The sequence below is a fragment of the Rissa tridactyla genome, chromosome 8, assembly GCF_028500815.1.
Source record: "Rissa tridactyla isolate bRisTri1 chromosome 8, bRisTri1.patW.cur.20221130, whole genome shotgun sequence".
NCBI classification, from domain to species: domain Eukaryota; kingdom Metazoa; phylum Chordata; class Aves; order Charadriiformes; family Laridae; genus Rissa; species Rissa tridactyla.
In genome coordinates this window covers 30187079-30475436 of record NC_071473.1, presented here as the reverse complement: position 1 = coordinate 30475436, position 288358 = coordinate 30187079, and the positions used below count along the sequence as shown (strand labels likewise).

The following is a 288358-nucleotide window of genomic DNA, read 5'->3' as shown; positions in this document are numbered from 1 at the left end:
AACTGGTGGGATTTTCATGCCATGCAATCTAGCATAGGCTGTTGTTTCATCTCTGAGCATTAATGTCAAGTTTTTTGGGTTTCTTAAAATAAATGTGTTGCCAGTTCAGGAAACTGGGAAAAAAAAAAACCAACAACCTAGGGATGCCCTTACTCTCTCCTGCCATCGTCCTGGTGGCTTTTGGGCATCCAGAGTACTCTGAGTGTTGGAATTGTGTCAGGGTTATATTAAACTCACGTCCTTTTTTTGAGGAAATGGTTTCAACAGCTTTGCTGGTGCCTTCCAGTTTTATGTTCACATAGTAAAACTTAGCTCTTAAGGAAAAAAACAAATAAGTTAGATCCTTGTCGCCCATGGTCACTTTAAGGCATTGCACATTTGGAGATAGATTGAATTTCATTTTGCGTGAACGAAATTCTGTCTAAAGAGCATAATTATGCTAGGTTGGTATCGTGCAGTAATTCATAGAACTGACAATAGTTAATGGTAGCGTGACACAACATGGGACATTCTGAAAAACTTTGTGTCAGGGAAAGAGTTTTGCTGGTATTCATATTCTAGGTATCTTCTCCCTGCTAAGAATATTGCCAGATAAAAAAGGACTTTAGTTCCCTAGTGGCAGGTAAATTGCTTACTACTTTAGCTGAAACTAATGAACTTTTCCTGTCATGTCACAGGTAGCTGTTTTGACAGCGACTGTGTGCCAGGACAGGTAAAGCTTTCTGACACTGGGAACCGAGTTCAGTGAGGTTTTGAGCACTCAGTTGCTGTTTCAATCAGGCATTTTTAATTGGTGCGGCTGAATATATCCATTTAGTTTCTGGGAATGGGCATGTCCCATGCAATGTAAGTGGATGTTTACATCTGCTTTTACTTGGGGTCAGAGCCCCGTAGCATCTTGCAAAGTCTGGTCTAAAAATACTTACACAAGTCAGATCAAACCAGCATGTGTAATTAATAAGTAAGCAATTTAAAAAGAGAACTTGCTTTTTCAGTCTTGATATAATGTGCTATAGCTTACAAAGAATAATTTGAAATCTGTTTTTTTGCATTCTGTTTCTGGTGTTAGAAATCAGTGCAATGGAACTGCGTGACAAAAAAAATAAATGCTTGAGAGAAATGCTTCTAAAGTGCCTGGCTGAAAACATTTTTCACTGGCAAGAAGAACTATAAGAAATTAAAGCTTAGCTTCAGTTCTCTGGCAACTAGTAATGGTGACTGTCTTTATTTAAATAAAGAATTTTGTGTGATGTTGCTGGACACTGACAAATCTAGCTACAACTACTTTGTAGTTGAAAATACTTGTCAGGCCTTGCAATTCTTGGAGGGAATTTGTGTTGTGTTTTCAACGGTGAAAAAAACAATAATCCTTTCAGCTCCTGCTATTGGGGAAAATGACGGAGAGGATAAACCAGATCAAACGATAATAAAAATAAATTAAACTACCAGAACTTTCAGTGGAAGTGAAATAGGATGAAGATTGGAAGTGGGAAGGTGGGTGAACTGGTGTTGGCTGTGGACAGCAGAGCTCTTGAAGCCAGTAAATCCATGAGGATGGGCAAAGCCAGAGCACTTGCTCTGTAAATGGCTGGGGAACACAAATTTAGTCTGCTTGTATATGATCTGCTTCGTGTATTTTAGGTAGATGAGAAAGATCTGAAACTGCAGTGTGCTTTGAAGCTCTAGAAAGAGAAAAAGTACTTTGCTTCCAGCCCTAAATTACTGCAGTTCAATCTGTAGGCTTGCCTGACTCTCCTAGCATGGGACTGAAGGTGTCTCAGCTCTGAAACGCTGCTTTTCTCTGCATTTCCCAGAAAACTTCTTGGTAACAGCATTTGCTCTCGCAGAGGCTTCTCCCACCTGGGTGTTTTGGTTGGTGGTGCTTTCTATGACTGTTTGACTCTCGTAAACTGAAAAATACACTGTGAAAATGAAGGTATAAGGTGTTTTCTGCAAAGAGTACCCAGTAGAAATTTTGGCTTTGTGGTGGACGGTGGCTGTACTTCACAAGCTGTCCAAGTTTGAAAATGCTCAATAGCCCATCTAAAGGGACACACGAGTATTCAGGATAAAAAATTGGCTGTGTATGCAGTCACTTCAGGAAGTTGTGGCCTGGGATTGCAGAGTGATCTGCGCGCTCACCACTTAACATTGTCATTAATGACTTCTGTAACAGAGAGTCTGAAATTAATTCAATTTAGGACTTGTTGCAGAGGCACTCATTATGGTTGCATTGTAACATGGATTCAGAGTCAGTCTGTGTAAAGTAAATACATACCCTTAGTATGTGCAGTTCTTCGGGATTCCTGCTGGGAACATAACTGGGCTGTGTGTGGAGCCAAATCAGAATTGCTCACATTGTGTCTTAAAAACATAACGCGGTTTTATAATCTGGTAAAAGTGCATTGTTTACTTCGTGTCTCACCATGTACACTCCTCCTTATATCTTAATATAAACAGGGAAACCCGATACTGAGGTGTGCTACTAGGGTACTCCTGCTACTGGAGTTCTGGTCCTGTGTGTTTTAACACTAGGAATTATTCATGTAGGCATGACCAGTATGTTTTAATTGTCAGCACATCTTGAAATATTCATCTTTCAGTAACCAAGACAAAAAGTCTTGCTAGGACAGGAAGTGCCAGAACAGCAGAAACAATAGTTGCAAACAAAGTGTTGTTTTGAAGGGCTTCATATGCAATGAAACCAAAATGATTTTGGTGGTTGTGGGTTTTTTTTGTTTGCCTTTTTTTTTTTTTTTTTTAAGGCCTGCGTTTAGTTAATGTTGCTTAGGATATGTAGAACAGTATATATTAGCATAGCAGTTAACATAGTAGCTTTGTGCTTGTGGGTCTGAACACAATGCAAATCATGGAATAAATACAAACTGCCTAGTCTGAGATAAAAGTTGGAACAGTTTAGCGTTACAGAAAGTGAGAAAGTGCTTTTCTATTGATTGATGTTCCAGAACCTCAATTTTTTAAGTCCCAGCAGCATGTATTCAATTAATCTATTTCATGGGAATATTAGAAGTCATGTCATATATGTAAAACAAAAAGAAATGATAGTGTATGCTGTGTGTTATCTTAAATTACTATTCCTGTAACAGAGCAATACTGATCCGTTACCAGAAGATAATACATCTTAGAAACCAAAGAAACCACACTTGAAATATAAATCAATATTTTGGACTGTGAATTACCCTGTCATATTCATACTTTGTTCACCAGCATTTCTGGAGGATTTTGTTTAACTCTACAGCGTATCAACTAGACATATTGGAATGATGTGAGTATTGCAAATATGCAGGGTTAGGCAGGGAGCCAGATTTTATTCTTAGATCTACTTTGAACACCAATGCTTGAGAGAGATGAATTTGAAATCAGTTTTTTCAACTTCATCAGGTTGTTGAGAAAATGTTCATTATATAGCAGCGATGGAAAACGGTGGTTTGTTGAGATACGCTGACTCCTCAAATCTGAAATTCTCAGACATTATAATATAATTTTTAATTATCTTCAAATAAAATATGTGAGCAGTGAAATAAGAATGCCTTTTCATATATAGCTGTGTTAAGAGTTGTGGGTATTGATAGAATGCCCAGGTGTGTGGATAAAATCCGCTTTATGCGTGATGAACTGCAGTCGTTCCCTCTAGAAATTCCTGTGCCCAGAAAAGTGACGACATACGCCAAAGATATGGTGATACAGAACACAGTATCATGCAGAGTACCAACCAAGTGTGGTTGTGAATGGTAGTAAGTCAACAAAGAAAAGCATTTTATAAACAATATATTAAATACCTTCCTAACTTGTGCCTAGATGGCTCAGCAGTTATTAATAGGTTACAAAATCTTTCAGCCCTGGAATGTGTTTACAGAGCTAGCTTAGATTTATTTATTCTTTTTTTTCCTTTTTTGAGTGTCCTGTCATTGTCCATGCTTCCTCCTTTGCATATGTGAGGTTTATTTTTCATTTGACTTAGCAGCACTAAGGGAAAAGGATGAAAAAAACCAAACCAAAACCAAACCACATTGTAAGGGACAGAAATAATCCTAGTTTTGTATTGGACTTTACTGATGTTGAGCTTCAGCCCAACTGGGGATAAAAAGGTTGCACAAAGGAAAAACCCATACTATATGTTATTAGGAAGTGCAAGCGCCAGTCACCCCCAGAGGGGAGTGAAGAAAGTCAGGATCACGTCGCTGAAAGCCTGAAAGATGCGTTACCGTGGGCCGTATCAACGAGCTTTACTGCTAATAAGCATTCATTAGGCAAGTTCTGCAAAAAAAGCCAAGTCTTTGAATAGCATTTTCCAGGAAATAGACGCTTCAAGTTTGAAATGAATGACTAATACTGAGTGCGGTGCACTTCTTGGTAGTAGTTTTCTGGCGCTAGCGATAAGTGTTACTGTCTTCTGCTCTACAGCCTGACTTTCCGCGGGCAGCCAGTGGAAAGCAAAAGCTCTCTTTGCTGCACAGAAATTGTGTTGGTGTAATAGTGAGGGGATGAGTGCTCCTGAAACTGCACGAAGAAAGTGGCATATGTATGCTCGTTCTCGTTACTGGAAATCAAGATATAAGTGCGTTATAGAGACATTATATGACTTTACTAAGTTTTAGCTTTTCCTGTTCCTGATGCTTTTTTTTTTTGAAGTATCATTTTTATAATATCAGAAAATGATTTAAGTTTGTTTGGTTTTATTCACTAGTGACTAAACCTTAATTAGCAATGTATTTGGCTGTAGTTAAAGAACCTTTTATGAACGCCCCTCCAAGCAGGAGCCAGTGGGGGTGAAGTCTGTGGTTAAGCAACACTTTTGCCTCAAATAATCTGAGTTTGATGGGTAAGACAGCATAAAAAGCTTACTGTATAAACTTTTTAACATATTTAAGCAGTAGACAACCTGTCTTGTTTTTTTTAAAAGCCTCTTTATAAGCTATAGTATCATGAAGTATGAAGTTACTGAGTGTGACCTCCTTGAAGTGCTGTAATATTTACTATAGAAAAGATTAAACAAGACTATGTATTCTTAATACCTTTGCATCACAGCAGCACTTCAGCTGCGCATCTATGTGAGAGTTATAGCTTCCTGCTGACCTCTGACTTCAAAGAGGAAGTTGTTCTAGGCTTTATTCAAGAAGATTTACCAAAACCTTCATTAAAACATTGTTGATGTTGTCTGATGCAACAACACATTTGCAAGATGTTGTTTCAAGATACTAATAATCCAGGGAAATCAGTAAATTAATAGTTTAAAAACTACGTGCCATTTTACCCATAGCTCATCAAACATACCCTTATTTACTTATTGCCTTGTCACTCTGGAAGGAATAGCAGTTGTGAGAATGATACCCACTCTTTGTGTTTTTACCATGAGGGGCTTGGATGCCTTGCCAAGAAAGAGGTGTGATTTGGCACCTCTTGCTTTTGATCCCCTTTGTGGCAGGGGAAGCTGAAAAGACTCCTGTCACCTTGTACTGCAGTCCCAGCATTGCTTAGCTTCTCTAAGCTTGTCCTGCATTAAGAAAGCTGGCCAAGGAAAACTAGTAGGTTTCTGTGACTGTTAATGGGTGAATGACCCCCGTGGCACAGGGAGAGCAGCTAGGAGACGTGGAAAGAAAATCCAATGAACAATGGCTGGATTAAGAGAGGGAGCAGATGAGGACTGCGCTGGTGTGTAGATCGTTCTTCATGTTCTCGTTTTTAAAGGGGAGAATATTGCTGAACTCTATTCTCAGAGTTCAAGGTACCACATAGACATGTTACATTTAAGATAACAGAGTTTATTTGATTTCTTTCGTTTTGTTTAACAAAAGCTAGTTTAACAGGCAGAGATTAGTGAAGTTGACTATGAGGTCTTCTTAGTTCAGGCTGAAAGTTTTGCCACATTTGTAATGCGTTTTTTAGCATTTCAGAGCATCTGATAATTGCTTCTGTTAATACCAGATTACTGCTGCTTTCTATGTAAAACACGGGATTTAAAAATAGATCAATACTTTAAAGATCTATAAAAATGGACGGATCTGCTATGCTTTCCTTTTGTTACCAAAGCCTTCCTGTATATTTAGCAAAGAAAAATACTAAAGTGTGTGTTTTAAAACTGCTGTGGAGTTTCATTTCAAAAGCAAAACAAGTAAGTGATGTATTCATTTACCCTTTATTAGAACCTTTGTTTGTGGAAAAAATAAACAGTTTGTAGTCAGAATTTTCTTACGTAGTTTTCCAATATTACTGGAGGATTACATTCAGTAACCTTTTTCTTTTTAAATTTAGCTGCAGGGGTTTGTGGTACTTTAAATGACTCATGCATTGTACCATGGCTTAAAAACTTATCTCTTTGTATGTGTAGACTATAAATCCCATTTTTTGAAGCAGTTTTAGTAACTGACTGAGATTAAAATGAGTAAAGAGCCTGAAAGAGATGGTAACTGAGAAATTCTTTGTGTATCTGTCAGCGTTAAGGGTTTTAGATGTACATTTGTGTGTAGCTTACTTTCTTACTTGTGGTGCATCTAGGATGGCGCATTTTGCATAATTGTTTAGATGTTAATTTGATTATATGCTTGTAGATCAGGAAAGAAAAGCAATTTAAGTAATTTTGTCTCTAAGAAAGAACAAGATGGTAAACAATAGCATATAGATGAAGAAGAGGACAAAGTAGGTCAACGAAGTCATCTGTGCAGGGTGATTCTTAATTACATTTCCGATGTGTTTGGTTTATAACTGTCTATAAGAGATTTTTCTTAATACATCAGAAATGAGATTTCAGTGTCTTGCTCATTGCTTAATGAAGTATCCCATTATCATAGTGCAGTTAGTTCCTTGTTTTGCTGTCTTCTCATTTTTGGTTTAATTTTGGGTGCAAGTGTATGTGGGAGGAAGTTGTGACTGAGGCTTTTTGTTAAGGAGATGCTCTGTAATTTGGAGAACAGCAGAAGTGTATTCTCAAATTAAACTTCTCTCTGAAAACTTAAATTTCAGCAGTTCTGTGCAAAAGAAAGGTGTTGCTTCTCATCGTCAGGACAAGTAAAGATTCTGGGTTTTTTCATTGCAGATGAGTTATCTGTGTGTTCCTTGTTGTTTAATGCATACGTGGTCTCTATGTGACGGCATGTGTCCCATTTTGCATAACTGGTAAAGCACTGGTTAATAAAACCAGCTGAAATTAGCAGCAGCAGGTGTTGCAATTTGGTGCTTTATACCCTTGGCCTCCGCAGCATCCTGGGGCAGTCCTGTCTGCGGCTGCGGTACAGTTTATGAGCAAAGTTTCCTTCCGTTTGTTTTAAACCCACTACTGTTGATTCATTTGGATTAAAGGTTTTGTATTACAAGAAACAGGGAGTAATTATTCCGTTTTCACCTTCACTTGTGCCATGGGTGATCATGGACAGCTGGCTCTCTGACCTGAAGAGTGTAATTTGTTGAGCCCTGACCATAAGTAGGTGCTTTTCCATACCTATGATATATCCTTTCATATTCTCTCAATCTGTTTTGGGGAGAGGGCGGTCATAACTGTATGAAATATCCAAGGTATCATTGTGTTATGGACTTCTATAGCAGTAGAGCGGTGATTCACTATTTATTTTTTTTTTTTCCCACGTACTTGGAAGCAAGTCTCTCATCACTTTTGCCCATGGTGAAGGGTAAAGGTGCGGTTTTGTTTTTACCGCTTTTTCTTCATAAAAAAAGATTATAAATATATAGAGTTGTAAAAACAAGCATCACCACCCCCAAACCACAACTTTTTGAGTTCAGTGTCTCTTTCTAAAGCTTCAAATCAGTAGGTCATCTGAAGTCATGTAGTGCAGTTTTTCAGAGTATTTTTTTCTTGTTTGGTATGATGCTGTGGTGCTAAACGTGGGGTCAGAGAAGGGAATATAGAAATGGCCCAAAATGTATTTTCAGTATAGGAAGAAGAATCTTGGATTTTTACTTCTACCCACAGAGAGAATTTCAAAGCGTTCTGATTTTTAAATCTCCCATGTTAGTATTTTATTTTTTTTCTCTCTCAATAACCCATTTTAGAACTAAAAATAGTAATGAATTGTAAGAAAATAAATCTGTTTCTTCTATCATACTCTTGGGTTAGTGCTCTGGATTTCTTCCTTCTCAGCTGTGTTGTCTAAGATCAGTTTGTGTATATCCTCTCAGACCAGCCTACATATATGTGAAAATGTGCATCTTGTTGAATCACGCTCGCAGTGGATATCTGTAAACAATCAAGTTCTTTGGTACCGTGAACATGATTATAGTATTAGATCCTTCGTTGTTCTTTTGTGGCAGCTGCATTGTGTAGCGCTACTCAGCTTCAGAGAAAAATGGTTATTCTATAGTTTTGAATTTAATGACCTTACATTCTTATTTGAGAAATCCCTCTTGTAGCTATTGATTTGGCCAACCTATTTAAAAGTAAATCGAGTGCTGATATATGGAGTTGAGCATTGCTATCTTGCCCTGAGAAGACCTTGTCGGCAGAGTGCAGTGTGCGTTGAGCAGAACACGTAGCCGATTGGTGATGTAGAAGGCAACCATTTTCCTTTCCAATTTAATTATACTAAATGCCTCTTTATTACTATTTCTTTGTATCAATTCTGGAGATTAGTGATGATATGGTGGGGTTTATGTATGATAACTGCAAGTAAAAGTATTCCGTGAAGTCTGTGGGTGTTTGTGCTGTTGCTGTAGTGCAGCAGGCGATGCTGCGGGTGAGTGTAGGGAGCAATACATGTCTCCTTGGTAAGCAGTCCAGCGGTCGGTCTTAGGAAAGATCACAGAGCCTAAAACACATCAGAGGCTGACTAAGTATTTTTATAGCTAAAGGTATTAACACCTACCATATCCTCTGTGGGACTGTTGGTTTTTTTTGGTTTGGGTTTTTTTTTTTTTTTTTTTTAGGGCATTACAAGGACCATTAAAATACTCGGGCAGGCTTCCTAGGGATGACTGTCCTGTGTGGCAGAGGGAGACAGTGGCATGTGCCTGGCGTCTGATACTCTACGAAGACAGAGAGGTTAACTCCTGTTTTCTGCCTCCTTCACAAATCCAACCTTTACTACCTGTTGAGAGAATCGAGGTTGCTGTTATTCCATCCTGGACTGGGAATGCAGTTGTGGTAGCAGTATTTGTTTCCAGGCTCTCAAGTCCTGTTGCTTTCCACATATTGCTGCTGTGAGCAGGCCCTGTTGGGTAGCTGGGAAGGGATAAGTGCGCATTGTTGCATTGTTGGGGGTTTTTTGGGTATGTGTTGTTTTTTATTTTTTTTTCCTGTTATGAGAAGGATGGTTTCACACTTTGTTTCGTCACAAAACACACTTTAAAAAAAACCAAACAAAAAACCCCAGAAAGCAAGCAGACACCCTCATGTTGCCCCATTCAAGCAACCTATGCCAAACAGCAGTGCATTTGCGTCTGGCTCTCTTTTTCAAAGCAGTTTGGGGACATTGGTGAGAGATGCATTTCCTCAGCTGTGGTTTATTGTCCTAGCAAAGCCCTGGGAACTCTTTCCAAAATATGCACTCAAGAGGGGCTGTAAGAAATTGACAAAGATGGAAACATCTATTTGTCTGCAATAATAATTTCTTTTCAGTGATTCACAATATATCATGCTTATTCAAACATTAAAATAGTGCTCAGATCTAAGCGGGTTTTTTTATAGCCTGCTTCTGGATTTTTTTCTCTCAAGATGAAATAATACATTTTTATTAATGTCAGTCCAGTAAACTTTCTTTGCACAGTATATTATTTATGCTACAGAAATGCAAGTGTTACAAGGACACAAAATACAAGTCACTGCAGTGTGGGGTTGTTGTTAACTCCCCCCTGGAAAATCCCATGGTTTATTTGCATTCTTTATTTGCACAACTTTATAGATACCCTTTCTTGCCCAGCATTCTCCTTTTTTGATGAGAAGTGATGCTGAGCACCTACGCATCTTGTTCCACACAGCAAAGCATAAAATATTTCTGTTGCCATACTTCATTTATTTTAGTTGCTGAAGATAACTGAGACAGTGCGCAATACTGGTGCTATACTTTCCATTCATTCTGGAATATACACTTCTTTTCCTACGTCTTGAGTTTTGCCTTAGTGTATCCTTAGTGATTATAAAGTTAGGCTCTGTAGCGTCCAGAGTGCTGGGCGCTTGAGTATAATTTAATAATCTGTGTATTATTTTAAAGATACACATCAGCAATAGCTGCTTGCTAATAAAATGCATTTACTGACCCATGAGTGAATTGATCCCTATGACTATTTAAAGCTTAGGGCTCTAAAAGTTTTTCTCTTATCTTTATGTTAAACAATGGAAAGTTTTACCGTATGTTCAAATAACGTCTTCATCAGGTTCACAACAGGATACCATAGTTAATTTTCAGTTGAGTGCTTTACAGGATTTTCTTTTTGCTGGCTGGTTGGGTGAAAGTCTAGACACTGAGAGATGAGGCGTTAGAGGGGCCTCACAATATCGTTATTGTGAATGGTAAGTAGGAGCAGCTTCCTCTGATGTACGGACTCCATGCCCAAACCAGTAGTACAAAGGCATAGCTTTTGTTCAAGGGGATAGGGGCTAATCCGAATGCTGCACACTGTGAAAAACCTTTTATGGAAGGGGGGAAAAACTTGCCTTGAAGGTGAAAGGTCAGCAGTTTAACCTCTGACCATAAAATAAGAGACTACTGAAGAATGGGATGAACAAGGGGGAAAAATACTTCAAGTACTCCATTCTTTGTTTATCAAAAATGGGTCAAGCAAATGAGTGTCAGGAATGGTTACGGGAGTTCTGATGGGATGCAAGTGAGTCTGAAGATGTGTGCTGGCTTAGCTGTGCGTTGCTACAGAGTTTGGAGCTTGCAGACCGCTCTCTTCTCAAATGCTTGATAAAGAGATGCCCAAATGAAAACTGACTCTTTCAGCAACCCTTAAAAGTACAGTTATTCTGCTGTCCTCCTCTCCAGCCCAGATCAGATCCTTTTCTGTTTTGTTTTTTTTTTTTTTTTTAATTTTTATTTTAATCTTTGCATAAATTAACATCATTTAGCATTTGGCCTTTTAACCGTTTCCACTGTTTCTGGACTGTTTTTTTTGAAGTTCATAAAGAAGCATCACAGTAGTAACCTCCTCACACGCGTTCAACGGGTAGTGAGATGGGTCTCTTCAGTTAATGCGGCGGGTCTTTGGGTGGTCAGCGCTATTGTACAACAGCAGGGGAGAGCTGTTTCCAGTCTTTGTGCAAAGGGAATATGGAGGCTTTCCCCTCTGATCTCATTTTGGTATTATCAGTGCTGGGAATTTAGTCACAATCCAATTAGAAATGATGGAAGTTATGTTAACTAATAGTTAAGCCTCCCATATTCTCTGATTCACCTGTTTGGACTAATTGGTTATGCTACTCTTGACTCAAGCTGGCAGAAGATGCCAGCAGTGGTTAATATACTTTGGTGCGTTAAAGCTCCCTGCCTGGCACACATTCCTTGTGCTTCACTACATCCAGCCCGTGAGAAGCACCACTCTCCTCCTCCCTCCCCGTCTCTCCCAGCACGCCAAAAAAGCAAAGAAGACATAATGCCTTGCTTGTGCACCTCTGGAAGTTTTATACTTCACTGCCTATAGATGTGTGTTATATATGAGGTAAATTCCTCTTCCTGCTTCACACAAAGGGATTAAAGTTAGGCTTTGTTGTTGACCCTCTTCACGTGTCACATCTTCAAACATTTGCTTATGACCTGGACAGCTTTAGGCCCCTTGCATTAAGAGAAGTGATCAGTAACCACCAGCATTCCTCAGCCAGCCCGTGGCAGGATTTCTCAGCACCCGGGGAAATGTACATTGGTACATGCTTGATTTTAGTTGTGCTTGGAAATAGCACAACCTCAGACGTTATGTTCCCTCTCACCCTTGGCTGAGCTTAATTCTTTGTTTCTCAATTTCACGTAGACATCCATCTTTCTTCTTTTTAATTACGTAGGGGTAAATTCCTCAGAAAGTACTAAGTGTACTTCCATGATCTGACACATCTTCAAATGAGACAAAAGACTCTTCGTTCTCTTTATGATCCTTAGAAACCCTTTTGGGTTTGCTGATTTCAAAATACAGTGTTTTAGTGGAGAGCTTGTCAAATCTGCAGAGCCGTTTAATAAATCATTTTTAAATGAAAGACTTAGGATCGTGGCTGTTGCTGGACATACCTGTGCAGGTGATTCCTATAGCTATTAAGTGAAAGTGAAATGAATAACCCATTATACTCGATTTGCCTTGCTGTTAATGGGTTATTTTGTAACTCTTGCAGTGGGCAGCTTTCAATATGAATTGTGGCTTTTTAGGCTTTTCAAATTTGATGGGATAAAATGGTGTTCTCACCAAAACGACTGACACTTTGTCCTTGGGGAAGCGTCAGAAGTTAAAAGGTTTATGTATTTTAGAGTTGGTGGCCTTCCAGAATCTTGTATTTGAATTTGGAAAACAGTTTTTCTCGCCTAATTATTTCTTCTGGAATCTTTAAAAGCAATCTAAGCCTCTCTCACCTTATGAAAGGTGACTGGTGAGGTCGTCATGTTCTGGAATAATATCTCATGCAACATGTCGCTATTTTTGGGGAAAAAAAAAAAGGTTAAAAAAAAAGATACTGTTGTATGTAGCTCATATCTCCTTGCTAAGTTCTTCTTTTCTGACTAATAGTTACAGTGGTAGAAAACTTTGTGATAAAAATTACTCTATGTGTCAAAAATAAAGTTTCGAAGTCCTGCCTGTCTTAAGGTGGTATATTGGTTGTGGAAGAGCAAGTGGCAAATGAGCATGGACTTGAGCTAGAACAGGATTTTATTTCTGGAATCTTAGCTGTCCCTTTTTCCTGAAGAATGGAGGTATGCTTTACAGTTCTAAACACAATGTTCTGTGGAATTTACCTCCTCTGAAAAGAAATCTACTGTGGGCACGTGGGGCTTTAGGCTCCAGTTCTGTCCTGAATGTGCTTTTCAACATATGTGGACAGGACACGCTGCTCACAGGCCTCCTGTTCTGTCTAGAGCAGGTTAGTTCGCTCAATAGGAATGAAGAATTTTAGCAATAAGAAGTCATCTGAGATAATTTTAAAAATTAAGACGTGATATTTGCACATCCATAATTCTTCAAATCTATTTTTAGTCTTCTCAGTTTTCAGAAATGAATGGATTTTCCCTGCTCTGGCAAGTGTGCCGATTGTGTTTATTGGAGTGATGGAAGGCTCAAGATAAGAGAGTAGTTATCTGAGGCTTGCTTGAGAGAGAGTATGTCTTTCTACTTGAAAGGTGCAGCAGTGTTTTCGTATCCTATATGTTTTCTCACTAATTATCAAAACAATTAATTAAAAAGGTGCTATCAGGAGATACCTTACTTCATATAGACATAATTTACAAATACATCGTCTCCCATTGATTATGAAATTGTTGGCATGGGTGATTATAGTTAGGCTTCATTAATAAAAAAAAAAAAGAATTAGTTCTCTTAAAGCAAAGGAACTTCTCTTTTATCCAGCTACATGTTGAACTGTTCTTGATGAGAAGTGCATGCATGTGGTTAATGATTTGTTTCTTCTGTGGCATAGTGTGTTTTAGCACAAGAATTTGCTTGTCTGAAAACATTTTAATACTTCCTCCGAAAATTCATTTTTGTGCCTTATGAAGACTTGTTGGCACCTGTGATTAATTCTTAGTATTTGTAGCTTTTTTGTTGTCCTAATAGATGCCCAATGAGACAATGGTATTTTCTTGGGGTCCAAGCGGTCATGACTTAAATTTGTGTTTACATCAGAAATTATTATTCTTTAGCATTGATTTCAACTGGACACCCTTGCTGGTCTAGGCTTCACGTACATGGGAGAGCTCAATTATTTCTCCTAGAGTTGAATTTCCGTTTGTTTTCAGAAACGAAAAATAAAGAGGAAAACAGGTAGTTACCAAATTGTTACAAAACTGTACTGTTGATTCAGGTCATCCTTCTAAGCCTTGCTGTGGTGAACGTGCAGCCATGGCAGCAGTACTGCCTCACTGGTGGGGATGGCCAACGCATGGCAGGACAGAACTCGGGTGTGAAATGACTAGAAGCGGTTAGTGATGTGGGGCTCGGAGGTAACCTGAGGTTTGTCTACTGATCTACACCAAGGAGGAAGTTGGATAGATAGATACAAAATGGATGCTAGAATCATATGGCCTCTCCAAAATATGGAAGACATAATAGCATCTGATCCTCTCATGCAACTACTGAACAGAGGGAAATTGTGCAATGAGAAGGGCAGTGGTTGAGAGGAGACCTTTTTATGAAAAATTTCTTACAGATTAATGTAAAATAATATGTAATATTACATGCAGTGTCATATATGTCACTGTGCATTCTGTGTTGGCGGCTGCTACTGTTGTGCAGGTTTATAGGTGCATTCTGAAATATTAGCATCAGATTTATTTGGTAAATCAGTGTTTCAGATGAGACATGATCTTAATTTATGCTGTTGGTGATTTATTAATAAGTCATTCCTTGTTCTTTCACATCAACAATAATATAATTTTTTTACTTGCTAATATTTTTCAGTGCAGTATATCTGGTGCATACATATGCATTACTTATGGTTTTCCTGTTCTCATCTCACTTCTTTCTCCTGTAATGCTCTTTGGAAAGTAAAATGAAGACCTTCGTTGCTTCCAAGGCAGAAATACTTAGTTCAAACATACAGATGGTCCCTCTTTCTGTAATACTGTCTTCCTTCCTGTAGCCCTTATCTGTCTATCCCCAAACACCCCGTTGTTTTTCTGAGTAAGCACAGGTCTGTTTCCTCACTTCTTTCTACCCTGAGTGGCAGCGACCACTCTCTGGGCCACTTCTTTGCATCTGTGACCAGCCAACACACCAGCCAGAGCCCGCAGCCTGGCTGGTGTACCCCGGCTTTCGGGGCAGCTGGGCCTGGGTCGGCTCCCCCCCAGCAGTGTAGCTGTGCACGTTGCAGGATGCCTTCATTGGTGTAACTGCTTCTGACATACATTCTTGTACTTTTCGGACAGCTAGTTTGACTGCAGACTGCTGAAATGGGAGAAGAAGGCTTCTGACGTTGCTTCTGAAAAGGCTCGATTTACAAAGGATGTGTTCATTCTTGACCCCACATGGGACATGCGAGTGCAGCGTGTTGTTTTGAACTTTAGCTTTTTCTTTTAGGGTGAAATATATGGTCTGTTATTATCATACTGTTAAATTAATTTTTGCTATTTTGGGCACGACTTATTTGAGATTCCACAGGGTGCCATCAGGCATTGAGATTTCATAAGATAAAATAGTTTTGCGCTCTAGCCACATCACAGTTAATTTGTAGCTGGATGTAAATTGAAACCATGCATCTATATCACCCTCCTACATTACTGTTCTGAATAAATAGTACTTTAGAAATCAGTGGAGAAAAGTAACTCTTCTGTTTTATCATTGAAGTACGTGACATCAAGAAATATCCTGGTGAGTTTCCTGGTTATTGAGTGTGCTTTGGGATTAGTAGCCTGTAAAGACTGGAACCCAGATCTCCTCTCCAGGGCAGCAAGACACAATACCATTGTGGTTACAGCTCCTTTATGTGTATTGGGATGCGGTTTATGTCCCCTATTTTACTGACTGCACTTGGGCAAATAATTGGGAATTTTGACCTGAGTAGCTGTAAACACCTCCAAGAAAAGTCTTCAACTTGCTTTCACTTGTCTTATGCGTATGGCCTGTGCTTTAAAATAGCTAACCCTGAGCTTGCATGGAAATGTCCTGGTTTTATGCAAGTCCACGTTCTTCTGAATCAGAGTTACGTTTTTCAAGATCTCATGATATTTGGAAACCTGGAATGACTGACTTGAGGTTGTGCAGCAGGTAGCTGGCAGGACTAAAAATCAGAACACGTGTTTTTTAATTCCTGGTGTGTTGTGCTTTTGGCTGGGCATGTGTTCTAGCTCTGTTGAAGCAGAGGGACAAATACTTTTAAGGAAGCTGAACAAAAAAGAATATAAATTTTTTTTCTTGCTGCTGTCTGTAACTACTTTGTGACTATTCAGAGCTTTGAAGCAGTTAGGTGCAGAGAGGTGCAGCTATGTCAGAGTTTGTTTTACTAAAAGATCAATATATTTTTCCAGTAGGAAAACACCAAAGAAATAAATTGGATTAACCTTCCTCTGTGTGTGTTGTTCCCCTTTGAAAGGCTTGTCAAGGGAAAAGTGCCCGGTTTGGGAGCATCCCTGGAAGGGATGTGCTCCTGTCCTGGGAGGTCCTTGGTGAGGATCAGAGGGGTCTGTGTTCCCTGGGACATCAGGTGCCGAAGTCAGGGTGCCTCTGCTGGGTCAGCCTCAGCCCCTTGCTCTTGGCATGCATTGTGTGTGGTCACTGGCTTGGAAACTTCTGGAAGACCATTTCTTAATGTTTTCTTTGTATTCTATGGAAAAACCCCAAGGTTTGGGGATTCTGTATAAGTGGTTTGGTGAATGAGTAGAATATCTTCAGTGGCTGCACAGACTAATACTAGAGGGGACTCGTAACATCAATGCTAGTGTAAAGGTGGCTTTATGTACTCTTTTTTGTCCTGACCATGGCTATTGGATACTGAAACATGAGTCCTTCATGATAGAGTGAGAATCCCAGTTGATTAGAGGTTTATTAGCTGTTGGAGTAACACTGATCTTTGTGTAAGCAACCTCTTAACCTACTCTTGTGTTTTGTTCTTATCAAAAGTTTAGTGTTGACTGTTAAGGATCGGTATGTGAAAAACGTTGAAGCACTGATTTTCAGCTGCATGCTGCCTGTCATAGACAAATTGGGGCCGAATGCATGTGGGCCAGCATCTAAAATTTTTTGTTGTTGATTCTTGCTCACATGGAGGGGCCCTTGGGACAGATGGCCCCTCGCTGTTGATGGTTCGATTACAGTGATCACCCACAGCTTCTGAGGAGTGCGAAAAAAAAGAAATTGCTTTCTTTGTCAAGGTGTTTTCAATTCAATTCTCACCCATTAGCCCTGTTTGGTTAAGTTTTGAATTACTCCATCAGGTGACTGATGAGTTTATTTTTTCTCCCCAATGGTATTAAAATGGATTTGGTATAAGATGGAAAGCAAAGGCAAAAAAAGATTTGTGCTTATTGATCAGTGCTCCTTCATCTTTATTCTGGTTTAATGTATCATGAACAACAAAGATAAAAATCAACACTGAATCAGAATAGGCTAGAAAATATACATTTTTAAGAGATATTTTAATTATTTTAAATCTGTGAACTGTTTAGACATACAGCAAACTATATATGTAGGCTATGGCTAATGAACATGATTGTTGTGGTTTTAGAGCTTTGTGTAACTGAGAATATTTATGATTGTTTTAATTTGTAGCAGATTGCTAAGTATATAGAAGTATGAAATGTTGTCTGATATTGTTAAAGCTTTCATAGTCAGATGTGTTTTGATTGTGGTGCCATAGGTGTTCTGAGGAGTAGGAAATGGCCAGGCCAGGTCCCGGTTGTCAGTACTGCTCTGCTTCCGTCCCTTCCGCAGCCAGTGAGCAAAATGTGAAAGGTTTGAATTTCATATAGATAACATTAATTGTAATGGGAGAATGAAAGCAGGATATAGGTAGGGAAATTGAAACTATGTTGTAACATACAATTACATTCCTTCTCTTTCAGACATTACTGTTCATTTCATTAGATCACTGCACTGAAGCCTCTTTGAACAAGAGACCCTGTGACAGCGGAACAGAAGTATTTTGTTTTGTAAACCTTCCTTAAACATTAGCAGTGACTTAAAGCATATATGGTGCTCACTTACTGGTTCTTTTGCTACCTTAGTTCTTAGATCCTCATTTTCTTGAGCCGTAATTCACTCATGATTACAAGTTAAAAATAGGAAAATTAAAAATAGCACAGTGGCTCCAAAAGGCATACAATTGTTGCCTCACTTTACAAGCTCATTCTAAAGACTTAGCAGGTAAAAGAAACTCTTGCTTATCTTGTGAAGAGGCCAAATGAAGGCTGAACATATTCATTTTATCTGTGCACTATCTGTGCAATGAACTCTCACCCTGATTAAGGTTTTATCCTGAAGCATGGCTAATAGCATTGCAGCCAAAAGGACCCTTTCTTTCTGTCCCTAGTTAGCTGAAATGACTTACTGCTCTGTCCTTCAGTGGTAATAAATTCTTGGGCAAAAAGGGATTGACCTGCAGCTCTGAAGGAGATGGCAAGCTGTGGCTAGAGGTTTTAACCATCTACTTGCTCGTAGAAGGAAAAATGACTTATTGCCTAGTTTGAGTGCGTTACAGACTGGGAAACTGGAAAAATCAGAGGACCCGTCAGGTCCAAAACCTGTAGTGCTGTCAGACAAAGCCCTGCATCTCTGCAATGTGGTAGGCTGAACGTTGCACGTGATTAGTTGGGGTTCAATATTTGCACACTGTTTTCACATTCTCAATTTTCTGAGTACTTTGAGGAACCGTTATCATGTGTGTTAAAAGTAGAAATACTTAAAAATAATTCTATGGTAAATTTTGCAATCAGGAAATGTATTGTGTGGCTTTACAATGTGATGTGCATGTGTCAGATTCACACACTTCACTACGGACTGTGAGCTGTGAATGTTTCGGTGGGCGGTACGGACCTGCATGTACAAGCTGTGGAGTTGCCGTGACGTTGTAACGCTGTGAGTAGCGACTGAGTTGGACCCGCTGACTTCAAGTGCGAGTTGTATTTGCGGGGAGTAAACAAGAATGTGGTGTGTGTGGGTTTTGCTTAAAGACCAAGTGACTCTTACAGTTGTGGATTGTGTGTTTGTTTTCCCATGTATTAGAAACAAAATTCAGAATTTTGCACAAATGTGGTGTGAGCACTGTTATCCTGAAACCATTTAGTAAGTTACATGTCTGTGAAAAGATTCAATTAAATTTGACCCACTGGATAAGTCCCCAAGTAATTTAGGTTACTTGTGATTTGGGGCATTTTTTAAGCACAAGTCCTACAGAAATTATTTTAAACTATGTTAGAGTTTTCAGCTCATTTGAAAGCCAGCCCAGCTTATGTTCAGCTACAGTTAAAAGCAGTTTCCTTAGGAAAAGCTTCCTTGTGGGAGGAAGACATTTTCATCTTACCTGTGAGGAGTCAGTCTTTGTAATTATGTTTCTGAACCTGACTGAAAAGTGACTGATATAAAAATCATGTTTCTGTTTTGCAAATGTGCAATCACAAAGACTTACAGGTCACAGCTACTGTGACTGTCACTGAGACAGGCTGCTAAAATGTTATTTTCCATTTTCCCTTTCCTAAAGGGCACTATTTGTTGTGTGTTTGTTAACAGGGTTGTCATTTAGTTCACGGTTTGGTTTGTATGAGAAAAGTTAAAAGGAAAAATGTCATAAGTCATACTTTCCAAATATCTCCTCCAACACTGGTGTGAGGGTCAGGAACCTCCACTGCCTAAATCATTTTTCAAAATGGAGTATAAGCTTTGCCATCAGTTGAAGACAAGACAGAGGCCACTCACTGGTGTGGGGAAGGGAAAGGAGACAAGAGACACTGGGCTCCTGCGTCATGGCCACACTGTGGCTTGTTTTGAAAGGCTAGTCCAGGTTCAGCATCTTCCTCAAATGTGCTGCTGAGGTTACTGTGTAAGCATCTAGAGACCCAGAAACATCTCAATGTATTAATATGTAGCAGGAAAAGCTGGTTGTAAAGTGTCAGTCTTTCACTTTTGAAATTGCTGGTGGTCAAGCACTCAATATTATTGGTCGTCTTTGGCTGGAAGTAGCTATCTTTCCAGGGGAACATACCTGTTTTGGTGCGGCTGTTTTTTTGCCCTGTACTCATAGCAACTGTTTGAAACTGTGGTGGCAATTTAGGAAGGCACATTAGTGGCTAAAGCGTGATCAAAGAAGTCAAAGGTGCTGTAATGTTAAGATTTGATATAATTTTTTAAATACATTTTCTTTGCTTTTGTGAAAAGACTAAGAATGTGGTTGTATTCTGCAATAAGCTTTCTGAGGAATAGTTAGAGTAAGAACAGGCTTAACGGTCCTGTAGAAGTTTCTTTCAGTATTCCTTTGATGAGCAAAAAAATATGTGGACTACATGATTTGCATAAAAGTGTACTTTCAAGTATTTTCTACAGTGGCACCATCATTTACATATTATCTTTAATCTGACAAGTTTTAAGTGCCAGAGAAGTTAGAGAGTGTTCCTTAGTTTAACTTTTTTTTTTTATGAAGTTGCTTCGATGTATTTTGTCCTTGTTCTTTCTTTTGATTACTGATGCTTGGAAAATACTGTAACTTCCTTCTTCCCCCCCTTTTCCGCGGCATCTTGCTCTTCTTCCAGCTGCTGGCAGGTGCTCCACTTTGATCCCCCAAACCTGGGAGCTGAAGACCACTGTCGCACTCAGATCTTCCTGACAGCAATGCCTCCCGTTTCCTACTGCACCTCTGGCACTTCGTGTATGGAACTGTTAACAAGCGGGTTTTAATATGATATACAGAAGTCTTTTTTTTTTTTTTTTTTTTCTTTCAAGAAGTAATCTTTTTATGTGAATGCTGTTTTTTTCATCAGATGATTTCATCTGTGAAAATGCTTGGGTTGCACGGTAACGGTTCATCTCACATTTTGTTTCTGAATTGCTGTTGTAGTAATAAAACACTGTATTGATACAAAAGCATCATTATAATTACTGTTTTGGGTTTCTGTCAAATTATGTTAGGTATGTAGCAGATTTTTGCCTTTGAACAGTAGCAGTATTATAAACTTGATTTAGAGAACTAAATTTTTGTTACTGAAAACTACTTATTCTAACAAAACCAATTCTGCTTATTGCTGAAATGGGTGTTTATAAAGCTGTTCCCTGACATACTGATACATAATTTCAGCTTTATCAATTGCCTTCTGGTGTTCACATAAGAAAAACGATCTGAAACGTCTTTTTTTTTTTTTTTTTTTCCCCCCCCCCCAGACAAGAAAGAAGTGTCTGCAATAAGCTTTGCTTTGCTGCCTTCCTTTTCCTCAATGTGTTTCTTCCCCACCCCCATAACTCCTGGCCCCAGTCTCTTCTTTCCCCTCTGCACTGACAGCTTTTTTCCAATGAATATCTTTACGGCATCAGAGAAAATATAGCTGGAGGGGTACTGAGCAGTCATCTAGTCCGTTCCTCTGTCCCAAGACATGACCAACTCTGCTTGGCAGTCATTTTGTCTGTCCTGCTCTGTAAAACCCACAGGGATGAAGATTCCTCCTTTCCAGGCAGAATATTGGACTACTTAATTAATCCGTTTCATTTTACCTTAGCTGTGTTTTTCTGTCTGAAATTATTCTCTGTTGCTATCAAGAGAATTACCTGAGATGATGTTTCTCAGCATGTGTTTGTAATTTCTGTTCCATTACCAAATTGTATGTGTGATAATTAGCTTTATCCTGTTATATTTTTGGGTGACGTTTATAATCTGCAAGCTTAATGATTGTGAAGAGTATTTTTAGAGTATATTTAACTACTGAATTTTTTTGAAAGCTACCACTCAGAAAGCTTTCTCTTTATTTTTTTATGGTTCTGAATGCACTGCTTCTCTAATCTACGCTGTCATGAGAAATAGTACTTGTATATTTTCTTAGATTTGTTACAGAAGTTAAAACATGTTAGAAGTGGTTTTCCTAAAAATACAGCTGACGTGCTTTATGAAGCTACCTCTGTGGGAATGGGTTTTTGGAGAGGAGTTACCTTGAGGATATGCGTGTTCTCCTTTTCTCTTAGTATGTACCATACTTGCCTACATTTTTCTTGTGGAGCAGTTCTAGATTGTTAACATTTTGAATACTTTTGTTTTTGTGTTGCGTGTGACTTGCTTTTCTTTTTGCATCAAGTGTACTGTATGCTAGGTTTTGGTCCCTCAACAAACCTTTCTGTGCTGTCTCTCTTCTGACTTGTACCAAGAGTTGCACCTGCTTTTAGTTGTGGTCCTCAGAGGTTTAACTGGTTCTTTCTGAATCTTACTATAAAAAGCTTTTTTTTGAGATATGTATAGACAGACTTAAATGATCACAAATGATGCAAAAGTAGTCAAATAAATAAAATGTCAGAAGTTATGTCTAGCAATATGCACATGAGCTGCAGCCTTGCAGTAGTGTAAAATTCACACCTGGGAGATGTACTTTCCAGTGCTGTAGGGTATTTAGCAAAGGAATTTTCAAGCATTAGGGGGCTGTGCTAAGATGTACTTTTGTAAGAAGTGTCTGCCTTGGATGCAGTAGACATAGGGAGAAGTGATGCTTGTATGTGGATGTGTCTATTTACACGTGCAATGCACAAACTATTTTATGTGTGCACTTCACAACTTTCTCTTACTACTACATTTACTTACAATGGGTGCAAAGTGTTTGTCCCAAAAAGTCTGTTAGAAAAAGAAAACAAGGAGAAACTCAGTGTTTCCTCAGCTGGCTATAGCAGCAGCTACTTCTGAGTGATTCTCATCCTCTCACCCATAAAATCAGCATAAAATTGACCTAACATTGACAGATCAGATAGGGTATCTGGAAAGTAATCCTCAGGGAAAAGAAAATTCAGTCTTTGTAAATCTGAAGATAAAGTGTGTAAAGTTGCAGAATCGGATTATACTTTCTCATTTTATTTCTAAATCAGTACCTGTTTGTTTCTTCCTTTGCAGCATTTGTGAGAAGTCGCCACAAAGATGTGTCAGATGCTGCCTGAGCCTAGCTCCAAAAGCAGAAACAAACATAATCTTTTGAAAAAAGCCCAATCCCTGACTTGGATAATTATCATAAAATCCCAAGGCTTTTGATAGGTGTTAGGGTTTGGTTTCAGAGAGTGAAGGGATAGAAAGAGTCTAGCAACCTTTCTACTTGAAGCTGAAGTCACATCAGGTTTTCTTACTTAATAAATGTATGGCAAGTACCTACTAAAATAACCAGTTAAAAGCCAGTAATAACAACTGCAAAACCCAGCTCAAAGCAGTTGGACAAGTCTTGGAGGCATGTAATTTCTGCTGAATGTAGCACTGAATGTTTTTCTTGAATTGAGTTAGAAATATTTTTTTAAAACGTTGGCTCTTTTTTGTTTTCACTAAGGAATATTAAAAGCATTATTCTGCCTGTTTAGATCACATGAATTTAATTATCCTCTCATGATGTTAATATCCTTGCATGATATGAAAATAAGTGGTGTTATACCTGTGGTTCAGTGAACGGGAATTTACTTTACAGTTGTTTTTAGTATTTCAAATGAGACCAAAGTAGCACGAGAGAGCCCTAGTAATATGAAGTGAAGATGGCAAACTGAGCAGGACACTAAATTAGAGTTGCAGGTTTTATATCTGTTGGCGTTTCAGGGCACCAAAAGAAGTTATTGGAGCTGTTGATCTTGTTAAAGGATGCTCCTGTGAAATGTTGTTCAGCTCCATTGGCAGGTCACTGAGATGTGAAGATATTACCCATTTTGTGACCCCAAGCCCCCCAAGTTACCTAGAGCCAAGTTTTGCTTAATTCTGAGATTATACTTTGCTCCTGAGTGTGACCTTTTAAAATTACGCTTGGAGGTTTTGCTATTGCAATCTGCTTCCTTTTTTGAAGGCTGATGGTTGTACTTCCACTAAGAACAGCAAAAGAATTAAGTTACATTTCTTTCCCCTTTAGAAGTTTATAGATTAAACATTTTACAAAGTATTAAAAAAAACCCTGTGTTTTGTTACTGTGTTGCTAAAGATTCAATACACTGAATGTTTCTCATGTAACTGTGCTTCACATCTGCCAAAATAATCTGCCCGGTTTCATTGCGATGAAGAGGGGAGCCTGCCAAGTCTGCTCCTCCCCAGCCCTGCTCCCTCAGCCTGCCTTACTGCGGAACGGTCCTGCGCCTCTTTGCAGACAATAACTCTCGAGTTTTGCAATAGAAGCAACTATAAACGGTACAACAAGATTTGGGAAGATCTGAGGAGATAGGCGATAAGAAACAGAACTAGACGCGGCTAGTAACCAGCTTGTATTTCATGAGGTCTAGCAAACGCTTAAGGCCAGTGTGAAGCAATCCTGCTTTCTTCTCACCACAACTCCCCATTCCCTGGTTTTTCTTCCTTTTTTTCTGGCACAAACCCAAGGGTTTTGGGGAACTAATCTAGTTGATGCTGACCTGAAAAATTCCAGGCAGTTAGTTTGGTCTTGGTCAGTTCCCTCATCTCGTTAAGTGTGTAGCCATGGAAGAGTCTGCACCGGCGGGAGAGAGGTGATGGCACAGGGTCACCAACAAGTAGCTGGTAGTGGGAGTGCAGCGACATTCCTCGTTTGCAGAGAAATTTATGCTCGAAATGTTTGTGGACATATAGCCTTAGATTTGCAAGCTCTTCTAAGGTATTTTTTGGATTCTGCACAATTTCCAGTGGGTTTTAGCAAGTAATTTATGAATTACTTAACATTGAGTATTTGATACCTGTTACCATGCTTGCTGCTCCTTGGATTTATCAGAGATCACTGTTGATATATAATTACCTTCTTTCTCATGACTCTAAATTGGGATAAAAACAAGAGATTCCTTACAGTATAGGCAGCGAGATACTCAAACTCCTCTTGTATCTGGTCATTACGCAGATATGTTTGTGATTTAAATACATGCAAAATAGATGGAGAAAAGGGTCTCCAATTTAAGTAATGGTATTAATTGGCTCTCATGTTTTTATAAACATAGCATCGTATTTTTATAAATATAGCATCTTATCTCATTTCATCTCTGCATCTCAATGCTCTTGCTCCCCATAGTAGATGGAGGAAGATTTCTTGTGCAAAATACATACGTTTTCATAAATAATAGCTGCAGAACTCTCCCTAGAAGGTTCTTAGGAGGTTCTCTGCTCCTGGTTCTTAGGAGCAAAGGTGTGTTTGTCCAATGAGAAAAGTCAAATAGCCAAACTTTTATCTAAGTTCTCAATTAGATTTGAAGTAGATGAAAATTAGGGATAATTAGGTTGAGTTGGTTGACAAATTGAATTCTGCAACACGTTTGAAATGTGTGTTCCACTGTTGGTTTAACATCTGGCCCAGGGTGAAGGAGGAATATGGGCTTCTCTCTCTAGCTCCTGGTTGAGTGGGCCAGTGGCACATGCGGGTGCAGCAGCTGCATGTTGAATAATGGGATTTGAAATTAGCAGCTGGGAATGAAAATACCATCAATGGCGTTTCCCTTCCATTAAAGCTTCAATTTGCAGCAGCAAACATACGTGGGAGGATGAAGAAGAGTAGAAACCTCTGTACTTTGCCAGAAGTGGAGAACCCTCCGGTTCTGATGTAAAACATAGCAATAAGACAGAAGTTTCTGATTTATCAGACAGCGCTAGCGTTAGAGACTGAAGTGGAAATCCAAATACGTTTCCCAGATCTTGGCTCCTCAGAAGACAGGAATCCCAGCAGCTCCTGAGGTAGCCAAGAGGTTGCAATTCTCATCAGGGAGTGTCCCCTGGTGCTTACGGGCAGGTTTCTCTGTTCGTTTTACTGCCTGCTGGCACCCAGAGCTGTCATCGGCCACGTGGTCGCCAGCGGGAGGATCTGCCTGATGTTGGCCAGGACACGAGCAGAAATTGGAGAGGTGTCCCTCCGCTCCAGGCTTTGGCACCAGCCTGGGCATCCTGTGCAGGGAGGCGGGTAATTTCACTTTTAGCACGTGGACAAATGCTGCTGTCGCCGCCGTGTTGTGTAGGAGTGCTGTGAAGCTTCATGGGTGTTTGTGATGCGGTTTAACAGCAGCACGTTGGGAAGGTTTTGTATCACAGGAGATGAGAGCTTTGCGGGGACGGAGAGCATGATTTGGTTTCTGTTGAAAGGTTATGGTTCAGGTCATTGTGTTAGATGCCTTCAAAATAATGTTAATGCATGAGACTAACATATAGCCTAAACAACACTGATTATTTGGATAATCAACAGTTTATAATAGGTTGCTGAAAACTTTAAGATATTATTGAAATGTTGATTTTCAAATGGCTCTGAACAGAACATATTCAGACATGCTAGCTCTTCTAAAACTCTTCCTTGAGAGTGCGGGTTACCTTGGTACTATCTCTAAAATCACAAATGAGACTTCTATACTGCATAGAGATCTTTGGTTTCCCTTTCTTATTGTTTTACATCTTTTCTTTCCTTGGATGGAAAGAGGTTTTATATGACTTTATTTCTTAATTAAATTAAAATGTGAAATTGAACGTGTGCTTAAAAAAATGAAATACTCAAAGGTTAAAAAGAAAGAGTTGAATATGAAAATAGTTTGTTACGTTATAACCTGCTGCCGTATGTAAAACAATAAACATAGTTTCATAAATATAAAATGTCTTTTTAATAATCCAGTATCTTCCTTAGTTTTTAGATACATTTTTGCACTTGCCTCAAAGCTTGACGCTAAGCTGACCCTCTCTTTAATATTAATGTACTCTGACTGTAATACTCTGGTCCTTTGCCTCTGATTAATGCTGTCTGTCAATTATTTACAGATCCAGTGGTACTGTGGAAGTTCCCGGAGGACTTTGGAGACCAGGTTGGAAACATGAGATTGAACTTTTTTTTTTAATGTTAGAATAATAATAAAAAAGCTCTCCTATTGAGCTGTGGAGAGGCAGATGCTAATGATAGCAGGGAGGAAGTCTTCACCCAACTGGTGGCTTGGTGATTAGAATGCGTTTGTGACAGGAATATGCAATAGCAGTTGTAGAGCACTGTATATCATACTCATTCTCTGTATCACCTTATTTTTGATATGGGGTATTTTATAAGCTGTTCCTGTTGGAAGTGTTGGGTTTTTATCTGTTGTAGGATTGGGAAATACGGAAAAATTATCAACAAAACTTAGCCAAATGTTGATGTTATAAATTGTGTTAACAAAAAGCACCAGAACAAAAAAGTTGAAGAGCTGCACATGTGTGTCCTTTTCATGTCAGAACTTGGGCGTCCCATTCCTTTAATCTTTTACAATGCAAGATTTTATATATTTATTTAACAATATTTTAGAGATACCCTAGTTATTTGCTTGTAAAAAAAAAATAATAAATCATCCTGAGACCCTTGTAAGAGATAATAATCTAAAGTTACTTTTTTCGAAAGCATGAAAATCCTAGTTTCTACCTATAATTAATCCTCAAAGGAAAGTTTATACATACAGGACTGATTGATTATTTCACTGTTTGTAGTGATAGCAAAGATATTAATTGGTGTGGTGTTGTTTTTTGGGTTTTTTTTGTTTGGTTTTTTTTTCCCCTGGACTATTTTATTAAATTTATTAATATTAAATTCTAATGAAGCTATTAAATTTTATTTCAGTGACTTTTAAATGAGTTTCTCCCATGAAAATATTTTCTTTTTAGACCAGTACTGAGTCAAACATATTCTTCATTGGTAATACCACCACAATGGATGATCTGGAAATATTTTTGTACAGTAGATCTTGATAAATTGTTGATTTTTTTTTTTTAAATCAATAATACAAGATTCTATAAAAACAACTATAAGGTGATTCATGATGAAAGGAATAAATATACAAACATAGAAGGCAGGATGTCTGGTTAGGGAATAGCATCAGTCAGAAACACGTACAGTTTATAAGATAGTGATAAATGGTACATGAGCAGAGTGTGCTGTTATATATTCTTAGCTAGACAACGAGCAACTTTTGATAATTTTCCTGGCTGCAGAATGAACATCTTCATTGTCATTTAAATTCTTCTTTTTTTATAGTTTGTTTTGTTCTTTTTCTTTTCCCTAAGAAAGACTTGATCTTAAAAAAGAAAAAAAAAAAAAAGAGAAATTATGTATGAAGAAAAATGGGAGCTTATTCAGTAAGTCGAAGGTTATTCAAAGAACAGCTGGTGTAGAAAAATGATTAGAAGCTGAAGCCCACTAAAGACTGGAGGGGGATCATAGAAAGATGCATTAGACATACCTAATCTATAAGAACCAGAGTCCTCGGGCAGCTCCCTGCCTTTGGGCTCTGCAAAACCTATGCCTGCACATTGTGTCTCAGCAGTGTAGGGAATCTAGGGCTTCAGGTAAATTGCTTGTGTTCCTGGAAAACAGTACGTTTTAATCCTCATCCTCGCAAGGGAAATTTTCCTATTAGAACCACTGGATTTGAAGAGAATGTATAGCAGCTTCTATAGCAACACCCTGAGCCAAGTAGTCAAGTGAAATCAGCAGAAGCCTTCTGTGCGCATGTGTGTGTGTGTGCATGTTGAACTCGGTAGGTTTGGATGGGAGACCTGAATATCTACCAGATTTAATTTTATTTTTTTTTTAAATGAGGTCTCACTAAAACTACCAAGGCTAATTTCAATTGAAGTTTTTGGGGAGAATATTAAAAAAACAAAAAGAAAAAAGAAAAAGAATATTCTCCATTCTATTTTCTAGTCATTTCTATTTTAAATGTAAAATGTGTGAGTTGGTTTTTGGATGTATCCCAAAGAATCATCTTTCCTAAAATCTGAGGGCTGTCTGTTTGCACAGTGATGTGATAACAGTGGGCAAAATATTTTCCTCTCTTCCGGAATTTTTCTACAGTTTATCATGTCACCTTTTTGTTGCTTTCATAATGCAAAGAAAACTTGTCTAAGCCATTTTGATAGATTCCTCCTCTTTCTCATATTCATCCTCCCAGTATGCCTGAACTTCCCAGTGCTTACTCATCCCTAATCCTCTCTCTCATTCTTGTGACCTGCCATTTTCTTTTGTGCTGGGCAGTATTCTTTTAGTTTCTGTTTTTCTTAAATGTTGACTTTGCAAAATCTTGTTTTGCAAAACATCCCTTCTGTTTTGGATGGGATGTAGAAACTACAGATGATCAGGCAAAAGAAAAGATCAGTGATTTGTCATAATCACTTACACGCAGTCCATTAAGTAAAGGAAATATTAAGGCGCAGTTTTGGTACCACAAAAGGATTTGCAAGATTCATTGTTGATTTGTTGATTTCCTTATCTGCCAAGACTTCAGGCAAACCACTTATTTTCTGTGTGGTAATTCTTCAGATGCAGCATAAAAAGGAAAAGCAAAAAAAAAAAACCACAAAATGGGGGGGTGGGTGGGTAATGCTTCAAGGCAGGTAATGAAAAATACTTCTCTTTGGCAGGAGTATTTCAGAAAGTTTGCGTGTTTTGGGGTTTTGTGTTTTTGTGTGGTGTTTTTTTTTTTGTTTTGTTTTTAATGGTGGGAGTAATTCACTTTTGAGTGAATTGAACCTGTCAATTAAACAATGAACTCATGCCGGGTAGAATTCTAAGTACAAAGAGCCACACTACCATTTCAAAGAAAATCTTTATTAAAAGTACCCTAAAAGCCAACAGACCTAATCCGTTTAAGACATTATAGAGTTACAGTTTACTGTTGTACTGGCATTAATGCTTATGAACATGAGTTTGACAATGTTAAAAAAAGTTCTGAGTAATCTAAGCACTGTAGAAAAAATGTGAATATTCTCGATTTGAGTATATCTAGCTCTTCCATGGTTGTCCTCACAAGCTCACGTTTGGGTGAGGAATTGGTTGTAGCCATTTAATGGATTTTTTTTTATATATATTTAAAATATATTTTGAATGCATATGCCTACAGGCTCTGTATTGTAGTATGTTCAAAACTTCCCTTGTGCTCAATGGAATTTTTATGATAAGACATATATGTTTTTAATTGAAATTCCTATTTTGTTTATTCAGCCTGGTTAGCCTAGAGTTTAATTTCAGCCCTGCAAGCTCATTTTCCAATGGAAGTCTATGCAGAGAAAATAATAATGCTATGATACCTGGAAAAAAAAATCCAGTAGCTTTTAAAAATCAAGTATTTTTTAAGTGCTTTAGCGAAGCAACCCAAATAAAACCAACACTCTTGCTTCCAAAATGTTAAATACTTCATGATTCTTAAAAAAGAAAATATGTATCTCTGCAGAAGTTCATGCCATCCAGCAGAGCTGAGATCTGCTGGTGCTGGTTGTCTCCTCATGGCAGTGGAGTCAGTGGCAAAGCTCTACTGATGTCAGATGTGTCCAGAAGCTTCCCGGATGCCTCTGTTCTCAGCTGTTATGGAAATAAAACCATTCAAGCTGCCGGTAACTTCATTGGGTTGAAACATTCCTGGGCAAAGGGGTGGTGTTGGCCCAAGGAAGGATGAGAGCGCAGTCCCGATAGCACCAGCAGGTGTTGGTGGCTCTGCCAGGGACAGAGGTTGTCTTAACCTTTGAAGCATGTGAAGTCTAACGTTTCTTACAAAATTAGCAATTACAGCTATTTTGGATATTATTTTTAGCTGTGTGAGAATTCAGTTGCTTTTTTTAATCTGACTGCTCATTGGCCCACAGCAATTGCCATCTGTGATAGGTCCCAGAGTATATGGTGTGTAGAAAAACTGATCCATTGAATAATTCTTATTCTTCTCCCATCTAATCACATACTAATTTCTTTCTTTAGTCTGCCACTTCTCTGCTGGTGAAAAACATCTCACCCAAAAGATGATGCAAATAGCTGATATGGCAGGAGATGGTCTTACCAGAAGCCACTTCAGTAATATGAAATACAACAAGGGGCTGTTGAGTGAAGATGGGGGGTTGAGAAAAAATTGAGACTCTGCATTAGGTTGTTGTGTTGCAGATTTTATCCTGTCTTCTCTTGCTCTCAGCTTTCTAAGGCAGGCAGACTAAATCCCCTTTGTCATGTCAGGCTTTTCCCAAACCCTGGAGATGAGTAACCAGTAAGGGATATGGCATCCCATGTGAGGAATCTCTACTGTTTTCTATGAAGTTACTGTAACGCCCTTTGTGTTATTACCTTATATTTTGTATCATAACATCTGGGGTTTATTTTTAATGTATCACATTATGCAAAAGTCACCACTGAATTGTGAGCAATAAACCTTACTCCTTATCCTGTAGTGACCCAACTACTAAAGCCTGATATTATACGGGTAAATCAATCAGATTCATGTGAAAATATTTGTATATATAAAAATATATAGATACACATGCATGTTTGAAAATGTCAGTTGTTTAAGGGATAAATCCCATGAAGAACTAGTACATCAGCCTTCCCTCAGCAAAGCGCTAATCACACACTTTACTTTCAATGTATGTATTAAGTATTGAAAGTTAAGCCTGGCTTAAATGAATGTCTCATTGGAGTCTCAGTTTCTTGCAGGATGGAATATTTAATTGCATGGATCACAGCAGCAATTATATAAATAAAGTCAATATGAAAGAGATTATATTTTTTTTTAAGATTTAAATAATAGCACAGGTTTTATTTAAAAAATTATTTATTTAAATTTATTTATTTTTATTTAATGACAAAATTAAATTATTTATTTATTTAAAGCTCAAGAAACAAGCTAAAGTCTGTTGTCTGCATCAAAATACTGTGTGGAAGCCAGTTGTGATGATTTGTGTTCCTCCGTCCTCTCCCTAGGAGAGCAGCAGGAACCCAGGGGGGACGGGACTGTTTACGCTCTTTTCAAGGCTGCAGGCGTGCTGTTAGGGGCTACATCTCACCAGCTTTCTGCATTTGATGGCTTTGTTCTTTTATTCTGATGAGGCATTACATACATGTTTCAAATGTTTATGTGAATTAGATAGGTGCTTGCTTTGGTGGTTTTGTTTTTATCAGTAAATCTTAAAAAGGGTTTAGGGATTTTGTTGCTTGTGGATTAATAAGTTTGATTAGTATTAGGTACTAATTTTCAGAAGTATTTTTGTCTAAATGTTACACATTATTGTTTAGTTTAAGGATATTTTGGAACTTGAATCCCTGTGCAACTTTGCAGAAAACAATTAACCCAGCTGAGATGATGGCAACTTTGTGCGTTGCAAGTAGGCTTTATCAGGTTGAGATAGTTTCCTGTGATTTCCTGAAATTTTACGTTTGAAATACATATTATTTTTATTGAAGAATACTGTGTGCGTAAGACAGCAATGCTTTCTGTCTATGCAAATCACAGCTGATAACACGATCGGCAGAAAAACATTCAGAGGTGTATTTATAGTTGCTGACTGCACTGTGTGAACAAAAAAGATCTGGCTGGTCCTGACAAATATTCTGTGAAATAACTGCCCACCTAGACACGCTGGGAACACCCAGGATCACTGAGACCCTCACATCATTCAAGATGTAAATATTCCAAGATGCATTCTCAATTTATTTATTTGTTTTTCAAATTCATCCCAACCAGAGACAGACTAAATCTTTGCGACTTTTATTTTTAAAATCATAAAAACCCAATACTGAAACCTTGGAACTTTCTTGAAATTTTGAGGACAGGTGGCAACATCAAGTATGCTTGTTTTCAGGGTTGTGGCAGTTTTGTTTTATAGAGCTTTTAAGTTAAAAATGTTGAACTTGATCAGCATATGGTACTGGCTAGCCTCATCTCTACCAGCTCTTTTGTTATCTTGTTATTGTTATAGGTCTTAATGACAGTTGTAAGCCATAGCTCTGGATGCAGGGGTTAGTCCACCCTGGGGAGGAGAGGAGAAACAGCACTGTGGATTATGGAAATATGAATTGATCTAAAAAGCAGCTCTCTTGTAACAGAATGGGACTCAAAGAAAGACTGGGGAGAAGCTGGTGAAAAGACGATGGAATATGATGTGAAAATGATCATTTGAATGCTTTCCTTTTCATTCCCAGCTGCTGTGTTCTGGTGAAAAGGCATGCATTTGTATATCTTAAGGCTGGGTGAAAAAGGGCCAGATGAATGGAATTACTTGTTAGATATGTTTTCATTTTGAGTCAAATGAATTATGTGCATTTTAATAGACTGTATGCATATGTTAGCCATTTCTTTTTTATCATACAGCTGTGATATTGGGGCACTACATTTTGTAGAAATGTTCTTTTCTCTGTTTGCTCAAATAAGTACAGTATTAATATTTGACTGTCCTTCAGATATTCTATATCAGCCTATCGAAAATAACTGTTAGTGATTTGGCCTATTCCTACAGCCTTCAGCGATGTGCCAAGCCACAGAAAAAAAAATTAACTGATGGCTGAAACAGTGATGACAATCATTTGGAACTTCTTCCAGAAAGACTGCCAAATTGTCATGTGCGATGTCGTTGTTGATTGACCTTAACTGCCCTCAGAATATTCCAGTCTAATGTCACCTAATTCCTTATTCCATGCTACCATATACTTTCTCATCTATTTGCTTAGTACCCTCCATCCACTTTAGTCTTAGATATGTTACCTCTGTTTTATTTTCAGCATTGCTCTTGTGTCTCGAGCTTACTGCTGCTCTTTGAGGAATATCCTAACTAGCTCAGCCTCTTCTTATGCATGGTACTGGATGTAATATTCCTGAACGCTGTGTTTCATTCTTAGCTCTTGTTCTGCCTTTCTTGATGATGGTTTTCTGCAGAACTGGGAGAGCGTTCGAGGCACATTGTTTCACTGTTACTGCCACAGGTATTTGAAGTGTCACTTCAAATAATTTGTTGATATTTTGTTAAATAAAATAACTTCATTTTACATGTTACTTATGTTAGGAAATGGTCTGGGATTAAATGGCATAATCCAAGTATGATGAAATCAAGGAACCAGGGTGCTCTGGTGCCAAAGAATGAGACTTGATGGGACTGAGATCAGGAACTGGAGCAGCAGCAGACTTTGCCAGCAGCAAGAACAAGGCAAGGGTGGCTAGTGGGCTGCAGCTGGAGTTGTCCAGACTACATGGTTTGAGTTCTTGCATGGTGATCTTGGAAAGGTGAAGCAGCTCCAGGCAGGTGATCGGAAAGGGAAATGCATTAATCCATCAGAATATAACTGTTTCTGATACTCATTACTTCTGTATGAGTTTTCAAGGCATTTCAACTACTTGGCTATTAGACTATATTTGCTTCTTCCCCAAGCAGAGGCTAGGGAGTTTCTGGTTTTTGTGTGAGTCAGTTTCTGTCTGCAACCATTAATAAAGGCACAATCAGTAACAAAAGATCCACATCTGAGAAATAAGCTGTCTCTGAGGTTACAGTGCATGCTTATCTCTGTCCTTTGTCTTTCACTAGGTACTAATGGCCACTATTAGGGCAAACATACTGGGCCAGTGCAGACTCAGTGCATCAGTTCTTGAATTTTAGACTAAAGTTGGGAAGAGGGAGGACCTGTTTCAATTTATAGAGAAATCCTGCTGTAGGAACAGGATTTTTACTAACTTTCAGTAAGTGCGGTGAATACTCGGGTTAGATTTGTGAGGGTCTTCCCTGAGCACGGGCAGTTTCATTCTTCTGGATCAAAGTGAAGCAGCTGAAAGTCTTTCTGGCTGTAGCTGCTTGTGCTGCCTGGCTTGGTGGTGGAAGCTGCCTCCCCCTCCTCTTAGGTGTGCAAAGTTGGCTTAGGCTATACCGGAGGTCTGAGCAAAGCTGATTGACTTTGTGCTGCAGTGGCTGACGGATGCTCACGTGCAGAAACACCGACCTGAAATCTTTGCAGAGTGGTCTCTAGCAACAGTGCCGTAGCAGGCAGCCAGAAGGTCTGGACAGGCTTAGCCATAGGCGAAGTGAATGTACATTACGTATCTCCTTGGGAAAAAATACATCTAATTGTTTGTCCGTTGCGTTTTATTTTTTGTGATAGTCATCTGTCTGCGTCTGGTAACACAAGAGATATGTTAGTGCTTTAAAATTATGCTTGTTTGCTTCTTCCCTGTTCCTCTTTTGTCTTGAAATTGTTTCTTCTCTCCTCCATTTTTTTCAACACTTGATAGCGTCTGAATTTAGTACTGAAAAGCTATTACTGCAAGTGATTGTTGTTGAGCTGTGTTATGATAAGGTTTAGAGTTTGACCTATGCTGCCTGTAAACCAAGAAATAACTGTTTCCTTTATAAAAACATCAACAATAACTGTAATTATGAAATGGTAATCCTAGCATGTTCCTTAGAAGCTGATTTCCTTTTTTGGTTCCTTTTCTTTTGGCTATCAGTTCTTCTAGCTCAAGAAACTCAGCCCACACACGTAATCAGTTTCACTACCCTTTACAACGTACTGTGGTTCCCCGACTTCCCCTAGGACTGGTAGAGACGTGTGAGCTGGCACACTCCCCCACAGGACTGCACGCTTCGAGGTGGACGAGCCCAGGCAAGGGTTTAGCTTTTGGACTGGCTCACCTTATTTATCTGCATAAGTCACTCGCTACTGTAGATGTTTTCTCTCTGTGTGGCACCCAAGTTGTTCATTAACTTATGTGATACTTCATTTATTAACTGCTTTTAAGTTTCTGCATTGCTAGCAAAATCAGGATTTCATTATGGCATATGCTGTGTGGTTGTTTTATGAAAAAATCAGTGGAAAGTTCAGATTCTGGAAGAGCATCACCTGGCATTATAAGATGCTGTTTCACTCCCCAGCCTGCGCAGGCCAAATCTTGCATATAAGCAATCTGCAGATCTGGCGCTGACGTTTCTGTGTACATCGGTACTGGGTATTTACTGGGCAGACCAATTGTTCAGTAGGAGCTTTCTAGGCAAGGAATGTCATCCTACTATTTACAGATGCTCTGTTTCAGGGCTTGTCTTTCAGGTAACTAATGCAGTAATTCTTATTTATACTTAGGATTTAGTTCAGAAAAAGGAGCAGTTTCATATGGCCCACTCAGGCTGTTCCCAGTTTGACTGTTGCAGTCATAATGTTTGCTTCCTTGTTTCTGCTTCTGAAATACGCCTGGATGAAAGCGTAACGGTTAGAAAACTGATGGAGTCAGAAAATGTAAAGTGGTATTTCAAACAAGGTGGAGTTTTTTGGTTGGTTTTTACCTGCCAGCCTGCAAAAATAAATTTTATGGAAGAATCCAGACTCCTTTACTGATGATGGTAAGAGGAGACTTGAAAGAACTTCAGTAGTTGTCAAAAATGCTTGCTGGTTATACAGTCGAAAGTCTGGCAACCTCTGGTCAGCTGCATTGAAAAGACAATATGGGGCCATGTGCGGATAGAAACCATTATCGAATTTATAAAGTAAATCTATTTAGCTGGTTTCTCCCTTCTGCCTCAAAAATGATCTTCTCCTTTTCTTGCCTCTGAACTTTCATTATGGTTTCCTGGTTGCAGGGTGTTGTGGGTCTTCTGCCTTGGCTACTTCCATCAAAATTGCAGTTGCTTTTTTTGTTTGTTAGTATTATGCATAGTTTGAGGTCTCTGGTGAAATGCTAGAATTTATGGAGGAAAACAAAGACTTGGAATGTATTTGGAACAAAATACGCTTGGAGTTGAAATGAGTATGAAATGTTTCAAGTGTCATCAAGAGTAGAGTTTGTTATGCTTGAAGTCTTATGGCTTTTTTTCAGTATATTCTATTTTTATAGAAATGCAGCTATTTATTATAAGTATTATACTTTTACAGTTAATTTTCTGTTTAAGAATTTCTTTGCTTGATGATCAAGAGGAACATCTTGCAAATAGGAGCCTTTTAACCTGAGTATCAACTACGCTCTACTTGTGATGTTCCTTGATAGTGTTTTGCAGACACTTCTGAGACTGCAAACTTCACTTTAAAGCAATATATTAAATAGGTAGAGTTGGGTATGTTGCAGATAGGCTCAATTCTGTCCTGAGCTATCAGAGTATTCCAAGGTGGAATGAAAAAACTAATAGGTAAAACAAATATATAAGATCCAATTTTAATGCGCGCTTTATTGTATGGTGGTTATTTTTTCACTATTGGAGAAACAGCATCTGAAGAGAATGTGGAGGAGATTCTCAGTGTTGCTGCTAGATACATCTTAACTGGTGTTCTAAAGCAGTGGGAAATTTTAAGACGTCTTAAGTGAAACAAATATTGCTGCCCTTTTAACTATGCAGGATGACATTTGGATTTTGACCTGGCCTCCAAAGACATACATATTTGGATTTTGAAAATGATGTCTATCTTATCTCTAGTTTAAGACAATTTCTCTGTTGAGTTTCTAGATAACGTTGGAGATGCTGTCACTGAAATTGTATATGGATAAAGTCACTTTTTTTTTCCCTACTGCCCGATGATAGAAAATTGTGTGTCATACTCCGGTGTCTTTTTTTGTACAAAATGTAATGAACTTCCTTAAAGATAATAAATACTACCTTAAAAGTTAAAAATTTCCCACATAGTAATCTCAAGAGCGGAGGCAGAAGAGAGTATTTCCTGTTTTTCCCAGCTCTCTGATATTGCCTAGGGAATAATGGTCTCCCTGACATGAGTCAGGGAAGTAAGGGGAAACTATTTATTGGTGCCTGGGATACAAATATATGCTCACTAGAGCTCTATGGTGAAGTATTATTTCTCTTGGTTTTCTTTGCCTTGTCAGTAAGAGGGTTAGATGGTAACATTTCAATCTACACTTATTCTAATGGGAACTTTCTTTGGGAATAAAAGCATTGTCAGTTTTTATTTTTTTTTTTTATTCTGAGTTCCAGGAAAGTTGAGGGTTTTTTTTTTTTTAATCAGGTAAACGAGCCTGTGCTGAACTTCATACCGTTTTAACTGTTCTGCTATTTGTAACTGAGCTTGTTATTTCAAAGTGAACTTTGGGTCCCTGTATGCTATGCTGGACACAACTGTGACTGAGATATGCCTTATTTTTAACTGCTCACGTGATGAGATTCAGGAACAATTAGACAAATAGACTCCAGTCTTTTATAACTTAATAAAAATCTCTGAATTTTTAAACTTACTTTGTGGTCATTTAGGAAGCCTTATTCTTCAGTCTTGCAGGTTAGTGAGATTAACAATGCCTTTTAAGTACTCAGGGTTCATGAATACATTTGTTCTTTTCTCCTGTAAAGTGTCTTTGAAAGATGCTCTAAAAGCAGTAAAGTCTTAGGGGCACTACTGGGGACACCAGCCTTAGGCTGCTGTACGGGGCAGCAGCATCCTGTAGTGTGCCTCCAGTCAGTGCCCTGCACCCTGGTCATGCTGCTGTTCCAGTCATTAATTTTCTTTCACGTATTTTTTTTCTGTATTTAAGGTACTGTTCGTTCTAAGTGATGTTGTAACCATCATCTATAAGTTCAGTAGCAGATGCAGCTGACCTTCAGGTCTCCAGGATGGCTACTTGTTTTCGTGATTTTACTTCTCTAAGATCTCAAGATCTTCTTGCTGCCTTATTGTCTAGGCTCTTTCTGTCCTGCTACCTCATCTGTCTTCATGATTTAACTGTGCCCTTATTGCTGTGTAGAGCACAGAGCAGCTAGACTAAGCTACCAAACTCTTCAGCTGCCTGTCTGGCAGGAGCCGGGTAATGAACCAACCTTTTCTTCCTTCCTTCCATCCTCCCCTGAGGCACGTAACTGAGAGATGGCCAAGTGGAGAAGAGACAGGGAGCAGGAACAAGAGAAATTAACTCTGATGGGAATTCTGTAAGCAATCTCCTTCTTATCGGCAGGTATTCAGCTCCTCATTCATTTTAGACAACAAATATTTCTGTGAATAAGCTTTAGAAAGATGAAAATGTGACACTTTTTAGAGAGCAAGTCTTCCTCTAAAAGGCTTGGTGTTTAAGTGTTACAAGCAACCTGATTCTTCTGAATGTCAGTCAGGCTGTAGGGCCTCTCCAGTTGTGGTTTATATGTGAGCCAAGTAAATGAGGCTCAAAAATTGTTCTCAGCAGTGGAGCAGAATTTGTGTTCTGTGGGTCAAATGTAAACGTAGCTCAGCTTAGTGGAGTTTTAATCTTTCTTGAATCCATTAGTGACGACTTCTGCTGCATGGTACAGAATCACCTTCCCCTGCGTGTTTGTCGGGCATGTATGAACTTCTGTGTGTCAGCTGTATCAGGATAGAATTAAGTGTCAGAAAACACAGCACTATCCCCAACTTACTCTGAAAGTTGTGAGATGACAAGAGGAGGTCTATTTTGAGGGAGCAGTGATTGCACAGATTTTCTTTTTTTATCCTCTGGGCATAGAAGTTTTGCAATAGGTAGAGCTTAGTGGGCACATCTGCAGGTCTGTGTTTTGCCACCATCACAGCACTGAAACTCCTGTGTCATGCCGCTGTGTTACCCCCACCATTTTATGTCATGACTGCCTTCATCCTGTGGTGTTACACTGCAAATGAAATGGTACTGTGCCCACCTGGCTTTTGTGGAACTACCCCTTAAGTATGACTAGAAAGCCTATTAGTAATTGCTGTTAAATATTAATATTTCTCTGAAACAATTCCAGAGAATTCTTCTTAACTTCTCTTTAGACCTAGAAGAAAATTCAAAATAACCAAAGGCAAAACCACAGAAAATTAACTACTGGTTGTGTTTCTTGAAGAAAGGTGTCGCTTGTGTTGCAGAGACCTTAGAGTCACGTAGTTGTACACTTCTGCTGTCTAGCCCCTTCTATACAAGGAGCCTTGAACTCCTGAAAATTCTAAACTGTATTAACTAAAATATTTTAATATTCCTGAGGTTTTAAAAAAGCTTAAAAAAAGTTAAAAAAAAGCGCCACATAATTTAGTAGTTCATTCTTGAAACAGTGAAGTTCTGTAACCTTAGGTACATATTTATTTATTTATTTATTTAGAGCTTTGCAGCTCCACCCTAAACCATTTGCATTTAATTTCTGTAGTCTTCTTTGCTTTAAGTGTTCAGAAAGCAGCTGATAATTTTTTCTTTTTTTTTTTTACCCTATAGAATGACTAGATAATCACTGAATGATGGCTATGCTTTGGAGAGTGGCACATAGGGGTTAAAAATAGTTATGGAGGCCTGATCATGACTTCCATACTTTAGGCCTTTGGATTTCCCTGAATGTAATCTAATATTAACATTTTTTATTATTCAAAACATTTGGGCCTTTCTTCATTGTAGCTACAATTTTTCTGATGAGATTTTTAGCACGGGTAAAAGCTGAGACTTTGAAATATAACTACCGCTGCTGGCTTCACATGGGTCCCTGCTGTGGGTGTGCGCAGCTTCAGAGGAGGAAAAGGCAAAGTCAGGGGCGAGGACAGAGCTTGCCTTTTCATCCGCTGTTTTACGTGGCAGTATTAGAATTTCACCTTTGTTGAGCCGTAATGATGAAGGGCTTGACGCTGCAAGATGCTAAGCAGCCTGGTTTTGATTTAAGAATGAACCCAAATCTGTGTTTAAGAATTTAAATATTCCCACTGAAGTCACTGGTTTGAGTCAGAAATACCTGTCGCGACAGTGTTAAATCTCAAGTAGATCTCTTGTTTGCATGTTTGGACTGGCACAGGGTGACTGAAAACTGTGGTAAGGAACGGTGACAGTCCCCTTTGAGGAAAGATCGGAGAGCGAGTTGGGTTAAGGGTGAAGGACAGAGGACATTGGAGTTTGGAGATGGAGATTTGGGTGGGGAAAACTGGTAAGAAGAACCAAAAGAGACACCTGCAGTCAGGTGTCTCAAGAGAAGATATTTAAAGAGACGTTAGTAGGCAGAGAAAGAATTACATGAAATACTGAAATAGAATAGCAAGTAGCTTTTGTCAACAAGGGGGAAAAAGAGGAGACTAGTTATTAAAGTAGACATGACAAAGATAAGACTCACAAAAAAGAGAATTTCCCTTTACAGTGAAAAAAGGGTGGGGGAAAGGGACTTCGCAAAAATAAAGTAGAGAAATAAGAGAAAGACAAAAGCTAGAAAAATATTGTTACTGAGAAAGAAAGCAGTTGAAGAAGTAAAGATAATGGCAGGGGGGAGGTGCAAAAGCATTTGGTAATGAAGTGAGTGACTATTTGTGCTCCAGTAATTGCTATTTCTTTGGCTGATTTCTGCCTCAAAACAGAATAAAGAGATGAAGATAGATAGTTATTTGAGTGCTAGTTTATATGGATGACTTTGGTAACCTGGATTACGTAATTAAATAACTCAAAGTATCTTGGTTACTATCTATTTCGTGTAGGCCATTTCTTCCCTAGGTATCCTGACATGTCCCTGGAAGGGACGTGGTGTGACGGTGTCTCAGTGTAAGGCTGTTCCCTTTCTTCTCCTGAGATGCTCTTTCCATATATATAATGGACCTGGGGGAAAACCCAGCTGCTTGCTTGAGGACCAGTCTTATGCTGCAGATAAACACAGAAATAGTTAGAAGGTAACAGTGTAACTGTTTTTAAAAAAACTGTGTCTAAACCACTATTTATGAAGTGGTTTGGTATTCTGGATACCTTAAAATATTCCTATCAGGGAAGATTTGCAATCCTTTCATAGGGATGCACTTGGAAAAAAAATCAGGTTCTTTTCCCTCCCCACTTAACATGCAAACTGCAAAATGCGTTTTAATACGAAAAAAAATGTTGAGGTGAATAGTTCCCCCATCCTTCTAACCTCAGAAATTAATCAGGTTAAGCTTCAAGACTTAATTATTTCAGTAGTATAAAATATTAAGGGATGAACTTAATTTCTGTCAATTCATCAGGTCGCATCTACATAGAAAAAGGTAACTGGTTGAAATTTGTAAGTCATAGTGAAAAAACCCACTCATACATGTGTAGAGATACATTAATAAGCTGATTCTGTAATATATATCAATTCTGAGGCAATTTTACCATAGAAGCAGCTCCTGTACCATCTTCCAGCTGTAGTGAGATTCATATGCTTCTATCAACTGACTGTGATACTATAAAAAAAAAAACCCAAAAACTTTTCTAGTTCGTAAGGAATGTGGTGTATATTTTGAATCTAACCAAAATAATTAACCAGTAATTTCACCAAAGGGCAAGACTGAGTTTTCAGCAGCTTTTCTCCAGAAAACTGGTGTGTGTGAGTTCAGAAGTATCTTCTACCAGCTTTTACATTGCTTTTTAAAATGATGATGCACAGAATTAGCTGTATGGGTATCAAAATAAGCAAGAAAGAACGGCTAAGTAATTCTTACTTTTTAGGTTTCTGTAATATCATCTCAATGTAGAGGCAGTGAGCATGACCAGGCCAGGCTGGAGCTGTGTAGTGCAACTGATGAAAGTGAATTAATAAAACCACTGGACCGTGAGCCTGTGAGAGTGCAAGTTTCTGCTGGTGTGCTATAGGCATAAAGGAAATAGTTTCTTAAATACCATTTCCATTTTTGTTTAAGCTTTTTGCGAGGGAAGCAGCATGCTGTAGTTCACATGATGTTAATTTTATGATTTCTTCTTTCTCTTGGAGCTTGTATAAGGAATGATGTAGTTATCCTGTAACTGAGCATTTGAACTTAATTGTGTATGCCACTGTAGTTTCAGTGTTCAGAAGCAAATAGATAATCTTTTACTTGGGTTTGTTGTGATTTTTTTTTTTTTTTTCACAAATCATTATCCTTTTCCCTCTGTATACAATTTCTTTCCTTTATGACACAGTGACCATTTCTGAAGGCACTAATACTGTGAGAACCAGAGGAGGAAATAGTCATGGGACATGTGAATCAAGGATATTTCAGTTTCTGAAGACTTGTACAACCTTTTGTCTTGAGAAATAAACACATAGTTTTGTGAAGCTGTGAAAGTGAAAGACACTAAATACATGCGTATGGTGATTCCAGAGGAAGTCCTGGCTTGAGTTATGGATGCTTGAAAATGATGTTCCAGTAGGAAACAGAACTCAAATTTTATTCAATAGAGAGGTTACTGAAATTGTACAGGAATAGTGACTGTGAATGTGTATATAGTGTCATTTGCATTTTAAATTTGTCTAGGAGCATCTTGGGGGCATCTTGTTTTCTTCCATTTTAAAAATCTGAATAGCACCTGTAATTAAGGGAGAAAACTGAGCCCTGGAAGCCAGGTAGGACTTCCAGCTATTGATCTGTGCAAACCCGGTTTACGCTGTCAGGGGAGCAGCAGTCAACTGCTGAGCTGCTTTGTCACTGACATAAGCTGAGAGAGGATTTTTTTTTTTTTTTTGTCTATACTGTTTATACACCAGTCTATAGACCTGCTGGCTGGTTGAATTTTAAAGAGTGCGGAGGTTTAAAGACTTGTCCCCTGAGGGATGCTCCTGCCAGTTGGGAAGCGAGCTGAGGCTGCTCCGCAGAAGTTGTGTGCACGTGTGCTGGCCGGGGGGGCCCAAGCAGGGCTGGGGGAAACGCTGTCCTGCAGCTCAGCCCAGAAAATGCTGCAAAACATACCCATAATTTTCAGGTTGTTTAGTCAAAATATTGAGCTAATACCTTTGGTTTTTTTGTTTTTGTTTTCTCTTTCTTGTGTGATAATTTATTCTGAGAGAATACAATGGGGAACATGAATGAATACATTTCCATACCCAATTCTGAGCCAGTGCTAAGCTCACCAGGCAGCAATTAAAATCCTCAGTAGTAAGGAGAAAATGACTTCCGATAGTGTGAGAATAGGTGCAGATTTGGAAAGAGAATTTAAACAGTGTGTAAAATACTATTTCTTTGGAACAGGAGAAACAAGCTGTGTGAGCCTGAAGTAAGAGACTATTTGGAAATGTTTGGGAAATTTCTGAGTTAAAAGTTTTGATTAGCCTGTTGTGCTTGCTTTCTTTGTTAGAGTTTACTATTACTACTACCAGCATTGGGTATGCTTGTTTCCTGCCTACAGAAATTAAAATGTTTACCTGCCGTATTTGTGTTTTGCTGCTCGCACTTCCACGGTGGCCACTCCCAGCAGTCAGGATGGTGCTTGAGCAATTTCTTTTGGAGACCATTATATGTACGGCTATTGTTCATAATTAAGTTGTTAACTTTTCTCAATACACAGTATCTAGCTTTCATATTCTCCTTTGTCTGTGCTGACAAAGTTCCAAAGATTTATTGAACTCTGTTATGTGACTTAGGAATTCTAGAAAAATTGACTTTTCCACTTCGTACTGTATGATGATTTACTGGGGCACATCGTATACCTTTAAAATGTTGCAACTAACATGTGCATATTGTATTCAGAGGCATCTTTTTCTTGAACGATTTGTCCCTTGCTGATTAACTTGCATGAGTTCTTCATGTTTTACACTATGCACTGAGCCAGGCAAATGTTTGAAGTAAATAGTCATTGTGGTGTATAGGAATTTAAATACATAATTTCCCCTAATGGGAGTTGACTGTTCAATATGCAGTAAACAGAGAGTTTGGGCTGGGGACCACTAACATCTTAGATCAAGTTCTTAAACCCCTGTGTGCAGCTCTGGAAACTTGCAGTCAATATGCATTTTTCTGATAAAACACACCTTGTGGGATAAGCGCTGTATCCAGCGGTATATCTGTCTCTGCTGCTCCCCTACAGAAAGGGAATCGTGTAGCTTTGCTGACGAACTGTGTTGACATCAAGTGGCTCTTCTTAGCTGAAGCGTTTCACAGAGGGTTTGTTTTCCTAGTTGGGAGCAAGGAAATAAAAACTCTTTTTCTGGGATCTTGAAAGGTCATTGTTTAATATCTGCAGCTGACTGACTGATCTGGTAATTCATTACTTTTTATTTTATTTTTTTTTTGTAAAGAAAAATGTTGACTGGTTTGAGAGCATTTTTATATTTTAATTAACACATTTTATTTGCCACTAAACAGCTTCTTAAATAAAATTCTGCAAGAAAGAGTGACATTATCCTTTCATATTATGGTAGGAAAGTAGAACCGGTGGATTTCCCCCCCTTCCCTTTATTAATCGCGAGGCTTGCTTGTGAAACCCAAAGGGTTAATCATATAAATTTCTCCTTTGGACCAGCAGACGATTTCCATCATTTTCAGCATTTGACTGTGGAACATGTATAGAGTTGTTATACCTCTCTGTAATTCATTCTGCTGCCAACTTCATTCCCTTTTCTCTGCCTGCATTTTAATTGAAACAACATTTGTATTTTTGAGCCAGGATCTGTCAGAAGTCCCTGTGGCTAGTCTGTGGTACAAGTAGCAGCAGACGTGGCTTACCCATATGGTGTGGTGCTTCTTGTAAAATCCATATGGCCTTGTTGAAGGGAATCCCAGCGGGGATGTGAAGGGTGTTAATACCCTTCAGGCCAGGCCTTTCCCTCCTGGGGCTTCTATGGCATTGTCTTTGCAATCTGCCAAAGCACAAACTTAATTCCTTTTTAATAATCAATTATTTCAGTCCAGGAACGTGTGCTGTATTTTTTGCAATCATATATTCCTTGAATTTATTATTTGTTATGAGTATTTTTCAGTATTTCTTAGAAGCAAGCTAGCTTGCTAGCACATGCAAATAAAGCCTTTTCAAAATCCTAACTTTATTTCTTTTGCTTGTATTTACAGGAAGTGCTGAATAGCATTCCAAAGTTCTGCTTTCCTTTTGACATTGCAAGGTATGTGTTACAGTTATTGCTTGTTTAAAAATATTTAATAGAAATGATATTTAGCCTAATTGCAAGGAAAGATTTAAAGAAAAGGAAAACGTATTGTACTGCTTAAACTTGCACCTGCAGATGAGAAGAACATGTCCTTTTGTGTTCAAGTAAGTATGAAATCACTAGTAGGAAATTACCACAGCAAAACGCAACCTTTACAGAGTTTTAGGGATGTCTCTTTCAAGGCAGAGCTACATTCCGGCCCCCAGGTTTGTCCATTATAATTATAAACACCATCTGCATTAATATAAGGATATAACATAGTTTCCTTCAAATGAAAAACATCATAAAGAATGTTACTGTGCACCAGGAGTACCGAGCAGTACTGAAAACATGTTGTTTGAGTTCAAAGAAATTAAGACTTTAATTGCATGGAAGTAACTAAATTGATTTTTCTCAGAGAAGAATCAGGACCATTATTTATAATTAACTATCCCTTACCTTTCTAGTATCAATTAATAGTGTGGCGTCCATCTAATGCCAGCCATTTAAATTGCTCATATAAAACGTTTTTATTAATTGAAATATTTATTTAGGCTTGTCAAAATGATTAATGGTAATTAATTTAATCGGTTGTACTCACTCAGTTTGGAAAACTCATATTGTCCAAATCAGCAAAGATTGAATTAGAAGCTTGATTTGCATAATTAATGAAAGATACACCCGGTTAGTGTGCGGGCTGAGCCGGTTTCAGAACAACGTTGGCATCGGTTGTAGATGGAGACTCAAAGATGAGAAGCATCTATCGGACGCAGGAAGCAACTATCTGTGGAGTAAAAGGTGGCGTGTGTATAGAGGAAAGAAGAGAGGCTTTGCAGAAACACGCACTGGCAAAATAAAGATCTTCATAAACACAACTTCCCTGAAGTAAACTAGGTTCATTTAGTCTTTTATAGTTGAATTTAATTAAGTTGTTTGGGTTTTGAACGGGTTAAGCTCACTGTCCTTTAAGCTGTTTTAATGACTTAACTAATACAGTTGTCAGTGTTGGCTTTAAAGCATTAAAGTCTTTAATGTGCTTAACATATGTACAGAATTCTGTTTAAAATTGATAATGAAGATGAATAATGGAAATAAAATTTGAGGATAATAGAAAAAGGTGAGGTTCTGTTGCTGCCATCCAGTGGCAAGAAGATAATCAGTGGCAGGAAATAATTATTTTCAAATAACCCATCTTGCATTAACTATTTCTGTTGAACCATGTAGAAGACATAGTTGCTTGTATGAGATGGATAAGCTTAATCAAAAAAACGTGGGAAATGACAAATTTATAACATAGCCAGGTATATTTTAGCTGACTATCTGAAGGGGAGGGAAAAACAGATAAAAAAGAAAATAAAAAGTTATGGGATGTTTGTTGTTTCTTAATACCCTGTTGTGCCCCTGTCCCAGAGGTGCTTTTTGACTCTTGGTCTCATACTGGACTGGAGAGCAGTGCTCTCAAAGGTGCAAAATTTCTACATGTTTCATAAATCTTGGCAGTTGGGCAGAGGAAGGAGAGGTTCTTGGAAGCTGGGATAGACCGATGAGGGGAACAAACCCAATGTGTTCGGTCTGGCTGCCGACTGCTGGGGCAGCACCGCCGTATCTTTAAAATCAGCCACCACACTCGCAGCTTCTTGTGTAGCTGGGAGCTGAGTTTTAGGGGATTTGTGGAAGAACAAGAGACAATGAGGCATCATGAGAGTATAAAAGAGCACAGACAAGGAGGAGGGGCAGAGTTACTGTGGGGAAACGGACAGAAATACTGGAAGCTCGTTCAAGAAAGCAGGCAACTGTTTACTGGCAAGCTATTTGTGCAAATAACTTACTAGCTGTGCAGTGTATGTGCCAGTTACTACTCAGTTCAAACATTTCCTATAGTGGAGACATCTATTACCACCTTTTTTAAGGAAAACTCTTCAGTTTTCTTCCGCTTTCTCAGTTTTATTTTTTGTTTTGAAATTTAGACTGATAAAGAAAAGCATAGAGAAAAACACTGCTGTAGCTCCTTGTTTATGTGGCTTTTTTCCAATGGCCCTTTAAGATGTGACAAGCATTTTAGTTTTTGTCTAGCCATAAACGTGCTTTTCACTTGTTTGGTGAATATGTGTATAAAGACATAATTTTTTTTTTTCTTGGATAGAGGATCATGATAGACCGTACACTAATACCCCCAAGCATTTTACAGGCAGTTTCAATGACAATTTCTGTACAGAATGCTTTGATTGAAGTGAAACACGAAGTTATCTGTTTCATTGATTGAGCGTACTGTACTTCAGAAAGCATAGTTTCTCAACCTGTATTATGTGTACTCTTCTTACATAAACCGCTTCAAGCAATATCTGATCCTACTAAGAGCTAGAAGTGACCACGGCAAAAGTGGTAACTTCCACTGATGCTGCTGATCAAGATGCCTACGATAAAAAAAAACGTGACTCTGTTCCATAGATTGCTTCTGGATTCCTGCTGTACAGCAGAGCTGGAGGGAACGGAGTGGGTTTTTTCGGTTTATAGCTAAATAAAACTCATCACAGTAGGAAATCTATATTCTTCAAATTACAGAAATAGGAAAGTTAAAGCACAATGGTAAGACTGTTGTCACCTGATTTCCTGCACCTCACCCGTTATCAATTAGTGAATGAATTGGGAAGTGCATGAAATGAGAACATGTATTTGATTTTGCTTTATTCACTATACTATAGAGATCCAGATTTGGTTCTTACTATTTGACGCTGCTTTACATCATCTCACCAGACATACTTACTTTATCTTTTATGCAGATGTTATAAATAGCTGTACACTGCTCATTCTAAGTATCAAAAGTGTGTACTATGGATGGTGATTAAAAATCTGTAGGTAACTTCCATTAAGCTTAAACTGGAAGTCAAGACGAAAAAAGGCACAATGGTGTAATGTTTTGACCATGACTTAAACTTTGAGTTTTATATATAACTTTTATTGAAAGCAAGCACATAATTTCGTTACTGCTGGTTATGGCTTACATTTTATTTTGAAGGGGTTAAGAAACGATTTGCGTCATAGAAGTTCTTGAGCATTTGCTCCAAGAACCTATGTCTCTTTTGTGTGAATAAATGATTTTAGGCTTAATAAATGGCACAATTGTCTAACATTCTAACAGTCTGCTTGTAGATATTTATGAATAAGTTCCCTTTTCTCTGCTGCAGCATTCCTTTCTTTCTTTTCATAGGGAATAGGAGGATTTAACATTTTGAGAATGTAGGGATTTTGATTTCCTTTCAATGTTTGCTAAACTAATACTAATATATCAGAAAAAGCACCTTGTCTGCTCTTTTGTTCCTTGAATCCTTTATGAAAATTCTGCATGGCTTTCTTCACCTCTCTTTCTCCAGCAGTTTTCCCTATTTCACGCTCAACCCAAAACTCGGGTATTACTTTGCAGAGAGGCCACACCTTGATCTCTGCGTCCATCAGTTATTGATGACTAGTGAGCAAGCAACTTGTCGTCTTCCTTGTGGACCAATTTCAAATTCAGACCTAAGTTGTGCTATGTCACTGCTTGACCCCTCAGTTTTACCTGTGCTTTGAATCTCCTTCCGTTCCTCTGCCTTTTCCCTTTCAGGCTGCGTTTCTTCTGCTGAATGTGTAGCACATGTGCGTTTTTAGCTAAGACACTTTGGAAACTACCTGTACGATCAGCATGGGGACAACGTTGTGAACCTCATTAATTTCCCCTCCTGTGCTCACCCGGTTGTAGGGAAGTGGTGTATTCTGGCGTGTGAGCAGTGGCTCTGATGCTGTAGATTTTTCATTAGCAGAATATTGCTCAAATATGGGAATTACTGTGCGTATTATTTAACTCATGATCTATCAGAGTCGATGAGTAATGATGACACTCTCCTGTCCATGGCTAATGCTGTTTCTGTAGGTGTTTCTGGTAGAAGTCTCTGTGCAGGAACACATCTGTGATCAAGACAAGTGCAAAACAATGGCTGTAGAGATCACTGGATTTGCACATCTTGTGAAAGACAAGTGTAAGATATCTTACACAAAAATTTTTGCCTTCAAAGTAAATAGTTGAGAATGAAAAGTAAATAATTGTAAATGTATTGCAAGCTGTACAGATGAGGATAAATAAACTATAGCATGTCCTGTACGCTTCAGTCATTCCAGTCAGTTTGCGAGATGAGTTGTGAACTCAAAAACGAAGCAGTAGTTTTATACAATTGGGTTCTTTCCATCCTTTATTTTGTTGTACTATGATACGTGTGTATGTAATGTAAAAACGTACGTGTAAGAGAGAAGTCTTTGTAAGGACAATTATTGGCATGAATTGTACACTGTTTGGTTTGCATGTGTGTGCAGAAGTGAGCCTGTCTGAGAGGAAACGTGGGCGTGCTGAGGGAGCTGCGGTGTGCTCCGACAGACCCTGGGCCACGTACGGTGGCCAGGGCCCATGGACAGAGCAGGCTTGTGTTGAGACTTAAATACGCCCAGTTAGACTCTTTACTAACTAGTTGTGGTTTCTTTTAATGCTTCTGTTGTTTTGAAAATGTTACTCCAATTATAAGTTAGCTATGCTTTTTGTTTGTGGGAATTTCCATATTTGGCTTTGTACATTTTCATATCTTCTGCAGTTTTCTTCCTGTTCCTTTTCTTTCTGATGTGTAAGAGGCTGGGGTTTCTGGGAAGGAGAGCTCAAGTCAGAAAGCTCAGTTGGAGCAGAGGAGCCCTCCACACAAGGAGCCTGAGCTGTGGAATGGGCTTGGATCACGTGGATCATGACGTGGTCTTGGAAGTGGAGAAGTCCCTGAAGCTTAGATTTGGGGGTAGCAATTAGTTGAAGAGGATGACCCAGCCTAGGGTTACTGTCTCTCCATCAGCTTGTACCACTACCTTAACATCTGGTTTTCAAATTCCTGCTTGAAATGGTTTCTAATCTATTCCCTGATCTGGGGAGAGTTAGGATGAACGGTGGTTAGGGTTTGCTTTTCAGCAGCAGATTGGGAGATGAAATACGTTTGAAATTTTCAGATTTAGGTAGCAGCCACCAAGACTTTAATCAGAACTGTATACTTTAGTTACATTGGTCAAGTATGTGTATGTGACACCTTATAATTAATGATAGCAGTTACTTTGTTTTCTTTTAAAAATAAATCATCAAAATCTGTATTCCCATGCATAAGGTCTTTCATTGTTTGAAACTCACTGAAGAAATGAACTCTCAGAAAAAACTCTCTGAAATTCAAAACCGTTTAAAACCTCCTAAAATTTGAAGAAAAAAATAATTTCAAACATCTCTGTCCTAAACAGATTAATTTGTAAGAAGAACAGCAATTCTTATTGAGAACAAGGGATAAATTTAATGATTAGACATGCTGGTTTTTGTTTGAAGAAGAGATTTAATTCCTGCTTTAATCAGCTCTCTGAAGGCAGCCTTAAAATGAGGCCTGAACAATGGCTATAGTGTAAACAAAAATCTTTAAAATTACTCTTTACCTAGTCCATGAGTACCAAAGAGCCTTTTCTGCATTGTGTAGATACGGACTTAGAAAATTTTAAAAACTACTTTTATTCCTATAGTGAACTGTAATAACCTTGAAAGGGCCCATTGTTGTCTGCAGGGTTAATAAGTGTTTACACGCATTCTTTGCTATTAGTGATTTATTATTGTTAAACTAGGATTAAATCTAAGCATAGAGGGCAGGAGTTGAAAATAAGTCAAAACAAGGCAGAGGAATGAGTGTGGAGAAAGCTCAGTGATGGCTGGGAATGGTTTGTGCCTGCTCTCCCCGCACAAGTGAGTAGATCACGCTCTTCAAATAGCCGACCAGACTAGCGTTTTGGGGAAAGTTTTTGAAGCTTGGCCAGTTGATCCTGTGCTCCAAGAGGAAGTCTAGATAACACTTTGTGTAGGGAATTCTGGTACATACTAGCTGCATTTTTACCTGTGTTGATTTTCAAGTTAAGGGAAGGCTTGAGAGGCATCATTGCTGTGGTTCAGGAGCCGTGCCAGGAGCTGCTACTTGCCTCTGAAGGTCAGACTTGACTTCTGAGCAACCTGAATGCGCCGCAGTGAAACAGAGGGGCACGCGCCCCAAGTCACACAGCTAACATTTGTCCATATTATGGTACATGCAATGTGTATGTTAAAACTGTAGTGCTAGCGCTTTTTGAATGTTTTGTGTCTGGTTTATACACTGTGGTTATCTATCGAAATCTCCAGTCACCGTTTTTTGTTTCTGCAAGGCTTGCATATCGTCAGTTTTAGTTCCGATGAAGAGGAGTAAAAACCAGGCATCCTTCCTGCCCCCAGATCATAAGTGGAATTCTCAAATTAGAAACCCAGAATTAATTCAGTATTTTAAATTCTGATCAGTAAACATGGTCTGGATGGATAGTCACTGACTTCTGGTAGCTGTTCCTTTGAAGCAAATGGGACCAAATGCAAACTTCCAGGTTCTTTGTGGAGATTCAGTTTTAGCCTTGGAGTTTTTCTCAGTTTGAAAATCTGAAACATGCTGCTTACATCTCCTTTTAAACTCTGTGGGAAGCAGTTTCCAAGCTGGGCTGCTTTTACACTGACTGTCGAAACATGGAGTTGTCTCTCCTAAAGAAGCAAAGAGAAGATGTTGAGTTGGAGGTGGTGAGATGGTATTGGAATTCCCTCCCACTGAACTGTCATAACTTGGCAGAGCTTTTTTTAATAGCAAATATGAGAATTTAAATCTCATTTTTAAAGTGGTCTTGTGTAGTGACATTTTTACATATGCTTTAATTGCAATACCGGTTATTTTCCCACGCCATCTTCAGGTTTTGGGAAGGGAGACAGCAAATAACTAAAAGCAAGAGATCCTAACTGATGTGAGATTTTGGGGCAAAGGCGTCGTTTTCAAGCAGTAGTGGAGCGGTCGTTTGCCTGACATAAACGTTATATGTATTTGAAAGCAACAGTATGTTAAAAGCAACGCCTGGATAGATGGGCATCTATTAACAATTGCTTTTTGTGAATTATCAATAATCTCTTTGGGTAAGATGGTGCATAGAGACCTCAGCCTAACCATGCCAGGTGTTTTGCTGTGTATGAAAAAGCCAATTGTGGCTGCAGAAAGCTCCAAGCCTGACGGTGGGATGCAGCAGCGCAGAGGGGCTGGGAGCAGGAGGCAGCCGAGGTCGCTGTTACCGGCGCTACCGACTGACCAGCTACTGCTGCATTACTGTGTCGGCCCCCGGCTGCAGTCTGTGCAGGGATGCTGAAACCATACTGCGGGTTTCGGTGGTGAGCTGCTCTCAGGAATAGAACGGAAAATGCAAACATGTGAAATAACAAATTGCATCATTGGCAGGGGAGTAATAAGGCATTGTTATTGATGGCTCTCTATTGTATCAGGCATAACATACCGGCAGCATGCTAGCTACGCAGAACCTGAAAAATGAAGGACTGGGTGAAAGCCGTTGAGCATTTACTGTGTTTAAAGAGCACACTAGCACACTTTCCTTTAGTTTTAATTAAATCTTGAAAGGTCCCTTCCAATCTGAACCGTTTATAATTCATTCTATGCCACATGTTACCTCTCCTGGCTGAACATACCAAGTCTACCTAAAGCTGATTCTCTTTGGGAGATTTTGGAAAATTGCTATAGGTATTTCTGTGAGTAAACTTCACATATAGTTTATTTGTGTTCTAAAATGCTTACATTGAATGTATTTTGCAATTTCTGTGAATATCACTGAAATTTGGCCACAATGAAAAGCAGGTCCATCCTGTGCTTTCAGTGATGCTCTGTCTGCAGCTGGCAAACTGCACAAGAGAGAAAGGTGCCTGGCTTGAGAGCATAAAGGAGATAAGTCATGTCATGGCACTGAAGACGCCATTTCTTTAAGAAGAAATTTGGAAAAGGTTCATATTGTCAAGCAGGGTGGGGGGTCAGGAGTGGAGGTTGGGACTGGGACCTGGAGATGAGTAGGAGGAGTCAGAGGTGACACCGGTGGGGAGGTAGGAACTGAGAACAGCTGAGGGAGTGCTGGCTGAGCAGGGTTTGAGGTTAAGAGGAGCTGGAACATGAGGCAGGGAAATTTTGTGTAAACTTACTCTGTGTCAGGTGGGTACATGTTTTGATACAGTCTTGAAGGTATTCATTATTATTATTAAATAATAAATTATTATTATTATTAAAATAAATAAAAATAAATTATTATTTTAGCTATCGTGCTGTTTGTTCTTGATTATTTTCTGTCTCTTGCATTTCTAGAATAGAAAAAAATTGCCGTGGAAAATGAACTTAGCAAAAAGTTGTTTGTTGAGCAATGTGTAGTGCAAAAAAGGGGGGGAAGATGTGTGTGGGTCCGTGGCAAGGCTATGGGTTTAACCAACGAAGCTATACTGAAGGGAGGGAAGCAAGTTAGTTTTCTGATGGCTGTCTGAAGCCAAGCCTGTATTATGACATTTAGTAAATTATTTGTAGAATTTCAAACGTGTGTTTTGGTTACCACATTGTTGAGGTGTGCTCAAAGCCAACAAGCTGTGTCAGGCTTGTACTGTCTCTGCTTAGGCTGTACTTAGGAAAAACCATATGAAATGCCCCATTCTGTTCAGACCAGAGGCCAAATCCCATGGAGCACGTCAGCCGGAGTGTGGGGCCGAAAGAAGAATGCGGGCTCTTCTGTGTCGAGGGGAGGGAGTGGGTGCAGGAGGCAGCCTTGGAGGGTGGTGAGAGAAGGTAGTGAAGTTTGAGCATGGAAATGCATGAGGCCAATGACTTAAATGCTCATGTTGTATGTGATTTAATAGTTTTATGCTCTGTATCTAATTTTTCAGGGTGTCCCAAAACCAAGTAGGACAGCATTTTACCTTTGTGCTCACCGACATTGAAAGTAAGCAAAGGTTTGGATTTTGCCGTTTGACATCCGGAGGCAAGGTCTGCCTCTGTATTCTAAGGTAAGTTGGTGTAAGAAAAATTGAGTCAAGGAGTGAACATAGGAAAAATACAAGAAAAAAGTATCTTTTGCAAATCCTCTGATAATGTGTTTTATTTCCCTATCTGGGTGTCATTTCTGTTGCCATTGGTTTCACATGAAAAGTGGTCCCAAGCCCCATGTGATGGTATTTTTATGTGAGGCTAAATAATTCTATTTAAATAATAAGAAATCTCTGCTTAAAAGCAGAGAATAATACACTGCAGCTTTAGAGGCTTTGAATATTATGTGGATATTTTTACTTTCTAATGAAATCTTTGGCAAGTATCCAGTCAATTTAACAATAACCTGCAATATTCTGTATTCCTCTCCTTGGAAATATGATTTTCGGGGGTATTTTCCATGTTCTTTGGCCAGGCTATATCTAATATAAGAAATGCCAGAGCCAGATAATTCTCTAATAAAGAGCGTGCCACTTTGTTGCAGAAGAGATACGATGAAGAACATGACCCCAGTGAAATACTTTGTTTCTCTGCCTTTTCCTTTCTTTTCCCATAAGATAATTGTTTTGGTAATGAAAAAAACAATTGTTTAGCTGTCCTAAAGCCCTTTTAATTAAATTAATTAAAAGGCAGAGGGCTTTAATTAAAAGGCAAATTTGCCACTTCAATTAAGAGCCTAGCAGCCTGTAATGTCCATAGAGGAAATGGGAACAAACAGTTCAGCAGCACTTGAGGAGAAGAAGATTGAAGTATAATTGCCTTCAGAGCGAGACTCCCCAAACACAAGGTGAAAGCAGAGCCGTGTGCTGCCAAAGAGCCAAACCCATTGGCAGCAGAGGGGCATCTCGGAGAATTTTGGAAAGTAAGCTAGGAAGCTTATGGAGAAAAGCAGAAGATTTGGACAATGTGGAAGTCTGAAAGTCATGGTAACTGTCATTAGGATAGACCACATGAGTTAGGGAAATAAACCCAACATTGACTTGTAAAAGAACACACGAAGGGGAAAAAAGGACCAGACAACATAAACACTTGCAGAGTAGTGCTTAAAATTATTGGAAATATCACATCAAGACTTTTATGAGCATTTAAACACATTCCAAACTAGTGTTGAGAGCCAGTACAGCTGACATTTTTCGGCAAGTAATTTAAAAATAAGTATTTACTATAACTATTGCAAAAAATAATAATCACTAGCATATAATAAAAATAGAAAAAGGAAAATACTTTATTCTGGAAATTAATTGACTTTCTGTGATCCTGACAATACTACTTTAATGATAATTCAGAAAGATTTAATTCTTAGGATTTTGGAGTGTATAATCCTTAACCCTTTTCTCTGTAATACCTTTAGTTGATATATCTTGTTAAGGCCCAGAGAGAGAATGTTTTGTGTATGCTTTTAGCTCTTTTCTCTGAGTTAACCTTTTCTTCCCTCATCAAGCTAGAAACAAAACTTCGTGCTTGTACTCCTGCAACAACAGTCTGTCTGGCTTCTAATGCTATAATAACAAATGTTTAATCAGTTACGTACACTCAAGTATGCACATTTAAATACTGTATGTAGTACTGCAAAGCAAAGGACGCAAATTCTCAGCTGGTGTCAACTTGGGTATTACTTTTAACATTTCCCCACAAGAATACATCAGCTAAAGATTAGTCAATGGTCTCTTATTTGGTAGAAAAAACTAGAAAAATGAAAAGTGGCAAGCTATAAGTTTTCACTGAACTGCAATCAAGGCATTGCCTTTATTGCTTTCATTGTGACAATTTTCAAATTTACAGTGCACAGCTGAATGCATAACGGCACTAGCTTCATAGCGTTGTACTTCTAGCTTGATAGTCTGTTTCTCTCCAGTTTGTGTGTTTGTTCTGTTTAGCTCAGACGGAAAGACTGCGTCAGTATTTCCATCTGATGCGTTGTAGTACCCAGTCTGGTTTCTGCTCTGAATCCAAGATTCATTAGAAAGTGACCAAGTGAAAGAAGACTCACTAGCAGACTTCTTTTGGCATTTTTTCTGGCTTTCCGTTGTACGTGCTTGTTGATCTTAAGTTAACTCAAAAAAAAAAAAATCTTAACAAATGAATGCTGTATTTATATATAAAGAGCACGTATGCATATTCCCACTCGCTCTTTTCCATATATCAAAATAACATAAATTTGTATTCGCTGTGTGTATATACACAGAATGACTCTGATGCATGCGCAATTCAAACTACTCGTCTGACACAATAGTCATAGATGTTTATATAAACACACAAATGGAGGCGTACATAAATACCATGTCTAACTACACATCTGCCTATGCACATACATGTATATCGCCTCAAACAAGAGGAACATATTAAGATTGCTAACTGGGGCTTTAACAAACACAACTAGAGATAGTCAAATACAGGAAAAATAAACAAAATGGTCATAAATAACTAAAAATTTAAGTAAGAATCTCTGAAAAGAAGAGTAGGAACAAGCCAGTCAAAGCGATGAGAAGGAAATACTATGGAAATCTGGGTAGGCTGATGAGTGGGGAGCGGGATGCAGCTTTTCTCTTGCCAGTGTCTGTTGTGGGTGGTACCAGGCCATGAGTTAACCTGTGCCAGGGCAGCTAAAGAGAGAGGATTTCAACTGCTGACCGGGATTCTTAACGGAAAACTGAAGGAAAGATCTGCTTGTCCTCAGCAACCAAAAGCTGCTTCTAAGAGTGAAGTCTTGTAGTTGATGGGACTTTTCTATAGTTCATTCTTCATCTGAAACACCAGTTCAAGGAAGTAATTTCTGAGTTTTCAGCCACATTTTCCTGCTTTAAATTGGATAGTTTGAAACAGAAAATGTACATATAAAATTATTCTGTAAGTTTTATGGAGGTTTTTTTTTTACATTTTATATAGACATGTATATGAATTGTGTAAACAGGATTTTCTCCCTAATCAGGATGTTTGTTTTTTTTCTGAGTTCTCTCTATGTTTATGCAGTGAAATAAAGATTACCTAAGGTACCTATCTCAGGCATTTTTGTTAGAACTTCATTGTGATACAGTATTGTCTAAAACGATTGTGCAGAGCTTGACTGCAGTTGCGAAATTCAAAGTGCGAGGAAGTGCAGAACCATAGGAAGATGAGAAAATAAATCTTGGATTATTCTGCAGAAGTTTTGTGTGATTCCTTTGCAAGTTTTGTTTTGTTTTTTTTTTCTTTAAACTGCACGGCTGCTTTGTGAAGCTCTTGTTATGAATCCTGCTGTGGCACCTCCTCCCTCTCCACAAACTGCTGAGCTAATGCAGCCCCGTAAGAATGAGGGGTACCGCAGTAGGAATATCGTAATATATCTTGTTGTGCTCATATAGTATAATGGATCTTTTCTTCTAGTTTTACTTTTTATATTTTAATTTAAATAATTTTCCCAGTTGAGATTTGAGTGGCACAGTAGAAACTTCAATGTTCACTTTTGAATAGTAGAAGGAGACTTAATTCTTCTGGGTACTGTTTCTAAATATCACTGCTCTTTTCAGTAGGAATAATACTTTCTGGGTTTACATGAACTTGTTTTAATACAAAGTGCAAATAATTTGACTGAAATTTGTTTTGTTAAATATCTTGAAACTGTTGATGGACTCTGAGGTTGACCTTATGTACCCAGAGGAACGCAAAATGCATCATTAAAATACTCAGTCTTAGATTTCATTAATTTTATGACTGTAAAATTGTCACCTACATTTCCAAATGAAATGCTGTAATAAGGAAGACAGGTTTATGTGGTAAGCCTTTGTAGTTCTTCAGTTCAGACCACGCTTGAAGCTTTCTCGCTCTTCCTTTAGGCAAATCCCTTAGAAGCAGAATGTTTCAATTTTACACATTTTGTGTCAATTTTCCAGACAGAAAAGTAGCCCCTAGACATTAGACATTTAGCTACGGAAAGGCAGTTTCCTTAGTTTTATTTGATTACTAGAAGTTAGATTCCTGCTGATAGTTCAGGACTGTTAGTGGTTACCTGACTACTTGACAGAAAACATTTCCTCTCCTTTATTTAACCTTTGACTCATGAATGTAAAAGTTTTATCAGAGCTATAGTAGAAGCACTGGTGAGGTGGAAGTCTACTTACGGCAACAAGGGTTATGCTTGACTTTGAATAAAAGTCTGAGCTCCTGCCTTGTGGCTCATTTGGATTAAAAAAAAACGCTAAGTACGTTTTTAATTAACCATGAAATATCTCGGGCACTCGCTTTCGTGACAGGCAGTGGCTGTACTTTTAAATAAAGACCACTGTATTCTCAACCAGGGAAGGCGTATCTATTCAAACAATATTGCGTATATTTTGGTGTTTTTCTTTATTATGTAGCAACTTTAGCAAAATTGTTGAATGTTGTTGGAGGTTGTTGTATGTGTGCCTTGTATGTTTGTTTCTCAAGCAGTTATTGATTGTAATCAGAGGAATGCAAAGACAATGTGTATGATTAAAGAAAAATGAACAAGAAATTAATAATGGTTTCATAGTTTAAGAACCTAAATTATTTTTATTTGAAGTTTAGGCTTCTAAATACATTAAAATTGAAAATTAAAGCCCTGTTTTTCCTGTTTTATCTACTGTGAAGGGGCTTCATTGATAACCTCTTGACGTTTTCGTAAGACAGCTAATTAATTACAAAATGCACTGCTCATAAATAATTTTATGAATGCAGATACGATGGTAAGGTCTTTCTAGTAGCGGACTTTAATTTTGATTTTACCTGTTGTTAAGGTACACATTAGTGTGACAGTTTTGAGTTAGGAGTAACATATTACAGGCCCTCTCCTAAATTCAGCCATTTCAAAACTGTTTTTTGCAGACAGTGCATTTCGGTACTGACTTGAAAAAAAAATATTGTTACTCAGCCTAACAGATGTCGATGGACATTTGTGTGCTGGAGGACACTTTTCTGTACATAGACTAGTTCTTTGCTAAACAAAGATTAAATAATTTTGCAAGATTTGCTAAGAAGATTCTTCTACCTGCGATGCTTCTGGTGTTTAGCTGTCACACACACAGATGCCATGTACAGTGCTTTATCCAATACAATGGACTGGATAAAGAAGTAAAGCCTATAGCATGGGAGTGTTCTTCTATGAGTTATTCTATTTGCTGGAGTAGTCCAAAGAAATTAATAGGATTATTAACACATGTGCTTGCAAAATCAGCCTGTGATAGAGAGGACAAAATGTTGTTTGACAGCCTTGAGGGTGTTACAAAATAAAGAGAGCTTATACTTGTTCTTTGAATTGAGACTCTAAAATACCACCTGATCGCTGTCTTCATTGTGAGTAAACGCAACCTGTGTTTGTTTCCTTTTGAACGCGGAGATGCATTCCTTATCAGTTATGAAAACAACAAATCTAAATTCTTTATTATACTGAATTAATAGCAATTAGCACGTACATAAAAGCAAAATGTAAAGTGAACTTTTTTTGTTTTCCAATAGATCTTTGTAATATTTTGTTGCAGTAAGAACAGTATAATTAAAAATACTGACAAAAACTTTTGCAATTAAACTGTGCTGTTGAAGAACTGAAGACTGTGTGGAAATGAGAGAGAGGACAGGTCTTGGTGACCTTTGGTGTCATGCCGTATAATGTAATGGAGTATTTGTTTGGATTTCCTTAATTTTTCAGGTTTAAGAGGCATGTTGAAATTATATTAACCTTGTGTCTGTGGTTGTAAGGCTTAAAGCAATTCTTTTTCCAGTCTTTCAGCTCAGAAAGGAAACTGGCATTTTAAAACTATGTTCAAGTAGTCTGTTTTTACAGTGTTTTTCTTTGTGGATTTGTTACACAAAGACATGGAAGTTTATCATTGACCTGATTTTGCTAAGGGAAGAAGTTCTTGTATGAGTACTCTGGTCAGCATGCCTTACCATATGGAAAAAAAAAAAAAAAATCAATCTCCCTTAGCTTTCTGTTAAGGTTCATCAATTTCAAATAATGAATTTGACCTTTTTATGCGTAGACTTTAAAATTGCATTTAATTTTTCTTTTCACAGTAAGAGGGGAGTTGAGATCGTAGATACAAAAAAGAAATATGGTTAACATTTCATTGAAGTAGGTGCATTTATTTTTATAGAATGCTGTTCATAAAGGTTCATTATGAGAAATGAATGATCAGATAAGATTTTATAGTGTTCTACAGCAAAATATGCTGGGGTGGTGTGCACCACTAATGCAGAGGTGGTAGCAAAAGTCTGGAGAGCTTTTAGATAATCTAACCCTTTTGTTTGTCCAGTGTTACAAATATACTTTGCCATATATACCTACCTTGTAGCTTGACTCGGAGAAAACGCTAGAAGAGTGTTGCAGTTCCTGCTGTAGTTCTAGGCTGGTGAAAGTGTTCAATAGCGCTGACATTTGCAGGTGCTCTGAACGCTGTGGTGAACGATTTTGTTTGCATACCTATGCTGTGTTTCAGCGACATGTAAAACCAGGCTAACACGATTTCAGAAGATGATAGAACAGGAGTCCGAGGTGGAAAAAAACTCGAAGATCAGATGTTTTACAAAGGCATGCAGCGTTCATGCCTGTAAGCAGCCAGTGGCCTTACCTAGGTGCAATGAAGTACATTTTATGATTATATAAGAATATATTGAATAGTAAATGCAATAATGTCACACCTTAACTACTGTCAACAATACTAAGCATTAAAAATGCCTGTGAGCATTAAGAGGTTGATGTAATTTTGATTAATAGCCAGTACAGAGTATGGTAAAGTGTGATAAAGACATTAATACAGTGGCTGTAAATGAAATCAGTGCCTCTGTCCGTTGGCTTGGCAAGAGTAAATTCATGATGGGTTTTTGTGTTTTTTGGTTTTTTTTTTATGAATCAGCAGTTAATCATTTCTAAGGATAGCGAAGTAAGATTGCTAGAAAATGCAGAACTGTAACTATGTTCTGATTTCTGCTCTTCTCTTTCTTTGCCCTAAGAATTGGAATCTGTTTCTAAAGCCTTGCCAGCTGCGTACCGAGAACAGAGGTGTTACAAAGAAAACATAACCCTTTGCTGGACTCGGTGGACAAAAGTAGACTTGGCTTCTCCACCAGCCAGGGTTTCCCCTAACGGGTTTCCTTTTCCTATCAGGGAAAACACTTAGATTCTGTATGTATTTCAGTTGCAGTTAGCATGTTTCCTGAAATATATAAATTTGAAATTTTAAGGTCTGTCCACAGCATACGCTAAAGCTTTTAAGAAATGCATTGAAAGTTTGTCTGTGGATTTGCACTGCACTGAATAACAAAGTGTGTAGAATTGTTACATATGGGTATGAAATGTAGTAAAGACATTTCATTATTTCCTTCCCAGTCCCCATTCTAATCTCAAATAACTCATATTAAATGTACTATTGCCATTTTAGTAATATTCTTTGTGATAAAATTCTAACAGACATGAGAAGGTGTGTAATTTGTAAATAGGGAGTAATTTATACTGGTGCTATTTATTTTACCAGACTTATTACATCTCTATTATAGGCTTAAATAGTGATTATGGAAAGTTCTGTAGTATGCGGTCACTGATGGTCACTGTTAAAGGTAACTGCTCTGTAAATAGATGAAAAAAAAATGGAACTGATGCCACTGTGTTTGAGTTTCTTTCCTCGTGCTCTTCAGTTGTGTCTTATTTATCTTGGATTCTTTTTAACTCGCTGAGAGTATTGCGTGCATATGGGCTGCAGTTAAAAGTCTGTAAAGTATTCATGTATTAATGTGCTGTGTGTTTGCAATATTGGTGAATGCTGTCTTATTTTTAGAATTTAATTCCATCTATAGAAATGACTTTATAGAGAAACCAATATTCTTCCATATAATGTGACATCTATGCTATTGCATAGCATTGCACCGCTTGGCAAATACGGGGTACCTGGGCTGCCCAGGTAAAATTGTTTTTCATTCTCCAGGGAATCAGCAGTTCTGGCAGTCCACTGGCTACAACCAGACACAAAATTCCAAAATTGCAAATAACATGATTACTGAAAGCCACAACGATTAAAAATAATGGGAACGTGATTTGGCAATGTTTAAAATGATTTTTTGGTGCCTTTAAAATAATGAGAAGTTAAAGCATTATGAGCTAATCTGTGTTTAACAGAACTTCAAGCGGGTGTCCAGCATAAAGAAAAGTAACTTTGCTGCTGTCTATCAGTGGTGTACCCTTACATTTGCGGGGAAAAGTTTTATATGCATTTTATCTATATATAGAAATATTATAAAAATGTGCAAGTCAGATTAATTGTAGTAGTATTTTATAAGCACTACAAAATATTAATTGATATTTTATTTTTTAATAAAAATTAATTATTTTTTAATATCTTTTAAAATGCTTTTTCCCCTCCTGTTTTAGTTACCTACCATGGTTTGAGGTATACTACAAGCTTCTAAATACCCTGGCGGATTATTTGGCTAAAGAACAGGTAATTTTAGATATTCTATTTCTTTGTGTAAAATGTTTTCCTTGAAGAAGTGTTATAAAGTGATTCTATACTGTTTAAAAGTTTAAAATTCTAGTAGAATTTAGAAGCAAGCTTTTGCATTCGTCATATTGAAATTCAAATAATTTGAACATACAGCTGCCACTGTCACTCAAATCCCACATTAATCTTAAAAAGCTGCTGAGAATATACCTTTATAAAGTGTCAGTCTTAGTATAAACACGTCCTGGGTGAAGTGTGAGCAAAGTGTCACATCACTGGAGATCTGTATGACGTATTGATTGTAAACTGTAGATCTCTGGAACTATCTGATTATCAGTTACAAACACTTTTTTTCAGTACTGCATAAAATATGATGTACTGTTTCACCCTTCATATTAACTAAAAACTACCTCTCGTAATTCTGTCATCTCAACTAGGAAGACAAAATTACTTGCAGCATTTGGTGAAGAATCATGATAGTTTAGTTTGCATATTCATGAGCAATTAGACGTATTCCAGGATTGCGCAGGAAAGGAAATACTGGCATCTGTCTTTACTGAGAACATTAAAGCTATACCTTTCTGCTTTAACTATATTAGTGTACTAGATTGTAATTAAAAAAAAAAAAAAAAAAAAAGAAAAAGCATCAATAGTCAGCCATATGCTGTAGACTGGAAAAGCTGACATTTCAAGAATATATGAACTATAGAATAAGCAATTATTGTGCATTATAGTAAATGGACTATAGAGAATGATGATATTTTATGTAAAAAGAAAATGTAATAGGAAAGTTTGGTGTTAGCTGTGTTTAAATAAAGTAGTGTGGAATACATTTCGGTCTTATAAATGGTATAGTGAGACTTTGGTTTTGTCCCTGATTTCATTGTAATAGTAAAAATTGTTATTAAGGTTGTATTTGACAGAAGGGGTCGGGATTGTCTTCTCCTTTGTTTCTGGCATTGCAGCAATTAGTGCAACCAGTTTAAGTTGCTGGGTTGTAAGCTTGTTGGCCTATGTGCAGAGAAAACTATTTTGATGGGTCAGAAAGTGTTAGCAGTGTATGGGAGTATTTTGTTGTCTTGCCTAGTGCCACGTCTGTCGCTGAGGAGGTTGTTAGAGGAAGTTGCTCCCTCCTGGCTCAGGCGCTCTTCATCTGACCAAGAGCTAGACCCAACGTCTTGTTGGCTCGTGTGAGATCCAGTAGCGTCATCATTCTTGCAACGAGAGGCGGAAGCTTCCTGCAAACTCAAGCAATACGTTTAAAAGCTGGGCCTGGGTTGTCACTCATATTTTTGGGTTTACTTTGACAACAAAAAGAATTTAATCGCTATGAACAAAACCCTAAACTGAATGAAAACCCTAAACCAAATAAAAACTCCATCTGCATCTCTTTCCCAAGTAAATGTCTCTTTTTAGAGATCAAGATGGGGGATCCCGGTTAAACCCAGTAGCTGCATGTACTTTTCAGTAAACCGCATTAACTGTTTTATGTGCTCTGATAAATAATTTTAAAGTATGCAATATAGCTATGTAGCTGCATATTTAGTAAAACTTTGAATAGACAAATACCATGTCTAACAGTTTTAGGAAGACGATGTCCAAGATGCACAGACCAGCTAGACCTGTTAACACTATTTTCAGTAGCAAATAATGTGGTTCACTTAAGGGGTATATGGGAAAATATGTAAGGGATTGACTTAACTTGCAGATACAATCATTTTCTGAGATACAAAGTTGGCCTGAATTTTATACTTAATATTTAAATACTTCACAACAAATTGCAATTGTCTTTCTCATTAAATATATATATATCTTTGTCAATGCATAGTTTGATGTGTAGTAAATGGTATTTAGTCAGTTTTTATACAATAATTAACTACCTTTTAAAAATATTCCCTATAGGAAAATGACTCAAATGATTTGTTAAAATCATTGTATAGCCATCCTGTGCCAAAGGCGAACGCTTTAGTCAGTTTAAGTGTGGTAAGTATTCTCTGTTCCTACTCCTATTACTGACTATAAAATAGTAGGTAAGGTTGAAACAAAAATACCCAGCCTTTGTAAAGAGTAAACTGATGTTGTTGCCCATCATTAACTGGCTTGGAGAACTTTTTTTTTGTGTGTGTGTGTGCAGAGTTTGTCTCTGTCTCATGCTGTTCTCTTAAAGTCATAGTCATAAAGAAGCAGAAATTTGAGTTTTGCTCTGTGGATGAGAAAGTAAACTGCAGTGGGATATGGCAGCGCTAGAACTACTGTTTTGTGCTTCCAGCTGTTTCATGTAGATAATTTTGGTTTCTCCTGCTGTGAATTGGGAGACACTAACTGTGTTTTATTGCCTCTTATGTCTGAGTAGGTAGACTTGCAGGATTGGACAAAAAAAATCTGTGTAAGCTGGCTTCTTTCCCATCTTTCCTTCCCTTCTTCCTACTTTTGCTTGATCATGCAAAAGTGGGGTAGGAAAGGTGGCAGGAGGTTTGCTGCATTACATGAAACTTTCAGCACATCTAGAGGAAAGAATGTGTCCGTGCCCACCTTGCTTTTGGGCAGTGACTTTTTGTGATGTGGGACTGGACATTGATAGTATGGCAAGGTGTGGTGTTGCTGCAGAAATGTCAAAAAGTGAGCCTGTCACTGTTACAGTTCCTGAAGTTTTTAACAGAAATAGCATATGGATGCGTGCCTAAAGACATTTGTAGAGCCTGCATGAAATGTAAAGCCAATACAGAGCTTCTGCTGTCTCTGAGACATTGTTCATGGTCACAGCATCTGTACGATTACTGCACGCGTAAGTGTATGCAAATAACTCTTTCTTGATTGAACTATCACAGTTTACAGGGCATAGAAAGAAATGATTTTATAAAGGCTTCCCTTACACGCATACTGAAAGATCATGAGGTCATGCATTTTGACCACATTTGTCTCATTGCCTGTTACTTTTAACTCATTTATTTTAGAATTGAGCCCAATACTTTGAGTAAAGTAAGCACAGACTCTAAAAAAGCATCTGGCCCTATGATGAAGGCATACAGAAATGGAGAGTCTACCACTTCCATTCCACCCTTGCTGCTTGACACAGTGCTGCCTTTATTTTGTTTCAAATTGTCATATTTCAGATTCCTTGTTAATGCTTTTTTCACTAGGCTCTAGAGGCCTAATATTTTGTCCCCTTGAACAGTGCTAATTCACTGTATTTGAAAATCCTTCCAGTCTCGTGTGTTGTTTTTCACCAGAACAACGTACCGGTTTTTGAGGCTGCAGTCAGAATTGTTTCTGTTGTTTTCTCTTTCTTTTGTCAGTGTAATATTTTTCAAGTTATTTTTCAGCTCATAGTACCTTTGCCAAGAATACTTCTGTATGTCAAATAATATTTTGCTGTCATTAATTGCAGTATTAGTACCAATTCTAATTTGGCAACTCTAAAACACTTTATTAAAGTCCTTTAAATATCCTGCTGCGTTTCAGAAGAATGTAGAGAAGTTTTAAAGAGATTTTTCCTTGTATTGCTTGCAAAGTGTTACTGCCTGTTGCTATCGGTGTTGCAGTTCATCTTGCATAGAACTTGCCAACCTCAAAATGAATGTTGTGATGAACCTGGAAATGGACGTTGTGGTGAATACAGCTGGCAACACTGGAATGACAGATTGCTTGCAGTAAAGTTGATGCTTGCTGATTTTTATTTCAATATTATCTGACTTCTGAAAATATTTTTTTTTTTCTCAATTGTGTCTTTTTCCCAGTAGCTTGTTACATCAAAGGGTTTTTGTAATCCTTTTAGCAGAACAATGATTATCTAAATGCAGGCCTCTTGCCAAATGCTTGGTTGCAGGTACAGTCGAGCAGATGTTGTGCGTTCAGATGGGGCAGAGCACAGGAAGGAATAGGTTGGCCTGAACCGGAATGCTTCTTGGGTCTACAGCCACCTCTTTTTTTGTAGTGCTCAGTGCTGCAGGGAGCAGCCAAGTGTTTACGGCCATTTTCAACTCTGACTTTGTGTGCCTAGTCTTCCATATTGATGTTCTTTTCTTGCTCCTCCTGTATTGTAAATAAGCTAGACTGAATTAATTATCACTAGTAACAGACTTAAAAAGAAGGTGCAGTCTGAAAAATAATTGTAGAAATGACATCATGAGGTGGCTTTTCATTGCTCCAGGATGAGTCTAGTTCAAATTTGAGGGTGCAGAATTAAAAAGATCTCTCCCCCCATTTACCCAGGTATGCTGCCGGGTAAGGCTCAGGGGCGTTGGAGTGGGCTTTAGGTGGCAGACCACAACAGTACTTAGGATTGCATGTATATAATTGTGCATGAATTACGCCCAGTATCTGGATACGTGGTGCTTCCCAGTAATCCTTGGTCAGGAGGACACCAAAATGCCTTGGTCCAGTTAGGAACCAAGTTCTGCGCTCAGCTATCTGTCTCAGTAACAAATATTCTGCAGCTGAAATTTGTGAGGGGTGATCATTCATTCTGTGAAACCTGAGCTTAAGTATAATTTGGGTTGCTTTTATTCTTTTATTTTGCCCATAGAGGGCTAACAAAAGTGATTTTTTAAATTTTTTTGTTGTTGTTGGAAAAGCTAGCTAAGTCTGAATGCAAATGGGGGAGGGATACAAAGAGTAAAACATATTTTCAGCCAATATTTTGAACATGGAATACTGCAAGCATTAGAGTCAGCTTTGGCCTTTCTGTTGGAAAACTAAAAAGTCAATTGTTCAATCTTTCTCTCATGTTGCATAAGAACCAAGAGATGATTTTTGCAAGTGAGCAAGTTTTGAAAAAACAGCCTTGTCTTGTATCGGTGAGTTTAAAAGGCACTGACTATCTAAAGCCTATTGTAATTAAAGAAATAATTACTTGCTATAGGGTATCTCTTTTGATTTCAGGCTTATTTATACCTGTCCTTTGGGAAAATCTGCTGCTGTCTTTAACCTAAAAGAGGAGTCTAATATTAATGTCGCTATTCTGTTTAAATCAATCTAACTTCAGAGCTCTGTGTTTGTGCGTCATAATCCTTTTGTAAAAACCGCAACCAAAATCAAACCCTTAAATTGATGAACAAAACTTGCACTTTCTAATGTGCTTTTTAGAGAAAACTTTATACGGGACAGCAACTGTTAATTTGGTATCTCTTCCAAGGTCGTACATCTTCCGAAGGGAGTTCACAAAGATGTGCAAGGACTCCGTACCACATTACTTTTGCTGCTTTATGACTTTTAATGACTGCAGTAATGGGTCTTTGCTTCTCATAGTTCTGACTTCACTTTCTGTTTAATAAGTAAAACATTATTACTTTGTTAATTATAAATAATTACTTCTCTACGTTATTAACTTCATTATTCAGAAATCTTTTGATAAATATTCTGTGACCTTATTACATATAGGAAATAATTTTCTGTTCTCGCTGTACTTCTGAAGAATGTAGGCGTTCCATTAATCTGAATATTTTACTGTTCTTGACTAGAGAAAAAAAAAATCTTAGCTTTTTTTTCCACTGTTGATGAAAAACAATAACCTGGGATATTTATTGTGCAAGTGCTATGATGTTTATGGGATGCCTTTATTAAGCCTTTTTTTTTTCTTAAATTTTTAACTATTACCAAATGACCTAATTTGTGGGGAAATTTTTCTATTAAATGTATCAAGCTGGTTTAATAAGTATCTACACAGAGTTAATAGTATTAATAAATTTTTTTCTTTTTTTTTTTTTTGCTTGAACACAAGACACATTTAATATCTTATAGACTTCCTTTATGTTTTGGTATATCTTTTTCAAGTTTGACATGAAAACAGTGTCTTTGTGGTGTTAATTATAATTTTAAAATACACTATAAAAACTAGGTCTACGAAAAATGTCAAAATTCCTTTAAGAACAAATAAAAGCTAAAAAGTCAATAATTATCACCTTTACTTAGTATGCACTTAAGGTTTTTTGTCCTTCAAGATTTAGACTAATATGCAAAAATACCTTAAAATTACTGAGCTAATTCCATGTCTGATAACTACTAAAAGCACTGGATTAATGAGAATAATTTAAATTACATCTGTTTTTAGTTTAATCCATTTTATATTTACATCCTTGATGGCCTCAAACTAAGATGCATAAAATTGCTAATGTATTTCATAAATGATTGCAGAATCTCAAGCTGTCAGACCTTGCATTTCTGTTAGCACATTTTTGATTCAAAGATGTTTGGAAAGAGAAGAGAATGTATATTAAGTAATAATATTTCTATTCCAATTATTTTTCTCATGTGAATTTTTCCTTTTCCATTCTAAATTTACATTTTGTCCTTCAACATTTTTTTTTTTTTTTGGTTGCAATTTTAAAATCAATGCTTAAGTTAATCAATGCTACTCTGAGGCTCGTGAGAACATTTAAAACTGGCTTAATTTCAGTGTTATTTCACAACTGCAGCCCAGCGTTTTGTTCCCTTGGTTTGTGTGCTGTGCTGAACCAGAGCTTGTCATTTCGTGTCGTGATGTGCGTAATTCTTTGTCTAGTAGTGGTACGAATGCTATTGGAAAAACAGCTATTTGCTTAAACAAAGATGGGGCTGGAAATCCTAAATGCTGGATTTTTTTAAAAAAAGAATTTTTGGTTTCTGTGTGCATAAATTATTAATTATTTTTCCCCATTGATTAGCACTCGTATTTCATTACTCCTGATATAACTGGATTGCCAACAATCCCTGAAAGCGTAAGTATGCAGTTTCCTTTTTAAATATTTAGGAGAAGTATCAACCTTATTCTGTGGGTAGGGCTGAACTCTGCTTTTATCAATAGATTATTTTTTTTCCAGGACTGCTTTTAGAATATGATTGATGTCTATTATTACAACCTTTAGCTAGTAGTTACTGTTGCATTCATCATTAACCCATTTTAAAGCATTAACAGGGCATTTTTGACCGCTGCTATATCCACCCTTTGTTCATAATTACTTGGTTTGTTTGCATTTATTGGGATTAATTGTGTAAAATAATTCTGCTTCTGCACCTCATGTTATTTGAATACCTGCCCTTTAAACACTGCATTGCTAAGCTGCAAATTCAGCTATGAAGATATGCAGTTACTTTTTGAGTAAGGAGGCATTGTTTCAGGCTTTCTGAAAACATGCCGTACCTGCTTACATTTGGATGGTAACCATGCACCCAGGAATGGTGGCTGTTATTATGATTATAATTATTTTTTTATGAAGACTTGCATTCTGTAGATGCTAAATCCTTGATGGTGCTGTGGGTAGATGGTGCAAATCTCGGATCCCATTCTCTATGATGTGTTTAGCCCAATAATATCTAATAAAAGAGCTTCAAAACTCTCTGCTTCCCATTCTTGCACTTAAATCTGGAGTTGAATATGGATGTGTGGGTGTGCATTTTTACACTTTTAAATAATAACAGAAAGTTAACCTGTTGGGGGGTTCACCATGGTACAAAATCCCGCAGTACTGCAGAGCTGGTTCTTGGTAGGTATTTGCGGTGTTTGTGCAGAAAGTGTGACCAAAATGTCCTTATGGCCTCTGTGGTGACCCATCACGAGGGGTGGTGGGACGGTGTCCTGTTGGCCTGCTCCCTGCCTCTGCACTGCAGGCCAGAGGGGAGATTGTGCCCCTGGTGTCCCAGGTGGGCAGCGACTCCGGGCTGCAGGGTGGGACGGGAGAGAGAAGGAAATGGAGCCAGGGAATGCTACCGCTCCTCACCAGCCTGGGGTCCAGAGGAGGTCTGCGTGCCGTGGTGGTGGAAAGAGATCTGCACGAGGGACCCAGAGGAGATGGCGTGGCCCTTGTTGCAACCCAGAAAACTACAGGAAGTTACTGGATAGAGAAATAAAAGGGAGGACCTTTGTTGCAAGGGCTCTTTGGGCAGGACAGGACCTAGTTTTCAAATGTTTTTTTTCATCTGTTTCACCCTGTGGGTTGAGTTCTTCTATTTTAAGGAATTCTCTTGTTCTAGCTTATTATTTGGGGTTCTAATAAAACATGGCTTTGGAGGTTAGAAAGTGTGTTGTGTCTTCAACTTAAAGAAAATGCGGGGAAGCTTCACTCTGGGCCTCTGGCTGATGGAGGACCTTGCGATGGTGCCATTGTGGATTTATATTTCTGATTCTGTGTGAGAAAGGAAAAGTAATAGTCAAAGTGCCTTTCTCTAATTATTTTCTACTCTGTTTATAAAAGTCTCGTCCTTCCAGTATGAATCAAAATAGTATGGTAGTAATGGAGGGTTAGAACATGCAGGGAGAGAAGAGATGAGGTAATTGCAGTAAATTAGCAATAACATGAATTTTCTTATTCTTTGTTGTAAGATTCACACGTTTCAGGGGCAGTAACTTTTCAGATGTGATGCAGAAATAACTGTGACTGTCTTCCAGAGGCATATCACCCTGTAAAAGATTGCAAACTCTTTTTACCGCAGCTTTTGCAACAAAGAATCAGCATACCATTATCAATTCCAGTGTTAGAGGGTGTCTGAGGTAAATTGGACTCAAATTATCATGGTGCAACAGCCTCTGACAACCAGTTAAAAGTCACACTTGAAAGACCAGAGTTTCTTTCTAAATGGGGTGTTTGTAGCCTTAAAGCTCTTGTTTTTATCTCTTCCAAAATTTTATGCAGCATAGACCAAGAATAACTCTATACTCTATGTCTTTGAATTAATAATTCATTTCTGAATTTACATGAAACTGGATCGTCCATTGGATCTTCGTTTGCCTTTTCAGTATCTTTTTTTAATTTAATATTGCAATATATCCAAAAAGGAGGTCAACCCTCCGATCATCATCCGGGCTTTAAGTAAAGTTAGGTTTCCATAGAGTAGAGCCTGTCAGGAGATAAATGGGCAGCTGGTGAACACCTCTGCCCCACGCCGTGCTCCCTGGCTGCCGAGGGCCGTGAGCTGCAGAGGCCACAGCCGGCCACCGCGAGCCGGCCCCCGCGGGGGACGTGCCAGCAGTAACAGTCAGGCTCTGAAGCCTTTGTGCTCTGAAGCCTTTACCACTCCTCTTGCCCTCGCTGTATTTTCGGGGGTGCATTACCTTGCTGCCATGTGTTGGCCACATCCATTATGGACTGAGTCCCACTGTTCGGATTTCCAGCCTTGGGTTGGGGCATGTGGCTGATAGACCTCCCGTGTTACTGAACATTAATCTGCTCTTCCTGAGAAGAGACAAGGAAGCGTTCCGGTTGCAGATACAACAACGGATGTGTGAAATTAAATGTTTTGTATATTGTGGGTTCTATTAGTATATTTTCATACGTATTCTCTAACATTTACAAAAACTTGCTGTTTTCTTAGGCATTTTTGCTGGTAGCTGTTTTAGCTTATTCAGAACTTGTACGTCTCTGGCACTGCGCTATGCAGAAATACTGTTAAGTTCAGCTGGAACAGAGACCTTCCCCTGCCCTACAACCCGCCTTTTTCTCTTTTCCCCCCACTTTTGTGTTATCCGAACTGTAAATAAGAGGTGCTGGTGACTTTGCTTTTCATTAAACCCCACAGTGGGGTTCTTATTAGGGGTGAGAAGGGTGGCTGCAGGAAGGACCCAGTACCTTCTACCAGTGCTGCTGGATGTTTGATGTCCTGGCCCATACAGCTCAAGCAAAAGCTCGGCGTTTCTCAACAAGCTATTTTGTTGTACTTGAAGGAGAATAAAATGTGTTGAATTTGGGAGAGCCTGGCAAAATAGCACATTTTTATTATTGTAGCTATGAGAGAACAGTTATTGCAGTGGTGGAGGATCTGTTCCTGGGTTGGAAGTAGTGGTTACCTTAATAGCGTATGGTGCTATTGATACAATACCGAATTTCATATTTTTTCAAATTTGAACAAAACCCAAATTCAAAAGCATAATGAAATGGGCAAAATACAAATACCTTACACCAAAGTTATTTTTTCATTGACTTTAAAACTCAGTCAATTATTCTTAAAGCATACAAATTTTAATGCAAAGGGATTTCTTTCATAGTTTTAGGTTGGGTTTTTTTTCCACCTAGTAATTGGACAAAAATTCTTGTAAATAATATATAAAATGTTCCACTAGCTACTTCTGTTGCTATATTGTTAACATCTTATTTATTTAAACAGAGAAACCTCACTGAATATTTTGTTGCTGTGGATGTGAACAACATGCTGCAACTTTATGCCAGTATGTTGCATGAGAGACGAATCATTATTACCTCTAGCAAACTAAGCACTGTAAGTACTTCACACATCTCCTTTTAAGTAGAATATATTGAACATCTCACAAAATGACCTGCAGACCTTTGTGGTTTTAGATATGTTCCATGTGTACTTATAAGACAATATCTACATACTTTTCTGATATATGGTTTTAGTCTGGCTCTTGAAGTACAAAAGTCTGATTTATATAAGACCTACTCAGATACATTAAGTCAGGTTAATTATTTTCCTTATCAGGAGATGAGAGTTCTTTAACTCTCCTGAGTTCATTTCTCTGCCTTCTATAACCTAAAAAGAATTCTTAAGGGCTATTATAAGATCTTTATTATTCACTTGTGGCTTATTCCATTGGAGCTACTTGAAAGAAATCAAGGGTCCGTAATAATAGCTGCTATCCTAACCTGGTAATAGGTAGATTCATCTTTGTTAGAGTGGTTTGGGAGTGCATACTGTAATAGCTCTGATTTGGAGCAGCTCTTCAGACTGATAATAACCTACAACTCAAAATACCTTTTTTTTTTTTTTCTTTTTTTTTCCCTTAAAGGTTTTAGGCTACTGCCCGCATTAAAATGTTTTGGTTTTTTCTTCCCATTATGCCTGCTTAGACTGCCTTAATAAAAGAATGTTGTGTTTAATTTTGAAAGTATACCTAAATATTCAGATGTTATTTTGTTTTACTCTTCACAGAATCTTATGAGTTTTTAAAATATCCGATATTTTTTTAAATATTCCCAAGATTAATTTTGCATTAGTACAGGACTGTCACTTTATAACCAACTTTCATCATAGAGTATATTTGTTATGCAGAATATTTAGCCTGTTAAGCACAGTCATTGAAAATACCTTCATTTTCTTTCAACGGTACTGCATAAAAAATTTTGTTTAATATGCTTTCTATGGTAGAAAATCAGCTTTATGTTCCTGAACACTGCTAATTTTACTACCAAATAAATGAACAGCTATTTTCAACACATAGATACGAGGTTGGATATGGTACTGAAAATTAATATTTTCAAAGACTTGCAGGCGGCGATTTCCAATACATATGTGTAAGGAGTGAGAATTTTGGATAATAAATAGTGGATAAAACCCCCTTTAGTTCTTTTGAGTCAAAAGTAAATTGAAGATAGAGAAGCTTCAGAATCGCCATAAAAGGCTGGTAAATTATATAACTGTTGTTGTCTTTTTTTTTTTTTTTTTTCCTTTCCTTTTTAAACACCACAGTGTTGGGCCCCTGAATCTGCATGCAGTCACCATTGTGGTTAGGGACATGCACAAAAGACAGCACTTCACCGGTGGCTTGCAGAATATGGAGCTAAGTAACTCCATGGTGATTGGAGAGTAAAGGAATCATATCATAGAACCATAGAATGGTTTGGGTTGGAAGGGACCTTAAAGATCATCTCGTTCCAACCCCGTGCCATGGGCAGGGACACCTCCCACTTGAACAGGTTGCTCAAAGCCATGGGGTCATATAAGCAGAGGCCACACGAACAACTGAAAACCAGTAAAATAAATAGTGAATGAATATGAACAATCTTCAAATTACTAGTCTGTGCTATATTTTTTAACTACCAAAGATGTTAATTTATCTTAGGAAATTTCCACATTCTACTATCACATTTTTTTCTTCCCCCCACCCCTGAAATGTCTAGGGGAAGAATTGGGTGTTAGAACACAGTAATAAGACCACCCAAATGGGCAAAAAGAATTTGAAGGGAAAGCTCTTTCAAAGAACCTGTCTTAGTGGAAGTTCACATGATGTAGCAAAACCGTGAAATCAAATTTTTATTTATTTTTTTCAATTTGCCAGTCTGGGACCCAGCTCACTATATTTAAAAAAACAAAAACCAAAAAAAAAAATAAAAACCAAAACAAAAAAAAAAAAACAAAACAAAACCAGAACAAAACCTAAAACCTCAAAAAAACCCAAACCCTGCCATAAAAAGCCCTCAGCTCCAATGATGCCCCAGTCAAACCTCTTTTCCTGCTCTAGTGGAGAGGAGACTGGAACAATGATGGCAGCTCAGTGCCTCTGGAAGATTCATTCTGCAGGTGGGCACGTGTCCGTCTGCTTGACACGATTTAGAATCGCGCTCTCAGCCTACATTTGGATCCTCTTAAGACTCGTTTTTGTTAGGCTGAACATCTCAGCTGATCGCTATTGCTATGATATGACAAGAGAAGAAGAGGTATCAGAATCACACTGCGCTGATCCAGACCACCTTATTTCTATGTTCAGATTCCAAGCTCTTTGGAAGACGTTACAGAACAACTGATAGAATATGCTGGTTGGGAGAAACTTTAACTTTGTTCAGAATTCATCTGTTTATTCCAAACCTTTTCATGAATGATGGTGTCCTCACTTGAAAATAATTTATGTCGCTTTCTTGGACAAGGATAGGTAGCAGTAGCAGACATCTGTATTAGCATTTGGATGTCCTGAAGAATCTCCCCAGGCTGTGAATGTAAATAATAGATTGCAGGTTAAGTCCAAAAAGAGTTAGCACATCTGTTTCACTTTCTTCTTCACTGGTTATTTTTTCAGCCTACTAGCATTACTTAAGTCATAGCTAAATGAAATTACTGCCACGTTATGTCAGATCTGCTTTTGACACGGGATTGGGTTAATTTTCCTTTGCACTACCGAGTTCTCATAAAACAGCAGAATAGACCTGACTTCTCAGGAACCTCAGTGAGAACTGCTGCCTGCTGTAGCAGGTATCTTTTTTATATACAGGACAGGACTGACACGAGGCTTGCTTCTTTACAGGGTAATACTGTTTAACAAGTAAATTAAACACTTTTCAGTATCTTCTGTAACAATTTAATTGAATTGCCAAGAATGATTAAATGTAGTTTTGGCATAAGATATTTATTCTTTAAGATGTTGGATTGCTTAATATAATACAAATAATCAAATGGAGCGTATTTGGACATCGGCATTTGCTAGCTTTGTGCTGGTTTACTCTTGTGTACAAAACCCAGCAGGCTGGTACTTTGCGCTGTAAAGGTCGTGTTTTAATATTCCTAAATTACAGCTTGATACTTGAAAAGATTATTTGTTCAAGAATTGTGCTATCAAGTACAACTTTCTGTTAAGGGAGTTGCGCCTTATCTTTGGGGTTAACTGAATATCAAGTGTTTATGTCAGTTCATGAAGACTGGGTTGTGATGTCACCTTCAAGTTATCAGCTCTGTTTCGGTTCACTATCTCAGGGCAGTGACTGATAACAAAAAGCATAATTCAAGGCCTTGCTCACTTTCTCCTCGCATAATTCAAGGCCTTGCTCACTTTCTCCTCGCCCTTCTTGTGGGGGGCCAACTACACTTATGTGCAGGAATTCTTTGTCTAGCATTTCTGCCCTAGAAATTTCATGCTTTCGTTATACTCAAATAAAGGCTCAGTCCTGTAATGGAAAAGGCTGGCGGAGGTGGAATGATACTGTATTTAAAAAGAAGGTTTACTTTGGAGGAAAAAAGAGAAAAAGGAAAGACGTTTGCCTATTTTAAAAAAAAGAAAAGATGATAAGTACTATTTTATCCTGAGGGTGTGTTTCAATTGTCAGCTTGTATTTTATTTCCATCAGCAGGCTTTGTTTTATATGCATCTTCTGATTTTTCCAGTTGTTACGTATTTTTTTGCATCTTTCTTTAAATTGATTTTCTGTGCTTTTACCCCCTTAAAAACTCGCTTGGTGAAGATCTTTGCTTGCTTGCCCTACCAATTACTACCAAGATATAAATGGAAACTTCCCACCGCTCCTTTCTGTCGTAGCTTGTGGGTCATTATTTGCCCTAACTGTTGATTCTTTTATTAGCTTGACTTTCCAACCACTTTAATAATGTGATTATCACCAACCTCACAGCTTGCTTCAGGCTTAGTGTTAGAGTGAGGTGGATTCAGCTAGCTTGAGGATTACGCTCTGGAAGATCTGTTTGTAGCAAAAATTACCATCTCTGGCTTTTGAACAGTAAACTATGAAAAAGAAACAAATTATATGGCTTTGGATTAAACGAAAGGATGAATGAAACAAAGGAATTGATCTATTCACAGAGGTGGCTGTTAGTTATTTCACTTTAGCTGTAAAAGGAAGACCTTTCCTAAATGTCACGCTGTATGTTCTTGCACAGCAGCGTTTTCTCACACGTCACTGCATCTGCATGTATTCTTATTAGTTGCGTGGAGCTATACGAGTTTCAGTACAAATAATTTTTTAATTTGGTCTTTCTATAAATTATTAAAGTGCTGGGGATGGCTTTTCCAGGAAGGCTGAACTACGGCATTGATTTTATGCATGCTGGAGGCAGGCCCTAGATGTTTCGGCCCCAAGTGCACCTGCTGTGGTAGTCTACCAGAACATCATACCACACTCTCATGTATTCAAAGCAAAGGAATAAATCATGATTTTACAACAGTGCATCAGTTGACTTATTGCTGTTTTGTGACCGGAGGTAGAAAGGATTGCTGTTTAAAGCCATGTCATCAGTTCTCAAGTCACTCAAGCATGAAAGCTTGTCATATGCCTCTGTAATTGTACCTCGCCAGTCTTTCCCTAACTAGTCAGCTGGGGCTGTGCGTTTTGTCTCAAACACCCGGCTGGCCAGTGTCTGACAGGAGCTTTCTCGTCATCCTGTCAGTAATATGCTAACTAGAGTGTATCTTCTGCGGCCTACACTGGCAGGTGGAAAGGATGCTACACTTTAAAGCAAATGTCTAAACGTTATCTCCATTTTGACCAGTATTTGTTTCAGGTAATACAAGTCTGCTGTGCCTGAGAGCGTGGTGGTTACAAAGATCTGCTTTGTGCTGGCTGTAGGTTTCTTTGGTGATCCCTATACAAACAAGTGTATACGTCAATAAAAGACACAGATTTTAATTTACTATTTTTTTATGGTGAAGGAGCACTGAATATGAATTTACACACAAACATACATTTTTGGAATCACTTTTGCTGTTGCTTGTATGTGGGGAGAGCTTTCTGCCGTTGCCTTCAGGTGCCATAGTTGGACTGAGCGGTGGCTTCATGTTCCTTGCCTCGTTAGTCTCGTTCAGGTATGGTCACACTATCCGTGGTCGCTCAGGCACTAGGAAGACGTGTAGGCTTCTTGGAGAATGTAGGACCAGCTGCTAGGGAAAGCAAAACACCTCTCACTCTATAAACAAGTTGTCTTTGTGACTTGCTTTCCTCCTCCTGTATCTGACCCTAAGTCCGAGTTCTTGAGTTTGTTTCAAAATCCATGCGTTCCAAGGCAGTAATATCATCAGCTGAATCTGAAAACAACTGTGGTGGTTGTCTGTTTCTCTCCCTTCACTTAAGTTTATCTGCAGTTTACATGTTGGAGATTTGTGGATCTGATTAAAAAACCAGGCAAGCAGCAGCACTTTGTGACTAGGCCAGATCTCTGGCACATGGTTTTGGAGTACGGTGCTCGTTAGTGCGGAGCCCGGAAAGACAGAAAGCTCCTCTTTTCTATTTGAATGTTTCTGAGTTCAAAGCTCAGAATTTATGGAGCTACTTCTCTGGTGCAAACTAAGGATCCGAGACAGTGGAACAATTGGCTCCATGCAGGCCTTCCATGTTGGAGAAAATAGTGGCATTGGGAGCTGTCACAGAGCTTAGTGATGTCCTCACATTGCCTTATGCTCCTACTTCCCATTAAATGAACTATAGCACTTAATTTATTTCAATTGTGCAATGTAGTGCAGTCACAATTTTATCTAAAGATGTATTTATGAAGTGTATGGCAGATCCATTGTAAATGATACCGTTCCAATAATTAAAAAAAGAAATATTTAAAATTTAATTTGTATCTCAGATTACTCTGACGTAGTAAATAGTGGGTGGAAATGTGTAAGTGCTAAATTTAGTTCTTGGAAAACAGGAAATGGATAGGAATTTATCATTAGCTTGCAAGGCAGAACAGATATTCCACTGATACTCACTGAGCTCCCGGAAGCATAATTAGAATTCATTTTGGAATATTAGGTCAATTAGACCATTTGGTCTGGGAATAGATGAGGAGTGATGCTTAATAATTTTTTATATAGTTCAGGTGTAAACAGGCTAAGATAAACTGGGCAGAGATGCGCGTTGTGGATGCAGGTAAGGTCCCATTGGAACACGCATAGGGAGCGCACTTCTAGCAATGAAGCTGCGGGAAGTCAATATGGAATCAAAATGTGGTTAGGATATACAGCCAGACTGGGAAAGCTCTCCCAGTCTTGAGGTTTAGAATAGTTTTCCCATTGCCACAGCATAATATTAGGAGAAATAATCGTGAAAGAATTTGTGAAAATAAATTGAAATGTGTGGTCAGCGAATGATTAAAATTCTTTTTCTTTTAACGTGAGGAGGGGGAAAACAACAAAAAGTTGCAGATTGCTATTACCTGCCATCTATGTAAAATGTGAATAACTATATATCTCTGTGTTTTATTAAAAAAAATAAATCCCAGCCCCCAAACAAGCAAAAAAATGAAAACCCACACTGTAAAAGTAGACAGAAAGACAGATCTACAAATTCATGTCAAAATTAAATTTTTCACTTATTAGCACTTTCAGGAAAAAGAACGAATGCAAGATGAAGATAACCTGGGGCAAAAGTTGTTTCTTTTTCCAATTCATGTAATCTTTGGCAATTCAGTGAAAACTGCCGGAACAAAAGGCTGTGTAGAGCCAGCGCAAGCGCTGCAGTGGGCGAATGCAATCCAAGAGGAGCATTTGAGTACTGAGTCCTTTGTGGCTGGGCTGTGCGAGAACTGAAGGTGAATGACACTGTGTTCTGTTGACCAGAACTGTCTCGCCCCCTAAAAAAAGTACCAGTGAGGTCATTGGTGGTTGTGTGAAGACGAGTTACCGAAAGGTGTCTGAGTGTAATACCAGCTCTCTGCTCCGGTGTGCTGTTATGGCAAGATTTCCCCTGTTTCATGGTCACTGCTGCTTTATCACTCTTTTTTTTTTTTTTTTTTTCCAAGATTCACCAATGATTAAATGAACTATAACATAGTCAGTGGTTATCTCTACTCGTGCACACAGTAAATAAGTTGTCTGTCAGCTATTCACAAGGAAGCTGTTCCCTGCTGCTTCTTAATTAGGGTATGGCAGAAGAACGTACCATGGAGTTACTCTGGGGGAGGAAATGTTAATCAAAATTATTTTCCTGGAAACTCTCCTTTCAGAAGTGAGAAACATTTGCAGAACTCCCTTGTTTTATGGGAGGGTAGCTCTTCCTCCATGGAGACAGGTCATAAAATAAAGGAGGAAGGAAAGGGGGAGTCAGGAGGTAGTCAGGAAAAGGGACAAAAAGATGTATATGTTTGTGGTTTTCTGTGATTTTGTGAGAGAGGAAGAGATAAAGAAGTTAGGAAATAAATGAATGTCAAAATGAGAATAAAGGAATTATCAAGAATGTACAGAGATGAAATGAAGAAATATGAGGAAACTGAAATTATTGAACAGATGATATAAAGAAGCATGATTAGTATATTATAGGATAAATGAATATCAGAAGAGACCTGTTAGTTAACCTAATCTGTAATGTGTTACGGATAAAAACTGACTACTAACTTCCAGAAGTTTCTATTTTCAAGCTATGGAAAATACTAAAAACCATTGTGGGATGAAGAAATTGAGTAACTGAATCAAGTTATGTAGCTTTTTCTGTGCCACCCACACCTACTTTGTTACATAGATACCTCTGATTTATCTAGAAAAGTGCGCGTAGGTCCTTAGTGTGGGCAGAGTATGCCAGCGGTGTTCCTTGTTGAGCGCTTACCTGCCTGCTACCACTTCAATTTTATTTTCTGCTCAGCCTCCGTTATTGGGAAAATGTCACTCCTGGAGCCATAGGCAAGGAACAAACCGTGTCTGCAGTCTTTTCTTTCCCCTTCCAAACTAATGCACAAGAATGATGCCATAATGCTGCTTTGTGAATCAAGAATTGCAAGAAAAGAATGAAATTGATTGTATATGAAGTGCTGTCAAATTCATGAATAACACTCTTCTCTTCCTTTTCCTTCCCACAGAAATAACGATAAAAGCAAGCGAATAATACTAAAAAAACCAAAACCAAACAAAAAAAACCCCAAAAAACCCAAACCCAGAAGACAAGAAGCCTTTTTTATATTAGTGTTTTCTTTTTCGCATTTAACTTTCACAATAGAAAAAGCTAAAATTTTCATCTGTGGACTGGAAATATATTTATGAAGCTTAACCTTCTGCAAGAGGGGAGAGCTGGGGGTCTCATCTTGCCAAGAGGAGGAAAATGCATTATGGCTCATTTAAGGTCCTCCTTCTCTTTCTTCTTAAAGATTATGGGGTTGGCAGATGGGAGACGATTAGCCAGGAGCTAAATTAAAGAAATACAGAAGGAGTGGCTTTGGATATCGTGGCTTGGACAGTATATTCTGTTCTCTTTTTTTTTTTTGATAATTTTTTCTTTCATCAGTGACTTCTGAATTCTCGCCAATGCCAGCAGAATGGACTAAGTTTATGACTTAGCCTGACTGTTTATTCTTTAGAGCTGGGAAGGGGTTTGTGCTCTGTTGTAAAATGGTGAAAGCAAGGGATCCCGCTTTCTCTCTCCAGCAACCTTCCCCGAACCATTCAAGAAATGGGTGGGAAGGTAGGTCTTAGCAACCATTAAGCATCTGTTACGGGTTTGGAGCCTGATCTCATTCCCGATCAAACAAGAGTTAGATATGGCTGCTCCTCTAACAAAGCTGGTAGTCTTAGGAGTTGTAACAGTGTGGAGGAGAGGCTTCCTTTCACCTGCATGACTGTCCCCCTTAGGAAGTGGATAGTGGTTTCTCAGTAATTCTCGTGAGCTGGGAGTATTGGGGTAGCAGCAATAAGAGTTGGTCCAGGTTGATGGTAGCTACTGGAATTGCAGTGAAACTGTGACCCATCCCCTACAATTTATTGCTATCGGTAGCTGAGATAACAAAACAGAATCTGTGTCATCTTTCAACATATGTGTGGTCAAGGCAGTGGGAGGGAAGCAGTTCTTTGGCCCAATGGGACTGTGAGGGAGGAGGGAGAGCGCGCACCATTTCTGGACATGGTGTTGACAGAGATTGACAGTGTTTGAGGGTTTTTCAGGAAAATGGTTTTATCACAGTAGTTCTTTAGTTGCACACAGTAGACTTTGAAAGGTTGTCTAGTATCACAGGTTAATTTTACTTTAGCGTTTTGTCGAACTTCTGTTGCTGTTTTTGGCTTTCTGACAAGATTCTGCTAATCAGTTTCTGTCTTTCTAGTTTGCGCGTTGTGGTGTGTGCAAATCTTGCCACCTATGCTCTGCCTTTCTCTTTACTTTTGGTTATAGAAAAGTCTTTGAAGAAATTAATTTATATAGATAGAAAATAACTGCCAGGTAAGTTTTGTGCAGTATACAGAATAATTATTATAATTATTTTCAGGTTACTCATTGAAATTATGTGAATAATAGGTATCAAATAAGCATAACGTGTGAGCCTGCAGAAAATCTTTCAGCTGAAGTAGTATGGCTCTAGACATGTAACAGTGTTTAGGAAAAATAAAATTCGAAGACAAAAAAAAAGGAAAAGAAAAAAGCGCTAGTCCTATTGAAATCCCCAGTAGAAAGGTACATTGGTAGAAGTGAGCATTGGGGTAGCAGATACACACATGAGAGTTACTGCATCCACGTGAGGGACAGGGAGGAGCTGCACTCTTTGTCTTCCCAGGAGCAGGTAAACCTGCTTTGATCAAATCTGGAACTAAAACTTTTCCTGACTCTTCCTGTTCAGCAGCACATAGATTTTGAACAACAGCCTTCCCACGTGGCTGCTTATTGCCACAAGGTGGAAAGTAACTCATCATTCTCTAGAATTTGTGCATTATTTCAGTCTTGAAGGAATTTTATAGTAATCAATTTACTATCACCAGATAATGAATTTTGCTAACAAACTTTGTAACATGGCCTCCCACTATTTGGACAGACACTACTATCACCAGCCACGTAGTTCCAGCATCTTCCTTTTTTTTCTGGAGACAAAGATAAAATTATTATATCAGAATCACTACAAAACTCTGCAGAAAACATCACGTGCTTTCCTTGCAGGGTGGTGAGAGCTCAGATGGTGATGCTGGCTGCAGTGTCTTACCGGAAAAGATTGGAAACAGACTGAAATTTTCAGTTGTGCTCAGTAATGTTAGTAAATTCATTACTGATAGAATGGGAGAGGAAACTTCTTTTCATGTCCGATGCAAATGCTAGGGATTTCAAATTAAATTTGTCTATTTATTAGACAGTCGAATGTTGAATTTTTTTTTTGTTAAAAGTTGGTTTTTAACTAGTTCAACTCAATTGACTCATGTTCTTCACGTAATTTAATACCACATTATTCAAAACAATTTAAAAATCATAATTAGATTTATTTTTGAAATGGAAGTTGTTTAAATTAGAAGGTATTGTTTGAAATGGAGAAAAACAGTCTAAAAAGTGAAAATTGTTGGATGCAGAAATATCAGAAGTTCTGTTCAATATTTACAAGTGGATTTCAACAAACCAGCCCACCCGTTTTATTACGGATAAGCTTTACTTAAAAACAGCCCACCCATTTTATTATGGATAAACTTTAGTTAAAAACAGCCTACCTGTTTTATTATGAATAGAATCACAGCTCTGGTAGGTCTTGTGCAGTGAACGACAGGAGGATGTCTCAACATCATTTGTTGCCTCAAAACATGTAATAAGCTATCAGATTTGCAGTAACTAGGTTCTACAGCACTCTTCTATAATTTAAGATTGTTCAGAAAACTGCGTAGTTGAGCAATGATGTATTTGTGTGTACACAGAAATAATATAGCAAATTTTATTGGACTTTATACAAGATTATCTGTAAAGGGGATCACACTTCACAGCTGATGTAATCTCCAGTTGCTGCTGGCAAAATATGTTAGGTTGTACACAGACTTGAAGATGACTTCAGGATAATTTCGGATAATGACTACCTCTCTTGAAAAAGAGATTTTTCTGATCTATGACATTTCTCTTCTTACATTATTTTTTTTTTTTTAATGGGGATCTTGATAATTCCTTTTAGAACAGATAGAAATCAACAGACAGGCTCCATGCAAATGCCTTAATAGAATAAAGAATTGTTTTCTGCAAAAGTTCTTCCCACTTGGTCAAGCAACAGATGCTCGTTTCTGCATCTAGGAGCTTCTGCTCCGGTCTCTGCCTTACCCTCTCCTCCGTCAGCATTCAGCGGGGTGTCTGCCGGGGCTCTGCTGGGCTCCGCTCCCAACCGCAGACGCTGTCAGACACCCCTCCAAATCCAGCGTCGCCTTTCAACACCTCTGTCTTCTGGTGTAAGCAGTCGGGCTCTACGTGGTCCCCAAATGCTTTTCAGATCTCTGGAACTGTCTGGTTACTTAAGACATGGAGCATTATTCCAAAATTTGCAGTAGTCCCCACTCTATTTAAAAGAGTGAATATGTCAGTTAAAGAGGTAAGTTATTTAAATAGCTAATGCATTTGAGAAATGCAGTCACTGTTGAAACAGTAAAAAGGCAAAAAGAGAATTTGCCAGAAAGTGTGCGATTTTTAATATGAAATCCATAATTATCTTATCAGTATTTGCTTAAAGGCAGAGTTGGCACAGTATTCAAATGTCACACAGTTTGAAGAGCAGCAGAATCCCATAGCTGCTTGTGTTACAGGCTGTATACAACAGGAAACTATAAAACATATTCATGCCATACTAAAATGTTTGGAAACCTACTGCAGCAGCATAGATGGAAACGTTTAAATAAGATGTTGTATTAAGATGTCGTTAAATAGAAACGCAAGGAACAGTACAGCAAAACCTTGATGTGTAAGTAATGAAATCTTTACTAGAAATGCTAAAATTTGATAGTTTTTTTTAATTACAAATGTTAAATAGATGTCAGTCTTAAGTGCCACACCAAAATACAGATTGTAAAACAAGACAGTTAATAAAACTTCAGATGTTTTTAAGGAATTATCCACTTCCTCTGTTAAAGTGAGAACTAAAATATAACACAGACGTATGCATAAGATAGGAAAATACTTCATGCAAATAGTACAGTCATCTTAATAGACATTCTTAAATTATGAATTAATAGGAGGAGGAGGCGGCTGTATACATTGGGGGATATCCTGTATAACTGTATGCTCAGCTTTATTTCAGTCTGTGATTGAAATACATGAAAGGCTAATTTTTATATAGGTAGTTGCGGTTTGAAATGTATATACTATGTACACTAATAGTATGTGGACGTACTAATTAGTAATTCCATATCCACTTTGAGTAATAGAGGAAAAAACACGATACTCAGCTTGACTGTGCTATCAGTAGTGTTAGGTAAACCACAGAGAGAGATAACATGGAAATAAAACTCATAAATCCCACTGTGCAGAAGAGGCATAAGATACTCATTTATTTCTTCCCTCAAATCAATGAATTCTTTGTAACAACACAGTAATTATTAAAGTAGCCATTATTATAAGACTAAAATGAGAGTAATTGCAGAGGGTTGATGTAAAGCTAAGAAAGGAGATGTTAATCTGAAACGAAGAGTTTAAATACGGAATTATGATATACTTGGCTTTCTGTAGCGTAGCTGTCAGGCTGGGGCAGTTCGCTGGTCAATAGTGACATTCTGTGTGTCAGTGAACAGAGTCTCCTGATACCTTAACCTGCAGTTCACACATTACTGAGGCTCCAACTGTCGAACATTCGAGTCCCCTGGTACTCCTGCAGCTTCCAGACTCTCCTGACTGGCTCATGTTTCATTCTTTGGCAATTTGCCCTAATGATATCCCTCAGGAGCTTTCAGACCCTCTTCTTTTCCATATTTAATCGTGTTATATTAATCTCAGTGCTGAGCAAACTATGCTGCACAAATTGTAATTGTCCATGATTTCTGCTGCAATAGCCTTATAATTATTTTTTTCATTTTTAGTGTAAAAATACACGTACAAAATTGCGGTATAATTTTTATTTACAAGTCTTAATGTCCAAGACAGCCAGGGTGTGAAAGCTTTAACTGCTGATCTGTTCCACAAAAAGGATGATGTTGTTTTGGTTTTTTTTTCCTATAAAATCCATAAAGTTTTAGCACTTGCTGTATGGACAGGATTTACATTTTATTTTTAGCTCTTCATGTCTAATAAACAGTGCTATTATCAAGTTAACCTCAGATAGTAATTCTGTTGTGATATAAAACATTAGGATGGTTTTATCTTTTTCCATAAGCTTAGTATCTTCTACGTGGGGCATTCCCCTTTTTAAAAACTAGGCTTTTTTTCTGTATTTTATAAGATTTGTAGTGTTTGTAGTGTTTTATTTGCTGAATATAGGCTACCTCATTCTGAACACAGTCTTGATGTTTTCTCATTCTGATGTAACTCTGGGGCTGCAGAATAAACTAAATAAATTTGAGTGACTCCCTGATAGAAAAGTGGTATTTGATAGATCAAATATGAATTCTTTTGGTATTGCAGGTTTTGTTTGAGGAGTGAACTAGACCACGTTTCTAATCAATTCCATAGATTTTTTGAGGAGTGGTTTTTTTGTGATTTTTTTTTTTTTTTTTTAACAAAAATATCACATTTTGTTTTAGAAAAAACGGTTTTGAATGGTAAGCAGATTGTAACACTTCCTCTCTTGGTCAAGGAGTCCTTCGTTTTCTGGTGCGGCATGTGCCAGACTTGCCAGTCTCTGCTTTGGGAAGGGGCTTTTGGAAAATTGTAATAAAGTTGCTTTGCTGTCACAGGGAATATTCACTTTAGATTTTTTTTAAAGGTAGTTTGGGAATCAAGATAGTGCCACAAACAGAAATTAATCTTGCTCCTGAGTTTAATGTTCCTCTGCATCTCCATGTGAGTTCAGATCAATTCCAGTTGTTCCAAATAGCAGAAATGGGGCCCAAAAAAGTCCTCTGAGTCTTTCCCGCTCAATGGAACTGAGTACAGCTGGGGTGCGCTGGAGTTCTGCGTGTTCGTGGCAGTACCCGTGTTTGATAAACATCAAGTAGTGCAGGTTTATTTTCTTTTTTTCAAGGAAATTAGCTGAGCAGGGCTAATTTTTAATTGACTTGTTAGTCTGACTTCTTGCAAATGGAGTACACTTATATCAGAGTTCTTCATAGATGCGTTTAAGCAATTAAAAGTAATTTAAAAATGCTGTAATAGGTGGTTTGGGGAGGTTAAGATTCTTACACATCTAAAAGTTAATTTAAGATTTTGTATTTTCTTTTTATTCATATTTTTTGTTGCCAATTCTGTGTGTGTATTTTTATTTTTAGTTAACTGCTTGTGTTCATGCGTCAGCTGCATTGTTATATCCAATGTATTGGCAGCACATTTACATCCCAGTGCTTCCTCCACATCTTCTGGACTACTGCTGGTAAGACAGCTAACCTGTTATCCCCATTTCTGAGATTCTTGCCCGTCTTGTAATTCTAACTGGTGAAAACATTAAGTACTTATGTGACTAAATATACAGGATGCAGTTTATGAAAGCACTTAAGCCGATGCTTAAATGATGACTTGAATAGAGATATTCCAGCATGCCTTTACACGGTGATTGAATTGGTACCTTGAGTTACAGGGCTGATTACTACCAGTGCAGCATTTAGAATCGTGTTTATAATAACTGTTCCCATTTTATTGTCAGAGAATACGTTCAGTAGTTTAAATGTGGCTCTGTTACGGTTTTCTTTTATCTGGCGTTTATTTTAACATGAGATAAATGATACTGATAGAAGCATTCAGAAAAAAACTGATCAGTTTTTCCAAAATCAAACGTTAGTAGGCATCAATGTTTCCTTTAGGTCTCTACAATGGTTTAATATTCGTATTTTAGAGTCAGCCAGGTTCTGGATCCTATCCAACACCTTCCTGAAAGAGTTCAAAAATCTCCTTGTCAGTGTAAGAATTCTGCTTCTCCTCATGTGTTTCTGCTTATATGACAGACTTCGTGATTTTGCCGAATTTTTAAGTTGAACAAGAAAGAATTGATTCTTGAGTCATTTCTGATCCTTCAAGGGATGATGTTTCCACATGCCCGTGTTTTAAGATTTCAGGCTAAAAAGAGATCTCCTTTCTTTTATTCATAGTAGTGCCAGTGATACCAAATGAGAGATTCCATTAAAACATCTGAAATGGGAGTATCCATCCCTGGAGACTTTCACTTTAACTAGGCCCTATGGATCTATGGTGGAAAAATGAACCATTTAAATCCATTGTAGAGACCAGGAATTGTTATTGTATGTAAAAACAGAGGCCAAGTCAGATGCCTACCAACCTAAGTCTATGCTTCTGTTACTAATGTTTTTCTTCACAGAAATAAATTACACTTGTGTATTTGCTGGACATAGTCTTGGTTTGTTGTTGTGTTTTTTTGTTTTTTTTCTGGAACCTATAAATATTGATGTTCCATTGAAATCCACCCAGTCTATTGAACTTCTTGTTTTCAAAGAAATTCTCATTATGTTTCCTTAAGTCACTTTGATAGTTTTTCCTCAAGTTTACAGTGTTTGCCCATGGTATAGCTTTTTCTGTGATAGTTCCTGTACTTCATAAGTATATTATTTATTGTTTTTAAAAAGAAATCAAATATTCTTCTCCCACTCCTCCCTTTACTTTCAACTACAGCTAAGCCTTTCATCTTTAATGATAGTTTTCTTTTGAAGAAACTCTGTCCTAATTGTTTTTCCTCCTAGCTTTGATAAAATGCACCAAGATGGGGGTAGAGCTTGGATGTATTTGTTTAGTTTTTGTATTACTTGAGCTTACAGAAGCTTTGCAATTTCTTCAGTATCATCCATAAATGCTGTTCTCAGAAGGTAGATCAACACCTTTATTCAAGCTGTGCCCTGCAGAGTGCATCCTCAATACTAGAAGGCTTTTTTTTATTTCCCCTCCGAAGCGCAGATAATGTTTCCAGAAATAATAATGTTAGATGCTGTACACAGCTTCTTGTGATGATGATAATAGTTGAGATTCTAGGTCATTATGGCTTGACCTGGGAATTTTTTTTACTCATTAAAAAGAAGCATGGAGTTTCTTAACCTTGTAAAACTCATTTATATCTCTTTTTCTTTTTCACAGTAGTACAACAGAGTGGGGGGAAAAAAAAAAGTTTCCCTTTTTTAGAGATGTTCAAATGGAAACATAAAGTTCATGAAAGGCAGTGCACAATTGATGAGTTTATCACAGTAACTATTCAGATCTTTTAACTCAGATTTTTGTTCATTTACATTTCTCTGTCTGCTCATGTTTGATTTGAGTGATTCTTTTGTTAGACAGGTTGCAGTAGTGTGATAAAAACACATAAAATACTTAGCTTTCCTCATGTTTTGGTGTATTAATAATGAATAAATATTTTTCTCATAGGTGTATAATATATCAAGTTAGAAAACCTTGATGAATTCATAAGGCCAAAGTTTATACTAGGCCAGACCTAGTATATTAATAAATTATATTTAATTTTAATTTATATATTATTTTACATTTAATAAAAAAATTAATAAAATAGTTTTCTAGGGTTTTTTTGTATTTTCATTTTTGATAGAGCAAAGTTCTTTTTACAAAAGTGCCTTTTTTCCTTTTAGCTTAACAAGCATTTCAAGCAACTACATCGTCACTGCTTCACTTGGAGTTTGTTGGGATGTCTCCTATGAACTCACACTTTCTTAGCGGTGTTCTGAAATGATATTCAAATAAATGAAGGAGGGGATGGTCAGTTTGATAATTTTGCTCATTCCAAGGGAGTAAGACCACTTTTAAAGAAAGATAAAATACATTTAAATCTACTAGTTTAAATATAGACCCTGATCCTGCAACTTTTCTTTGTGTGGTAATCATCCAACGTGTTTTGAGAGAAATCTAGTAATTTTTTTTAATGATTTGGACCATATATCTTCAAAATTTCATAAAGATAAATGATATAAATGATGTGAGGCTTAGAATTTGATAAATTACATAAACTGCTCAGCTTGTACATTTTGCAGGCATGAAAAAAGAAAAATGTATCTTTGAGGAAAAAGGATCTATATTAAAAAAAACTTATTTAAATTCTTCCACTTGCCTTTTTAATCAAAAAGCCTCTTGGTTTCTATCGGGCAACCTGATATAGAGACTGATTTTAGACATAATGTAGCGAATGGTCCAAACGCAGCAGTACTCAGCGTCCGTGCAGACTGTAATGCTGTCAGGAGTGCCCGCGTTATGAGTACTGGCAAGGTCCAGCGTGGGAATATACTGTGTATTTCTTTACTTCAGGATGGTTTTTTTTCCCCTGCGTAGCTTATCTTGGCCTCAAATTCCATTATGAGGACTCCAAAGTGAGAATCGGAGCAACTATCCAAAAAAGAAGAGATATTAAATTTCTTTTGCTAAAAGACAGCAAAATATTAGGCAGTGAAAGTAATTTTTGTTTTAGCTCTAGCAGGAAGAAAATGCAGCAGAGTTCCTAAAAAAAAAAAAAAAAAAAAAAAAAAAAAAAAAAAAAAAAAAAAATTGATTTTTCTGATTTTTTTTTTTAAACTTTATTTCTTTTCTACATTTAAATAAACAAAAAGGTGTTGTTGCACTCAGCAGTAGGTGGCTGGCTTTCAAGAAAGCTTTTACAAAAATTAAGTTTGAGCATTTATATAGTAATTATATTTGGATAAAATTAATTTTTGTAAAGGAGAAAGCTAATTTCATCAAATTTCTATGTAGTTTCTTGGCAAACAAAGTCACTGATAAAAGGATGTATGACAGTTTTGTCTGTGGATGGTAAAGCATCTGTTCTACTGATGCTCTGCTAAGAATATAATGTAATTAGAAAATTCAAGTTACAATTGCAACATGTCTTTTTATGAGATTTGGTCTCTTCTGAATTGGGATGTACGCACGCCTGTTTTCGTGAGAATGGGACAATTATTTTCCAATTAACTTGCATGTTTTGCATAACATAGTAATTATTTTAGACAACGATGTTGTAGATTAATAACATTTTTGGTAATAGCATGCATAGGCAAAAGAAAAACTATATTGCAGCTCGCAGTAGTAACATAGTAAGCAATTTCATGTACATATTACAAATCTCTGGTGTTAAGACTTCAGAATCCAGCAGTAATAAAATTCATTCTTTGCTGAAAATGATCAAATTGACTTTCCATACCTGCAATTTTTATTTCATGCATTTCCAAGCTGTGTTGATCTAATTAGCTTTGTACCTCTATTCTGTTAACTTCTCAAAATTGAAATGATGTAGCTGTTGCTTTGTTCTATAGAAAAGAGCTACACGCTACCCTTTTCAATGACAGATTTATTAACGGAGCAAATCATCAGCTATTTTAAGTCAGTGCAGGCCTGGTGAAGCTGCTAGAACAGTGTCGGTGTACAAGAAAACAAGTGTGCATAAAAAGCATACGTAATATAGTGCTTGTTTTCACTGTAGTTTCTCCAGTTTGTGTTATTTGTAATGCTAAGATAACTCTGATGTGGTGAACCTGAAGATCTGTTTTGCTGCATATTCAGCAGAAGAATCCTCAGTCCAGTGTCAGTCACAGTTATTCTCATTGACTTGGTTAAATATTTTACATAGTATAAAGCATTCTTAAAATTGTATTTAAAGCTGTCTGATTCCTTGCTGAATATATACGCGTGTCTGCTCTGGAGGGACACCCATTTATGATTCTCTGTAACTTGAGTCAATCCACAAAGGCGTAAATGCCTTGGCCTGGATGAAGTCATCAGGAGGTACTCAGATTTTTCAGAATTGGGCTAAGAAAAAGGTCTGTGGGGATGTAGGGGTCTCCATTTCCCCTTTTGAAAGTCCGGTTGCTTAGAAGTCTTAAGCCATGACAGTTTGCAGTTTCAGCAAACCTTTGTTTTGATAGTATGAACGTGATGGCAGCTTGTTTTGGCCTCAGTCAGTCTGGGTTTTGGGTGGTTGGTTGTTTTTGGGTTTTGTCGTTGTTGGTTTTTGGGGATGGGGGTGTTTTGGTGGGCATCAATCCTCTCCTGTGGGAGATAGTTAATGAGAGCAATTGGCTGATCCATAGCGTGTACTGATTTTTCTAAAACTGGCTGCAGCTGCAGGCAGGTAAGAATTGCTACCTTTGCTCCCAGAATTGGGACCAAATTGATGTGGCCACGTGAACTGATGTGGTGGAGCCTCTCCCTGGGCCTCAGGAAGTCAGTCGCCAATCAGTCAGTGACAGTGGCTCAAATCTGGGATTGAATTAATAAAATGGGAGAAATTACTGTATGTTAGCTATCTGTGTAACTTCGTATAAGTCATGTTACCTGCCATTTATTTTTTCAGAGATTATTTTTATTTAGTTTTTCTCTCTGCTCCCTTAGTATTTTTTTTCCCACTGAGCTGCTGAAACCAGCCTATCGCTCGCTTCTCTGGAGTGAATATTTTTAGTAGTCTTGCAGTACCCAAAAGTGTGATGCTGTTTTTTTCCTTCAGCGCTGGATACTGAGTATATTCTTTGTCAGATGTTGCCAGAACACATTCACTAGAGAAAGAAACAGAAGATAATAGGAAACCATAATAAATTAGCCTCACTAATTCAGTTTCTTGCTTGTGTACTGCAGGAGCTCTCACTCTAGAGAGGCTTTGTATGGAAATTTGTTTTATTTTGAGAATGTAGTTCCTTGTCTTATTCAAATTGGAAATGAGAATTTTACTATCTTGAGTTAAATTGAATATTATACAGCTTACATAGTGCACAGAGGAAGGGTTTCAGAAGCCCATTCAGAACCAAAACTGGCATTAATGATGTTTGCGTTGCAGTGGAATGATGCGAACTGGTACCATATTCTCCAGAATGGTGTTCTAAAACCATTGTAATTCTAGAGACAGACCACTTTTGGAACATCCACTAGGCTAGCTCTGCCATACAGTATGGGTGGTTATTGAAACTAGGTATGGCATCTAGTTAGCAAGCCTTACAGGTCTTCTCGATTGTACTTCCACAGTTAGGAACAGAGCCCTTTGTCTTTACTGGAGAGTAAAAAAAATAAAATAAAATTTCCTTTGTCTGGTAAAAAATTCAGTAGCAACTGTGTACATTTAATACAGGCTTAAACAGTGAATGTTAACTGAGGAGTGTACGTGCCAAGATTTTAAATATTTTTTGCTCCACAAATATTGTGGTAGTTTGTACTTGGAACAATAATTTGGTCTTTTGCACTTTTTTTCTTCAGTGCACCAATGCCTTATCTGATTGGCGTCCACTTAAGCTTAATAGAGGTAAGTCTACTATACGCTTTGGAATAATTTTAATGGCAATGCTTCAGAAATAATCCGGTTTTTAGTGTACAGAATTACAAAGTTTAAGCTTCTGATGCTTTACAAAGTAAAAATGTCCCTCTTTGAAATCTTACTTTTGAAATCATGATGCAGCACTTACATGTCTCCATAAAGCATGGAGACATGTAAGTGCTACATCATGATTTTTTTCTGTGTCTGTTTAATATCTCAATGATAGCTTTTTTTCCGCCTTTTCTAGTGTTTCAGCAACAGATTTTCCCAATAATAAGAACAGTTAAAGTTTATTGTGGAGTCACCATCAATCAGAATTAGCATCACTCTGATTTCCCAGATAATTTACGTTCCTGTCCCACTGAAAATCTGTCTCTAACATTCATCCCATAACGTTCATAACTATTAATTTTAGAAATGAGTATTTTTTGCCAAAACCCAAGAGGTAGTCTTTTCAGATTTAAACATACAACAGAACAATAGAACTCACCTAAGTGGTAAGTAATAGCTGGGTCATAAATAGCTTTGCCTCTTTCCATAACCATTTGATGACACCATTAAGCCCACATGTGTAGTCCAATTATCATGCAGAGTAGATAATTGATTTAGGAAGTTTATTTGATTTACGCTTCTGCTGAGGCAGTTTCTAAGAATCAGTTCACATTTGCTAAGCTGATGAGGTGGGTTCTCCTTCAGTCTGAGCCACTAGCACTTTTGTGTTTCCAAAACAGAGCCTTGTCTTATGTACTATCATATTAACTCTAGGCATAGCTTTCTGTTCTCTTAAATCACGTTCTTATGATCTGCATACATTGATTGTAATATCTTGGTTAGTATCTTTTTCCTTATCCCATCAGAAAATAATGTAACAGAAAGGCTTGCTCCGAAAAAGAAGTCACTCAGTTCCTTATGGAATTACTTTCTGGACCGCAGAAGGAGGACCATATAGGAAAGAGTTCTATCATTTTTTCCTGTGTCATGGTTTAACCCCAGCTAGGAGCACACAGCCGTTCACTTACTTCCCCCCACCCACAGTAGGGTAGGGAGAAGAGGGAGAAACAGGGGGACCCCCCCCCCCACCTTGGGGGTTGAGATGAAGACAGTTTAATAGAACAGTAATGGAAGAGGAAAAAAATAATAATGGTAAAAAAATTGTACACCATAAAGTGATGCGACACAAATTGCTGTCACCACCCAATGATCGATTGCCCAGCCTGTCCAACGCAGCGATCACAGATCCTTGCCGCCCGGCCAGCCCCCATTTATACGCTGAGCATGATGTCTATGGTATGGAATATTCCCTTGGCCAATTTCCATCTCTGCTCCCTCTCAGCTTCTATGGGAAGCTGAAAAGGTCCTTGACTTACTCTAAACGTTACTTAGCAACAACTAAAACAATATGTGTTATCAACATTATTCCCACACTAAATCCAAAACACAGCAGCTACTAGAAAGAAAATTACCTCTATCCCAGCTGAAACCAGGACATCCTGAAAGGAACAAATTATTTAATTCTTAGCTGCTAGTCAAGTTCATTGATGAAAGATTGTTTCATCCATTCTTCTGTAACACTAGTAGATATCACGTACTTGGGATTTACATAAATCTGCAAATAATTACATAGTTTTCTCTGTTTTTCATCTGATTATGTGATTAACATCCTATCTTTTGCAAATACGAGAGAATGAACTGTTATTATAGGTATGTGTAGTTCTTATATTTTTAACGGTCTTTTGTGTAATGCATTTCAAGAATGCATTTCTTGACTATGCTTGTTACTTCAGAGATTATTAGTATAACCTTACTGTTTGATGAAGAGGAATTGTTTTTAACTGCTACCCTGAATCCTGCACCTAATTCACAAATCCTAGATCTAAAGCTCAAAATGTTGCCTTTGCCATTTTTGTCCTTTGTAAAATCCTTGTTTCTAATCCCGCGCATTATAATAAAAACGTACTTCAGGAGAATGCCATAGTAAAATGCTTTTCCACTATATTATTTTTTTTTTCCTCTTAACAGAGAGTAAAAAATAGATCACTGGAGGATGTGGTTTTGCTAAATGTTGACGCAAACACTCTAGAAACCCCTTTTAATGACCTGAACAACCTACCTAGCGAAGTGGTGAGTCTTACAGATATTTCATTCTTTCTTTCTTATACAGATGCTTGAATTACTAGTAGTTATTTTTGCTTGGTTTTGCTAACTGCTGTAAAAGGAATAAGGGGGTGAAAAGCAGCAAGTGCAGACCCCTATATTTGAGATTTTTACCTTTTTGACAGTTGCGGAGATGTTGAATGGAACATCGTATTCCTTATTGTAAAAGTAGGATCATAATTATAAAGCTAGCTGCATTCATTAGGCATAGCTGCTTTAAACGCAAGAGTCTCTTCATCTCATCTTAATCATTATATTACAAAGTAGGCATTTCTGTCTGCCTAGTGGCATGTCTTGCAAAAGAACGAGAGAGTTTTTGAAGGCAAAAAGAAGAAGGGGGCCAATTATCGGCTTCTGCTTCCCTGCCACCTGCCAGCGCTTTCCTTTTAATTAATGATCTGATGGCACTGGTCAATATAATAAGAAATGCTTGTACAGTTGGGGTCAGAAAATTCAGGCTTTGATCTTCTTCAACTTTCTGAAACATTTATTTGTTTTCTCTAAATTATTTCAGTTTTATTTTAATCTCTTCTATCCTGCTGAGGGCTGCGTGAATGAAAACCTATACTGTTTGTCATTTGCTTTGGCAGAGCAAAGACTGCTTACTTAGAATTCTATTTGTAAATTAAACTGCAAACCCAGTTTGTCATAAAAGACATCTGATCCTTTTGAAATGACGAAAACTGTCTTTTGTCTGTAAAGGATGATAAATTAAGTGCCAGTTCTTTCTGGACTTTGATCTTGCAGAGGGTGTCCCCCGCCTTTTTTTTTTTTTTTTTCTTATTGCCTATAGGGGAACATATTCTGTATATCATTTTAAATAGTCACAAAATTCACTTACTTTGGTTTTCCCAGTAGAGCTCTAAATATCATTGTGAAACCACTGTTTTGATTATTTAGTTATAGATGCTCAAGCTATCACAAATGGTTGTCAGCACAAAGAATTTTATATCAAAATGTGAAATCAAAGAGTTACATTTTCTGAAATTGTAAATCATAAAAACAAACTGTCTTACTCAAAGTAAGGCACTGCAGTGACATACTATGTCTTTTGTTTTTGTTGGTGATTTGTATATATCTGGTACAATAGAAATCAAACTCTTGATGATTATATTAATGCCAATTCCCTTTGATTTTAATGATGTTAAAATCTAGGCTATTTATAGCTCATCTGGTCAGTTTTATTTTGACTCAGTATCATCTATAGTTCAGAAATGTAGATGACATTTTGTGATTTTTATGTTAGTGCATGAAAAAGTAGAGACACACACACACACAGACACACACACGTATACCCAGTAATTTTGACTGTACCCTATCATTCAAGAGTATAGCAAGTTAGGTAAAGAGTGAGTCATTTTATGGTGTGTCAGTAATTTTAACTGACCTTGCATTCGGTGAATAAGGTTAAGGTTATAATGTCACGGAGGTACATACCTCTTGTCAAATAATAGGTAGATGTAGAATTGAGAATTAGGCATTGTGTTGCATAAGATACTGGAGTTGTAGCTAGGGGTCCTTCAAACAGGAAAAATGGCTCTTTCTGCAATGAGAGACACTTCTCATGTATTTTACGGATGCATATCAAAATGATCTCTAAATGAGTAGGCTAGCATGAAATAAATAGGGATGCAGATCTTCATACTTCTAGAAGTGTATTCTCCCCCAGGATATATGTGTTTTACTATTATTAATGTTAATGAAGGTTATCAAAGTGTACAGACTATGCGGTAGGCTTAAAATATTTCATTCCGTATCTAATACAAAGCAAAACAGAACAACTATGTTTTGTGCAAAGTATACTTGCAGAATTTGAGGGCTTTCTAACGAAGCTTTTAATTTGAATATTCCCATTTCTTCCTCTACTTCAATCTGTAAAGCACTTTAATTAAAACGATTTAATGGAAAACATACACAATTATAGTTGGAAAACCTGGTAACAAAAGGCACAGACAACGTCCGTGTTTGGCTCATAAAATGACAAAATGCTTGTCTGCCTCTTGCATTCATGAGGGGCAGTGCAACTGCTAACACTTGGTGAAAAAGTGTAAGACATAGGAATGTAGAGTCAAAATGGTTAGACTTAAAACATTAAAGCAAATGTCAAAGGTATTTACATACGTGAAGCATTTTAAGCTATACAAATAAACCTCATAAGCATACGTAGAAAGGTACTAAAACTTCTGATGAAAAAATATAATGAGTACCTCTGAAGGGTGTTAATATAGGATGAAGAACTGAAAATATAAAAGAAACTCTAGCCTTACTATCCCTTTCAAAATTGATTCCAGGTTGGCTAACAGGCTAACAAAACAAATGCCGTATTTTCAAAGAGTTTTCTAAAACTGTTTCTTGTGTCCGAAGGAAATGGAGTAATTATTTTCTTGATCAATAAGCCTGATGATGTCCTGGCAGCATAGGTATTTAATAGTTTACCCGTGTATAAGTAATATGTCTATGAAAATGCTCTGATTGTGATTTTTTTTCATGATAAATTTAAGATTGAAAAAACATTATTATATGGCATTGTCTAATAAACTGTATAATAAATTAACTGAGATTTAAAGGCATTTTTACATCATTCACTTAAGCATTTAAATTATAGTTACAGGCTAGGTGACTTTCTATGCATGTGAACTCTATTATTCTGTCGGACTGACCAGTGGTCTTGACTGTGCAAAGGTCAGTGGTCACAGTTGTCCTGAATTACCAGTCCTTTTTTCATGCGGACCCTCTGCTGCGTTGCATGCTGTAATCTTCTTAATGGCTTCATTCCAATATTCACACATAATATTTTAGATTTATTGACTGTTAGAAATACTACCATGCCAGTAGCAGTTCCGCTACTCCTAAGGTATTTAAAATTGGAAAAATAAATCAGTGCAAGACTTTCAGGAATCCTTTGTTTTCTTAGAGGGGGGAAAACCTCCCTCTTGTTCCTCTCTTCTGACAAGAACACTTGTTTTTAAATTTCATCATTTCACTGTGAATTTGTCTATTATTTTTTAATTAAAAAAAATGAAAATAAGTAGCCACTTCTGTGGGAGTAACTCTCCCAATACAATAATACTTAGCTCACCACTTCAACAGCATAAGATGTTAGACAAAGAACATTTGTGATGTATAAAAATTAGCAGAGACCATAGACACAAATTTATAAACTTTGGGCCTGATCCTGCAATAGCTACTTGCAGTTAAGTGAGAAGACGACTACTCCTTTGCTTAAATTTTAACGCGTTCAAAAAAAGCTTGGAGAATTGAGGGCATCACATTTAGCAACCAAGTCTTACTGACTTTTCATAGACTAAGCAGAACTTACTTAAAAATATGATCTTCAGAAAACAATAGGATTTATAGGTTTTTAGCATCTTTTGTGGTCGTTAAATATCATTGACCATAAAAATCTACAGAGCTGTTGAAAGATGCATAGCCTTCGTAGCGTGTGGTGCTACACATTATGGTGCGATACAGAATCTAAATGGGTTTTTAGAGTTTTAGTTTTGAGATTCCTTAAGTCACAAGATTTTAACACTGTAAATTGGGTGTGTAAACATTGCTGTTCTAAAAGTAGCATTTGAGAAGCAGGCTGTAATTCACATAGAAAATTGAACGGGTACCTTATAAAACAATTACTTGGAGTGCAAATTATTTCTGAAAATACAATGATTAGTAGTATTATAAAGAAGTTATGGTCAATGTGTAACAGTGCAACTAAAAAGATTTTTTTAAAAAATTTAAGTAATTTATTAAGTAATTTATTTAATTTATTAAGTTTTCCCAACAGAAACTAGCCAAAAATATTACTAATATATTTTAGAAACTCAGAGCAGTCACCAGTGTTTGCAGTGTTATGAGGCAACTATTTATTTTGAATAAGTCTTAGAGTTGAGATTCTGTTGAACCTTGATAAGGTTTTAGAAGCTATAGAATGTGAGATTGAAAAGTACAACTAGTTTTGAAAACATTTGCATTTAGTAGTTGTTTTCATATAAAGAAGTATTTGTGATAAAATTTGGAGGGCTGAGATGCCTAAATCCTCCGTGTGTAGACAATATCAAGTATGTAGAAGCCCTTTCATTAACAAGACTGATTTAAACCATATCAGATTCCATTTTGTGGTTTTGTTCTCTTCTCTGCCATCTTCTCTCACTTTCTCACCCCTGAGAGTGGTCTTACTTCTGTAGTGACATGATTTGATGGGGAACACTGAAAAATAGTTTAAAGCATAGCAACTGTCACCGGTACCAGATAAATACCCAGATATCTTTTTTTCAGAGATCTAGTAGTTTTTGGGAATGCCAGTGCATGGCTCTGCATTTCTCAGGCAACAAATGTTTTGAATACTTCTATCTGTGCTTAAATTTAGATGCGTGCTTAACTTTTTGCAGGAGCAAAGGCCTTGATTAATAGTTACATCATTTTATTCATTTATTTTTTAACTTCATGTGCAGTTCTATTCTTCTACTTACATGAATATTGAAGAGATATTAGTCATGTTTTGTTTCTGATCAGATATAGTTTAGGAATCTTAGAACATAAGGTGACTATTTTAAAAAATAATACTTTTTTTTTAATGTCCAGCACAATATGTTTCTACGTTTTAGATACACTTACTTACATATGAAAGAAAAATCACATATCAATCTCATGACTTTCTACATCTCTGAAAAAGTGTCCTATTGATTTAAATCTTCCTGAAGCTCTGCTTGCTCTTCATTGGTAGTGTTTAGCAGTCCAATGAAGTCACCTTCCTATGAGAAGCCGTTGCTAGGAGAAGATAAAACCAGTTTGCTTCTAGTGTAAATTAATAATACCATTTCTGAAACGGATCACTAGTGGCTTCCAGAAATAAATTTTAACAGCATTCTAACCCCTGTGGTTGGTTTGTTTGCAGTTATTTATTTTTAAACTTTAAGACATGCGAAGAAGGGTAAAAAAAAAAAGTTTGGCATTCTTAATCATAGACAGATAGAAGGATTAAAGCACAGATGAGGAAAAGATTTTGATGAAAATGCTGCTTGGTATTTTTTTTGGCCTGGTGCCAGAAGTGTGGATTGTCTTTGAAATTTTAAGAGCTATTAATGATGTCACCCAATGGGGTCTCACACTTCCTTGGGTTTAGGTTCACGGATCTAAGCAATCACAATCCTGCTGTGCACCAAGTCCTCCTCAGTAGTTCAAAGCACCCAGTTTCTTATCTTACCTACTGTATTGACTATAATAACTACTTTGTCACGCTATCTTTGATTAAACTGGGGAACTGGGAGAATTTGCCAGCAACCTACCCAATTGTGCAGCTTGGGTTTGCCGTCACTCGGTGGTGGGATAAGCCCCGAGAAAGCACTGTCCCTCTGCATGCGTGTTTGCCGACCTCAGCTTGAAGGGAACTTAGGCAGGTCTCAGGGGCGCTTGAGGAGCGTTTCAGCCAGGGCTCCGGTTGTGATGATTGGGAAATCAGGGTCATGGCGTACATTATCTCTGCAGGCTTTTTCTAAAGAGCACTGTGCTCCTAGTACTTCTGCAGAATAATCTAATAGAGCTCTTCCTGCCTTTTAGCATAGCCTCCTGAGAGAAGCAGAAGGTGGAAGAACTTTCTTTGAACTCCAGCACATTCTTTTTGAGGCTAGAACTCCTTCCGGGATAGCAGCGCAAAAAAAATGTGTGTCTCACTACACATTTTTTGTTCTGGAGAACCTGCCTTCAAACTGCCAGCCCATTGGGATGTTCTTAATATCGTTGAGCTAGTAACGTACCAATACTACAGTGAAGCGGGAGATTTGTTGCTTTCTATTGTTCTTTTTAACACATTTTTGCCTGAAGCATCCTGTTTATTGATTCATGTTAGGGTACATAGGGCCTGCCAGAACTGAGAAAATCAGAAAATACCATTTTTCCCTCACATCCCCCACTTTGTCCTCTAATTCCTCTGCTCTACGTCATCTTTACCCCTTTATTCTCTGACCCTGCCTTATTGTCTGCCATTATTTCCCCGAACTCATGAGATACAATTTAGAAGAACCTAGATGTAAAAGAATGTAGAGAATTTTCTACCTTTCCCGTCCCTTATGTTTTGAAGATGCTTCGTCGGTCATGGCAGAGACAACATTTTAAGGTTGACAGTTCTTTTTTCGACCTCATGTTACTACTTTTGTTTTAGTGAAATTGAGCTAAGGTTGATGGGCGCGTTTCCCTTATACAAAGGATATATATGTTTATTTCCCCTGGAATGAAATTAACTTTATTTTTAATAACTTAAATGATTTAATGATTATACAGTACAGGAAAAAAAAAACAACCAACAAAAGCCCCCCCCCAAAAAAAACCCCAAAAAGCCCCCAAAACAAAACTAAAAACCCCAAACCAAACCATGCATTCATTTTTTTTTTTTTTCAACCTTGAATTGCTTAACTGGTTTTTGTACTCAGACTTTCAGTTTTTTTTTTTCTTTTGAGGAAAAAACGTAAATGAGCCTTGGTGTATTCTTTCCATGGGCTAAATGAATCAGGCTCTAAACTTTTATCTAGATCTATGGAGCTTGGATATAAATTGAAAAGATCACAGCTATGGGGAAAAGACCTATACTGTAAAGGCCTTTCTGCATAGATTATGAACATCATAACTCAATAATTTTTTTCTTCAAAACTATAGTTATAATTGGACCCAATGGGGGTCTCTCTCTTTGATCAGATCACAGTAACTGTGACTTTACACTGGAAAATGTCACTACAGTGAAGGTTTATCACCTGTAGAGCTGGTCTTTTCTCTGATGCCATGTTCAGTTCTCATTAGCATTATTCAAAGTTTAGTTGTTAATTAGGTTGACACTTCAATTACAATCATCTTCTACAAGAGCAGTCAGGACTGCTTGCATAAAGAAACGAAAAGATACTCATTCTTGCATATATTTCTGTGAGAGTGAAAGCTGTTTTGGTGATAGTTTATGTTTATAATGTTCTGTTTAAAGAGTAACTCTGTTATTTTGTATAGTTTTTAGTGACTTAAATATTGCTTTATTGGTTATATTGCAATACAAAGGGATACAGAAACATGTATTCAACGTAATTGGAGTTGACTTAGTTCTCCAGATGTCCGTCACGTTGAAACTGAGGAGACTATAGACTATAACTGGGTGTAATTCTACATCTCTAAAGAATACTGTAATAATTCCACAATAATATGATTTTTTTCCAAAGTCTTTCCAAGTAAGCATCATCTAAATTAGTATTTCTAATTTTTTTTCCAATTCTGTATAATCAGCGATTGCTGTTTGCCAAGTAAGAAAAGACCTCCTTCAAAACAAACAAAAGTTAAGCACTAAAATAAGAATGGTCTTGTGGTGTGTTTTTGGTTTTTTTTAAACTACAGGTGCCTTGTAAGTATTATTCTTTGTTTCCTCTTGCATATGTTTTATCTTCTAGGACAATGTATCACCGAATTTACACAAACTTTTCTCAACTATTTGACAGGGGTAGCAGCTACTCCCATGGTATTGTGAGTAGCATGAGAAATCATGTAAGATAGTAATTTGCCTTAAAAAAAATAAAAATCCTTAAAACTGAATAATAAGTTACCATTAAGAGTCCTTAAAAATAAACCTTCATAGCATAAATAAAAAATACTCAACTGTCTTCATTCAAAACAAGTAGGTACATGTTACGATTGAGCAAAAAAATTGTGCAGGAAACTGGCTCACATGCAGTTTACTGTAAAATAATTAAGCTTATTTATGTCAAGAGGCCTTGGGAAAAAAAGAGAGCATAAACCAATTTGCATTAGCACTCGACCATCATCCCCTGCTTTCATTTCAATTAACAGACCAGCAGGTGCTCTTTGCAGTTAAAAAGATAAGCTATCAAGGAGGAGGATGAATTTTTGGCTGACCTGTAGACACCATGGTTTGCCTGCTGATTGGGTTCATACCTCGCTGTACCAATTTCTGAGGTGTTAATTTAACTGTTCCACTCTGTCGTGCAGGTCTCGGCCTTGAAAAATAAACTGAAAAAGCAGTCTACAGCTACGGGTGATGGAGTAGCCAAGGCCTTTCTTCGGGCACAGGCAGCACTGTTTGGATCCTACAGAGATGCACTAAGATACAAACCAGTAAGGCGGCTTCTTCTTTTTTTTTTTTTTTTTTTCCTTAATTTGTAAGAGCACAGTCACATTCTTTGCAAGGATGCTTTATCTCAGTCTGAAACATTTCAAAGAAAATGTTTTAAATCTTACTCTATGCTAAGGTTATGTTGTCAATTTAGAAGACGCTCCCACCTCCTGACGGTGAGTTGTACTGAAAAATAAATACTCATCCAAAGTCAGCTATTGTTTTCCTTTGTATCGCTTTCATAATTTATTTAGTATAAAATCAGATTGGATTAACGAAGCTACTTACACACAGGTCACCTGATTTAATGTGGTGAAGAACCGAAGAGCCCGTGCCTTTCAGACTCCGTCATTTTCAGAGACTTTGCTGTGTTTGAGGCCAGAAGACTTTTATTTCCTAGCAGAAGCTAGCTATGAGTCAAATGTGCATCTCTTCTATTACACGCTTATCTTGATTCCACTGAGAAGTTAGGAGAAATGAAAACCCATTTCTTCCCATCAGAACTTCAGAATTTGTATTTCTGACGTTTTGCTGGTACTCAGTAGATTAATGTGTTACGGACTTTCATCCTTTCTAGTTTGAGGGTGTCACATATTGAGCCTGTTAGAGATAAAATAATTTGCCAGAAACAATTCAGAGATTAATTTCATCTGTCAGTCCAGATTCTTTTCCTATGATATTTGCAAACTACTGATAGTAGTTCTGTTTGATAAAATGCATTGAGATGACATTGGCTGAATCAGATTCTGACGTTATGATGTTTGGTGGTCTAATGGAGTCAGATAAATATTGAGATTTGATAGGAGAAAATCATCCTTGATGGAGGTGTCAAGTTTTTAAAACTGGTGGGTGTGTGGGTGCACGGGTGGGTGTTTGTTTAGGGGTGAGGAGGGTAGTGTATTCTGTTGTTGGGTAAAGAACTACGTGGTATTCCTTGGTGGCAATGGGGAGGATAGTTATTAATTCCAGATGAGGCCTTCTCTTGGAGGAAACATTAAAAAACAGTATGGCAGGGTCTTCCTTCTACTTAAGTCGTTCTCTTACAGGTAGTCGTTTTTGCCGTAAGCATTTTACACGCTAGCTCTCTGTGCCACCGACAAGAGTTGTTATTGAGATGAAAAGTAATCCATGCAGAAATGAAGTAATGTTTAAGGGTTTAGTTTGTGTATTTCTGTTTAGCAGTCATTCCAGTTTTCTTATGATATGGAAAGCCAGTTTGCATACTATATTGAAATGACTGTACCTGTTTTCAAAATTGCTTGAGTTCAACGCAGTACTAGTGTCAAACTTGTCGAACAAATAGTTTGAACGAAACAGATAGTTGTCATTTATCCTACAGTGGCATTACCTGACAGTGCTTCAGAAGAGCTTATCTAATTTGTTGCTTAGTCTAAAGGTGAGGACACTGGCCTGCCAATCATGGCAGCTTGCAGTAAGAGCTGTTAAGTCAAAAAGTGTCTTAATCTACATTCGATATATGTGAACAGAATGATGTCAGTCTAGTACCTCTGTTCTGACCAGAAATAGGCTCCAGTCAGTCCTTTGTTTGGTGAGTTTGTTGAACTGAATGTGCAAGTTCTTTATCATTCTGGTTAGTGTCTCTGTTGAAATGAGCTCTCCTTTTAACTGATTTCCATTTTATTTCAGTTTATCTGTTGGCATATCTGAGATATCTACATTTGCACTGTATTGGAAGTAGTGCACCATGCATCATTTCAACTGGCAAACATTTGTCAAAGTGACCTTTGCAGTCCGCCTTTCTGCATTATTTCTTTTGCTTTTTTTTTCTTTTTTTTGGCTCCACTGATTGCATATAAAAGAACATATTTATGAAACCATTGTGGCCTGGTGGGTTTTTTTTTAAAAAAGATATGTTATTTCAGAACATCTTAACAGGCAGAAGTCTGCTGGCAAATACCAGCATATCTTGGATTGGCATCAACTTGTCCAAAGACAAAGCGTATTTTAAAAAAAAAAAAGTGTAACTGTTATTTTTGAGCTGTGTTCGCATTGTTTTAACTAATTTTAGTATTTTACAGAATTTTGTTGTGATGGAAAAATTTATTAGAAGCTGAATTTGCTCTGGATTAGTAGAAATGGAGTTATCCCATGATTGTTCAGCTCATTTTATATGAGCCTTTTGAACCTTGAACTCAGTTTAATGCATTGTGAATTGGGAAGTTAAAAAAAAAAAATATCACATCTGACTGTATTAGGCCATTTGTGAGGAGTCTCAGAACTTGGGAATTGTTATTGCAAAGAAAATACTACCCTTTGTTTTGGAGTCTATGATGCTATATCTAATAAGTGAATCTAAACCACAGCTATGGACTTCATTTACATTCTTTCAGGAGCTCAAGAAGTATTCATGTAGAAAAATTGTGGGTTTATACTTAAATGAGAATATTTTCTATACAGATTTGAAATACTTTATCTATAAATAAGCTTGTCATATTTTCAGAATCAAGAACTGAGAGATTTTGGGGTACCATTTTTAGGATCGCAAACATCCTGATGAAAAATAAAATAATGTGTTTGGATAGTTATTGATTGCTTGTAAGTTGAAAAATATGTTCAAGAGAACTGTTTTCCTTGCAACAGTGTGTTCTGTACGATCTTAACTTGCAACATGAAACAACTGTCATTAATATTCACTTTGAGTAAAGAACAGCTTTGATAGTGTCTGTACTCTTCCAACACTTCTCTTCACTCCAAACCCTGTTCATCACACTGAACACTCGTTCTGTGCAACTGTTTGTTTTCAGCATAGGACAGATTCTCCTCGGTATAGCAATATGTCTTCAACAAACGTCTAGCAATTATTGAAAAAAAAAAAAATGATTAGTGAAAGGGAAAATGGGAAGCTTCAGGGGTCTTGGAAGGAGTTCATGGGACTCCAAAAGACCATATGGAAAATTTGACTACTCTAATACAGACAGGATATGTAACATGTAATAGATAATGGTGATTAGATTTTTTGTCTAATAAATGGTAATAAAAATCTTAATCCAGTAACAGTTTCCAAGAAAAGTGGAAATAGTTGTTTTTTTCTGATGTAATCAGGATACTGAATTAAAGAAATCTGTCAAACTGTTAGAACTGCACAAAATATTTTTGTAATATGCTACACTTTACAGCAGCAAATATTGCATAGTAGGAGTGGGCCTGTAGAGCAAAGCAGTGCAGTTGGTGCTAAGGACCTGACATGCACACAGCGTGCATTTCTAGCTTTATTGCGATTCTTATTTTAGTCTGGTGTTGAATACTGAATACCTGTGACGAGCTGGAGCTCTTTTTCTGCTTTAGTTTAATCCAGAAGGAATCCAGTTAGTGCATGGTAGATGGGGACAACTGAAAAAATTCTTTATGCAACCTCTTTTACTATCTTACCACCATTCCAAAATTTTGATAGGGAAGAGAAAAAGAAAATAAATCAGATTTTCATCTTTATTTACTTCATTGTCATTTGATAAATGACCGAAAAATAAGCCAGAACAAAATTATCATCAATGGAATAGTGAATTAGAATGGTTTTGGTATATGGTCCCATTCACGTAGAGGACTGCAGTCCATTTTGATAGGGTAATGTGCATGGACTTGGAGGGGCGAGGCGTGTGGTGTGTCTCCAGCAGTGCAGACCTACACCAATGCCAATGGGGCTACTCAAACTGTTTGGCTATAAGGAGCCCTGACGTATAGAAGGGCAGGTGGTCAGTGCATGGTTGTACTCCCCCAGCTGCGGTACAAGCCATCGTGCAGTCTGCAACGTTGGTGATCGCAGTTTTGATCCCAAGGGTCTAACCCTGCTGAGACATTTCAAAGGTCAGAGTGTTGTGGCATAAGTGCTTCTTATACCATGTGAATGCATATACAAGTCCAAACTATGTTTACTTTGGGTGGTCACGACTTAGCCTTGAACCTTTTGTTGCTCCTGTTTTCTTTAGGTAGACCAGCATTTGAAAAAGTATTATGTAATAGGATTTCATGTTCCATGTTTCACAATTGCGTGCATAGGCGGGAGTTAGATACAAAGATTACAATTGTGCAGTTTGTGTCATTTTGTCAACCAGTGTTATGTTTTTTCTAGCTGTTTTACTTTGCGTGTTCTTCATGGGTCATTTTTAGGCATCCTTCCTTATCAGGTAGGCACCACGCCAGTCAAACATTTTAACAACTCTGTGATGGCCTTACACATGTACTTGTGCAAACCTTGCAGATGAAAGCAAAGACTAGTAAATTTTTTCCATTAATCATATGCAATATGGTCAGTTAATGAAACACTATATGATGTAAAGAATTCTTAAGCAGGCAATATTTCCACTGACAATCTACATCTAGAGAGGGAAAGGTAGGTAAGAGAATGAGGAAGGAGCACAAAAATAATAAGTATACAAGTATTCACCATAATAGAGATTAATTTTAACATCATCAGGAAAATAAGCAGAGCAGAAAAGCTGTTTTCTCTTAGGTAACAAACATCAGGAGGATATATAGGTGTGATTTTTTTTATTTTTTTTATTTTTAAATTCATCATGGCAAGACAAATACATTTCAAATGTATTTCAAGTAAATCCTCTTTGACACATCTATTAAAAGATTGTGGAATATAAGCAACAATAACTTATTTTCTACCTTTGAAAAATCAGCTTTTCTTCAAGAATTAGCTAAAAAAATACTCAGTCGTTGGAAAAAAATCACCTCTTTTGTGGAAAAAGTCCTCAAAGCTCCTGATGTTATGAGGGAAATAAACACAGGATAATTTTGCTTTAAGTCATGGTGGTTGTAACATCACTCATCAGAAATTAAGAAATGAAGAGCAAAGGCTAATGGATTGCTCTGGAATGCTCAGCAGTAGGAGTTCATGGTCTCATCAGCACGCCAGGGGTGCCGAGATAACTTCCAGCTTGAAGATAGCACAACCGGTCAGACCTCACTTTAATTGAATGCTAACTGAAGTGCTTTGGGCCAATATTGGCGCTATTTTAAGTAGCGGCATCGCCTCTGCAACAGATGCAGGTATTGTATTTCATATACAATAAAGCAAAATAACACGATCAAATGTTATATTAGGAAAAAATACATATTTTAAGATTCAGAACGAATACGTATGTAATGATTGCTTATAAATGAGTTTCAAAATCAAACCTTTTGAGAACAGGTATCTCTTGAAATGGGCATTGACTTGTTTATCTTTCCCCCAAGAGTTAAGCATAAAAAGTACAGCAGAGTACAGAAACAGGGAGAGTAATGACATACCAGAACATAGCTTGTGTTTAAATCCGGACCCACCCTGGGTAATATCGGTTATGACTATTTATTGTGACTTCCATAAGAATTCTGTTCTACATGTTGAAAATCATATTGTTTAGTTTGTCTCAAGGACAGTAGTAGTCCTTTATTGGATATTGTATTAATAGGAGCTGTTGTGGATTTTAATTGTGACTATAAGAAATACCAGCATATCTGAATCTTTATGTGGGTAAATTCCAAGAAATTTGCAAATTTTGCAGAAAATTGTTTGTAATTTAAGGTGGCGCTGTCCCGAGTAGAACCATAGCTCACACTCAGTTATCCCCTGGCCTTTGTCTCTGAATGTCATGACAACAGCTGAAATGCCAGCTTTGTGCTTCCTTGATTTTAAACAGAGGAATTTTAATATCAAAACCAAAATGGTGTTTAAAGTTTTGGTTTGTTTGTTTTTTTTTTAAATAAACTCTACAAAACCAAAGAAGCTATGCCTGTACCTACCTTATACTTTTCATGTATGAAGCGAGAGCTACCGTATGAAACGGTATTAATTATAGCAATAGTACAAAGAGTTGGTGTTAGTCATCTCATGCTAGAGAGTTACAAATGTTTTCTGAAATAAAGAATTCAAACGTTAGCACTTCTTGTTCAAGTTAAATAACACTAGATTTAGAAAGCACAAACGTGCCTTCTAATCTAGATTATTTTTCCTTTTAGAATGATCACGCTGTTTTAGCTCACTGCTTTCACGTTCCATTGAGGTCTGTGTAAATTGCTTGCTTGAAATGTGAATGTAGCTTCGAGTAAGAAATTCCTGCTGTGTGTGGCAAGCTATGAAAGGGGAAGAGAATTCTACAGCAACTGTTGTTAAAAGGACAGGTATCTTGTTTGGGCATAGATTGTTTGGTCTGAGTATTAGCTGTCTACTTTTCAGTATAGAGTCCCCACTGGGTTTTGATCGAAATTGTTTTGAAAGTACATTGTAGATCAATACGACAGGGGCCATTTGATGGTCTAGTAGTTAAATATCAGTGGAGCATTCCTCCGAAACTCAGTTTCTAAAGGTACCCAGTTGTATTTGCAGAAATGAGAGTGTTGTAAGCTTTGCGCATGAAAACTTCTAGAGCTACTTTTGTTTATATTGATTCAATAATTTATTTTTTAAATAGCACTTCAAAAGGCATCATGTTTACAGTAATAATCTTGAAGATTTGTAAAAGGTTTTTTTGGAAAACAGTTTTGTTGTTCAGGGCGTTGAACAAATAAAAGAGCCAGGAGCGAATTGTATTATTTAATGCAATTTCAGTAAAGTTACAGCAGATACGCTGAGACAGCTTCAGCGGGGAATTTCTACAGGTTTCAACAGATTTTCTCATTTTTATGTGCTGAACAGGTAGCAGCCTTAAACCTACTCAAATTTTTAAAGCAACCTTGCTATCGGTAGGTTCAAATAACGTAGATGACTATTGGATGTGAACTCTTTATACAACTAAAAAATTTTCAGCTAAGGAGTAGCTTTGGTTATTCTGTCTCTGAACTGCACTGATAAGGGAACAGATGCATGGATGCATGAGTGCTTACTAACTATCTGAAGCATCCAGCGATTAAAGAAAAGTATTTGGGAAAATATTACAACCATGCACTAAAAATGCATGTTGAACTACCATCTCCTGGTGTTACGTGGCGCGGGTGGGAGACGTGCCATCAAGTAGAACTGTGTCTGCTCTGTCTTCCCAGGCTGACGCGAAAGGGAGAGCAAGAATGCCTGTTTTCTCTTCTGCTGGGAGATAACCTCTCCTTTTTCTCTTTCATCTTCCCCAAGGCAACTGGGAAAGTGGCAGTGGAGGCATAGCTTAGTTTTTATCTTTCTAAATAGTGTATTTTGAAAATACTGTTTTCTCTCTTTGGTCCTAAATTTAATGTTTCATAGTATGTCACGAGCCATCATCAAGTCAGTTCTGCGCCCCCACAAAGCCTCTGTATTTCCAGAAATCATTTCTTTGGGCAACAAGAACAACAACAAAAATTACATAAAAATAATATCTATAATATGTAAAAATATGTAAAAATAACATACGATATACAAAATTAAGGTATAATATATAAAAATATTCAACAATAATATATCGTATATATAAAAATAATATATATAAGATATATAAATACATACATTAAAAAAAAAATAGGAGTTGTTACAATTTGCTGCCTGGAAATGTTTTGGAAGAACGCTAGAACTGAGCAAAGAGTCTGCCCTCAGGAGCACTATGTCTTGTACCACGGTATCTCACTGGAGACTATTTCATTTATTTTGATGCACTTTGAATTTGCTGAGTAGCTTGGGGTCATCTTCTTAAGACAAGAGTCTGTAGGAGCCCGAGAATAGCTAATGCAAAGTGGGTCAGGAAGGCAGTGCTATTTAAAGTACCACAAACATTGCAAGCTATTTGGCAGATCCAGCATGTCCTGCGTGTGTGCTGTGTTCACCAGTTATCTCGGGTAAGCAGTAGGTGGAGTAACTTGGTTGATTCTCCTGGGGACTCGATCGACAGTGCTACATGTTGTACTGAGATGGGTTTGCACATCACGGTGTTCCAGCTACCCTGTGGAAGGGGAAGCATTACGTTAGGTAAATGTATAGCTTCTAGCTCTTCCAGTGAGATTTCTAAAATCAGAGGTTCCATAAAGAAGTATGAATGTAAAACTTAAAACCAAGTTAAACATGAACTTAAGCACTTTGCTGAGTAGAATGGGACCTCTTGAAAGAGAGACCTCCAAAGAGGGAAGCTTTTGCTAGTATAAGAATTGGATTTTAAAATGACATCACAGCGTTTTTACTGCAACATTTCCTTGGATTCTTCTTGAACTGTTTAAAAACAAAGTGCAAGATATAAAGAGCAGTTGAAAATTTAGAGCTACTCACCCAAACTCACCTAGGTCACGTGCAGAAAATCGTTTGTGATATTCTGGAAGCACATAACTGCACAGTCAGGCAAAATGATAGGAAAACGCATGAAGTAGCATGTGCGGTTCAAGTTAAACAGGGTTAGGAGCAGAAGCCTGTGGTGATCATGGGCATGAATAAATTTGTCTTTAAAGTGGCTAACAGTTGGAGCTATTGTGAAGATCAATATAGAAGCTGTCTTTGATCTTCTTCCTTTTGAATGGCTGAAGCGTCCTTTATTCTGTTGTGGGACTGCACTTTATATGGAGCTTTTGGGTAGTAAAATATTCTATGGTAGATTTAGGTGTGTCATTTTGTTGGATTCCAAATCTTCTGTTTTTGAGACCTCTGGTAATTGTTTCTAACCCGGTAATTATTTTGGTTTTGTAAACTTGGGTGAGAGGCCTTTTGGCTTTATGATGAAATCCGTTCATGTACCTTGGTCACTACACAAACTCTGTAATGTGTCTATCAGTTAAGTCAAACAGCTTCACGTATTTATTGTAAAGTATTGATAAGAATAACAGAATTGGAGAGAATGTTCATCCAAAGCGTCCAGTGCTCTGTGCACACTGAAAATAGCAAATTTTAAATGAAATTAGGGAATAGCATAGGAGTCAATCTGATTGTTTATAAATCATCTTATTAACATCTTTTTAAATGAGTGCTGTTTTCAGTAGTGTTTTTTTCAACAAACGCTTCATTTTCAATGAATACTTGTTTATCTTCTTTTGCCTTCAGAGTGTTTTGGTGCATGGTTTTTGGTATAACTATAGACTATGTGCTTTTCCCATGTTGGGGAAATACTCTTGTATTAAATGTTAATCTCATCTGTTCAGATTTTCTCCATAACAGTGTTCTAGAAAGTTTGTAGTTTTTGTTTTGTGTAAAAATAAAATAGATGTGTATTTCAATAATTTCCTGTTAAATCTTCTTATGTTTTGGTAGAATAAATATAAAAATAATTTGGTGCAGATACATCATTTTGGACCAAATTAGAGTTTTGGTTTACTAGTGTTGCTGGTTTTGCATGCCAGGGAATCAGGGCAATCCTGAACAATAACGCATGGTAAATTATTTGAAACACTGGCCCTGCTCTTCCTCAAAATTTGAACCCTTCCTCAAAATTTTTAAGGAAAAGTACTGTAAAGGTAACATGGACCAACTGTAAACCACTTACTTTTTCCTTGCAGAGCATATTTTGTAGACGGACTTCATAAACCAGAGGTTCAATTGCAATACGTATTTTGATGACTATTTAAATATTGTATGAAGATTTTGGGTGTTTTTGTTGTTGTCTACATCTGTTTAATTGGATGCATGTTTATCAAGATTGCTTGAAAGGGAGTATTTGTATGTATTGACTATTAGTAAAAAAATAAATTTGTAATGGAGAATTTTAAATAAATCAGCATATTTGTGTACTGTAGTTACCATCTAACTTTTTCTGTTTAAATTTTTTAGGGAGAGCCTATAACTTTCTGTGAGAATAGTTTTGTGAAGCATCGTTCCAGTACTACTAAGCAGTTCCTGGAAACTGCTGTTAATCTTCAACTCTTTAAACAGGTATGAGAGGGTAAACGACCCATGTTTAATGATTTTCTCTTGAAACATATCTGTATTTAAATGTATTTTCCTTTCTCTTATCTTGTGAAACTCTGGTTAAAATAGAAGTACAAGTACTTTGTGTACAGACAGTTATCCCTGGTTTGTTGGATTATTAAATCTTCAATTGCAGTTAAAAAGAATGGTGGTAGTGAGGAAACTCAACAAAAAATAACCCCAGGGTGCAAAGCCCGCGCAGCATCTCTTCAGAGCCAGTCGGCAACTCATCTAAACAGGAAAAATCGTGGATCTCCCGGCTTGATGGTTGAACTTCATTTTCAGCTCTCTTGGCTCATGACCAAAGAACCTAAACAACATAGTGCTTACTTAAATTGGACTTCAGTGGCTTTTTATTTAAAAACTGGATTCATACTGTAATTGCAGTTTTCATTGCTAGGCTTTTTGAAATGTGCACACGGAGAATATAACAAACCTGAGCCATAGGGGTGGCCTGAAGAATATTCTAGCTGATCTCTTAATGCAGATTATGAGCTAATAGAGAACAAATTATTGAATGTCTGGCATAGCTCAGTAATAGTTTTATTACGGTCTTTGAAATCAAGTTTTTTCTTTGATTTTATTCTGTAACTGTCTTTTCTCCCATTTCATCACATGACCCCATTGCATCAAAAGGGTGTTAAGAAACTTATAACTAGATTTTTAGGAGAACCAAGGAAAATGTGAATAAAATCAGAAGGCTTATAAAAGTATATTATTTGCCTGCAGATATCTGGAATGATTGAGGCATGGGAGTTCATGTTTAAATAATCTGGTGGGCGCCTTTGAAGATATACTACCATGATAGATAAGGGAAATTCATTATACCCAGAATCTTCTAATTTTCAAAAAACCACTGGGTGTTAATCAGAGGCTAGTGTCTAAAGTAAAGATTTATGCAAGGATGATAGCGCATAAGAGTCCTGTGAAAACATGTTTCTCCTAATCGTATAAAGTTAAAGAAATATCTATCATAGAATTGGGCTCCTTTAATTTTTCTCTGCTTTATTTTATACAATTAAAAAATGTAAAAAAAAAATTAAAATAATAAGAAATCTGAAATCTTTTGAAGTATCCAGCACATATGATTGAAATGGAAAGAAGTAAAAGAGTAAACAGTGTTGTTTACATTTTGCATATCTCAGTGTGATAAGCTAGCATGAAACTTTCTTAATAGAAAACTGCCTACAAGCAATGTTTCTGAATTGTTGTCACACTACTGCTAAAGCAAGGTCTTCAGCTGTAAGAGAAAGGTTTAACTCCACTGAAATGAATGGGCTTGTCAGTGTGCCTCTGTGCTTACCCATTACATTTTAATATGTGTTGGATTAAACAGAATCAGTTTACAGTTTGTTTATGGCTTGTTTTAATTTTATTTCAACTAAAGGAAATAATATATTTTAGAGGATTAGGAAATAGTAACAATTTTGATCACGCGTGTGGTTTAATAGTAGTAGTAGTAGGTTTTTTTCAGTCCTCTAGTTTCTGTTGCGAAGGTTACTCCGACTTTTTCAGCTAATGCTTAGCCCAGCTGCATCTTCTCCATTTTTTTCCCCACTGACAAATGAGCTGTTTTCAAAGTTGTTTGTGTTCAAAGAGACCAAACTGTATTTTATTCTGTTCTGGAAAATCTTTTAAGCAGAAAATAGTTCTTAGAAGCAGCCTTAGACCAAGCAGAAAATAGCTACTTTAAATGCACCCCTTTTGCCATAACTGACAAGTAACCTTTATTTCTGCCATTTTGTAAAATCCTTCCTCTGTCCTTTTTTCTTAGTGGGCTTTTAATCTTCTCCTCCTCTCTCCTGCATTAAAACATATTAATTCCTCTGATTTAACCACTATTTTAAGTTTGGAAGTGCTAGTATCTTTTCACCAAAGTACCAGGAAATCACTGTTGGAATAAATTGTGGAATTCTTTGTGGTACTCCCATTCAGATTATTTTCATCTTCAACATCATCTGTTTTTACTTTGTGTTGCATTTTGATGTGTTTTCTGTTAATGATCCCCCCCAAATGTATTAACACATGCCAGTCTTTTGTACCAGAATCGTTAACTAACCTGTAAATGGGATCAGTCACAACACTTACCCTGAAATACCATGAGGGGTGACGCTTCCAGCCTAACACTTTTCCTTCCATTGCAAGCTGTTATCTCCTTTTTGGGCCGGTCCTTACCCAACCTAAAGTTCAGGTGTACCGTTCAGGTACTCTGATTTTATTTCATCTCAACTAGGATTTTGAGGCACATGCAAGAGGCTTTTCTGTGGTGTAGATAAATTGCATTTCCTTTATCTATAAAATTAATTGTCAAAGAATCTGTGAGAAACAGTGTTTTAACTTATATGTTGTATCTTCCCACTTACTTATTTACCACTTTTACCCTCGAAATGCCCCCTCATCAAATTGTTAAGGGCAAACTGGCAGACCAACACTTCAGACAACCATTGCTTTTTTAAGTAATGGTACTGTTCTTCTCCACTTCAACTGTGTTTCCTTTACTTTGATAGACTCATAAAAAATTTTTTTACTTCCAGGTATATGTGCTGTTTTCCATAGAATCGTGTAACAGAGGTGAATCTAGGGGTTTCTGATTCACGTTTTATTCCTCAGATACTGTAATGTCCATTTCTGTATCTCATTTTCATTAACGTTTGTATTTTTGTTCCTTTATTCAGCATCATAGTCTTTACTGAAAACTGAGGCAGGATATTTTTGGCAGGGACCACGCTTAGATTATCTTTTAGCCTCAAACCATTCTCTTGGACTTATAAATTATGGAGATGCCTTTGAATTCAGGTTGATGACTTCACGTTTTTGGAAGTTGAAAGGACTGTTTATATTGCTCTGAAACAGAATGCACCAAACTCTTTATGCAAAACATACATTTGCCAGGAATTTATAGAAGTAATTTATGATAAATACCCTGATAAGGATCACAACTATAGGGACGTATGAAGTTTAATGTGCTGGCTTTAGTTTTCTAAAGCTGTCCTCTGCCCTGAAGAGATTTAATTTTAAAAACCCTGATTATTGTTATTCTTATATATTATTCATATAAAAAAATTTCTTAAAAAGAAAATAACTATTACTTATATATTAAATATTCTTATTTCCTGATTGAATATTCTGTATATGATGTCTTTTGCCCAGATTAAATGTTTGTTCTCTTGGACTGTATACTTAACATTACTACTTTTCTCACTGTTTTTTTTTTTTCACCGCATCTTTGATATTTCTACTATTATGCATCCTATTTATCTGTTAGCTTTTTCTGAGCCTTGGAAAGGCTCCCCTTTAATTAGGGTAACATGGAAGGTAGCTAATCTTTATTTCAAGCTGCAAACACAGGCAATTAATAGTTACATCTTACATGTCAAATAGTTCTGATGAGTGTCCAGGGAAAATACTAATTCATTCTTAGAACTAGCATGAAGCCTAATGCTAGACTATCTCATTACATAATGTAATTGTTTAAGTGATGTAATCTGCAACATTTGTTGGGATTTGTTCGTAAAAAGGTGGAAAGTGTCAACGAGAAAAATAAATAATGAATGCAGGATTAGGACTTGAAGACTCATAAGTCTTTTGAACATTATTATTAATTTCAAATTTCATTTACAAGTTTTATGAGTTGAGCTCTCTTCTTGCAAGATGTTGAGCTCCTATTGTGTGGAAATCGCATTTATGATGTTTTCTTTGCTTCTACCAACTTTTTGTTTTTAATAATGGGTGAATCGACTTGGAATTTTTACTCCTACCTAAATAAATGATTGGGTTCAGCTCACAAACATCACGTCTCCTCCCACAGCCCCCACTCTTTATCATCTCTGCAGCAAGATCTTCTGAAGTGGATATGGTCTATATTTTGATTTTTAGAATTCAAAATTATTTATGGATTATGGTATTTCTGTCTTTAGTCAGCTTAAAATCCAAGAGCAGCACTGGAATTACTAGTTTTTCATTGAAAGTGGTAGTCAACCAAGGTCTCTCTGGGTCTCAAAGTAAATGCATTTCTTGAAATAGGCCCAGATTTTTCGAGGGAGTGTGGGTTTGAAAAATGGGAGGAGAAAACCATAAAGCGTATGTGTGATTCCACGTGCTGTTCTTTTCATGTAGCAATCTAAGTGCAACCGTTAACAGTAAACTATTCAAAAGTAATAACTACTACTACCACTTAAAAGTTCCTTTAAATAATGTCTCTAGTATCTTTTTGCTAACAGTTCAGCTTGTCAGTATTTACATTAAATACTCAGTTGGAGTGATCCTCTAAAAACTAAAGTTCAGTCAGTGTCTCAGCCTTCTGTTGATAGAATTTTACCAACTGATGAGTATGTCCATAAATCTTACGTTAGTTTATAGTATGGAATGAATTCATAACTTTCCCAAAAGAGATAACGTCTTACAGTTCAAAGGCTGGAGATGGGAGGGGATGGGGTGGTGGGATTTTTTTCCTCACAGCAGTAGCTAAAGATGCTCTTATCTCTTTTTGTTACTGTGAAATAATCCAGTGATCCCATAGTGGTCTGACCATGAACCAACCTATTTGGAAAAAAAAAGCCAACTTCGAGTAAAATGAAAAAATAAGAAGGAATTCAGACAAGAAAGAGAAAGAAATGGTTATCTATTTGCTTGCCTTATTTTTGCTACTGGAATTTGTGTACTCTGAGAAAGGGATTTGTTTCGCATCACTAGTCTGTTTATTGACAAGCATCCGATTGTCACTGACACTGTTTGAATAATCTCTGCTAAAATATGATACAGCCAAATAATTAATTTTGTTTCTGTGTACTTGTTAGTACCGGTGAATAACTCATCATTCTTGCTAGAAGATGAACCGTGTATAATTGGAGAAGTGCTTTCTCACTTTATCTCTCAGACTTGAGTTAGCCTTTTCAAAACAGAAAGGGGTTGCTTCTTGAAAGAATTTTAAACCTTTAAGAATGTGCTCGTTGTACGTCTTTGAAGCCTGGTAATTCTTGAGAAGAATGTAGTCATTCCTTCTGAAAGGTTTAATCATTAATTATCGTACTTTCACTTTTTCTGATTTACTTGGATCGTTTCAGTCTTTCTATATACACTGATATGTGGATGCAAATCCATGTGCTTATGCAGCTGTAACTTCCGCATAAGGACAGCTGTTGCAATATGCATCTGTAGATGCAACTACATAAGTGTTAGTGGTTAAAAAATGAAAAGGGTAAACAGATGTGTTGGGACTTAAAAATACAGTGGTGTCAACCCCGAACCGTGCTCAGTCGGGCGGAGAGGGTTTTAGGGGTCTGCCTTGGTATCCTGCCTCGCTTTGTTTTGGGACTTCATGCATCACGTTCCCGTACACTGAAATTAAATGTCCTTGGAGTCAGCTTGCACCCCGCCAGTCACATCCAGCCTGCTGCTGCCACCGTTTCTGAAACCGAGCCACAGCCTTCCTCTGCTGTTTCAGCGTGGATGGTTTTGCTACAATTTCCCTTCACGTACTGTCCTTATAGGCTCCTTTTTCATGTAAAACAGATACACTTTCAACGGACCTCAAGTAGACATCGTAGTCTGTTATTTCTTTGAACTGGGTGAAGTGTTTTCACTTGTTCTAAAGGTACTTTCTGTGCCCATAAAGTTCTACTTTGGACCCATTGATGCATACCCCGAAAGGGATACCACAGGGAGGTTTGTTTATGTTCTTTTGTTGATGATATCAGGTAAGCTTATGATTCAAAAACAGAACATCAGGGAGTGACTCAGAGATCTTTATTTGATTACGATTACAAATCCAAAGTTACCATTTGTAAAGAAAAAAATTAATATATTTTCATGCCATTAGAAAAGCAAGAAAAGCTGAAAAGCCCTTTAAAATGTGTCTGAACAAACTGATGTGTAATTTCATTGACTATAAAATTTACAAATCTATTTTTAAATTTTGCATAATACATATGATTTTCTTGATATGTATATAAAAAATACTCTGATATTTCTGCTGCTCATAGTTGCAACTGCTCTTGAAAAATCCATCTAAAAGCAATATATTATCTATAAGCCACATGTTGTCTTGAACATCTGTATTCCATTGTAATGTACATACTGAAAACTATAACGCTGTATAGTAATAGAAGGGCCAACAGTGTGACTTTTTTTTTTTTTTCAAGTTTATTGATGGTCGGCTATCAAAATTAAATGCAGGAAGAGGATTCTCTGATGTTTTTGAAGAAGAAATCACAGCAGGAGGCTTTTCTGGAGGTACAGAATTAATTTGAGTGGTCCTCACTGATTATGCTTCTTTGGGAGCTGTTCAATGTGATGATGTTCTCAGGGTGTCCTGTAAATTTTTGAAGTAACAAATCTAATTATTGCTTCATCGTACCCATTCATTCTTGGCAAGGCTTTAAAAAATCACTGCTGGGACACATACTATTACATATCCAGTTATGTCAGTATATTAAATGGAGATACGTTGTTTTGATGAAATATCACTATATTGTTTACATTTTTAACTGAATAATGTGATACGTTATATGTAAACTGCATTTTAAAAATAACTTTGAAATTTCTGCTACTGAACTTTTTCTAGTTATGTTTTCTGTAAAAAAACTTCCCGTTTTTTCACATGCAATTATTTCTGTAGTGCAGAAATCAGAGCGATTTCCCAAATTTTTAGAGAAATTTGCTTTTTTCAGCATATGTGTTACTCTAAGAAAGAGGGAAAAATTTAACAGTTGTGTATAATCTCAGATGGAACATTGAAAGTTTGCCCTCTTCATAAACAAAATATTATTCCTTGTGTTTTTTCCCTGGGTTATGTTCACTGACAATTGTTATAACACTTTTCACATTAGCTAGCTTACAAAGTTAACCCCTATAGTGGATGCTGAATGCATTGCTGGATATTGCAAGATTATGGATTGCTTTCCGCTTAGACATTTATTACAGCTGCATTGTTATTTGAGGTATCAATTTGCTATCAAAATATCGGATCAAAATGTGCATGACAGCGCAGATACTGTTTTATGGTCTTTAGCGTAGAAGCTTTCTCAGTAAATGGAAGTTACATGACTTCAGCAAATCCACTGAGTTGCATCTGGCAGCTCTAGATGGGTCTTCCTTTGCCAGACTACCCTTAAATGGATGTATTTACAGAAGAAGGGATTTGGCCCCCACAGAGAAATCATTGAGTCATGCAGAGCCATCCTCACCTTCTGTAAAAAATACCTTTTTATGCTCAGAGTACATAAATCCTTTTGTTCAAGATTTTCACTGCCTTCTCCTGCCCTCTGTGTCTTGTGCTGTGATCTAGCACATAATTATTTTTTTTCTTGATTAAAGTGTGGCTAGTTATACAGAGATTTACGTCTTTTCTACCTTTTTAGGATAACTTATGCTGCTCTGTAAACAGATTTTAGGCATTGAGCATCCATTATTCAGATAGGTGGTGTCAGTATTGCAAGTTCTTTCGCTGAGCGCAGTTAGAGGGTCAGGAGGCTGCAATAAAACTGCAGTAGAAGTTAGATAAAGCTCATTTCAGTGAGCCACATCTCACCTGGCTCTGCTCAGGAGGGAATGCTCGGCTTCTCCAGCAGTTCTCAGTTAGATTGCACTGCGTGCTTACTTTTCAAGTCAGACAAGCTGTATATTGCCAGGTTGTGGACAAATTGCTTAGGGCACATATTCAGTATTTACATAACTGCTGTCTCATTATCGTTATGAAGTGCAGGGCTAACAATATGTATGCAATTGAAGGTGACATTTTGTGACGCTAATGGGGTAGAACTATGATCTCTTTGCAGAGTTAACTCCCATCAACTTTATCAGGAAGCCCAAGGTTTTTAAAAAAAACAGGTGAAAACCAGCCTTCAGAAAAGTCACGGAAAGTTAGTGTAAGCTACAAGCTGTTCAAAGGACAGGGGAACACATTCTTAGCTGAAGAGAGTACGATTTAAAAATTAGTGAATCAAATGGAAAGTGTTTCTTTAAGTAATCTCTTTTTTAATTTGCATTTTTGCACATATGCGAGCGTAACTAAATCAGCACAGAAAATTAAACTGGAAATTGGAGAATAAAACTTAGGTTTCATTATTTTTTATGATTTTTTCTTTTCCTCCAGTGAAGTCGTCAAAACTTATTTCCCTGTGACTATATGTGAAAAGAAATGTCAGCCATCTTCGTTACAGTTTGCACTTCATACTTAAAATTTTATTGTCTTTTACAGGAATTATTCTGTGGAAGTATTAGTTCTCAAGAGTTTTATGTAACTTTCAATACAAGAAGATAGTGATGATTGATTGGCTTAGCACTTGGATTTCTTGTAGAATATATCCATTAAAGTAATTTGTAATCACATTAATTTTACTACAGTCTTTTTTTTTTTTGAGTTGGTCTAATATAAACGATGGTAGTACAAGGAAAACTGAAAAAGTGAAAAACCTTTGAACCTCTCTTTTAATAATAATTTATTTTAAGGATGCAGCATTATCTTGCTAGAGTTTCAGGAGGTTCAACCCTAGCTAAGGGTATGCAGTGCTAATGTGGCCTTTTCTGTAGATGAGTATTTATCTGTTTTCTTTATTGCCTTCTCTGAGGTCTCTGCACAACTATTAGACAGTTAAACTTCTTGGTGATTTTCTGTGATCTCATTTACTGTCTCTAGTAATTGCTTAAGTCATAGGCTGTGACAGAGAAAGCTCAGATGTGGAAAGAGTCACTGTTAAGGACGCCACAAACCAGATGATATATGAGTATTTTCGATAAGAACTTGAAGTTATAAAATGTCATGTTAGAGGAAGTACTGATGATTCATTGAAATTTCATTAACACATTAGCAGTGGTTAAATTTCACATGTTATTTCCAGGCTACCTTCTCTGGTAGTTCAGGGAGCCAGCCTGAAGAAGTAAAAGAAAGAGTCATTTTTGTTTTAGGTCGCTCTTTGATGTTCTTAATGGAGATAGGATCATAATGACCATCGGGTTCTCTCCTTTCTAAGTGAGCATTGCTTTCACTTCTGCCATCATTCCTGAGAGTTTGGCTGTCTCAAAATTGCTTGTAAAGAACTTAGCGAAATGGGTGAAAGTGCTTGATACAAGTACAAACAGACCAGTTTTTTCACCTTATGGAGAAACTTGGGAATACCTTTTACAATGATGCAGTTAGCTCTCAGCCACATCTTAGGAGAATGTTTTGGATTTCCACTATCCGATGCAGTAATTCCACCCAGGCCTTAGTTAGTTGATTATTGCAAAGCTTAAAAAGTCTTGAGAACTCTTGCTGGAAGCCTGTAAGATCAAGGATATATCAGTATGGTCCTTTCAAAATGGATAAACTCGCTGTTTGAAACTGCAGCATCTTTGTCAGTGTGACTGTCTTGTCTGGGGTTAGTAACAGCTCATGGTACCAGAGTATTCAAGTGACTGAGGTGCTCTAAAACTTTCTCAGGGATCAGGGACCCAATCTTTGGTGTGCAGCTGAAGCGCCTTTGGGAAATAGTATCCATTTCTTCACCAAGTGCTCGTGAGAATTTAACCCTGTCCTTCACGGCCAGCTTAGTGGCACAATAGCCCTTGGTAGTTCTACAGAAGCCATCTCTCACTTGCCTTTTAGAGGTTTTCCTTTGTGAAAGAAAGTAGATGCGGTTAATATACATTATTAACTAAAGGGTTTTTCCTGCACAGGAGTATATAGTTGTGCCGTAATCCTTAGACTTTTCTCTCTTTCTTTTTCCTTGGGATGGTACCATCTGCAGTCCATGTCATTTTTGTACTTGAAAGTTTGCCCAGTGGGATCATTATGCTTGAACGCAGTTCATTATATGTTATTCTTTCCTTCAAGTCGGTGTTTTTCTTTTTAGCACTGTGTTACCTTATCATAGTTGTAATGTCTCTTTCTACCTCAATCGGAATTAAAAACTCTGTGTGGTGAAAAGATATGCTTTTACAAAAAAAATAGAAAACATGAAATAAGAGATACCTAGGTGTTTTTCTTAACGTACACATATTCTTATCTTTACATTCCTTGCCTGTCTGGGAAGAATGAAATTAATGAATAATCCTCTAAGGGAATTTTATATGCAGATTGTGAGGAGGGTTGAGACATTTAAAACGTTGAATTTATGTTTGATTGTGTTACATTTTACATTTCTATTTCAGGAAATTCAAGATCGTATCAGCAGTGGATGCATACAGTGAAGGTATAAACTTGGTTAAGTAATTCTACTCACCATCCTGTTCTTTAAATCTTTGTCCTTTTCTTTACATGTATGCAACGGTAAAAGTTCGTTCATTTGCAGGGAAAATATAAGCACATTCTATAATAAATAACATTTCCGTGGTATATGCAGTAATTTGGTGGTTGTTTTCTCAAAGATATAAAAATAAATAAATAAATCCCATACACAAAACAAATGCCAAAATGCAGAAGGTTCTTCTGTCTGTATAGTCGGGGATTTCACTGCTTTCTGTATCGTGCTACATTCCGTAACTGTGAATTAGGTGTGACAGTACCATTTGATACGAAGTTTATCACTTCTACTAAGTCGTAAGTTTGTTAATATGGATTTGTGCAGTTTGGCTAGCAGAAGACCCTTGGTACAACCTTGTTATTCTGCAGGATTAGTAAAATATATTATTTTAGATTAAGAGAATTCTTGTGTGATTGAATGAGATAGTTCTTTCTGTCAGGTCACGGTATTTTTAAGTTGCATAATAAATATGATAGGAACACATGAAAAATAGCCGTAACTTCTGAATTGATTTTGAAATGGTAACAATGAATGAAGAATGAAAATACATCATTCTGTTAGAATGCATTGATAAATGTGTCAGCTGTGATAATGACGTACGGTAACCCTTGTGTAGCTGCAGACAGCAGGTTGGGGAGGAAACACAGCTGTGGTTTTTTCTTACCAATCTAAAAGGAAGATTGTTTTTTCTTTGCAGCACACTGTTTATTTTTCTGTGCTGTTCTCCTAAGGTTTGACTTGTGTTAAAATGTTACTAAAATACATTTTTTGTGTATATTTCAGAAAGGTGGTGCGCTGATCAACACAGCAATGACCAAAGCCACTCCGGCTGTGAAAACGGCATACAAATTCGTAAGATCATCTCTTTCAAATAAATAATACATAAAAATACTGCAACTTCCTACAACCTCTCATTCTTCCTGAATACTTAAAAACCTAAGCTTTGTATAAATGTATTGTAGAAAAACGCTTCAGCTTGTAGAATGTTTTTAGCTTCATTTGTTTTCTTATGCAGCACTAGGATTTAGAGTTGACTCAGAGTCTTGCAGATAGCTTGTATGTAACAACAGACATTTTCAAAGCATCAGTGTGCTGGTTTTGTTTCAATAATAATACATACCAGAAGCTTATTTGAATATCATTTGGATATTTGATTCCCAGCTGTAAACTCTCCCTAACCTGGTGACATGATTAAAATATGGACTTTTGAAAACAGAAATTCTCAGTTACGCTAAGGTCCTGTAACACAACACAGGCGTCACAAAGTTATCATGAATGTAAAACATTTTGTAAATGTTTCATTTATATGTAATATAAATAATAGTTGCATGGTATGTCATGTTAACATGATGTAGAGATCCTCTCTATTCAGCACATAGGGTTTGTGCTAGACAAATGGAGTCCTGTCTTACACAGATGCAATTTCACTTTGGCACTAGGTCCTGCGCTATTGAAAAGATGTGGTAATGCAACAGTAAGGTGCGCGGCAAGACTTTTCTGTCATCTGCTCTTTTAAAGATGATCCTAGAATACTCACGTTTAACTAGATTTAATGCTAATATTTCTGCACTTAGATCTTGTTTTAAAAGCCTGCCTAAGCAATAAAGCATGTGAAATTATACGGTATCACGCAGTATGAAAAATCAGCAATAGCATAAAAAGAAGTGGGAAGTATTTTAAGGTTGCATTTTTAATACATGGGAAAAGACTTTTGGCTTCCTTTTTGCTTTTCCAATTACTTCACTAGTTGGATGCATAATAAGTAGTCCTGAATAAATCAGTACATCAGTCTAAGCTAGTATATTTTAAGTAAACTTTTCAAATAGAATTTTTAATTTTACATTGGTTGCAAAACACAGAAGTCATGGAGAGAAACAGGTAAATAAATATACTTGGTATTTATGAACTCATTTATAATTTAAAAAATGGTTCATTAACAGGTTATCTTCTCCGGTTTGCACTAGCTTAGACTGCGGTTACGTGATCTCCCAGCCTTCAGTTTTGATAATTGTGTTCTTGATAATAAAGGTTCATCAAAGTGAGCTTCTGTTCAGGAAACATTGGTAAATTTTGTGAGGGTCTGTGTGTAAGGTATTCATATTTTTACCCCATTTAATTTCTTATGCTGTTGCCTTTTAATAAGCCTACTACTGCAGCAAGGGAATATGTGTTTCTTAATAGTGAGATGACTGATTGGTAGCCTTGAGTAGTGTGCTTGGTGCCATCCCTCAGAGTTAGAACAAAGCACTCCAAAATTCATCCAAATGCTGTGAGCATGATCTGAAAAGTTTAAAGTGGCTCCCAGGTTAGCATCTGCTACATGGCACCCCATTGTGCTGTTATTGAGCTTATAGATGTCTGATTTAAGCATCAAAAAGACTCTCTGACCTCATGATTCAAGAAAATGATTTTTTTTCATGAATTTCCACATATAGAAAACCATGGAAAAATAGGTGGTTTCCACATATTTATACCCTTAAATAGATTTTCAAAAGTCCTGTTTTCAAGAGAGCCTTGAAAGCTTTCACAGTTTTTTCCAATATTCATATAAGAAGAATACCCTTTCTTCTGTTAGGGTTAGGGGTTTTGGTCCCCTCTCCCTCGCCTCCATCTTTTCTTTTTTTCGACTCTCTCTCTCTCTCTCTCTCTCTAAGTACGTGATATTCTGGATTGATAATTCATTTCTCTATTGAAGAACATTCTTGGCTCTGTTTTTCATGCAACAGTGATCCTTGGCTTCCTATTTTAATATATACAGAATTCTCCCCTAAATAGCAGCACTATGCTGTTCAGCAGCACTGGGCAAAATCTCCATCTGCATATCAAATCACTTCATTTCTCTTAAGATTGATGTTGCCCTGCAAGTTGCCAGACTGGAACACTGTAGCAGTCGTCTTGAAAATCTTAACGTTTTTCCAACATGCCTTACTGGTAAAATACCATTTCGAATTTAAAGGACCATTTCAAATAAAGGGGTGAGGTATATGACCGTTTTTAGCCTGTCCTTAGTATTTTGGAGAAGTTTTGAGTATATATGTTTTCACAGCATTGGCATGCATGTACTAAGAAAAAAATAATCCTTACATATACGGACAAAGCGTGAACATATAAAACATACTGACAATGCATGTATGAAATTTGTGATAAAGGTTATTGTCCATCGTTATATCACCAGGTGCTTAAAAAAAAGGTAAAATAACTATGGTATCATGAAGCTTGTTTCGTGACTGCAGCCAGTGTCTTGCAGAGCTACTTAAGTCCTTTTATTTTTCTAGGCAAAAAGTCAGGCAAGGCAAGGAATAAAAGAAGTGAAGAGTAAGTTAAAACACAAGGTATGTAGTGCATTTCTTACTTTCTTAACTAGCTTCCTGTATCAGTTTGAAGCTTACACTTTACAAATCACATGAGATTTGTGTTTTTAATGACTTTTGAAATATGCTTAGCCCTTTGTTCAACAATACATTTTTCATAACGAGCCCTCTGGCAACTATCTGTCATTCTGTGCATCCACTGAATAATCTCTTTATTGTTTGCATATTTTATCATAGAACAACAGAGGTCTTCAAAGATACATTAACAGGATGTATGTTTTCATAAAGTTGATTGCTTTGATATCACAATCGAAGCCTTTGCTTCAAGCTGAGAATTTGAGATGGGAGAGTCTTTCAGTGCAATGTGTTTCAGAAGGAGTAGTTCTCTGTTTGGGCTTCGTAAGATATGTGGGCAATGGCAATGTTTAAAAACAAAAGGATAGTTTCATTTTGCAGAAGTAACGTTGTGGAAATATCAGAAAAGATATTTTAGGCATTTTGCAGCTGCTTTTCCCATTGAAAATGTTGTTTCCACTTAAGATTTTTCTGTGGGGAGAAGGAACCATTTTTTAGACATATTTAATGCTATTTTAAGAAAACTTTCAAATCCGTTTCCTAGATGTTTGAACAATTCATCTTTTAAATGACAATGTTGATAATTCAGCTTCCTGAAAAGCTAAATTTGATTTTCTTACTACAGATGGTATTTTCATGACAGTAATAGATTGTGGCAAGAGAATTTTAAATGCATTCTGCATGCATAATATGGAAGGTACGTTTGCAGATAATGATTATAAATATGGGAATTTAAATCTGTTTTGTTGTAGGAGAGTGAGTATGAGTATGGAACTTGCAGCGCTGGTGCAGGACAGACTGCTCCTGTCTACATGTTACATTACGAGAAAAGAGCAAACTCAGAAAAACGGAGACTGGCACAGGTAAGACACCTGAAACTTCTCTTCTTATTCACGTACATGTGAGGAAAATTTTTTGCCACTTAGAGCAATGCATCAGTGACTGTGTTTAAGATTACTGTCTGGGTTTGGATATAGAAGGCTATGTTTGTATAAATGCTGCTATACTGCTTGAATGGAGGAGAAGTACGGTTTGTATTTCATCCCTGTTGAGAGGGGAAAAAACGGGAGATTTGTAAGTATGGATCTGAGATTTAATTCTTAAATACTGTTTTTGATAAAGGCTTCTCACATTAAATACATTCTGGTCTATTCACAGACCTGTGTTGAGCTATCTTTTTTAGTTTCTTACAGCGGGGCACGTTCATTTTGCATTTGTAATAAATTGATTTGGCAGGCATATGGCTTTTAACCTTGCTCAGATAGTTATGATTTATTATTTTATTAACAAGTCAGCTAGTTAATGCGGTGCCAATCTCTTGTCCTTTTGTTCTCAAATCCTTTCTAGTCTTGTTTTGACGTAACAGGTGTAGTGTCTCAACTTTGGCAAGCGTTTTAGTATCTTTGGATTCATTTTGACAGTTTTATTTCAAAGATATCAATAAAATAGGTTTTGTAACACTTTTATCTGGGAGTAAATAGATGTATATGTTCATATTGTAATGTTTGGGCATATATTTTTACATTAGATTGGTATTTCGTGTTTTATTATACATAATGAATGTTTATATGTGGATTTTTAATGCATATGTCTTCCTCAAATAAGAAGTAAGTATAGAAATTCAGTCCAGCTGATCTAACAACATTTAGCGTTTTACTTCAGATATTGCAATGATAAAAATCTGAACTATTTAATCAGTTTGGGTTTGAACTAGTTTTTATCAATAGTAAATAGAAATTTGTGAAATTTAACGTATAACTGATCCAGATTATTGTTAAATGATGTTGAAATTGTACATTAGTATTAAGTCATTTTTCTTAGAGTTATAAATAATACAAAGACTTTCAGCTTTAATTATTCAGGCAGGTTTTACTTTGTACGTGTTTTCTTGATCTCTTAAAGCCAGTAATAAAGTGTCAAACCATGTGCCCTCGGTATATTTTTGTATATGGGCAACAGCGGTACCTGCATTCTTTCAGGAACTTGTGTACAGTAGATTTTTTTTCACTGAGTATCAGAAGAGAAGATACACAATTCTAAATGTATGAGTATAGAGCTCTAATGTTAATATATAGCAACTTCCCCCCCCCCCCAAATAATTTGATAATGTGAGGTACTAAAAAGGTTTTAATACATTATAAGACAACATTCACAGATTAATGTAGCTGAATCTACAATTGTAGGTATCTGTGTAAATACGTAACACAAATGTACCCTTAGAGTCAGTGAATTTTTATAGGCTGCTTTTATTAAAGAAATCTGCAGTAATTTAGTGATATGGTAGTGCTGCCTTCCATTAGGTGCAGAGTCTAGGGATAGAAAGGAATATAATTTACCTTGGTGCAGTTAAACATTTCTTTTGAAGGCCAGTGTTCAGACAGAACAATTTAACTTCCGTATATTTTTGCGTTCGTAGAGTCGCGTACTGCTATATCCTTCGTATCACTGTTGCTGGTTCTATCAGTCGTCTTTTAGCTTTGAAAAAAGACAGGAGGAGTGCATGTCAGTTTGCATATATACATACACATGTTTAGATATGTATACACACACATACATATACGTGTACATATATAGGGCTTGTTTACTAGTGGAGCTTGTAACTAATAGCCCTGCAGTTTTGCGCTGCTGCAAACAGAAGATCCCGTGTCTTGTCCCCAGCTCTTGTCCCAGATGTCACCTGAGCCCAGTGGGCAGGAAGGAGCAAATGGTAATCGCTCCCCAAGAACTCCAGTCTTGCACAGGTTCCTTCCCCTCTCACTCACGCTTTCTTTTTTTTCCTTTCCACTTTTTCCTCCTCCCCAAAAGCAAACAAACCAAAATATTTCTAAAAAATAACAGTCTGTTGTTGCTATTCTGGTTTTTGTTTTTGTTTTTGGTAGGTATGTGAATAAGAAAACATAAATGCAAGTTCCTTATGAATAAGTGCTGATTTTGCACTTTACATCCAAATAAAAAAATATTTTTGTATTCACAAGTGCATGTGTATAGGAGAGGCTATGTTTGATCTAGTACTGAATCTGCCATTTAAAAGAAGTGAATTTCGCAGATTGCTGCTGTTGTCAGGTTTAATCTTTTTTTCTGTAATTCTTTATCCTGAAAATGAAGCTTTCTACCCAGATTTCTAAAATGGTGCCCATGAGTGTCTAATAGCAGTATAAGGATAGTGCTAACGTGCAGTTCATGCATTTTGATGTATATTTAAAGTAAGGACCAGATATTGACTAAGTTGCAATGTCTGTGTATTTGAATATCTCCCTAAAACCTAAACTAACAGCAAACAAAAGAGAGAGATTGCTTTTAATGGTCATCTTGCTTCCAGACAAGAGGCACCTCTGCCCTTTATTACTAACTCTTCCATACTGAAACATTTAAAAACTTGTAAAGAATTTGGTGTTATATTTTCTGTCATGTTAGATGCATGCATTGAGCTTTTCATTCCCCGCTTCTTGGAAGCCATTAAAAATAAATACTAACTAATAGTTATCTGAGATGCTGTGAAACGTATTTACTTTGAAACATTATGTATGATATAAAAGTTTCCTTCACTGTAAAAGATCATTTTAACAATTGGTTCATAACAGGATTTGGGGGTCTGGGAGGACATTTCCTTTACAATAGGAAGTGAATCTGCTTTTACCCCAACAAACAGTAGTTTGTCTGCGGGTCCGCTAATTAGTACGGTTATTTCCTGTTTTGTTGATGAGGCTTTAATAAATGTCAAGGGTACAGCCATGAAGATCTCCCAATTAGGCTTTGCGTTCGTAAAACCCAACCCCTTTGCTTTTGTGTGAAGATGACAGTTCCAACTGCAGCCTCAGCCTAACAGGGCTCCAGGGAAAGGATACTTCTCTGGTTTTATTGAAAACAAGGCCAGTTTGGCCCAGGGAGAATACCAGCACTGGTCACAGTGCAGAGCCGTTTTTAACAATGAATATTTACTAAGCTTTATCACCGCTGTCATAGTGGTTTTATATTTTTGGGGTTTTTTTTTGGCCAGATTGGCAATAGGATTTAAAAAAAATTAACAATAAATCAAAACAAATTGTAGCATGTAAAATAGCTGTCAAAATCTAATTGGAGGATAAATAATTAAATGTGTTATTGCAAACTGTAGTGATCGGCTTGCCCTCCTATAATTTGCATTTTGAAATTCTTTCCTAAAAAAAGAAATAACGGGAGTGCACTCATACGTGCCTGTGAGCACGCGCGTGCGCGCACACGCAATTAATCTTTCCCTAAGATGAATTGTTCTATCTCTGTAATATTCATTTGAGCTTACTCTTGCTTAGGTTAGCTGTTCTAGGCTTTTTATACGTGTGCGAGCTTAACTATATTGCAAGTCAACATTAACAGATGGATTGCCCTAAGCAAGGGAAAACCACAACAACAAAATCTAGTGAAAGTGGAGGATTGAAGCTTTTTGTTGTTAAGCCTTATTAAAACCTTGGCATGTGCACTGCTGTTAACTGTTTCATGCCTAGATCTAATAATACGTCTCTGGTATGTTTTATCTCCTACATTAATTAGGTATATAGAAGATATAAGAAATTAATCTGCTAAAATTTTTGAGAGAAAATTATTGCAAGCGTGAGATTGCTTCAACTCTGCAGTATTTTGCCAGTGATATTGCTGACTGCCTTTAACTATTGATGAGTGGGGTATGGTGGTGCATGTATTAGACTACCGTGCATTCAGGTTTTGCATAGTCTATTTTAATTCTCTTTCATTATATGCTCCCAGGTAATGCACATTTCTGGGTAGACAGCGACCTAAATACAGCGAGGGCTCTATAAAATTGTTCCAAATTAATATATAATAAAAGAGGGCGGGTTTATTATGAGCCTGGGTAGAATGCCAGGAAGATCTGTTTGATTTCATGAATATGATCTTTGTAATTTTCCTGTTATATCAGGTGATAGGGTAGCTTATTAAAACTGGAGCATTTCAGGATGTCAATAGTCCTAATGTATTTAGTGGCTAAGAAGACATTCTTGAAGATTGGCAGAATACCAGGTAGGAACTACCAGTTCGCTTTATAATTAGTAAGGTAGCAATGCCCCCTTGTCTCTAAGGAAATGTATGCAATACCTGTACCTTTAGGCATGCGCTACCTTGCAGCCGTAATGGAAACTTGGGCATTTGGAGTCTAAGTGTGGATTTACCAGGAATCCCTGTGTGTCAGCGCTACTTTAAATGTTCATATATTGAAGAAACCAGGTGAACTACTTCCCATGACTTTGCAGGATTTAAATATGGTGTCTAAGAACGTTTTAAAAACACCTTTACATAAGGTAATAAAACCCAAGTTAGACTAAATTCTTTTTCTCTGTGTTCTCGAACAGAAGAGAATTGCCATTTTTTATTCTTTTTAAAGGCATAGCACAAATGTAGCTTTTACACTTTTATTGCGGTATATCCTAGTACCTAGATGATATGTAATTCCTCTTGCAGTAGGTGTACTTGGCTTCTGTTCAACAAAGATAGCAAGTGTCAGGCAGCAAGATGTGTTCAGAATAACCTTACCTTCAGGAGTGCCCCATTTATCAATACCCCTACAATGGCCAGTAAAATAAATGACACAATCATTAGCTACAGAGGGCTTCCAGTAACTGATTACCCTCCTAACCTGTAAAAGGTGGTGAGACTGGGCTATTCTGAAGACCTTTTTTTTTTTTTTTTTTTTTCTGAGAATATTAAAGAGGAGAGAAAATGCTTGTGATAATGCGGTGCTGAATATACATATTCTGTATAAGGAGACTGAAGCCCTTTAAGAAAAAAAAAAGAAAGAAAAAGTCCTGCAGAACAACCCCACAATAATTTCAGAAGCGTAAAAGCTCTGATTAAGTGCTTTTACCTATATTTGGACTCAGATGATGTGCTTGAGATCACATCTATGCCTAGCATCCACAGATAATGCTGGTTATATAGCTGGAGGTATCTTCTACTCTCATTGACTAAAATGTTACAAATTGACAGATGTCATAAACGGTAACAGCTAGTTTTTAATGTAAATCATGTTTTGTTTATGTAAAATGCAGTTTTGAAGTTAAGCTTTGCTCAATTAGTAAATTCTGTTTCTTTAGTTAATGTGGTGTAATTTTGAAAATATTGTAGATATCATTAGCTTCCTTTAATTTGGAGAAAAATCTTTTGTCTTGCTGTGTCAAGTAAGATCTCTTCATTCTGCAAAACAGTCAGATTTCCTTTTAATTAAAAATGAAAAAGCCAGGCAGCAGAAATTCAAATTGTAGATTACGAGAGTGCCCTCTTGTGGCTCGGCCACCTTTCCAAAGTAGTACAGGCACACGGGTATCCTTTGCCTTGTTATAAGCCTTGGTTTTTACAGCAGAAGACCTCTTAGAAATCAAGCGGTACTTCCTTTATTTTTTTAACTGGAAGATTATTTGGATTTTGTGCAACTTAAACATTTAGATGCTTTCATTTATCATGCATAATTTTATTTGCAGGAGCATACACTACCAAGGAGAGGTATGATTACAACATTGCTCAAACCTTCTCCCCACAAGAAGGTAGTAGATACTGCCTCTAAACAGCGACACTGACTGATTTTAATTTAGTCAGTGAACACATTTAAAGAAAAAAGAAGTACTATAAGTTTGTAAAGCTTTTTTAAATCTCAGTATTTTTATTAGTGTGAACTCTTTCCTCTTCTCTACCCTGATCTCTTCTCACCATGGTCCTAAGCGAAGAACTGTTGCAAGTCTCCACAGCAGAGTCCTGCCATTCATTCTGCACCCATAAATTAGCATAAACCTTGTGGCTGCCTGTTCTTCTTTGAGTTTTGCAGTAAACATCACTTGAGAAACCTCTTTGCTAATTACGAAGATTCCAATTAAAAAAAAATATAAAATTGGAAAGATGGGGTAACGGTCAGGAAATCGCTCTGGAATTTTTTGTAATCCTGTAGGCATTTGGTGGAATGCTTGGTTTTTCAGGGCAAAGTCATCAGCACATCCACCTCTGATTTATCCTACTGAGAGAGACGTGTAGACAAGCAAAAAGTTTGCAGATGCTTTTTGTGGCTATTTTTGTCATCTATTTTAGGTTTTTAACAAATAGAAAGGCAACCTGTCTGAGGGTCTGTCTTCTACAAACAAATGAAGCAATACTGATATGTCTACCAAGGTTTCTTTTTTCTGAAGGATCTGAAAGAAAAATGCTACTTCAAAAAGTACCTTCAAAACCGGATGAACCTTCCTGTTCTTAGTAGTTAATTGAAATAACCAGATCAATTATTTCATCAGGAGAATTCACTGACATCATAATATAACAGTGATATCTTCTGCTTACATTTGCTGTGTATCTTCTGTCTTCCACGGGTCACATTTTGGCTCCACCTGGCCAAAGCAGGGAGCCAGAGGAACCATCAGCCAACGGTTGGGACCTGTGTCCCAACTTCCATGTTGCTTTGGCCTTCTGGCATAAAGTTTGGAGAGCACAACCTTATGTCTAAAACTTTGGCTCTAGTACTGTATGTTCCCTGAACTTTTCTTTTTCTCTCTAATCCTGTACCAAAGAGTGGAAAAAACTGAATAAAGAAGTTCCATTAAAGAATAAAGTTTGGCTGGGGGCCAAAGGAGGGAGACCTAGGAGAAACAGGAAGAGCTTTCCTGCAGGGATCTCAGCGTCTCTAAATGTGAAAGCCGAGGTTCAACCCACCTAATTTTAGACACTACCGAAATGTTGAAGTCAGCAGCAGTGGCTACCTTACGCTCTTTCCGCAGTAAGTGAAGAGAGAGGGTCGTGACCAAAGGGCAGCTCAGCCCACCTAGAAGCTATATTGCATCATGATGATGCCTCTCTTCTGCTGTTTCTAATTGAGGCTCTAAAATGTCTGAAATTATTGAAAAGCATCCAAATCCAAGTGCCATCCATGTTCCACAGCACCTCGTAGAGAAAGACCTTCTTTGTTGAGCAGAAGACTCCTACTGGTGTAAAATAGGAGGACGGATGACTCCTTGTTAATTCTTCTGGTTGAGAACCTTAGACAGAAATGTGCTTGGAGTCAATAATTCCGTTTCTAAGGCACAGTCTTTTTTCCTTGCAAATGTGATTAGTCTGTCTGTTTTCAAGCTTCATACAGAGCTGCTCTCAAATAGGTTCTTCCACTGTCCATAGGTCTGAGTTCAGTGCTGCTCAGGTTTTAGCCATCTAAAGTTCTGTGACACTTGGTGTTTTCCATTAAATCTTGAAGTGTGGAGGTATATGATATTTGTGTTTAGATTCAGATCCACATCGTACTTTTTAACTTCAGTGGTTTTGGTAAGTTTTCCTTTGAAAAAGTCACAAGCGATCTGCAAACAGCACATCCAACACTAATTTTACCATGCGGTAGTTCTGCTGATCTAAGGATACAAAGCACATTTTAACCGAAAGATTAATTTAACCAGTAATCTTGGTTTTACCTGCTTAGGAGTTGTATCAAATAGGTAACATGTTCCAGCCAGACGAACTGGAATTCTGATTCACTGAAGTCACGCACTGTGCACCAAACTTACGTCCAGGTCTCTTGGCTTTTCTGTTACATCAAGAACACGTTCCCTTTTCTGCCTTTGTGCATATGGACATTCACATGTCTTTGTGCATATGGACACTGATTAGTTTTTCTTTTCTGACACGTGTTCCCCCGTATCTTCTTGCTCCTCTCTCTACTGTGACCCCCTCAACCCTCCATTCTGTCATTTCCCTTCCCTCTAATCATTGACTAAACCTGGGGCATTAATAACCATTGGAAAGGGAAAATAAGTGATATTTTTCTTAGTTTGTGTAACTGCAAACTCTGCCTGATGAATCTGATTCTTAAAATCACCCACACAAATCTTCTATAAAGAATACTTGTTTACGGAAGATCTGCTCGCTTTAGTTGTTGCAAATGGCACCGAAAATCCCCATGTCCTACTTTAAAAAGACTGAAGCTTCTGCTTGTTGGCAATTAGCGTGAAGCCAGGCTGCCTTCGGAGGGTTCACTTCTTGCAGCTAGACTGATGTGTGGCGTGGTGCCACAGTGCGTCAGCTGAAAATGGCCGGTTTTGCTAAGAATAGCCTCCGTGCCATCGAGGAGAACGAGCGAGATGTGGCTATTTGGAGGTGATACCTGACTGTGGGCGGATTGGAGGGACAGGAGGTGGTGCAGGCTTCCTGAGGGGAAAACGGTCTGCGATTCATCAGAGAAAATGGAAGCTTATTTGCCGTTTTGGAGAAAAACATAACTATTTCTGAAAAATATTTGCAGAAGCATGATTAATCCCTAAAAATTAAAAGCAGTGTTACAAAATTCTCAAATATTATCTGTGTCCAGGAGCGTAGCATACCTAAAAGATAGGAAGCTTAAAGTTTGTTAATTTTTTGCCACATAAATTCAGACCACAAATAATTATAATGTGCTGTCCATGACTAAGAATCGCAACAAATTTATCGTCCTTACTTACAGTAGATCCTACCTCAGCATGGATATTAATGTTTCTTTAACCATACATTGCATTACAGCTGACTTGTCATTTCAAAGTACTGTGCCCATACTCTTACCTAGACATTTCTAGTTGTCTATGTCTCTGAACAAATTTTGGGGGATTTCCTGCTCTCGCAGGTTCTTTATTGTCACAGAAAAGGATTTCTTTCTGTCATTGGGAACCGGCTTTTTTTGCGTATCTCTGTTTCCCTATCATTTTAATTAACAGGAGCTCATAATTGATGGCACTTTTGTCTCATGGCATAAAGCAGTGGATGTTTCCAACCACCTCGTGTTCTTTTCACATGCCTATATGTCTGAACCTGTTAAAGCAGAGAATGTTTCTACCCTAGTAAGGATGAAGGGTTTTTTTATTTAACATTAATAGTTTTTAAATTATCCATGAGTCCTGTGTTATAATAATAATTTTTAAAAAATTTAAAAGGCGAATATGGCTTCTTAGATAACGTCTATTTAATTTGTATCCAGGACAACTTTTCTGACATCAGATCATTATTTTTACAAGGCAACATTACTTTGTGTTACTTTCGGTGAGTAAAAGCGCACAAGTAATTTTTTTGAAAGGATCATTTCTAGAAATTAATCTAGATTTACTGCTTGCATCTATCATGGTCTGGTGTCCCTTTAGCTAATTGGTATCCCTGGCAGTACTTTAAGCTTGTGGTTGTTTGTACTATGTCCCAGAAAAAGAAGGGGAAGAAGAAACTACTTCTTTCCTATCTTCTTTCCCTCTTCCCCCATCAGCTCTTTTGGAATGTAATGCGAAGTACTTTCCTCTGATTTCGTTATCCATTGCTTTAGGTCACGGTCTTTAACCGGAAAGGAAAGCAACGGGTTGTGCTTAACTAGAAAGTTTGATTGAGAGATCTTTTGCTTCCCTGCTGGAGGTGAAGCCGTAATTACGTCTGTGATTGGGTTGTAGAGGAGGATAGGTAAAATAAAATACTGAATCATAAATAATAGTGGACCTGTATTTATTTTGCTTTCTTGCTTTAAGAAAAAGGAAACAGTACTTCATAGATTTAAACCATAGTAGATATTTTTCTTTTCTTGAAACTTTATACGCGTTGATGTATTGAGTAGCCGGTAAATGTGAAATTATATGTGTGCTGCCATTTATCAAAAGATTATTTGTTTCTCACTTTGAGGACAATTAATAGCAGCAGCCTTGTTAAACTTCCTGCCTTAGTATCGATCAATAAGCACTCATTCCAGAAAGCCGTGCTTCTGAAAGGTCTAGCATTAAATAAAAAGCTGACATTTCAAAGATTGACTTTCATGCCCAATCAAAAATGCAACCATCTTACATTTAAATCCTTCAGCATTCATGTATTTTGTCTACGTTTTTATGCCAAAGAAGTACATTTTGTGAGGCTACCAGCGAGCAGAAGAGAACAGTTTAAGTTCAGTGTATTTATACTGTCAGCACATTCTTTTTCTGGTTTCGGTGATCAGCATTTACCACAACTGTACAGGTAGCAGACCACTTGCAGAATGGGATTTTGAAGTGGGGCAGAAACCAAAGAGGATGTATTCTCTGTATACAAAAAGGACGTATAGCCTCACGCCAGCTGCGGTAGTTCCTTTGCTGTACTTTACGCACGGGCTTGGTGGTTCAACAGTGGCTTGTGGAGAGCGGGAGCTTGTTGTGTTTAAGTATGTTGAGCTCCCTTCTGTCCTGAGCAAGATGAGAGATGGGTTCTTGCGGCGCAGTGTGCCTGAAGGGGAGAAAAATTTGAAATAGCAGAAGTTGAATGCTGTTGTGATATGAAGTAGATACATCAAATAATAGATGTATTAAGTAAGCAGAAGTAGCTGGAAGAAACAGAACAATTGAGTACTTTAGAGAAGCTTGTTGCTTTATTTTATGGAAAAAAACATGACAGCAGTCTATTAAGACTTTATAAAGTTCTGGTGTAGCAAGAAAGGAGTGTGACCATATCATTTCTTGTGGTAATAAATTTAAATGGTCTGGTTGTTATTAGAATGCTGATCAGGAAGGAAACAGAAGTCTGTCCTTTTTTCATAAAAAGGTATAAAAAAGGTTACACACTTCAAAATGCAGAAAAGACAGAAATTAAAAGCTTAAATAACTGCAAACAGCAGGGTACGTCAGTAACGGAAGGACTTCTTAAATGACTTTGACAGCTTTTGCAGGTGCACGTACTATGTCACTTTGCCTAGTGGAGCATTGAAAAAGATTTATGGTTCTCCTTTTGGAATTTATTAAGAGTTTCTTTCTTTCTTTTTCTTTCCTTGCGAAGTGGTCTGGACATACCCCTCCCTCGCAGTCCTTTTTATTACGGCTCCTAGAGGAAAGTCACCTATTCAAAACCATGTGGTGCTTGTTGACTCCGTGGCTAGCTCACAGAGCTGTAAACTCTGGAGAATGTTGTTATTTACAACCAGATATTTTCCTTTCCTTCCCTTTTTGCTTTTTTTCCTTTGTATGTAAATCCCATTTTATTTGCTTTAGTTTTTGAAAGTCTTCCTGTATAATTTTGTAACCTAAACATTTAAATTGGTAACAAAAATATTTTTTCAAAGAGAGAGTCTGACCATCAGAAACTAGAAGTTTTTCTTTTGGGATTTCTTTTTTTTTTCTTTAGGCTTATCAACATATGCTCTAGTATATTCCTTTATGATGTTATTCTCGCTTTCGCTAACACACTTGCATAATACTGTTTGTAGATGCTCTGAGGGGCCACTGCTATGCCTGTGGTGTTTGCTGATTCTAATTAATTTTATTCAGTTCCTGTTTTTCAAAGACACAACCTTTCTTTTTTTCTTGTTTTCTTTTTTGTTTGGGCTTTTGTTTTTTTTTTTGAAACTTGCCATCTATGCTCTTTGAAACATTATTTATTATTTCGACAAATTAGTGAGTGTTATTTTGTGTGATTTTATTCCATTGACAGGATTAATCTGTCTGGAGATGAACAAGTGTGTGTCTTAGTTTTGTTTTCTGAAATTTCTAAACGTGTTTAAAGAACCTTCTTTCCTGCAAACTCTTGTCTTTACATTAGTAGGAGTAAATGTGATGGCAGCATCTAATTCTGATGCAAATTCCAAAAAACAGTGAGATGGAGATGGGGTTTTGCCCTCCAAGAGTCAGTTCCAGGATTAGAGCTTTAATTACGATGAATCTTATGTCAGAATTTTGTTGGGGAAGTAGTGAATTACCAGTGTTACAGAAACAAAGTATTTTAATTGTCCCAGTGAAGATACGGAAAGCAGCAACTTTTAAACTTGAAAACAGTGACTGTAGTTGTGGCAGTAATCAGTAAGATAACCAATTAACAGTGTCAATTAAGACAGATTGGTTAACCTCCCTCGAGTTACAAGTGGGGATATGATTGATTACAAACACTGATGGGAATGACACAAGGAACTCACAAAACTCAGAAAGAGTTAGAAATATCAATAGTTTGTTTCTCTGCATTCCATCCTATAACTTTTGCCCAGTAGGAAGCTTAGTTTGGATTCTTTCATAGTTTTTAATACTCTAATGATTCTCTTATTTTCTATCAACTGTTACTTGGTTTAACGCATTGAGAAGCACATGTTTCCTCTTTGTGGGCAGAGAACTATGGAAAGTGTTATCAAAACTTGGTGCTTTAATTAAACCTCTCTTGTTGAACAAGAAAAAATGTGTCAGTCTGTAAAGAGTGCACATTGAGATGTTTCTGACGATAATGGGGGGAAAAAAGCTACAGAGAGTGTCCTGATATGTGTAGAACGCTGACAACATCTGTAATAGGTGACGTACTGAAATCCTTAGAGTGCAAGATTTCCAAGCTCCTTGTAGTCTGTAATCGAGGCCATATTTCTTCCCCATCAGGGGCTTGTTGTAGGTTTAGGCGTTTGGTGAACTGCATGATGAGATGTGGGCAGTAGCACTTCTTTTTACTTGCGTATGATTTTCTTTAAAGTTAGCTAACACTGTTTTCCCTTTGCACAAATTCTATCCATATGTCTTTAAATTATGGCCAGTTTTCCAAGGTTCAGAATCTCTTCAGTGGGTTGATTGCCTGCATAGTTAATCTTTGTAGGCTTTTGATGCATAGACCTTAACGCAGTCATTTGTGAAGCACAAGTGACTAAAATTCCCGACTTAAATGTTCTGGTCAAGATAGAGACTTTGTTTCAAGTACAGTAGAAATCCTTAGCCTGGTTGTGTTTGCTAAATAATAATGTGACATAAGAGGTTAGTGAATACGCGGTATGGTAGTGTGTGAATTTACATCACACCGGGTACTCTACACAAGCACCCCATGGGATGCTCTGAGCGTATGCTAACTTTGAGTTAACTGTAATTTGCAGTAAATTATCCTGCACAAATGCATTCTTAGGGCAGTTTTTGAGCTGGCATACTATGTATTCTGCAATTCTCTTTAACACCCTGACATAAACACAGCTATGTAAAGAGACTCATGACTTTTTGTATTTGCTACTTCAAAAATCCATTTTTCTTCATGCTCAGTAAACCACAACAACAAAAACTTGGCAAATATTTGTATCAGAAAATAGAAAACCACAGTGTTTTTTGTGATATACTTGCAAGAAAGGGTAGGTAGGGAACTGAAGTGATGCTTTTCCTCCAGTAGCCAATCTTCTGCTAATCAAGGCTTTCCATAAATAATAAGTCACTCCAGGTTTTGCATAAATAATAAAGCCCTCCATAGACCATGAAGAATAATGGTTCTCTTGCTCTTTAACTGGTGATACTTGAGGACTTCACATCCTCTTGTAACGACCTTTAGAAGACTTGTTTGATACATGGTTTTCCTCATCAAGTGTTCAGGAAGTCTTAATGAGTAAAGTGGCAGCTCGACTCCAAATAAGTAATGCTGAAATAGAAAAAATAAACAAAAATGATAATGTTAATTTTCTGTCCTCCAGACTCGTTTCAACCAGCATCTCAGTAACCAGGATTTTGCTTTGGATGAAGACGATGATGATGAGATGGAGAGAACAAGCAAGTAAGCAGCCTGTTTGGATGTTTGTGTGTGTAGGGAAGAAAGGGTAGCTAGAGTTATTCAGCAAAGTTGAGCTCAAGTGACACATTTTTCTCCTGTCCAGGCAGCTATCTTGATTCTTGATCTAAATGAGGTCAAGTGGTTTAGGATTAAATCCACTTTTAAAAAGGACAGGCTATTTTATATTTTCATTATTTATAGTGTCTAGAAGAGCTTGAGATAATCCTCAGTCTTCACAGAATCAAGATAAGAAGATGGACTGCATACACAAAGAAGCAGAAAAATAATATTCATCAGCATTGGTGGGCAGTGACCACAGCTAATCCATTCTTTAAGACCTGTGTTGTGGTCATGACAACGGAAAGTTTTCTGAAGGGCCTGAAAGAGAAATGTTGCCTTGTGAGTTTTATATCAAGAACTTCCTATGTGTGAATTAAAGAAAAACCGTAAGTTGAGGCTTAAGCTGCATTGAGGCATTCCCTGATTGAATTCAGGAGATGATTTTTGATGATGAACATATGGATAAGAACCACAAAGGACCTTGAAGGCAAAGTCAAGCAGCTTAAGTGTGATGCAGTAGGGAATAGGAAGCTACTGAAGTGTTCAAAGGATATCATCAAAACAGTGAGCCCTGGAAATACCCTTTGTAGTAGTGTTCTGGATAGACCGAGATAGGGAAAGACAGCGATAGTGTGGGGGTCAGAAGTAAGGGTATCGCAATGAATGAAACAGAAAACAAGAGACAAAAGCACCAGTTCTACTTGCAGATATGTGGTACTCCGGTAAATCTGGTCATATGACAAAGGGAAAGTTGCAGTATGAAAGTCTTGCCACTAAAACAAAATATGTGGCTAGGTCAGCTGGAGGGGTGTAGCAACACTGACCTGAATATATGGTGTAGACAAGGGAAAAGAGAAACCAACTTTGGAATAACTGTAAAATTTGAAGGGGAGATTTGGAAAGTCATATTAAGGGTGACTTGAAATAACAGTTACAGTGACTGGGGAAGAGCCAGGAGACAAGAAAACCAGCTAATGGTAACGGCATCTCTGTAGATACAATACATCTATGTTTAGGAAAATTCTTGAGGAGAAAGAAATTCCGGGTTTATATTCCCTTTCTTGGAACGCATTCTCCTACTTACTTTCAAAAGTGGCTGTAATAAAATGGCTTTTATGTTCCTAGCTGATGGAGAAGTTTTTGTTTTCAGGTTATCATCAGAAGACAGTGAAGAAACTCCTGCTTGCTTCTATGATAGTGATGATTCCGGTGAGACTGGAATAACTCCTCAGCATCAAGGAGAAATGGACTTGCTTGGGGAGATTTTGGACACGCTGAGCACGCACAGTTCAGATCAAGGAAAGCTCTCAGGAGCAAAGAGCCTGGATTTCTTTAAGTCAATGGATGACATTGATTACAAGACTGCGGTTAGTCTTCTGCTTTCATTTGAGAAACAACTCCAGTCCTTTTATAGTGGAATCCTGCGCTTGTGTAATCGACACCATGCAGCTCCGACACTGCAGCGTAGGCCTTAGAGTTGCTGCTGTGTCTTCCTAGGACTACGTAACAGTACACCCGTGCTGGCCACGGCACGATGGTTTTTCACCAGCCAAGAGATTGATTACACCTTTGTCCAGTTTACCAAGTCATCTTGGAACAGTATTTTTCCCCTTGTAACCGTAACCACAGACAGAGCTGTGAATAATGTAATGATTTACATAAACAAAAAGTTTAATATTATATTTAGTTGTTCAATCTGGTATTCCCAGAGCTGGTTTTAGTCGTCTTTTTTAATGCAGTTCAGAAGGTATTTGTTTCTGTTTTCACCTTGCATCCTTAAACTAGCCATAGTGATATGGTGATATTTCCATCTTGATTAAGTTATGGGATCCATGTGATAACGGCACCTGAAGCACTGCTAGTGCAGGGGTACTATTTCTAAGAGGCCTCCTTGATTAAGTTAAGCTGCACAGGACCTGTAGTGTAAACAAACTTCTTGCCTACAACTTTAAAACCCTCATCAAGTCACTGCTGTGATGTTAGCCAAAAAATGGTAGTTTTTGAATTCCAGCTCCCATCAGCTGTCCAACATTTACTTTTGCTGAAAGGGATCCTATGGTAGAAGATTCATTACTGGAACAGCAAATTCTGATGCAAATGTTTAAAAAGCCTGTAAAATTTTATATTATGAGTGTCACACAGGGGTCACCTTAATAAAATGCCCATTTTTGTTTGTTTGGCTAAAAAATTTAATATTGAAAGTTGGTATAATTAATTACTGAAGGAGAGAGGAAATGCCATCTGGTTTTAGTTTTAGTCCAGCTCCTTCTCATATTGTGGGTACAAACCAGCAAAGTGTGTCTTTGTTCACTGTCAAAACTGCTTGTGCAAACACTGAATGGGCAGGGGAGACGGAAATCCTTCCTTTGTACAAAAGCCAATCCTTAGGATAAGAGACAGACTGTTCCGGCGAGAAGTGTAAAAGCGCTTGTTCTTACATTGTTACTGGGATTGTTGTTTTGTAACATTGAACCCCAAAGGGGATCCATGATTTAGGAACACACAAAATCCATTACAGTACCTTTGTTTCAGAAGTGCTGGTGTAGGACGTTCCTTGTGACGTTAACTATAAACACATGTTCTCTCTTTCAGAACAAGTCGAATGCCCCTAGTGAGAGCAACCTGACCCTGCTCTGCAGCAGCGCTAATGATCAAGCAGAGTGGAACCTCGGTCAGGATGACAGTGTCCTCCACGGAAAGCAGCTCCCTCCCTCGCCAAGGAAGCAAGTTTCTTCTGGTGGCCATAGAGAATCTCTCTCAAGGCTGGAAGAAGAAAGCAGTGAAAAAACCTTTACCACTGATAAGATGGACACCACTAGTACGACATCCCTATCTCCAGTACAATCAAGTGCCCAGTTTGCTTCTCTAGAAAGTTTGAAAGCAGGATATTCTTCCTCTAAGTATGCAAAGCAGAATGAAACACTAAGCAATACCTCAGAAGATCAGCTCCCAGCGAGCCTTGCTCAACATCCATCCATTTTGGTCCCTTGGGAGAAAGATGGGAAGGAAGGAAATGAAACTCCAGAAGAGGGTGGGCTTCTTCAAGAAGTGGTGTCATTATGTAAACTGAGTTCTGCTTTTCACTATGGTTTAAATATTTCAAAGGATAGCTTATCCAGCAGTAGCAGTGGAAATAAAACGTAAGAAAACTATGAGAAGAGAAACTTGACTCCCATCAGAAGTTAAAGGGAGACTACTCAGGACTCCATATAACTCCATATAACATGGTAACCAAAAGATGAAAAAGGAATGAGAGATCTTCAATTACAAAAATAATTCTTTTCAGTTGAGTATGCATTTTCTGCCATCAGGACCTCTACTTCTATGTTTACCCGGTTCATTTGTTGGCTGTAGTTAGGTCCACAAAATGGAACTAAATATATGAATGCACTCTTCAATCAGGTACTAGTTAGTCTCTGTGTTAAAAATACGGCAGGTGTATGGTGCTTCCTAGCATTTGCTTCCTCTAAGCAGCAGGAAAGGTATCACATAACAGGTAACCAGGTTTTGAAGGTACTATATTAATCCCATTAAGCATGAAATGAACTGAGCAATCTGATTTGTCTGAAATGTACAAATGTTAATATTTGTAATGAATTAATAGTTGCCTTAATCTTTTGAGAAGAGGTTTAACTATCTTAGAAGATGAATGCGAATCTACAAAACAGCAATAATGATTTTCCATGGCAAGAATTTGCTTCAGCAAAGTGGGGGGAAAAGGAAACTTTTTTTAGATTAAGGAATTTCTGGTGAATATAACTTGGAACTTACTTCAAACTAAAACTGTGGCCCTGTCTTCCAGACTTCGAATAGATAGCGCATGCTTTTCTCTCTTCTGTAAAGTACATGAAGTGCTGAATTATAATGTGACGTTTATTAACTTCTGTTTACAACTAAGACACTTTAAAGATGTATTATCCGGTTTCCCTAGGTAGACTATTTCACCTAAAAATTTTCAGAAAGGAAAGTGTAAGTGGAATTGATAATTTCTGCTATTTTTTATTTTCTACAGTTCAATAGTGTTTGAAAACTAATTTGTGCCTCTTCTGAACTATTTTCTTTCCATTTTTAGTAGCTACCTTTTTGAAGGTAGGTTGAATTACTGTTACTTAGAAGTCATATTTAGTTAAATTATTAAAGTGTTATGACTGAAAATTACTTGTAACACTAGAAAGCTAAAATTACAGATTCCGTTTGAGACTGCATATATCCAACTCTCATTTTAGCCAAGTTGAACAACCAAAAATCTCTTTCTAAGTTCAGTGGAGAATAAGTGGACTTGATGTATATTGTATTTAGAATAAGCATTTGTCCTCCTTCTGGCAGCGTTCTTAAGGAATATTTGGATATTTAAAGTCTGAAAATTCTTGCTGCTACATGGAGCAGCTCTTTCCGTTTTTGTTGTTTTTTTTTTTATTTTTTCATTTTCCTCCCCTTTTCTTTTTCCACCTCTCCACCTTACCATACATCTGTTGTCCTCGACAATAGCTCAGGAAAAGCATGAAGTAAATTTCATCAGATTGGAATTGTCAGCTTTGAAGGATATTTGTGATGCAGTTGGCAGAAGTAACACATGGGTATAAAATGAACTGTGCCTGAGAAGAATGCTCTCCTGCTCTTCTAAACTCGTCAGAAACCTTTTTTTCTTTCATTCCCTCTTTGGCATGGGTCTCGGTGAGCATGTTCATGAGGTCGGTATTTGGATCAGATTATGCTTTAATATCTTAATAGTAGTTTGTAGCAAAGTTTAATATCGGTTGCCACATTGAGATTTATGAATGAATTTTCCTTCTAGCTAACGCAAATGGAAAGGGTTTTTTCGGCTGCTTTATTACAAGGAAGCTGACCTAAGGGAATGGATCCATATCATTACAGAGGCAATATCTGATGCTTTACCACAGAGCAGCAGTAGAGTGAGACCTTGGCTTTAGTAATGCAAAAGTTTCAGCTTGTTCCAGAATGAGAAGGGCTGGGCCGGTACTTGTCATTGAGGATGAGCCTCCAGAACTAATTTTTTTTTTTTTTTTTTTTTTTAATCAGTGTAATGAAGGTAAAAGGTTGTAAAGGTGCAAATCTTACAGAAATATCTCTGCCTGATCAGGGCATGAACACTCCTGAAGGCATCTGCAATCTGTATCGCTGGAGAATCTCAGTATTCTAGAGCTAGAGGTTGTATGTCCAGAGGTCTGTACTCCTTGTGTATCAACATGGTATGTTGTGGGCTTTTTTTTATAACATAAAAATGTTGTTTGGCAAAATATATTGCGCTATTAAAAATGGAAAGTATCATAAAAATTATTTAAAATCTCTGTAAACTTCCCAGGTGGGTCAGACCAGGTGGCTCAGGTGCTGTTCAGATGAGAAAGCTGCAGAGCAACCTCATGGATACTTGTTTCAAGGTGGTATTAATGACTCGGTAGAGAGCGTTCTTTGCTGGTAACTAAACATTACCAAAATGTAGAGCTGCTGAGTGTGTCTAGGAGAAGACAGGCGATACAAAGGTCTGTGTTCTTGCAGTGCTTCTCACTCGTTCTCAGTCATGTCCTTGCATGTTGTTGATGAGAATTTCAAGAATCGCCTTTTCTTTTCCTCTGCATCTGACATGGTGTTTCTCTCCACCACTCCATCTAAGATGATGGGGGTTTTTCTTCATTGATTGAATTATTAACGTCTTATGGAGAAAAATAGGAAAAAATCAGAAATTATGTCCATCATTACTTTCAAAACCGTTGAACACATAAGTCCAGGAATGCTGCCAGAAAGTAGTTTTCAAAAACGCCTCTCTGATAGGATAAATCTTACTGGCTTTACATGAGAGTTAGGCACTGAACTCCTATTATCACACAGATTGTCCCATTCTCACCTTTGTGGAAAAAAAAATATGGAAGCCTTGTGAGGTTATTATAAGGATCATAAAATGGAAAGTTTAATAGTAGAATCTTTCAACATCGAGGCATTGTAGTAATAATTCACTGTTTAATTGCATGAAAATGCAGATTGAAAAGAAGTAAAAGAAGTAAACAGATGAACTAAAAGATGGAAGGTAAAATTCAACTTAGAATTATTTTTATTTCAATCATAGTGTTAGTTACTGCGCTTATGCCACGTTGTTTCCTTACTATTTATGAAGCCCATAGAGTGTTTACAGTCATTAAATAGTATGTCTTTTCTGATTTTCAACCTTGTATGGGTTCAAAAATAACTTAGTCTTATATCTATGTTGAATTTAACTATAGGTACATTTTTATCTCTGTAATATTACAGAATCTTTTCCACTTACTATCAGTGATCTTTTAAAAAGGCTAATATTTGTGCCTTATTTAAACAGAATTAACAGTTACCAAATAGATAAGAGTCCAAACTGATATTTACGGTTCAACACTGTTGTTCTCTGTCCTTGTGATAATATAAAACTGTTTATTGGCTACATATAAGCGGTATTTTTGTTACCACTCTGGGTTCTATATTAAGATAAACTGTCCAGGTCCAGTACTTTTTACAAGTTTTATACTTGTATGCTTTTTATTTGTGGAAATCCTTCTAAAGTCTTTGAAAATCATCAACATTCATCACTAGCTACTGGTGAGAACTGAATTCTGCTAAGTCAGAGCTCCTGTGATCTTCTTCAGAGGCATCTCTTTTCTTCAGGATCTCAAGTATCTTCCCGTTTCTCCTGTTTAAGGGAGATATCAGGTTATTCGATTAAGCTTTGTAATGTGTTACTTACACATAGGAACAAATTTCTGATGTAGAAAGTCAAACTAGGACTTGAATTTAATATTTTCGAGTCTGTTTTGCATAGATGTCTGCCTGAAATGAGCCATCATCGGTCGTCTGGTTTGGGAGGAAAAAAGTAAGGGCAGCAGAAAGAGAAAGGGATTCCTGGGTTATTCCAGTGGGGTGCGGTGACGCGGAGCCTGGGAGTCCTCAGGAGGAATAATAACTGAGGAAACCCAGAATTCAGGATACTATTTAATGTTCTAGCTCAATTGTAGTGATTCTGACCCAGCCATGTAGGCAAATGTAATATTGCCTATGGAATTAATCCCCTGTGGGATTTGCGGAATGAATAATATGTTGTCCCAGTCGAAGCCTTCCCATCTGTGTGTATAGAGATGCAACATGTGAAAAACAGTGCGGATACTGAGGGAAGGACAGTACTGTGGATGCCAAGGTGATCCCGACCCCCCCTCTATGCATGCAGAGGGCAGTCTGTGTAGAGTAGGCAGTGGTTTGCTCTTCCATCCCACCTGTCTGGGCATTGTGTAGCTCCGAAAAATAGACTTGTTCTGAAGGAAAAATGTAGTTGTAGAAGTTGCCATAGAACTTGTTGACTGAACCCTTCATCGTCATTTAGCATTTCAGTGCTGCTGCTGCTGTTTGGGTGGGGTGGTCAGAAGCTCTCAGCGCTGGCTGGAGTCCCCTCTCAGGCATTGTAACACGGACTTCGGCTGGAGTTTTAGACACATGCCTGGGTGCTTTTGAAAATCCCACCCAATCACTCAGGAGAAGTGTTTTAGATCTCAAAAATCTGTTTTAGATGTCTTTTCCAGTTTTAGAATGGGCTAGTTTACAACCTTGTGTTCTTGTAAACGGTGTAAAGTCTAGGTGAAAGAACAGTTAAGCCAGGTTTTTAAAACAGCTTCTATTTCTCCACCTATAATCGATCGTACTTAGTCCTACGGAACAATCTTTCATTGGTGCAGCTGTCTAATGGAATTGCTAGGAGCATCTAAAATCTTTTCTCTATGCATGTAATTAACTGAAGAAACATTTCATGCAATAATAAACGAAGTGCCAGCATGAGGCCCTTTTGGAAAGGCACCCCCTGTGTAATACTGACTGTAGTACCTTGTCCTGCAGAAGGGAGCCCCGTCACCGCCGACCTGCCTGACTCTGCAGGGACGGGTCAAGGGTGGTCTTTATTTCCAAGGGAGTTTGCATCTTCTCTGTTAGTGCCAGACTCTAGTCCAGGTGCTGTGAGTCTCCAGCCAGCACATTCCCAACAGCCTGAAATTTCAGGCTAAACAAACGTGGCTAGTAAAATTACACCTGAGGCAAGCAGCTTCCTTATTGCAAAGCTCAGGATGGTGAAGGCTGTCTGTTCCCATGGCATTGTGGTAAATCTGTGGAGAATGAATGTAGAAATAAATGCACCAGCAAACCCGGTGTGAATGGTGATGTGACTTGTCTTCAGTGACTTCTTTGCTGCTATTAGATGTGTACGTCTTTGCCAAGCGTTGTTTACCTGTTAACAGAGTCTGGGGTCTGAATAGAATGTGTCCTCAACTTCACCCCGAGAGCATGGACCACAGCTGGTCTAGAATTCATGATCTTCAGGGTTGAAAATAAAGGAATGGAAAAGGGATGGTATGTGGTTTTGTACAAAGCCTTCCTTGATTTGCTTTTGTCATGTTTGTTTTACAGTTTTAGTCAGTGGTTGATTGAAAGTACTTGATAGGTTTTTCCTGGAAGCTGCTAAACTTCTGGAGTTGCCTCATGAGTCCACAGCCACCTTAGTCTGGAGGGCCATCCACCATCCGTGTAGTTGGCAGGGCCGTTGCCATTTTCTGCTGGCTTGGAGTATGAAGCAGGTAACACAGTTGGAAGTTACTCCAAGGTTTACTGTAGTAAAGGGTACTCAAATTAACTTGTACTATTACTTAGGTCAATACTAACGACATTTGTATTTAGAGTCCAATAACAGTATTAGCATTTGAAAAATAAGTTGAATTCAAGTACGTTGACGTTTGTTATGATTCTGTGTGAATTGACCTTCTGTTTCTGTTAAAAATAAGGGAGCTACTTGGTCGTGTGGGGGAAATGTGTTGACTTTCAAATCTTCAGTGAATTTTGTGCAATATTTCTCCTTGTTTCAAAGTAATTTAGTAGTGCACATCTGCTTTTCAAGCAGATCCTTGAAATGGTATTTTTCAAAAATGTGTAAAAATTACATGTAGCTTTGAAATATGGTTGTATGATAAAAACATGAAGAATATATTCTAGTGAGGCAAATGTATATTTCCAATGACTGGCAATGATTACGGATGTCACATTCTATGGAAATAATAAGGCCTAAGCCAGTGTTCGCATACCAGTAGTTCTAGGTAATTCTTAAAACTGTAACCCTGTTAAATTGAAGTAAGGTGAAATATTAGAATTTCTGATGTTTAGCGTATCATTTGATCATTTGTTTATCATTGATAAAAAGATGAGGAGTTAAGCTTGCTTTTCAGTACCACCAATGAGGTGAGAGTTCATGGTGATGACTGTATGTATTAAGCATTTAGTTTGTGACATCCCTAATTATCATAAGTCATTACTTTAAAATATCTACTAATGTTGCCAGTATCCTTTTAATTTTTTTGTAAATTAATTTCTTTGTATATTGATGTACATTTTGTTCTAACCTTTGGTTTTCCCTTGAGAACTTCTTTAAATTAATATACTTGAATGAGGCAATAAAGCACTGTGGAACGGCTGGTCTTGGTGCAGTTTACGCACAAAGCACATCACGTCTGTTACTTCATGATTTTTGAGGAGGAAGAGAAATTTAAAATGCTTACATGTTTAGCCAACTGACAATTTGTGTTTGTTATTTTTAGATTTGTGTCAGATACGATGAGAAATGCCTCAACATGGAACAAAGCAACATTACGTATCCCAATGCTTCTAATTTTTTTTCAGAATGTTTTTTCAGTGACCTTTGAAAACCATTCCTGTTAATGTCCTCGGTGTGAGCCTTTAATACTTACAGGAAAGGCATAAAGTACAGGACATTTTGAGGTTTTATTGGTAATTATAATAATTTCAGAGATTTTTTTCTTAAAAAACAAAGCAACCAGCATTGTCCTAACAGTTTTAAAAAATTAGTTAGTTGCTGATCTTTAATAAAACTTGGAACAAATCTAAGAATTTACTCCATGCTTTTGCACCCTCTGGACTACTGTTCAAAGTCATCTCAAGAACTGCAATTCAGACCTTAGACTACTGTCGGTAGTGCACTGTGTAGATGTAGTAAATGAGCCGTGATGTGTGGTGTGTTGTCTTGGGTTTTTTTTTTTTCTTTCAAGTTTGTGGCATCAGTAGAAGGTTTTGGTGAACTCCACATTACCATAAAGTGCCCAACACTGTATTATAAAATAAAACTTAACAATATAAAATTCCTTGGGTTGTGCAGATTCTTGTTTGATGGGTTGATCTGAACAGCATTTTCATGTTTACCAGGCATATAGGTTAAAATAATACAGTGATGCTATATTATAATGGAAGTTTTTCTCCATTGAATGATCATTTCAGTTTCTCAACTATAGCGAAAGATGAATGTGTTTTCTTATTAATTATACAGCACAAATGTTAAATGCTGACATCCTTTGTAGTTCCAGTATTTTGCTCCTTCTAAAAATCTTGGCTAATCACGCCTATTTGGTAAACAGCCTTTTTTTGGTGTGTAGGTCTTCACGTTCTTACCAAAAAAGTAGGTGTATTATCTTACTTTATAGATTAAGAAATTGAGATATTAAGTGGAAACTGCATGCTGAAGGTACAGTAGCAATAACTGATGGGTGCTATGGTTTGAACCTTTAACATATATACAAGTGTATAACTACGATTCAGTTAGGTTTTTTACATTAAATGACTATGCAGTATAATCTGATCTGTGATTCTCTCTTCTAAATGAAGAGCATTTGGATATCTTGTGCAGATAAACAACAGGGACTGCAGTTTTGATATTGATATACTCAACTATATACACAGCTGATGAAAAAATTACAGATTATCTTCTTACAAAATAATGAGGGGGTGACTTCAACACTTGCTATTAGACTTGTATTAGCTTACTACAGCCAGCAGATGGATAGAAGCTGTGAAGGCTGGTATCGCTGGGATCTTTGCTGCTAGATTAAGTGTAGTGCATCTTGCAGTCATTTTTTTCATTTTGCTAGTAAACATGCCCACATTTATTCAGCTATTAAAAAGATAGCTGTGACAATTAACTTCTTGTCAGATTATGCGCCAATGGATAGCATTGTAAAAATGTAGAAGCCTTTCGTTTTTGCAGAAGGAGCAAGAAAGTATGAAGATCAAGTCTTCCAGGTTAAGTTTGCCTGTTTGTGGTAGTTTGTTATCTCAGGGCACCGAGAAGGCGGTTGCAACTTGCTTTCTACGGATGTTTCAGTTCAGTAAGTTCTTTCAAACGTAAGCATGGGGAAGGGTGGAAAAAGAGGAGGTGATAAGACAAGTTAGTCCGAGTTAAGTTGGCGAAGTCTACACAGATGGTACAGCAGGACTCTGTTCCTGCCGATACAACTTTACCAAGTGTCTGTGACAAATGATTTCAGAGGCGTTTGGTGTACCTGTCACAGGTAGCACCCTGAGTATGAGAGCTGGCATATTTATTAAGGGTTCTGGCATTTGAGGGGAAAAATGCAACAAAGCAGTATCTTGCTGGGGACTTGTTTAGGAGAAGTCATAAGCACTCTTATTCATTAGTAGCTTCTCGGTTGGTTGTGCTTCAGAAGCAGCTGAGAATATTGCTTTTGCAAGATGCTTTTACGCAGTGCAGCTGCAGCCGTACCTGAATGATGGACAAAGCATTTCATTTTCTTTCCAGAACTCACTGTGTGTTAACCTCATATTCACAAAAGGAAAAGTAACTTTATCAAATTTGTGGATTTAGATTTTTATTTGATGTGACAAGCAATAGCAACAACAACAAAAACCTAAGCAATGCCTGAAGTGATGTTGTGGGTTTGCTGGTATTCAGATAAAGCAAAGCAGAGTCAGTCTGCAGATTTTCATCATTCGGAAAAAATGCTAGCAGCTTCTTAAGCTTCAAAACCCCAGAGGTTGTCAATCCCGTTACCAATTCTGTATGAAACATAAACAAGTGCTAGTTCTAAAAGCAAAGTTTGGGAAGCACATTTGGAATATGCTATGGGCCATATATCATTTCCTTTCTATGGCCGCCCATTTTACATTCCTCCTGAAAGTCGAAGGGCCGGGTTCCTGACGGCATACTGCTCCACTGATTTTCTTTTTTCGGGTCTACGTCTTCCCTCAAATAACTGTCACTGAAACATGAGGAACAAAACCCAACACACAGCAACACTGAGCAACAAAGGTACAACATGGGCTTACAAAGAACGTATCAAACCTGGTAGCAAACCTTTTCCTTTTAGATCCTGCAAAGTAGTCAGTGTTATGGACGAGACACAGTGAAGATGTACTCTGCCACGTAGAGCTTACACAAGAGCCATTTGCATTTGTTTTTCATGTATGTATAGTTGAATGAATAGCTCAACTAATACACTTTGCAAGGTGAGTATTTTTATCCTGGTATAAAATCACGTAATTTGATTTAGAATACGATCATAGAATCATAGAATCGTTAAGGTTGGAAAAGATCTTTAAGATCATTGAATCCAACTCTTAACCTAGCACTGCCAAGTCCACCACTAAACCTTATCTATGCGTCTTTTAAATACCTCCAGGGATGGTGACTCAACTGCTTCCCTGGGCAGCCTGTTCCAATGCTTGACAACCCTTTCCGTGAAGAAATGTTTCCTAATATCCACCCTAAACCTCCTCTGGCACGACTCGAGGCCATTTCCTGTCGTCCTATCACTTGTTACTTTGGAGAAGAGACCAACCCTCAGCTCACTTACGCCCTCCTTTCAGGTAGTTGCAGAGTGCGATAAGGTCTCCCCTCAGCCTCCTTATCTCCCAGTTCCCAGACTGTGAGTCTTTCTCCCAGACTAAACACCCCCAGCTCCCCCAGCTGCTCCTTATAAGACTTGTGCTTCAGACCCCCCACCAGCTCCTTTGCCCTTCTCTGGACACGCTCCAGCAGCTCAATGTCTTTCTTGTAATCAAGGGACCCAGAACAGAGCACAGTATTTGAGGTGCGGCCTCACCCATGCTGAGTACAGGGGGACCATCACTTCCCTAGTCCTGCTGGCCACACTATTTCTGATACAGGCCAAGCATTAAGTACCTCAGCCTTTTCCTCCTTCTTGGTCACTGTGTTTCCCCCCACATCCAACAGAGGATGGAGATTCTCCTTAGCCCTCCTTTTGTTGCTGATGTATTCATAGAAATGTTTTTTATTGTGTTTTACAGCAGTAGCCAAATTAAGTTCTAGTTGGGCTTTGGCCCTTGTTAATTTTCTCCCTGCATAACCTCACAACCCTCCTTGTAGTCCTCCTGAGTGGCCTGCCTCTTCTTCCGAAGCCTGGAAACCCTCTTTTTTTTTTTTCACCTGAGTTCCAGCCAAAGCTCTCTGTTCAGCCAGGCTGGTCGTCTTCCCCGCTGGCTCGTCTTTCAGCACATGAGGACAGCCTGCTCCCATGCTTTAGGATTTCTTTCTTTAAGAACGTCCAGCCTTCCTGGACTCCTTTGCCCTTCGGGACTGCCTCCCAAGGGACTCTGTCGACTAGTCTCTTAAACAGGCAATAGCCTGCCCTCTGGAAGTCCAAGGTGGCAGTTCTGCTGCTAACGCCCCTCCTTGCTTCTCCAAGAATCAAAAACTCTCTCATTTTGTAATCACTATGCCCAAGATGACTTCTATCCATTGCATCACCCACTAGTCCTTTGTTTGAAAACAACAGGTCCAGCGGGTCACCTTCCCTAATTGGCTCGCTCACCAGCTGTGTCAGGAAGTTATCTTCCACATGCTGCAGGAACCTCCTAGGCTGTTTCCTCTCATCTATATTGTGTTTCCAGCAGACATCTGGTGAGCTGAAGCCACGAGAACAAGGGCTAGTGATAGCGAGACTTCTCCCAGGTGCTCATAGAATATTTCATCTGCCTCTTCGTCCTGGTTGGGTGGTCTATAACAGGCTCCCACCATGATATCTGCCTTGTCGGTGTTCCCCCTGATTCTTACCCATAAACACTCGACCCTCTCACTGCCATCATTAAGCTCTAGACGAGAAAAACACCCTCTAACCTACAGGGCTACCTCACCGCCTCTCCTTCCTCGCCTGTCCCGTCTGAACAACCCGTAGCCATCAATAGGTGCACTCCAGTCATTGGGCTCATCCCATGAAGTTTCAGTAATGGCAACCATAATGTAGGGGGGTTTTCTGCACAAGGGCTTGCAGCTCCTCCTGTTTGTTGCCCATGCTGCGTGCATTGGTGTAGAGGTGCTTCAACTTTATCTTAAGACTTCAGCTTTATCTTCCCAAATGATAAAGAGGAACATTCCTGTGTGTTCAAAACGTATGGAGGGTGCTTTTCTCAGCCTGGTCCATTCAAAGCAGAAATATTAAAAACAATGTCTTTCAGGTTTTAGCCTTAACGTGCTCATCTTAACACTTCTGGAGCCCAGTTTTTTAGGGAGCAGGTTAGCATTGGTGACTTAATTTAAATTGTGGTAGGTGACTTCTGAGACTCTGGGTCCCAGCGCCTTGAAATGTGCTTGAGAAGTCATACATATAGCAGAAAGTTGTGGCTACCTGTTCCCCCCACCCTCCCTGCAGGCCGTTGTTCAGTTCTGCGCTAACACTGGCTGCGCTAGCGCAGTTTTCTGTTCGCTGTTCCTTTTAAGAAAATAACCTGTTAATATAATACCACCTGTTTAGCAATGAGAAGGATTATGTACTTAAAATGTTCAGCTGAATAATACATACAAACATCTGACATTTGGCCTGCTCTGAGAATAGGCGACATGCTTATTTAACGATTTTGAAAATGTTAAAATGGTGAGGTAGAAATTAAAATGTCATTTTAAAATATTTGTATTTAACTTATCTGATTCAGTCCTTTTCTACATTTCCCCTTGGCATATTCGAACCGGGGGTCACGGTAGCAGTCTGACACCGCGGATACTTTGAACCATATACTGAACATTGTTGGCATTTCAGCCTAATTAGTTGCATCCTATTTTGTGATTTGTCTTTGGTCCTTTGGGTTGCTGGCCCAGGATTTTTTTTAACCTTTTTTTTTATGCTCATCATTGTCTCATTTTAAATGTCAGCAGACCAGTACTTGTGTAATTGGGGTGGGTTTTTTTTCCCCTTACTTCTTTTCTCCCCAATGTCAGAAAATTTGACAAATGATTCCTACATCTCAGGCAGGCCGCATGTGAAAAATGTATCCCGGGACCAAGCGATGAACACAGGCTAATCTAGTCCATGTCCATGCAGGTCTTGAGCACAGCCACATATTTTTCTGGCCGCTGGTCACTGTTCCCCACAGTTCTGAACTTCCTTTTATATATTTTTTTTATTTTTCTGCTCTGTCACTAGGGTCTAAGTCAAGGTGACTCCTTCTGTGGATCGGTCTTGGCCATCGCAGCCAAACAGCGGCGCTGTGGGCAGCCTGAAAGGAGATCCCTGTGCCTTTACCTCCGGAACACCGCGTGCGCTCCTGGCGGTGCCGCGCTGGCTGGGGTGCCGGCAGGGTGCCCTGTCACCGCCGTACGCACGCAGCTTCTCGTTTGGGCGGCCCTTGCCCGCTTTGCTGAGCGGGTGATTAGAAGCAGCTGAAGCTGCATTTAATTGTTTAAGCTGTTTTACACTTGGAGCAGAAATACGCGGGAACACCCCACACATCTTCCCTGCAGACTCGCGCTTTCCTAATCTGCCTAAATATTGTGAAATTACTTAGGGGCAACACCTGAAATTCAGTGAGTAGCTTGTACTAGCTGCATGGAAGACATTAGTTATTTTGTGGGACAGAAAGCAGCCGTTTAACCCGGGGCTGCCCTGTGCTGTGGCTACTTGTACGTTGCAAACACGCTGCGGTGCAAACAGCTGCTGGTACGGGTGGGAAAGGCTCGCGGCCCAAGCGCCCGCGTATAATTAAGGTTGCCGCGCGGAGGCTGCCCTTTCGGGTGGCTCTCACTCCCCCCGTGCCAGCGTTGCTGTGTCTGAATTCCTGCTGCCAAGGAAAGTTTAGCGCAGGTGCCAAATGAAACTAAGCGGGTTCAAATTGGAAACACACATTTTTGTCATCGCCGGTTATTACAATACATGCCAGGGAAAATTGCGCTTTTGCTGAAACTACAGGGGGAAATCTGAAAGGTGATACACAATATTGAGGTAAGAAAAATGTCATGCTTTAAACAGTGCCATGAAGAGCATAAAACCAGATGAAGGCCTGTGTAGTTTTTCTCTGATCAAAAAAGATGGTTTAAATTCATGATTTGGACGTGTCAGTCTTGCTGGTGTTTGACAGTGTTAGATGAATTGCTGGTAAATAGAATTGCTTTGCCAAATGATTTTGGGGAAATAAAAATCACAGCCTGATAAAAGCAGAAATTAAAAGCAACTTTTGTGAAACCAAGCCAAAATATAACAAAGTTGCTCAAATTGGTTACAATATGAAATCTCCAATACATTTTTATCCCATAAATATCATTTGAAGTAACCTAAACTTAGAAAAATCAGCACTGAACTGAGTACTCTGTTTGGCCTTCAGGACTCCACCTGTGCCTTGATTCATAATTTATACTCTGGCTTTTCGATGCGCAAGAGGTCTTCCCACCTCGTGGCATGCATTATAGATGGAGGAGTTTAGGTGAAAACATGCTTTTACTGTGAGGCATAGGGTATGGCCCACTCTCCACATCAAATTCATGTGTGCAATTTAAACAAGAGCTTAGTCTGCTCCCAATAAACACACGACAGATATATCTTTTATAAATGTTGGGTTTAGCAGCGTCTTGACACAGTAGCTTGAAGCCTGTGCATGCTTCAGTGGGATATCCATTCGTTCCCCATCCATTCGTTCAACTGTGACGTTTCGCAATAGGCAAAATTTTAGTGTTGTCAGCTACTCGCTGTTCAACTTTATTGACTTCCAGTGTCTAATCTGATGCTCTTTTTTTTGAATTGTTTTCCGAGGTGTCAATTTTCTTTAGCTGAGAGGCTACTGAATAGCACAGGAAAAGGAACTTGGCCAAAATCCTCTGATCTGTGATTCCTGATGTTATATGACATTACGCGTGTAGGGTTTGTCCTGCAGAAAGACTTGCAGGAGACTCAGGGCTTGCATTAAATAAAACATAGTTCAGAAATTTTTGACCTGGAAAAAGACTTGGCTGGCACTTATCTGGAGACAAGCTTTCTGCTGTGGGACTTTATTCATTGTGGCCATTTTTAAAAGTGTATGTTCTTTATTTAATACCATAGTTTAGGTAATGTTTATTATCAATTAGCATCTGTTTGGACAATAATCACTGGCCAGACTTCAGACACAAATCATGACAACAGCTTAGCTCCTCATCGACCTGAAAACTGGATGGGCCGGATGCTTTATTGCTCCCTCAAGGGCCAGGTGGCATGAGTTTTGGCAGACCTTGGAGGGAGAGGATTCCCTGTCTGAGACCCCTCTGCTGAGAACGGCCTGTCGTGGCTGGAAAGCTAGCGTGGCATCATGGCTGTAAGTCCCATATTATCAAAATTTCAAATCACTCAGTTGTACTGAACAGGAAAGCTCATAGTATTTTGTTGAAACAAATAAGAATTTTTGACCTTCCTCACAACGTTGAGAAACAAATCCTTGGTGGTGATGGTGTTCATCTTCCAGAGAGCATAGAAACGCAGTGTTTTCTATTGAAAACCCACAAGGTCAGATCATGGTCATCAGTGTTAACTGCTTGGGAGAGCAAGGTCGTACAGCATCCAGTTACTAAAATAATGGAGGAGCATGAGTTTCATGTTTTTCGAGATGTTCCTCAGGTTCAAGCTTAGGATTTAAGCTTACCGATTTAAGCAGCGAAATAGACTTCCCCAGAACTCCCCCTGACACACTTGGATCTGGGGGGTCAGCTGCTAAATGGCCATTGGGGCAGGGTTGGGCACTGCTCAGGGAAGGCACATGGAAGTGAAGGAACGGTGTTTGCACTTGTCTTAAATCTGTTTTACCTGGAGGCGTCCTGGGAAAGCAGCCACGGCAAGCGGGGCTGGAGGGGGCTTGCAGCGCAACTGCAAGCACCGCTAAAGATGAATTCCTCCGAGGGGCCCATTCAGTTACAACACGAGTTAAAGCTGATGCCTTTGGGAGAACAGGACTCTGGGTTTCTGAGGTTATTGATCTTTATTGAAAAGCAACAGAGAAACTGTTGAAGTGAGCAGTGAGCCCCCTGTGAAAACGGGACTTTGATTAAGTGAAAAAAATTCTTACTGCTCTGCCATTTTTCTGCCTGTGCTCGGCCACAGTGCTGGAAAGACAGTAGTAAATTGAAAAACAGAGCGTGTGATTCTCAGCTTGTATAAATTAGCTCCAGCGAAGCTGTTGTGATTCGTGCCACCTTGGGGCCTGGCACAGAACCTCTCCCTTTGATGGGCACGGTGCAATCGGTCGGCGTGGAACGGTGAGAGGAGGGTGCGGATCGCAATGCTGAGGCTGGCAGCCTGGACCATGGCACAAAGCTGTTCATTTTCATTTCTGTGTATGGAAAACCTTTCTTGATCACTTGATTCCAAAAGGAAAAGTTGTCTTTTTAAACTGCAAATATAGTTCTAGCCTGGGGATAATTTCCTTTGTAAATGTATGATGAAATAATCCCATAAAGCAAAAGAAAAAAATGTAGGTTGCATGTGGTTTGATAGAATCCTTATTTATTGGTCATTTTGATCCTGTAGACAGCAAAATAGTAATACTAATACACCATCTAAGCTATGAACATACTATGTACATACAGAGAAGGAATGATAATTTTACATAAGATGGAGAAGGCACGTAATGCAGTGATACGCTATAATCATTTTGAGCTGGCCTAATTCCAGCTGCAATACTTTTAGTTTGCCTAGTGTAAATATTCCTGGGACTCTGAAGCTGCTCCTCGCTGATTCACAGGCTGGGTGTCACCTCTTTCCAAGGCAAAAGGGCATGGGCTGTGAAAGGGGAGTAAGTTGCGTCTCCTGCTTCTGAGTATTTTCAGAGGGATCTGGTGCAGAGCAGATCATGTGCTCTAACTTAGCACCTTCTCTTTCTTTGTAGAAGGCTGTTAGATATGAAGAGAAAGCTTAAATGTGTAAGATTTGGGAGCATATGGCGCATTTGTTTCTTTAATGGATAGGTTGCAAGTGATCACGAATAGATTATTTTACTTTCAGCTTTTGAGTCAAAATAGTGAGATAGATTAAACAAATGCAACTTAGAAATATTTTAGGTCTTCTGCATGGAGATACCTCCGTCTTAATGGAGGTTATGAGTGTTTTTTGGGAAACCAGAAGCCAATCTCGATATTTTTTCTTTATAGCGGCACAAATGCTCTCCACCGCTCTTAGATGTTATTGCTCCTCCCTGAATGTCTGTGCTTCTGTACGCATTTTATTACACCCCTGGGCTGAGAAGCAGTAAATATCTTGACATCTGCTATGTCAGTATTAATCCACAGTTTAAATTTCAGCAAAGATGGTATTAGACACTCTTTATAATGCATTCTCTTTTGTTTTAACTGTTGTTCCCTGGTTGAGATATGGCCCGGAAGGGTCAGTCTTCTTAACCATGCGTTTCACAATGACTATAGCATGTTAATATAGTGACGGCTTTGGGACTTTTTGTGCGTCTCCAGGCTGCTATTGAGCTTTTCCAGCTGCTGCGTCTGCCTCCCTGCCTTCTTTGGACATTGCTTTGTTAATTCAGCTTTTCAGAAAGTGTATTTAGAACTGACATTTGTGCCTTTTGGGCCTTTTCTTGTTTAGAGATCTGATGATTTTATAAGATCATAAATACAGTTTTGAATATTTCACCTTTTAATCCTTAATTGCAATAAAACGTGCTCCCTCTAAATTATTTTACACAGCCCTGCTTCGCTAGGTAATTCTCATTCCTGCCTCACCATCGTCCTCCCTCCCTTTCCTATGGTCTCCCTGCTATGAAAGCCCAGGTCACCCTTGTTGCCATCCAGCTTTTGCCTCCGCCTTCCTCAGGTGCCGTGCACTTTCATTTCCTTTTCTCCTCTCACTCTTGCATTTTCACCACTCTTATTTTTATTGTTTCCTCTCCACCGAGACTGACAGCAGTCGCTTATGACCTACTCTAATCTTAGTTTAAAGGTTTTTTTCCCCTGCCTTCTCTCTTCTTGACTTACCTTCTACAAACCACAGTCATATTTCACTGCGAAATTTTTCCCTTTGTCGTGCTTTTATGGGTGCCTTTTTAATTCTTTAGGAGCGTATTCCTTCAGAGCTCTCTTTGGTCTGTATGAAAACTCTTCAGGCTTTCATATTCTCTGCTTGTCCTTCCTCTCTACACGTTCCTGGGTATCTTGCTCAGCCCTCTAGATCCTCTGCATGGCAACACTTTCTCAAATATTTTCGTACCTCTGTACAGATTGTTTTTCTACTGTCTCCAAAATTTCATCCAGAAAGTCAAACCACTGAGAAGAGCAGAAATACTTTCCAGCCACTTCCTTATTCTTGCTCTGTCTTTCGCTGTGAACAAGAATACTTTCCTTCAAGTTAGTTCTCCATGCAAACTGCCTCCACCTTCAGCTGCTTTCTCTCTTTTGTCCTTTCTCTTTGAATCACATAATGATTTTGTCTGGAAGGGACCTGCTGAGGTCATCTAGTCCGACCTCCTGCTCAAAGAAGGGCAAACTTCGAAATTAGGTCTTTAGTATAACCATTCTACTGCTTCTTCTGAAATGACTTAATTTCTGGTTTTCTTTCTCCATCTCTGCTATTCACTGTGGTCTCTGTCAATTTTATTTCTTCTTTTAGCTCACTGACCAGAAATCCAAGAACACAAAGCAGGTGTGGGGAAGCGTCTGCCTTGCATCTGCTTTACTAGTTCAATGCTGCTTCTGCTCCCTGTGCCCAGTTGGTGCCTCTGGACTCCCCCTGGTTTTCAGAGCTCTCTGCCCCCAAGCCCTCCCCAGCCTCCAGCCTTACACAACTTCTTGGCCGCTTGCTCATTGCTTGCCCTCCTCTTTGCACAGGTTCCTGTATCTTTGCCCGCTTTGCCACCTCTGTCTAGAAGGTGGCCTTGTCTTTGGGTCTCCTGAACCTTTTTCGGGTGAGGCTAGAGCAATGTTTGTAAGAGTCTGCCCAAATCACTCCTGCTTCCCTTGAGGTCTCTCGTCCTCACACACTGCCCATTGCTGTCTCGTTTGCTGAGCAGTATCTACCTCAAGGTGTATGCTCTTTGAGTCAGTTTCTTCTTTTTGCAAATATTTATCTTCCTAAAAATGATCATGGCTAACAAACTTCATAGTATTTTTTTATTCTGCCTTAGCAGTGTCTCACAGGACAAATGCTGGGATAAACCAAGAGTTTCAATTAAAAGCTATTACATCTGTTATTAGATATTGCCATAACTTAAAAAGATCTTCCCGAATCTCTGCTATCACTTATCTACCATCATATTTTTGGTAACTTATTTTTCTGTTCTTTCCTTAGTTGCCATTTGAACTCTCTGGATTTAAACTGCATCTGTACAACAATGATTGCATTCAAAATAACAAGCTTTGGTACTAAAGCTGTAAATTGGGCTAGCATAAAATCTGTTGTGCATTTTCGCTGTGACTACATTCTGCTCTTTTAACTCGGCTTGAATCCCGCCATCCGCTCACATTTTCTGTAGTGCTTTGCTTTCAAAGATATTGGTGAGGACTGCAAGAAATGCAGAATGTGCTTACTATCACAGTTACTGATAATCATCTCGTACAAAAATAAATGTGAGTGACATTGATCTTCAGTAATCCCTTAAGGGGTTCGTTCAAAATGAATTATGAATTGATCTTTAATTAAAAAGACGAGTTAAAGTCTTGGGTAGTGAGTGTGCGTGCTGCATTATGCAACTCCTGGAATAGCAGTCCGGGGTTGGATGTATATATCTGGGATGTTTCACAACTGTGGGAACATATAAACTGAACTGCAGGAAGAAAGAAATGCCATCATGAACTATCCACTTCATTGCCTCTTTATTGTGGGTTTGGTTTGTGTGGGAGCAATGCTTATGCTTTAATTTCTTGACTATGTGTGAAAATCTACTGGATCAGAGAGTCACTGCTAAAATTTGCCTCTACGGTTCAAATAAACTCTGGGTGTATTTTTGGCACATCCTTTCCTACTACAAGAATGATCATTAAATCTCTTGAAGATTTTCAAATATCTATTTCATTGCAAGATTTCTTACAAACTTTTCTTGTTATTCAATTACATTTTATGCATGTGTTTCTTTATCAACAAACAGTTGCAATCCTTTTGTTGCATTATGAGGTAGTTAAATGGGATTATCCCTGTTTTAAAAGATGAAAATTGAGGCACCAAAAAGTATTTGCCTGTAATCATATGAGAAGTCTCAACTCCAGGAGAAGCACCAACTCTGTCATCAGAGCTGAGATGCTTTTTCGTTATTTCCAAGGCAGTGCTTTACCCGTAGGCCACTTCTGCCACTTTCCTGGTATTTTCCATGAGCTTTGGGAAATGTTTTTGAGTGTGCTTTTGGGCAGCCAAAATATGTTTGCAATGTCAGAAGCAATGGTTTTATAAAATGGGCCGTCGAGTAGTATTGTAATGAGAAAATGGCAGTAGTGTGGATATGAAAAATTTGCTTAGGATGTTGGATTTCATGTCTTCCAAGAGGTCAGATTATGCCCACCAGAAATTTTAGGACACAGTCTTTTACACTCAGAGAAATATGTGCTCTTCTGGAAACTGAAATTCTTTTCAGTAGAAGTTAGAAGGGCAGCGGGTAAAATGAGAGAACTGAAGGAAAGAAAACCAATTAAATATGAAGCATTTATTTTGGAGATTTTTCACACAGCTTCCTTTTAATCCCTGATTAACAGATGAAAGTAGATATGCTGAGACACAGCTCTAGTACTAAACCCTTTGATAACAGAATTATAATGTCTTTACTGTACAGGTTTATTTGATTAGTCTGCATTGTCTTCTGCTGCAGTGATTGCGAGGCAGTCAAAGGAAAGCACAAACGAGAAGCTGTTTTTCATGTTGCATCCGAGACAGGCACTTACGTGTATCCCAGGAGCCATTACTGTCTGTAACGCCTACCGCTGATTACCAAGGCTGGACTTCCCAGTGGAAATAAAAGTTGCCCTTGGATGGGTTGGTCCAAAACAAAGATAAATGGCGTTGGGTCACTTAAATGCTAAGAGAATTTTAATATTATTTGACTTAAAATTATTGATATATTGAAAATATTGAAGGCCCAAAGTCATTGCAATCTTTATATCAGTATTTCTGGAATCAGAATGAAAACAAACATATCTAACATATGTACACTGTCCCCTTTCAGCCATCTTCCAGGATGGAGGAGAGTTTTCTTCTAAATCAGTCTTTCCGTCGGCGGTGGCTGCACCATGTTCCACATTTCTACCCGGGATCCCTCCTTCTCCTGCCGGCTGGGGCTGTAGGTCCCTTGAGTCGCCCGTTTATTGGCAGCGATGACTGAAACCACAACTGCCAAGAAGAGGATCAATAACAAGGCCAGCGTTACTGAGCCAATGGAGGTGAATATGTTCGAGATCAAGTCAGTTGTCAACTGGAAGGATTGAAATAATTGCAATATAATTTATGTCAAGAGAATACTGAGACACACTTGAGCTACCATGGAAGGAAAACAGAAATCATTCTATGGATAGGGCTTTGCATAGACGAGCTACTGCTGAAGCACCGTTTATTGGGAGAGAAGGACATCAGCCCCTCCAGATTTTGGTTTTTTTGACTCTTCAGAAAATTACAGACACAGTGTTGGAAACTTAATATACAAGGCAGAGCTGGATGAATCACATGTAATGACCCATTTCATCTGACAGCTTCCTATTCGGCTTGAAAATAACCCGTGAGCTAACGTATCTGTGGACAGTAGTAGGAATTCAGTAATCACTTGTTTAATCACTTTAATAATAATTCATTATCCCTATTTTGGTTGTGAACACGTTATTGCTAGTCTTTGCTACTGCAAGTTAAACACGAGCTATTTTGACTGGAAGTATATTCAGTGACATTTCTGTTTCTCTTGCTGGAGGAGTCAAGTTTATGTGAATACTTGTACTTATGTTTAGAAAATTTGCTTACTGTAAATATTTTTGTAAAGTGTAGTATTTCTATGGGCATTCCTGCCAGTAAAGTTCTCCACCAGCAGGTTTGCATGAAATAAGTGTATAGAGGCTGCACAAGAGTGTAACTGAAATCTATTCAGTGAGAAATTAATCAGTACATTTTCACAAATATGTTTTAAAATATTCATCCAGCTCTTCTTCTACAGACAGGCTTTGTAGCTTCATCTACAGAAACACAAGCAGTATGGTACAGGATGAACGTAAGGATGCTCCGAATTTATTTTTTTTTTCTGTTTTCTTGTGGCAGTGGGAAATGTGATAATGTCAGAAGGCACAGTGCGCATAAACAAATCTGCCAGTTGAAAAGCTTTAGACCAGAGAAACTTTATACTTAGTAGATGAATGTTTTATACACATCTACGTATGTGCTTTTATGTGTAAAAAATGCTTGTGATGTAAGGTAAGCCGATGAAGTGATGTGGTTAGTGTGGAAAAGTGGTCACTACGGACAGAATGACCCTGGCAGGAATTGAACTTCTGGGCAGATTCTGCCATCCATCATCTTCTGATTTGTATTACGAGTGACAGCTGAACTGCCATAGATGAATGTGTGCTTGAGGCTGAACTTTCAAATCCCAAAATATTTCGAAACGGAAAACAGCAGGTCAAAGCCCATTTCCCAGTTAGATGCTGCATGTTACAGGATAATTTAGTGACCCGCTTACTCGTCATTTCTAAGGAATTGCAATTACAGTTCTGAGAGCGATGACGATTTTGCATTCAGTGACGGATGTACTGTCAGTGGATGCTGTTGCGCACATTGCTGGGACCCACGCTGCTCAGATGCCTTTGCAGAAGAACGACAATGCCAGAGGGAAAATGTTAAAACAATCCTTCCTCTTTTTCCCTCTCTCCACCTCCACGCTGATGTAAAAGGCCCTACTACAATAATAAAAGCAAGTTTGGCTCAGGGATTCTCCCTAGGGGATGCATGACCGGCTGGGATATTTTCCTCTGTCCTTGATGGCTAAATATATGGTTCCTATGATTTTAAAAACATTTTTTCCAATCTAGTGCAGGTCACAGACCACATGACTCCAACCCTAAAACAAGGTGGCATGAAGCATGTTGTTCTATTAAATTGGGAGGTCATTTCATCTGTAGATGGTGTTACAGATATATTTGAGATCTTAGTTTTTCTCTCTACTGTGTTAGACTATATGACCCTTGCTCCTCTTGTCTCAGAGAGGCTGCAAATTTTTAATGGAATTTTTACTCTCAGAAGCTGTCTTTTATTTTTGTTGTCTGCTCTGGGAAACTGAGGACCAAGATAGTCTAACTTAACTCTGATCCTAGGGTTGAACAGGACATTTGTGAAAGAAATGCACTACCACGGGCAAAGGGATGGTATTGCCTGGTCTCTGGTATGTGGAATTTCGGAGCTTGTTCTCCTGTTTTCCAGTCCATACTCTTTCCATTCCTGTTGTAGGTATGTCTGTATCTATGGAGACATTTTCATTTATGATATCCTTCACATTAATTTTATTTCTTAAAGAACAATTTTATGCAAAGGAGTTGGGGAGGAAAATACCCTGTAATTTGTTAAAATGTAGTCAAATATCTAAACCTCATTCTCAAGTTAACACCATCATAAAAGGGCTTTTTTTTTTTTTTCGTTTTGCAATAGTTAATTATTACAGAAACCTGACCAATAGCACACCATAGCAATCCACTATGTGTTTTGTTCCAATTCGTAGAACCAAAGGGTTGGAAAGGACCTCTGGAGATCATCTAGTCCAACTCCCTGCCAGAGCAGGGTCACCCAGGGCAGGTTGCACAGAAACGCGTCCAGGTGGGTTGTGAATGTCTCCAGAGATGGAGACTCCACCACCTCTCTGGGCAGCCTGTGCCAGGGCTCTGCCACCCTCAAGGTAAAGAAGTTCCTCCTCGTGTTTAGGTGGAACTTCCTATGCTCAAGTTTGTGCCCATTACCTCTTGTCCTGTCGCTGGGCACCACTGAAAAGAGCCGGGCCCCATCCTCCTGACAACAATTCTTGTTTCTGTTTTATAACTATTATTCATTCATTGGATTTGATTTGGTCAACCAGTGACTTGAACTTGAAAAAACCTACTGAAAATTGTGCGTATTGCCTGTATCCGTGTTGGACAAAATGCTTCCTCTTGAGCCAGTATGCAAAAAAACTTACGCCACAGACTAAAATCTAGACATCTGGGGGTTTTACCATTATCAAATATATATGCTAACTTCATTTCTGTGTTTATATTGTTTCTAAATTCTAAATATGAAAAAAACAGCCTTTAAGTCATATTTTTTGGTGGATTCTATTGTTCCAAAAAAAAAAATCTACCGTTCAAGTGCTGTCTCCCTGTTCATCACCCCACTGCCCAAGTTTACAGTATAGGTAGCCCCCTTAGCAGTAGCACTGAACTGATAACAACAGTTGCCAGAAGGCTCTGCAGTCTGGTCCCATCAAAATCAACTGCTTCTTCAGTAATTAATGACTGAACAGTTAAATTAATTTGGAAGATCAACTGGCTGATCTGGAAAAAAATAAATCTGAGAAGTTCTGTCCCCCGTCATTTCAGAGTTTGTTCATCACAGTATTTGGTGATGCTGAAAAGAAAAAGGACTGAGCAGCATTTTTAGAAACAGTGCAGCTGAGACAGTGGAAAAAGAGGTTTTCTGTTAGCAACCCTACCGTGTGTGCTGCATAATGGTAGAGAATGGACTTTAAAAAAGCTGTTTGAACATAAAGGTCCCGTGTAAGTGCTTCAGGCTATTCTGGTAAGTCCTTGCCTATTGCTTTCACCATAGGTGGATCTAGGGTATGAGGCTTCCTGATGTTTCAAAGAGCAGAGCCCCTCTGACCACTGTGGGACTGCTCATGCGTGTAGCTGCTCATCTCGGTGTTCACGGCCACGTAGTGGATCACCCGTGGATGTGAGTCTGTGGGAGTCCTAAAGTGCCGGGTGGTGAGCAATGCACAGCTGATGTCTCCTTGGTTAGAGCACCACACTACAACGTCACCTTTCAGCTTCGCGTTCACTATGCTATTCACTTCCCCATGTTAGCTTCTTAAGATCTGGTTATTGAATTGGCTGCCTGGGAGATGGCCCCTTGCTATGAATATACCATTTTTTGTGTGCTTATCACAAAACTGTGGCAGAGTCACACGCAAGCTCTGGAAAGGAAAGGACCAAGCGAGGAAAACTTCATTTTGTCTCAGCACAAACAAGAAGAAGCCACAGGACAGCTCAAAATTTAGGAAGAGAAACAAGTTACTGAATTTTTTTGCTAAAGACCTTTGTTGTCAGGGAAGCCTATGAGACCCTCATACACTGGGACAGACTTTCAGAAATAATTCTTGCTAATAAATGCCACGTGGCAATCACAGCTATTCCTGAATGTAACTTCAGCACTGCTTATGAATAACTAAATATATGTCGGGTAACTGAAGGAGGGTTTCTTTACTAACTTGGCAATACCTTAGAGATTCTCATTACACTCCAAGCAGGAGGTTGGACTGGGAGACCTTCTAAGGGCTCTTCCAACCTGAATTGTCTTATGCGCCTGTTTAAAAGGTAGCCAGTGACAGAACAGTTGTGAGAGTTCCCCTGCATCTAATATACAGTCGCTGTCAGTAAAAGCTGTATCCTTAATGGGAATGGGTGCTGATGGCAAGATAATGCCATGGTAATACCAACAAAATGAAGTCTACTAACATTAGAAAGCCAATCTGCTTCTCGCTAAGGTGTTTTTACGTAGCGTGTTCTATTTATGTGTCTTTGGATGTCAGCTGGCGCAAGATGAATTTATTTTTGCAAAACTAAAAAAAGAAAAAAAGGAAGAAGAAGAAAATATTCTTGAATTTAGTTTTTGTGTAGTGAATATCTTCATCTGCAAAGACAGAAATCCAGAAAAAAAATCTTTGTTTGTCTTTTTTTAGAAGTCTTTTGGCTTTCACTGGTGGTTTCATTTCAAAGCTGATTAATTATTTAGGTTTTTAAAATTATTAAATAAAAATGATTTAAAGTGTTTAGATTAGAAAAAATAAATCATTGCCTAGAGTGAAACTTCTTTGCAGGGCTGGTTTTTGCTTTTCATTTCGTTATTGAAATTGATTGATTGTTCCGCTTTAGTTCCTTGATTTGCTTTGTAGATGAACAGTTTGGATAAGGAGGGCCCAGTTCACAAGTCAAAGCTCAGTAGCATTTATCAATTCAGTGTATGTATGGTTATCTTTAAACAAGCCGCCTTCCAAACAGTTATTTTATAAGAGGGGAGCATTAGGGATTTGCTCTATATGAACGTTTCCATGTGTGCCAAATGTCAGAGGCAAAGCACAAGGGAGCCAGCAAAATACACAGGGCCTCTTCCTCTTGTGTGTTTTACATCAGCATGACTTAGTTGATCTAATCCTGCTTTATGTTGATACGGGGGATGGGAATTATGGCCACAGACAGCAAGGGCTGAGCCAGATCAGGGAGAGAGAAGAGCGAGCTGCGGTGCCAGCGGAGAAATCGCAATGGGTGTGAGAAGTAGCGTGGGGTTCCTAAGGACGCTGCTACCCGGGAACGAGCTTTGCGTGGGAAAGTGTGGCTTGGATCAAAGGTACGTGTCTTTGGGACGTGAAAGACATAACGTGCCCTGAAAGCAGAAGCATGCCTCTATTGCTGGGCATTAAGAATTAATTAGCCTTCCTTTCAGCACTCGCATAGAAATGAGCCTGATTCTGGATGCTTCACAAGACAGAGACTAAACACCAGTTTTATAACACAGGGATTGCCAGGCCTCGGAGAATTCCCTTTGCTGCAATGTGCAGGGAATTCTGCAGCTGCTTGTGCGCACTGGAGCTTTCGCCAGCAAAGTCTCCGGATCCCGATTCCTGACACCACTCACAAGGTTATCACTTCATTCGCGGTAAGAACTTCTGATCCACGCCATCCAGATTTACTGCCCCCAAATCAAAACCATTTGCTATAGTAATGGGGGATGATTGGCTTGAATGGTCTTAATCCATGTCAGAATTACTTTGAAAGGTTTGGGGGCATATAGGCATAATATTGAGCAGCCGAAGAAAAGCCATTAGCTTGTTTAAAAAACCCATAGATATCCTGAGTTTATTTCATTGAGGATTTACAACCATGTTATGAGATTTTTTTTCTGTTAAATGCTGAATTCAAATAAGAATCCCAGTAGTTCAAGAAGTTGTCCAGGCAGTCATACACAAATATGTTACAATAAGATGCATTGATAACCCCAGCTTGTGGGACTACAGTTTATTTTCAACAGCATTGAAGTGACCATAAATCTATAGATTGACTTAATTCCAATAAAAGTACCTTAAATGAGAGGTGAAGTCCCTTTTTCTGTAATTTTTTTTTCCCACCTTCACAAGCAAGCACCTATCACTCTCCCGCTCATCAGTCTGTAAAAAGTAGCTGCTCTGTTTGTGCTAAATACCAGCTACCAGGTCCCAAGAGCTGTGTTGACCTAGATGTTGGGCTACTGAGTTGAACCAATAACCCATTTTGGACTCATTTAAAGAGAGCAGATTCATGTCCAGCTGAGCCAAACACCTCACAGGCCGCTGGAAAGGGTAAACTCTTTTTAAGATTCGATATGCATCAGCTATTTCCTTTAACTGCTTTATCCTCTTTATCCTGGTTTCCTACTTCATGCTGTTGTCCACGTGGGCACTCATCTCTGTTGAGCGTGCCTACGCACAGTTGTCATTCAGGTACGTGAATAATTGATGCCTTCCTGCTTTGGTACCTGTGGCAACCAGGGAGGCAGCAGTTGTGTCTGCGGTGCACCTTAGCTGATTTCCCACTGTTAATCAGCAGTGAGGCCACCAACTCCTTTTCCTTCTGCACACCTTACAACTCTTCAGTTTATCTTGTGGGCTTCAAAAATGCATTTCGTATGGCAGTCACATTGTGCGGCCATTCTTGCCTCTGTGTGTCAAGGAATTCATTCCTGAAAGGCACAATATCTGCTGTACTTTAAACCTGGTGCCTAACAAGCTTCAGGATTATCTGGTAAGAAAAGAGTTTGAATTGTCTGAAATTGACAAGCAGAAAGCAAGAGAAAAAAAAACAGACCCAGAAAGGCTGCTGCGGGGTTTCTCTCTAGTTTTGCTTCTTTGATGAATAAGAACAAGACCAGTTTGTAGGAGGACCAGATTCAGACTTGGAGCCTTGGATACCTGATGAAGATCACCGTGGCCTGAAGATGTGACTGCTTCCCCCTGCAGTCAGCCAGCCCATAGCTCCAGTTCAGGCTGGCCTGTAGCTGCCACATATCGGCTCTGGTGCTGGTCACAGGTAGCTTTGCCTTCTATATGCCAGGTAACACACCTGGCATATAAAGGGTAAGCACGACTGCTTTTCTCTCCACATCCTGGGAACTTCTCCCTCTGAGACCATGTCCACTGCGAGGAGGCATCCTGTCATCCCTCACCTAACTCTGTAGTCCTCTGAAAATCTATCTATACTACATACAGAGTCGTAGATAATCTTGAATTTTCGTCGTTGTCGTTGCTGTTTCTGCCATCAGCCTCCGAGTTGTTTTCCTGATCTGCAGGAAAAGACAATCTCACTGCTGGAGGGCCTGAATGACACCCCGAGCCCTCTACATACCTCTGCGGACATTGCCGAACTTAGGAGACTACTTCTGATATGTGCAGAAGAACCACAGTATTACATACATATATAGGTGAAGACCTTGGAGAAGAATGTCTGTAAGTCATCTTTTTTTTTATGTCACTATTTTTCTGGTGGATATTATTGTCTGAATATTTTCTTAAAATGTCTCTGAAGAAATTACATTCACTGCCACCTGTATCTAGTACATAGGATTTTTTAAAAATGTTGTTTGAATAGTTTTTCTTAGTTGAAAAGTGACAGTTTGAATTAATTCCTTCCTGGAAAATGTTAACTTTTGGTTGTCCAAAAATTCTTGAAATAAAAGCACAAATATAGAGAGAATTGGCTTTAACAGCTATAGTGGTAAATTGATCATTTGGCTTGACCAGTTATAGGTGAGAAAAATGCAATTTTTACTATCCAGGAAGAATTACATCTCTGGTGTCCTGGGAGAAAATAAAGACGAAGATGACTGAAGTCTAGGATTTAGCTGGGCTTTCAAGGAAGGTTCCTTATTAAGAAATTCTGACAACCTCCCTCCTGACACGTGAAGTCACACTGTTGTGACACTACAGAAGTTAATGAGGAAGTTTGTTCTAATTATAGTGGAGTAAGAAATTGGAGATTGGAGGTGGAGCTTTCTAAAGTGTTGTAAAGCGGTCTTGGGTTAAACAAGGGCGTTATTCACGTTAGTCTTGATCTTCCAGTCAGATGGGCACACACAGATGACCTCCTCCTCCTCCCCGCGTCAGGCTGCAGGACCATTCCTGGATCACTTGGAAACAGCGTTGTGTTTAAATCAAAACAATTTGCCCCCTCCTCAATGCTAGTACTTGCAGTAGTGCTCGTCTCAGGTGGCATTCTGTTTACAATATTAGCCTTTTGGCTGAGTAGCTTTTCACACTTGGAATCTCACTTTTGGGAATTAATCTTTAAAGAACAGGCTACATACAGTAACTATAATTTATTTAACTACTTGCAATGTTGATGCCTGACTTACATTAATTGTTTAGCGGAAGTGGTCCAGCCATGAAAACAGTGATATTTAGTAGGCCTGGGATGGTCTGTCTTAGGCAGAAGAAATAATATTTCTGATTTTGGCCGCTGTACTTTACGTGAGCTCAGACACAGACCCAAAAAGGCCAGAAGTACAGAAGTAGCCCCTTAAAACCTCCATCAGATATTTTTCTGGATCAGTATCTCACAGGACAGAGTATTAAATGCCTTTTCTCTTAGACAGCAGCGTGTTGGTTGTACACAGAGCAGTGATTTGGCTGGCAGTTTGGGAGGTAAGCTCTCATTAAGCCGTGGGCTTTGAGAAGACTCCCTGGTAGTGTTTCTGCAGCAACTGCCAGTGCTAATTTTGTAAGCGTGCTCCAGCTCTTTTTAAGATCATCTTGGTGGTGCAGCACAGATTAAATGTGCAGCTCCAATGTGTTGTTATGAGATGCCTTTTAAAATTCTATCGACAGCCTCTTGTGTAGGAACTTCACCATCTGCTGCAATCTGAAAGGAGAGGAGGGAAAATCTATAGCTGGTGCAAATCCAGGCAAAGCATGCCGAGGAGGAGGAGTTTGTCCCATAGCTGCTAAATTGCAGACTAGACAAATGTTTTAGTAAAGGTGTCAGTCTCTGGGGTGTAACATCCCTTTCCAGTTCGGGAAATGCTTTGGGGTATGATAGAGAATTATTTTTGTACGTGCATAACAGCACGGTGTATCAGGTGCGTTTCCCCATAGGGGATAACTGCATTACAGTTTTGAGACCGCAGATTCTATAGGAATACATCTTTGTGGTGGATAAAAGCCTTATCAGGCAAGCATCTTGCAGGAAGGAATGGATGATATTTAAAATCAAAAGATTATTGCTGAAAACAGTAACTTTCTGTCATTGCCCTTCATATAGCCAGGTTGAGTTTATTGCATCCCTATAGTTGCCACAGTGGAAATGACTCCTGAAGCGCGATTTGGAAGAACACACAGTAGTGGCCTTTTGAGGAAGTTTGCTCTTGTTGTCATGGGAGAGTAGAGTGGGTGGGAGCGGGTCAGAAGGTTAAACCCAAAAGCGGGAGAAGAACAGGAAAAGGTGCTACAGTGCTGAAGATGAGGGCAGGGCAGTTCCCCAGGAAAAGAGGTGAAGAGAGGTTTAGTAGGCAGAGCGAAATAGTCAAAATCACAAGAAAGAAGAATGAATTGCGAAACTGCTTTCTTCATTGATTGCATAGGTGTTGAGCAGACCAGCGCGTGAAGGATGATGTTATAACATTTGAGATGGGGCTGCTGGGAATGACAGCATTTGGGTAAGAGAATGGGGCAGGAATGATAACGTAGGCTATCAGCAGCTATGTCAAGGGTGAATCTAAACCATTTCTAATGCAAGCTTCGATTTTCTGAATTTTGCACATTTTTTCTCACTTTCTAGACTCCAGTTTTTTTCTGTATTAGGGGAAAAAAAAAAGAGAAATTTTACTAAGGTATTTGCAATCTGAAACCATAAAGCTCATCTAAGTGAACACCTGCACGTTTTTTCTCCTCCCTAATACGTTTCCATGCGCATTGTTTTCACCAGGCATCATTTGCCTGTGCTCTGCATTATCAATTTCAACTAACTTTAATGGAGTTGCACAACCTGAATTGCGGGCACGGAACTGGTCGCTCAAAACTCCACTTTCTTTCCAGCATGCAACAGTTGAGGTTAAAGATCTCTACCTTAATTAGTGATGCTAGTGTTTTGGTTTTTTTTTATTTCTGTAATCAGACCTTTGAGAACAGCACTAAGTACCCATCAAAGACTAGCGTCACACACAGATGCAGCCACCTTCTGTGGGCTCTGGTCCCTGACTGTGACGATGGGAAGCAGGGTCCTCTATCTCCACCAGGTCCTGATTCTCCATAAGAATAGGTGCAACCTGTGCTGAAGCTGTCAGTCTTGCCTCTTCCCACCTTCTGTGAGAATAAGAAACTGCTCTGTCCAGTGGTGCGTGATAGGTGGGTTGGCACTGTAAGGTATAGCAGAGTGATGATTCCTGTTTTATTCCGTAATTGTCAGAAACTTTCCATCCATATTTCTCTGATGATAAGCTACGCCTACAATCTCAAAACTGTTCCACGAAATTCTTCTCCTTATTTGGTGCTAAGTTCCTGCAAAACAGCCATGTGTTGCTACCTAGCATTAATATTATGCTGTCAAGTGGTGATGAAGTAAGTAGCTATTTGACTGTTTCACACTGTCAGACAACAAGGTATCAAGTCAACAGCTAGCCTTTGTTGGGTGCAGCACTTCGATTGCAGCCATCTCGTGCTTCCAACTGTAAATATTAATAGTATAAGATAGACCTTTATTGGCTACATAATACTTGCCTTAGCACACTACATGACACTGTCACGTTACTTAGCTAATTATATTCCTTGATAAAAAATGTTGAGTATGTTTTTATACTACTGGCTTTTTTTCAAGTAGAAAGTTGATTAGAGACAACAAACATCATTATGTTTTAGCTTCACGAAAGACTTTGGAAGAGTTGCACATGTGAAAAGTTTAAATGGAAAAAAAAAAACCTATAAACCTCTATGTCAATAATTACTACTTGAAACCCTGTTTTAATCTTGATTTATACCTTTGATTTGTTGTTGGAGTTGTTTTTTCTTGTGGCTTTTTTTTTTCAGTGTACTTCCATCTTGTTGGTAGGAGCATATGAGCCTCTGTCTTCCTGTGAACCTTGCCTCTGTCCTCCGGGATTCTTGGATCAGGTACTACGTACCTAATATAGTATCTAGCAATTGCATTAATATTGCTGGTATTCAACAGGTTTGCGTATGAATGTGATGTGGATGAAGTCAACTCTAATAATTGCTTTTTGGAGATCTGCTGAAGATACAAGTGGTTTATGAAATCTATTTCTATGTTATAGCCAGCACAGTACATGAGAAAAAGGTCTCTAAAAATGCGTTAGAGACTTCTCTTAACTCTCTACTCCGTGCTTTTACCTTACTGCCACCTAAAGATAACTAACAGAAAATACATTGTACTTCAGATTAGAGAGATTTACTCTAACATGCTAGGAAGTAATGGCAGCTTTGTCAATCTCTTTCAAGAAGATTCCCCACACTTTCAGAAGATTTTCTTGAAGATCATACTTCCTAGAGGTAGGAAAAAAATCTACTGGCTCAGGTCACTGACTTTATCTCTGGTCCTCCAAGGAAGGATGTATTGACTATGAGTGCCACTCAACCCTGTTTCTAGCCAGAGTATTAATTTACATCTGTGGGCTCCTCAATACAGGCTGAAATTCACATTTTCTAAACAGCACGGAGTCAGGTCAAAATCCACCTTAATTTGCAGGTGTAAGCTATTTCTGATACAACCCCCCCTTTTGATTCCGCCTTCCACAGATACCGGAGTTGTCCTATGTTGAACAGACAGCCCAAGTGGTTCTTCCTTCCCAGCTCCATCCTTATTCTTAAATGGCAGCTTTCAGTCTCGAGATCCCCTTTAAAGCAGGCCTTTTGTTAAAGCATCCTTTTGTCAGAGAGGAAAACTGAAGAACAAAATAGAGACGCGACCAGCTTATGATCAGTTAGGCCACCCACGGTGGAAATGGTAATTGAATTTAATGTTTTTATACTGCTGAAACACTGCCTGCACAAATAGCTGCATCCAGTCCCTAGCAGTCATATCAGGGCAGTGCAGCCCTGGCCAGGCTCTAGAGCTCCCGTTGAGAATGGGAACGAGCAAGGTCTGGTTTAGGATTTACCCCCTGGTCTCCATCTTTGGCAGTCTGTCACTCCCTTGGTGTCTGTACAGTTGCTAGTACACCAAGGCATGAAGCCCTGAGCAAGCAGACTTCATTTGGATGGGTAGTCTTTGATGAAGCTGTTGAAATCAGGCATTTTTACTGTACAAAATTTCTTTTTTGGAATGAAGTATGGCATTCTCTGTTGTTTAAGCTGCAAGAATACTGCATTTACACTGGTAATAAATTATTCATATGTACCTATTATGGGCTTACGTTCTAAGTCCCCTTTTCAACATCAGCTGACCTGTTATTTGTTGTCTGAGCACCAGGACAGATGCTCTTTCCCAGGCTGGCTGGTCAGTCACCCCTCACAGGCAAATACCCCGAGTGCAGTCCTCACTCCACTGTGCCGGAGCCTGAGGGCTCAACTCAACACCCCATGGGACGATTACAGGTTAAAGACTGTTGAAGGGTCTTACTTGGATTTTGAATAGCCTCAGATATTGAAAGGATTTGGCTCCATCACTCCCATTATCTGTCACTGCCCCAAACCAATGACGACCCATTTTGTTAAAGCACCTGGTTGTGGTTGTGTTGCAGTGCTTGGAGATAGTTCATCCTCTGCCAAAATCCCATTCTGAAGTCCCACAAGCTTTGCTTGTTTGCTGTCTTTACTTTTTATACCACAAATAAGCTATTTAATTCAACTAATAACTGAATTAGTGATTTCCAAGATGTTTATGACTCCGAGCAACCCTTCTGATTGATACTTGCATACTTCCTTAAAATATTCTCAATTTCATGCTTATTTCAAGATCAGTAAGGTAACCATAAAATCAAGCAAGTTATCATATAACCATAGGGTTGGAAGGGACCTCTGGAGATCATCTAGTCCAACCCCCCTGCCAGAGCAGGGTCACCCAGAGCAGGTTGCACAGGAACACGTTCAGGCGGGTTTGGAATGTCTCCAGAGACGGAGACTCCACCACCTCTCTGGGCAGCCTGTGCCAGGGCTCTGCCACCCTCAAAGTAAAGAAGTTCCTCCTCGTGTTTAGGTGGAACTTCCTATGCTCAAGTTTGTGCCCATTACCTCTTGTCCTGTCGCTGGGCACCACTGAAAAGAGCCTGGCCCCATCCTCCTGACACCCACTCTTTAAGTATTTATAAGCGTTGATAAGGTCCCCCCTCAGTTGTCTTTTTTCCAGACTGAAGAGACCCAAATCCTTCAGCCTTTCCTCATAAGAGAGTTGTTCCAGTCCCCTAATCATCTTGGTAGCCCTTTGCTGCACCCTCTCCAGCAGTTCCCTGTCCTTCTGCAACTGGGGAGCCCAGAACTGGACACAGCACTCCAGATGTGGCCTCACCAGGGCAGAGTAGAGGGGGAGGATGACCTCCCTCCACCTGCTGGCCACACTCTTCTTGAGGTATCCCAGGAGGCCATTGGCCTTCTTGGCCACAAGGGCACATTGCTGGCTCATGGTCATCCTGTTGTCCACCAGGGCTCTCAGGTGTCTTTCCACAGAGCTGCTCCCCAGCAGGTCAGCCCCAACCTGTACTGGTGCATGGGGTTATTCCTCCCCAGGTGCAGCACCCTACATTTGCCCTTGTTGAATTTCATAAGGTTCCTCTCTGCCTGAATCTCCAGCCTTGTCCAGGTCTCACTGTATGGCAGCACTGCTTTCTGCTATGTCAGCCACCCCTCCCAGCTTTGTGTCATCATCAAACTTGCTGAGGGTGCACTCTATCCCCTCATCCAGGTCATTATATATGATTTTAGCAGAAGTGTCATAAATTTGTATTTTCTTCTGGAAGAATTCTTCTGCTTCCTCTTTCATCAGTGTTTTTGGAAGAGGATGAAATAAGTGATCATGAGCTCAAACGTTCTCAAGGTCAGATATGTTGTTTCAGGGTTCTGGGTCCAGGCCAGTTACCCTCCGACCAGCCTGTGTGTCAGGTGTCAGGCCTGAGTGCTTCTCCGGGGCAGCAGGGGTGGGTGGGTGGGGGTAGCTGAGTAATGAAGAGAAATATCACTTCCATGCTAACTCCATCTAGAGAACTTCAGTTTTGGAGACTATTGTTTAGCAGCAGGTTATACCAATAATGCTTCATTTTTTTAAAGTGCTGTGGTTAAAATATCCCGGGGTAGATCGTGCGCTCTCTCTCTCTGTTCAGTTCCCAGTAAAGGACAAGAAAATATGACTTCTGTACCTTACGGATGTGCCACAGCATTCACTTAAAATAATGAAGTCATTCTTACTGAGCTAAGATATAGCCCCGGTGTTCAGTGCTGTCCCCATCTGTATGATTTTTACAGATCCATTTTACTTACAATTTTCCTACTTGTGTCATTTCATTTCCCTCAGTACCACTTTGTGCCTCCAGGATCTCCTCCAAAACCACCTTTTTTGATCACTTCCGGGAAAGATAGGTGGCCCTGACAGCCTGAGGTTTTCTTTGGGACTCTGCTCTGGCTTTTCCAGCGAGATCCTCAGGAACCGCTGAGACTCCCTGGCAATACCACGTATTGAAAGGACGGGGAAGGGTTTGTATGGGCATAATAACTTCTAAGCCTGTAGAAAGTGACAGAAGACACCACCACCCTTTACTTGTGGGTTTAGGTCTATTGTGAAGGATGTGTTACGTTTTCACATGTATAGAAACAGAGCTTTTGGCTTGAATGGGTTTTTTGTTTCATTAAAGGAAACAATAAAATAAGAAAGGACCAAAACGAGTTTTCCATGAGACACAGCACAGTGTCTTGCGTGACTCTTGTGTGCAATATGCTGCATCAGTTCACAAAATGGTAGGCTTTGGGACAAAAAAAGATAACAGTTACATCACTATGTAAGCTTTGTGGAGGAGATGTGTGCTTACATTCCCATTTATTTCTCTGAGGGATTGGAGTCAGCCCAGATAAGAGGACCAAAGATTAGGCTTTGGCATTTGTGAATACACACCAAAATTAGCTATGCAGAAGATGTGATGTTGCCAGGCCCTCTCAATAGCTACTCGTTATTTCCTCATTGATCTTAACTGTGAGCGAGTTTGGGGTTTTTTTTGTGTTCCCAGATTAGCAGCTCCCAGGTGTCAGCCAGGCTTGCTGTGTTCAGACCACACATCCTTTTCCTGGGTAACTGGCAAAAAGTCAATGGGGGAGAAAAAGTCTTGTCGCGGGATGATCAGGAAAGGAACGGCACCTTTAATTTCACCCACAAAGAATTACTGCTTGGAGAAGTGGGAACAGAGGGTCCTGTCCCTTGGGGGCTAAGAAGAGCACAGTGTGGGGGTGTTACCCGTGCTGCACCAGACAGAAATGGAAATATTTCCATTTATTTCAGTAATGGGTAAATTAGACCCCAAACTATTTACTTGCCTGAGAATCTCCAAAATCCCCACCCTAGCATTTTGGTGGGTCCACCAACAACCAAAGCTGTCTGCAGCGGTGCAAAATCTGCTCACACAAAACAATTACAAAGGTTTGTAAAGCTGCTGATTCTCCTGTCCTTTCCGCTCAATTGCAGCAGTATCACATTTTTTTATTTCAGTGCTCTTATTCTACTTGAAAAATGAATAATCCGTTCTATCAAATATTGTTTGAATAAATTTAAGGACAGTTGTATTTGCTGCACAGTTAGTTAGTTTGGTACAAAGCTCAGATATTGTTGTAACAAGCTCTGCCTCTCATTTAAATGGCTCTCTCTATCAAAACAGATAAGTGTTCCTGATCTTTTGAAACCAAAATATATTTCAGATCCTCAGGAACAGGAATTCTGTTTATTGCTTTTTAGTGGAAAAATGTCTATAAACCTAGTAAAGTGTGCAAATTTTTTTCAGATGTTATTAGGAAGGGAATTTCATAACAAGAACTGAAAAATACTCCGCACAAGAATGTACTTTACGAGCAGAGTGAGTTCATCAAGAAATACATAGAGAGATTCACATGCCAGCCGTGTTTTATCTGGAAACATCATAATTTCATGGACCTTTGATAGTAGTCTTAAGCGTATGATTAGATTCCAAGGCATTAACACTGGCCTACAAGATGTATTTGTTATGCTGAGCTAATATGTCAATACTGTTAAGCAGCTGTAGCACTATCATTGTCCAAATAAAGTACTGGTTGGAACTGAGGACCATGGTTCCCATCCGGGCACCTGAATAAATGTGGGTAGATATTCTGAAGTGCTTTATCCATAGTACCAGGGAAATCTCCATATTTACCTTTTATCTTGCATCCTTTAAATATATATATATACATGTACATAAATGTGTCTAAGGCGTGGGTAACTTTTGGTCTTTCTAATCATAACGGTGGTGAATGAGCTTCCTTTGAAGCCACCTTGATCCTAATCTGGCAATAAATTCCATGTAAAGCCTCACACTCACGTTTCAGCTCTGTCGATTTGAGTGAAAGGACAAACATTGAACCCCAAGAGATTGCTGCCACCACGCACGCAGTGTGAGTAAGTCACCTTTTCCATCACAAACTCCTTAACTTCTGCTCAGTTTCTTTTTCTTTTCATAAGTACTAAAGCGAAAGACCAGACTATATTTTACAGCTTGCAAGTGATGTCGGAATTTTCTTTTCTTTAGAAACTTTCGGTCAATTAAGCTATTTGGGCTTTATGGCATTAAAACAGATTTATGGTCTCGTTTCAGTCAGTGTTTGGCCAAGTTGTCCAGCAAATAAAAAGCATCTTACTGTGTAAAAGTGGAAGCCCATAGGTGGCTAACACCCGCTGTTGGGGTATCACGGCAGTTTTGCTATTTTCTAGATAAAAATCCATATTTTTTAAAAACAAAAGTTTAAAAAAATTACCACTGAACATAGCTTCCTTTCCATTTTCAGTGGAAAACAGACACAAAGAAAAACCAGAGAAAAGACTTTTCAATACTTGCAGCAAAATAATTTTCTCATCAATTGTATTTTAAGGCACAAAGTAAATGGAAATATGCAAAGTTTCAGCATTAGATGAGAGCAATAGCCAGAAATACCAGAATTACCAAAATGTTCATTCTTTTTTGGATAGTCCTTAGAATGAGATCAGAGCTACATTTTTTTGTATACAGAGATAACTGGAAGACAGAAGTATTTATTCCTGCTCTTAAAAAAACCCCCACAAACAAATAAAAACCAAACAAAACCACAAAAACCCAAACCAAACATAAAAAACCCAAACAGAAACATCCCAAAGAAAGAAAAGTAAATTAGAATATTATTTTTATATTTATGAGTTAATTGTTCTAAAGCAACTTTCAGAATCCATTCCCTCACTGCTAAGCCTGCTGCATTACCTGAAGATAGAAAAAGTAGATAAAAGAGAAAAGAACGTTAAGTCTCATGAACCATATAAGAAAAAAGATGTGAAATTTAGTATCTGAACAATGCAGGCGTGGAGTGCATGAATGCGTTATAAAGTGAGCAATGACTGAAGTAAATGCCCATGTGATGTGAACGTGAGTCTACAGGGAGAACATCAGAAGGTGAGAAAAAGGAAAACAATGCCATTGCAACATAAAGGATGGTGTACAGACAAAATGTGTTAGTCTGCATACTAAATGTGTTATGTGAATACTGTACTTGAGCTGATTCCTATACTGCAGAGTGTTATGCTGTCATATGTCATCTGGGCTCCCTTTTCTGCTTATATTTACCACGCACATTAAATATTCAACTGCTTTCCACTGATGCGTGCAGTAATGCTGGCCTTGTGAGGAGCTTTCTTGTCTTTCCCAGCCTCGACACACCAGATAACCTTATTGTCTTTGCATCCTAATGGTTTTGTACCTTATGTTATGACACATATTAAATGTGTTTCTTGCGATATCCTTTTAGAAGTTTTAGTTAAATCCTGTGTTTTGAATACAGACAAATAGAAAATAGCAAAGGATATTAAGGGTCTGTTCTGCTCTGAAAAACAACTGTAAAAATGGCATTGTGACACTTCCAATGACTTCAGAGCAGAGCTGCTCATTTTACAAATCTAAAGATGTTTCTTCTTACCCCACATTTGACCTGGCACAGGAATAAAGCTGGGCGCTCTCTGGCTCCTGCCATCAGCGGTAACAATTCTGCTATGATGGGTGATCTACAACCATGCGAATGACGTGAAAACAAATAAATTCCAGCTTTTTCCTCTCTCTGCTACGCTGACTCTGCTAGGCTAATAAAAATAGTAAAAACTTACTTTAGTCGATGAAATTATATTATTTCAATAACCTATCATCAGACTGCAATAAGTTCACCTGTGCTGTAGGGTCCTTTTCTCCAAATAGTCAAGATGATGAGGGTGTTCTCAAAGTAAGGCGCTACAGAGAATAAATCAGAAGTACCAGGGAATACTCCTTATGCTTCCAGCAGCAGCCTTACAGAATGTAGGTTATATAGCCCAGACTGCTTATTTCCTCCCCGCAGTCTGCTCCCTGTCTAGATCTTAGGAGCTTCAGGAGAGCTGATAGTTGAGAGTTGGCTTCTGCTCGTTGATAGTTTTCCTAACCCATGGCTTGCTCCCTGCTTAGGAAAGGCAGCCAGCAGGAACGTGTTGTGGGCTGGCTACGCTGACCATGGCTGCTGGAGGCTGAGGGCATCAGATTTGAGCAGGGGTTCAGTCCTCTCTCCTTTGGTCCTGCTGGCTTCCACATGATTTTAGAGCACATAAACAAGTGCTTTTAAATATCTGTGATTTCATGAGGTTATATTATTGCAAGGCAAGGACCTCAAATGCAGTGGAGTTAGCTATGCGGGACAGGGAATTTCATAAAAACGGTTTAATTTTGAAATGTTTTACTGAACATATGAGTCTCTCTCAACAGGCTGCAAGAGCACTGGAGAAGGCAAAAGTCACAGCAGACACAAATGTGCTCACTTAATGAGACATCAGGCTGATGCTCCCCAATGGCTTGACCTGATCCCGCTGCCTGGAGACATGGGTTGTTCAGCCATACCGTATGAGGAGACCCTGGAGCTGACCTCCATGTATGGTGAGACCCTCTCTTCACTCTCTGCAGGTTATGACAGCTGGGATAAGCTTTTCAGTGCTCTGGGGCACCCACAGCTCCTCGGCTGGTGCTGTGAAGGAGCAGTAGGTGAGTGGCTTGTCTAAAAATGAGGGTGGCAGCACTTCCCAGTTTCAGTTGACTTACCCAGCTTTACTTCTTCATTTTACCACACTCCCGAGGCTGGCAGCTGAATATTATTTTCTTAGTGTTGTCAGCATTGGGCATTCAAACTTAGGCTAAGGCAAATTATTATATTGCCTTAAAATAATTATATTTAAATATGAAAAGTATTTTTTTTAAAATTCTGTGCTGTATTTTTGCCCTTCTATGGCTCTTAAAGTCTTCCCCAAGCCTGGGAGGGCGAGCAACTTATCCGCTTCCATGGAGGCTGAAATCTGTGCGTTGGAGCATAAATACCAGCCATCTAGGGCAGATCTTTTGTTCAGAATAAAGGTGTTGACAATATTGCTACCCTAGTTTCACAAATAAACACACTCTGAAGTACGGAAGTGTCCTAACCATCTGCAGTAGGAAAGCGTGTAAATTCAGGACAAGAACAAATCTGTACTGATGACCAAGAGAACAAAGTTCTTACACCAAATACTTTCCCTTACAAATGTGTACATTTCTTCTTTGGGATTTTTTGTTTCTGCCTTTGCAGTTGAGGAACCAGAACGCTAATGCTGCTCTTGCACTTCACCTCCTAGTATTTGAGAAGTTTTCTGCTGGAAAGAGGAGGTGAAGAGTTGGGGTTTTTTTCTTTTCAAATAATATCCTAAAACTCTTCTAAATTGTTTTGCAACCTCAGGACGTAAACTGATGAGAGTACTGGCTCAGAACTGGTGCAGTGTGAAAACTAACCTGTATGGGTGTATTTGCCATTATATTGCTCTATGGGTCTTGGAAATAAAATATGGTTTTGATTTCTGTGTATAATGGCAAGATAGAGGAATACTAGAGCAAGACAAACAGGTAAAGCCACAGTGAGACTGGGAGAAAATGGTGTAGTTGTTAAATTCCTGATGTCCACATCTTTTAGTCAAATGATAATTATCCATTAATAGCCTCATAAGTATGAATATGTAAATAGCTATGGAATGCATTATTCATGAATCACCAGGCATTAATTATTGTAATTAAGTATCGTTTGCTACATTCATATTAATAACCCTTGCAGTTAATGAATACATTAGCTAATTGCTGTAGAGCAGATTCAATCAAAATTCTGTGCCTCTCTGCTATGGAAACCTGAGAGAGTTTTCTTGAAATATTGAACATATCTTACATGCTTATCAGTGTATTTTTAATGACATTAAACGTGAATCGTAACCTCCAGTGCATGATGCTTGTCCTTGCGCCCAGGAGTATGGAAAGGTACCAGCTGGACGAGGATATGAAAGCAACAACAGTGCACACCAGAGCACATAGCAGTAGCCACCTTAAGCAGAACTTTAATTCTGGGACGTGAAATCCACCGCCACTTTCAAGTTTCATGTATATTCACATGTACAATAGGAGAGGGTGTGCTTTGTGGGGAAGTGCTGTCCCAAAGGGGCAGCTGATGATAATGTTCGAGAAACAATTTCAAAGTAGAGACTGAGCTGTTCGCCAGCCGGAGCAGGGACGCGTCTGCCTTTCGCTAGCACAGAAGAGCAGAACGCAGCCCCAGCAGGAGGTGCTCCTCAGCCTAATGGGGCCTCAGGGCACTCTTGAAACACAAGTAAAATGAACAACCAAACTCTGCATTATTTTTACACTCTGGAAACCTATTTCAGATAATAGTAACCTAAGCAACACAGAAAGAAGACTTGCTGGAGGGACTTTTGTGGCTTTTTTTAGGCTGTAGTTCTTAGAACCAGGGTTTGGGGTTCTTGAAGTAGAAATTGTGAAGAATTTTTCATTACAAACAAAATTTTCCTTATTATTAGGGAGAATCACTAACTCAAGGTATGAAACTGTAAGTTCAAGTGCTAAAAGCTAATATATACAAGTAAAGTGCCCCCTTAGTTGAACTTCTGGGTATCAGGCCAGGAAAAATATTTGCAATGAAAGAATGAAACCTGATTTCTTCAGTGCAAGTTTGAAGCAGATTTTTTCCTATTTTTAGTTTCTCCAACATACTGTAGTCACATGCACTGAGTAAATTGAGTATTGGATTGAGTTTCTTAACAATTAAATATTCTGGGAGTTAGAGAATTCAAATAAGCACACCACAAGGATATTTTCCAATTGACAAACACATGGGCTCTTTGTAGTTAAAATTGTGGTAGGACACTGCTGGCAGAGTCCAAATCGTGTTGGAGCACCAACAGAGGAATGTCAGTCAGAGCCTGTTTTTTAAGGGTCAGAAGTAGGAGATATGCATGGTCAACAAAGCAACTGTCATTCTCTGTGTATACTTCCCCAGTAAAATACCTCTCATGTTTGCCAAACTCAGTAAAGAACGCCCTTTCATTCATCCCATAGGTGATGCAAAACCCTTTGCTCTTCCTTCTAGTACCGCCATCACCACTGTCTTTGTCCTCTTTTCAGAAATCTTAATTCTGCCTCAAGCACAAGCACTGTTACTTCCCATTGCCCATATTTCTGAATGAGTCACTGGCATCTGAAAAACAATTTGAATCTTAGTATCAAAATATAGAGGGATCCACTACAGATAGTATCAGTATTCAGCATCACAAGCCATACCTCCAAAAATCATGACCTTGCTTGTTTGTTTTCTTTCTTTTTTTTTTTTAAACGCATACTGAGATTCTCACAAAAGTGCAAACTCAGCTGGGAGCTTGTGTTCTAATTGAAAATCAAATATGAAAAGATTTGCAATAAAATTGCGACAGTGGAGATGTATTAAATTCTTGCTGTTCTATCTTAAACACGAATAATGGCCTTTTCAACACCTCTAATCCTAAAATATCTTAGCAATTGGATGTATTTACAAAAATCTTAGTGCTTAGTGTCCTTATTCATCCAGCTTTTTTTCCATGTTTGCTTCTATAGCCATTTGCCTTTAAATTGCCTACAACTGCATTTATTTAAAAAAAGAAAAAAATCAAGAAAGTTATTTTAATCAATCTGGCGTGCGCTTTTTTTCTTTTCTTTTTTTTTTTTTTAACCTTTTAAACCAGAAATATGAAGCCTGTTCTCCACTGGTGTGTTGCAAGACCTGTGTGTGGGACGGGTCCACCTCATGGAGTATGATAACTCCACGGAAAGGGATGACCCATCAAAATGCTAATGGAGACCTCGTAACGCTCAACAGTTTTGTAAGTTTTGACAGTACATAAGGAGGGACCAAGTAACGGAGTGACTTTAAGCCACGCGGATAAAAATCCCTTCCTCTGAATTGTTGGTCTGGGGCTGGTTTGTTTAGTTGTGCTCTGTAAGGTACCAAGAGCTACCCAGCAGAGGTAGTCACCCTTGGCAGGTAGCACAATATTGAGCTGAAGTGGTTCCAGGGGATGAACCGCTCTCTTGGGAAGCACCTGCCTGACCCTGCACTGCCAGCGCTCCTGGAGAAGACATCGGGAAGACACAACCTCAGGTTTTGTGTGGTGTAAAGCGCAGATGTTCAGAAAACACGGCACACTTAAAGCAAATGAATAGAGTCATTAGCAGAAAATGAGGAGCAGACATAAAAAGACAAAGGCAGAAGGTTTATTTTTTTGTATAAAGGTAGGAAAGTTATGTACATGTGCACAATGTAGTTGAGAATACAGAAGTACAAAGAGGAAAGGAGCAGCATTTCTGAAATCGGGGGATGTTTCGTGATGACAAGGCATTAGAGGAAGGAAAGAATTCAATTACAGGTGTGTACTCAGAAAAAGATAGAGTGAACTGGTGCTCTGCTAATATATTCTAGATGAATAACTTTCATATTGCTGTAAATCCATATAAAACCTGTATTTAATATTGTATGTATACTCATATCAAGTTTCTAGTATTGAAGAAAAAGTGTTTTGGAATCTCTATACAGATATATACTTTGATTTTCATATTATGCATATAGCTATAGTATTTCAGACACGCTTATTACAGGTACTGCTTTCTAGCTTTCTTCAACATTAGTATCAGGATGAAATTTTTGCTTATTATAGTATATCCTTATTCTATAAAGTACTTAACACTTTGATTTACTTATGTGGGAGCTGAACTAAACCCCAGTGAGAAAAACCCCAAAATGATTGCGATTCTTTAAATTATGATTTTTTAAAAAAACAGTTTGAACAGCTTTGGTTGGTAGCAACGGCTTTTTCTGTTACAACTTCCAAAATTCTTATTTCTTTGCTTTTAGTTAGAATTCTGAAATGATATGATAATTTCCATTTCAAATTATTTATGATGGTGTTTAAATTTTTAATTTCAGTAATACTGAACAAAGTAACATTTTTAGCCAGGATGAAATGAAAATTACAGTTTGGTTTAAAATTTCCAAAATAATACATTCTTTATTACTTCAAATTTCTCCATATAAATGGAAATTGCCATTTTAACTCAAAAGAAGGTGAATGTTTTCATTTGGTTTTGGTTTACTTTGATATTTTAAACCAAAATGCAAACATTTCACATTGAAATATTGATTTAATAAAAAAAATATTTTTTTCTCTGAAATTGTAAGTTTGATCACATTACTGTATTTGGATTAAAACCCCAAATTTTCCAAAACTGTATTTTCATATTAAAAAAAATGCAAACCACATTTTTGTTTTGTTATCTTTGCCTTGTGTTATGTAATTCACAATATGATATGGGATTCCCAGTAAGATATATAACTAAACCCTACATCTGATAGAATACAGTTTTGTTTCTGACACTGCTACTACATTAATTTCATCCCCAGTGCTGGAACATGCATTCCTACCTTATGTTTATTGTTTGCTTACAAAAAGGAAAGGAACTTTCAGCTGAGTTATTTTATTTTTATTTTTTTTAATAAGAGATTAAGAAGAAAATTACCCAAATCACTTTTCCGGTATGATAAAGACAGCAAAGAAATTATCCTTGTGTAATACAACGATTATAAGCAAATATATTTTGCTTAGGTTTTCATACTAAGGCAGGTGTTTGAGACAGGAATATATGACATATCACAGGAGTGAATCATGGTATTTTCCATAAGTGTGCAAAAAATGTGTCTGGGTTTTTTTTTCCCCCCCTTAAAATAGGAGTAGACTTTTTAATATCAGTAGTGTTGCTGCAATTATGTACTGAATGGTATTCAGAAAAATAACAGACTTACTTTGGAACATTTATGAAAGGTGGGAAATAAAGAATAGAGGCTTGATTCCCAGGCAGCGGCTTCTGCTATGTTCTGCTGTGGCAAAACAGGAACCTTAACATCCCACTTATACACTTTTTAAGGTGTCTTAATGTAACTGTCGAATTAAAGGTGGGATTTGCTATCCATGAACGCTCAGAGTCCAATCCACAGCAAGGTAGGGTAGGACTGCGGAAACAGGGTCAGGTTTGAAGTTGGGGAAACTGTAATATGAGCGGGCCCAAGGACTGCTGCAGAAGATCAGCTGTTCTCCCTGGAGTCATAAGACTTCGTTGTATGACGTTAGTTAATCTTCCCTGTAACTCTGCTACAAACCATATCACTTGATAATAAAACACCACTTTACACATGCTTACTCTTTTGGATCATCACTCAAGGACACTATTTAAATGACTAAGAGGAGCACAGAATCTATACAAATATAATATGAACATGGCTGCCCAAAGAAATGGTTGCACAGTTCATAAATGGTTTTTGCCTTAAAGAATTGTTCAGAAAAAGAAAACCACACTTTTAACTATTGTTTTGTATTTAACAATGTACTTCAGTTGTGTCTATGCTCTCAAAGGCAACCCCACAGATATTTTGCTATTACAGTTTTTGCCAAATCTGATATTCGTAATTTTCAGGCCCCTTATTTTAATTCCTTAAAGAATCATGGACAACCTATGAACTGAAGCACTTTGCTTCCTGAGAAGCAAAAAAAAAAAATCACTGTATTTTTGTCTGATGACATTCATATCTATTGATGGATAACATAAGTTTACTCAAAGTGGTAGAAGTCTTTGAACAGACAACAAGATTTTAAAGTCTGATGTACTTACTGGGTCTTTCTTGAAAAAGGAATCATGATGAACATTAAGATAACTGTATTTTATCTCAGTATAAGTTATTGGAGGTGTGCAGGCTACCAGAGTGGAGGTTTAGGATTAGAGATATCAGCACAAGATTGCCGCTAATTCAAATGCACGCGAGTGTCCTCAGTGCGTAGCCAATTGCTAATCCAAACTATTATCTCATTATCCAAAAATGTCATATATGATTTCACAGGTGTGAGACCACAGTGCCAAAGAAACAGCAATGAACATGCTATGTGATGCAAAGGTAGTGACCATCTGTAAGATTTAAGGGTGAAATTAGCCTTATTGAAGGCAGTGGGTCTTTGCCACTCATTGCAGTAGGGTTTCAATGCTACCATCAGCATATCTTTAAATTCTCGTTAATACGTATTGCCTGTTGGTGTGTCCCGGTGCCGCCCACTGGCTGTGTGTTTGTGGTGAAATGCTCTGGTGGAGGTGGGATGAAACACTTTTTTAGATCTGCTAGCATTTGTTCTAAAATGAAGAGAAAGGACTAAACCAGATCCAAAGCGATTCATAGAAAATTGTTCAAAGAAATATAAAACAATTTTGTAAAACTCTGATGTTCGTATTGCTTTGCTAAGCTGTTAGGTCAAGGCATCTTCTGCTGTATTAAAATACAAAAGTTAAAAGACTGCTAATAGTCTTCCTGTTCACCCCACTCAACTGCTGGATCATCATCCATTCGCAGAATAAGATAGGAGAGAAGCTGAAAGAGGTTCTGCCACAAGAGTAATGAGACAAAAAAGGAGAGGTCGCTTACATCTATCTCACAGCGGTCTCCGGCATAGTTGACGTCGCAGAGGCAGTGGAACTTGTTGAGTAGGTTCTGGCAGAGGCCCCCGTTCAGACACGGGTCGGAGCTGCACTCATCGATGTCCTTTTCACACCTAGAGGAAAGACTGCAAACAGTGAGCATCTGAAATCACAAATAAAACACACCGAACAGCACATTTTTAATTAAGAAGCTTTTGTGGGGGGAGAGAGAGGAGGATGCTCTCTTTGAAATCTGCAGTCTCAGTCCACATATGTTTATGATTTTATTAACTACCTGATTAGCCACATCTAATCCTGAACTTCCTGTATTATTTTCAAACACAGATAGTTAAGCCGGAAATTTCATCTCTGTAAAGTATTTCATGGTTAATGGTGCTTAACAATGTGAAATAAAAGTTTGTGTATGATTTTAGAGCGAGATCCAGCATGCATCCTGCCGACAGCCTGCTTATCCGTTTTCATTGTTCCTGGGAGCTGAGGGCGCGTTTTCCTTCTCAGTAGTCTGGATATAAGTCAAACAAATGTGTGTTTTTCCCAGCTGAGTGCCCCTGGGAATGCTCACCCGCTTTCCCCCCGCCGCCCCCCTCAATTTGAAATGCCAATAGATGCCCAGCAGAATCTCCTATCTGGTGAGGACACGGGTCTGAGAATGGTAAGAGTGGTGCGGAACAGGGCTTTACAAGCTTAAACAGGTACCATTAAATGTTTTTGAGTTAATTCTGATGATAAAGGAAATTTGAGTTCTCATACTTTCTCAAGGTGACCTACTGAACATTAAAGAAGAACGTGTGATGTTGTCTGAAAACTAGGAGTGATTTGGTGATTTGCTGCTCTGATGAAATTCCCCATTAATACCCTACTCCTTTTTTTTTTTCCAAATAATGCTAATGGTTAATCCTAATTTTTCCAGATAAAAAATCAGATTTATTGTTAAAGAAGAATGTGAGAATGATAAGGAATTGCTTTGTTCAATCATATTTATAACTGCAAAATAAATCTTAGTGTTACATTAGAGGAGAGCTGTTCTTTATATTAAACACTTTTAGCTGATTTTCTTTATTGATCTATAAAAAAGTTTCAACAGTTTCCTTCGGTGGTATGTTATATTCACATACTTCTAAAAGTTAAATTAAAGTATTAATCCAATATTCAAAAATTGTATAGCTATGAATTTACCTATGCAAAACCAAAAAAAAAAAAACCACAATCTTGCAGGGAACCAGGCATCTGAACCCAACCGAATCTCAAGAACACTTGAAAACCTAACTCCCTTAGGTAATTTCAAAAAAATCAAATGAAATGAAAAAAAATCAATGAAAAATTTGTTTTCAAGAGACAGCTATGTCTCCTTTTATGAACAGCAATATTTTCACATTTCCCTTTCCACCTATTATTAAGTTTGTTCTTTTTTTGTGATTCCAAGTCAATTGATTGACATAAGATACTATTTTCTCTACACTGTGCATCAATGGATTTCTGAGGGATGAAATACTGTCTTAAAGGAAAATGCCTGTTTTATGAATCTGATAGATAAATATACAAAGGGTTTGGGATTTAATTTTTTATTAACTGATATATTTGTATTTGTTCTGAAAAAAAGAAGGGGTGAAATTTTCTCATTTGGTATACTAAGATCTGCAAGCACAGAAGCGCTACTGGTTTATGGTTTGGCAACCTGGAAAAAAAGAGGACAAACAGTCAATTTTAGACATTGGAGAAGAATGCCTTGCTGTGATAGTCCATTAAAGCTCAGTGTGCTTGGTACAAGGCTACCGTTCAATATGAGAATCATGGGAACCATAAAATAGAGATTATTGCCAGCCGGTGGGATGGATGTAAGGAAGACTCATTCCCAAAGCTGTAGTTAGCAAGTTGCCTGGCAGGGGAAGGAAGAAGGAAGAAGTATTTTCCTTCTCTCTTGAAGTACCAAGAAATATACACACCAAAGTGTCTGGCAATATGCTTTTATTTTCTTATTTTATTTTATTTTATTTTATTCGATCTTTTCCCCTTTTTTGGATGTTGTGAGGTGGTACACAGACCTTCTGGATGAGCGAAACAGTATGATGCAGACATGTCTGCCAGCTACACTCTGCACCGAGTGGGTGGAAATTTTCATTTCATGCACCTTTGATAGCTTACTGGACTGTTTTCACAAAATTGGTGAGTTAATAAGTTTTTGAGAGAATGAAAACCGTTTGTTGAAAACTTCTTTCTGTTTGCAGAGCCAGCATCGCTTGGTCCTGCTGCACTTTTGGATATTAAACTCTGATGTAAAGCTGATTTCACTAAGAGCACGTACGGCATTTCCTTTCTCGCTACCCAAAAGGGTGCCCTTACCTATTCAGCCTAATTTATGACTAGGACAACATCTTCCTACATTTGTACAGCACCTGATGCCCTGAGGCTGTCAGGACTCCCTGCTCCAGAACTCTTTGCAGAACATTATCAAATGGTAAGTGTGAATTGTGACGACATGCTACAAGATAAAAATTTAACTGAGCGGAAGGCCCCTTCTGTTTCAGACTAAACCATAACATGTAAAAAGTGTTTCTGAACTTATTTTTAAAATAATAATTCTGTTTTCGTACAGCAGCATTCAGTAAGAAAGGTACAAGCTGTAGCACCACCAGGTATGTCATCTCATACCATCCCTGTGGGAAAATAGATTGTGTATTCACAATGCTATGTGTGAAAACGAAACAGTTTTGCATATTCGTGTGTCAGTGTATTGCGGCTGATTTTTATACACGAGCAGGATATATATATTTATGTGTCCCCACCTGTAGAAAGATAACAACATAACTTGTTATATACAAAACGGGCATGGAATCCAAAAAACAGGCACATAGAATTAAGTATACAATGCTGTCTAAGAAATAATATCTTCCCCTGGAGTTAATGGTGCTATGTTGGATTAAATCCTGCTGCATTAATTTGTGATCGTTGTCTAAGTAAAACAGCTATACTTTTAGGCCCTCAGAACCACTGAAGCAAGGAACTGCTCAACTTAAGCAACTGTTTTGTCTGTGTTTCTGCAGGAGGGCAAAACCCCTCGGGCTGTTACACGCTCAACCTTTCCGGAACAGCTTCTGGAAGAATTGCTCCACAAAAATCTGCTGGGCAGAGCATCTCACCGTTCTCCAGCAAACCCAGGCAGGCACACACATTTCAGCTCGCCGCCAAGATCGGTGCAGTTGCCATAGTTGAAACAGGTGAGGTTTCTCTCTTCGTTCCCACAAACTGTATACGGTAATCTTCTGTATCTAGGTAAATAAGAAGGAAATGGCAGCTGTTATTTGCACTTTCTTTGTTTCTGGATGTCTCATGCTCTCCCAGCTTTTAATTTCACTCTAGTCCACTGCTTTAGTAGAAAATAATTAGATCTACCTTGCAAATTTGTTATTTGAATGCAGAATCTAGCGCTGTTAGTCTCCAAGTAGAGGGAGCAGTGCTCCTGCTGGCAAATACTATTCAATACCAATGGGAAGGCATTACGTTTTAGCTGTGAATGAGCACACAGTTTCAGGGGCTGCACATTCTTAGTGCCTCCCTGGTTTCTTTTTTGGAAAGGAAACCCCACATCTGTGTGCAGTGCCGCACCTGGAGCCTGGGCTACTCAGGATGCTCACGGCTAGTGGTAGGGAGCAACTGAGATGGGGGAGAAACGCTGTTAGTGGCTGGGGTACCGTCCAAAGGGAAGAGAGCAGGAACTGAGGTGTAAGACTCACAAAACATGTTTTGAATAACTTTTTTTTAATTTGCTGAATTTGGTTTTCCTTTTCCAAGGATTTACTGGTAAGTTAATGATTCATTTCTTAGCTAAACAAAACAAAAAAAAGGGGACAACACGCTACCTATATGATGTGGATCTATGGGACACCTGGACAACTTAGTAGAAGAGTTCAAAAGAGAGAATTAGCGGACAAGATTGGCCATACCGGCCAACATAAGGCATCTTCAAATCTCAGGATGTCCTCACTACTCAGAAATAGTCAACAAAAATTGGCAATTGTGTAATTATAGCCTAAAAGACTAAGACTGGGAAACACAAAGACAATTGTCTGTTTGCGTGCTTTGGACTTTTGTGCGTGGGGGACTTGCGTGCTTTGCACCAGACTGGGTTTGTTGGAGTCCTCTGGAGGAAGGAGAGGATTTTGCCTTCTCTGAGAGCACAGGTCATGCTCAGAAGGGAGAAGTTTATGGTACACAGAGAAGGGCAAGTAAAGGAGAGAGAGGCCAGGGAAGAGCCTGCAGCCTTTATATGCGGGTATCTGAGAAGAATAAGAAACAGGTATGTGAGGAGGCCTCAGAAATGATGAGAAGAGTGGGCTGTGTGGCGTCTGCAGCCGCCAGGATTGCTAGGCTGAGAGAGTAAGCTTGTAGCAAAAGACCCACAAAGCAAAGATGCTGTGGGTGGGGAGAAAAACTTCCTTGCAAGCCCTTCTGATGTTATTTTCTCTTACCCACTAATTCTGAATTTCTCTGCTGACAGTTCTAGAGCTCTATTACTCTAATAAAGTATAGTTCTAGAGATTCAAAACCCTTAAAGTCTTTTTTTCCAAAAAAAAAGTTGTCACACATCTATCTGAGCTCTGTCGGACTTGTAATCCTGTCATCAGAGAGCTCATGTCACCCAGGCTGGCAGCAGAGCTGTGCCTTGTTCCCTGTCTCCCTGCTCTGCCTCGTCAGTCCCTGCCCCAGCTGCCATCTCTCCACTGCCTCGGTCCGCATCCAACGGAGCGGTACTGCAGACTCTTTACACATTAATTCTGCAGCCATGATTAATATAGAAATAGATGCCTAACAGCCAACATACAGGTCTGTAATGTGCAGTTTATTAAATGCACATTTAAAATGGAGACACCAATGGTGTAATAATTCTTCAGAAGAGACGTGACAAAATCATACGGATCTGTCTTGTTTATAGTACCTGCAAAATTTTCCTGTGAAGTTACCAGCACACAGGCAAGAATATCCATCAATCCCATCTACGCAAGTGGCCCCGTTTGCACACTGGTGGCCCCGGCAGTTGTCTATGTCCTCTTCACAGTTTACCCCTGTGTAACCAGGTTCACAACTGCACTCATAAGAGCTGATCCCGTCAGTGCAGTTCCCATGAATGCAGGGGTTTGAAAAGCATTCATCGATGTTGACTTCACAATGGGTGCCAGTCCATCCTTTGGGACATATGCAACGGTAGGAAGTATAGAAGTCTTCACATATCCCCTCATGCATACAGGGATCTGAGCTGCAGACTTCTACCTGCGAACAGCCAGTAAGAGCAGGGTTTGCGGATATTTTGAGAAACTGCTCCTCTTGAGGTTTTTTAGTAGGGATGTCCTCATTTTCAAAGTATGAGAGATAAATGCCACTGATTTCTATGGTGCTCATGCATCCTCGCAGGCCATCCAGACTGTCAAAAGCCTTGTCAGCCACATAGATGTCTGTCTCGTCTCTTAAAAAGTTGAGGCTTCCTGCGGCAGTTGTGCTAGTTGCGGTGTCTTTCTTGCTGTCTATATCCATGTGCCATCTAGAGAACTGGGACAGAGGCTCTACCATAGAGACCATCACTTGGTGCCATTTCCCGTCACTCACGGGCAGTGAGCTAGCAAGGGTCAGCTTATAAAAGCTGTTGCCGCTTTGTAATTGAAAGACTAATTTGGAGTTGTGAATACTGATGATAACAAACTCTGGCTCCTTCTCCGCATACAGCAGAATCACGTCAGTGTCCCTAGTTCGAAAGCCAAATACGATATTGGTGAGGTCTCTGCTGATTTTTCCATTGCTTCTGTAAAACATCGCACTGCTTCGGCCACTAAACACTGCATTAGCAAGACCTGTGCAAAGATAATAATTGAGAAACCAGGCCAACTTTAAACCGATACATGTGGAACAATCTCCCTGCAGCACCCCATGCTCCCCATCATGTAAGTCCTTTTGGGTTTTCTGAAAAACAATCAAATTCCACCAGTGTTTCAGTTATCCTCGCCTGCCCCTTCTGGTTATAGAAATTACAGGGCAGTGCCAGCAGCAGCTATAATGACATCAGAAGTGTGTTGCTTTGCATCATCTCAAGCTATAATTCTAAAGATATAACTCTAAATTAGTGTTATGTCTCTTTTTCCTCTTTAGGCAAAGAGGAGGTGATCATGATCGTATACAACGTAAACCTGAGGCTGAGAGGGTATTTCAAAAGAAGATATACATTTGTCATTTGCTAGTTATTCCCCATGACAGATCTGGACAGGGCGAACCTTTGTTCTCAATTCCTCTTTTCTTGGAAAAACCACTAAAGAGGTTTTAGAAAGTATTTGATTGGATCCCAGTTTGCTCTCCCTGATGCAAACAGGATTAATTTAATTGAAGTCAGCTGGCCAAAAGCCCCTTCAAAATCAACGTAAGAAGAGTGGTGGCTGTCACGTTAAAGCCAGCTTCTGCTGCCGTGTGGGCGCTGCCGCAGCCCTGCTGAGGGCACCGAGCCTGGGCTGGCGGGACTGACGGGGCAGCAGAGGGCTCTGTTTGAACTGTGGCGACCGAAAATTGATGGGCAACAGCATGGCAGTTTTATGGATGTCTTCACAAAGGTATTTGACATCTTTCATTAGATGTCTTTCTAAAACGCGCTAATTCGCTGGGCTGTGAATTTGCACGTTCTGAGATTCGTGAGGATTATAGACAGGGAGGAGAGACAGGAAGGCATGTCTTCTCTTTGTACTTCAGACAAATTTAGCTTTGCAACATCCCAGCACTAAGATAAGGGGGGGTTCCTGCACTATCTCTGGGCAGTAAATCCTGGTGAAAAGAACGCCTGTGAATCCCAGTACGAAATTATTGACTGTGTATCCTGACACTAAGGCAGCGGAGGTGTAACCACGTTGCCTAGCACACTGACTGTGGTGTCTTTCTCATAGGAAAAGTTTCCCTAGAGGAAACCATACTAAAAATGAAAGTCACACCTTTTCAAAATTATTTCTGATTTTGCACGCCTCACAAAGCTGAGTTTTTTAAGTTCATAAAGCTAAAATACTCCTGTAGAAGTCTTATTAAGTCCTGAGCACAGCAAGCCATCTGGATGCGCTTTTACTCTCAGTTGTGACGCTGTGCATTTGGTTTTGCTGTTACTTGATGTTCCCCGTGTCATCTTCCTGTACTGACTTTTTCTCTTTTTTTGGAGTGCATGTTTTCCTAAAGGACTTGCTAATTGTAGCCATCTAAGTGGAACTATAGCCACAGCCCCTGGAAGACAACTCTTTTTGTGTCTTAGCTTAGAATGGTAGCCAGAGCACCAGGCTGTCAGAGAACTCACTGGCCAGTAAACTTTCTTTCCTTACCTTGAGTTGAACAACAAGAAGTCTATGCTGTAGTTAAGAAAACAACTAGCTAAAAATACAGCTCTATAGGGCAGGAATTTTTGAATATCTATTAGTAAAACTCCCTACTGTTGCCATATAAACCAGCACAGAAATCCAAAAGTGATCTAGATGTGTAAATGACCTTGAGTTTAGCAAAAGGAAACAGTTCAGATAGTTTTCACTTCGCTGTCCGTGTGTGTTTACAGTCTGCTGTAATATGTAATAGGAAAGTTTATGAGAGAACGTATTTTGATGTTTTAACTAAGGACGCCTATTAGAGAAAGTGCAATTATTTTAATTTCAGTTCTAAATTTTAACAAGTGCTGCAATGCTGCTTCTAACAATCATCTCAACAAAAATAACATCATATTGGTCTGTCAGCAAATTGTCCGTGACAGAAATCTTTTGTTGACCAACCTTCCCATTCCTAAGAGTCAGCCATTCTAACAGCTCCCATCAGACTGTATGTGTATTTATCTTCCTTCACAGCATTGTTAGGGCTTTCTTTGAGAGCAAAAAAAAAAAAATATTGCTTAAAAATCCTTAATTGCTTTTTAAATCCTGCTCCAGGCTGGGAAGGAGAAGGAAAGTGGAGAAGGAAAGAGATATGCAGTGTGACTAATGTTCTTAAAACTGCTAATGGTCATCAATTTTCAAATATACTACTTGGCATGCAGGTGCTTTTTATGAAGATAGTAGTTGAATAACCATACTGCTGGTATTAAGGTTACTTTCTTCAAAGATATTTAACATGTAAGAAAATCAAATGATGCAACGTATGTCATGTAGCTTGTCTTTTCAGGAGGATGCAGAACACCCTCATGTTAATCCGACACTGGATACCCTCTTATCTCTTTGCAGTGGAAGTGTGAGGGGTACACTCACACTCCAGCAATGCACTGATCTATTGTACAACCTTGACAACTTGTGTTGAGTAAGTCAAAAGCAAAGGTCCTCTAAACATCTGTGTCAGGGCGGCTGGTTGAAAATTTCTGGGTTTGGCAGGGCAAATTCTCCCCAATACTCTTACTTACAGTTGACATTATTTTAATATGGAAATAACATTTGAATGAACTTTAAACGAAGGAAAAATTGAGTTTTAAGGAGACACCGAGGAAATTTTCTATTGTTTCTAATCTCCAAAGATGACAGGAATAACAGAAATGTACCTACATTCAAATCCTTGGTGCACCAGCTGGCATTGTGCTTCAGGAGGACAGAGTCCAAGCTCACACCACTTAACTTCCTCGCATGCCTTCCCCGCTGTGTTAGGGGGGCATGTGCACGTGAAGTCATCCCAGATTGAATAGCACACACCACCATTGTGGCAAGGGCTGGACTATGGGGAAAGAAAAAAGACAACCTAAGTATGAATAAAGGCTGGTGAACTCCCAGCTCTAAGGGTGGGGGGCTGTTTGGCAAAAAGGAGAATTCTGTTTATTTCAGAAGGAAAGTGATAAAAACCAGTACTATGGCAGCACAGCATGTTTAATAATTGGTGAAAAACGGTATTTCAACCTTAAAATATTTTAATCCTCCCTATGCGAATACATTTTGCTGCTGATATTTATCATATGTAGCATAACTCAACTAAAATGCTTCCTAGCATTTTTAGATATTTTTCTAAAATGTCATTATCATCAAATGGATGTGTATGGAAATGGACAAAAAATTAAAAGAAGTCCCCCATTATAAACACAAGAAAATACTCTGAAAAATGTCATTCTTACCTTGCAGAGGTTGTCACCAGTGCAGCCTTGGGTGACATTGATCAGAGTTCGGTTGATAAAAGAATTCAGTGGATTGGTGATGGGGAAGAATTCCAGCGGCTGGTGATTCACTCTTATATCTTGGATGCAGCCTTTGAAATACCTGCCATTTCTATCAATTTCTTTGTTATCTGGTAGGCCTCCGATATAAAGAATATCCTTACTTTGGATGGTTAGTACTGGAGTAGAAATAAAGCCTAGGTATTGAGAGGATTGGAACAATTCCATCTTATTTGGTTCTATTTTTAATGTTATTAAGTGAAAGTTTCCATCGTTCATGGAGTGTTTCCCTACTAACTTCACGGAATTTAGAGCTAACAGTGTGAGTTTCCCACCTTCCAAGTAGACTCTTACGTAGAGGTAAGTACTGTTTCTCAAAGCCAGTAACAAGCCAGAAGATTTGCGTGTTCGGACAAACATTGATATGTCCAAATTTTCGTTCTGAGTGGCACCAAGAGAAAAAGCAGCATAGCCTGAGGAGTCCTCAGATCCAAACCGGCCTGGAATGTACTCTTGAGGTCAGAGATACAGGAAAAGATAAAAAGAAAGAGAAGAAGGGAGAAAAATGAAATAGTTAGGGCTACATGACAAGGGAGCCAATGCAATGATCAAATAGCTACTTCTAGTAATATTTACGTATGGTAGTAAGATGTGCTGGTATTTATGGATGAATAAAGACTTGATCCAGCTGTAAATAGCTTCTATTTCAAAATTCCTGTTGGCTTCCATGGCTGTAGCATTAAGCCCCAGTACAGGACCAGATGTTATATTATTGGGCATATTTTTCCCCTTTATCATGCTCTGTGTAATGCTGTGTTTTCAAATGGTTAAACAAGGACAGATTTCCATAGTTTCCTGGATTGGTCCTCAGAAAGATCATTTTGAAAAGAACCTAGCTGCTTTGATCCTCTGATGACCATGGAAGTTAATGTAATTCTGGAACTTTGTGATATTTTTTGCACTGATTCCAATTGTAGAAATAGCCGAAAGCTGCTCAGCAAACCTCTCTTGTCTAAAATCTCCAAACAGGGCACCTACTTGGTGTTGCTTGGACTCCCCAGTTCTCTGACAGACTTTCTGTTGCTGGGGCTCCACATATGCTGATACACATCAGCTTGTATCCAGTTACGAATTGTGATCAGTCCTGTGAGTGCCCACAATGCTATGGTGTCGTGGAGGAAAAATGATCCAGGATTGAGTAAACCTTTTTTTTTTGTGTGTGTGTGCTTATCAATTAAAACGATTAAACCAAAACCATCTGTCTCTCTCCCTTACTCTATATTTTCAGTAATGATTTTCAGACTTGTAAGGATACAAAATATGTAGTCCAAACCTTATTTTATTCTGATGAATCATCTCGTTAAAGCACAACAAAGTGTTTCTATTTTTACATTTTAAGTTTCGTGATCTTGTCCTCAATATTATAGACTTCCTGCCTAAACACTTTCAAGAGCTATTTTTAATACATCAAATTCATAGAAAGAATAAACCAAGCTTTTTAAAAATGCTCATGTAGCTAAAGAATCAGTCCTCTTTTGTGCAGTAAAACTCCTAGAGCGAGACCTCATAGGCCAAGTTTCTGCCTGCAGCACTACTTTTTTTTATGACTACATTAAAAAAAACAATGAAAACAGGGGACCGACTGTGAAGCCCCAACAGACCCTTAAAAACCACATTGCACTACTATGTGGCATGGTAATATTATTTAGCAACAGGAATAAATCCCTTACTTGTTCCAAAACAGACAATTTCATAAATAAATTAAATTTGAAATATTTTAATTCTGTGAATATTACCAATATACCTACGTCTGCTTGTTAATACTCTCGTATTTAGAAATAAATATTTGTTGAAATGGGTGTTTTGAGGCATTAAATCTCTCCAAGTTGTGTCTTCTCTATAAGGTGGTACTAGAGACTGAGATATTTTTTCATAAGGGTAAAAAGAAAATTTCTGCTAGAATGAGGATTCCTCATTTGCAGTATTAGAAGGAAGCATTAATCTTCCAAAAGGTATTTCATGTTTACAATTACTTTGTTGCATTTCTCTCTATTCATAAATATACACATATATCTATCTCATCAATCTGATCTTCGGTTTGATGAGATGGCTAGCATCACCTTGGTCAATATTAACCTCTTGGGTCACAACATCTGGATGTTGATCAAAATGAGTCAACATCTGTTTGTTATTTTGTATATGTAGAGAAAATATTGCCTCTTGTCAATTAAATACTTGGCAGCGACTTTTCTTCAAAAAGACACTAGCAAGTCTTATGTTATCCTTTACCACAAGTCTCCCCCACTCTGCCTTTTAAGAAACCTGCCACAGTCTTTTAAATATGGCATATATCTAGAACCCATGTATCAAAATGGCATGGTGCCATGATTTGCAAGGAATATTGTGGTCAGCAAGGAAAAAAAAAAAAAAAAAAGCATGCTTTCTAATCATTCTCAACAGTTCTAATGCCAGTATAAGCCTCTCCTGGCCCTGACTGGTTTTAATTTTGCTTCATATAAGGAGGCAAACATATTTACCAGATGTTGTCCTCCACTCTAAAGTTGCTTTCCAAATCTTTGGATAAATTACAGCTAGACTTCAAAGAAGTCTGTTACAATTACCTCTCAGACTTTGTCATTTTGCAATAAAACCAAAAAGAAAAACTATTGAAAAGTATTGATAACTATTAAGTATAGCATACAAAATGAAATTGTATTTAAACATTTTGAAATGTATTTCAAGTTACAGCTTTCTGCCGCAATGCATTCAATAAACCCCTGGGGCCAGTTGTTCAGCTGATGTAAATCAACGTAGCTTCACTGGCGGCAGTGCAGCCACACCAGTTTACACCAGTTTAGGATCTGTCCATTCCGATCTAACCATGGCTCGGCTGTTGGGCTTCATTTTTTCCAGTCCACTTGGCAAGTATATAGACATAAATATATGTATGCATGTATATATGTATGTATGTATACGTGTGTGTATGTATGTATTTCTTCCTCCCTAAACATTGCTATGATTGACCATGTGTGGATGGTTAGTAAGGGGGCAGAGAGGGAAGCAGGGGCAAGGGTGCTGCGTGGAAGACTCGGTCTTGTACAATTTTCTTAAACAAAACTGCTTGTTTGAATTCCCTAAAACTTTTGCTGAGGAGAGACTGCAGAGTCCACCCCAAAACGTTCCTGAGGGGGGCTGTATTTACAGCCCCAGAGGGTTTCACACAGCAGATGCAGCAGAGCGGGGAGCTGGGGAGGGACCTCCTGTTGTCCTTCCACTTTGCCTCAGCCTGCGCTTGGGAAGATCCTTTGCAGCAGGGAAAGCGCTACGGGCATCTGCGGCTTGTGTATTCCTGCTGGTCACTGCCAAAGAGGCTGTTTGCTGAGACGTGCTCTTTTGCTGCTGAGACATGGACACGTTTCCCTCTGGCCAACAAGCAGCTCTCTGGTAACGGCCGCCTTCGGTAGTGACTGTCCAGAGCTGCCTAGGACCAGCTGAGATGAATGGGCCCTGTTTCCAGCCTCTGAAACCCTGCCTTCTCCTTGGGCTAATCAGATTAAGTTAATAGTATAATCTTGTTCATTTTTTAAAATTGGAATCTGTCTTTTTTTAACTTGCGCTACTTTTGCTTGCCTTTCATTGCCTTAAATGAGTTTCTTTATAAAAGCCTAGAGAGCTTGAGGATAAAATTTTCAAAGAATGCTTTGAAAGTAAGACTTACTTAAACTCCAAGTGACTTGGTTGCTTTCTAAATTTTACTCAGGGTGCATAACCTCCAGTGAACTACAGTTTTCCAGAGTTTATGGTGTGCTAAGAGCACTAAGAAGATTTTAAAATTGGATGAGTGGAATCCACCAGTTTAGCCTGACTTTTTTTGTCAGGCTGAAAAGCAGCCTTCCCAGGAAAGTAACTAGAAAATAACGAAGGCGTGCTACTACTAACCCCTTGCACTTTCTTACCAGTTGACAATAAGCTCCAGAGATCCCAAGGGTCACACTGTTTCATCACCGGGTAAACAAGATTGTTTATGATCATGTTTTCAGCAACCACTTAAAAGACGAACGCCAGCAGCATTCCCTTACCTGTTGCGCAGCTCGGCCCTGTGTAGGGCCGGTAGCAATTGCAGTGGTAGCTCAGCCACAGGTTGGTACAGCGTCCCCTGTTCTTACAAGGGTGAGTTTCACACCAGTCCTTTTTAGTACATCCTGTCCTGACATTTAAAGATGATTCAGGTGATAGGTTCTCTGGAGTAATAACATTCAAGTCTATTTCAATGTCCTGGAGACAGCCTACAAATGAAGGTGCAGAACGTATATTATAGGTGTTAAGCAGAGAGTTGCCGCTAATATTCCCCACTGGTAAGCCGCCCAAAAACGTGCTCTGAAATGCAAGCATCACGTGATCGTTATCTATCATAGCAGACGTTTTATTGAGACATGATTCTACACAAGAGCTGTCAGGCAAATTAAGAGTAACAGCTCTTGCCAAGGTTACCTCCACGGAATGCCATTCTCCATCACTGACATTATGTGAAATATGCAAAAGAGCCTGTGGCTGGTTATTGACTTGCACGGATAACTGTAAGTAGCCATTCAGTAACTCCAGCTTCGCAAATGTGTTTTTCTCCCCTCGGTAAAACAGCAAAGCCGTAGGTTGCACAGTCTGAAACCTCAGGTTTATGTTATAGAAAAATTCCTTTTTAGGAGTCACAGGATTCTTCAACAAAAGGAAACTGTTTCCTTGAAAAGAAAATGTTGTTACGGTTTCACAGTGCATTCCAGTATACCCAGGTGAACACACGCAGCTGAATCCGTGTTGGCCATTTTTTAAATGTGGGATACATATTCCATTGTTTTGGCATTGCTGATCAGTACAGCCACGGAGGACTTCTGTACAGTTCCAGCCACCATAATAAATCCCTTCTTTGTCTGCAGGTGGGCAATGGCAAGTGTAATTCCCAGGAAAATTCTCACAGATTCCACCATTTTGGCAAGGGTTCGTGTAACATTCGTTGATGTCTTCATCACAGTGAGTACCTGAAGAATAAGCAAAGAATTAGACATTTTGGATTGGATAATTGGAGCCCAAAATGACATTTTTGATAACATGAGTTTTATTAAATTTTCGTTAATTAGAGGGGAATGTCTTGATTGACTAACAAGTCTAAACCATGTTAAATATAAAAATACCATTCACATGCCATGGTTTTCTTGTGCAAAGAATTATATAAACACCTTAGCGATAATCACATTTTGGAGAAAATATGCAACTAAACTGGCAGTTTTGATACGGATAATGTGATGAAGTTGAGATAAACATCACCTCCAAAAGATGCGCCCAAGTAATTGTTTCCCACCTATTCTGTGGTGGATATCTAGAATGCTTTGAGAGGAACTGAATTATTTATCACATATAAAAAGCCAAGAATTGTTGCTTAATTCATATTCATAATACAGTAAGTTGATGAGTCTGCTGGTCTTTTCTTCTCTTTCACATTCATTCAAACAGTAGAAGAATTACAGACTAGTATTCCTGGTCCCATATGAAACATCTTAGAGCAACGATCTTCAAGAGAGAGCCACAGGACTTATAAGTACTATATGATATAGTGGGACAGACTGACAAGTAGGTGAAAATCCCTGCAAAACGTATGCACAGCAAGCTGGCTATCTGAAGAACTAAATTTGGAGAGTGAGGAGGGAGCTGCGCAGTGTGACAATAAGAAATCCAAAGAACTTAAACCTACATCCTATCGGTGGTGTGGGCAAGATGACGTGAGACGCACCCCATCCACCATGAGTGAGCAGTTGCTGCACTTCAGGGTTAGGTGCGTACTGCAGTTATTCACAAATGAACAATGGATCCCAATTCTTCCAAAAAAGAGGCAGCGGTGACTTCTGGTCCGCCAGCCATGGTCTCATACTGTGTGGAGAGTTCACCTGGGACGTGATCTGAGAGAAGCTCTTGGAGGGGTTTGAACCTGTGTGTCCCAGCAGAATATTCCTGGTACCGTGTATCTACAGTGAACTTTCTTTACCTCTCCTATACGCAAAATATAAAGCAAGAAAAGATGAAAGGAATATTTTCTCAAATGTGTCAGAGCTCGGTGATGAGAGCGCTTCTGTAGAAGATGGGCAATACAGACTCATATTTCCTCCTCTTGCATATAATTCTTGGCTTCTGGTATATTGGGTAAAAGGAGAGCTCCTCATCGCAACTTCACTGTAATTTGATAGATGTGACCCAAGTATGTCTACTGGATCACACTTCACAAAGAAAAACAAATCTGTTCCTCTTGTAAAACTAATCTGTTTATCCCTCTACACTGTCGTTCATCTATAAAGTGGTAATTATAGTAACTTCTCCCTTGAGCAATCAAGTGACCGATATCTATGCAATGGATCAGGGAAAATGTGTTTCTTATCTCCCTTGGAAGCAGGCAAAATATCCAAATACTTTTTTGAAAACTCGTGCTAAGTACAACTCCTAATATTTCCACTTCTCTTCACAGTTATTCTAGAGGAACGTAAGATATACTTTGTAGTCAGTTTTCAAACTAGTATTACCAGCACGAAGCAGTTAATAGATGTAATTATGCCTGTCTTCACAGCAAAACTGGTGCCTGTAAATTAGATAATGAGGTATGCTGAGACTCACCGAGCTGCAGCTAGGTACCAGGCACCACACCTAATTTTACACTCAAATTCGCATTGAGCTTTATTTTTACAGTCAAAAAAAAGCAATTTTTCACAGAAAATTACGAAGCAGCATTCAGTCACAATAAATTGCTTCAAATAACAGTAGATAAATGTAGTTACTCAGCCTAATTCCTTGCCTGTCCACTTTATTCAATCACAGTTGTAACTAGACCCATCTTGGAGAGTGGTAAATTACAGGAGAGCCAGAAGGGAACTGAGAACTGGTTGAGATTTGTTGGAAAGATTAGCCAGAGTGAAGTGGTCGTAGCATGTATATAAAAGGCTTGCTCTTTTGTGATCCTCCTCACTCACCAGTCTTCAGCTGGAGCATATAGTCTCCACTTGAAGCTTCAGATTATCAAACGCAGCGAGTGCCGTCTCCCTGCTCTGGCAGTGGGGTTTGACAGCAGCAGTCTCTCTCGGGTTTCCAGCCAGGCTCATATTTAGTCCAACGTGAGATGTCTATGTATACCTTAATGTGTGGTGGCACCTGGCAGAAATATGACTCATTGGGACTGACTTTCTCAAAGTGAAGTGCACTTCCCAAACCGTTACTGACCGGGGGCCAGAGCGATGCCTGCTTTGCCCAGTTTGTGGCAATTTCTGTGTTAGCGACATGTCCTGCTTTTGCTATTCTGGTATATGAAAAGTGAAGTTACTGTGAGCTGTTTCCTGTTTTGGTCAATGTTTTAGTACATCTCCTGCCTGATATTGCTCCCTTCCCTGCTTTGACATCGAGAACAATGTGTCCACAGGTCTTGTATACAACTCAGTCTTAACGTGACAGCTGTAGAAATGCACGTCTCTTGATTTTTGTGTCAGAGATAAAAAATCAGAGCAGCCTCGAAGCGGTAGGATCAGGGATGTATTAGCCTCGTCATAGGGCTTGAGAGCAGTCAGAGCGTGCTTAAGGATCTGTAGACTAGGAGCCCCTATAAAACCTTTCCTAGAAAAAAATCAGCATAGTGAATGGCTAGATATTTAGGTGCTGCGTTCTCAGTAACGCATGATGACTCTGTGTATATTTATTACCCCAGGGCACCCACGAGGCACCACCTTTGCCTGGGAGCTTGTGGTCTGAGTCACGCCTTGCAATAGTGGCTTGTCTCTGAACGGATGAAACAGATGCATCAACTGAACCCAACTTTACAATAATGTTTAGTGCCTGTGTTGTTCTCTACTTCATAGAATCAGCCATAAAAGTAATGAAATCATTTCAGGAGAATCTAAACTTGGAAATTGTATATGTTCCTACCTTTAAATTTAGCTAACACATTTGATAATAAAAGCATCAATGTCTAACAAAGAAATAAATCTAGTTTTATGAGGAGGTGCACATGTTATTGTTAGTGTATTCCTTGCCTATAGAAAATGAGTAACACCAGTTACTAAATGCAAAGTGACTATCATAGAGCCACTTAAATACGAGCAATTTCATAAGCATTTCAGTGTCTGAATACAATGCTTACTTTTTAAGTAATGATGTTAATAATACATTGCAAAATAATTATTTTGCAGAGTTGTGTGTATATATATATAAACACACGTATATACTTACATCTGTGTGCCTACAATTTCATAATAAGATTAGCATGAAAATAAATATAGGTCACACCAAAAGACAAATAATAAGCTGGTTTTTTTCATACCAAGAATAAATAAATCAGCTGTTCTTACAAGCAGTGTTGATATTGCTTGTTATCTGCCAATTGCTATACAAGCAAAGACCACTGTCACTCAAGATAAAAGCACTCTAGATAAAAGGATTAGTCAATATTTATAGAACTGTATAAGCAGTTCAAATAGCTCAGGTTGGAGGAGAAGTTTAGCATGTAAAAAAAAGTATTCTCAAAAGCTGTAAGACATACCAAATCCAATTGCAAGGGGAACTATTCTTTTCTTTTCTTTTCGGTGGTTACACACGTTAGCTCAGCTAAACATATTTTTGTTTTTAAGTGAAAAGTAAAGTAAAACCATTCAGCATTTTCTCTTCTAAATATATTACACACCTACCTAAAACTTCAGATAATGTGAATATTTTAATCGTATTTTTATAGAGAATTATTATTTTTTCCTCCTGCAAAGTTTTATTCAAAACAGAGATGAAACAGCTCCTTTGACTCAGTTTGATAACACCACTCATATCTGTCTCCTTTTTTCACTTACACGTTATTACTATAGGGTAGCTATTTTCTAACTGTTAACCTCCTAATTAAACTATCTGTTTCAAATTTAGCAGCAAAGGTTTCCTGCAGAAGTAGGATGACCAAAGCAATTAATCAAGCATAATTCTGCCAAATGCCACTAATTTTCATTTTGATTAAACAATTATAAAAGTATTATCCAAGTTACACTTTTGATACACACCTTTGGTTAGAAATCTGTTTACAGCTTTCTGCCTTTCCAGTACCTTGACACGATATAAATATCAAGCAAGTACAAGCAAGCTGTCTGGATGGATATTACACGTTCAATACAGTCTAAGTGCACATATAATTACACAAAAAGAAAATATTTACCTGTAAACATGGTCATTAAAATGATGTAAACCTGTATCCTAGTTGCAACCATATTTTTCTGAAGGTAAAAGATGGTTTAGCACTTAAACAGTCCACAAGTTTCTGTAAGTTTCTGTAAAATTCAAACCAGTGCTTAATATTTAAAGGCTTCCTTTCCAGGATTAGCTTGCTCCACTTCTGTACCTGCTGATGTAGTCTGATGGTGTATTTTGTCCAAGCCAGATCAACAAGGCTTAAAGTAAGACTCATTAAACTGCTTACGCAATAGATATGTATTCTACTTAAATTCTTTTTCAGCATGTTCTGTCCAAGTGTGCTCACACTAAACTTGATCATGTTTCACAGAAAAGCATATTTTTAGGACCCGTTCAAACCTCATTTGTCACTTTTTGTTATTTTACAAGGTGGTGTTTTTTAAGACTGTATTTTCTTTCATTTTCAAGAGGTTTGTTAACCCAGATCAACTCTTTCATGGTCACTGTCATTCAGACAAACTGTACATCTCAATAAGCAGATAGAAAAGACCTAAAATTGTATCTAATGTCTTTATTTTATGAAGTATTTTTGTTCCATTGGCTGTCATTGTACTGTTGTACTATTATGTCTGTAGATTTCTGAGTGTGCTAAAGACAGGAAAAAATAATTTACTAAAACATTTTCTTTCTTCACCTCTTGAACAAGACATGATGATTTAGACCTAATTTAATGAGAGGAAAATAGAGTTCAGGAGATTGAACTACTTATTTCTGTGACAAATTAAGCAGCATACTTTTTTTTTTCTTTTCATTACACTTTATTACATGGTGAATTGCATAAAATATTGCTAAAGCACTATCTCTTTGTGTAATTAGTGAAATTATAAAGCAAGAGAATCTTTCCCCAGGTTGGTATTTATAACATCCAAGTGGCACATGGCAAACCATGGATTGGGATCTTTGTTTTGGCAGCTTTACATTTTAAAACTTCAACAATGGATCCTGAAGCCTCTCTCAGCGTATCCTCAAGAAAGCGTTGATTTTTGGCAAGCGTTTCAATTCCTTCTTCTTCCTCAAATCATTTATTCATTAATGAGGATATTCCTGATCTCTTGTCAGATTTGTTTCTAAGTTCACCAAAAGACTCTTATGCAGGATACAACTTTGGATTCATCTAATCTACAGCTCACAATTGCTTTTATGGTGGTACTCAGAAAACCGCTTGTGCTTCCAGCCTCTGGTACAGACATTGAGTCATTTTTCCAACAATAAATTCAAATACCATGTGATAAGAATGTCATCCAGACTCTTTGAAAGGTAGGAAGCTTCAAACAAAATGAAGTTCATTTTGATAAATTAGCATGCATGTGCTTCATTAGTAGTGCTCGTAAGATGTCTCATGTAACAGCTTGAAGTTTAATATGCATTTTTATTTTGAAAATAACAAGAAAAAGTTGGAGGTTCTCAGTAATGGTCAGGCGCTTTGCCTGATAAATGTTCTGAGGAAAGATTATGAACATTTAGACTGTCAACAAGTTGGGACAGGCACACACTGCTACCGCTCAGTGAAAACACGGAGTTGATGACACTCGGAGACACAGGAACTTCATACCAGGATATTTAGCAAACTGCCTGAAGCCATGTCAGAACTGCTGGTGGGTGTTTTCAACAAACCTATCAAGAACAAGTGGGTTACAGAAGGTGGCAGTTACTCTAATTACAGTAAGGGTTTGATACTGTCTTTAATAACATTGTCATATACAAACCAAGGAGAAAAATCTATATGAAACCATAAAATGGGTATAAAATTTATGTAATCCTGCCCAGAAAGTAATTGTTAGAGGTTCCCCGTCAAACTGGGCAGCTATATTGAGTATGGTTTGGGATTTTCCTGGAGCTGCTTTGGTCGGTGTTTCCATAAAAGATGTGGATGATGGTATAGAGAGTTTCCTTATTAACTTGTCTGGTAAAGCAGGGTCAAGTGAAACTTTTGAGTGTGTTAAAGGCAAAATTACCTTTATAGGTGAACATAAGAAATCAGAGAAATGGTGTGAAATATATTGGATTCGATTCTGGAAGGACTCATTCAGTTTCTATAGTCTCAGGCCAGAACAACCAGCAATCAGATGGAACAATAGTTCAGTTTACAACGCCTTGGCCATGCCTTAGCAGGAATACTGAGTCCACTTTCACTGCACTGCAAGGAAGATTTGGACCAATTGGGAAGAATTCAGAGGAGAGCAACGACCATAACCACAGGCCTAGAACATATGACTTGTGAGGAGAGACTAAAAAATTAGGACTGTGCAGTCGAAAGACAAGCAGAGGAAATGGGACACGGTAACATCTTTCAGTACAAAAACCAGAGCATGCTGTTCCCTGAGACCATAGCAAACAAGCAAAGAAGTCGTGTGTTTGACCTGCACCAAGGAAGATCCAAGTGACACTTCAGGAAAATATTTCTAATGATAATAAGGCTGCAAAGCTTTGGCATAAAATATCCACTGGTGGCCATAAGGTCTATTTTGGATCCTTAAAAATAGGTTAGAGACAAAAGTGCAGTGTGACACAAGTCAGCTGACTGTATCTTAGACACACAGATAGCCCAAATGATATCTATATGTCTGTCCCAATTCTATCTTTTTCCATGTTTCTACGACTTCCTTGAATAAAATAATTCCCAGCAACTGAGCTGTAGAGGTGTCAAACTATACCTGCGCATATATGTATCTATACACATACAGGTATGAAATGCAAGCAGGAGTAAACCTTGGAGAAACTCAAATTGTAGCACACCCTTTAGAATATGCTTTATGGGACATGAAGACAAAGAGTTTGCAATAACACTTCCTCCACCTATATTTTACAGTTTTGGAAATGTCTGTTGCAAAATCCTACCTAGGGCAGAAACAACTTTTTTCAAGGGACTCATTAATACTGAGGCCAGCGGAAAGATCTGGCAGAGCGCATATTCTTCAGGGCTCCAGGTCTTAGCAGACAATCACGAAAATTCTAACTTTGCCACATCTGCACTGGTAATTGCAAAGAGATAATTACTCTTTGCTGGAAGGAGGAAATGCACATTCATGAGTGAGCAAGCGCAAGGAAATAAATTGACCATCTTTATGTCATCGTAATTAAAACTCATGCTTCTGGGCATAAATCAGTTGTCATGGAGGTCAGGAAGGAGGTTTTACTCCTATGTACATCAGCATAGAGAAAGTGAGGGGATTTTTTTTCTCCTGCTTTCCTTCAGTAAAGAACTGGCTCGTATTGGATATTGAACTTAAGGTGACCAGTGATCTGATCTAGAATGGCAATTTTTGCTGCTGTCTTAGCAGGAAAAGCTCATGTAAAATGAAGGACAGAGTACAGGGCAGAGCTGGAGCACATGGAAAATTGGATACTTTAAAATAGCAGGATAATAAGCATTTGCTAACATTGGGCTAATTTGCACATGATACCTTTCACACAGAACTCTAATTTTGTAAAGTCATAAGACCTTGCTAGTTATTCCTTTATTGCAGACAAATTCACTATTCTGCTATTTTTCCTCCTGCCATTTGAAATGTACATATAAAGTTAATACTGGCTAGGAAAAAAAAAATTAAAATAGAAATAGAGTTGAGTGACTTGGCTTAATCATTAAATATGTCACTCTAGCTGAGGGGTATGGAATTCATAACGTGCTACATTTAGAATGGCATGTTGTAACTCAATCTTTTTAAATGTTGCTGGCCTGAAGCTTCATAGACTAGTTTGAATTTTCAGTAAAAATGGATTATTTTTTTTAGTAGTAAAACCCCCCAATCCCTTAATCTCTTCAATCGTTAAACATTTTCTGAGCGCAAAAGTACTTGGAAATGTTTTTCCACTTGTTTCACATGTTTTGTGACACCTAAAATAGTTTTCATTTGAAAAAAAAAAAAAAAAGAAAATCATGTACATGCTGTAGGTGATTAGTTGTTTAGTGAGATCTCGTGTGTTTATTTTATTTTATAAATATTGGAAACAGCCGACCGAGTTAAGCATTGGCTTCAGCTTCCGGGTAGACCAGCCAGCCTTTTTCACGAGCCTGCTCTGCAGACCGTGAGTGCTCCTTAGGCAAAGTTGTGGGAGTGGCGCAGCCAGAGGTCAGACATGTATAGCCTGTGAATGGCAAGGGGCCATGTCCTAGAAGGGCAGCATGGCAAAACTGTTGCTTGTAGCCTACACCTTCATCCCATATTTCGATTAACACAGCCAGCCATGTGGATCCAATTGTAGGATTAGGGTCTGAATCTGGAGTAAAGAAAAACTTGGTGAAGAAATATGTCCCTGCGTGGCACTCATTTTCCTTTCATTTCCCTACTTTTAGACTCAGCTTTATATATAGGTAAAAGAGGCAGCTGCTGGTGCATTTGACAGATGGAGGTAAGAAAGAAAATCAAACGGTGGCAGCCCAGTTTTCCCAGGCAGCATCCCTCTTGAGTGGGTTTTCTGGCTCCACGAACGTGTCTGTAGCTGTGGCCACACTGTTGGTATGAGCTAGGAAGGGTCAATGAGAGGAGGGAGAGCATAATTACAGGGTGTGACAGGTTGAAGTGGAGAAAGGTGATTTATGAAGGATGCCATTAGGAAAGAAGACAAAATTGCAGGTAAGATTTTGGAGATTAAAAGAAGAAAAAGTAAAGAAATGTTAATAGGAAAAAGGAAATGACAATACATAATCATTGGTACCCCCAAAGATATGTTGGCCTTTGAGACAGCGTTCTTGTTAGACACACAGGCATTTATGGGAAGTAAGAGGACAGAGTATGTGTATGTATGACAATTAATCTCTACAGGAAATGTAAGGGATGCTGAGAAAGACTCCAGATCAGAGACAAGGTCTACTCAGAGGTCTGAGCTAAAATTGAGAGTGGAGCAAGGAGACCACAGGAGCAATGCCAAAGACAAAAGACTAAAAAAATAAAATTAGAAAAAAAAATCATATATTTTTTTGTAATTTAATAAAGATAGTCATGTGTGCTTGACCAGAGAAGTCAATTCACAAAATGTGAGAATTAAGATAGAATCATAGAAAAATTTTGATTGAAAGGGACCTCCCAAGGTTATCACCCGGTGCAGTGCTCCGCTCAAAAGTCAGGACATCATCCAGAGGAGAAATTGGAATAGTGGTTTTCAGAGAATTTGATTAGTTTGTGTGTGATTATGGACCAGATATCTGGAAGCCAAAAAAAGGTATTTGATGTTCTGCTTCTAGTATGTTTTTTGTGTGTTCTTTAAGTTGTAAAAAAGAGTATATATAATTCAGGATTTTTTCATGTTTTACCTTTTAGAAAACTGTGGTAAGACTGTCAAATTCAAAGCATTAATGATCTGATTTGCATTTTTTGTAGATTTATGATCTTGTACATACAGATGATGTGTGTGCATTTGAACTGAAGTATATTCAGAGGGATCTTAAAACAACCAATACCTTTGAGTTGTTTAATTAGATCACACAAGGTCATGTTTCATTGACTTGAAAATCTGTTTGGAGCATATGATTCACTTTGGAATTGGAAAACAGATTAATTTTCAGTCCTACAAACACTTACAGGCTTTAAAAGAGTGCTTGCTGTTGATGAACACTTCCATTGAGACATGTATGCTGTGTCCGCTCTCCCCTAAAAGGGATTTTCTACCCAGTCTCTTGTTGACTGCTTCCTATTTCTTTTAAGTGAGGTAGGCAAGCGCAGCCACTGTGCTGTCTAGTGTGAAACGGCTTCTGCCCTGGAAACAGTGCTTGGGAAAATTCAGTCATTTGCAAGATTTTCTCATTTTATTAAAACCAATGCGAATCTCTGCAACATACAAAAGTGACTGTATTTACATAACTTCATTGTCAGTCCACATTGAAACAAACTGAAAAAGCCAGTAGGCTAGAAAATCATAGTTTTAATAGGGCTTATAGAGCTTAACTGAGAATGGAGACCTGAGAATAGAAAAATATAAAATATGAAAGTGTGAACATACATAACATGTTTATGCTGTGTGTATTTTGAGCTGTGCATAGCATAGCTGTATAAATGGCATGATCTGTATTTTTGCTGTGTATAATTACACTTCTCTATTCCTACAGTATATATTTCTACAGAATTTATTATCACTTTAAATACAGAAAAACAAGTCTTTTACCCTGAACTATCCACTTCTACAATTTTTTTTGTAAGGCAATTACTCCACCTGATGCATGTTTTCCTTCCTGTGTAAATAGCTGTGACTTGCTATAGAGCTGATGTAGATGCAGAAGACCTTAGACTTCAGACTGTGATCTTTCAGTCCAGTTCCGTATCAGTGGGAATTGCAGGAGATCAGATCATACCTCTTTTCACTTCACCAGTGGTGTTCATTTCTCTCATTCCCTGCAATGTTAGTTCTTTTGCAGTGCAAGAACCCCACTAAACGATGGCTTTGTTTATCCAAGGTTTCATATGCTTAATGCATCTTGAAGCTGGGAAGCATGAGAGCCAAACTAGCTTCACTTTTGCTAGGTCACATAATAATCCCAATGGCTATGGGATAGCATGAACGTCAGCTGAGATTGTGTGTGCTTGCCATGGACTGCTGGATGTCTTATTGGGGGATTTCCTGGGTCATACTATGAGTATGTGATTTAACTAGATTGAATCTAGTTTTTGTATGCCTTATGTGCTAGAGTTAACTCCTGTAGCTGTGCAGACGTGTTCACAGTACAGCATTTAAGTAGTTTTCTTTATTTGTTACTATAGGTAGTGATTTACTTATAGGTGGTGATGTTCTGGCCTCACAAACAGGCCTAATAACAGATTCTGAACCCTCTTTGTTAAGAAAAAAATAGTGCCCATAGGACAGTGACTACAGCCATAACTGTATTGATCATTATGATTCTCTATAATAGTGTCATGTTGTTAACACAGCCAGACTCGAAGAATTACAGCGGTGGGAGAACAATCTGAATCAGATCCACTGAATCTATTTCTAGCAGTTAATTATCAGCATAAATTAGCTGTCTATACTAGGCTTTTTTCCTTTCTCTGCGAGACTGTTTATTGAAAGTTCATTGTCAGCCAGGGGAAGAGCATGCTTTCCTTAATCCAGTTCTCCCTACACGATCAGCAGAAGTCCTTTTCTAAGTTAATTCAAATATTTTTTTAAAAGGGATCAACACTCAGGTGATCAGTAAAAGGCTAGCTTAACTTCTTTGAAATTCCCCTTGTACCTGAAAAAAAGCAGTCCAGGTACCTAAAGAGAAGCAGGTTGTGCCTTACTGTCCTCACCTCAGAGTTTATTTCAAACAGTGCAAATGAGCAGACATAAAAACACTAGGCTTTATCACTTGCTCCTCCTATTAGCAAACATTGAATAATTAAGAGCTAGATGCTACAGGGAACGATTCATATAAGAGTTTTTATATAGTACATCACATAAAATTAATTTTAAAGCTCACTTTACCAGCTTATTTTTATTGCTCAGTGTCCAAACATACTCTTTATGTCCTTGAGAAGAACTTAGACCTTGGACTTATCAGTGATAATTAATTGCCAGCAAACCGTAAAACTGCTGAGTCCAATCCAACAAAAGCATTAAAGTGATTATTTATTTTTTTCATTAACATTAAAATTGGAATTGTATATATACATACACACATGGGTCTACAACATTGGGAAGAGTTCTTCGTACACCAGAGAGTTGTGCTGCCAGTCAGAAGGACCTCAATAGGCTGGAGAAATAGGCACCCTTCAGGAACCTATGAAGTTCTGCCAGCAGCTCAAGGGAGGTGACTCTTCACCTCTCCTCAGCACTGGTGGGACCACATCAAGTCCAGATCTGGGCTCCCCACATACAGGAAAGAAGTGGAGGTACTGGAGCAGGTCCAGGAAAGGGCCATGAAGATGACTGAGGGATTGGAAAATTTGTCATGAGGCGAGGCTGAGAGAGCTGGGGTTGCTCAGAAGTTGAAAGCAAATTTTAAAGGCAGGAGATAGGATTTCAAAGGTAAAAAAACCATTTAAACTTCTCCCCAGTTCACCTGTTCCTTCCCCTTGAAGAACTATGTATATTGTCTGATCTTGTGAACATGATTGCTCTCACACATGCAGTTCTTCTTAAGACCTGAGCCCATAATTGTGAGGCTCATCTGTACAGATATCCCGCTTTTAAATTTAAAATGCTGTATGTTGCTAAATAATCCTTTATAACAGGTACAGGTGGTAAATCTGAGACATACTTGTACTGTAAAAGTTAAGGATATTTGGATTCTTTACTTTGTTTCCTCTGTATATGGGCTTGGCAGCATTAATTCAGGAAGGTTTAGAAGATTATGTGTACATGACAGCCCTGAGGATTTCCATCATTGTGATTTTCTTTCCAACTCTTTTTTTTTTTTTTTTTGAAGAGTATAATGACCTATGACAACTAAGCTTTATTCTCTGTGGAGTCTGACATTGCTTCTGTTTAATGGATCAGACAGTTTGTGATACATCAGTACAAGACACTTTCTTCCCCACGTCAACCTGGGGTACCTCTTCAATATTTCCCATCTGTGCTGACCTGTGTGATCAAGAGGTCATGTCCTGAAGTCAAACCCAGAATCGAAACACTCACGTCTACCACGGGCCAGACTATTAATGTAACCCATTTAATTTACATCAAGTTGGAACTTGACATTCAATTTCTCAGTCCAGAAGCAATTATTTTTAAAGGAACATGCCAACAATATTGCTTGGCTTAAAATAGTGAAAGTTCAAAAGGGTAAAAAACATTTCACACCATAAATAAAGAATTGATTATACTTGAAAACAAAGTTTGTAATTACTACTGACATTTCTGATCCTAGATGAGGTGCCTTTTATGCTTTAAAAACTGATGTCATTTATGCCACTGGCATTATGGGAACCTTATGTAAGGGTCTGAAATAGTCCTTTGCTGGTATTTTAAGCATCAAGAGGAAAACAAGAATATTTTACACAATGCTTGTGTGAAACATATTTTTTTTTGTCAAGCGAGGGTGCAAAACTAATTGTGGGTGCTCAGCCTTTAGAAGAACAGGAATTCCCCTGCCTCCTTTACCCCAATAGCTCCATCAGCAGAACCACTGGCATAATCAGTAAAACTGAATACTTTGGGATGGAAACTTATGTTGTCCTTCTTGCGTGAAAGCCAAGCCTCCAAGGTGCTAGCAGATTTTAACTAGGAATAGCCCTGATCTAGGTCATCAAATTACTCTTCTGTATGTAAAACCATAGTGCTTATTTTTTTCCATAGCTCTTACAGTCCTGGGGGGACTTTGCATGATTGGCCAAGGACCAATATCCCTGAACTCCATGTGGAAGTTTCTGCTAATCAAACTGGGTGGTGCAAAAGCTAAAAACTGATGTTAAGAATTTGGACTAGCAAACAGCGTTCATCACAAAATCTTCAAGAAATAGCGTCTTCCAGATCAGGCTCTAATGACTGTGTTGAAATATCAGCTAAAACTAGATTTTGCTAATGTGTAGCAGATGCTCCACACAGACAGTATTTCATGCTCCCTCTACCGGCTAATAGCTACAGGAGTACAGAGAACTTTCTTAGTTCTGTAAAAGCTCTTACGTCTCTCAGAGCTCTGCTGGTACCAAAATGCTGATGCTTGTTCAAACAAATGGCATATTTTCACATATTAGGCCAGCTTATACTTTCTGGGGGCGCTAACACAAAGAAACAGTTTCCCAAGTAAAGCCCTTTATCAAGGGTGAAGAAGAATGCTATCCCATTGCTGTAGTTATTTGGGGATGTTTATGTGTGAGAAATGGTATCTCAAAGGCATGTAAAAATCCGTGAGTGTGAAAACAGAGTAGCTAAGCTATATAAAAATGTAACCTCGAGGGAGTTGCATTGCCTCGAAGTGATGAATGGCATTACGCCATTTATATTGGATGCCATGGCAGGATAACAGCAGCCTGCACACTTTAATCCTAAATAATGTTACTCGTGCGTCTTGACTTTCTATCTGAATAAGGCCAATATTGCTTTCATAACAAATATATACAGGTTTGGCATGCAAACATCACACATTTCCCACTGTCAGAAGCCATGCAATTAAAATAATTAATTAGCAATGAAGACCAACATAAACTCTGCTTATTACCAAGCTTAGGGATGGCATGCTGCAAATCTTGCAGAAAGGAACAAAGACAAATCTTTTATTCTTTCCACAAAACAATCCAGCCGTAAAACTGTGCACTTCAAAATAGAAAAGATGAAAGTTGTGGACCTGTTTAATTAGTGATCAAAGAAAGGCTTTCTATAAGCAGAACAATAAAGTACTTTGAAGCAGCTATTGCGTATGTGTTTACATATACATGTGTATATATGTGTGTCAGTGCATATGTGTGTGCGTACACACGTTTATACATACATACATGCATATGGTTCAGAACTCCTTGCCCATGTGCTAGTTCTGACCGAACTCCTCCAGCTTCTCCAATGTCACTCCTGAGTTCCTCCGTTATGGGGGGAAAAGAGAAGTAATGCCTCTTAAATGTTTGGTTGTATAATTTACTGTGTTTCCAATAAACTGGATTTTAATGGGGTTCACAATAGGGAAATTATTAAGGCTGTTTTCAAAATCATCTGTTGAGTAAAACATTGAACTATTAAACTGGGTCATTTTGTTTATCGCTTGACATTTGACCTTAGATTTTCCATAAATTAGAACGTATCGAGGAAGTAAAATATATTAATCCCATAGCACAGGTCTTCTCTTTACTGTCTACTTATTAAGCACTTTCTCCATCTTAGTGAAAACTGTACGATGTGTAGATTTAAAGAAAGTTAATTTCTGTTTGGAAAAAAGTTGTGCATCTGCTTGACTTCACAATTTGACTGTAATTTGACCAGAACCATGTAAGCTTATACAACACAATGCTAAAAAGCATATGCTGTAAAGTAGCTCCTGAGATGGATAATCAAATTCTTAAGACGAGCAAATTTCTGCTGTCAGTTTAGTATGTGCAAGACCTTTGATTTCACCAGCATTTGTGCATGGTTATCACTTAGACCACACTTTAAACTCTACTTTCATTAGTGGTTGTCTTTGCCATTGGATGCACGTGTATGCAAGAAACACCTCTCTTTAGGAAACTATATAGGACTATCTGTAATGCCAGGGTGTGCTAGACATGTAGCAGTAGCATTAGGATGTATATCAGGAGATACACAGCAGCTTCTGTTTATATTAGGGAAATAAAGGTTACTGCTTTTTCAACAACAAGAAAAGCAGGGCAAAATGAGTCTTATGTTCATTTCCAGGCTGCATTGCACGTTGATAGGCTGGGGCAAAACAAGCAAGAAATGAAAAGGCCAGAGAAATTGTTCAATAGAGAAAGACGGAACTGAGCGGGTTCATAAGCTCAGCCAAGAGGTGACAAAACTGGATTGTAGGAGACTATAAATATCTGAGGTATGCCAATTAAAAAGGCTAGGAAAGTTTTATTCACAGTATTAAGAAAAAAATCAAAAAGGTGAGTAGGTAGAGCCTGAAGAAAGCCCCAGAAGGAAAATTCTTACTGGATATTTAGGCTACTTTTAATAAGTAGTCAATCATATGATGGAATGACCCACCAGGAATAAATGTCAGGAAAATAATAGGTGCTTGAAAAGCATTATTCCTGCTGCCAAATGATATACAATTGTCGTCTTTTTTTTTTTTTTTTTTTTTTTAAAGCTCTTTCTGCCAGGTACTGGACTTAGAGATTTCTTAAATGTAAGGACATTATCTGTCTGTATGTTGCAAGATCTGGGAGCTTATGGATGAAAAGCCATTCATACCCTCCTCCTTCCCTTTAAGGAAAAAAGCTTTTCATGCTAAAAAGTGTTTATGTGCAACACTGTTTAACACAGAGAGATGTGCCAGATTCAAAATATCCACTGCTTGCAGGCTCTGTCAATCACGTCGGACTACATTATACAACTTAACGTATCAGTGTAACTGGAGAAAATAGATCATAATGATGGGTCAGCTGTGAAATTTTAAAGCATAAAACTCTCTACATGTTCTGAAAATTATATTAGTAGATGCTTCCTACTGTTTTAATTTCATATATTTCTAAGTCAAAAAAAACCCCCACACATCTTGACATTTGTACATTCTTTTGGTGCTGAATAATGCAGAAATGATGGCTGCGATCTCTCTGCATTTCCAGTGCAACTTGCCACAAGAAAAGGAGAGATATTTCTCATGTAATATATATTTCTCATTAAAAGATAGACATTGGTGTATCGAGGCCCAAAGTATTATTCTCAGAGTTGCAAACAAATTGTCAGGTCTGGGGGCTAATTCTCTAAGGTATTGTCATGAAAAGTTCAAGGGCTCCTCTCTTAATGATCATGGTTCTGCTTTTACGAAATTTTGACATGGACCATCATTGCCAGAGAAAATACTCTTCCATCAAAAGGTTCTCTTGTGCAATAGGAATAATAGGCACAAGCTGAAGTTTTCAATAAATGGGGTCCTCTGCATAGTTGGCACCCATGCTAGGTGCATATTTTGTACCTGGGATCTGAAATTATTTCAGTCTCTACTTGGAGCATGTTAAATATGATAACTGGATCTACTGATGTACAAATACACCCTCCATGGGTTCTTGTGGGACTCCACTGTTCATAAGGTTATGTCATACCTTATGATCCTGTCGGACCTTAGTCTTTTTTTCTGGTTTTCTGAAGTGGGGATAATACTTATGTACTTCACAGTAACAACATATGACTGAATTTGCTTATATGCATGAAATGTTCAGAGTTTAGTGAGGCTAAACCCAAGCTGCAGAATATTGTAGTAAATACAGAAAGATTATCAGGTGGTATCAACATCAGTTAGAGACACATGTTGCTGTTTTCTGAAGTGTCTCCCACCAAATTGGAATTCTTTAACCAGCGATAAACACTAGGTAACCATTAGAACAATACGCATTTAAACAATCACTCTTGCAGTCCGCTGCCATGCAGGGGGGCAAGTTAAGTCATAAGAAGATTAATTTTTGCAAAAAATGGTACTACGCTTTCACAAAGTATTTCAAGATATAGGCATTAAGGGAAGAGCTGTCATGAATAACACGAGTCCGTCTTAGCTGCTGTGGTGATTTATATGCCTGAAGAATGTAAAAATTACACCTTCTTGCACTAAATAGTACTTCTTACAGTTGTTGAAGAGGAGTGCTACCTGCAGTAGAAATGAAATAGAAATGTCCCATGAGTTCTGTGATGGAACCTGGTAAAGGCATGACAAATTCCTCCAGATATAGCCTAACTTCAGTGCTGCCATCAATGTTTTGAGGTATGCTTGCTTCGTAGGGCCTTTATGTTACAGAGCGTGCAAATTGTGAGTTCAACCTCAGCTCTCCTTCTGGGGACCTATCTAGAGAAAGACTAATTATACTAACCTAGCAATGAGTCTGGTCTGGGAGCTAATCCACTGAGAAGTGATAAGTGCTTATTGCAAAGAAAGCAGTTTGGTCAATCGTGAATAAAGAGACAAGCAAGAAATTAGTGAATATGCTGCATTCTTGGAGTCTGAAACCATTTGCAAAGCTGTCTGCCTCTTTCCCTGGAGTAGTCCACAGGCCAGGGCTAAAGGACACACTCTGTCATTCAAAGAGAATATCCTGAATTAAGAAATTAAGAAAAAAGAGAAGGAAGAGCTTCATGACAAAAGTAGAGGAGGAGGGGGAACCGAGAAGGAGCCAATTCTGATGACAGTGTGAACAACTCCTTACCAGGATGCTACCGATTGAAGAAATGTTAAATACTAGTAGAGGATAGAATCGTTAAAAGCCTGTCCAAATGTTCTTTCAAGATCAGAGCCTTTCGTAGAGATGGAAAAAGTAGTCCTAATTGACTATTTTTTTGTGTAGGGTTTTTACAGGCAGAAAGTGCCTGCCAGGCCCTGAGGGCATCCTGTGTTGGTAGAGCCCTTGCCTGCACTGGTCTTGTAATGCTGAAGCTGCTAGAGACTGGCTGGGAGCCATGAGAGAAGGTCCTCCTCCCTGTGCTTTTGGAGATCACAGAGTCTGGAACGGAGATAAGGCAACACTGCAGAAATATCTCTAGGAATGCAGTCACTTCTTTCCCATGCTCAGAAAATAGCAACACTTTTTCACCTGTTGCTGTACAACTGCCCACCATCACAAAGTCAATTTTGTAAGGGAACCTTTCGCAGCAGTCTAACAGCGTAAAAGGGATCCTGTACTGATTGTGAATTGAATTTAGGTGGAAAGGATGTATGTTTGCATCCCTGTTACAGCCTCTCTGTGGTTCTAGAGTGGTACGAAGCCTATAAATACATCAAGCCCTAATTCTGTTTTTCAGTGTTTCACATGCGTAGTACTCGTATTTGGAAGGTCTCCTTCAACCAGCTAACCTTGAATGGGTGCTTGATAGTAGCAGCATTTTACTTCTTGAACCTTTGCTTGTACAGGAATAATAATTAGCTAACAGAACCTCCAGACCTGTTAATTTTGAACTTGAGTGCTCGTCTTGCCTGCAGGAGAAGCCTGAGTCCCACTGAAAAGATGAGAGGCACCCTTGCCACCTTCTTAATTTAAAAATTGTCTTTTCTCTCTGTGTCTCTTCCTTTTTTATCGTCATTCCTTCCTTGAACAGTCTTGTCTTCTTCTAAGGACTCAGAATCAAGAGAAAATAAGCTTTTAAACTTGATGGCTCGCTATGAAATAAAGGGAATTAACCTGGTGTAATGGTGGAATGATTGACTACCGTGGTGTGAACAGCTGAATGACAGACGAGGAATTAAAGGAAAAAATAAAATTTGGAGTTTGGAGACAAGATGAGAACTCTGCTGTTCATCTGCTTGATTTCATTTTAGTAAGACTCACAGCGCTTTATATATCTAAGAAAGACGGTAGCTCTGTGATGATTGTACTGATGGTTAAGAAGGGGATTTAAAAAATAAAGAAACAAAAAATATATGTATGGATGTTAAGCTTTCCAATTTGGTGATAATGTGCCTACTATCCCACCCATTACTCATAAATAATATTTACTCCTGTATAATACTGTCACAGGCCAGGGGAGAGGAGACATAGTCTACCCTGTCGTCTGCCAGTAACAGACCTGTGGGCTTCTGTGTTTCCTTCACCCCAGCTTAAGTGCAGAATGAGGGTCCAAATGATTCCATTTTTAAGCACTGGTCCCGTGATGTTCACAGTTCAGCATCTGGGTTGAGGTTTTCTTTAGTTAGTTGAGTGTTCAGTGCTCTCCCATACCGGCCATTTATCTGCCTCATCTTTTGGCTCCAGGAGACAGCTACTTTCCCCCATGCATATGCCAGGAATTCAATACACATACGACACCAGTCTGATCATATCATTTTCTCTTGCAGCAGTCCAACAGACTGGGAAAAGGGCCAAGGAGATTTAAAAGGGAAAAACAGAAAACAAGGCAAATAAACGAAAAGGCCAAAACACACTTAGGAATTCATTATGCCGAAGCAAGCGGCAGTGCTGGTGGCACAACTGGCACATAGCGGATAACAAGACGCCAGAAGTGGTAAGGTCCCCAGCAGCCAGCGCTCGTCTGCATGCCAGCAGGCAGCAGGCACCCTGCCTACAAACGGGTTAGTGGGCTCTACTCCTTCTACACTCATTCTGCCGAAGCAAAATGGATGGTCTTATCCCTGCTGGCAGCGCTGCCCCACCTGCCTGGGGACCACGGGCAGCACTGGGAGCCTCACACGCTCCCGCCTCCTTGGGCTCAGATCAGGGCTGGAACGTGTCACTTGACGAACCTTGCAAGTTCAGAGGCTCTTTAATTTTGACATGGTGTTAAGTTTACTACAACCTGGTGAAATGAGTCACTACCAAATCCATAGCTCTGCCCTTCTCCTTTCCCACGTGTTTTCATGAGGATAGTGAAAAGTTTAACCTTTCAAATAACAGTCTTTTTAAAAAATATGCAGTGCTAGAGCAATACAATATATCCATGACATGAAAGGACACAGTGCTAGGGTAACTATTGCCTTTAGCTAGCAGCAACAAATCACAAGCCCTTTAAAAGAAAGACCAATCTATTAAAAATACTGTTGTGCTAGGGGGGCAGAGACCAAGGTAATAAAAAAATCTAGGGCTTGCTACTGCAGAAACAGTGAGACCTCTTGAAATCTGAGTATCCCTGAACCCTTTGATTTAAAAGGGAGATGGAGAAGTTTGAGCCTTCGTAGAATCTGCGCAGAAATTTTCTATCTTGGATCTAGGATAAGGCATATATTCAATGGCCTCAAAGAGTTCCTAGCTGGGCTAAAGTCTGGGATTTTTATTTTTTACTTTTTAAGTTTAAGAATTAAATTGTATAAATAATTTTCCTTGCAGGTTTGTTCCTTCTAAGACTTTTAGTAGGACTACTGACTATTTTTCAAGTTACATCAACAATCACCATCTATAATAAGATACTGCCAGATAATATTTATTCCTTTCTCCCATCTGGGAGGGGCCACATTTTATCCTGACATAGGCATGTGTTTAGGCTCCATTATCTCCTGCCCTTGCAGCTAAAAAGTGTAGTCCAAAAGGTAGATACTCTCAGCTTTTCAGTTGGATTGCAGTAATTTTTTTGCAATCTTATCCAGTGCGTTCAAAGATGTCACTTTATGCTTGTTACAAAATTGTCAACTGTCCTCAATTTAATGACATCTTTCCATTGATTTCAGTGGCTTTTGGATCAGGCCCCTGCAATGCAGGGTATGTGGATTATTATTTCTTCATATTACCCTGAACAGTGAAGTATGATTATAATGTTCTGCAAGTGCTTTACTGAGGAAAGAGGCATAATAAAATACTGAATGTAGTTAATGTGATTAATTAAAGAAAATCTTTGTCCTGTTTCAATAGGAATCTGAGGCTTTATACCTAAAGCATATACAACTATTCAGGTGTTAAGGCTGGAAGAATTACTGACCTACAGCTGCAGAAATGTAGGACTTTGGCTGTCAATGAGATGTACTGATACTCAGAAGAAAGGATGTGACCTTTTTCCCAGCTGACTGTTAGTTCATATACACTAGATAAGCGCCCAGTGATCCTGATCAGGGATTGATCTGCTACCTTGAATCATACTACTGCTGTCAACTCTAATCCTAAATCTTCCTTAATTCCCGTTAAAACATATGATTTATTTATTATTAATTTGGCTGTAAATGGAGAAATTACTTGTTACCATCAGAAGTGAATGTTTCCGTTCCACGTTATAGGCTTTTGTCAACACTTCCGACATACAAGGAGGTTGAGGCTCATTTTGAGCATTTTCCATTTCCAAATTACCTGAAGGATGGAGAAGGGCTGGAGAGAAATGTGCAGTGTTACTGGGAGGACGGGGGACATTGGCTGCGTTGTACTAAGGGCTGCTAGAACAAAGCCCGGGAGCCCAGGATGCTAAGTGCCACCTAGAGCGATCCTCCTGTCTTCTGTACAAACACGTACATTGCTTGACTAGATTGTATCTCACACAGGCTAGCAAGTAAAGAGTTTAAAATTTAGGCCCTGCTGAAAAACAGAGGCAGGAGAGGAGGTGACAAGAGCAGCAAGACTAACCTTGTTTTGCCGTTACTTTGCAGCATGTTACGAAATGACATTTCACATGCAGCTTTTACAGCCATCCCTGTTAAAGATTACGTTCTTCCTGCCTCCAGCTGTCTGGACACACTGTTTGGTAAGAATAACTATTTTGGTTTTTTTCTAATGAAAGTTATACATAGCGTCCAACAGATACACGGGTAACTAAACTTACATAAGGTTTTAAAAAATGTAATGTTATTTGCATATAAAGTAGCAGAAATTTCAGAGTTTCCAAGACTTTTCTCAGTCTTGCTTTGGAGAGTCCTGCATTGTGATTTAGGAGCTTACTTATTGAAAAAAGAAAAATGTTGTTTAAGATTGATATATTTAAATAGATTCTGACACTCTTTTTCCAGACCAGTTGGAGCCTGTCTACATGGGTCCACTGACTCCCTGGGGAGTAAAAGAGTCCATGCAAATGAAACCAGCAGAATCACAACCCAAACTGGGCAAACAAGCCAGGTGAAGGCAATTGATATGAAAGTGGGACAATAAAGGATGATAATTAAACAAGGAAACACCTTCTGGGTTGCCTAACAAAGCACAGGAGTTTTTAAATCAGGGCAAGAGGGGAGGAAAAGCAACCTGAGAGTTGGATATCACTGGAAGGAAGAGAAAGAAGGGGTGTGTGAGGAGGTAAGGGTGCTTAGGACAGCCTGGGGGATATTGCAAGCTTTAGTAGAGCCCTCAGATTATACTCTCTTAGACAAAACAAAAGTACAACAGCAACACTTAGTGACAGGATAGGGAAGGACGGTTAAGGGGAAGGGATGGAACAAAAGCAAGCAGGTCTCAATGCCACTTTAAAGAGAAATAAAATGGGAATTCAGAGTGGTATCTGTGCTTTTGGTACCCTTTTGTATCTTCTATGTTGGAGATGTCAGTCATGCAACCCACTGGGGGACACAGGAATGTTTGTAAGCCTCTCAGTAGATGAGTGAAATGAGAAACTGAAGACTGGTTAAATTAATCTATCTATACGTGTTTTTTTCCTTCAGATGGAAAAAGGGAATGGAGTGACAGAAAAATACTGTGAACCCAGAAGTGTACAATCCAAACCCAACTTGTTTGTGGCTGTGCTAAATAGCGTAGGTTGTGTTACATGCAAATCTCAACACATCTTCTTTCTTAGGATTATGGGTACCTGTAACTTCAATAGGTTTTTTTTCCCTTAAGAACACAGCTATGCACACAACTTCAAATCATTTTTCATTCACGCTATAGAATATCACAACGCACTACATCATTGCCAAATTTATACAAAATGTTGCCTTGTGCTCCGATGAGAAGTGTTCCTGCCAGTCCCCAGTGCTGCTATACGGAATTACATGGGGACAGAAACACAGAAAGCTTGAGAGTTTTGCTTCATGGTTGTTTTATGAAAATACTCTCTTATTTATTATTCATTGTTTTCGTTCATGTGATATAATACCTGTGCACAGTGAAATTCAAACTCGTGATAGAACACCGGTTCACTGAAGTTTACGGCATAATTCAAGCAAAGGGGGTTATGAGTGATGGACCTTTGCAGCCAAGATGGTGGAAGTGACCGGGTCTCTCTGGGCTGCCTCAGGGGCTGTGCTCGGAACCTGCTGCTCTTTTCCTACCTCCACAACTTATGCAGCCAACCCCCTTTATTCCATACAATGTGTGTATGGTGACCACCAGAGGGACCCTTTGCACTATGGCACCTTAAAACACATGACATTTTAAAGTTTTATTTACAGCCAGGCCTAAACAACGGGATATTGCAGTGCATCATTTCCTAAGCTTTCACCAAAGGATCCTTACCGGTAAAGCCTGGCTTGCAGCTACAGATATAGCCCTCGGCCTTGTCGTAGCTGAAGGTCGGTGGCAGGCCTGGCACGCTCCCATAGCGGCTGGCCCAGGATCGCTCCACGCAGTCACCCCCAGAGAGGCAGGGGCTGCTGCTGCACTCCCCGATGTCCTCCTCGCAGCGGGAACCCGCATAGCCTGCGGAGAGCCGTGAGGAGAAGGCGTGTAATTGGTGTGCTACTCGCTCATTCCAGAGCTGAAAATATTATTACGAATTCTAGGTGCACTTGGTTTCGGACTCCGTCGTGTGCTAAAAGATTTCCTCTGCTTCTTGAAGGTCTGAAGGTTTCCCTGCAGCTTTCTGTCAGGGTTCTGCAGCAGGACGTTGCTCAGCTAGCTGAGCTTTGCCGTGCTCTACAGGCTTTGGGACTGTTTAGGAAGTAAGGTGGAGTTCTCTGCGGGTAACAAGGTGCTGCACTGTGGTGTACATACGCTCTCAGGCTGTGTCTTTTGCATCACCTCCCCGTGACAGAGGAGGGCAGGGAGTATAAATTGTTTTGTTGTTTGTAAAGTGCTTTATCTGGAGTTTAAAATGCCACAAAGCTCCCCAATTTCTGGAAAATGCTAAGGGTTCTGCCCAATTTTTCCATTTCTAATGTATCAAGAACCATGTAGTCCAACGTGGCATTTACTCCTCACACTGCACCATGCTCCTGCATCCTCAGTAAGAGCACAAACGTTAAACTTTCGAGAGAGACTTCTTGTACATGGTCGGCATGCTGAGAGCTTCACAGAGTCTCTCAGAAGCGCAGGGTTTGTGTCCCCACTGCGGGTGTGGGAGCCTTTTCGCAAATGGCTGGATATGCAAGTGTCGCTGGTAGGGGAGAACACAGCCCAGCGTGTTTCACACTACACTGCAGAAGAATTTGCACTGGTGATATGAAGGAGACCAATTTTCCAACATGACAGCTTAATTTTATTCACAAACAGACATTTTGCATTGAAAAGTAAGTTTGTGGAATGGTTTAAAGGTCCTGTTAATGAAGACTAAAAACGGGTCGGCCACAGCAGTGATTCATGTATCGTATGGGTTGAAGGATTAAGCAACTGGGAGATGGACCCCCAACTTTGGCTTATCTCCTGTCTTGACTCCACAATACTGGTACTTTTGTTTTTTTGCCCGCTTCTGTGGTGCAGGGAGATCAATCCTTAGCTTGAAGGAGAGCAACTTACCTATAGGGCTCTGACTCACGATAAGTGAAGCCCATCTGAACATAAGCCCATAGAGTATTTTTAAGGTCATGTAGCTTCAACCTTTTATTGTATCAGCAAACAAATGAGGACATCTCTACTACACAAGGAAAGAGTGTTTATAGGAGAACTGAGAGCTTACCTGGCCAGCAGTGGCATGTGTAATTGTCAGCGTTGTCCTCGCAAGTGCCGTTATTGTAGCATGGTTGTGACCAGCATAAGGGCGTTAGGGTCTCGCAGTGTATGCCCATAAATCCAGTACCAGTACAGTTGCAGCTGTACCTGCAACACAGAATGCAATGTTCACTCTAGCTGGAAGTCAAGAGACCTGGGCTTCGTTCCCAAACCCGTGCAGGCTTCTTGTGCAGCCTTGGCTAGCAGCTTGCACAGTTGAGTGCAGGCTCAAGACCACCATCTGGTGCTCTAGGAGAAACTGCAGAAACTGGGAACCGACAATGAGCTTTTTCCTGAAATATGTGGTTTTGTCTGGGGGAAAAAGCCTGCTTGTGAATTCAAATTGGTTTTGGCAGATAATTTCTTCTAAGAATTATTGATTATTTTTTTTCCTTTTTTTAATTTTGAGGGAAAACAGTTTCTGGCATTTCCAATGCAATTTGTGTAGGCTTAAAATCAGTCACAAAAGGAAAAGGTGGGAGGCAGTAAGTGTGTTAGTATCCCTTTCTCTTGGACTGGTAGAAATTGAATTGGCAAAAAACATAAGGCAATTTCTTTTCCTCAACTAAATGATATTTTCTCTTTGATGAAAACCAGTATTTTATTGTTAGGTTAGGAAAAAAATGTCAATTGCTTGCATGGTTCCAATATTAACAGTAATACAAGCTTCCTTTTGATATCAATGTTACTATTATGGGTTTAGAAGTAAACAAACTAGTATATATAAAAGAACAATGTGCAGGTAATCATTAATGTCTGGGGGTTTTGCTTGTGTTCTTTTTTCAGGTGAGAAAATTATTATAAAATAGGTAACTCCCAGGCTTAGATCATAAGGCATAAGGTCACCTTTTACATGTCATAAGAAAAGGCAGGCCTTTGCAAGATAACTGTGTTAAATGTGTATGCTTGGATGATCTTTGTCTAATAATAATTATCAGAAACAAAAATTTATTCTTATATTGTTTTATTTTACACTAAAATGATACAGTGGCTTTTGTGTGACTAAAATCACTGGGAACCTTGCTGAACAAGATAAGTATACTTATTTGATAATTTCTGTGCTTAATATCTAAGTCTTAGAGTAAATACATGCACAGAAAGTGGAATTTTTGAACCTAAAGGAACATCAGAGAACAACTGGCTCCTGTAGTCTAACAGACCAAAAAGCGTAAACTTTTTACTACATTATTTAAGCGTACATAAGCAGAAACTTCTGGCAGGCCAGTTTATTACTAGTGTATGGATTATACTTAAATCAAAATCAGAGATGACTTAGACCAGGTGGCATTTGAATTTGGAATATAAAAAGTAATGAGGAAGATGTGAATCAGAAAAATAATTTTCATTCCAAGGTATGTCTCAAAACAGAAGTCTTTCTTCTGCTGTATTTTTCACACATTTCCTCCATGTGCCTTCAGTTTGGTGCTGTTCAGCTTTGTGGTGGAAGACTCTTTTCTGCCTTAGCCCATGCTTCTTTTTTCCTTCAGTCCAGAATTATGGAGCAGTGAGGAATATTCACAACTCTCTGCTTAATGTGAAGCCCCACCTGTGTGCCTTTTTTCTCAGGTATCTTTAAGTGTTTGACATTGCTGTCGACCTTCAGGGACTCTGGAGGGTGCCCCGCTTGTGGGCAGGCTGTGACTGCGCAGGCAGATGCCTTTTTCTTTTAAGAGTCATACTCTTAGACACTCTACCTAACGTATTTTTTGGGCTTCTTGTTTGATGTTCTCACAATATGCAGAAAGCAGTATGTGCAGCTGTTCTTTCCTATGCAATCAAAAGAGCATTGAAGGTCCTGGGAATATTTCCTATGGAAAAAAGGCTTGGAGCACGCAGAGGCGTCCTCTGTGCCTGCACACAACAGGTTTTGTCGGTCCAATTAAAGCACCTCTGTAAACTGTTGGATTTAAATAAGAAATGTGCAATAATGTGCAACTGGTTTTTTTTTTTAAAAGACCAGGTTCTACTTTGTTGCATTCATGAAACCTCACTGGAAGGATCAGTCTGAAACTTGAGAGAGAGTTTTGTTCGGTGTTTGTATTTACGGCTTTAAATGCTGAATCTGTTGCCTTGCACATTTCTGTGAGAGCTGGTGGCACACACAAAAGCCTCAGCTGTACTGTGGCATTAGTCAGAGAAGAAAAACTACTGTTTAAAGACTACAGTTCTTCATTTAACCCAGAAAAATACACAAAAGGAAGGAAATTACTAGACACCCTTCTGTTTTGAATTGCTTTGTTGTCTGACTCTTTTCATCATGTAACAAATGTGGAAAAAGGCCCAATCATTCTCCAGATATCCTGCGGTATTACAAGCCAATTAAAATTGCTCTTACATGTACCTCAGCTTTAAAAGCTAGGAGAAAAATGAGTAGGATTAAGTCTGGCCTGAATGAGCATCCCGGTTGCTCACCTCTCGCGTGTATCCTCAAAAGGCTTGCAGGTTTCTAGGTGTCTCTGCTGCGAAGTCGTCAGGTGCGAGGTGACCTCCCTCGCCCTGCTGCCGTGCTTTAGCTACGCTGGAAAATAGTAAATTGCTTTGTCCTGTTCAGAGTCACTTGGCCCTGCTGAAAAGGAGCTCCACGAGGTTGGTGCCATGTCTCCACACTGTGCAAAAGCTCATTCCCAGAAGATGATCTCTCTCCCCCTCTCATTCAAGGCAAGCAGGCTTTTTGCTGGCATGACTTTGGGACTGATTTTTTTGGGGCACTAAAATCTTCAAAACTGCTTTCTAAAAATTGGAAAATGCACAATAGAGGACAAACCTTCTGCTGGTGAGAGGAGTGCCTGCATGAATACACTTATGAACTTTCAAACTGAGCTTATACACTTATTTTCAGTTTGGGAATCTCCAGCTGAGTATGCAAAGCCAGTATCAGTGAATGAATGCCAGAGCTCTGGCTGCCTGGGCTGCACTAGGACCTCTGTGCGGGGCTATTAACAGTAGGTGCAGAAGCTCACTTTTCTGTTGCCTTGTATTCTCTTCATTTTTTTTCTTTGTCCATGGACTGCAGATTATTTTGACTAAGGAGCTGTTGTCCTGTATGCCTGTAAAGTTCCTGACACATTTCCTAATGATATCTATTACCGTGGTTACCATTATTACAGTTTTCCTCTGCCTCCCTTATTCTAATACTTCTGTCTGTCGGTGTGGGTAGCTGCAGTTGGCAAATTCCATTTTATACGCGCTCACAACTCTCTTGGAAACTAAATTTTGATGAGTGTTAGAAACAGAATTCATGTCTAAATGATAATCCTCAGGGACAGACAAATAACGTGTAAATATTTAAAGTACAGATGTGAAAAATGTACTACTTTGTCACTCTTTGCCCTAAATATTTTGTTGTCCTATTGGCTCGGACATCAGACTTGCATTCTGTAATCCTTTTCAAATTTAAACTGAAATCAGCACAGCATCAAGGAGTGAAATCCACAGTCTGAAATGAAATCAGCTACCTGGCAGAGCGGGCTCTCATAGCATTCCTGTCTGCAAACAGAGGAGCTAATAGCACCTCACACTACCATTGCCCGGCTGCAGAAGACGTACCCATTGGCATGGTCCATGCACTGTCCCCTGTTGAGACACGGCTGGCTGACGCACTCATCGATGTTGGTTTCACAGAGATCCCCGAGGAAGCCGGGGGCGCAGGAGCAGGCGAAGCTCCCCAGGGAATCGCGGCAGGTTGCGCCATTCAGGCACGGCTGTGACAAGCACTCATCGATTTCCAGCTCACAGTTTGTACCTTCCAAAGCAAAGAAAACAAGCAAACCCCAAACTTAGGAGACAGTTAGTTTTGGAGATCTGAGCAAAGACTGTTTTCAGTACAACAGTCATATAATCTTTTTTTTTTTTTAAGCAATTGCCTAATTTCAAAAGGAATTTCCTCCTCAATGTGCATTGCTAGACTATTTTTTTCAAGGCTTTGGAGAATTTGTAAAATAACAGACCAGCTGTTATTCACAGGAACAGGCAGAATAACAATTTTTTTTATGTTAGCTTGAACATCAAACCAGAATGAACTAATTTTGGCAGATTATTCAACCCATGCTACTATCCTATTTGTATAGTACAGAAGTGAGTAGTAATTCAATGACCTCAGAAGAGTCCATTTAAAGCTGCATGTTTAATTGCAGCTTCATTTGGAAGCTGTCTGTTCAGCTGTGTTTTATTTGTTAATTTTTTTTAAGATTTAGTCATGTGTAAATAAATCAGTCTGTGATGCCGTGTTTGCAACAGGTCAGAATCTTGGAGCTGCTCTTCAGAGATAATTGATGGAACTAAATCAATTCTAATATTAGTTTGCAGCTATTTATGATAGTTGGCAGGTTAAATATACACTCCTAATCTCTATCACAATCCAGGAAACACTAAGAACATTTCATAATTTCATAATTAATTTCATAAATAATCAAAGCAGGTCCTGCTTTATTTCAGGGTTTTGTATGCTTATGCACTTATTTAGTATTTTGAGTAACAGAGCAATATGCTTTTTTTTAAATAACCTTCACCTGCCAAGTCAATTTGTTTTAACAGCTACAGTACCAGCCACAAAACAGATGCAAAATGGCAAATTATAATGAAGAAACTACTCTTAAGTGGGCTTCCCTATCTTTTATTTGGCTTACCAAAGTAGCAGCAGTATTGTAAATAGTTTTCAGGGGAATTTCCTACTTTGAAGAGAATCTGCAGCCCTGAGAATGGGCTCCATTTTTTTGGAGAAGGAAAGTTTTCCGTACAAGAAGATGGGGCAGGCTTTCAAAAGATGGGAACAGGCACATTTTGATGATGGGTATCTTCTCAGCAATTTATTTAGGAGCTCACTTCTAATTCTTTCTTTATGCTGTGTCCTGCTGTGAAATTTTTACATTCTAACTCAGAACATCTTTCTCAAAACACTGAGATTGCTAATATCTAGCACTATTACTTGATTATTAATTTATCTTGACTCTTTTGAATGTAGCGTCTTTGTTTAAAACATAAAATAATTTTTAAAAATCCGTATTATGGATAAATACCTGGAAATATATTAAAATACCCAAACAGAATTTGAGGAGGTTAACTCATAACTATTTTTCATTGCATTTAAGCATTAAAGTCCAAGTTCATTCCAGCAGTTAAGAAATATTACTGCTGTAATTTTCACGAATATATTTTTATAGTTCCTTGAGACCACGTATAGAACACTGGGTGGGTGAAGTCACCGGTCCCGTGCCTCCAGTTTAAGGTTGACTGGTCAGCTAGCCACTACTTTCAGCGGGAGCCTGCCACGAGACCCGAGCACAGGAACACTCTCTTATGGCTTTATGGTAATGTACATTACATCCAGATATAGTGAGCAATCCCTCTGTGGTCATTGCCCTGTGAATTCGCTGTAATTGTAAACAATGTGTTTGCAGAAGTATGTCTAGTGACCGTAAATCTGCCAGAGCTTGTTAACAGCTTACTGCGAACACTAAAAATCATGTGACAAAACAAGCCCTGTTCAACAGTTCAGCCAAATTTAAAACTACAGGCCTGAAAACAGCCTGACGATTAACATGAGAACATAGCGTCGTTGTTTTGGTTCATGTCTTTAATCTATCAAGCCCAGTAACCTGCCTTCGGCAATGTTGCCTCAAAAGAAAACTTCTCTTTGTACAATGCATCCAGCCGATGCGATATGCCACGCAAACGGGGGGAATTCCTTCCTAGCCTCTCCTGAATCTGCTGTCAGGCTTTCTTATATGTGAAGAGGAGAGATGAAAAGATTAGATCTGCATTTGCACCTCAGTCTAACATTCTGTCATAAATATGCTGTATGCCAAATATCATATGCCAGAAAGGAGGGGGAAAAAAACAAAAGCACCAACGAGCCCTGCCACAGTTATTGCACGGGGCTACAGCATCAAGAGCAAAGGTGTCCTGTCCTAGACCGGGCAGAGTGTCAACAGACACCAAACCACACAAGTGGTTTGAATTGAGAGACCGAGAAGGTGGATATAAATGATATTTATAACTTTTGCAGTGTCTTTGAAGAACTAAGATTATTTCTTATACTGCTTGCTTTTCAAACAAGTGCTACTGTGCACTGCTTTGTACAGCCCCAGTCAATAAAAAGTAACGCAGGCAAGGATGAAAGAGATACAGCCAACATTTTCAGACTTGCCTGCCTACAGATATATTGTAAAGTCACCTTTTGGTCAAAGATGCTAGAGTTTTGCAGGCTCAGTGTAGTTCCAGGTGGACCTGCGTTCTCTTAGTATGTCTGGAAATTGGTATCCAGGTCACTCCTGCTCTCCCACACTGTAGTGCTGTGCTCGGGCACAGCAGGTACAGAGGACTGTCCCCAAATTCCTCAGTCTGTACATAGTAATCTTAAATGTCATTATCTGGGCGAGAGAGTGACAGATAGCTATTTTCCAGGCATCAGCTTTGAAATGGCAGGGAGAGAGCTCATAAAAAAATCAGGCAGAGGGAAGGAAGAGTTCAGTTTCTTGGGGCAAGGCTTGTCCTTTTTGTGCACAGGTCTATATGAACCAGCAGTTACCTGCGTGCACGCACAGACCTAAGCTGTTATGGGTCTTGCAACACTGCACTCACCAGGCACACTCAGAGGGCAGTGGGGCTAAATCCAATCAAGTGTTTTCGTGCCGGGCACTTACGAACTGTGACAAGCACTCTCTGGATGTTTGTGCCCTCTGCTAATCTTTATTTTGAAAACCATTTGAAATGTGGTCAGTACTACAGAGCTCCTCTCACATAGCAGTCTTGCAGTTTGGAGTCTCAGCATCAAGCTGATAACCGGGGCGTGAGGCAGGGAGCGTTGTCTGAAACTTGAAAGCTGGAGAAGGAAATAGACTTTCTTTCCACTGTGTTGGCAATTGCTGTTGGATGGACAATGCTGTTTGCTATTGATATCCACAATGATGCTGCCACAAGCTCGTTGGGAAGTGAGATCTCTCCTTGAGGTACTTCATCCCATGGTAGAAGCTGGAGGGCCTCTGTGTGCCTTTGATTGCTTAAGACTTACAATGCATCTATGCTACATATTTGCATGGGTACATATTATTGATAAGAATATTGCATGAGAACTTAAAGATCCATCAGGAATAATTTCTTCACGTTGCACAGAGTTCAGCTGTGGTTACACCATAGTAAAAGGTAAGGCACCAAGGATTAACCTAGTCCATTGTACCTATCGTGTCTGTCACTGAAACACTTTCTCCTGCTCTTGTCTTGGGCTAAGACTGGGGTTTGGAACCGCCATGCACCCCTGATCACGCTAAAAAGTTCACTGGCAATGGAGGACTGGCTTCAGCTGTGTCTAGCGAGGTAATTAACATACCTAGCTGTGGGTAATAACAGGCTCTTACACCATGCTCTGTTGGGGTGAATTAAAAGCAAGTGCAATTAGTGCAATGGAGGAAAAAATGCATTTGATTAAGGTAGCCAGCAAAACTTCAACAAACCAATTGAGCTTCGTTATTTAGCAGCTGTGTGACATGTGTCTTGTAAATAATTTCACACATGCAGAGCATTATCATAGAAACTGCAGATTTCATGCTAAATTTTCCAGTCTTTGGCTCTTTGTGCGTTCTAACCTCTTCCATTTGTGTAAGAATTATGTGTGACATTTCTCAGCTATTTTAAGAAGTGCTGCAGCATACCAATCATACAAAATAGCAGTCATAGTCCATGAAACAAGTAGCAACCACAGCCAGTAACTCAAGCATTTGGTTAACATTACTGCTGTAAATTTACTGTATGTTCTCTACCTACATATCAAGAGATATAACCTTCTTTAACATCTTAGGGAAATGAGATGAGGCTGGATGACTTCCCACAGTAATTCATGGTGTCAGGCCAGGATAATAATGGTTGGCAAGATCCCCTGACAGAGTAAATGAGGGTTTTTATTACCAGCGGGGACACCTCAGAGCTTTCATCCAGTAATCCCTCTGGCTTGTGCATTTAGCACAACTCACAGCAAGATGCAGAAAACAACAACAAAGAATGCTTCTGATAAATCATTTTGTTAAGTAGCCTTTAAAAACTGGTGTTTTACTGCTGAAGGAGCAGTCTGCTACTCCCCTATAGAATTATTATGATTAGTCTCTTTGCTGCTGGAAACTGCGTCGGAGTTGTATGTCAAAACACTGCAGCCTCTTCTGCATTGTATTTTAGACCTCTTCTCCTTCCTTTTCTCCTCATTTCTTAACCCTGCTTGTACTGAGTGCGGAGCACTTGCCATTGCTTGATTTTCAGTGAGAGCAGAGAGCGTCTGCCTGGGAAACAGCAGAATTTCCTGATGAAAGTGGAGAGACTCCAGCAGAGCGAGTTTCCTCCAGCAGTTTGTGTTGATCTAAATCTTCGTTTCTTTTTGTTTGGGCTTTACTATTTTACTATGTTTTCTCTCTCCTTGCCTCTAAGGTATATGTTCTGTCTCTTTCAAACCGAGTTCCCGGCCTGTGGATCCAGGCCTGGACCCCACTAACAGTGCCAGTTAAACAAATACAGTTTCCTGAATACAACGGGAGGTCTGGGCTGAGTCTGATCATTGCAGAGTAACCATGCTGGTTGTTAATAGGTTTTTCCTTCCTTCTGCTCTTCGGCTTTCCCCTGGTTGTGTAGTTTTCTCCTTGGCTGGCCTGGGCTCAGACACCCGCTGGCAGCAGCAGGGTGGCAGGAAGGTAACAAGCTTCCTTCAAATAACACTCTCTGTGCTCACGAGGGATATTAACCGAGGGCTGGCTTCCAACGAGTGCTGTGTCAGACACGGGAAAGCTGCTTTTTACCTCTGACTTCCCCTTTTGCATGGGGATTTGGGGATGGAGCTGTAAACCACATCGCTTATTTCTTATTCATTTGAATCACTTGAAGCAATAGGTATTTTTTCCCCCCTATTGCAGCAGGACTCTTTTTTTTTTTTTTTTCCTTTTTTCCCTGTTTTTTTTTTTTTCTCTGTGCTTACCTGACTGGTAATCTATCACTAAAATGCCTCCCCTTTCCTCTTTTTAATGATGCAGTGTGCTACCTCTTGCAGTCCTACCCCTGAACCCAGCTTTGTAATTTGAAGGGAGCTGTCTCCCGCAAGGGTTATATGCTCTCCAGTAGAGGAAGCAGGTGAGAAAAATCATACCTATACCTTAAAAATGGAGCTACATAAAATGGGATTAGCAAAAAACAGGCAGTTTGGGAACCCAATAATACTTTTCTTTCTATTTAACTTACATAATGTTCTAGTTGCAAATGAGTCCTTTGTTTCTGTGAAGGTCAGAGGAGAGAAAGTTATTGTGAAATGTTGAGGTTTAACAGTACTGTTTGTTGTGATTAGCAAACCAAGGAAGTCTAATTAGATCTAATTTTTAACCCTGTCAAACATAGGTTTTGTCTGAGGACCAAAAACTATGTATAGCACTCTGAGGACAAGCATTTTCAGAATGTTTCTTTTAAAAGGGAATTTAACGTAGCCCTGTGGTGTAGCTCAGTGTTCACAAAACTGCTCTGGAGTTTTTGGTAAATGTGAGCTTTCTTCAGTCCTTCACAGTGATAAGGTAACCCATAATGCACCAACAGCCGCTGTTGCCAGAGCTGAAGGCAAGGTGGTAATACAGATACGACTAAATAAGTGTGTGGGTGGGGGAGTTGAACTTGGAACATGAATTACGATGGTTCTCCAGGATGCAAAGAAAAAGTTGTTTTAATAGTGCTTACCTGTGTATCCAAGTGGACAGATGCAGTTATACTGTCCTATCTGGTTGAGACATGTTGCCCCATTCAGGCACGGATCTGACACACATTCATTCACCTCCAGGTCACAGTGCTTGCCTTGGTAGCCTGGGACGCAGTAGCAGGAGTATTCATCAACCCCATCCCTGCACACCGCTCCGTTGTGACATGGTTCGGAAATGCATTCATCAAAATCCATTTCACAGAGTGTACCTGTGTATCCTGCGCTACAAAGGCAGGTGGGCCCAGCCAGGCCACTTTGGCAGGTTCCTCCATGCTCACACGGGTTTGTGTCACACACGCTGACAGCTATTTCACAGTTAGGCCCATTATACCCAGCAGGGCACTCGCAAGTAAAGCTGAGGTTTCCAGCAGAGCTTAAACAGGTAGCATTTTGAAGACAAGGGCTTGAGGAGCAGGGATCAGCAGTTTTATTACAGAGCTCCTCCACGCTGTCCACTGATGCGTCCACACAACAGCAAATATCGCCTTTACAACCAGCAACGCATGTAGAGTTCTTTTGGCAAGAGTTTGACAGGCACCTGGAATCATTCCTCGTGCAAAGTGACTCTAGAAAGGAAAAAAATAAATCCTGAGGACTTCCACATCACTGGATGTAACCAAGAGCGAAAGAAGCGCAACTCTTAACACAACTGTGCTTCAAAACCAACACCTCCAATTGTTGGCAGTTGAGAAAAAAACAGGACTGGTAACCTTGTGACACATATTAGTAGACTAATAAATATAAAGTGAAAAGAATTATGAAAATATAAGTAGGTTGTAATTTCCTGTTCTTGTCTCTTCTGACAACCATAGCCTGGAGTGTGAGGACTGCTTAGCTATATTAACAGTGCACTTGCAACAATATTGGTGGTTGTCAACAGATATCCAACAATATGGAATGCATTTAGGTGTATTTAAGACAAATCTATTTTTTTAATGAGAAAAAGGAATTGAACCACCTCTTTTCAGCTCAATACAACTTTGTATTCTTTTGTGGTGGAAGCTTTTTGTATTAGAGTTCAACAAAGCTAAATGACTCAGGTGCAGTTATAGCCCAAGTAAGGTGTTCAAACCATCATGCACTTTGATTTTGATTTCCTGATGGTAAATAGTAATTGACAGCTGTACAGCATTTCCACCACAAAGAATCTCCCAAACACCTGAGATTCAAAATAGCCCTCGGAGATCCTTCCAGCCTCTGAGGCTGTAAGGACACTGTGAATACGGTGTAAACGTTTTCCTTACCCTCTAGGAACTCAGCTCCTGGCAGTAATTAAAGGCCACTTGGAGTTGCCTTGCTGCTGTAAAGACAGGCTGACAATAACAATAGCTACTTCCCAGTTCCCAATCAAGGAGGAGCGAGCTGTTACCAGCATTGTTCATAGCCCACAACTGAGAAACACTGATAGAGTTAAAGCAGTGAAAGTAGTGAAGGATGTTCTTTCTAGTAAAAGAAAACATGAATTTTGCCATGAAACTGTGTATATTTTTAAAATCATGACTGATTGTCTCCATCACAAAATAAATGGCCATATTCGGATAATCATGGCATACGCAATGCACGTATATACTGGCTGCCTTAAATTCAGTGATAGGCATACTAAGCAATAGCAGCAAGATGCTAAATACTGAGTGCCTGAGGTAGGTGTGTTCACCTGGCTGAATCCTCTGCAATTACAGCTTTGCTGCCAACAATGTCAAGTGAGCTAGGCTGAAGTTTGTGTATTCCTATCTGTGCTATAAGCAGGTCTCCCATGTGCAACACGGACACAGGTGAAGAGTGCAATGGGGTTCTGTTGATCACTAAATTAATCTCATAATATCACGTTTCTTCTGTCATGACTTGCCATTGTTTTTGTATGGGTCAGTGGAAACGGTGTTAATCATCAACACACATCCCGCGGCATTTGGGAATTTTGTTACTCGCATATAAACTAACTCAAGGCTGCGGAGATAGTAAGACCCAAAGGGGTGACTGCAAATGGGGTGTTTGCTCTAGCCGTCTAACTTGGTCTAAAGGTCAAGCTTTTGAATGCTGAGGAGAGGCAAGTGGAACAAATCCTGCCTCCAAATACTGTGCTAGTAAAATGAAACAATGACAGATCAAATCTCATAGGCAGTGATTAATGGAGAGAAGAAAGGCAAGTAGTTATTTACTGACATAAACGACCTAGAAGACAGGGACCACATAAATACCAACCTAAAAAGCCAAGTGCATGTATAGTATTTTGATTCTTACTGACCAAATTGGAAAATCTGATCTGGAGTATAATAAGAAGAGCTCTATCCAACTGATTTGCACCATGTTACAAGAAATCCTCTACTGTATAGTGAACATCTGAATACCATCAGACTTCTAACATGATTACAATGTTGACATTCCTCAAAATATGAGGGTAACACTGTAAAAAAATATTTTGCATATTGCTAGAGGAGAAAAAAATATTGTGTCACAGAAGGAGAAAAAAAGCAGTCATATCTTGGCCAAGAATCTATGAAATAAAGCTGAATGTTCCTTTTGGAGAGAAGGTGGTGATTCAGAAGGGAAAGACCAGTGGACTGGAGCATGAAAGTTGCATTAAATGATCTCTATGAGAGTGCTGTAAACATTCTGTTTTCATCTTTCAGTTTATACTTTTATTCTGAAGCCATGTTTGGAGACACGAAGGGTGCATGCGTTCTACAGCAGTTACTTGAAAATGAATGGGAGAACAGTGTATGTTTTCTGAAAGAGCATGTTGTGGATGAGCTGAACTTCTTGGAGAAATTCAGACCCTCTACCACCAGTCTCAAATTTTTTCCTGGTTCTTGGAACTGAGATTCAGGAGGGTGGACGCAATAGAGAAGGAGATGGGGCACTGAAAGAGAAGCAGCGTGTAGAGATGCTTATCAATAACTGGGACTAGACCAATGCTGATCATAAAGTCCTGGGACAGATCTCTGGCTGGCTGGGAAAGTGGAAAGACTAGGGCTGGTCACCTGAGGATAACAACCAACCAATGGGGATTGTCAGAGAATACAAACTGACTGAGGAGGATGCATTTTCATTATGTGTATTTTAGTATGTAATATAATTTAATCCAGTTTTTTTTTTCCCAGGAAGGGAAGGTGAAGGAAAAAAGCCTGAGAAGGCTTTACCAGCTTAGGAAAGACAATTTACATAGATATAACACTATGATAATAAATGGGGAGGTTGGAAAAGTTATCTATACTTCATTGTTGTGCCTTCTGACTTGAGGTGTACACAGGAGCAGCAGTGCCTCTGAGAATAAAAAGTACCAATCTGAATGAACCTGGTGCTCATAAGTAAGTACATTTACTGATTCAAATACCTAATTAATACTTGTCTGAACAAGTGGAATAGAGATTTATGTAGTAACATTGACAATAAGTGTGACGTCATGATTTAAAACAATCAGTGGTCTTAATGATTACATAGAAATAGTTTCTTGATTGTTTCTTTTGGGGTGTTGCACATATACGTAAAACCTGAGAAATGTTTTAGCTCATATGTACCAGAGATGCAGAGGAGCAATATCTAGAAAAGGTATGGTCTTTTCTTCCTAGAGATTATCTTTATTTAATGCAGGCTAAGATAGACCTGATTAAGAAAGCAAGCTAAACCTCGATTAGCACGAGGAGAACTGGAGCTTTACCTCCTGTTCTTTGAAGGAAAACAAGACAAAAATAGCACTTCTGATTTAGCCTGCCTTTAAAATGATTGTCCCCAAGCCTGTTAACACTCAGTTTTGCACTGGGAGCAGATATTTCGTCCTAATGTGGTGTCAGTTGTACTTCCTTCAGCTCATAGCTCTCACTGAATGCAAAATTCAAGACATTGGCCATAGTGTACTGACTTGCTCCACAGTCAGCAGTATCCCGGACCTTTCTCCTAAATACACTCTCGTGTATGTTCTGATGTCCCAGTTTACATTATTTTGTATATTACCTATGTGTTTCATTTATTTTCTTCGGCCTGGATAATACAGAGCTTACTGCAATCTATTAATTACAGTTAAAATGAGCAAAACTTCATTCCTTAGGAACTTTTGCATCCAACATTTTTCTTGGGATTGCACAACTTTAAAGAGCTTTCCCTTCAGTCTGTCTACCTAATTAAAATTCATTAAAAGTGCTTGTTTGAAGAAACATTGCAAATTTGAAGAAAGTAATTCTGATTAAGCTGTAATGTTATCTAACTGTTGTACTGTGTAAACTACAAGAGGTGAGGTCAATCATTCAAGTGCTTAAGTAGGACCACTGTGACATGAGAAGCAATTTGGTTAATTATTACTGCTTTTCCAGAGATAATTTGCATACAACAACTCCATTTGCTGTAATAACTGTGCGTGAGAGAAACTGAAGCGTTTGCCAGCCTGCAGTTCTGATACCAACATACTAGCTTTGAGCACTGCTTAAAAAGCTTCATAGCTCTCTGAGGCAGTAATAGCAGATGGAAAATGAGAGAAGAGGAAGGAAAGCCCTAAAAGCACAGTCTGTAGTGAAGGCAACCCATTTGTTTCCAAGGTGACACCACAATGGGAAAAACATGAAAATGGAAAACCTTTCCTGGACTTTTTAAACTAGTATCTTAATTTCAACTCCTCTGGCTTTTATAAATCAAATTTCTTACGCAAAAATTGCCAACAGACAATTCAGTAAATCCAATACTCCCTACAGGATGCTTTTGTCTGTTTTGTACTACAAGTTTACAGCAAAGCAATAAAGTTTTTGCTTGTTTTATCTTCATTCTAATGCACTGTGCCATGTTTTTTTATTATTTGCACAGTTCTTGAGGAACACGAGCTCTGAAGTTCTTAGCAGCGATGTAATTACTGTTGAGTTTTAGCTTACTTGTGAGTTAAAGGCTAGGATCAAGAGTTTTTGTTAGGGGTGCTATACAGTAGTTTTAAGCCAGCAGCAAAACTGCATCTCAAAAAGGTGATCATCAAAGGGTATGCAGTTATCATACTGTGGTTATCAAATGGTATGTAGTTCACCAGGACGTTCCCATGATTTTTTGAGAAAAGTCATGTTCCTAAATTATGTGAGTGCTTCAGAAAATCCTTGGATCCTGGATTGCTAGTTAGAACACCATTTTCCACTTATTTGAGATGAATTATTTACACTACCTCCTTTCCTGCCCCATGGAAACTCAGTTTCCCTGCTGCTCTGGAGTGATGAGGAAGGATGGATTTGGGAACCTATTGAGCTATCGAGAGCTATGTGGAAATGAGAGAGGAAGAAGATCATAGCATGTGGAAGCTGAACTCTGGTGTGGCAGAATATGGTGGTGTCTGATGCAAAGGCTGGCTCTGTCTGAGCTCATGGTTGAAGAATATTCTCTATTACATTTGCAGAAAGTGGGCAGAAATATGTCAGTGGTTTAGGGGGCTTGATATTTGGTAAGGCTGCAGAGGGATAACCTGGAAAGGCTTCATGTTCTAGCTTAGATGTACAGAGGAGTCGTTTTCATTCTTAAGCAATTAAGATCACTTTGGCACTGACTTGTTCTGACAGAGAGTCTTAAAATTTGTATGTAACATTAGGAAAATGGAAACAAAATGCTGATCACTTTGGATTTACACTGACTGACACTTGAGGTAATTATCAGTCTCTTTATAAACATTGATACATTAATCTAATTACGAAAGGAATTAGTGCCAAATATTTTACCCCATGGTTAAATCCGTTTGATGCAGATGAAATCTTTGGCGGTAAAATTCTTTGCAGTAAAGCTTGCCATCTACTGGCAAATCATCAGTACTACCAGAAACACGTCAATACCTGCAGCTTTTAAAGTTGGTGCAAACTATTAAGAAATAAGTAATAAGTAACAAGAAATATACAAAATGCTGAGAAAGAGCCAGTTTTTTCCTTTTCGATAAGCTTACTTAAATTCATTAAAGTGATGTTGTGAGTGTATAAATACTTGAGCTTATATAACTAATCAGCACTAAAAATGCATGATTTTGGTCTGGTAAAGGCTTCTTGCCAATCAGAAACCACCGAAGTGCTACAAAAGAATTTGGGTGTTGGAATTGCATGACAATGAGCATGGGAGGGCAAAATTAAATTAGTGGCAAAGTTAACATAAACAGGGCAGGAGTCTTGAGAGGGTCAAAGCAATTCAGCACACATCTTCTGACTCCTGATAAGGAAACCAGCGTGCCTCAGTAAAGCAGGTAATTTTGAAGAGCTCATCCTTATACCTTTCCTGAAAATTGGGTTGCGTTCTTTTGTTTGAATCAGAGAGCTAGAGAGTTCATGTGTGCTTTTCAAAATATTCTGTTACCTAAAGTAGATAAAATAAAAAGTAAAGTAAATTGATCCCCAATTCTGAGAACCTGATTAGTAATCTCAGCCATTCAAAGCCCACAAACAAAACCTGGCAAACCGTGCTAGGTTGCTTTTGGCAGACTTTCAGCAAAGACTTGTTATTTCCGGACACAACTCTCCCTACAAGTTGGTGAAGTATCATAATCAGCAGCAGAATTGAAAATCAAATTTCAATCACTGCTAATCTCATTGTTATGAACTGGAGTTCACTTGACTGTGGTCATGCCTGCACTTCGCTAATCATCTCATCATGCCTGGAGGCTGCTTGTAATTTGCAGTGCTATTCTTTAAATGTGCCTTCTTCCCCTGAAGGAGGACTCAGCTTCACAGAAGCTCTCAATACTAACAGTTTCAGGGTCTTTTACATATACGGTGGATATTTTCTGACCTTCTTAACAGAGACAGTCTATTTTCTAGGAAAAAAAAAATATCTATGAGAAGATAGAGAACTTCTTGATACCCGTATAGTCATCAACATTGATGAGTTTACTGTGCTTTGAAGAGAACTGCTTTCTTTTTTTCTTACTTTTTTTTTTTTAAAGAAAGAGTTATTACTTTACATGGTTGACTTAAAACTAGGAAGCTACACCAGCTAATGCAGATAAAGCAGTTCACAGCAAAAAAAGCACTTTTAATGAACTCGTACATTTTGGAAAGAAATGGATAGAAAAAAAACAATATTCTGGTCTATGAGTTTAGAAAAGAAATTTTAAAAATACTCCTAAGGAAAAACTGATCAAATTACAACAGCAAAAAAGAATGTGTTGGGTTTTTTTTAAGAAAACAGCTCAGAAAATGTGTGTTGGGTTGGGGTTTTTGTTGGTTTTAATTTGGTAAAATAATGTATATAATTGACATCTTGGTTGTGGTCACTCACTAGAAGGATGAAATTTCCTTGGGATAGAGGAAGGAACCAGTGCTTCACTTAGTGCTATTACTTCAATCTGTCTTCTGTTGACTCAACAACAGCATACAGCATTTGTTCACAACTGAAGGCTTACCTTATGATCAAATAAGCTCACTAAAGAAGTCATGGGATAACATGATGGTGGCAAGGGCTTATATAGCCCAGTGTCTGGAGTTAGAAACGAGAACCTTCAATGCTTGCGTTCATTTCTTGTTTAAAACTTGCCCCTGGGATTTTAAAACAAGTGTGTGAATCTGTGTCACTAAAATATCAAGCTTTGTGACTTTAGAGAGATCTTGAAATAATTAGCATTTAACTGGAAATGTATAAAATATTGCCCAAGGCATTTAGGGCTGCATTGAAGAGCGCTTGGCTTTGGTATATCTAGGAATATCTCAGTTTGTCTGCAGTGCACCATGACATAGAAAATACAGTTCATCACTATGACAATAACTTCCTTGCAAAGACAGCCTTAGAAAGTTGTGGGAGTGCATATATATTCAATCTTGATGTATCTTGAACAACTAGGGAAGAGATGAGCACAGCTGCATAATCGACAGTGACAGAGACTGGGATCAGATACCTTCACCATGGACTGAAAGGCAGAGATGCCGTTTGTGGATCAGCATTTGGCAGATGGGGAAGAAAAGGACATGAAACCATGCCGTTCTGGATGAAACAGAGCCAGGTAAGGGGCTATCTTAGCCCTCAAAATAGCTTTTTCCATTGTGATTCTCTGTGAATAGATAATTTCAGTTTTTCCACACAGTTCTGATTGCCAGACTAAAGTCTCAAACTTCATAAATATTGTTCTAACGCTATTTTACCCCCTCCCTGCCCGTCTCCCAGAACATTTGTCTACTGTCTTAATTATTTAATGCAATAAGCAGCTTGTAGTTACTGTGGCGGCATTTCTCCTTTGCAAGCTTCACCTGTGACGGAAGCAGCAGCCTCAGGACCTGACCTGTTCTATCCACAGCTGGAATTATTATTCAATCTGCTCAATGAAAAAGTGTACCTTGGGAAGGTATGAACAAACTTTTGCCAAGCAAGCAAGCACATGTCGTTGTGCCTACAAATATTGTGGTCATAAAGGGTTAATCCCGAATCTTTAACTTCAATCGTGTGTCCAAAACATCCTAGCATGTTGTTATAGAAACCACTTTCAGGCATTAAATCTTGGATCACAATTATTACCATAGTAACCACTACTGCACACAGGCAGGAAAGAAAAAAGGCAGTTACACAAATACTCCATTTCTATCAAAAAAGCCAATTTTGTTTTCAGGTACATTTGTACCCGCAAAACCAAGGAAAGTAAATGAACAACTTATTTTCTGAAGCAGAAGTATTGTATATTAGCATAAGAGTAACAAATGAATAGCATTAAAATCTTAAAGTGTTGTTTAGGAAACACATTAAGATTAAAGCTATCTGTGATTCAAATTACAGAACTGGTTATTAAATCAGTGTCTCGGTTTCACTGCTCTCCAAACATTTCTGCAAGCTCAGCCTAATTTTGTGCTGTCCCCCAAGAATGAAGGACATCACTGCTGTCATTTTCCTTCACTGTCTTTTTACCTTTGTGCCACCCCAGAGTTCCTTACCCTCTTCAGCAGCGCAGTCCTTACAGCCACGTACCGACTGACTGTACTAAACACAGCAACAATTTGACAGGCTTTCCTACAAAGCAGCCAGGCAATGACCGCTTTACCACGCGGCGGTGAGGTGTGCCAGTCCAAAGGCACTCGCTTGGTGTGCGCACACACACGGCTGCTCTCCGGCTGGTGCAACAGTGCTGGAGAAGAAGTGGGGAGTGGGTGCAGCTCATTAGCTGCTGAGTTGTGTTGTCAGCAGCAGACAAATAAAACAAACATCTCAAAAGTGAGGTAAATGCTTTCTTTACTTTTAAAAGTAAATTTTTTTGGGGGGGGGGGGGTGTCTCACTTTATTCTGCATCATACCCTAGCGTCTGTGCTGGGAACAGGAGGAGAATCAGGCCCAGGAGCTCAACAGGGTTCGTACAGACTGAATTTGGAGGATTTTCAGTTCAATTGTACATCCAGGCATGGTGCTACTAGCAATGCAAAAAGACTGGTTTCCAATATGTATAAAAGAATTTATCCATTGCTGCTTTACCTTTACACTTAGCACTACAGCAGTGCTGTTTAAGTTGATAGTGCATAGTGATCATCGTGTTTTTGCTATGCACAGACATTTTTGTTCGTATAAGATGCAGGACAGTGGCTGACCAGGCCCAGAAGGTAGCTGATGTCCATTAGAGTAAATGATGTAGACACTGATGTAGAAATTGAACTGATGGGCACAAACTTGAACATTGGAAGTTCCATCTCAACATGAGAAGGAATTTCTTTACCTTGAGGGTGGCAGAGCACTGGCACAGGCTGCCCAGAGAGGTGGTGGAGTCTCCGTCTCTGGAGACATTCCAAACCTGCCTGGACGCGTTCCTGTGCAACCTGCTCTGGGTGACCCTGCCCTGGCAGGGGGGTTGGACTAGATGATCTCCAGAGGTCCCTTCCAACCCCTACCATTCTGTGATTCTGTGATTTCTGATGTGCAGTTCCCACTACTATATATGCTCTATCTGAAAATAACTTTCCTCTTTAATAGTTTCACGATTTTTCTCCATATTATTATCTTCTAAGTCTGCAGAAGAGTAAAGATGTGAGTGTAATGAGGTGTTCCTTCTCCCTTTAGAAGTGGTGAAAGTTCTTTTTAGTTGAATTCACACAGCAGGATTTATTCTTCATACCACAGAACAGGATCCCTCCACACAGGGACATGGGAGATAAACAGGCAGGTGAGCAATAACCAGGATACATGGTGGTGGGAACCTGGGGGCCAGCTTCAAGTTTGGCTTTCTGTCAGCTCTTCAGAGGCAAAGAACATGGAAAATTTATTGTCCTCAAAATCTGAAACAATTTTGTTTGGGTAATATACTTGCTTGCTTATAGGAAAAATTTCGTGATTCTGCAGGTTAAATGTCTTTGTCCCAAGGTTTCGATCAATACTTTCTCTGTCTGTGCTGCTCTTAGGGCTTCATTAAAGCTGGGGACATCCTCAGCGTATAACTCAGGATACCGAGGTGTGTGTGCGAAGATCTCTCTGGTAAGATGAAAGGTTTTGAAGAAATAAAGAGAGAAAACCTAGGTGGTTCACTTAGGGGTGTGAATTATGTCTTATACTATAAAATGTTATCCTGTATTGCTTGCCCTTAGTGAGGTTGCTCAGTATGCCTGGATGAACTTGTTTGGATGGGTGGATTTGTAATGCTTTTGTGAAAGGTGTTGCTCCTGCCTTGCTCCCAAGACGTACAAAGATGGCAGCATCAAGCCTTCGAAAATTAATGGAAACACAACATGGTGTTTCCAAACCTGATATCAGAACCCAGTGAGGGGTGCAAGCGGTGCTGGGGAAGGGGAAAAATGAAAGCAATGCTTGCCATTGGAAAGATACCACCTGTATTCACAGCTACGCTAACGACGAAAGGCTAAAACATACACCTTGGAAGCAGAGAGATGACAAAATAATGAGGGAAGTGGTGTCAGAACTAAAAAGGGTTGCAGAAAGACCAAAGCACGGACTCACTTCTTCTCTGCATCAATGGGGGGATTTTCAGGAACACAGAGGGAGTAACACAGCATAAAACTGTCAGTTTGTGAATTTGGGTGAAATCCAGTTGCTCCTGGTTCTGTCTGAATTCCAAATAGTGGAAAATAGGGGGCAAAGGAGCTGTTGCTTCTTGACGAGGCCAAATCTCACCTTGAGAGACACGAGGTCTCACAGCTTCTCTGGAGCCTGGAAAGAGTTTATGTCTTACACTTTGCCTTTGTGTAAGACAGAGGCTCCCACTGAATTCAGCCTCAGCAAGGAGCAAGGGGCTGGCTGAGCTGGGAGGCACTGCCCCTCACACAGACCAGCTACCGCCGACTTGCAGCACTGGGGTTTCATTTAGGTCAGAACATGCAAGCAACCATGCTACCCCTCTGCTCAGCTACTAACGTGGGAAAGAAAAAGCTGTCAGAAATGCAGACAATTGCTGCTGAATCTTTGATCTACTGAGCTTTTTCACATTACAGCATCCTTAGCATCCTCTTGGAGGAGAGGGGCTAAAAATTGAGAACAAAATTGACTTCAGATCCAAATTCAGTGTCTACGTGTTGTTTGACTTTGAAAGCTGTTAGAAGGCATCCTCTTCAGTCTCCTTTATCTGTGGTTCTGCCCTCCACTTCATTTACCTCTTTCCTTTTCTTAATATGAAAACAGCATACAGCAGCACATAAAGGTGCTCTGATTTTAAAACATAGCCTCAAATGTCTGTAACGCTGACCCAGATGTGATTTCTTTCTGTAAGTCAAAATTGGATGTGCTTAAAGCCCTTATTGTTAGAAAGGCATCATACCAACCTGTAACATGGGGCAAGAATTTCTCTTCTTGTCATAGATATTTTCACCTACATTTTGCAAGTCACAGATTTCAGAAAATTAGATTTTCCCCACTAATAAGTCACTCTTAAAATTTGGCTTCAAGAAATATTCATATGCTCATTGGTCAAATGTACTACACTAATAAATAATAGGGAAAATGTTATTGTCAGGTGTATCACACAGGTATATGTTCACAGCCAGGTTTTGATGACTTCCAGTTCAACATAGCCTCCATGAACACCTGTTTTTATGGCATTCGGATAACCAGAAGATCCCACCAAGGCACATCATATCAGATGCACCATATCCCTTCTGCACAGCCAAATCTCTAGCAACAACAAAATGCACATTCAGAAAATGATGGTTTTTAACATATTAGAGCAGGGGCAAAAACCATGACAAAACGCATAAGGGTTTTTATAGATCTATTCCTTTTCCCAGCTGGCTTACTATGCTCTGCTTTGAAGTCTGTAAGGAAATGAATGTTTTAAAGTTTCTAGGTGCAAAGCTGTGTACTGATGTGTGCAGATGTTGGGATTGCCTCCAGTAGGTTCTCAGTAATACAGCTGAGAACTAAATGTTGCTGAAGCCAATGAAACGCAGCAGAACAGCATCACACTGATACCCATAGCCACCGGAGTGCATGCTGTCCCTCCACGCTTCCTGAATGTATCATCCTTTTCTCACACAATTTCAGTTTCGTACTATGTAACAGGACTCTCCTATCAAAATCATGATGCTGCTTCTCTTGGCTCCCCAGACTTTAAAAAAAGCAATCAGCCCTGTGGCAGATCAGCATTATGTTTCTGGAAATACAGTGCGCTGTGATTTAAATGCCACAGATGAACAGCGAGTTCAGAGAAAGCAAGGTCATTCTTTTCCAGCATGAACTTTGTAGAGGAGTTCACATTCCAGCCCTTTCTGTTATTTACTAAATTCTTTTCAATCGAAATCACCTACAATTAGCTCTGCATGAGCTAATTACCAATTGGGATTTAGAGACTACTTGGGAAAAGTCGCCGCTTCTGTATTTTGGGACTGGCTAGAGTCTAAAAGGGGGGATCAGTGCAACCAGACTTCCCGTCTGCTCTCCTGCTGAGCTCCCGTGCTACCAACAGGGCCAAAGTCATAACAATGAGACTGGTGAAGAACAATGATGTGATCATGATCTGCACAAGTTGCCCTCACTGACCTCAACCAAATAAAAATCAGTCACAGGCCCAATAGAAGGATGCTATAATGTGAACTTTTGCAGAGGGCTAGTCTTTCAAATGCTAGTTTCATGTCACAGTGAAGCTCCGCCATGGTCATGCCTCGGACACGTCTGTGGTAGCTTTCCTGACCTGCAAACAGACTGTATTGTAGCATCCTAAAAAAATCTACTAACTTGTAGCAGAGGAAGAATGAATTTGATTCATGGGTTTACAACATTTGATTTCCAGAGTAAGCTCAGAAGCAGATCCTAATAAGCCTCTAAGCTACATGACGTGAAATTACTAGTTTCAGTTCACAGACCACCATGGTTTCCTCTCCCCTGATTTCAAGAACTGTTTGCTGATTAATGGCAAAACTCTTTGTCCACAGCCAAAACGCTATATAACCTGCAGAGATGTTGTTCCACCAGCTCCATCTTTTGCTCAGAGCCACCACCCTCTCCTTGTCCATGCTACAATCCTAGAGAGGACTGGCCAAGCCTTCGTTTGATGACACCCCACAACTCGATTGCACCTGACAGCAATGCAATGTAATGAAATGAAAGTTAAATGAAAGTTAAATAAAAGCCAAGAGAATAGCAGCTGCAGGTCACATTGTCTTCTCTGTAGGTCACATTGTCTTCTCTGTCATATGTGAACCTGCATTGAACTGAGTTTGTGGGACACCAGAAACTATTTCTATGAGAGGTATTAATGAATTTTTGGAGGTCACTAGAAAAATCAGAATTCTTACTCTACTGGTATCAACAAAACAAGTCCTTAGTTTGACATTTATGGTTCTGCTCAGATAAGAAGCTGGCTCTATCACATGGTTATTTATGCAGCTTATTTGGCTGCCTTTCACTTTGCAGCAGAACATGACGACTAGTCTGTGTAGTGGCGATCACAGCAACGTGCACTGGGCTTGTGACACTGTCAGGCCAGACATGGCTGGTAGGTCTCCTGCTCTCACCAGCCCTGGCATATTTTTATGTCATAGCACTTGTCTGGCTGACTGAGTCACTTGATGACTTTCGCAGAGGGTTCAAGGCTGTGTGTGTCACGCTAGTCCAGATACTCTACTTAGGTGACAATTTTTCTTCCTTGTCTCCTGCATAACAATAACAGAAAAAAACCTTTGAGCTATAATTTATTCACAAACCCCCTTTTATGCCTGATTTTTGGAAATATTAACAAATACTCAGTTCAGTAACGTGATACATCACCCCTAGAAGTGCCAGATTGTTTAGCAGTATAGCCACAGCCGAAGTTGCTTCTAAGGCAACTTATGTCTCTAAAATACTAAAGTCTCTGTTCTAACTCAAAGTACCAGGAGCCTTTCCTCACAGAAAAGCAGGATGTCAGACTGGCCTTTTATCCCAAAGTTCACTTGAGGTGATGGATCACAAGCTCATCTTTGTCTTTTCTGTGGTTGTCCACAACTCAGGTACAGGATTTTATTTAGACTTGTTGCCTGTCAGGCCCACAGCATGTCCCCTCTCCTTGGGATTTGGCTGCCAGGGCTCAAGGCCAACACCGACAGCACAGCTCCATGGCTTTAAGAAGCCTCAGGACCTGCCCCTTCTTTGCTTGGAAGCTACTTTTAAGGTCAGGCTCTCACTCTTGGTATCTGCTTGGCCATGTACTCCACTGATGCAGTCCTTGACCCTGACCTGGCCTTGAGCTTGCTATGGACCTGCCTAGTGATCACTGGACCACAGCTTGACCCCGGCTACTCTGCCCCAGAACTGACCCTGATCCTAACTTATTGACTGTCGCATCACTATATACTTTTCTGACAATCACTGAACTGTGGCTAACCCTGACTGCCATCACCTGCTCTGCCTGCCTCGCTCAGGTCCAGTAGGACTGACCTCTTCAAGGTACGGCCACTGCCCTGACTGCTCTGCTGTCATCATCAGCTCCCAGCTTCCCTTCCCTTGCAGAGCAGCCCACACTTGCTGCTCCTTGGCTGTGCCTTTCAGATTGAACTGGTTTTCTTAGCTTAAAATAAGAAATTCTCAAGCTGCAAACCTACATGTGCCAGGCACGGAGAAGAAGGACAGAAGGACATGGTTTTTTGTTATGTTTTTTTAAAGTGTCACACTGAAGTGTTAGTGCTTTCAAAGCACTTCCCATGCCCAAAGCATTGTGCAAGCATCCTATAGCTTGAGGGGAATTACACCAACTGTACTGGCATGAGCCACACAGAGTCAGAGATCTCACAGGGAATCAGTCTCGCAGCACCCATCATCCCAGTCTCCAGTGTGTGTGCATTCTCTGAGGAGGAGTGACCAACCCAAAGGAAGAGCAAGAGTACGTATTGAAAATCAACTCTATAATTAGGGATGGCTTTCTCTGAAACCTTTGTAAGATGCTTCATTGTAGAAGTAAAGCAAAACCAGAATATTCACCAGCATCAGGGTATGCCCAGGAGCCTTCCTTGGGGAACATGCTAAGTAGTAAGCCTCTTGTATGAGAGGAATTTCACTAAAAGGCAAATTGTTTCTATAAGCCTAATGTGGTGGTGTGCTTTGTAATAAAAACACCTCCCACTAGGGCATTAAATATCTGCTATAAATGAAGAGCTATCCAGCAAGCCTTCATCTAAATTAGAGCAGTTAGATTTTTGCTAGTAAAATGATACAAAATTTAAAACCATGAATAAATAAACACTATCCAGAAGCAATCAGTATACTGATGTCATTCCTTGGAGTTTTTTTTTATTATTATTTTATTTCCCTCTTAATATTCTCCTTTATTTCCTCTGTTTGTTTAATTTATGTAAGAGGTAGGTCTGACTCCTGGTCTCTCCTTCCCATCCTAGTTCTCACTTTTCTGCCTTAGATTTTTTCCTTCTTTTTCCTTCTTTTCTTCCTCTGAGGCCTGATCCAAAGCAGACTTGGATTTACAGGGCAGCAATGGGAAGTTGCAGTAACTTTGTGTGTCTGGTAAGCAAGCCTGCAGTAATTGCAGCCCCAGGACACAAGGTCATTCATGGCACCAGCTCCACAGGGCAATAGAGATGCCTACAGAGCTGTGTCGAAGCACTCACACTCTTCAAAACGATACGGAGGACAATAAAGATGCTCTGGCCTGCTATTCCCCTGGATATAAGCTTTAGCCATCCCTGTTGCGGTGACAGCGGAGTTTTGTGTCACACAGCTCTGCTCTTAAGACACAGGGAGAGCCCGGGACGTTGGTGGTGTGGTGGCTGTGGCGTAGAAGATAAGATTATCAAGCAGGAGGAGAGAACTAAAGCCTCCACAGCTTGACATCAAGAAGCTTCCTCTATCTGAAGAAACTTTCGTGCCATACAATGATGAAAAAACTGAAATATCCTATTTTAGGGGAAGGGACCTTCTTCGCTATGATACCAGTCCAGACTTCACAGTACAAAGTACATTATAGGGCAGCATCCTGACCCTGCTTTTTGTTAAATTATGCTATATAAATAAATGAGATCTGTGTAATAGTAAAGGTCTGACGAGGAAAAAAAATAAGTAAGATGTGATGGCAATAACAAATATGTGGTAAATATCTAGTGACTGTCTCGCAGGGAGCATTTTTTGCAGGGAGCTCTACGAGGGGGCTTCTTTTATGATCCCGAAGGGCATCCAACAAACTGTGCTGAGAGAAAGCAGAACAGATTGGGAAGTAATTCTCAGTACTTAATACCTGGGGATTCTCAAAAGCAATTTTCTTTTGGGATCACATAGCCTTTGATCATTGGGATTATTAATTATAGATAGCCTTGAAACAGAACAAGGCACTGTTACTGTACTCCTCAAACAGTGTTTCATTTAAAAGGAACAAAATACCTTACTTAATTAGAGGTTCAGCTGTGGGGTCTTTTCAAGACACTTTGGTATTGATTTGACCGTGGTAGCCTACTGTAACAAATGTTATTCCATTAATAATCAAGGGAGTTTGTAGGCATAACAGTGTAGGAAGGAAGCGCCAAAATGTTTCTCATTCAGCTTGCCAGGGCAGTTGGAGTATCACCATCCAGTATAGCATTTAGACTATGGATTATAGTCTACAGTTCAAAGTGGTTGCACTTATGTGAAGCCCACTCCTTTGTGCCATTTTTCTTAATTGGATCCAGCCCATGCTTCATCAAGTTATCTCAGGCAGGTGCACTGAAAGCTTAATTTTCTCTCTGGATAAATGGAAGCGTATTGTTTCTGCTAATAATTCTTTAGGCTAATTTTGCCTCTGTTCTGGTTTTGTCTTACCTCTGCTTTAGTAATCATAACTGAACATATGAAATTAGACATAAAATTAACCAGATGCGCATCAGTTTGTATATGCGCATGCTCAGGTTGCTCTTAGCATCATGTGTTCATTATTAGATGTGTTGATTCATTCTTGTCACTGACAAATTACACTCGTTGACTCACAGAAGTTTGTTCCTGTAAAATCTAGCAAAAAGCTTTTACTAGCATTTTCTTCACCCTGCAATCTTAAATATACCTGCTAGAGATACATGCAGGAATTATTGTACTTTCCATGTATTACATTCATGGATCACATCTCAGAAAGCGGAAATTTTAGTTCTCCAGCAAAATGGGTTAAATTCCTGTCGGGGTGGATATGCAGAGCCAGGTGCAGGTCTGTCAGCAGATTACAAGTTAGCACCTCCAGCCCCTTGCCCCTCCTTGGCGGAGCTAATGGGGGTGGAGAGGGGATGGCTGAGGTTTCTTACAGCTCTGGAGCCCAAATCTCTACCATATCATTTGGGTGTCTGTTGCCAGGCTAGTTCTGCAGTTTGGGAGGTGATGGTGCAGAGCCCATGCTCTGTGAGGAGAGGTTCAGTGCCTGGCCACCAGCCTTGCTGTCCCTAGGGTTCCAGTGGTCAGTCCTGCTGGGAAGCTTTTGTGCTCTACTCTAGTGAAGACTGCTACTTGTTTGGCTGGAGCAGGAGGCACAGGACTTCTCTGAAAAGTCCTGGGGCTCTGCAGCAAAGGGAGCAAGCTTTGGGCTGTCTTCCTTCCCTAATTAACTTAGGGAGAAGAAAGCAAGCTGTGATAACGGAGCAGGAGAGATGCAACTATGCTCCTTTTGGAGAACTAGTTCTTGTCAGATCTGCAAGGAATGTACATGTCCCCTACAGAGCAACGTAGTCTGCACTGCTGGTGAGCTCCATTTTGCTTTGCAATCAATGTGTTTTTATCACCCTCTTCAGGTAAGAAGTGGATTTTATGCATGCAAATATAATATAAAGTAGTTTTAAAATGTGATTTTTGTATTACCTAGGTATTCTTATAAGCACCAAAAATTTGGTATTAGGATCAAAACTGCATATATGCAGAGATTTGTATTTAATTTTTTTTCTGGGAAAAAATAACCACATCAAAACCAAAAAACCCAATGAACAAAAAGCAATAGAGCTTGCCAAACTCCTACATAGTTCCTGATGATCAGAATTCCTACTCAAATCAGTAGTAATTTTGTCAAATTGTTGAATCGCAGAGTTTAACTTGTCAAGTACATGCACAGTCTTTAAGCATTTCAGTGTTATCACCGCTATCCCAAAACAGTGAAGAACTTGCTTGGAAGTTTAATTCAACCAGAGGAACACTTAACAGTTACTAAACTTAGCCCGCTCTTTCTGGTTTTTTTGCCTGTTACCACAATACTTGGCATTTGTTAGATTGATTGCTAGTGAGTGATGCTCTCTTTCTAGGCTACTCTCTTAGTTGCGAAGCAACAAAATGAAATTCTATTTTATTATTAGCAAATGGAAGTGATGTGCCAGCAAACCTGTTGCGATATTCTTCCTTCTCTGCCACCTTTTTTTCCTGACTGCCCCGAAAAAGTGATCCCAGTTTGAGCAGCACGCTAAGGAGAAGGTCTAACTGGAGAGCTTCTGAAGTCAGCATTTCAGAGTAATGCAGCATGCCCCCCTCCCTGGGAGGTGGCTGAATTTCCTCTCCTAAAGTACCTGAACTCAGGGCAATAAGAGGGGTTGTCACTTATGAACATCTGAATTTCAGGTACAGAATCCGTAACTGACAACTGACTTGAGATGGCTTTTTCCAGCCTTGGCTGAAGTTCTTATAAAGCAGTTTTAATGAAAAACTCACTAGGAATACGGTTTTGAAAAAGCAAGATCTTGTTTTCACTAGTCTGAAATTCTTCACAGTTCCTTAACAATTTTCATAACACTTTTCCTTTTTCGTGTCTGCATTGTCAGGGCTGTTTGCTGCAGTGATTGAGTTTTCATAACTGTGAGAGCAATGTCAAGACAATGTGAAGACAGTGTCAAGGCAAATACAGAAGGGTGACAGCGTGAAGGAGGGAAAGAGAAAAGAGCTGTCAGTCCTCAGAGTGCTTTGTAGAGAAAATATTTCAATGATAAAACCATTGTCACCGTGCGCTGAGCAAGAGAGAGAGAATAAAGTGGAGATATTTAAGTTACTGCACTATGAACATGTCTGGACGACAACTTGGAGTTAAAGGAGGACTTAAAGCAATTTGCAAGGATGCCCTTCCTCCCTAACTCTTGTCCCATATTATCTTCTAGACCATGTTCCAGTCCCTAGTACCCTATGAACAGGGCACTGTTCTGATTTAAGCTTCTGGTATATTAATTTGTAAAAAGCACACTTTTGAGAAAGTCAAAGAACAGACATTCAAAAATATTTTTTTTTCCTCTTCCTGAACAGTATACCTCAGCATGGAAAGATATTCCATTGCCCACCTACAGGAAGGTAGAGGGTTTTCCCACTTGGCGTAACTGCAGGATACTTTCTTGGGTGTCCAGAGCCACGACCTCTGCTTGTTGTGATCATGGCAAGAGTCCAGAGCGTGATCTAACGTTCAGAGTTCAGCACTGCAAGGTGCTGAGTATCTTGCTCCCATGTCAGTGCAGAATTAAGGTGCATACTGTATCATTTTTTTCTGAAACATCTTTGGAAAGGAGACACTGTCAAGGTTTAACCCCAGCTGGCAACTAGGACCACACAGCCTCTTGTTCACCCCCACCCTTTTTCCCCCCCACCCCCAAGAAAGGTGAGGAGGGAAAAAGGAGAGGAAAGGGAGGAAAAAACTCAACTTCATGGGCTGAGATTAAAACAGTTTAATAAAAACAATAACAGGAAAAAAAAGGAAAAATAACATTAATAATAATGACATGGGTCACTCTCACTGCCTGGTGAATTGTCACCATCCTGAGCAGTGATCACAGATTCCTGCCCCCCAGCTAACCACCATTTATATACTGAACATGACCTCCATGGCATGGAATATTTCATTGCCCATTCCATCATTCTGTCTATGCTTCTATGAGAAGCTGAAAAAAGTCTTTGAATAGCGTAAGCATCACTTAGCAACAACTAAAAACAATAGGTATTATTGACATTCCTTTCACAGCAATCACTAGAAAGAAAATTAATTCTTGCTGAGCTGAAACCAGGACAGGCACATTCTCACAAGGGCAAATAAGGGACAGACATACAGATCATATGAGGATAAATTCTGGCACCAAAGCTCTGTACAGCAGTACTTCTGCTCTACTAAGGGCTTGTGCAGAGTGAGGTGCTACTCACCTTTAGAGCAGTTTTCAGGATTTAAAATTAAGCACTGGTCTTGCAGTGAGTCTGTGAATTTGCTCTCTGTACATGTGTTCTGTGCGTTCCTACTCAGCCTTAGAGGTGGGGAGAATGAAGGGTTTTCTTACTATTTCTGTTCTGTTTCTGAACATCAGGATAATCAGATACAAGAGGGTTTAGATGGACGTTAATCAATATCACTGCAATTCTGGAAAACAAAAAACCCCACTGTTAGTGACTTCTAAGTGACTTTATAAATACCACCGAAGAGGGTTAAGAAAAGTGAACTCCTAAATAGTTTCCAGGGAATAACGTACCATAAACCTCCTCAAAATACTTCAGAGGTAGTATTTTCAGGTATAAGAATTAGGTGTTAGCTATTTGAAATTGAAAAGGCTAAGTATTTTCTAAATATTGCATTTACTTATTTATTATCATTTATTTTAAGGAAGTAGGTTGAACAGTTAACAAATTTTCTTACTTGTTGCTTATGAAATAACTGAAAATAACCATAGAAATGCTTGCTATTCTATTGTTATCCTATTCCTGGACTATGTCTGTTCGCAATCCATGACAGCATTAAATCTAAAAGCATCAAACCTGGGTGACTTTTTTAGATGAACTGCAAACTTTATCCATAGATGCAGTAGCAATGCTCTAAGTAAACTGTTTAACCTGATTGTAGTCTAAGTTATATATTGTTGAGGGCTGACTTTTCCCCCTTGCCCGGTCAAGTTTTGTTAACCTGAAAATAGTCTGCCATTTTGAATCGAGCATCAGCTGGAGAAGAGTGTGTTTCTTGCCTGGGGCTCAGATGCCTCCTCCCATTAGTGTTCACACCTCAGCCATCATGTGCCTCTAGTAATCATTGAATCTCAACAATCCTCACAAAGGAAAGTCTGTAGGATGGCAAGCTAGTGACTACAAAGTGTATTGGTCCCTTCTTAAAAGAAGGATAAGAGTTATCAAATGAAAGAAGTGATATACGAAGGAAAGCCTTACGGTTAGCAATAGAAATCACAGATACAACAGCTACCTACATTTGTTGTACGAATGAATAACATTTAATTATTATTTTTTATAAAAAAACCAAAGAATACTTGCCATATTACAAATCTCTGAGGCTCAACAAAAATCTGGAAAAGTGTGTGTGTCCCTTCCCCTCTCTATATATATAGATATGTGTGTATAACATACGAAGTGAGAAACACAAGATCTAAATTTAGTGGTTCGAACAGGGAGATAATTTGGTTTGTATTCACAGCGCTCTCACAGCAAGCAAGGTATTCACCTTGCCCCTCTCCCACCCAGCATTCTCACCTGTAAAACTGAGATGCTGCCTACTTGCACCCTATAAAGTTCCATCTGCTTATGTTTTGTAAAACGTGCAATACGCCTCATGAGGAAAAAGCTGAAAGTATTTTTATGGAAAAAAATTCTCTGCACACTTGCAAGGAAGAAAAAAAAATCCCAAAGAAGCCTGTTCCTCCACACTCTGCTGGCTTTGGGCACAGTCACACCTTTAATGATAACTTTAAAGTCAGTAGAAGTCTCTGAGAGTCTAAACTGATGTCTAAACTTAAAATACACAAGTGTAAGTGCTAGGAGGACAAATGAGTTTTACAAGTTGAAATGCTGGACTGACCTTGAACATGAAAGCAAAGCCCTCACTATTAGCACAGGAAAATGTTAGATTCCAAGACTTCACTTGAGAAGCAGAACTAATTAGAGAAGATTAACAGAAATGAGGCATGTAATAGCTGGAATAGGGCATGACTGCAGTATGAAAGGCTGAATCACTGGACCTCTCATTGAGGTCAGGATCTTAAAAACACTAGAATTTTTTTTTAAAGGAAAGTGACAAGTTTTGCAGATATTCCTGTGGCAGCTGAACATTCATTATAACATTCAAGCTCTGTTCTGCACATAGGAGTTCCCCCTGTGTTAAGACTGTTTCCAGCCTTGATGTCAGGATACGTTTCTGGGTATAGGGTCTTAGGATATGTTTCTGGGCATAGGGTCTTATTCAGGACCATGTTCACATTCCTACTGCTCTGTGGGGAGTCCTGAAGAGATAGTCAACAAGTCTGCACTACAGTTGTAACACAGTGGAGATTTTAGATTATTTTTTTTTTTAAATAAAGCTAGTAACTGAATTTTCTGTCCTTTTTTTTTTCCGCAAATGGAGTCTGAAATATACTTTGCAGTCTTTGTCCTCATACTTTCCACTTCCCAATTTTTCCTGTTGCTAACCAGCTTCCCACAAACTCTAATGATCTTTTTATTACTGAATGGTAATAAATGTTCCAGAATCGGTCGGACAGCTGATATACTCTCTGAAATGACTGCTTTTCCAGCACTGTAGTAATGGGCTCAGATAAACTGAAAATGGCTCACATAACGGTTCACATGGCATAGACAGGGTTGGAAGGGACTTCTGGAAATTGTCTAGTCCAACCTACTTGCTCAAAACTGCATCAACTAGAGCAGAAAGCTCAGCATCCCTTGCCTATGATATGCCTACTTTTCAGAACTTCCTGTAATGATTTTATTTTTGGGAAGCCAGGTTTACTGTAAGCATGCGTAACCACATGTCTGTGGTTAATGGAAGTGCTGGTGCTCATCAGCGATTGCAGAAAAGAAGCAGTCACCCATGAAGATCCAGAATTCTTTGGGCTGATTCAGAGCCATGGCATAAAAGATGTGCAGGGTTAAAAGATGACAGGAAGATCAGTCTCTCGGTTCTCTGGATGTTTGCAGTTGTGTTAGTAAAAGCAAGGAAAGGGTTCCTCTGTCTGTAGAAAAGTTTACGTAGCGTGTCTGAAACTGAGGCACAATTAAATAGTGTTGGCAAGTTGTTGTGTGGGTTTCCCCTAGAACAATGTGTTTCTATGCTAGCCCAAAGAAGAAATTATGCGATTCAGCATGCAAACACATTTCTCATAGCTGTTTATCTGTTACACAAAAATCCCTGTAAAGTGTAATTACGGTCTCCATTTGCTTTTAATAGTAATGAAGAATGCAATTCCCTCAAAGTTTAATTTAAGAGCTGGGATATAATGAGCAGAGGTCATTGTTGCCAGCCCATCAAATTCTTTCATTAAGATTAAAGAATGTAGTCCTTCTGATGCATCTCAAGTATCTCAAAAGGCATCAGGCCACCTCTACTTGAAAAGAAACCACTCTTGATTACAACCACAAACTTCCTGGTTACGTAAAGCAAAGCCATGCTGGTCCTGACTGGACACAGCACAGCAGCATCTTTGCTGAAATGAGTGGACTATCAAAGTTAAACCAGAATAAACAAAACTGAAATCAACTCTGCTGAATGCTACTCATGAAATATCAGAAGTACCTACTACATATGTATATCTTACTGCAGCACAGCCATTGTCAGCTTGGAGATGATGTCTGGGGATACAGCAGATCCACTGTAAGCTATTTTCCTCAGTCACTGGGCAGTGAGGTCTGAGGGATCACAGAGATCTGAGGGAACAGAAAGTGCCCACATGAATCTATGAACCAGTGGGCACTTCCCCAAACAAAATGCAGTATCTGAGGGAGTGTCTATGGCTTTTAGGTTGCAGCAGAAGTAGATCTGTTTTCATTCTGCTGTGTGCGCAGAACTTGAATCTTCTTCCCACCACCTGTCAGATCATTAGGTCAGTCTGTCTGATGGAAAAATTTTTATCCAGATTCTTCAAAGGTGTTCAGTGCTAATCCTTCCTTCTCCTGTTTAATCCCATGAAAGTTTTGCTCCAAACACCTCTCAGTCTTGTTACTTCACTACTATGGACAGTGGTGGAAGTTCTGAGTTGTCTACTTGTTCTTCAAGAAATCAAATGTTCTTTGGAAAAAGCCTTTGGAATGTGAAAATGGCAATTTATTTTAGTCACTTTACTCTTCTTGCACTTTTCCATGAGCTCCAAAATGGGTAGATGTTAGACTAAATTGAATCAGACGTTTATGACGTACTCAAGAGAGAACAGAACAGATAGTTCTTGATATATCAAGCAGAGGGCGTTTTTACATGTACTGAGGCTTGCAAAATGTTCAGTGCCATTAGTAGTGTATAAAGAATTACGAATGTCAGCTGTGTTTAATGTGAGACAACGGATGGATTTAGCTAGAAAGTCTGAATTGGTGGGTCCTATATAATGTTGGCCAGATATTTTCTTTTTGCAGTTGCATTGTAGAGGTACGTATTTGCATTCTTCTGTCATAATACTGCTCCAAATACGTATACAGAGAGTGATCAAAGAGGCTTGAATTATTCCCACAAACACATTTTTCATATTTTCCTACACTTTAAGGTAGGAATCAAAGTCGAGCTTTACTTTCAACATTCTTTTAACTTCTGCTTTTTAGATTGAACAGGTACAGGAAGAACCTACAAAAATGTTACACGTTTTTGTCCCATTCAATAGCTCTGATGTAATCTTTGATATATCAGTGTCATTCTTTGGCTTCTTCTCTCCCTCTCACTGCTTATTTCTTTTGTTAGGCTGCCTTTGTTTGCTTATCTTAAAAGATTGGTGCCTTTTCTCTTTGTACCTTATCCACAAGGCTATCAAAGGAAGGTAAGGGGCTGCTGGAGAAGATTAGGTACAGTTAGGACTTCTTTACACTGTGGCACACCTCAGCAGTGTTTTTGCCCTTCTTGCAGCTCTTGGAGTCAGCAGGTTCAAAGATGAACTACATATCATGTGGCTGTATCTTAGCCATTGCAACTGAATTGCGCTCACGTGGCCCATAATTAACATTTCCAGAATTCTGTATGTATTTCTCAGCCCCGACTTACACTTCCACCCCATCAAAATGGGATCACCAGCAGATTGCTGTGGTATTGGCTGCTTGCATTTAAGAGAGACAGCCCGGAAAGATACCTGTATAAATAACAAGGTATGGGTAGATGGGTGCAGACAGAACTCCTTTTTTGCATGCTTTGAGCCAGCTCCGATGCAGGTGCCATTTAGCTGAATTAGCACAGCACAGTGCTGGGTCTAACATGCTCTGCCCCTCAGCACGAGCCTGGAGTCAGCAGGGTGCTAACACAACTACACCATTCCTGCACCAGAGGTGGCTGATGTCCAAGCAGCAGCAAGGTGATGTGTGTTAGTTCAAACGTACTCTCAGGGGCTCTCTTTGCAGCTGTTAGGAGGTAGGTGAGTTATGCCGCAGACTTTTTGCTGATAACAGAGCCTGATCTGTTCTTCCAGCTGTGTGGACATTTGTCAATGTTCAGATTCACGGATGTTTAGCTACAGCGGGAGCACTACCACAGCTGCTTTTTAAGTACCTACAAAGCGCCACAAAGCTTAGCAAAACACATCTGAAGCTACTGCTGTATACAGATGTCTTTTCAAGGCTAGATTATTACAGTGAGGGTTTTGGATTCCCTGCCATGAGTAATCCGTCAGTGCAGGTTACTTAAATTGCAGTTGCCTGGGTCCTTGCAGACTGATGACAGTCTATCTTTCTAAGTCCTTGCTTTGGCTTCCTGTCAAATTACATTGTTTTCAAAGTCCTGTAGCTCACATTCAAAGAAAGGAAGAAATGTGTCACAGTAAAATCCAGAGCTAGGGCCCGCCTTGTGGAACAAAGAGCTAATGAAGTGCTCCGTAACAGCCCTCTTTGAAGCCCCAATAAAGGAGAACAGGAACTGCCAAGGGAAGAGTGTGACCAATGTATGCTGCCTTTCATCTGCTCCTGTAGCTCCCCTAGCAGTCTGAATGTGAATTTGAGCAGCCCTGCGCTCAACTACTTTAGAGGGCCTTTGGTAGTCCCACAGTATAGGGATACAGTGGTACCTCTCAGAAACTGTCCGAAAAGGAAACGTCAGGCCATTGTGTCCATGCTGGAGTACTTAGGTGGGGGTACGCAGGTTAGTTTGTTTACCCACAATCTTGATCTCAATATCTGTCACTGTGATTGAGGGCACTCTGAAGGAATGCATCCTGTCTGCAGACTCCCTGACTAACGCAATTAGAGATGCTTTGTCTGTCTCATTATTCAAGGAAAGGTTAAGGGAACAGAATTCCAGTATGCTCAGCCTTGGGCAGGCAAGCAAGAGCAGTAAAAAGAAGCAAGGAGCTTCTCCCCAGGCATCCACCCAGGCCACAATTATTCAAGCACAGCAATTCCCACCACAGAAGGATGCACCAGGCAAGTGCCCTGATCCTCAGTTGCTAGAGCAGGGACACAGTATGCAGCGGGTTAGCAGCCCATGCCCCTTTTCTTCTACCCACAGAAATATTTAGCCCTAGAAATATTTTGATTTCTGTCCCCGCTGATAAGATTTCAGGCAGGCAGAAGCTGCCCTAACCCTGAAGTTGCAACTGCAGCCTTGCTTTGTTGATGCCAGGAGAGGAGCGTGTTTTGCTCAGCCTGGAGGAGTCCTTTAGAGCTCCAGTGGCAGCTGCGTGGTGCGTGTCACCCCGTGTCAGGCTGCCCACCGAGAAGCGTTGTCAGTTAGGGTATTTGTCAAAAGACGGAAACAATTTTCTGTTGACCCATTTTATGGGTGAATAAAATATAATCAATATAAAGTAAACGTTAGAGTCTCATTGGAAAAAGGTTCATGTGGGTTGGGTTGGTTTTCTTTTGCTATTTGCTGGTGTGAGAGGGCTTTCATACATTATGGCACTGTGAATGGCTGAGGAAACAGAAAAGTACAGTGAGAACTGATGAAACGTGTCAGTCTCAAAAACCAACAAATTAATTTGTAATATCAATCTAGAAAATAATATGTATCGTTTATCTACTTGCTGCCTACTGTCTGTGACTCTAGATGAGTCAATTAGGTTTAAAGGCTTCCCTTAGAAAATGTAAATATCAGGACCTTTTTTTCCTTTTTGGGCCAACACAGAGAGCAAAGGGAATAATCAAGGTTGCCTGGAGAATGAGGAATTGTCTAAATTATTTTCTTAATGCTGAGATGTGCATTAGAAAAAAACACAAAAAAGTAGAAGTATCCTTGAGAGGTCTTTGGCTGCAAACGCCTGTAGGCAGGATCAAAGGCACTTAGATTGCTATTTCTCTAACTTATTTATTAGAGGGAATGCACTGAATATCAGAAGTTAAGGAGAATAGGCTAACACATGTCCTTTTATTGCTTGTTAACTGGCAGGATATATAAGCATCTCTTTTAATATTTTATAAATAAGTGATTTCTACTGTCATAAAAATAAAGCGTTAAACTTCTCTAGATGAAGCATCAGAGTGAAGGCTCCTAGAACAATGTTAATTTGTTGTAGCATGTCCAGAAAGGCTACTTGAAAGAGTTTCCTAGTAATATCCTGATATTTGTTTTGGTGCAGTAAGTTCCAGTCTTGCATCGCCTTTTTATATGGAGTGAGAAGCTGGCTGTAAAATTTAGGTTGAGCAGGCAATCCATGTTTTCCATTCCTTCTCAAGTTTTTTGACAAAAATTTTTACTTAAGTTTTTTAGATTAAAATTATACTACTAATAATCCATTCATTAATGATATTTTCTTGCATCGTGGTGCCAATATATCAAGTATACTCAAATTGCAAGTAAAAAGATAAGTGATTTGACTCCAAAATCTGGAAATCAAACTACATGATCTCTAGCATGGGGGGTACCATCTATCCCCATCATAATGAGTGCCTTCAATACCAAAGTGCTTATTTAAAGCCTAGGGTACCAAAAAATTAAAAGTAGCACTTGATGTCTCAAAGAATGAGAGTAAACTATTTTCTAACTGAAATTTAGGCAACAATTTTGTTGTTAATGCAACCAACAGGGCTGGGTTCAGGGCTGCCTTTGTTTTGAACAGCAGATAATCTCCATTTGTGGTGCAGGAGGAAAGGGAGCCATCTGCTTGCCCAGCCCCGCAGCCTCAGTGGAACCACAGCCCTTGGGGCAAGTAGGGAAACTTGCTTCTCTGGGGCTCCATCACCTGAGATCTTCACAGATCACCCCCAGGGTGGTGCAGGCTGTCCATCGTTTGTGTAACATCAGCTGTGAGACAGCAGTCTAGACAATCTCTGCCACATATTTATCTAATCCGTTCATTAAAAAGTTCTGATACGGAGATTTAATTACCCTTCAATTGGGAAAGTTCACTTAAGTCTTCCCTGCTGCATGTGGAATCTACTATTTTGCAGAGCCTCCCCTTCCAAAGGTCACAGTGAGCAACTGAACTCATCATCTTCCTTGATTGCCATTCTCTTTTGCATAGGTAAGACTGTAATCATGTCCTCCCTCGGGCTTCTCTTCCCATTACCCCTTCTCATAGGGCACATCTTTCTAAATATCTTCCTATTTTTGCTGTCCTTTTTCAACATTTTCCTAATTGCCTCTGTCTTGCTCACAGCAGCTCTCAAAACTGGATATAGCCAGTACTGAATAGTGGTTTGATTACTCTCCCGTGTATTACATATCATTTTCCTGTCAACCCGTAACAGCAAAATATTTGCCTTTCCGTATAGCTTTTCAATAGGGAAGTGCTCAATTTGGCCATCAAGATTTGAGTATTCTCTAAATAGCGTTATTTTTTTCTTGAGTTTCCTCCTGCAGAGAGGAAAAGGTGAGAGAGTTGCACTGGGAGAGGACTCCCCAGGTATCTGAGGTACATCAAAAGTAACACAGGGAAAAAACCTGCGGATAGGTAGATATAGATGTAAACTTTGGGTGCATACCTTTGAAAGGTATGACATGCTTTGACGTTCCAGCATCGGTTTCTCCAGTACATTACCACTGATGCTGCACAATGTATCAGTGTTTTGAGATCCGTGCCAGGTCTGTGCTGCTGGTTGAGCATGGGTGATAAACCACCCTGTTGCCCAACCTCCTTTCTTTCACTTCAGACTCTTTCCTAATAGGTCATTAGTCACAAACAACACCTGCTTATAGAGATTGATCATTGTCCTTCCTACAGAATTCCCTTTTTGTTCCTTGACTGTGAATACATCATTCAGTGTTTCACCCTGTATTGACAAAATCAATGTCATTTGAGGGCTAAATTTTCAAGGATGCTGATTTCTTGCATTGTAATTTCTGGATGACTAATACAGGATGTGGGGAACTGTTTAACCTCCAGAGGTTCTCAGTGTCGACAGCTTCATTTTACAAAGCCCACAGCAGAGAGGTTGTTACAAACCTGGTAGTCTTGCTCTGCTACTGGAATGGTAGGTGGAGCACCTTCAGGATGCTTTGTAGGAATTTGAGTTGAAAGGCTCAAATACAGGTGTGGTTGGGATGTTCTTAATGTTACTTTTATGCAAATGGATCCATCTTGCAGAAGTCACTTCCTTTTTTAAAAATCATAGGGTTACTACTTTACATTCTTAGGATTTATTTTGATTACAGAAATGGAGATGTGACCCATAATATAAATATAATATAAATGAAAAGACAAAAACAAGCTTCAACACCCTCACAATCAGGTCAAGAAGCTGTTGCTTTAAACTCACTTAAGATGATGGCAAACATCTGAAAGATATTTCGATTTTGATGCAATATCGATGCAACGTATGACAGCCAGGGCAGAGGGAAAGCTGCGGGGCTCCTGGTGCTCATGCTCAGACATTGCTGATTGCAGCCCTGACAGGCACCGTGCTCCACGACAGGCTAATGAGGATCTGCTGAAGTACCCAATCTGCAATGAACTCATCAAATGCGCATCCTAACAATACTTTGCTGGAAAGCTACTTGCATCATCTGTGCATGCTTGAGGGATGAGCAGTAGGAGCAAAACCACAAATCTCTTTATAAATAGAGCTTTATTCCTAACGCAGTAATTAAGCAGTAATTAGAAGTTGTGTGAGTAATGGGAATAGTTGCAGGGAATTAAAAGATCTTGTCCATGGGGAAAAATTGCATAGTGCCAACATCTCAGAGGGGTGGAAAATGGGTGCATGTAAAGCTCAGATGTTTTGCTCACATTAACAGCAATCCCAAATTAAATTCCATTCTTAATTTATGAACATTTGGGGGAACTATTATGAAGTAAACAGTAATTTTTTCAGCTCTGCTGAAAGGCCATGAAGTCATTAAATTGGAGAAAAATAGTTCTGAAATTAATTTTTTTTTTTACTGATTTTTTGCCAAAAGGTAAAGAAGATAATTCTGCATTAGTGATAGATACTCAATTGTAAAGCCTATTTAAAAAAAAAAGTGAGTGGATGGATGTTGGCTTAAGATAAAAGATTCTGAACTTGCACTTGACCCTAGACAGAATCACTTTCAAAATCAATGCCTAAATATACCTGGTTTTGTCACAATCTCTCTTCCTCTGTCTCTTAACCAACTCTCTGCCCAGAGTTATGTGCTGGCAATTCCTGTTAGACAATAATATGGCAGCAATTAATTATCAATGTTCTTCTGGATTTGGGACATGCTTCCTGTCAACTATTGTACATAATGATTCATGGTCCCTCCTCGTAGAGAGCTGACAATCTCTGGATGCCCCCCAGATTAATTTTCTGTAAGTAGTTCATTTGGTATAATTTATGGAAACAAATAACCTTCACAAAATACTATATAAACCCAACTTGTATTAAGGGCTTGCATACAATACTCATATCCATGGGCACAAGGGATAAATGAATTTGCAGATCTGTACCACTATCTTCACATTAAGGGAATGGGGAAGACTACTTCTCATACTCCTATGATTGCAATTTTTGACAAAGCCTCAAATTCTCTCTGCCTGTCCCTAGGCAAAAATAATTGGTTCTGTGTAGTCTGACATCTTCGTGTTTTGGAGATTGTGAAAAAAAAAATGCAATTACAAAGAAGATATATAATAATATAGATAAAAGACTTGAGCACCTATTGGGTTGAAGAAACTCTTTGGTATATGAAGTAATGACTGGCAATGGAAAGATAATTAGTGTATTTTATCTGATTTAATTTTGCCCCAATAAAATAAAATCTACCAGTGTCAGCAAAACAGAAATTTCCAACAGAGAAAGAGGCGCAGGATAATTAAGAAAAGAAGGTAGAGTTTTCTTTTAACCGATTCATAGCTCCATCGGTATGCCAGTGTGGGAAGGAAACAACCTGTGGAATCTGTTTTGCAGAGCCCTGAGAGACCTGCAGCACATGCATCTGGGGCTAGATTCTAACAATTTCCTTTCCACAGGCTTGTTGTGTTGTAGCACAGTTGTGGTGATGATCTCTGTGGTGACGTCAAGAAGACAGAATGTGAATTAGGATAAACATTGCCTGCTGGTAGGGAAATCCTGTTCTTGGGTGGGTGTACAATCTCCACCCTTCACCAGCAGCACCCCCTCACCTCAGGGATACAACAGCAGCAAACATCAGAGCAACCTGACGGATGCTCTTGCCCCAAGGCAGGCCAGTGTACAAAAAGGAGGCATCGAGGGCTCTCCAGCGGGCTCCTTTTTAATTTGCCAAGAAGGACTAAGCCCACAATGTTTTTGGAAAGGTAACTTTGCAGGACGGAACTATAGCTGTTTTTTTTATCAAGTACATGTATTTCTAAGCACCCATATTTGTATTTGAACAGGTGTTGCACCTGACAGCATCACATATTGGGGCTCCAGTAGACTAAATTAATTACAAATGGTCTTTCCAAAAGCACTTTATACCATTGGAATAAAAAAAATAAATTAGATATTGTTTGTAAGAAGACTGTGATTTACAGATTGAAATCCCTGTGACTGTACAGTTTGATGTTAAGAGGTGTTATTAGCGATAATAGATGTAAAATACCATTTTTACTTATCCTGGGGATTCAAAAGGAACCACAAGTGACAAGACTACATTCTTTAGTGTTCAGCTTTATAGAAGATTTATGTGCAGCCAGGAGACTCAAGTAAAAGTTTACCACACATTCAACACTTAGTGTTGTACAGGAATTAAAGAGTATCTCATAATATATTCCAAAGAAGATGAGGTATTTTACAAATAAGAGGGCACGTGATTATTTCAAATCATGTTGAACAACTTCCTTTGTATTTCTTCTTAGTTCAATATATTCATTTTATGCTATATTAGAGTATTTTGTTTTCATGTAACAACATTCCTGAAAAATGCTTTAATTTCATCACAACTGTTACTAAAAGACCTACTGTCTGTACGGGACACTTCTGAGGGTATGCATACCTCTAGTCACCTCAAGAAAATGTATGAGCTGAAAAAAAATTATATGCAGATGTGTTTTTAGGAAGCCTTGGGTTCTAAATACTATTTATTTCCCAAGCTGTTTAGTATAAATAATTATAAGTAAGACTTTAAGCAGGACATAAGATTAGAATCCTTTGGGGGAAGACAAGTCCAGTAAATTAATTTTAAAAACATAATGTCTATTTATAACTTTTATAAATATCATAATATCAGCAGTCATCTCTGTTCTGTTTTATCCTCAGCTTTTCTATCTTGGTCTTTCTCAGCTTTAATGTTTAAGTAATGAGGTAGTTGCAGTCAATTTCTCTGCTTCTATTTCTGCTTTATCTGTTCACAGATATGTTTTTGTTAACAGAAATTGTTAGCTGTTTCAAATGGCATACAAACTTTCTCAAAAGAAAATACCTATCAAGATCATTAAATACAGGTACGTTCTGAGCCTGATTCTGGCTCCTGCTGGAGCTGCTCCATCCTGGTATATCAATTTGTATCACATCAGTTTGTGACAGCCACAAATCTATCTGAGAAGGAGAGTCCTCCGTGCTGAAAAGCCTCGTGCTTGAGACTGACCATATGGCCATAACCCAGAGAAAACTTGTGCCACATCTGAAATGTCATCCCAGCCAACTGTGCTAAGGAAAAGGCACAACATGACATACAACTACTTTTCCTTCCCTTGGCATCCTGCATTAAGCAGAACTCACCCAAGTTCAAAGCCAAAACTTGTGTTTTATCTGCTTATTTTATCTGATTCTTGGGGGGCTTTTTTCTTGTTTACGTTCTAGCAATGCTGTCTTTCTGTACGATGTTTTTAATGTGATCTTTTTAATTTTATAAGCCCTTAACTTTTTATTCCCTTTCCCCAAACTTTTACTAATTTGCCTGTCTCATGTATGAGTGAAATTTTCTTAATTAATGCTATTCCTGTTGCTTTCTTTTAATTAGACAGCAGACACTGTCTCAGAGAATTTCCAGTTGCTCATCCTACAGTATACAGACTTTAAAAATTGTTTTTGAAGGTGTAAAATCCATTCTCTTTTTTTTTTCAGGGTATGTCCCGTTGTGAGTTAATTTAGAAAGAACATTTTGGCTTCCCTGATTCACATCAGTACATCCCCAAGGAAGAAAATTACTAGGATAAAATGATGTTTCTATGACATTCTGTATTTTTTTCTCTATCTTAAAGTGTGGGGTTTTGGTGGTTTTTTTTTTTGTTTTTTTTCAATACTGGTTGATCCAACTGCATCTGTTTGCTTTTCAGAGTTTAATTTATGTTGGGCTGTAAACCGTCCAAGTAACAATTTGAGTGATGCAGCAACAGAAGGTGACCCAGATTACACAACACTGCGCGCTAATGCCAAGTCTTCTTGTTTAATGGCAGCTGCTCAAAGCTTTGTCTTATTGTAATTCACATTCAACAGACACAAATCAAACACGCTCCTCAGACAGACACACATCCTGCCTATCTTCATTTTAAACATGTTCAAGAGCTACTGCTTTTCATAAACATATATCAGCCTCACCAGCTGAGGCCATTTAGCTCCTTGGCTTGTATTTACTCTCAACCATCTGACAAAATTATCAAGGAAACCCACTGTGACTTCCAGTATTTTGCATACTTCTGTTTATGTGGAAGTTTGATGAGAATATTTCTCTATAAAAATAGTTGGACTTTTATACTCCCTCATAATGGAGATATTTACAACACCAAATACATCACAGTTGTCTAATAACTGATTTCTCTAGAGGTTGTAATTAAAAGTGCTTATATAATAAAGCATTGGGTGCCACTAAAATATGTAACATGAGCAACGTTAGTGAAGGATAAATTAGTCTAGCTTTTAATCAGATAGGTTTAAATTTACAGGATCAATAGTATCAAAACGCAGCCTTTAAAGTATAGGTACAATTTTAACAGCACATTTTATTGCTGTACTTTCAACACATGAAGCAATGTATTAAACATGTTTTCATTCTTCATTTAAAAAAAAAAAGTTTAAGCACGTAGATCAGGAAAGCTATCGTGCAAACAGTTCATACAACTTTGTTGCATGGACAAAATCTTTTTGGCATCTCCATCAAATTTTTAAAGCCTTCTGACAACAAAAGCTTCCCGCTAGAAGCACTCGTCCAGCCATCTACCCAGAGGACATGTCAGAACAATAAGAAAAAGCGCAAATCTTACTTTTTAAATGGATGAGCAGCAAAAAACTGAGGTAGAAGATGAGTAGAGAGTTAATTCTTGAATGAGCCATATTCATCTTGATAGGACATCCTCCGCGGAGTTGTCTGTTGTCCAAAGGGCTGGCGCTGACCCTCACTGCTGCCTCCCCATCTCTGAAACTGAGGTAAGACCCAAGGCGCCCCGTCCCCTACGAGCCATCTTTGCCTGTGCCCCTCATCAGCCTGTTCACTGCAAACCTACAGACTTTGATTCAAAAGGCACTTGTGCTTGTTAAGGTTTTACTTTGGCAGGTCCGAGTGATTTTTCAAACCTGGTGCAGATTTGTCTGCGAGCTGGACTGGAGTCTCTCCCCGGCTTTCTGCTGCAGAGCTGCGCTGGGAACGGTGCGCTGGGAACGGCTGACACCGCACCTCTGAATAGGCACAGCAATCTAATCTTTCAAAATGCATCACACGTTATCTTCTACTAAACCTCCATTACATCACACTCCTCCTGATTCACAGTATAAACACTGCATGCTTTCCTGCATAAAGTCAGCTAACCAGCACTTTCTGCTTACTGCATTTTTTCTGTATCTTACCTCATTAGCACATGAAGTAAAAAGATGAAACATCCCCATTCCCAATCTTTTTTATAGTTAGATATTAGCTTGTCATCTTCCACAGTCGTTTGGTTTGGTTGTTATTGCTTATGCTGGATTTAAATGCTTTTGCCATCACTAAAAAGCATAGTAACTGGGAGCTGGCACAGGTCCTCTGAGCTTCGTCGGCTTGTGTTGTAGTTTTGAACTGCTCAGAGAGAAACTAGTCACTTACAGCTTCAGGAGGCAAGATCAATAAGGGAAGGGGATGGGGACAGGGGATGAACTCCATTTCTTTCTAGCCAGAGCTGGCTTTAGACACCGCTGGCTGGTGCCAGTGCACTGAGTCTGTGGGTACTCAGCGGAGCTTCCCCCAGCGGCCCCGGCAGCACGGTACTCTGGCTCTTCACCGCTGCATGGCACAGGCGATGCCCTCGTTCTGCCCAAAGATGGCTCAGTGTCTAATGCCTCATCCATTGACTACAACTTTGTTCACAGACACTAAAGTCTCGTCCTGGCTAGCAGAAGGGAAAAGGAAGGCAGGCAGCAACAGCCGCAGCAGCCATGTTCAGATACTACCATCCCAACACAAACTGCGGCCTTCTGGCACCTCACAAACCCAGGCATTAAGTTTGTACATTTTCCATGGGTAAACTATACCATAACAATGATTGCTGTATCATCATTCAGGCTCTGAGGCCAAGAAAGGGATGATCTGCCTATTTGGCAGTGAATCTCCCCTTTCCATCCCCTTCGCTTCTACCAGCCTTTCTGGCCTTGGCCCTCAGCGCTTCCCGCTCCTTCTCCTTGTCGCCGTGCAGAGACCAGCCATTCCCAAACCCAGGAACAATCCTGAAAAATCTGCTTGGCCATTGTTGTATGTTGTAATACTGTAAAACAGATAATGGTCAATTAATTTGATACTGCCTTTTGTCCTCGCTGATTCAGTGGAATCTTCACCCCCAGTTCGAAAGCCTTTGATAATGTGTTTAGCTTTACATGTACACTTAAAGGAACTAAGAACAGACTTAAAGTCAAGCATACGCTTAAGGCCTCAGGTGAGTAGGGAGCAGACTGTTCATGCCAACATGAATTTAAGACAGCTTTTTATAATGGGTAGGTATTTTCACATTCACTCTTTCAGCTCAGTGAACTGAATAATTTCAAAATTTCTCCTACTGCAAGGCCCCTCCTTCTTTCCCACCTCCTTCACGTGCAACTGAGCTCACCCACTGATAATCTCATGGCACATCTTTCCAGACCTTCTTTTACTCCCCCTGGCACCGGCACCTCTGTGGCCTCTGCTTCTTGGGAGGCCTCTGCCCTCCGCCCGCCTTCCTTCCCGCAGGCTGAGCCCCAGCCCCGCGGCCCCCGGCTCCTCTGCGCCCCAGCCCCGCGGCCCCCGGCTCCTCTGAGCCCCGGCTCCTCTGAGCCCCCTGCTCCATTCTTCAGGTGGCTTCAAAGAGCCCCAGTCTCTCCCACGGCAACCCAGGCTGGATTTCCCGGTCAAATGTCCTGAGTTATGAATAGAACGATGAACTGGGTTCCTAGTGGAAAGTACTTAGGTAACTATACTGTTAAATAAAACTAAATGACTAATTGTATTTTTCAGCTGTTTCCCTTTTAGTAATCCCTTTTGTTTCATGTGTACATTTATAGTTGTTTGGATGTTTTCCTCTCCTTGCCATCTGTCTATTTAGTTTCTGACTGAAATTATCTAGTAAAACATATAAGCATTACAACACGAACATGAAAATACTATTCTGCCGTCTGGGAATTCTTCTGTTGGGCTAAATTATGCAGTTGAGCTCAGTGCTGATCGCCTGCTTTAAGTGCATTATTATTTAAGTTTTTTACTGTATAAGTTACTCAGAAGAACAACATTTTCCGTTACAATCTTGTAAATTTTTTAAATTGCTTTTGTGGAATTACTTTCCATTAACAGGAATTTGATTACTTCTTAGGGTTGTTATAACATTTAACCAGCAGTTATAACTGCTGATTAAATTAATTTCACTTTTACTAGGGAAACACTGTTACTAATCTAGAATTTTAAAACTGAGGAAGAAGGCATAGCTCAATGAGCTGTTAGATCTGGTCTGAACACTTACAGATTCAATATACCAGTCAATTCAAAAAAATAAATCCTTTGATTATTTAAAAGTAAAGAGCCAAGATCTTTGGTAAGAAAAGACGAAGTTTTCAATTCTAAGGAATAAATGGTAAATACTGCAACAAAGCAGTCACACCTATTAGATCTGGATGCTTTTCTGGAAGTTATTCAAGTATATGCAAAATCTGTGCTCTAGGCAAATCTTTCAGTCCTCAGACATGAAGATATGCCACCAATCTGAGAACATACCTGTGTTGTGTAAATGCACATATTAATATTCGAATTAAATAATTTGCCAAGTAACTCTTTGGCTAATCCATATACCAAGTGTAGGAACAAGTGCTACATCTTTTGAAAGTTCTTAGGAATGAATTGCTTTCAGGATAGCCAAAAGAGCTGCTATTTCACCCTGTTTAATACTTAGCTCTGCATTTCTCAATGTCTATTTCAAACGTTTCTTCTTCTTCATGAGCTATTCATATCCCAGAATTTAAATGGGGAGCAAACTAAATTAACTTATCACTGCCCCAATTCCTTGAAGTTGCCTACAGGAGAGGGTTAGAATTTCTGTAGCGCTGGTACTTCATGAACATCATTTGTACCCAGTGAAACACAACATCTAAATGTAATCTCCATACTTTCTCAGTATAGTTTAGATTTGATGAGATTCTGCAACCATGTAAGTCAGAGGCTATGCCATTTTCTCGGGGAAAAAAGGGTTTGCGTTGCCATTTTCTTTTACTTAAGTGCTGCCCTTTTCCATTCCAGTTCCTCCTTTGCAATAATTATGGTGTGGTGTGGTATCAGACTATACTAGTCTGTGTCATGTCTTCTAACGTATTTTAATGCAACCCTGGCCAACAAACTTCATTATCTAACATCTTTTATTCCCTGATATAAGCACCGTTTGCAACTTTCAGATGACAGCAGTAGTAATTAATTGTGTATCTTCTGCCTCTCACTGCTAGGCATGTTGTTTTCTGATTGTTCAATGTTGCTCCAATTTAAAGTGCAATTTTTATTGATGCCATCCTGTGCCTTCTAGGTCAAATACAATTACAGGTGATTTTCTTAAGTGATTGGTATTTCTTTTCCAGTCTGTAAAATGTTATGGTAGTTTTAATCTAAACTATAACATTAACAGAAATCAGGACATTTAAATAATTCATATAAAGTGTAAAATTCCCTTGAGTGTGGAACATGTGGGTTTATAAAATGCTTGTTGCTGGCTAACCTGAAGCTTTTATTAAATCTTTTTTGTTTACTGGCAATTAAAACAATGGTAATTAGTCAGGAGCAGGTGAGTGATTTCATGGAAGAGTGAAAGAGTGACTGAGCTAAAGATAATATTGCCTAGAGAGGTTGTGGATGTGCAAAACTCAGCTGGAGAAGGTCCTAGGCAACCTGCTTGAGTTGGACCTGCTTTGAGCAGGTAGCTGAACTAGAGACCTCTGGAGGTCCTTTCCCATCCATACTGTGGATCCTGTGGTTCTCTGTATATGGCATTAGATTTCCTGCACAAGCTCCAGCCTATATTAGCTCAGTCCCCAGTTCTGTATACCTAATGCAGAAAGTTTTTGTGTAATAAAACAGTGCTTGTTTTTTTCCTAGGGTCTTTAGCTTTTCTTGCTAGCATTCAGCAGTGCTCCTTGTTTATATCTTCTGATAAGTTCTTGCCAAATTTCATCACAGATACATGCTGTTGTTCACCATTGGGAGAATTTCATTTTAGGAAAAAGTAGGGAGCACCGGAGCATGAAGTCACTCAGGTCTGACATAGTGCTTTGGCTTTAAAACACATTCTTAAGTATTTATTGAAAAGTCAGGACAATGGAGTTTGCTAGAACAATGGACCTGACCAGATCATCTTCCTGCATATGGTATTTGCACCCTCTTTACAAAACAGCTCATAGATAGCATAGGTTTTTTTAGCTTGTAGCTCTTTGGGTAATTATGAATGAACAAACCAAAGGACAACATACAACCAATGTGAATAAGGGCTGGTTAAACAATCATGTGGATAGAGAGCTGTAACAGGAAGTTGTTTACCTCATTAACAAAACTGCTGTCTATTGGCATTTTAATTAGGCACCTTGCAACAAGAACGACTATGTGCATCGACTTCCTACAACACTTGCAAAATTAATTGTCTGTAAGAGACAATTGGAAACTCCCTTGGCCCATGCTTTTCCACAGATAAATATTTTATGATAATATTTAACTTCTCGTGTTAGCATGCAAATATTACTTCTGAGTTTCTTTTTCTTTGTTAGTAGGGAGGAAAAATCTCCAAGTCTCGCTTTGCTCTTTTTATTCCTCCCTTAGCCTGCGTAGCACTTCAAAGCAGAACATCTTCTTCCAGAAGACCCAGCAAAGCACAAGCTTCCACTTCTGCCAATTTGCAGATTATAAATGGTTTTATGAAACTGAAGGGCCGTATTTGAAAATGCAAAGTTATTTTGCAAGATCTGCTAAGCTTATTGCTTCCTTAAACGCAATACATTTTTTTGAAATTATAACTACTTTATTGCTTCTCCATGTTGCCATTTTCCTGCTACGCAAGGAGGGTTTTCTACCTGCTAACCTAAAATACAAATCTAACCAGAGATTACAGAAGTGTCAAGTTGATTCACTCAGATATATCTAATTTTGGACGTGACAGAAATGGTGGGAGCGATAACCCAGCCTCCACTTCCAATTGTACTTTCAAGCACATGAATTTCAAGTGGTGTTTGCTAGCCCCTTGTGCTTCCTTGTGGCCAGGTACTAGTTAAGGTGCACGCTGTTCCAATTATTGCATTTCTGACATGGAGTTTAAGCTGTTTGGTTTTCATATGAAGTCTCTCCTGAGTATTTTACACTTAGATAGGCAAAACAAAAGTGACTCTGTAAGGTACAACAGGATTCCCCTGGGACCTGCAGAACTCAATAGCGTATGATTCACTTATCCTCATCTTTGATGAATTTTTGCGAAATAACAAGTTTTTACCATATTATGTGTGGTTGTTATCACCAGGGAAGCAATTCCACTGGCAGATGAATGCTCGGTCAGGCCTTGTCAAGGCAGATGAAAATTTGCAATTAGTATTCAGTACCTTGCTGCTAATGAACCGTCTAATCAGGAAGTTTCTGTCTGTACCAATAATCTTCCTGTGAGTGTCAAGGTTACAGAAGTGCTTGACAAAATGAGGCAAATAGTGTTTTTACAAAAGCACTGATATATTTAGTGCTAAATGGGTTGTAAATTTACTTTTTACCTCTACGCTTTTCACTTCAGCAGAACAGACATGTTTAACAGACAAATCCTCTTCTAACTCTCTTTTTTCTTTCCATGAAGAGTGGGATAATTCCTACACCAAACCAGAAAGTCCTAAAATTGTAAGTATTGGGGCTAAACTGAAAACCCCATCTGTTTCAGAGGAGATAATTGTATAGGCAAGCAACGGTTTCAAAGGTATTTGGAAGAGATTTAAGCTAGTATTTCGCTCCGTTTTACCTTATCAATACTAAGTGGTTTCAGAAGGAATTCAGACCCAACAACTCCAGCAGGCAACAGTGTAGAGGGGGAAAAAGCAAGAATCATGAAGGCAGGATTAGTAACCAAGGTTGCTTGATTTTAATACACACTATATAAATATATAGCGCAATTTGCAATGGAAATGCAAAACACAGTACTTGTCAACAAGTAATATTTTTAATGGGTAAATAGAGAAGCTTCTTAATTTTTCCTGATCTCTAATATCCCTTCTAATTTTTTTTTCTTTTTCTTCATTCAGTCACTGTATTGACTGTTTGTGACAAGGTTTTGTAAAGCATCTGACAATTTGGAGCTCTTTGATTTGCAGGTTTCCATTTGAAGGATGTGACTTCAGAAAGTGCAAAGCAAAAATTCCCTGCAGGCATCTCTGAAGTGTCTCAGTGTGGGTCCTGGCAAGTACTAAATTCCTCTTGGAAATCTTGGCCTCTGTGCTAAAGTATTAGATAATGTTATGGGAACAATAGGTAACAGTAAGTGCCCCAAAGGGATATCAAGTTCCTGCTAAGTATTGGTTAAGACAGCATTCGTCTTAATGCTAATGCATTTCTTAAAGGCCACAGTTTTGTACCAAACTAAATCCTGAAAGATTGTCAGTTTGAATTATATTGTTCACAAGGTAAAATGAAATATTCTGTCTTCCAAACTTGTGTTGATTCAGAATATTTCACACCTATTTTAATCACTGGCGGTGATACTGACCTCAGTGAAGATGACATATGTGTTGACATGATGTCACCATGTTCCCATGCCAGTGAAAGGAAACCGACCCCTAGATGGAGATGGCCCAGCTTGATCTTTAAGCACCATGATGGACGTGAGAGGGGAAAAGAGTGGTCATTACTACGGTAATTGATTTATATTCTGTTAGTATCCAGAGGGCCCCTTAAATCACCAGGTGGTTTGTCGCTGTATGCAGTTGCTGAACTACATCTTAAATTTGGTGTGTGGGCATGCTGAGGTCTTTGCATAGGCTGAATTTCATGCAGCGCTTTCTATTTTCCTGGGTATCAAGAGTTTTTGACTTTTTTTTTTAAAGTAAAATAAGGCATTTTTGTAGTAACTTCTTTGAATACAGTGAAAGCCTGGATGAACATCATTGTTGTGCATGGGCAGCTGTTGAGAGGTCTTGTCTTGGCACCCAAATTTGGACTTTAGCACCAACATTCACCAAACATAATTTTGTGGAACTCAGACTTATAAATCTGAGCCCAAGTTTCTGGGGTACAAGAATTTCTAAGCCAGCACTTCTAAGGTAGTTACCACTATCAGAGAGATACCATTTTGCTATCAGAAACTGCATCTTCAGTACCTTGACTATACGATGTTTTGTCCCATATAGAAGCACCTACAGGAAAAGATGTATTCACAGTAGCAAACAAGACGTCCTCACAGCAGCCACCATCTGAAGGCCTGTACGTGTTGCAGAAGTTCCTCGTGCCAGGAAGGTAAGATTTCCTCAGCTTTCAGCTGCACTCAGAATTGAGGACATTAACCCCTGGTGTGGCAGAGCAAGGAGAAATTCCACATCCCCACAGGACTTTTGAAGGACTTTTTCTTCAGGCCCTCAGCTAACCTACAGGAACAACTCATGTGCCTGAAGAATAGCTGTCAGGGTTTAAGCCAACAACTAGGACTACGTAGCCCCTCGCTCACTCCCCCCCCCACCAAATAGGGTAAGGAGAAGAGGGAGAAAAGGAGCGGGGGGGAGGAAATCATGGGATGAGATCGACAGTTTAGTAGAACAGTAATGGAATACAATAATAACAATAATAGTAATAATAATAATTGTAAAAGTATATACAAAATAAAGTGATACAGCACAAATTGCTCTCACCACCCAATGCCAGGTTGCCCAGCTTGTCCTGAGCAGTGATCACAGATCACTTTTCCCTGGCCAACCCCTATTTATATACTGAGCATGACATCTATGGTATGGGATATTCCTTTGGCCGCTTGTTCTGTGTATGCTCCCTCTCAGCTTCTATGGGAAGCTGAAAAAGTCTTTGACTAATGTAAACATTACTTAACACATATTGTTTTAGTTGTTGCTATCAACATTATTCTCACACCAAATCCAAAACACAGCAGCTACAAGAAAGAAAATGAACTCCATCCCAGCTGAAACCAGGACAATAGTAAACGCTGAGCTCTTTTGAAAATGTAGGCCTGTATGTTGCTAAATGGTAGAAATGAACTGTAGTCTACAGACACAGCTTGTACAGCTCACTCTTTTCTTAAATAAGATTAATCAGAGTAAATTAAACAGTCTCTGGCAGGCTCTGACTACCGAAGAATGGATCAAACATGAGCCACGTTAACCTTGACTCCCTTCATTCCTGCAGCAGCAAAGTCAGACTTCAGTATACATTGAATGAAGTAGATTAATGTAACATGTCCTTACATAACACTCTTTTTAAATAAGGTGGGAAACCAATAACCCCAAAGTAAATAATTATACCAAATTTCATTTTGACATGGTAGTCTCAATCAGCTAATCAGTCAAGAAATGGAATTAACTTTCTGAAGGCTGGGCATGCAGCACCTACTGTGTTTGCTGTTCGTTACGCTAGAAGCTATGGAAATAACTAGTTGTTCACCATTCACCATACCTCAAACCAGGGCATTAGTCTAAGTAGACTGGACTATTTGTGGTCACTTAATGTGACTCTAACAATTTGGCATTTCTTTAGGACCATATCCCTCTGTATGTCAGAAGCCACACTGATTCTGAAGGTAGGTAGTGCTCTTGTAATTCAAGACAGGAAGAAAAATTTTTATATCTGGCCAAACTTGATGCAAATCGGACACATTCTTTGGCAATAATAGGAGACAAACTTATCCACTCACCTTTATTGTGAATGAAAGGAAGCACAATTGTTTTGGACTGTATGCCACTGTAAATGTGAGAGCAGTTTTCAAAAAACTGAGCAGGCATATGAAGTTAGATGGTGGTCTTTTTTAACCATCCAGTCTTTGAAGTGGCCAGGAATGTTTGCAGACTCTTAGAAGGAAGAGGGTGGGGTTTTGTGGTTTTTGGTTTTGTTGTGGGCTTGTTGTTATTGTGGGTTTTCTTTAAAACTGACTTTTATTTAAAAATTTCTGGAAAAAATGTTTTGAAAAATTTAAAAGGTATAACCTTCATGCTATTTTATTTTTTTCCTTTGGACAAGTACAAGAATTTCAAAGTGTTTTCAGATGTTCGAAACCTAAATTAAGCTTCCTCCAACCAAACCTTTCAACTAATCCAAGTCACTTCTTATATAAAATATTTTCAAGGTAATAAACAAATATTAAAGATTTCAATATGTGGTTTGGTTTGGCAAAAGGAAAATGTTTTCACAGGAGAGGAAAGCATTCTCACTCCCACATTTACTTTGAAGTCTCTTCTCTCTATCTTTACTCAAATAAAATGCACAAGTGTAAGCAGAATTTAAAAAACACTCATAATAGGAAAAACAATAGTGGATCTTTAGTATGGGAAGGCACCCAAGCATCTGTCAACCCTTTCACCACCAAACCCAACAGCTCTTGGAGCACCCGCGGTCATTGTGGTTGAGATCGGCAAAGCTGCTCCACTGTTGGCAAACAGACAGGTGGCACAAAATTAAGCTCTAGAAAAGGATATGAGTGAGCGTAACTCCTCCAGAAGTAAAGTCGCTAGCCTTTTGTTTAGAAGTGTTACTGTGCCCTATCAATTTTTCCCAATAAAGGAAAAGTAATGTAAGAACTGGTTCTCCCCTTCAGCTATTTTTCCTGGAAAACCATGATTCTTCCTAAAATGAAATAACATTAATCTTGGGATAAGAACTAACCGCACCAAAAGAGACACGTGCAACTGGTCATAATGTTGTACTGAAGTTCACTGAAATGGGTTTAGCTCCAGTGACACCCCAGGCAGCAAGTTGGTTTTGTTCATTTTTTTTTTACTTCGGGAAGGTCGTTGTTTCAAGACGATTGTTACAGGATTATTTCACATAGCGTTGCACTTTGGAATGACTACAAGAAGACATTATCCTGCTATTGCATTTATATTGACATTTTACTAACTCAGTTGTCATTTAATTGTTATGCTTTTTACTTTGGTCAGGATGATTTCTTTAAATAACTTTTCTGTAGAGATTTCTTGTACAAACTTCTTTGCTGTCTGTTTGTGCCTATTGTATCACTACCAAAGCAGAATTAATTCTGTGTTTCTGGGGTTTTTTTAGTTAAACATTTTTCTTCTGTGCTGTGTGCTTGCACAGTGCGCGCTCTTACTACTGCTTTTTTGACTGGAAGCAAGTTCGACTTGCTCCAGGTTTTAATAGTGGCCTTAAAGCATAATTAATTTACTTGTAATCTGCCTCTTGATATCAGAATCTAATTATATTTTCTTGGGAAAATGTTGTAATTACTATTCAAATATAATTAAGAAATCAGATAATGAATGTCACCTAAAATAAAAGATGGTCCTGAAATTCTCACTTACACTATAGTGATGCTTCAGAAACAGATACAATGCTTTCATTACGTAGTGTTTCTTTCTTATAGTGAGCAGAGTTATACAAGATGTGAGCTTCGTAACGGCGGCCTTTCATCCTGACTGTAAATAAACTGGCAATGCATCATAGAATATGTAAATTGGGCTCAGGCAAATGAACAATGACAGATAAAAATGCTCATATAACCCCAAAACATTCTTCAGTTTTTGTAACTGAAAAAATGTATTGTAGATTTATACATACCTTTAACTTCATAATTCAAAACAAATAGCATCTACAAATTATATGGATAGTGATTAAGGAGAGTATAGAATAGCATTTTAATCTCCTCCTACACCTTGAAGCACCCTGCCTCTCTAGCAGAGAGATGAATTTTGATTGCCTGACAACTGTAACCATGTGAAGGTTCATCACAAAGGGACGGAGAAAAGCTCTGGAAAGCCTTGATAAACACTGAGCTGGTAGGCCCATCTGACTCTTCTAGCTGTCCTTATAATTACGTAGTGGATATTATTCAAGGACACAAAGGTTTAAAAGCTGCTGGTAATTTGTCAGCTTCATGCGCTAACCTTCCAACAAAATAGTATTTTTCGCCTTCTAACTTTTTACCCCATTCAGAAACTTCTATGCATTATACTTTATTTCTGAAAATGTCTTCAATAGCGAATGTTTTTTTTTTCCCTAGTGAGTACATTGTACACAAATGTTTTCTATATGCATATATAGCTGTACCTTAACCTGTGCACCAAATTCTATTTTCTACTGGGCAATGTGAGGGTTCCGCAAGTGCATGACTGTACGGCTCAAATGCGCCAGCGTCTGCCACATCCAGCTCAAACAGCCATAAGTTGGCTCTGACAGCACAAACAGAGGTGCTGTAAGTATAGCAGAGGTCTTTTCTGACTGTGGGTGAACGGGATGGAGCGGCGTGTGACAGAGCTGCACTGTGGAAAGGGGCAGGAGATGGCGCTCTCTGGCAACACAGTTCTGTTTCATATGTAGTTCAACAAGGTGTTTATATCCAGGCACAAAGAACCTGGTTGCATTGCACCATACCCTAACTGAGCTAGGCTGGATAACAGATGCAGGGCATTTAGCTCATGTGGAACTTCATATTAACTTAGTTGGACTGCTAACAATATTAAGGAAGCTTTTAAATTTGTTAATTTGAAATGAGATAGCTAGTTCAACACCTCTTCCTTGTGTCATCACAGGCAATGCGTTCCTTAAGACCTTGGAGGGCCAGGACTATGTGCTAACCTGAACAAGAATGGACCCTAGCATGCTCAGTGCCCCATTTCTTCAACTCCAAACAATCCATAAACTAGTCAACCCCTCAGTACATCAGTCTAATACTATGTCAAATATGCTGTCAAGTTTCAAAGTAATTTGAGTTTCAAACTCTCTATATCCTTGCAAGCGTACTAGATAAAAGAGACTCAGAATCTGAAGTATAAATCAGTACAAAGCCTTCACCTGAGACTTTTCAGAGCAGAACTCCTAACTTCATGTTCTCTATGAATTTGAAGAGCTAGAATGACCTTTAGGGTCCTACCATGACAGAGAATATATATTAAAAGATTGGCATTTCATGCAAAATGCAACTACTTTTCTTAGGGGTAAAAAACTATGAATGACTATGGAAAGGATGGAGAAAGAGAGACTAGAACGGCTCTTACTTGTATCCTGTGGCCCAACAAACAGCACCAGGTCTGACCATAATAAAGCCCCAATTACCTAACTCTAGGGGAGAATAGCTGGCATTTCCTTCCACACGATGATTTAATTGGGCCTGTCAGCCAGGGGTAATTGGTTTCTGGTTGACTGAGAAAAGTGACAGTGACATCAGCTCTCTGCTACCCTTCATTATTGAAATTCTTGTTGTATCGTAATAGGGCCTCAGCACACAGGGCTCTCCAGCAGCGTTTACAGGTCTCTCGTCGTGCAGTGCAATGGAAATGCAGAAATGTAAGACACACAGAAACTTTTCAAGTTGTTTACCCCATATGTTTTCATAATATGAGGATTTTTGAGAGCCAAGATTATTTCTGAACAGAAAAGTCTGGGTTTGCTTGTTTTACTGGAAATTTAGTAATATTGTTGCAGTCATGATGGTCTAAGACTATAAACAAGGCAAGGTTTATTGGGAGAGGCAATATCTTTTATTAATAAAGCTGATATGGCTGGAAAAATAAAGATGATTTGGGGCACATGAAGCCTTCTTGTGGTCATGTGCCCAAGGTTGGTCTGGTTTTAGTTCAGACGGTCACATACACCATCTGAACTAATAACAGAGATTACGTTTCTCCCCAATTCTTGCCTTACTTATAGGAAAATACCTCTTTGATGCTACTGGTGTGTTATTGCAAAAGGTTTAATTTGTTCTGTTGAAAGCATGGTCCAAAACAACAGAAAATTGATGTAAATCCTTGTTTCTTCTTCAGGCAGGGTTTTTTTACAGTGATTTTGTAACACTGCTTGAGACTTACACGGGCAGGGGAAGACCAGGTATTTCCTCCAGTGTTATTTTCTTTCACTCAGCTTTCCTCTCACCCTCCCTCCTTTCCCCAGGGCTGCCGAGCACTAGTGGATCAGGTGGAACAGACAGGGGTGACCGTGCCACAAGCACTGGCAGGAATGTACACGGGCAACTTCTCTCTACCCAGGGGTTGCTCCAGCTGGTATATTTTTCAAAGTGCAACAGGAATGCAGCACATTTATGAATCTACCTGTAGAGCAAGCCTTGTACTGAGTTAGGACCTAAGAGACTTAACAAAACTTCTGTATTATTGTGACAGCAGTGGGTTCCTTGTTCTTGACCCCTGCTAATTTCACCTCGGGGCTGCACTGGAACAGCGTTCCAGGAGGAAATCTGCTCTGTGGAGTCTGTTGCCATACAGCTTTCCCAGATTCCGTGCTGCATTAATCCCCCAGAAAAAGATGGCAACAGCCAAGATCATTGTTATTCAATCCATGCCTTCTGAGAGAACGCAGTCCAAGCAGAGATACAGTGCCCGCCTTCCCGGCGTGGAGCTCCTCGGATGGAGTGAGGCAGGCTGATGCAGTAAGCGCAGACCTGGCTTCCTTCTCTACACATTTCACTTACTGCACCTCCTAGAGAGGAGACAAGAGGAGAAGCCCGATCAACAGGATTCACATGCCAAACATCCATAATAGTAGGACAAACCTCCATTTGACTAGCACACCAGAGAGACCTGAATTGAGAGAGCGGGGTGGTCTTTCTAAGGCCTATTTGAAAGAATTTCTGGCAATGCTTCCAGCAACGGACTTTATTCAGCACTGTTGGCTAGAAAACTTGTTGGAGTCTCCAGACAATCTTATAACCCTTCCACTCCACAGCCTAATTTAAAACACTTGTGTGTATGTGGTGACTGGCAATAAAACACAGAGAAATCTCAGACCGGAGGAAGTATAGGCTTTGTGGGTTCCTCCCTGGGTCCCACCCATCACTGACACATCTGGGATACAAAAAGGATGAATGACAGCATGGGTCATGTTTCATCAGTGTCATACACCGTGAACCCCTGGCAAATTAGCTCTAAAATTCCTAGAGAAATAGACATTTACCTTGGATAAATGTCATGGCCAAAGTGAAGGCGGCTGTTTAGAAGGGGATGTGAATGTTTATGCT

At 38.9% G+C, this 288358-nt stretch overlaps 2 protein-coding genes across 8 annotated transcripts in view; one reads left to right on the top strand and one right to left on the bottom strand.

Annotated features, from left to right (window-relative positions):
* DENND1B (DENN domain containing 1B) overlaps positions 1 to 151285 on the top strand; it is a 164829-nt gene extending 13544 nt beyond the window's left edge. For 2 of the 7 annotated variants that reach the window (XM_054211995.1, XM_054211996.1), the window contains exons 3-23: positions 26480 to 26523; positions 45117 to 45166; positions 53988 to 54107; positions 62444 to 62513; positions 64416 to 64496; positions 67250 to 67309; positions 69155 to 69208; positions 72588 to 72698; positions 86983 to 87083; positions 92888 to 92933; positions 94965 to 95066; positions 103074 to 103199; positions 112850 to 112951; positions 119128 to 119218; positions 123116 to 123156; positions 123991 to 124059; positions 126483 to 126539; positions 127346 to 127456; positions 140983 to 141062; positions 142270 to 142486; positions 143712 to 151285. In XM_054211995.1, the coding sequence (XP_054067970.1) occupies positions 26480 to 26523; positions 45117 to 45166; positions 53988 to 54107; positions 62444 to 62513; positions 64416 to 64496; positions 67250 to 67309; positions 69155 to 69208; positions 72588 to 72698; positions 86983 to 87083; positions 92888 to 92933; positions 94965 to 95066; positions 103074 to 103199; positions 112850 to 112951; positions 119128 to 119218; positions 123116 to 123156; positions 123991 to 124059; positions 126483 to 126539; positions 127346 to 127456; positions 140983 to 141062; positions 142270 to 142486; positions 143712 to 144263 (2285 nt within the window). In that variant the 3' untranslated portion in view covers positions 144264 to 151285. The remainder of the gene's footprint in view (positions 1 to 26479; positions 26524 to 45116; positions 45167 to 53987; positions 54108 to 62443; positions 62514 to 64415; positions 64497 to 67249; positions 67310 to 69154; positions 69209 to 72587; positions 72699 to 86982; positions 87084 to 92887; positions 92934 to 94964; positions 95067 to 103073; positions 103200 to 112849; positions 112952 to 119127; positions 119219 to 123115; positions 123157 to 123990; positions 124060 to 126482; positions 126540 to 127345; positions 127457 to 140982; positions 141063 to 142269; positions 142487 to 143711) is intronic. The other 5 variants (XM_054211997.1, XM_054211998.1, XM_054211999.1 and 2 more) reach the window with 5 other exon arrangements.
* A 13081-nt stretch (positions 151286 to 164366) lies between these two features.
* On the bottom strand, positions 164367 to 274443 carry CRB1 (crumbs cell polarity complex component 1). The gene is made up of 16 exons (XM_054211864.1): positions 274277 to 274443; positions 273995 to 274152; positions 239231 to 239815; positions 233084 to 233279; positions 229506 to 229645; positions 228128 to 228310; positions 203621 to 204574; positions 199503 to 200053; positions 198946 to 199111; positions 195351 to 196257; positions 193555 to 193683; positions 190404 to 190542; positions 190340 to 190361; positions 185566 to 185665; positions 182511 to 182595; positions 164367 to 164582 (listed from the first exon to the last, which is right to left on the bottom strand). The coding sequence occupies exons 1-16, from the start codon at positions 274441 to 274443 to the stop codon at positions 164367 to 164369; spliced, it is 4698 nt and encodes a 1565-aa protein (XP_054067839.1).
* Between the last annotated feature and the right edge of the window lie 13915 nt (positions 274444 to 288358).

Coding starts and splice junctions, on each gene's coding strand:
- CRB1 (XM_054211864.1), bottom strand. CDS start 274,443: ATGCATTTTGAAAGATTAGATTGCTGTGCCTATTCAGAGGTGCGGTGT. Junction 239,816..273,994: donor GCTGCTCATCCATTTAAAAA/GTAAGATTTGCG, acceptor TTTCCTTTCTAG/AGTCACTTTGCACGAGGAAT. Junction 233,280..239,230: donor CTGTCCACTTGGATACACAG/GTAAGCACTATT, acceptor TTGCTTTGGAAG/GTACAAACTGTGAGCTGGAA.